General features: G+C 39.4%; 7 protein-coding genes and 2 long non-coding RNA genes across 26 annotated transcripts; 3 read left to right on the forward strand and 6 right to left on the reverse strand.

Annotated features, from left to right (window-relative positions):
• Positions 1-1291: 1291 nt before the first annotated feature.
• On the reverse strand, positions 1292-4914 carry ccna2 (cyclin A2). Its single transcript, XM_039813542.1, has 8 exons — positions 4328-4914; positions 3430-3700; positions 3200-3306; positions 2821-3044; positions 2505-2709; positions 2293-2406; positions 2017-2150; positions 1292-1849 (listed from the first exon to the last, which is right to left on the reverse strand). The coding sequence occupies exons 1-8, from the start codon at positions 4544-4546 to the stop codon at positions 1798-1800; spliced, it is 1326 nt and encodes a 441-aa protein (XP_039669476.1). The 5' UTR covers positions 4547-4914; the 3' UTR covers positions 1292-1797.
• A 1954-nt stretch (positions 4915-6868) lies between these two features.
• On the reverse strand, positions 6869-12959 carry bbs7 (Bardet-Biedl syndrome 7). Its single transcript, XM_039813543.1, has 19 exons — positions 12466-12959; positions 12226-12291; positions 12053-12115; positions 11778-11953; positions 11495-11681; positions 11315-11387; positions 11099-11206; positions 10882-11012; positions 10542-10626; positions 10192-10294; positions 9871-10063; positions 9661-9735; positions 9488-9556; positions 9090-9229; positions 8480-8644; positions 8176-8285; positions 7979-8082; positions 7632-7755; positions 6869-7409 (listed from the first exon to the last, which is right to left on the reverse strand). The coding sequence occupies exons 1-19, from the start codon at positions 12499-12501 to the stop codon at positions 7276-7278; spliced, it is 2142 nt and encodes a 713-aa protein (XP_039669477.1). The 5' UTR covers positions 12502-12959; the 3' UTR covers positions 6869-7275.
• A 1152-nt stretch (positions 12960-14111) lies between these two features.
• tmem33 (transmembrane protein 33) lies at positions 14112-24296 on the reverse strand. The gene is made up of 8 exons (XM_039813544.1): positions 24178-24296; positions 22678-22745; positions 21133-21227; positions 20837-21024; positions 17855-17922; positions 17432-17565; positions 16384-16467; positions 14112-15184 (listed from the first exon to the last, which is right to left on the reverse strand). Exons 2-8 carry the CDS (start codon positions 22723-22725, stop codon positions 15055-15057), a joined length of 747 nt encoding a protein of 248 aa, XP_039669478.1. The 5' UTR covers positions 22726-22745; positions 24178-24296; the 3' UTR covers positions 14112-15054.
• Positions 24297-43476: 19180 nt separating this feature from the next.
• Positions 43477-44963, forward strand: LOC120567440. The gene is made up of 3 exons (XR_005640568.1): positions 43477-43562; positions 44305-44387; positions 44787-44963. It is a non-coding gene; the product is annotated as an uncharacterized LOC120567440 (long non-coding RNA).
• Positions 44964-67100: 22137 nt separating this feature from the next.
• On the reverse strand, positions 67101-72100 carry LOC120566353. The gene is made up of 3 exons (XR_005640385.1): positions 71969-72100; positions 67449-67541; positions 67101-67263 (listed from the first exon to the last, which is right to left on the reverse strand). It is a non-coding gene; the product is annotated as an uncharacterized LOC120566353 (long non-coding RNA).
• phox2bb (paired like homeobox 2Bb) lies at positions 71573-74505 on the forward strand. Of its 2 annotated transcripts, none has more exons than XM_039812731.1 (3): positions 71573-72185; positions 72830-73080; positions 73445-74505. In XM_039812731.1, the coding sequence occupies exons 1-3, from the start codon at positions 71945-71947 to the stop codon at positions 73871-73873; spliced, it is 921 nt and encodes a 306-aa protein (XP_039668665.1). In that variant the 5' UTR covers positions 71573-71944; the 3' UTR covers positions 73874-74505. The 2 variants fall into 2 exon arrangements, with proteins under 2 accessions (XP_039668665.1, XP_039668666.1); XM_039812732.1 differs by having other exon boundaries at positions 71576-72185; positions 72830-73017.
• Positions 74506-76836: 2331 nt separating this feature from the next.
• Positions 76837-115228, reverse strand: LOC120566409 (LIM and calponin homology domains-containing protein 1-like). Of its 14 annotated transcripts, none has more exons than XM_039812833.1 (25): positions 115075-115227; positions 111601-111711; positions 109622-109820; positions 101538-101796; positions 99387-99659; positions 96739-97128; positions 95389-95424; positions 93099-93225; positions 92564-92721; positions 90887-91364; positions 89082-89390; positions 88580-88685; positions 88268-88371; positions 88084-88189; positions 87376-87450; positions 86479-86507; positions 85608-85721; positions 83415-83507; positions 83066-83230; positions 82783-82877; positions 82142-82303; positions 81253-81345; positions 80379-80487; positions 79454-79556; positions 76837-78467 (listed from the first exon to the last, which is right to left on the reverse strand). In XM_039812833.1, exons 2-25 carry the CDS (start codon positions 111607-111609, stop codon positions 78442-78444), a joined length of 3618 nt encoding a protein of 1205 aa, XP_039668767.1. In that variant the 5' UTR covers positions 111610-111711; positions 115075-115227; the 3' UTR covers positions 76837-78441. The 14 variants fall into 14 exon arrangements, 13 of the variants coding, with proteins under 13 accessions (XP_039668767.1, XP_039668764.1, XP_039668765.1 ...); XM_039812830.1 differs by having other exon boundaries at positions 85560-85721; XM_039812831.1 differs by lacking the exon at positions 115075-115227 and adding an exon at positions 114038-114258 and having other exon boundaries at positions 85560-85721.
• On the reverse strand, positions 111626-177604 carry LOC120566557 (LIM and calponin homology domains-containing protein 1-like). The gene is made up of 6 exons (XM_039813079.1): positions 177518-177604; positions 176611-176916; positions 133687-133757; positions 131027-131096; positions 122846-122951; positions 111626-111711 (listed from the first exon to the last, which is right to left on the reverse strand). The coding sequence occupies exons 2-6, from the start codon at positions 176710-176712 to the stop codon at positions 111626-111628; spliced, it is 435 nt and encodes a 144-aa protein (XP_039669013.1). The 5' UTR covers positions 176713-176916; positions 177518-177604.
• Positions 177605-177645: 41 nt separating this feature from the next.
• LOC120566411 (catechol O-methyltransferase-like) lies at positions 177646-183353 on the forward strand. Of its 4 annotated transcripts, XM_039812844.1 has the most exons (5): positions 177646-177729; positions 179505-179611; positions 180669-180963; positions 181582-181778; positions 181926-183351. In XM_039812844.1, the coding sequence occupies exons 3-5, from the start codon at positions 180708-180710 to the stop codon at positions 182268-182270; spliced, it is 798 nt and encodes a 265-aa protein (XP_039668778.1). In that variant the 5' UTR covers positions 177646-177729; positions 179505-179611; positions 180669-180707; the 3' UTR covers positions 182271-183351. The 4 variants fall into 4 exon arrangements, with proteins under 4 accessions (XP_039668778.1, XP_039668779.1, XP_039668777.1 ...); XM_039812845.1 differs by lacking the exon at positions 177646-177729 and having other exon boundaries at positions 179466-179615; XM_039812843.1 differs by lacking the exon at positions 177646-177729 and having other exon boundaries at positions 179466-179611.
• Positions 183354-262597: the final 79244 nt, after the last annotated feature.

Here is a 262597-nt window from a genome sequence, read left to right on the forward strand (position 1 = left end):
TGGGGTTTGGCAGCAACCCTCCCTCCCTACTTCTTCCAAAAAAAATCTGTTTTCCCACTACTTGGATCTTCTTAGGGGTTCCACAGATGCTGTGATGTAGCTGCAAGAGCCATTATTCGAACAGGTATCCAACTGGTTTGGCTATGTTATAGAATTCCCATCCTGTTCCCATGGTTTAATCCTCCAGGTAGTATAGACAGGCATGCCGTCAGTGGTGAAGCTAACCTGTTGAGAGTGTGTGCATGATCTGAGCCGTCCATTCTCTTGAGATGAAATGGTGGAAAGCTTTCGGCAGCTGGGCTGTGCTGCCCCTCGCCTGTTAGACTCCTCGCACAAAGCCAGCCTCCCAATTTATTGGGGGAAGGGGGGGGAGCGCAGGAGAGATGCCTTAGACGCCAGAGGCTGCCTTTACTTAGCTTTCACAGAGAAAATCAAATCACTGATGAATGAGAAGTAAAAACATGTCACCCTATCATGCCATTTACTAATTGTTGACTGAGCAGGCAACCTTTGTTTGCTATATGTCCTAATATTTCCCTATATACTCAGTTTGAATTCAGTTCAACACATTTTGGGCAAGTAGCATTAATTCATGATCACTTTAGGTAGTTGTATTTTTATGCATTGTCAATATAGGCTTGCAGTTTTGAATGTTTAGTGGAATCTAAATTGTTTAAGTTAAATAAAAAAATAAGAAACCTGGTATTTGAGGAAATGATACTGCAAAGATTTCATTAAACATTCTCCCTAAATTTTGAGTTTAAGGTCTCAGCATTTTATTTTCTCAGTCAAACACTTTAGTGTTCTACCCAGCACCAATGGATAGTCACAGCTGTTCATCATTTAATGCTTAATTCCAGTGTAACCGATAATGTCTGTGTAAAAACATTTGAAATATTAAAATGTTTACAGTAGTTTTGTAGATGAACACTAGTGTTGAAATGTTTATCAAATTCATTCCTAAAACATAATTTTCCAAACACTTCAGTGTAAAGGAAAGCACAAGCTCTGCTTCCGAGCCTCTTCACACTTTAAGTTTCATTATGCCTTTTAAGAGGGACGACTTTAGCCAAAGCTTCGCATTTAATGCCTCAAGTTAAATTTGATGCACCTTAAATCAATAAACCAAAAGGTTCTAAAATCTAATAGACCCAAACAAACATGACAATCCAACATAACCTTGTAGCTATGACAAACTACATAAAGCATATGTCCACTTTGTGCAGCTAAACAAACCTTATCCTCTACTGCCCCCATGAGTCCAACACTGACCATAAAGACAGACATGAAATCTTATGTTAAATGAATTTTATTTACAAGAGCCATATTTTACAGTGCAGATTGTGCCTTGAAAAAGCTGTCAACTCTCAAGACTTAATGAGACAGCTGACTCCATTACAGACAAAACATGCTTTAATGTGCATCCCATGAGGTCAAATTAAGGTCACACTTCTCAGGTGAACCAGCAACAATAACTGCCATCAACTCAACCTTCTAAAAAAATAAAAAAAGTACATTCACAGGAGTTTGACACATCAAAGCAGAATGTTGGCAGTGTGGATAAGACCTACATTTTGTCTGCAATTAAAAGTCAACATTAAAACTGCTTGATTAACCAACAACTGTAGCGTCTGGTATGAATGTCGATTGAGTATATAAAATACCTTAAAAACTCTAACACATCTAGCGCTACTCCAAGAAGAGCAGGCCATGTCATTTGAAATTGTGACACATCATTTAAAAAAAAAAATATTTAAGACAGACAGTACAAAACTCTACATGGACAAGAGGAGGAAGTTAGTTCAGCAGCAATTCGGTTGGAGTGTCGATGAGGGAAACTTCATGGTACCTGGAAAAGAAATCTTTTTAGAACATTTGCCCCACTGCATAGAATTCTAAAGTCAACCAGAGTCACCAACATAAGTTGGTCCCATTCTAGTCAATGGCAGCAAATGTAATACACAAGTTACAAATCAAGCAAAATCATGTTTTAGGTAAAGTAAGCGGCCTACTTACTTTGAGCCCTTGTACTTTTCCCGAACAGACTGCTGAGCATGCTGAGGAGCATTGAGGCATGTTTGGTGCAGATCCTTAACACATGGCATCAGATCTTCCAGGGAGTAGCCTGACATCTCCATCAGGGACTTGGGCTGAGGAAGAGACAACTTTGAGTCCTCTTGCTTATTTGCACACACACTACAGAAGACTGTTTTAACAAGCTTGTACAAACTTCAGGAGATGCAAGATACAAAATAAAACCCCAAATGACTCAATTACTAATTTAAAATTTACCCAAGAGCCACCAGTCACTGTGTGGTTTGCCAGGGCATAGGCTGCAGCAGCTGTATGTGATGGGAGGTACTTTAAGAAGGGATCTGAATCAACCAGACTGAGCTCCCCAAGGTACTGAAAAACAAAGTTCAGAGATTAATCCTTGCCATGTTAGTGTGTCCAAACTGCATAGACAATTTCATAATAAAACTTCAATATTGCTGCAAGCTCACCATTGCCATGCTCTCCACCTGTTTGCTAACAGACTGATTGAGGAAGTACTGGGTGAGAAACTGGATGATGGTTGGTGCTGCCAGATCAAAGGAGAGCACTTTAAGCACCATGTGCTCCATTCTTAACACTTGCTTCTTGGTGTAGGTGTCGTCTGTGATGTAAACAAACTCCGCCACCTCTGGGGGGTAGATTTCTTCAAATTTCCTGCATTTGAATATTTAAACAAACAGTCAGTCACTTCACATAGCAGGGAAGCCAGTCTTGAGCATAAACCTTGTAAGTTGAATAGACAGAATCAAAAATAATTGTACATACGAAGCCAACAGCATGGCAGCAGTTCCAACCAGCTGAAGCTTCCCCCTCAGGACAGACATTGAGGAAAGGAAGCGGTCGATGTAGTTTACAGCCAGATAAAGAGTTTCATTCTGGAGTTTGTATTCTTCTCCAACCTCAACCAGCCAGTCTACCAGGATGGCCCTCATGCTGTTGGTGATGTCCGGCTGCTTTTTCATGTAGCCTGCCTTAGGCCTGGTTTTTACCTGTAAAGAGTCACCTGTTACAAAACTGCAGGCAAAGCCCATACACTTAATACATTTCTAGGAAGACCTCATGGCAAGTACATTATAAGCAGCAAGACACAGCTGAAAGAGTTGAGGCAAAGCTGCGGTTTGTAGCATTTCACTGAATTTCTCACCTCCATCTCCCTCAGGTACGTGTGGATTTCAGCAGCATATTCCTGGACCTCATTTACATCAACTTGTTTCTCCTCCCCCTCAACCACAGACATGTCCATGGGAGAGTCTGTGAAAAGAAGTTTACATTTAGGAGCAGTAAAAATCTAAAACTAAATTCTGGTCTTCCAACTGCAGTTTCTATAAAATAGAACCTAAATTAGAAATTAAGACTTAAGTATTCAAAACCCACCAAAGCTGACATCCATTGCAGATGGCATTTCAATGGTGGCCAGGGGCTGTCGGAGCCGTGCCACAGTATTGATTGTGAGTAGAGACTCGTCCTCGTTGGGGATGGATTTGGTTTTGGCTTTGACAGCGTCGACCACCTGCTGTGGCTTCTTGGTGCAGGCTCCATCAGGCTCGTCCACATGGATCTGGAAAGTGGGTGGCTTGGTGATTGGCTTTTCATTGCAGCTTTTGCCTAAATCTTCATTTTTACAGCAAGAGGGCTGTGATGACTCCTAGAAGTAGAACATAGGTCAGTTCAGATTTGTCCCACAAGAGGAAATGCCTTTTGCAGATATTTAAGACATTGAGAGTGCAAGTACTATGCACAACATACTTAAAGTTGATAAATGTGTCAACAATAAGTATGGGAATAGTACAAAGTGGTAAGTTATGTATGCATGCAACCAGGAGGCACCGTTTCATATTAAAAGTTAGCAATTAACGTACAAGATAATTTATTGCAATCAATTCTCAGAAACTATAGGATGTCAGGATTGCTAGTCACTCTAATGCACAAAGCAGAAAATACAAAGCCAAATCTGTGGGTTGTCTATTTAAATCTGATGAATACAGCAGTTAAACGTTTAAAGTGTACAAGTGACTGAATGGTGATATTAAAATGGCGGACAATCTGGTTAACATTGTTAGCTAAATCATAGCTTCGTATAAACCCATGTTTATAAACAGAAACTTAAATGTGGCAGTAAACCCCCGACATGCATGTTATGTTAACTGGCAATATAAATGATATTAGTTGCCTCCAAAAACTACAATGGCAACCCCCCCCCCCCATCTAGGTCATCATTAACAAACACTAGCTCGAGCTAGGCGAGCTATTTAGCATAGTTACCCAAACGAACCTGTTTGGTGCCGCGCTGGTTGAGGGTTTTGCTTCGCTGGTAGTTCTGCAGGGCTCCCAGGACGGTTCTGCCGGTTGCTTGTTTCGGTGGAAGGTTTTCTTGGTTCTCATTTGAAGCAGCAGCTCGGGGTTTAAGCGAGCCCCTCAGTCTTGACTGCATATTTTCTTGGTTGTGAAACTCACTAGCCGCGCTTCCCTGTCCTCTGTTAGCTCCCGACATGTTTCCTCTCAAACCAAAAAAGTCCAACCGGTCTCCGTTCGCTTACCAAGATACTACAGCTGGTGTGAGCTCTTGTAAGAGTTTTAAATGATCACGTATGGACGATTATAATCAAGGCTCGCATTAGCTTCTGGTTTGCTTAGGAAGAACGGTGCACAATCAAAACTAAACTGTTGAGATGGCAACGACTCTTGGAAGTGCAGTGCAGTGAAATACACACACCAGACAAATCAATGCAGAGTTGGCGGTACAAATTCTACAAATGTGTTTTCTTTAAGTTGCCATACTCGTTGTGCTCCAAGATTACAACCAACCTGCAAACAAGCCAGCTAGCCTCGGTCCACTCACACAGAAACATGCAGATAGATATGGTGCTTTCTCTCAGTTCAAGTAGCCCGCGAGGATTGAAACGGACCAATCACAAGCCGCACAGGCAGTGACGCATGAGATGTACGGCAACTGAAAGAGTACAATGTTCGCTTGATTGCAAATTCAAAACTGGTTTGACAGTTTTAAACGTAAAAGTCGCATATGGACCGTTTATACTGTCTATGATATGGACTAACGTTATTTAGGAGTAACAGCTGCGGGAAAATGTCCGTAGTGGAAGAAGTACTCCGAACATTAAAAAGTGACAATACCACGGTGTAAAATACTCTGGTAGTAAAAGTAATGGATTTAAAATGATAAGCATGAAGTAAAAACAACTCATTATGCAGAATGGGCTATGTGAGCATCATTTCTAGCCCTATTATATCCCTTGATTATAATTATTGATGCATTAACGTGTAGGTATCACAAATATTGCAGAGGTGAAAGTGGAGCTAATTTGGATTACTTTATATACTGCTGGGTATCTTAATCTATAATAATCCAATCCATCATTAATTAGATGATGATTTATATTTTTTTTAATTAATAATCTGAATCTGCAAAGTAACTAAAGTTATTAAATACATGTAACAAGGAAAAAGTACAATATTGGCTTCCAAAATAAAGCAGAATAACATGGAAATACTCAAGTAAAGTACAAGTACCTCAAATTGGTAAGTACTATGTGTTACATTTCATCACTGGATAATGTTCATGTGTAATTTAATTTGCTCCTACCATAGATGATTTGACATAGAAACATTGTTGAAAATAATACTCTTACTAAATACAAAATAATTTTGATTATTCGTTAGTAATTTGACGATGATGGCCAAACACCCACATTTCCATCTTTTTTCCGCGATAGAAGATTCCAAATTCTTTATTTTAGAAAAAGTAGAAATATACCAGAACATAAAAATACTAATTAAAGTTCTGTATTAAAAATGTAACTTAAAAGGTAGATAACTATTATCAGCAGATAAAATAATGTAATTAATAATTTAATGTATGTTATTAGGTATGGAGTGAAGAGTAAAGAGTGCAGTTTTTTTCCTCCTAAATATAGTATGAAGTAGCATAAAATGGAAATACTCAAATTAAGTACTTGCTGTGAAGCAGTTACAGTGCTGTTCCTATTTTTGGTGCTTGGGAGTTCCTCAATTCAAATCAGGTCAAGAGGATGACAATATAAAGAAAACAAGCAATGATGTAATGACATCAATTTACCGCAGACGTAATCATTTAATTAATGAGATTTAAAATGATAAGCATCAAGTAAAAACAACTCATTATGCAGAATGGGCTATGTGAGCATCATTTGTAGCCCTATTATATCCCTTGATTATAATTATTGATGCATTAACGTGTAGGTATCACAAATATTGCAGAGGTGAAAGTGGAGCTAATTTGGATTACTTTACTGCTGGGTATCTTAATCTATAATAATCCAATCCATCATGAATTAGATGATGATTTATATTTTTTTTAATTAATAATCTGAATCTGCAAAGTAACTAAAGTTATTAAATACATGTAACAAGGAAGAAAGTACAATATTGGCTTCCAAAATAAAGCAGAATAACATGGAAATACTCAAGTAAAGTACAAGTACCTCAAATTGGTAAGTACTATGTGTATAAGTACAATAAGATGTGTATAAGTACATCGTATTTTTGGTGCTTGGGAGTTCCTCAATTCAAATCAGGTCAAGAGGATGACAATATAAAGAAAACAAGCAATGGCAATGATGTAATGACTTATCAATTTACTGCAGACGTAATTATTTAATGAATGAGACTTAAGCGTGTTGTATGGATACATTACTCATTTGTCACATATGGCTCATGACCACACTTTTGTGCAGAATTTCATATAATCATATGATATTTCATAGTATTTGTTCACTATACTTTCCATCCGCCCCTTGAATGATGCATCTTACAATGGTTACAAATAAACTCACATTTTTATTTCAAGAGGGGGAACTCACAGTGCTATGGTAATGGTGTTATAAAAACATAAATTGTTGTGCTTTTAACAGGCTTATTTTTAATCACTGAAATTTCAAACCTCAACCAAAATTTAGTCACCAATAACAAAGAGGAAACTGGCAATCTTGTAGTGGTTTATTAATCACTACCTTTGTTTTTTAGATGCTAACAAAATATATTATAAATATTTAAATAATGTACACTATTATTAGGACAAAAAGTATCTAAATGACAACATGACATTGTCACTGCTAGGAACTACCATACAACAAAACTTTTTTGTATTTACAATACAAAAATAGCACAAATAAAGACGCTTAAAGACAAGTAAATAATACCATCTGACCTCTGATCTACATGATATCATGCCTCATTGAAAAAGTCTAACAGAGAATTTAAGTCATAATTATCGAGTATCTCCAGCAACGAGGACACCTTGGTCTTCACATTCTGGCCTTTGAACTTGAATTTGTCGATGAAGAGGTCTGTGATCATTCCTTAGGGAAAGAAAATTAATACAAGTTACCACAAGCAAACAAGCTCTAATTCATAATGTAGTAGAACTTTACATTTGGGTAAATTCCTGTCTTAAAATTTTAGCAATGAACTGACAAATGTTTAAAAAAAAAAAAAAAAAAAAAAAAAAAGGGAGTAAGGAAAATCAGTTAATTAAAACTGTCTTTGGATAATAGTGTCAGTGAAATGCAATAATGCTGCACCATAAAGCCTCTCGAGGTGCGCTGGCTGCTTCTTGTACTCATCAAGGAGATTAGCGGACTCATCCAAGATGTTGCGATACTCTGGGATGAGGAAGTCAGCATTCCCCTCATGAACCTGAAGCTCCTACCAGTCAGATAAATCAGAGAGGAAGTGAGGTGGGGGGTAAGTAAGTGATGAACATTTCCAAATAAAGCCTGTCAACAGCCCTGAAAAAATGAGTGAGAACTCGTAGAGCGTTTAACCAAAGGTGGGCCTGTGGATATATGCAGTGAATGTATTAAAACAGAGCTGATTCAGCTTCAGAGTGGATTTTTCCTGTAGGACGACACATTTGACCAATACGTACTTTAAGTGCATCGATAAGCTGAACCTTTCTAGCCAACAGCAACTGGTATTCCAGCTTTGGATGGATCATCTTCAGGGTGTGACTCACAGACTCATCGTTGATATCTGGAAGAATAACAAACAAGAACAGTTTGTTTAACAGGTTTTAATTAACTGGAAATATTTTGTCAGCAGACACTGAACATGAATAATATCTACCATATGAATTGTTCAGGTTGATTTTCTTCTTGGTGGCTTCTTTAGAGAGAACATCACTCAGTATAGAGATGGTAGAGATGTTGTCTGACTTGAAGTGACCCTCCCCTTTGCTAAAATTACAAATAAAATAAAATAATAGTAGATTATAACACAAATCCCTACTAAATCTGAAAATGAAATAATATATAAAACATTTCTAGGGGCATCAGACAGAATAAAATGTTAGATCCCCTTGTCAGTTAGCTCATAATCTCTACAAATGTATATGCAATCCTAGAAAAGCCTTTTAACTGTGTGCATTTACCAGTAGGTGGCTTCAAGCTGTGTCCCAAGAAAAGTGTTATGGAAATAGAAAGTGATGCTCTCTCCTGCTGGTGTTTTCTCAGGCACCTCTGGCAAACAGAAGGCCACCCAGGAGTGGATCTCAGCAAAACTGAACTGTCCCACCAGACTGAGCCTGTTCATAGGCCTATATGACAGACAGAGAGACAAAGTAACCAATATTTTGTAAGGTCAAAATTATGAGTAACAACTGATAGATGACACCAATGTCACTGGATCTCTTTTTTGATAATAAATGATTAGAAACAAAACATAGTACTATACTACAATAACTGGTTAAGCATTTGGCATGGGACATTTTTTAATAAAATGTAACAATTAAATACTATTTTTAGTATAACTTATAATCACACGGAATTTGTTTTTTATTTCATGTGTGAACATATCGGATGTGGGCAGCCATTCAGAGGTCTGAAACCAGGTTATTTCAGTGGGATTGACATTTACCTGGTTTTGGGCATCAACACAAACCCCACCTTTGCCCAGAAACAGGAATAAGGACTTAAGGAAGCTTCAAAACAGGATTTGATTAACTGAATTCAAATCCCAATTTTCTGTCTAAAAGTCTTCACCTTTCTTGGTCTATGCTGTGTGTCCGTTGGTGGAGGGACAGAGGTTTGATCTGGTATTGGCGGACCTGGCATGTCTTGGGTTGCAGTCTGGGGGTAATATAAGCCTGCAGGGTCCCATACTGTCCCTCGATGGACCTCACCTAGAACATTTATTATGGATGAAACACATTATTTTTCTGCAGTGAATCATCAAATAGTTTGAGCAAATGGAATATGTGACTACAGAAATGTTTGTACTTCGGGTAAAGGGACTGATGAAATGAGCACAGGAAGCAGCTGAGTACTGTCTGTGACTCATGATTACACAAAGGAAGACCCACTGTGGTATTTTAGCTTTTCATGACAGAAGTAGGAGTAACAAAACGCCACAACATGAAGAGTTTTGATGCAAGTGTTACCTTGAGCTCGAGTCTGGTAGTGTTAGCCTGACATCTGTACGTGGCCAGGAGAAAGTTCCCATTAGGTTGCTAGAAACAGAATTAAAGAGTCAGACCTCTGGGGGCAGCAGGAGGTTCATGACCTTTTTTGTAAAGTGTGTTTGTCCTGTGTAGAAAGAGTTTACACAGCTCACCTCTGAATCACATTCGCTGAAACTGACAACAGCTGAGTTCTTATCCACATCCAGCAGGTCTATGGGGACGTCACTCTGCATAGGAGATTCATTTTTAAGTTACATTTAGCATGTTTATGTCTCCAACATGGGATCAAGAGCATAATTTATTATTAGAAGAGTCTGTAGGCACCAGAGGTTGCAATCACAGGGATATAACAACGAGCAGACCTGGAGCAGCAGATTGTCGATGGCTGTCTGCACCTCAAGAGTGAGGTTGTAGCTGGCATCGTCCTGGCAGAGGGTGAACTTGTCATTGATGCTAAAGACGGGCACAGCAGAGACGGCTGTGCTCGACTGAGAGGTCTGCTGGTACTGCTCACGGCCCTGCTTGACTTTGACCTGCAGCTGCTCCAGCTCTGCCCTGGAAGGGAACACTATGATTTGTCTTGAAATCATACTTAAACTTTTACACAGTAAGTCAAACACATAAAAAAAAAAGGCACAAGAGCATACTGTATAATGAGAAAATGAAGCACTTTTTTCTGGTACCTGAGTGCTTCTACTTTGGACTGGATCTCCTTACTCATTCTGACCTCATCTCCGGGGCCGGCTTCAGCCTTTTGGGGCTCAGTGGTCAAACCAGTTACCCATCCTGAAAGAGGTAATGACAGTAAAGCGGAATATGCTGTGCATGTCTCAAGATCTCCCTTCAAATATTTGTTTTAGGAAACCCATGCTACATGTCAGACAGTCCCAGAAATGACTGTACATCTCTAATCAAATATGAAGTATTGCAGATTGACGGATACTTTGATAGGCAGAACAACAGACACATTTTCTTCTCTGAAGTAAAATTTGGGAACACTAGGTGCTGGTTTTTAGTTATTTTTTTATCTAACCTGTGTAAGTGGCAGTCAAGACCTCATCATAAGACTCCTTCCCCACACAGCCACCCTGGATGGAAGTCACGCTCTCTGACAAAACCTGAAGTCAGGAAAGACAGAAAACTTTGGCCATCAATAATCAGTATTAATCATGTTTTACAAAAAATGACAATGGACTTGGGCATCTAAGAAAAGGCCAGAAGGGTATCAATGTACAGGGAAAAATATAACAAATACTATTTAATCTTATACAAAAATTAAGCTGTTGTTTCCTTATAATTTTATAGGGGCACTGACTGACACTGACTGGGTGGAAATTGGAGTGAGTAAATTGATAATAGAGGCATAAACTCACATGCTCAAAGCGTAATGTGGGCTCATTGGCGCTGTCAAACCCGTAGACCTCAACTGTCCCATCATCCCTTCCCACCAGGATGTCGTTTACGCCGTCTCCCATAATGTCATAAGTGTCGATGCAAAGAATTCCTGATGGGAGACAGAAATATTCTATCAGTGATTTGTATTTGATTTGCAACATGCAAAAACCTGGTGTGGTCATGTAAACAACATACCTCCTTTCTTTTTGTCGTTATCAATCTCCCATTTGGTCGCAGCTGAGCATTCACCGATCTGGACCAATCCTATATTGCCATCTGTAGTTCCACAGAGGATTTCCTCTCCTGTAGAGAAACCATTGACATTATGTTAGATCTGTTGTGTGCGTATAAAGCAGTCATATACTGTATGGTTATTGTTCTGGTACACAGTACACAGAGAGGTCAACTTACCTCCATCTTTATTGTACAGTTCCAAGACAGATGGAGGGCCAGGGACCTCAATGTCATAGGCAAGCTCGGATCCCTACAGAATAATAAAAAAACACACAGAATAATAAATCACATCTAATTGTATGAGGTAGAACAACTACCCGTATCAAAATAAGAACAGCAAATATATTCTTGGTCTACCTGCAAGACTCTGAGAACCCGATCTTGGCAGGCCAGGACCGGGACGAGGTGAGTCCCATTTTCTGAGGACAAGCATATGATATCATTGATTTTGTCTCCAGAGAGGTAGTAGTTTTGGTCCTTGCAGTCACAGTAGTGGTTGTAGATGTAACTCGCACACACAAAAAGATCAGCGCCTGAGACATGCCTAGAGAAGAGATAACCAACATTACTTACTACAGTAAAAATCACACAGTCCTGCATGAGTAAATAAGGTAGGGTAAAGGAGAGAAGTGGTTCCTACATGGCGTTAATGCTCTCAGTGAGGTTGGCTTCAAAGGTGAGAAACTGTTTGCCTTTCTTGGTGAATCCTCGAACCTGAGAACCAGAACAAACAAAAATCTTCTCCTGTGGAGTTCCTGCAGCTCCTCCAAGGTCCATTCTGGCTATTTTCTGCCCTGGAAGTGTTTTAAACACGGGCTGAAACAGAGAATCAGATTCCTTTCCATTAGAAACTGACAAACTAAGCTTCAACTGGCTTTATGATAAGGAAAGAAAAATCATAACCAGGACACTTACCACTGCCTCTCCTTTCTTCATCCCAAAACACGTTAGTATACCATCATGATCAGCAACAGCAACCTGAAAAATAGAGACAACCAAGAACTGTGATGCTGCAGTACGAAACAATTGAATTATAAGACAAAGTCTGATAAGTCCAGGTTAGGCTCAGGCATTTTTAGGACTGATACCTTTTGGGTTGCCTTTTTTCCCAATGCTGGAAGCAGCCTCATAGTTTTCTGGGATGTCACACCAACCTGTGAGGACATAACAGAGGTAATTGTGTAACAAAAATTGACTAAGTTAAAAAAAGGTACTTGAGGGAAACACCCTGAATGCTAATGTTCAAAAATCCAATGTCAGAATAAAATACTTATAAAAGAACATCATAAAACAAACAAACCACCGGATGTACTTGGCGTGAACGTTACCTGAATATAATCAACTCTATTAAGGTTGAGCTCCATCTTCTTTCTCCACTGAGTGTTTTTTCTTAAGGGGAAAAAGTATAGTGCAAATGCTCCAGGTAGGTTATAGAACTGCAGGGATCATTAGTTGCAGTCATAGACTGTGTATGTCAATCACAACGTTAGAACACGATCGTAATGGTCAAGAGAGACTGGGATTATCTAAAGCAAGGAGATTAGCTCGACGTGCTAACGCTAGCTAGAAAGCTAATTGACTAACACGATTTATTCGCACGCCAACTGTCTACTTTGGTGAATAGATATCATCTTTAACCAAATTTACCGAGATACATTAAGACACCGGAAGCAAGTAACCGTCTCTATGTGTTGTAAACGCGAACTTAAATCTTTTTTTTAACGCGTATATTAGCTAGCTAGTTAGTTAGGCTGAAATGTTCCCTGAGACACTTCAGTAGGACCACATAAACGCAGTGTTCGTTGTCGAGGCAACGCTGCACCAGTAACAAGCTGCGACACTATTGGATGAGATGGAATGGCAGAAGTTAAAGCTGTTTCCTGATTGGTTGTTTCGTAAAGACGCTATCTTAGCTCTGAGGTTGTGTTGTGTTTATTTTCCATGATACTTTATGACTTAATATCACGCTATATATCGGTATATACTCTGTATTAGGTTCACCTGTACAATGTAATGCAACTAATACAAAATATCTGCCATACATTAAAGGTGGAGTAGGTAAGACTTATAAAACTAACTTTCTGTCGTATTTGCTGAAACGGACCCTATGTTCCAGTAGAACTACATGAAGCAGGTAATTAAAAAACAAATCCGGCTCCGGCACCACCTACAGCCTGTAATGCAATTTGCTAAAATCCACAGCTCCCTGTTCAGATGCACCAATCAGGGCCAGGGGCGGTGTCTAACTGCGTGTCAATCACTGCTCATGCACACGCATTCATTCTCCCTTTTGGGGGGAGGGGCTTAGGAGTACGTTTTGGGCTTTAGCAGAAAGGGGGGAGGGACTGAGAAGTTACCAACAGCACCTTTAATAAAAGTTTATGACCGACAGTTTCTGGTGACATATTACACAGTGCTACACAGCATTTCTCAGGTAATAGAAATGTGTTGTTGTACTGGACTACATTATATTCAGAGGTGTTTCTAATTATTTGTCCTCCCTATTTTTGCATACTTGAGAGGGGGCAGAATATTAGAAACACCTCTGAATATAATACAGTCAAGTACAACACATCACTAAATATGCCCTCAGTGCTGAAACATTAAACACCTCTATGATAGTGTCACAACACAAAACATTATGGGCATCATAAACACACACTTTATGGCAGAACAGTTGTATTAGATTGCACTTGGAATTTGTATAGTGTCCCTCTATACTTAATACTACACTAGCAGCCTTAAAGTAAAACATGAAAGCTTTACTTACTAAACATATACGCTAACGAAGACAAGGTGAAGTTGAAAGCTTGTAAATATAGCTTTAGTTATAGTAAACTGACCTTTAGTTAAGGTTGTCTGGGTAAGACCACTACCTTTAATTTGATGGCAAATGTGATTCATTAGTTTAAGATGCATTATGAGGCCAAGATCAACTGCAGTTAATTAAAACAAATTGTAAGCACAAACCACATTACTCTTCTTTAATATTTTATTGGTTTAATTAAGAGATCATTTTATTCTTGTCATAAAAATGTGGTTTGTAGGCAAATAAAACACATTTAACATGGCAGAAAAATAAATCAGAGCAAGAAAACTAAATAAATGAAGCACATTCAAAACAGCTTTCAAACTGAGAAACAAGTAAGAACGCATTGAAAACATGACAGGCATTGTGCAACTCATTTCACATATGAATCCCACAGCAAAATGTCTGTTACCTTCAAATATTCTCAAAAATACAGCAGATATCTTGTTTCTCAATTCAACACCCATTTTGACATCATACCTTCATACCTTCATAGATCTAATTTGTTAAAAGAGTGAGTTGATGGCATTGATAGAATACATTTAAAGTTAGGCATTTAGACAAATCAAATAATAGGATGCTTTAAACAAAAGAAATAAAAGACGTTGGACCACATAGAAGCTGCAAACAAACCCCATCCTCCACCCATCCAAGCACATGATCATTAAAAAAAACAAACATTTTTAACAATGTAGAACCACATTTTAATTTAAGTTACTAATCTCAGAATGTTAATGTTTCATCACAGAATAAGTGATTTCATGAATAAATAAGGACATAAAAAGGAACAAATAACAGCCGGTACATACAGATCACAGTTGTCTACCGTGCTGCATTCAGCGAACGTAACAAAGTTAGGGGTGTCCACCGCTTGAATGAGGTCACATTAAGAACATGGGAAGGAAATATCACCATGAGACTTCAGTGCATTACTGGCTGCTCTTCAACTGCACTCATTTACAGAGAAGTTGGAGCACAGGCTGTAAAGTTGACATTCAAAAAACAGTTCCTTCTGTTGATGGCAATGTCTGTCCTCATCAAAGTTTAAGTCGCATCTTAAGTGGTGGAACAAAAAAACAAAACAAAAAACAGAACTTTTATGGAGTAATCAGACCCCTGTGGGAGCGAGGCGGCTGATGAAGGCGATACTGCTGAGGCACATCTTCCTGAAGAAGGTGGGGCAGGCAGGCTTCATGATGAAGTGCTCCAGAAGAATTCGCAGCTCTGTGAACAAGGTGCTGGGGTGGAAACAGATTTGTTTAATTCTCAACTCTGACAGCCCAGTAAAGTCATTCTAAGGTTTTACATTTCTGAATAGCAGACCACTGTGTTACATCAGATCACATTCTACTGATTGTTTAGTAGGGCTGCAGCTATCGATTCTTTTTGTAATCGATTAATCTAGCAATTTATCGATCGATTAATCGGATAATTTTTTTTGCGTTTTTAAACAACCTAAACTAGGGAAAAAAGCAACATTTTCGGAAAAAAGCAACATTTGTATTGCCTACATTGCTTACAATATAATCTCTCAAAAAACTAAACATATTAAGTGCCATATTACATTGTTTTTAAAGATTTTTTTTTCAAATGATATCAATCTCAAACTAAAGCATACAAACATTACATTAAGTTGTGCAACTTAACTTTCAGAACTATCACTGACGTCATGCTATTATCGTGGCAAGCTAGTTTTATTTTGCAGTAGACATACTGTACAGAGTTTTAATTACGTTTGAACTGATTCCAAACTTTGGACACTTTCTGTTGTTTTCTCCAGCCTGTCTCTTAGCCCCTCGCTATTTACACTATGGCATGTGTTGCCAGCAGCAGACTGAGCCGCGTCTGTGCGACAGTAATAATGCTCCGTGCGGAAACACCGTCCGTCAGCGATATAACGTTGGTAACATTGATTTAACAAAGCTTCGAGGCAAGTCATTTTGCATCGAGGATTTTTTGTAATCGAATTATTCGAGGAATCGTTTCAGCACTACAGTTTAGTAAATTTGTTAATTTCCAATCAAATTATTGTGCAAATTTTGCAACAGTTAACATTTTCTCCATTTGTCTTCCTTGTGCTCCAGATTGCTCTGACCAGCCGCAGCAACATAATGTTTTGATATGTTGGATGAATCTATATTAGCAGGTTTCTGCACACATACACAACAACACAAAGTAGAGCCTGACTAATACTGGATATTTGACAGAATATATAGTGCACTCTCATGGACAAACACTCTATTGCAACTCTTTTTCTGTATTACCTCAAACATATCTCTGCCAATTCTGTACTGAATTTTCTTGCAACTTCTGGGCCAAAATACGCTGACACCGCTATACTGTATCCAAGATGAGGTAATGTTGGCTCCCATGGATCCAAGGTATAAGGTCCCATGAATGGCTAAAAACTATTATATTGTATTATTTAACATCTTACCGGCAGTATGGGTTTCTTCTGGATGTGTAGCGGAGGGTGAGGAATCGGTAGTAAATAAAAGGCAGCAGCAAGCTCCCCTGTCCGCTGTCAAAAAGACAAAGTAAAAAAACTGACCTTACACAATTGTAGATTGTTCAATGTTTTAATAATACACAAAATATTAATAATAAACATTTGTTCAGCACTTTTATAAACATTGCAACCTGATCTCAGAAATATGCCAATGAAAAGGACCTCTGAACACCAAGAAATTGTTTCGCAACTTAAGTTGCGTATATAAAAGTTAAAATATGGCAATTTTGACTTTTGGTTTCACGCAGTAGACGAATAGCAGTCTCCTGGGTGAAATTCCTGCGTTTGTTTGACTTTGAGACTGGAATGTGTCGAACTAAGGAATTTCAGGATCCACCACAACAAATTGACTTCCCATGTGCATTGTTTCAGTGGAGCTGGCAGGCAATTTTAACACCACCACGTAATGGTGAAAAGGTTGTTTTAATTTCACGTAATTCTGCGAGATCAGGCTGAAACATTGTTAATATTAATCTAAATCTCTGCAGTAACAAGCAAATCGAACACCTGTATAATCTAATGCAGTCCAATACAAAGAATATCTGGCCTCTTTACTCTCTATCTTGCCTTGAAGCTTTGCATATGAAAATGTTCTGTCAGACCACTATTGAAGCTGACACACACTGGTAGTTGAGATACAATTTATGTGGTCAGTTTGGTGACTGGGATTTCCAATATTGCGTTTTCATGTACTTCTAGATAAAAATCCAGAAGACAAATTTAGTGTGACCTTAAAAGTGAATGACAACACGGAAAACCAGTCAGTTTTGCTGCTCATAATCTGTTCCAAGTATTTTTGGCAACATAAGATTGATAAACTGGTTGGATAACTGACAAACACAATCACTACTTCCATAGTGTCATTGATCCAAGCGCACATATTGGTAGATAATGCAATGATATTCCAATGCAATAAGGATCTGTAATGTCTCTTCACAAAATTAATAAAACAAACACTTTCTACATGTGCACTTACCTAAAGAGCATAAAAACAGTGGCTGGCATCAAGAAGATCTCATTGCAGGCGATAAACTTCAGGATGTTCTGCTGATTGGATGTAAGTTTGTCCAGGAGGTTTCTGATGAACATCATGCTGTTGGGGCCCACAGACTGCAAAGAAAGATTAAAACATCAGAAGTCGACAACAAAAAGCTGCAGTAAGTCTTAAGTAAGTAAGTAAGGCACAGAGGTTACATGAAATACTGATACAGAGAAGTAAATGTGATCAATCCAATCAGCTTTATTAGATCTTCGGGTTGCATTTGGGTCTCTGGGCAATGTTTGGTTAATTGAGTAGGTAACTAAAACACCATTTAGGGTTAAACAATGTTCAGCAAAAGGCTTTCTGTCAACTGTCAGCATTAAAAGTCACAGCAGAGGACTGCTGCCTTATACTCACATCAAGGACTTTCTTTGTGTAGGTAGTTGCATGAAGCACGGAGAAGAGGAAGACTGGAAAGATGCTCACTGGACACAAGTGTTAAGGATCAACCAACCAATCAATTTTTTTTGTTACATGAAATCGTACAGGGTACAATTCCAGTGACATAAAAAGACAGAATAAACCCTCCACAACGATTTACTGCAGTTATTGGAGTCGTTCCCCCCCCGCAAAAAGGATGTTTTAACGATTAAAATCATGGGATTATCATAGGACTAATCAGAACAACTGAATGCGCAGAGTGAACCCATGTTATGAAACAGTTGTACGATTTTAGAATTTCAACTAGAGATGCACCGATTACAACTTTCTAGGCCGATTCCGATTTTCTTTGAGTTAGGCCAGCCAATACTGATTTTAGCCGATTCCGATTTCATTTTTACTAACCACTTTACAAAACACAAATATTTATTTTCTATCTTTTCTTTAATAGAACATCTTACATAGAACATGTTTTGAACAGATAATGGATCACTATAAAATAGAACTATATAAATTACTCCTGGTGTGGGAAATTCACACTAAAGTGCAACGCTAGAACCATTTCCTTCTTTTCACATCCAATATCCAACTTAATATAATAAATATAGCCTTGCAGTATAAAGATATTTCTCAAAACACACACGCAGGCCTGTCTGAACGTCAACAGTAACGTTACCTGAAAACATAAACGTCACCACTCATTTTACACACAGTTTAACAACAAACTAAACGCTGGGGGAAGATTACTACGTTTTTAATGTAGGTTTTGAGCGGTATGCATCCCCACTAACGTGGAAAGCGCTTTAAATAGTAACTTTAATACAGCATGTCGGAGGAATAGAGCGTCTCTTATTTTTTAACACAGCGTCTCTTGCAGCCGGACGTCAGAGGCAGAGGGACAGTCAACAGTAACAGTAAATTCATCAAAGTCAGTGTGCCCAATGCTATTTTCCAATAAACTTAAGCGGTCAAATTTCACTGGACCCGCTGAGTGAGCGGCGGTGTGCTGATCTTACGCGATGTTAAAGGGGTGATAGAATGCAAAACCGATTTTACCCTGTCATAGTTGAATGAGGACAGTTCGGTGGGTAAATAGGACATACATAGAAGCTCAAAATCCCATTGACACCCCTTTACTATGAAAATCTCATATTTTGAAACTGCCGCTGAAAACGGGCGAATCCCAACAAAGCTGGAAGTTGACGTCAACCTCCCAAAAACCGGAACCTTTGTCAGCCCATGGGTGTATTAAGACAACGGTCACGCCGCAACATTTACACAACTGACCTGAGATCAGGTAGTTTTCTGAATCTAGCTAGGTCACGCAGATCTCTGCTATTCCATTACAAAATTCACTTCTGAAACTTTTATGCGAGAAATCAACCATATAAAGCTCAAATATGGGCCGCTTTACGAAAAAGGATGGCTAATTGCAAATTTTCTCCGACTGTGTGTCGGAGTTTAGTGCCGGTGTTGGTGCTGCCTGGGTTAGCATCGCCGCCCTGACCGCGTGTCAGCCCGCAGTCTTTACGGCGCGCCGCAGGTTCCAGTAAATCTTATAATGGGTATGTGTGTTGAGTTATTTAAACAAACAATCGGGAAATAAACGCCTCTTGTCCGCGAAGTCTCATTGATAGAGCCGGTGAGATGGAGTCCATCAATGAGAGCTAGCTAGCCTCCTCCTAACTCTGACATTCACAAAAATACATTCAATTGAAATCCGAAATCGGACAAGTGTTAGCTAAGCTTTGTAAGACCTTGAGGAACCTGTAATATTCATGCCGTGACGAAATTCAAACTGTAAATATACTTTAGTTATGCGAAAGTGAGCAAGCTGCGGTATTTCCCCATTGTAATGAATGGGACATATAGCAAGCAGCTGCTCGTCCTACAAAGACGCCTTGCGTTCATAAAAATGCCTTAAAATCAAATCAGACACAACGGTTAGCTTTATAAGACATTGGGGAATGATGTTGTATAAGTGGCGTGACGAAATTCAAACTGTAAATATAATTTAGTTATGACGACAGTGTAGCTAGCTAGCTGCGGTATTTCCCCATTGTAATGAATGGGACATATAGCAAGCAGCTGCTGGTCCTACAAAGACGCCTCGCGTTCATAAAAATGCCTTAAAATCAAATCGGACACAACGGTTAGCTTTATAAGACATTGGGGAATGATGTTATATAAGTGGCGTGACGAAATTCAAATAAAATTCCGGAAATATATTAGAGTTATGCCGGCAGCTGGCCGCGGAGCCCCGTAGTGCAGTATCCACAAAGGGTGACTTTGCCCTGGGTATGGAGCCCAGCAGGCTGCCGCTTTCTCGTCAGACTGTGTGGAGCTCCTAAAGTCCGACACGTCTTACCAAATTTGCAATTAGCCATCAAATTTTGTAAAATGGCCCATATTTCAGCTTTATATAGTTGATTTCTCGCTTAAAAAAAGTCTCAGAAGTGAATTTGGTAATGAAACATTGCAGTGTCTGTAATATGAGATTCTGTCGCTTCTCTAATGTATGTGTATTGGGGATTCGCTCAACCAATCAGCGCGCGTCTCTAATGTCTGCTTATGGCAAGTCGCTCAACCAATCAGCGCGCAGCTCATCTAAATATTCATGACCATACCATATTTGGAAGAAAAGCTCTTGTTACAAATAGGGCCAAAACACAGGGATGCATAAGGGCCAGTAAAATATCAACCAGGCCATTTTCAGCCCAACCAATGTTACATACCCCATTAGGAGACCATAAGGAACAGTGTGAAATACCCTATATAATCATTCTATCACCCCTTTAATCATGCGGTGCCCGATTGCATTTGACCGGCATAAAATCGGCATATGTCAGACTTGGCCAATTCCAGTCACTGGCCGGTCAATCGGTGCATCTCTAATTTCAACCAGATATACAGCACTATCCATTTGTCTTTTCCCCATATTTGAAGATGAAAAGATACTTGTGATGGGGTAGGAGTTGACCAGGATGAGTGAGTAGAGCAGGTAATGGCAGCTATCCTCCTGAAGAGCCTGGGCCAAGAAAGCTCTGCTCAGCTGAAAGCGTGGAAGCCTTTGATGCAAGCGAAGGGCACTGGTGAGGGCGTTCGCCAACAAGGCTCGCTGATAGAAGTTAGCTGCTGCATAGGGTCTGAAATACACAAGCAGTCACAAACATTCTACATCTATTTAGGCTGGGAGAAACGAGAATAGGGTGAAAGCAGTGTGTTGATGATGTGCACTGTCACAGAGTACTCACCCCAAAATTGGTAGAATAAACATTACTGAGCAATAGACGGTAAAGAGTCGTGAAAGCCACATTGCAGTTTCCAGCTTGTTACTCATTAAAAATTGCTGTGGGAGAAAGAAAAAAAATTAAAAGAACAGATGTTTTAGGAAATGTGATGCTAAGTGTTAAACCTGCTCCATCTCATATGATATAACATCATGGGCAAAGGATGTCCAATGTTAACTGTGCTAGAGTTTGGGGCAAACCGTGCGTTCATTGACATCGGAAAAACATTTTCCGAGTGAAAACGTCACCATTCGAGTAACTTCCTGTGGGAATCAGAGGTGGGAAACTCGGGCTGGATTTTGATAACAGAGTTTCCCAGTTGGTGACGTGTTGTTGACAACTGACGTTTGATGGAGGCGACTTTGGTTCACTGAATATATTTCAATGACAATTTATTGTGGACAAACGCCTCTGCCAAGAAACATACACAGACATAACATGTTTAAAATTATTCATAAATAGGCCTATGTATAAAAAAAAAAAAAACATTATCCGTGTCTTTTCCCGTTCGTTGTCTGGATGTGCTGTCTGGATGCTCGCATAACAAAACAGCAGAAAATCTTTTGTTATTGTGGCCTCCATGTTTTCACACACCTGATGCTCTAGGCTACGGCCAACCGTTGGTGGCAGTCATGCAAAAAGTTGTTACGCCAAACGCCAATATAACAGAAGAAGAAGAACGCGCATCCCGACCATGTGAACGCTGCCAGTCGGAAAAACAACGTAACCAGGGGGGCGGTGCCTGTTATTCCGAGCGGGCATGAACGCAGCAAAAGTGCTGTGACACCATCATGACAGGATGGGACTTCTGTTTTCGCTTGTATACTGACAATTGATTTGCTGAAAGTCTCAGACTTCTCCATCACGCTCTTTCATTGTTCAGCATAAACCAGCCAGACTAAAAAAACATTATTCAATCTAGCAGTTAATTTTACCATCCTCTCATCAAAGGTGAGGAGACAAGATGCGGCTTTGCAGTTTACTATCGTAGAAGACTAAGAAAACCGGAAAATATTCACATTAGAGAACATGGCACCCTTGAATTTTTGCCTTAAAACAATTAAGTGATTATCGAAACTGCTGCAGATTATTTTTCTGTTGATTCACTAATTGTTACATATCTCAGGGACATTAGTAACTATGCTACAATAATTAAAGTGCTAAATGAAAAAAAAAAAAAAAACTTCCAGATAAGATGCTCTGTGTATTTTTAAATGATATAACAAGAAACACCTGCACAATATTAAACACCACTCTGAAATAAATATCACCTTTGAGAAACCTATGATGTTTAATTTATGATGAAACAGTTTAACTCAATACTGAGCTTTCCACAAAGTTTGGAGGACTCTGTAGAGCCACAGAAGACATTATACAAATGTTTGTGGAGGCTGAGTAGTGCTCCTTGTGACAAGTATTTTTGTATGTAATATTAGTCTGATCAGAGTGGACCTTACAAGGGAAGAAACAGTTGGAAGGTAAAGTGCATGGATCAATCAGACAACTTACCACAGGCCCTAGCTGGGGAGGAGGACTTTGTTGGTTTGTGTCAGCCATCTTTGGAAGTGTTGGTTGCTCTGTTGGAAAAAATAAAAATAAAAATACATTATGAAGCAATACTGACAAGTCATACTAACAGGAGTCACAATTAACTACTAACAAACTTTTCCTTGGGCTGCAACTAATGAGTTTAATGTCAATCACCAAAAAGATTGATCTATTAGCCAAATAATTTCTATTCTAACCTTTCACTGGTCTCAAAGCAGCAGGTCATAGCTTCTCCTGGGAATTTGTTTGCTGTGTTTTTTTTTTGTTTTTTTTACTATTAACTTAACATCAGCTTGTGACTGACCTCAGAGGTGAATCATTGTTATGTTTATAGCTGTGGTGGAACGTAACAAAGTACACAAACGACAATGACAGTAGGAAAGTACTCAAATAGTTTCTACAATCACCAGATCTCAATCCATTGGAGCACCTCTGGGATGTGGTGAAACGGGAGATTCGCAACATGCTGTACAGCACACAAATCTGCAGCAACTGCGTGATGCTTTAATTTCAGTTTCAATGGACCAAAATCTCGTAGGGAATGTTTGCATCACCTAGTTAGGCAGTTCTGAAGATAAAAGGGGGTCCAACGCGGTGCTAGCAAGCTGTAGCTACCTAATAAAGAGGCTGGCGAGTGTATAACAGTAGAATAGTCACAGTGAACATTTTCTGCATTGAGTACTCTTACTTTCAATACTTTAGTACATTTCCCTGATTATACTTACACACTTTTACCAAAGTAACGGGTTCAAAGCAGGATTTTTACTTATAAGCGAGTATTTGTACAGTGTTGCATTAGTACTTTTACTTAAGTAACATGTTTAATGCAGGACTTTTACTTGTACTAGAGTGTTTTTACTGTTTGGTATTGAATACTTCTCTAGCTACGATACTTCCTCCACCGCTGGATTATAGCTTTACTATTTTAGTTTATTCAACTGAGCAAACCATAAAGACACTGTGGCTTTTAACAGTGAAAGTGTTAATCTCAATGAGGCTAACCTTCATTGGAACTGACGAACTATAAAGTCCATTATTTGCTGAAACCGAAGAGAATGATAAAACGCTAACGTTACGCGTAAGCTAGCTAGGAGTAACGTTAGCCCACTTTGCCCACGCCAGTTTGGGTAACGTTAAGTAACGACTACGTTATTAAATGGAGGACCGATGCAAATGGAAAAGGCTACGCGTTACTATTGATTAAAGTGGACCAGTACAGACAAACGTCTGTAAATAATTAAAGATTTCTGTCGGTGGTTTATTGATGCTAACATTAGTAGCAGGTGGCTCTAGAATGTTCTCCCTGTTACCATCGTTACTAGCATTTGAGCTAAACCCTCCGCTAACGTTAGCTACCTCGTGTGCATTTATGTTACGCTTGTTAACTGTTTAAAGGAGCTCGTACAGAATGAATACTTATTTTTGATAACATATATAGCAGTCATAAAGCACACAGCTTACCAGTATTACAGCGTCAACGTCGCGTTTACTTAAAAGCGTCAGGCTAGTCACCACACCGAAGGAAATTATCAGCTGGCCTTCAAAAGGAAAATGTCTCTCGCGAGATTTGAGAAGGAGCGTCTGGGTCACAGATAACACTCCCCTCTAGTGGTAAAGATACCAAACTGCAACAAGACTTGCTCTTTTTTTTTTTTTTTTTTTAATGGAAGCATAAGGTTTTTCTTTTTAATTCTGACAGCATGGGACAGTTATTTACCAATAAAATGCGCAATGCATTCAAAATGAAGAAAAAAACAGTTTAGGCTACTATATGGTATCTTATACAATATTTATCTTTTCATAACTGAATCGTTACAACTGACTCACAGGACATAATGGACATTTAATGCAATGTCATAGGCATAATCATGAACATTCTTTATTAACCATTCACTTACACTTACACGTATACACATGATTTACGTCTGATATTGTACATACACAGGGTATCTATTTATTTATTTATATTTTTGGCATTGCATATTTATGTATATTTTGGATTTGCACCTTAATATTATTTTAGATTTTAATATTTACACTCTTTATATTTGCACTCTTTCCTACTTTGTATTGCAACGGCTGCATAGCAATTTCCCTCGGGACAAATCAAGTTATATCTTATTTTATCTGAATTTATTGCCAGAAGATAATTTCTGTGCAATACCAAACAAAAAAAAGTATTTAAAACCAAAATCACTCAGTTGTGCTATAAAGTGTTTTTGACAGATAGTTTTGTTTAGTCTCAGATTCAAAAGAACATATTTATTTGCTGATTTTCTTTATTCACGTTGGTTGTCTCCATATACTGTACGTGCTGATTAATTAACAACTCATATACAAAACGTAACACTGCAACAGAAGTTCAGACAACATAAGTGACAGGAGATACAATAATTCCTACATTCTGCTGCTTATATGAATGTTTAAAGATGGAGGTTGGCATGTTTTGATTTTTTTTTGGAAAAATTAAAAAGTTTTAACAAACAAGGCACTTCTAGGGATCACATAACAAGACGGTTTTAAGTCTTTCATCAACGTATCTTAGACGGTGCTATTGCACTAAAGGAAGATATTAAGAACTATAGTATAGCGCAGGGATCTTCAACAGGGGGTCCGGGACCCCTAGGAGGTCCTCAGAGTCAATGCAAGGGGGCCTCCAAATTATTGTTAATTTGATTTTTTTCTTTTAAATGAATCCAACCTATTATTAGCAAATATTAATCCCCACATGATAGGCTTACTGGCCTATGTCAGGTAGTCACTAAGGTAGCCATCCACAGATACAGTTAATCCTGAGGATTTACTGTGCCACATGTATGTTTTAAAATGAAAACATTCATAAGGCTTAATTTCTTTTTACATTTTAAACGCTTACTATTCCATGCAAAACAGGTATGTATAAAAGCTTTAGGCTGCTCACATGTTATTGTAGGCTCAGTTTAATATGCAACTTCATTTTATACAATATATGTAGTAGGGGGTCCCTGATCCATCTCTCTTTCAGTTAGGGGGTCCTTGGCTTAAAAAACGTTGAAGACCCCTGGTATAGCGTATGTTGAGTTACTCATTTGCATCACATCTAAAGACATAAGGAAAAAGCTTCAAAGTGCGCCTGCACTTCAAAGTGCGCCTGCGCAGTGGTCAGCACCCACATCTTTAGAGAACAAACAGACTTTTATCTTATGAATAAGTAGATTGGTCGAATATTTGTTTTATCCAAAGTATCTTCTACTTCATTGGTCATTTTAAATGTTATGTTGCAGGTTACCACAAGAGGGCGCACTCGACCAGACTATCATGTTCCTGCAGCTTGGCCTATAGCCTGTGTTGGATGATTATTTTAGCTTTAAGTGCACCTTATTTGGTCGCAACATGTTTTAAAATCTTACATCTGGCTGCTGCTGTAGCGCATATATCCGCAGATTATTGGCACGGGTGTCGCAGGATGATGTGTTTGCTGCAGATGCCATTTGAAAATATAGGCAGTGTAAGCACTGTAGAATCTAATTATTTCTTTGCAAAACCTAATTAGGCATTAAAAAAGGTTAACGCCAGCGCCTGAAACGTTTTTGTTTAATAATCCCATTACTGACGGCTCATCATGTATAAAATCGTGCAGGAGGACACTAAGTTTCCACTTGTTAAAGGGAATCTCTGAGAAATAGTCGCATATTTTTGACACTATCTACGATTGGAAATTAGGGCTTGTAATTAAACTGCGGAGACTCAACACAGCACACAGAGTAAGTAAGGCTGCAGCGTCGCATGCATTTTCTATGTTTAATTGATGATTCTGCCTGCTGCAAAATCAGTGTCTCTATTTTCAGTTGTTTTTTTCTTCTTTATAATTTGGTCTAATTTGTCGGGCATGACAGAACTCGCCAAACAGGTAGCGTACAGTGAGAATAGAGCTTGATGATTTTTTAAGCGTCAGCTCCTCTCGGACCATTACCAGTCACTAGAGAGCTCAAGGTGAGAATTTAAATGAGACAACATTTTCTGCCCGAGTTTTAATTTGGCCAGGCTTCTGAAGAAGAACTGTAAGATCCTGAGACACGTTTTCAGAGACAGAAATATGTCCCGGAATTATCAATAGGGATGGCAGGGATAGCAGATAGAATATTAAAGGGATGTGATGCAAATAATCACCCATGTCGTTGATGTGAGTAGCCTACTGGAGCCACACAACGAATCAACGAAGGAATGTGATAAAAACATGTGTCCTGATATGCCATAGTTAAAAAAAGACATAAAATAAAATAAAATCCTGTTTTTAGTCTACTGAAAATGAAAATAGTTATTTTGTTTCGTATAGCCTAATTAGGACGAGGAGGCCTATGTGTCATTTAATAATATACAGTGTTGAGCATTTTATTGAAAGGATAAACCACTTGACATAAATAGTTTTCAGGTTTTTCTTCAATTTTCGAGCAGTTTCGAGGTTTTTCTCCTCTTTTCAACGACATCTTATATGATAAATAACAATTTATAAAAAAATGAATAAATGAAGACCATACTCGAAAACAAAATTAAAAGCACAACTATTGGTTCTTTTAGAATAATACTTTGAAATAAAAAAAGAAACAATGAAAGTCAGATGATGAAATTGCATAAATAAGGTGGGCTTCTGCGCAGTTTTAATCGAACATTTCGGTAAACTCTATAATAATGAGCTGCTATTATAACTATTCTTATTATATTTTAATTGAGACTGTGATGACTACTATCACTTACAGCAAGGATACTACTAAGATAATAATAAGCCAATAATAACAATAACAATATATTTTACAATATATTGATGTAAAGTGAGCCTCGTTTTCTCTGGATAAACAAAAAGATGTTCAACCTGCGCTCACTTTATACCTATACATTTTATTTAACCGTTTCCTTTAAATCTCTCAGGAGAAAGAAAGAATAGAGAGTGAGTGACAGACCAAAGTGAAAGCCTTCTAAAAGAAATAAACCCTGGTGTATACTCAAAGGAATGCGCTTGTAATCGCTCTATCTCAGTCTCTGGATCTATTCGGACCAAAACAAACAGGCTGTGGTATAAGGGATGGAAATCGGGACAAGCGAGGAAGACGACGGGAAGAAAGAGCTGGTTTGATAGGGAGGAAAAGAAGGACACGGTGCATTTCCCTCAAACTGGTTAAAGAAACAATAAAGCGAGTTATCAACAGACTTCTTTGCCTTTTATCTCTTTGTTGCCTGATCAAAGAAGGCGTTCACGATTATTTCATGATGGGAATGAATTCCCTGCGAAGGTCTTTACGCACTAACTCACACGTTGTATTTGTATTACTTTGTTTAGATTAGGATAAAAAAGAAATTATAGGTCTAGATAAAAACCAGTGCTGCTCTTCTCTGCTAGTGTAGGCCTACAAAAATAAACCAAATTTAGGCCAGTTAAAATGCTGTGAATTGATGCTCAGTTGATGCTCAGCAGAAGCACATTTTTGCTTTGATGCTTTTGCTTTTTACTGACAGCAAAACAGACTTTGAACAGTTCAAAGTGCAAACAACAATTGCAAGAGAACCTCTTACATTTGCTCTCCTCATAACAGTTATATTTACAGAATGGAGGTCACAGCTCTCGCTTTCTTTCAGCTGCTCATTGGTTAATTTGGTGGTTTACTTCAGTGGCTTGTTGAAATCAACGGTTTGAAATATTCTCTCTTACTTCGGCTTTTTATTTTAGCAGATTACAAAGTGTGTTTAAAAAATGAAATAAAAAAACACATGTTGACATCTGCCTAATATTTGCAGGTAAGAGAAAAGTAGGATTCCACTTCTATAAGATGTGAAGCTTATAAGGTTCAAGCTAAACAAACAGGCTCCTTTGGTTTTATCAGGTCATGCAACATTTTCCAAAATGTATTGAGGGACTCACTTGGAGCTGTATGATGCTGTCATATATGACCAAATGACAAAATCCAACATGTTGAATTTGGTTATTTGTCCATCTGTTGACATTAAGAACACTTTTTTGGGGAGATCGTCTATGTTTTCTTGCAGCATTCTGTGACTGCTGTTATATGCAGTGACCAGATTCAGACTCTTGGCCTCTTAGCTTTGATCATAAGCTTTTTTTTCTGCATGCATGTCATCCATTTTATAGAAAAGGTGCTGGTATATAAAGCATCTGATGATGCTACTTTCTTTTCATCGAGGTCTTCACTGTGTGCTACTGTATATATTTCTACTCAGAGCTCCTTTTATATAACCCCCTAACCCTTTCAGCATCTCTAAGATCTTCTATTTACTCCACACTTGTCTCTGCATGTGTGCAAAGACCAAACCTGTGGTGGAACCTTGTTTCTGATTGATGCAATTGTCACAGAAATGAATTCAGGACCAAGAAAATTAGCTTTCTGCGTGTTTTGGAATGTTAAGAGTTAAATCTTAATACAATTAACATTCCTTAACAGAAGTGTGCACAAACCATGTGTTTATACTGTTATTTTGAAAGCATTGACAGGAAAGAGCAGCCTTTTGGTTTATTTGTAAATGAAAATCAAGTGTATTAATTCAATGTTTTCAAAATAAAATTACTAAAATATTATGTACATAACAAATGTGATCACTGCAATATTCAATGAGGGGATAGGTCTGCATAAAAACTTGTTTTTGTCTTTGGTGATAAAAACAGCATGTTCTTTAAAGTCTGGAGGGAATCTGGTGCCCACAATGTGCCTTGAGCCCAAAACTATTGACATAGAAAGCAAAGGGGATCCACCAGAAAGCTGACTTTTCCCTTTTTGGGAGTAAAGCTATGTTTGTTTCTGGGTTGAATGGGGGTCTATAATGGAACTGATGGCATCAGGATTGTCACCACAAATGGTCTGGGCGTTTTGCAAGGCTGCTTGACAGAGCCTATTATGTCATTGGTCACGTCCCTCCACTCCTTGCTCGCTTGGGCTTGAATGGGAGTGAATTAATCAAACAGTTTGAGAGAGATCAGCCAACTTAATGCACTTTGTGTCATGGTCTACAGTGATCCGAGGTCCCCGGCCTCCCCTCTACAGTACCTGCATCTGAACATGTCCACATATGAGCTGCAAACCAGACTGAAAAACATTTAATGTGCCACTCAAAACTGAACTGATTGTGACCTGTTATACAATGGATCTTAAAAAAAATATCTCTTATTGATGACTTTAACATTCCTACAGAGATTTGTGGTGTTTCAATAGTGAGTTTACATATTAAGTGGCAATTCCCATCCTTGGTATGATACATAGTTTATAATTAGGGCAGGCTACATTTCTGATGTTATGGGACTGTTGTGATGATCTGCAGAGGACTGGGAAGCACATCTGGAAACAACATAGCACTAGTTTGTATTATCTATCTGAAGATGTCACACCAACCTTTACTATTAAAAAGGTGGCATAATCATGCAATAGATGATTTAATTCATCCCAAATAATTGATGAATTTATAACCAATAAGAGCCCATTACATGCAATTAAATATTTGTAATCTATTGGTTTTTGTGTCTGAGGATTTATAATTCTTTTAATGAGTACTGCTAAGGGAAATAGTGTGACACCTCTAATTGGATGTCATTCGTAATTTGGATCATTTGTGTAGAAATTAACCATTGAGGACTCCTGGAATACAAGGCTGTTAAAAAGTGATCTATGTGTTTAATAGATTAAATAGTGATAGGCTATATATAGGCTATATTTTAAAAATCAAAGCACTGCCACCATGAAATTGTTTTTCAGGAGGAAAATATAGTCCAACTGGTCCAAAGTCGAGCACTGTAACGTTATTGCTTCATCAAACACAATCAAAATGTGAATTAATCAAAGCACTCTGCATCGGAGCAGTATGCATGAGCATTGTTTGGCTGTAATGGATGGCTTTAAAATGTTACGTTATTATTTCCCGTCATTTCTGGAAACAAATTGAACATTTATTGCATATATATTAAAAATTACACAGTCGTCGAGAGAGGCTGATGTCTCTTTTATTGAGGCGCACCGAGAGGTGAAGTCTCCCCGGATCAATTTCCCTGTCTTGTTACTCCCGCAAGAGAATGTTTGGAAAATGCCTGCACCGCTAAATTGATTCAGAAACGAATTCATAACTTGGGGGGTTTAAGCAATTTCGTGGCGCTCAGTTTTTTTTATACACTATCTTTTCTTTTGTTTCGTGTTTTGATTACTTTAAGGAGCCAAACAAAGTTTTGTATCATTCTGCTTCACGTTGAAACCGCTTTATTCTCAGTTCTGCCGTTAGTCCAAAAAAATGCATTTAATACACTGGGTTTTGGGTGGCTTCACAAACATAGCCATTAGGCAGTCACAATGCTTTTATTGTGCACTTGATCTCAAAATAGAGGCTGGTCTGACTGCAGGACCCAGACGAACCTATGGAAAAAGCCTTGTCTTTGTCTGCCTGTACAGAGATGAATGGTCCGTGTCAACCAGATGATTAGTTTGCACTATTAAATTGTCAAAAAGGAAGGATTTTCTCCTAATAGTGCCTTTTCGTGAAGAATTATGGAATTCAGAGTTGTTTGCGACTGCCGGGGAACTTGCAGGGCTTCGCAGGGGCGAGGGCGAAGGTCAAACAGAGTTCTCAGCGCTGCGTCCAGTGTGGCAGCATTCAGAAGGGATGTGGAGACAAATGTACGTCTATTTCCTACAAGATGAGATGATGAAGCTCTATTGTATCGGATGAAGGATATCCATATGAAGTGACACTGTTATTCAACAAGCTGAGGTGGGATTATCCGTCAGCGCATCCATGAGGATTCACAAAAAGCGTAAAATTGGGGGGTAAATGCGCAACAACGCCAAAAGTGCCCTATTTACTTAATAAGAGCAGGGCATCAAAAGATCAACAGATAGCCTGTTTCAATGAAACGAATCAATCTTAAATGGGACTTAAAATCGTTTTTATTTCAAAAACTGTGCATGCTGCATTGGTGCACAATTGCAAACGCAGGTAGCGCCTGATCTCTCCCTGCACATGAGCTGTCTTTCTGCATGTCATGACTGCCATGCTCCACCCGGGAAACCAGCTTCTTTTCTGCTCAACCTCTATTCTAGTGCCAACGTTTTGTGTTAAATGTTAACAACTTGGCCCGATCCATTTAATCGCCAACAAAAAACCTGTGTTGACTCTAACACTCGCCTTCTTTGTGCCCATTATGCGCCTGCCCTCACTTGAAGATTTATGTATTTTTGATATTAAATTCCTTCTGTCATCAAGACCGCTCTCTTGTTTACTTTTCTTGACCTGCCGACCTCGTTCCCCAAACTTTCCCATATTTAACGCTGGACCCCCACGCTCGCCCCCAACTTCTTCTGCTCCACCACAGCTGAATGCTGTGTGGCTCCTTTTGTTGGCATGTGCTGTTTGCACTGTTCTTGAACTTCAGTGTGCTGGCCTGTCCCCATCCTGTACTTTGAACCCTGTGGAACAATATTCCCCTGAAAATAACGCCTTATTGTTTTCAAACTCAGTGGCTTAGTGGCTGAATTGGTCCCAATAATGTGCCAGTACCCTTATTCAGCAGTTGCATGACCATCGCATGTGCCTCGGATATAGGGGTGACCCCGAAAAGTCGACTTTTTCGATCTATGAGCCTGATTGCCAATCTCACAGTAGAATTGTCGTGCAAATAAATCATGATATAGTCGATTTTGGTAGAAATATCAGCCTATTAATACTCTATAGAATATATAGAACTAAGGGTACATGTGCCAAAATCAGAAGTGTCGGTACTCATTTCAAGCACTGAAATTCATTATATCTCCAGTTTTGATATGATTCTGTTTGCCAATGGCTGTCAGGACATCATATTTAGGCCAATGTGATACATTATTAGCTGGTCCCCTAAGCTGTGGCCTTCAGATCTTCACTTGACTTGTGCGTTTCAGTCATAATCTGCAAACTGCATTCATCCAGTGTTGACGCAGTTGACGGATGCCCATATACCTTTGCCATATATGACGTCCATGTCGCCTTTACAAGCCTCCCTCTGCTGCCCAGCTTGCTAATTAGTTAAACAAACGCTCATACTAATGATCCCACTGGCCTGGTGAGCTTTGGGGTTTTTGTTCGCCGACTTTGCCCCAGCTTTTCCTGCTGGAAACTTGGCCCCGCTGACCCGAGCTATCACCGTGCTGTGGAGACGACTGGGCCGCCCTGTCCGGAGTCCAGGCCCCCAGGGGCCAAAGGGCAGCGTCCAAGGCCCGGGAATGCCACCGCCAGCTGCTAGCGGTGACACCATTTACAAAGGGGGCTTGGTGAGCAATCCTTCTATGGGTTGTCAGTGTTGTGACAGTGGTGGCTTGACATTTATTTACTCTCTCATAGGACCAAAAACTGCCGGTTTGGTTTAAGCTACTAACTTCAGATTGCTTCTAATGTTTGAGCTGTTGTTACGTAAATCTAAAATGGGGACCTCTTTCCGATAGGAAACCGTTCTTAAGGGTTTATAAGTCAAGGTTCATAAACTGCAATTGCTTTATTATCGGTCAGGTAGACCTAATCGTTTATTAATGCTTTGTAGATCAGTTATAAGCATCAATAAGCACAAATTGTGGGTTGACAGGTTTAAAAAAAATTGTATTTGACTGTTTGACCAATTGGTTCCAGAAAAGGGCTGCAGATGATCTGGGCCAAAATTAAATTATTAACGTTTTATTAATACCGACTTACTTTATACTTAAAGTACAAAAACAACCCTGGCAACCCCAAATGTGATAATGCATGGCTTATAAATCCAATTATCAATATCTTCTTAACACGTACACCTGCACACCTGATGATGAAAACTCTTTATTTATGATGCATTACCATAATAAGACTTGATTGACACCTTTTTAATGATTGCTTATTAGCAAGTGAGAAATCAATGAACATTTATACCAAATAGGAAGTACCAGAAACACTAGCCCAAAGGGATATTTCACAACCTGGCAACCCAAAATGTGGTCTTATTAATGTCTTAATACAGCTCTAAGTGTTAATAAATTATATTATAAGCCCTTGATAAAGAGTTCATTATTTTGGTATCCAAAATTGTACAATGATGAAGTTATCTTCATGTATTTTGTATAAATGCTGATAATCCATTAGTTTATGCTCCAGTATATCTGCAGCCCTTTTTTTTTTTTTTTTTTTTTGAAATAAACTGTCTAATGGTCAGAAGAAGGTTTGAGAACTTGCCAACCCAAAAATGTGTTGTTTATGGGTTAACTGATCATATAAAGCATTATCAAATGCTTTATTAATCGTGAATAAAGCCATTAAGTTACAACGCATAAGCCCTTAGGGGTGACTTAAGTGGTCCTCATATTCCCGTGTTTATTCACAATAAGCTGATTAATAAAAAGTAGGCTACACTATTTTTCTTAATACTTTGTGGAAACTGTGCTAAATAAAAATATGGGTGCTAATTTGTTGTTGATGTTTATGCGGTCACAGGTTTAAGGGTCTGTTTTAGAAACTATCCTTCCTGTCCAGTTTTTGTCCTGTTCTTCCTAAATTCAAACGTTTTTCTTTCCCCACAGCGCCGCGCGGTTAACACTGGCCCATTACACGTTGTCGTTTGTGGCTCTTGGTGTTATTTGGACAATGTTTGGCCATTTACCCGGCCTGTGTCTGCGTGCTCCAAGGAGGTCTCGACAGAAATTGATACTAATTGCGGGGACTGTACACTGCTGGCTGGTGGAGCGCCTGCAGGCAGTTGGAGGACCTGCTTGTCACCGCCTAATTGACAAGGGCTTGTCTGTCCTAGGAGCAGCTGGTCCTAAGCACTGGCGCACAATCGCAATCTTGACACGGCCTCCACTCGCCTGAAGGAGTTTTGAGGGGAAACGCCGTTAAAGGGAGATTTATTGAATCTCCCTTTGGGTGACGCTGTATTAAGTACGCAATATAGGCTTATTTCCGCGGGTGCTAAAGGGAGCCACACTCCTGGTATTAATAACAGAAGGTGCCAATTAGGCCAGACAGGTGACATTTCTTGTGACATTATGAATCACTGCAAACAAGACAAGCGCGGTAAATAAAAGCTAACAGCAGCCCTGGTCTGAAATCGGTTTTAAGGAATAGTTATTTTACTTTGCGCAGCTACATGACACACAATGAGGCTATATGCGCAAATTGGATGAATGCAGGGGGATGTGTTGCACCAGCCATTCAGCTGGCTCACAGGCGAGAACACAAATAACATCAACCCTCACAGTAAAATAATCAATTCACTATTCTGGCCTGTTTCTATTAGCCCATGTCTTTACAGCTCAATGCATCAAGGGGAAAAAGCCAAGCAAGTATTGTTTTCGTCTGCAAGTGGAAAAGGTTTTCCTCCACTTTCCCACTGCCTGTAAAGAAATGCTGCTTTTCTGGCCCTTTTGAACTGAAAATCGTGATTTTTTTCCCCCTGGTGTTCTCCGGACGCGCTCCTTTCTTTCTCAGGAACAATGACAACACTGGAGCACCCCGCCGGTGCGCCACAGTTGGGGATCCCCCGGATTGTTTTGGACATCTTTGGATTTCATCAATCAAAATGACTGCAGTTTTCCATAAAAATGCTGAATTTGGTGCTGGAACCGAGCGGGCAAGGTAGAAAATACGAAGCTGTCCTTCCCGATGATAAATGGCCATCCTTTGATTGAGCAAATAGAGAAATACGTGCCACAGTACTGAGAAACAGGATTGTTAAACTCGTGGTCTTGCGTCAGATCATGCCAGAAATGAATTGAGCAGAAACATTAGGCTGTAAAAGCAACTGCATTTTCCCAAACCTCGGCAATCTGTGAGCCATATAAGCAGGATAAACATTAAGAGGACAGGACATGTCTATACAAAAACAACAACAACAAAAAATAATTTGCTTGGCCACTATTAGCAGAATAATTATTCTTTTGGTCTGCATTTTGGAAATATACATGAAAACTATAACAGCAATAAGGTTACTCTGACTTACTGACATATATGAGACATACTGCCGTTAAATATCATCCCAGTAATATTGGTGTTTCTACCAGGTTACTGGGTGTAACAAAACAGATAAGGACCCATAAAGATATAGGAGTCTTTGGCCTGGAACACAGGAAGCTGATCCAGTATCCCTGCACTGCACATTTTCCCACCAACAAACCCCTGTTAACATGGACATACCACTGACTAAAACCCAATTATCTGGCATCTCGCAGCAGCTCTCGTTGGAACAGACCTGGGATGAAATTAGAAAACTGCAAAGTAAAACTTTTAATTTCCTGAAAAAGCAATTATAAATTAACGGCCCTGCAGACGCCTCTCAAGGTGTCCTCTCTAAATGGCCCTAATGCTGCGTCTAATTATCCAATATTGACATTTTGTCCCGCCTCAGGTCAGCAGGTCAACAGTTGGAGATTAATGGCACTGGAAGAAGGTTATAGGACAAGGAACCAAGGAAAGAACACTGTAATATTACTATAATACCACTACTAGTTTACTTCATGATATTTTGTATTTGTTAGTGACCTTAATGTACTTTGTAAAGATTTCTTAGATTTTAAAGTTACTTATAGGACTTATATATTGTGTCTGTGATAGCCAAAGCTTCTGTTTTTGACCTTATTGTAGTTAATGTTGTTTTAAATATCCAATGCATATCCAAAATAAGGATTTATAGTATGTATTTGGTACTAAGTAGTGACCTTTTCTTATAGGTTTAGGTCTTTATGTTTCTTCTTTATTAGCACAACTGTATTCCTGTTTCTCTGGAGCTATTCCTTATGGTATTATCCATCCATATTGTTTATTCTTTATGGTTTTATAACGGGTATTGTAGGATAGTGGCTCTGGTAAGGACACCATCCCCTCACTCCTCCTCTCTTAAACATATAGCAGAGTTGACTGGCTTGTCGAGCTTGAAGAATTGTTTAATTTCAGAGCCCCGGCGTTTCCTGAGGTGAGGTCTGCATTGGCTGCTAATAGAGATCTAATTGATGGGCCGAGTCCCGTTTCCGTGCTCTCTCTCCCTTTATTGCGCCCCGGCGTCTGCTGTAAAATAGCTCTGTAATCAGATTCTGCCTATTCCTCCTGGAGCAGGATGAGAGCTCAGGGCTGCAGAGACAGAGATGGGCAAAAAAAAGAAAGAAAAGAAAAATCAAGTTAAGACTTGAGTAGAAATTCGACATACTGTTGAGGTTTGATGAAAAAGAGAAAAGTGAGCGTTAATATAGACATTCTTCTGACCTTTCTTTAAATAAACCTACATTATTCTTATAGAAACTTCTCGTATGGCTGTGGCACTCTTTGGTGAGTTTTACAGTGACCATCAGGTTTAATCTGTCAGAATATTGCTTCATTCTTAGGGAATTTATAGTTTTGTTGCAATATTTATATACTTACCCCTCATCTAAAATTCAAACTTATAGGATTACTATAGATCTTCCATAAAAGGCTCTGTTATTGCTGCCAAATGCCTTCTATAATGATTATTTTAACATGGTTATATGTGCTTTCATGACTCAGACAATCACTTCATGATCTAATCATAGTCCACACAGGCCAGCCTTGGTTCATACCAGTATTTTGCAGCCAGAAGGTACAGAAGATGTCAATCAAATCAGACTTGAGACTGGCAGCAACAGAAATGGAGTGATTCTCTATTTTTCTCTCTCCTCTGCTTCGCTCTCCATCTCCTATAGAGCTTCCTGGAAGGCTGTGATTGGCCGGCTGTCTGGGCAGTGATAGCAGCCCTGGAGCAGAGGATGATTGATGATGGCGAGGGCAAGGCCGAGCGCTGGCAGCATAAAGCCCCATAGACGCCTCAATAAAGAGCCTGGCTAGTGGAGAGCCTGGGCCCCGCTCAATAGGGCCCCTCCGCCTCCGAGGACCCACGGCTAGAGGAGTGCATGGAAAGAGAGAAGGAGAGAGAGGGAGAGGAAGAGAGGGAGAAGGAGAGGTGCTCTGTTGTTAGATAATCCGTTTAACTATCGAGCCAGCAGCCGTCTGAGGCTGGATAAGTGCAGCGACGGATGTGTGTGGGGTGAAAATAGCAGGGGTTGGCTGATGGAGTGCTGGAGGGGGGGGATGCAGGGACGAAGGATGTGGAAAGAGAGAGAGAGACAGACAGAGAAAGAGAGGGAGAGATGGATCATCCAGTCTCAGGATGCATAATGGGGGAAAAAAGGGAAGCGGATGAACACAACTGGAAATGAGATCTGCAGGCTGCTTTTCACACTCGCTAGAAATTATCACGAGCCTAAAAAGTTGACCACAAGAAAATGATTGAACTGAAGGATATGTCCGAAGCCTCTCTGCTGCTACTCTGGTGGCCATCATTCAGCCTACAGATGCATAACTGTGGTGACCTTTGCTTAAGCAGATCAATGAGACCCTGCTAGGTTGGATTCCATCGGTGCAGCGTCCACTGCTGTGGCCCCCAGACCACATGTAGCCCTGTTGTAACCCCCAGCGCACAGCAGCTCTGAAAAGCACAATTAGGCAGTAATCTGCTCTTACCAAGCCAGCTTTCAGTGACTCCAGCATGGCTACACGATGTCCTGCAGACCCTCCTGGCTGGAGTTGGCAGGATGAAGATCTGAGAGAGCGGCGGGGCCGGAGACTGATGGCTTGATGATCATCTTTAATCTGTAGGGTTAGAGATCAAGAATGAGAAGTTATAATGTGTCTAGTACAGTTTAATACTCTGCATATGTTGCACTTACATTTGAATCAAAGTTCGGACAATATAAAAAAAAAAAGCTGAATCAACATTCCCAAATGCACTAAAAGTCTGAATTGTTGTTGTTTATTAAAACTAAAATGAGCTTTAAAACATTGATCTAAAATACTCTGCACATGTTCTTTCTTTGCATTTCCTTGTGTAATTCAGTCATATTAAATAAAGATATATCTACCAAAGTTGCCACAAAACAACAGCTTTTTGTTCTTTTAATTTCTGCTCTTCCATGCATTGATAAGGCAGGGGTCTTCAACGTTTTTTTAAGCCAAGGACCCCTTAGCTGAAAAAGAGATGGATCAGGGATCCCCTACTACATATATTGTATAAAAAGAAGTTGCATTTTAAACTGGACCTACAATTACGTGTAGGGCAGCCTAAAGCCTTTATAAACAACCCATTCTCACTCCGAACTCATAAAATACTGACGCATGGGCAGTGGTTGTCAGAGTCAGATACTATGTAAAAATCCCCCTTCTAAACCCAACCATCCCTTTCTTGTCCCGCGTGTCATGGAAACGTACCTTTTATAAGCCCACCCACGATCTTTTCCTTAAAGTTGCTCTAAGCGATGTCAAGCGTTTTTTAGGCTACAACATTTTTTGTCACATACAACAAACATCTCCTCACTATCTGCTAGCTGCCTGTCCCCTGAACACACTGTTAAAAAAACTCGGTCTCTGTAGACAGCCCAGGCTCCACAAACGGCAACAAAAACAAACTGCGCCAACCTGCACCACCAAACATAACAAACAACAAGCCAATAACCGACAAGAAGAATTTGGGGGTGGGCGTTGGGGGGTTAGTGCGCGGAAGGGAGGGGAAGGGGACGGGATGAGGAGGAGGGAGGGGCGAGCTAGCCTCCGTTTTGTTTGACAATACTTTGAACGTCAACAAGAAGTGACGTCACCCAACATCGCTTAACCTTAACCTAACTGGGTCAAAAGTGACACCAATAGTCCCGACCAAGCGTGTTTAGATAAAGCACGTTTAGATGTAACGCTAAAGGAGACTTTTAGTATCAATAACAACGCCAAAGGCACCTGACCAAATATCCGTATTTTACGCAATGTGAGTGAGAATGTGTTCTTATACATACGTTATTTGCATGGAATACTAAGCTATTAAAATAGCCTAATAATTGTCTACTCTAAAGACCACCTAAGGGTCCCGGACCCCCTGTTGAAGATCCCTGGATTAAAGGGGTGGTTCAGAATTTTTGACATTGAACCTCATTTCCAAGTTAGCCAGTGTGTTATTTATCAGTGGAGACCGTTTTCAACACTTTTCATCCAGTCCTTCCAGTTGCAGAGTTCGCTGGTGCTAGGCTAGCGCAAGTCAACAGTAACTGCTAGCCTGCCATTAAAAACAGTCTTACCCACTCCACAGTACACCCGAGGCAAATAAATAAATTATAACGCCAGACTATCGATGTAAATGTCTGTTGATAGAAAAAATTAAAACTACCCTTGCATCGCATTGCAATACCGGTAGTTATACTTTGTTCCCTGTAGTTGGTAGCATAGGCTACAGCAGCGGCGGAGTGATATTACCTAGGCTACTGAAAAAGCCGGTTTACACGACAATCACGCAAGTTTATTTACCTGCCGCTGTCACTCTCCACAATGCCAAAATTCTGAACCACCCCTTTAAGGAGATATAATTAAAAAGCCTCAAGTCAAGAGAACTCTTTATGTCCTTAGTCTTTTTAATTCCAAGTCAGAGCAAATTACAAGTCATTGGAACACAAGTCGTTCAGATCTGTATCCTGACGTTATGAAAGGTAGTTTTAGTGGATATGAACTTGGAACACATTTTACTATATATTGTTTTCTTAGAAGAGCTGTTTGAGGTGACACTATAAACAAATCTTTCTAGGATGGCTGATAGCAAAGACAGAGCTCAGCACATATGACTCACTATTACACAACCTCAATCATAAATTCAATCAGAATGATTTTGCAAAAAACACATTCAGATAACTGCCAGCATGACCACTGAAGAAAAATAAACGCGCAGGCTCAAATTTTATTTCTGGGACTTCACCAGCTCAAACGGACCAGGTTTTTTTGCTTTATAGGCTCAAGTATTCAGGCACTCAAGACTCACAGCAGACAATTTAAAAATCAGGATCAAGTCAGTATTTAGTGACTTAAGCCTGTCCTAAGTCAAGCCTAAATTCTACAGATCTGAATTTAACTGCAGAAACAATTGATACGGCAATCTTAGCGTCTTATGTTGGAGAATGATTGTTGAACACATTGAATGTTGTTCGATGAAAACTCAGAATAGAAATGACAAGAATAAATACAATGTGTGGCCGGGCTGGATAACTGGGTGGAGCAGGCGCACATATACTGAGAGGTTTATGCCTCGACGCAGAGGTCCAGGGTTTGAGTCTGACCTGTGATGAGTTCCTGCATGTCTTCCCCCTCTCTCTCCCCTTTCTCACCTAGCTGTCCTGTCAAAATTAAAGGTGGAAAAGCCCAAAAAAAATCTTAAAAAAAAGAAGAAGAAATACAATGTCTTTGCGTTTCTTTCTTTTCTTTTCTTTTATTAGGATCCCCATTAGCTGATGCAACAAATGCATCCGCTACTCTTCCTGGGGTCCACACATAACACATAACATGAATAAACAAACAATCCTACACCGAAACAGCAAATTCTCATAAAATACAAATATACATATATACACACTCACATATGGACATATACGTGCACACACACATATACCTCTACATACACATACAATATACTCTATCTACCAATATAAGTTAACATAAAAAATCCTTTTATTTGTTTTTTAAAACTCATAATATTTTGAATTTTAGCAATATGACCTGGAAGAGAGTTCCATTCAACCATAGCTATATACAACACTGTACGTTGTTTTGAATTTGTTCTAGATTTTGGAATAATATATTTACCAATTTCGGCATGCCTCGTGAGATATGTATGTACATTAGAGCTCAGAGTAAGTTGCCTATACAGACAATCTGGAATTTTCCATAAATTAATCTTATTTATAAAGCCAAGGTGATGTTTTTAACCTCTCATCAACCGGTAACCAGTATAGTTTGCTGTGCATTTTGTTAACATTAGCCCTCGTCGTACAACAAAGGGCTAAACGTGCAGCTCTATTCTGAACCCTCTGTAGTTTCCCTAAATTCTTCTTTGTAGTTCCTGACCAAACCAAAGAGCAGTAATCTAAGTTTAGGATGCTTACCATAGTAGTGTCCCATAGGAATCTCCTTGCTCAAATGATGACCATCAGGGAGTTTTAAAGAACTACTGACCTGCAACGAGAGGTGACAGAAAAGCTGAAACAGATTTCAGTAAAGAAACACAACCTTTTGGTTATTGGAAATATTGGCCAGTTTTCTCATCATAAATAATAAACAAAAAATATATATTTACAGAATTTAAAATGATGGCAGTAACACAGATCAACCTACCTGTTCAGGGGCATTCTGAAGCTTCACAGTGTTCACGCTCATCTCTGCTAATATGTTTAACAAGTCTTTATAATCACATATTTATTAATGAATCTAAAACTGCCTAACTAACAGCACATTACACCTTATTGCTTTACAGCCAATTAAAGCCACACAAAATCTGTGTGAGCAGTTCAAAAACAATAGGTTAATGAAAGCGTAACAGTCAAACGTGTCTTTATTGATTTGTGATTAGTGCAGGGGGGCTTATTCATGGGGTATCCATAACTTGATTCTGCCTCGGATTTTAATTGCCTAATTGGAGTGATTATTTAGCAATGGGAAACCATTCCACCTGTTCCTCCTCTGTACTTCTGGAAGTGCCAACGGTGTTTGACAGTCATGTTGACACGTTACAGTTATCCTCCCCACTGTCGGAAGAAGTATACTCAGAACCCTTAAGTAAAAGTACCAATGCAGCAATGTAAAAATACTCAATTACAAGTAAAAGTCCTGCATTCAAAAGTACAGAAGTATTATTAACAAAATGTACTTAAAGTATCAAAAGTAAAAATACTTATTCTGCAGTAAAATGTCCCCTGTGAATTATATTATTATAGAATATATTGTTAATACTGATGCTGTACGGTGGTTCCCATCATAGGGGTCGGGGCCCTTCAAAAGGTCCCAAGATAAAACTGTGGGGTTGTGAGAACCCTCTGGAGTCTATTTATCAGTGAGTGCTTGTTTCACTTCCAATCCAATCCAACTTTATTTATAAAGCACATTTAAAAAACAACAGAGTTGAGCCAAAGTGCTGCAGAGTCAAGAAGCAAAAAAGGGTCACAATAACAATTTTATAGAAATGAATGAAAACACAGGGACTGACATACGCAGAGAGAAACAATAAAACCACAGATAAGGAAACTCTCATGCTGGGTTAAAAGTCTTCAGTCTTGTCTATGGGACCGCTAAGAGAGACTGGTCAACAGACCTCAATGACATGGAGGGGACATATACCTACACAATGTCTAAAATGTTAAAATGAATTCTGAAGTGCACAGGAAGCCAATGGAGATAGGCCAGGATGGGGCATTTTAGACGAGCTTTAACGTTAGGCCATAACTTTACATGTAGATAGTTTTAATTCTAACATGATTCTGGGTCTGTGTGTATAAATAGCAATATATAACAATATTTTGTACAACCTAGTGCTGTTCTATAATAATATTTTGAGCAATTTTCTTTTAGTGCGTAAATTACTAAACTAACACATTTAAATAAATGGTTAATGCTTCAGATTATGATCCGTAACGTACAGCATAATACTTATAATTTACAGTGTAATATTTTGTACTAATGGTGTACTGGAGTACGTACTAATACATACAAGGGAACAAGATCTGAAGTTAAGGAATAAGGGGGTAACAAACTGAGAATTTAAACATAATTTATAGTGTAAGAATTTGATAACTAACGGACACCTATCCTATTCGAAAGGACCACAGAGAAGATGTCTTTTTATTCCACACATTTTTCTTCCTTGTCAAACTCGGTGCCTACATTACCCACAATGCAACCTGACCGGAGACATTGGAATTAAGATTCAGGTGTGTTATGCTAGCAGCTAATGCAGCCTTGAGTCTCTAGCGGAGATGAGGAGCTACAGAGGTCTGGTAAAATCACGTCCGATTTTTTAATTTTCAAAGGTATAGTTTTGTTCACGTATGTAGTACTCCCCAATACCTGTAAACAGACTTTGATGAGCAGAATCTAAGAGTTCCACTTTTAAATTCTACTTACATACTACTAAGTACAGTATTTAGTGACTTTTCACCACCACCCATCTGTCCCTGTATATATAAGGTTAAAATCAAGTCAGAACGTGTTCATAATATATTTATATCAAGACGTATGCATCCAAAAAGATATATGATTCATAATATCCTCTTTCTGACTGACATGGAAAACACGTGTTTATTTGCAGCTTGAACAAATCCAATCCTGAGTGGCCCTTCAGGCTGAACACATTACCCAGCACTGAATTATTTCATATTGCGGCTGTTGTTGTGTGCATTGTTGGTGGCCAGAGGTTAGCAAAAGGCCAAGACAAATCCAAGCCACCGGCGTTGGCCGCATGGGGAAATGTTGGCAAGCGAGCCAGAGAATAATCATGGGCTAATCTGATTTCCAGGTCTGATAATGGAGGCCAGGCTAAATAAGAAATATTCCAGGCAAATTTGTGCAAATGAAAAAGGATTCCTCCTGACATAATGGTATGGTGCAAGGCAACCTCTAATGAGCAATAATCTGTCTAAGAGCTTCTCTCTCTCTCTCTCTCTCTCTCTTTCTCTCTTTCTCTCTCTCTCTCTCTCTGTGTGCTTTGGTTTCTCTCTCCATCTTCTATCTCATCCACCTCCTCCCACCTTCGCCCACTCCGGCTCTCATCAGCTCCTTCTCTTTTCCTGAGGAGCTGCATGTCACAGCTAGGTGACACAGATATGGAGGAGGAGAGGAGTATCTGCACAATAGAGGTGCAGTATTATTTGAGACCAGTCTGCGGATCGATACATTTAATGAAGATGTATCACCAGGATATATAATGTACGATGTAAACTTCTCCATATTACCAAGTCTTTTTTGACCATTGTTTATCTATTATTTATGACCATATAAAAGTGTAATTTTCTATAAAAAAAAGAAGAAAAAAAAGTGAAAAACCTGCAAGAGCAGTGAGAATATTTAACCTCTTTCCAATACAAATAGCTATTTGTAAACTTACTTAAACAATTTCCAGAATGAAGTGTATATTTTTCTTAGTTTTAGTGCAGCATTGTTGTTTGTTTTAAATATACTAAGATATTGACACTCTTTCCTGAAATGAAATATTGAAAAGTGTTTAATTGTATCGTATAAGTTTTCCATTTTCTCAGGCCACAGGCAGACAGATCGACAGTTGGTGGCGGTAAGGAGCAAAAAAAGAGTAGAAATATTCCAACAAAGACAACAAAGAAGACTGCAAACTTGTCAACGTGAATGTAATCAATACAAGATTTAAAATATTTGACTTTCAAATGTTTAATGAGTGAGGAAATACATTCAATGTTCAATGTGTTTATTAGACTCCAGGATGCACACCATGCCTTTTGGTAATAAAAATGAAAAGTCTAACAGAAGAAGAAAACTCTACCTTAAAATCACTCATGGCTGCTCTGAAGGTATTTCCAAAACTCTCAAAGATCATCATGTAATAAATAATTCTGTTGCACAATATAAAAAGATATTTAACCAGTTTCCCAAGTTTTGAAATACAAATCAAAACAAAGATGGTAGCCAGGAATACCATATTGTACAATGTGAAACAAAAAACCCATCATCAGTTATATAACCTATATATTGATGTTTCTTTACAATATTCTATATATTTAATACAAAACATGTTAATATTTGGCTTGTGTTTTACAAAAAAAGCATGGACATTAACTGGTTAACATTATTTTTTAGGGTGCAACAGATTCCAATCTTTTCATCTTCATGGTTTAAGGAGTCTTTGAGAATACCTCTAGAACTGCAGTACGCTTCAGTAAACAACCTTCTGGGTTTGCCAAAGATGGTCAAGAATTTATATTTCAGAAAATTAGATTCATAACTCTGTGACTTAAGTGTGAAAGGCACAAACTGGGTCTAGGATACACCTAGCTAAAAACTAATGAAGTCTACTACAACAGTCCTGCAATAAATCCCTAATGAAGGTTATACTGTTCAGTTTTTGATTGATTCAACTCTATTTTGGAGGATGTAATTTGTGATGATGTTGAACTGTATTGCTTTACTGACTCTAATATTTAGTCTACCCTCTTTGATATAAATAGATTGGATGAAACTAGTAGTTTAAAACAGAAACCTTCATTATTGTTGCTGGACTGTTATATTTGACTGCATTAGCTTTAGCTAAATGGCAACTGAATGTGGGACTCAATAATAGACAATATTCCTTAGAAAAATAATAGTTTTTAGCATTTTAAAGCAGAGGGCTAAAAGTTAGGCTTGAACATGACAGTGATGCCTTGTCTAAAGCCCAGGAATTGTTTTTTTTTTCAGGTAATAACACAAGGTCCCCTCTATGCTCTCTTGCACCAAATTGGATATCCCAAACAAAAACCAAGCCACAAAACATGACCAGAAATGAAATGGTTCTTCTTCTTCTTCTTCTTCTCAGTCTTTTTATTCTTTGATGGAATTGGATTGATGTATCTACGTTTGTGTTTTTAATCTGATTTTGTTTTCTTCTTTTACACTAGGCTATGTTGATTGTTCAAGATAAATAAAAAAAAATCAATTCTCTAAATAATCTGTTTTTAATCTGTTTTTTTTATAGATGTTAAATGCTGAAAAACACCAAAATGGCTATAACATAGAAGTCTTTTTCATTACAGCACTGATGCAGCACCCTGTTATATGTGTTATAATGTCAGCAGCAGCAAGACAATTTTAACTCCATAGAAAAATAACACCCCTCCTCCCTTTCTCTCCCTTTCTCTCCCTCTCCCCTTGGCCAGCAGCAGCAGCAGCAACAGCAGCAGCTTGGCTCTGTGTTCCTGACAACTTCCATAAATTATTGGAGATTTTCATATTTCAAATTTCATCTGCATTCATGCGGAGCGGCCAGAGCCCCAGTGGAGGCTAGCGTCGGGGTGTCGGGTGTGGAGGCAGCAGAGCCCTCGGTAGCAGCGCTGCCACCGGCTGCCTGGCTCGGTGGCCCCAGAGACCCTTGGCTAATTGAATTGCATCCCCTGATTAGATTATCCTTGCGGCAGCTTGCTGCCAATCTGAAGTATGGGTGCCTTCTATCCTACTTAACCCTTCTGCCCCCCACCCGCTGCTGCTGCAGGCAAACACACACACACACACACACAGACAGACACACACACACACACACACACACACACACACACACACACACACACACACACAGGCAGAGTGCCCAATGTATTCATGGGCCATCAAAGTTGGCCAGTTTTGTTATTTTTCTTTTGCATTGTCTTGCCTTGTAAAAGTGGCCATCTTTCACCGCCTGGCCCTCACCACTGCTCGTTCTTTACCAAACAGCCGACCCTGGCAAACTGCGAGTGTCATTACTCCAAGTTTATTTTTTTTTGTTTGTTTTGCTTTTTTCTCCACAGATTGTGTAGCCAACTCTTACTGAGGAACTGGCTCAACAGAGCCACAGCAACACACAGGTCCACTCATGATCAGTGCTTATACTGTAGTTGACATTTTAACTGACACAACACTTTATTCAACATCCAACTCCATTTCTAAAGAGCAATTTTGTATTTACAGTATCTATGACAAGTTAATTATCCTCTCACTTTATTAGCATTTCAACAACACACTTATAGCTACTACTTATGTATATGATGCCTACATGTTTCTTATTTCTTGTCCTATTATATATATGGTATAAAAACATATTTTGTTGTTTTTATTATTACTTCTCTTATCTATATTATGCATTATGCTTTAATTTCAATGTGTAGGTTTACGTTATGTTAATGTACGTTAACTTTCTGCATTATAACCAAAATTGTCTTGCTTAAGCAGATTATTTTGCTAAAAATACAACACATTAAATGTTTGCCTGCACATCTCATGACTGCAATAAATGTATAACCCGGTCTGTGATGTAATGTTATTGTAGTGTTGTTACACTATACGATACGATTGTACAATAAAACCTTTTGTAAACAAGCAGCGGTGGACAGTGATTAAGTACATTTACTCAAGTACTGTACTACTACTACTACTGTTATGTTAAATGTTTGTTTACATCAGTACTGTTCATCAAAATTGGCCAATATTTTTCACAAATGATTAATAATAAGACCATTTCAAAATGCTTATGGTCAAAAATCTACAGATTAAGCTTTTAAATGGCAACTTTAATTTTCTTTTTTTTTGGAGAAAAAAATAATATGTCTTTAATTGTGTTTCTGTGTCACAGTAAATATTTTTTGGTCACAATTCATACATATGGCTGCAACCAACAATCATTAATTAATTATTGATTAATGTTAAGGTTATTGAATTAATTCATTCATTCATTGTTGGTCTCTAAGATATCAGAAAATGGTGACAAAAGCCACAAGTTGACATTGAAATAGCTTGCTTTGTCTGACCAATTAGTGCAAAAGCCAAATATATTCCATTCATAATCATAGAAAACTAAGAAAACCTGCAAATATTCACATTTGAGAAGCTACGAACCAAATATGTTTGTGAATTTTTCCTTAAAAATGGACAATTAATAGACGATCAAAATTAAAATGTATTCAGCTTTTAAATCCAAGATGTGATGCCACAGTGTAGTTTGAACATCCTAACTGGCCTCATGTGATGACCCTGTGATGACTGCAAACACCCCCCTCTGGCACTAGCAAGCCATGCCATCTCATGCATTGCCACATTTCAGTTTTGGACCGATGCATAACCCAGATGAATATAAGTGTTCACCGACGAAAAGTCATGTTCTGATGTAATTATCATCTATTGCTTCCTGTAATCATATCAGATCTCTTTTGAACAACAATCTCATGGTGAACGTCTGGAACGGAGCCCTCCTCCCTGTTTATTGTTCTCCACTCCGGTAAAACACAATTGAATTGAGGACTCAGCTATTAGATTTTTTGCTCTGTAGAATAAACTGAAATCCTATTTTTGCTGGAAATTATCAATACATCTTGGAAAGCAAAAGTAAGAAGACTCAGAGCAAAAGTAGACCCTGGGTAGAGAGAGATGGAGGATGAAATAGATGAAAGATGAGGAAGAGTTGATGGGAAGACTTTCACCAACTGGAAAAGGGATTTATTGACATACTGGGGTCAGATGTATATGCTACAGTTTGTAAATCACATCAAAACGGCAAAATACTGCTCCTACAAAAAAGATACTTTATTGTGAGCCTGTTAAAGTAAACCGGGTATATTGAAATGTGGAACTGAAGCACTGTACGGTAAATAAAAATACCATTTCAGGGTTGCCAGGAATAAAAAAATAAAGGAAATAATATTTTTTTTTGGGAGCACAGAAAATACATTTTCTGAGTGAGCACATTTCTGAAAGTTACAGAACTTTAGAAGCTCATTTATCAAATAAATTATCACACCAACTTTTGAACAAGGACAAAAACTAATATTGCAATCACCAGCAGTTCGGTTTTCACTGAACAAACACACAACACAAAAACAGTAAGACTGCACTAACATAGATTCAGTTCTGAACACAGTTTTCTCTGTTTTCTTTTGCTGTGTAAATGATTCTGACAACATCAAAAATAACTTAAATCATACTTACAGACTTTAAAGCGATGCAGCCGGTCTGCAGTGTTTGGCATCTGGACCTGCAAAATATTGATGACATAGAGTTTGAGGCAAACCAATAGCTTTAATTCAATAAGTAAACTCATAGAGTAAATATGGACAAATCCATCCTGAAATGTGATTGTTTTAAAGCAGTGGTGCAGGCAGGTATTTTACAAATGGACAATAATAGTAAAAATATACATAAATGTTTATACAACTGCCTTAGTCTCGTGACTTGTGCTTTGTTTTTAATAACCTGCAACCTAATCAAACTTTATTGTTTAAAGTGGACATATTATGCTTTTCTGTATTTTTTGTCATATCTACAATGTTATAATGTTGGATTTTCATGTTAAATGTGGCCAAATAATGAGGTAAACATATTTTGGAGAAATCCCTGTGAGCTAAAACGTTTAAAACTATTCTGAACACTCCGGTTTCAACAGTTTTTTCTACTCTCGGCTAAGTATTATGCAACTCTAAACTGGCCTTCTATGATTGGTTATCTGCTCCAGGTAGGCAGGACTGGAGTGTTTTTTTTAAAGCCATTGCAGTGTTAACATTTTTGCACGTAACTACATGCTAAAAGCAGTAAAATATGGCATTTTGGCTGCCGGTGTTATTAAATTCTCCACAATTCTGAGTCACATTACTCCTGAAACATTTTCTGTTTATGTAGTATTTGGTTTAAAAGCCTTTATCTGGGATTTTGACTGTAGAATGTGCTGCTATATTCTATTAGCATCCACTTCTAACTATAGTAGCTACATAGCTAATGGCAGTAAACAATGTCATCTTGGCTGCCAATGTTGTTAATTCTCCCCAATTTCGGGTTGCATTACTGCTGAAACATGTCTGATTGGGTAGGGTTTGGTTCAGAAGCCTTTATCTGCAATTTTTGATGGTAGAAAGTGCTGCTTCGTGCCACTACAATCTAATGTTAGCATACTGTTAAATATTAAGTAGCTGCATGCTAACGCAACATAGCTGTAATCTTGGCGGCCAATGCTGGTCATTTCTCCTTAAATTCTGGTCATTTTATGCTGGGACATGTCCGGTTGTGTAGTATTTGGTTTAGAAGCCTTTATTGGTGATTTTCCACAGGACAAAGTAATGCTATATACTCTGTTGCAGTAGCTCCAGATTCAACTAGCCAGTGAAACAAAACTGGAGCGCACCAGAGATTCCAGGAAACACGCTGGCCAATCAGCGCAGACTGGGCTTTTTTGGGAGGAGGGATTCAAAATACAGGCACTCCTACAGAGCGTCTCATACAGAGGGTGAATACAGGTGAAGCAGCCATAGGCAGTATGAGAAAAATAAAGTTTTTCTTTTTTTACATTAAAGCATGTTCTAGTACAAACACAAAATGCAAGTTTTATCCTGAAAATGCTATATAATAGTATCTTTAAAATTGGGTGAAAATAGTGCTACGTTTGACTGTTTGACTGTTAGGTCGTCTGTTTCCCTCTGTGACACCTATACTAAAAAGTGTATGTGGCTAATTAAAGGAAACAAAAAGCAAATTGTCACATTAATTGACAATTTGCTTGATGAGATGAAATTAAATTGTAATTCATAATAAGAAGATTATGGGTAATTTTGGTCCTTGATAAGAAAGTGATACCATCTTAATATTCTTAATTATTCATATTTTTGAGACTGAATAATGAAGCTTAGATAATGTGCCCATGTTTTTTGATTGGACCACTTTTTTGGCCTTGTGTTTGGGACTAGCATTGAAGACAATGAGGTTGAGTCTTCATTATGGTTTCAGCGATAAAAATAAAGAGCGAAGATAGCTGAAGATGAGGGACATCCGGAGCATGAGAGACACACCGGATATCAAGCTTTATCTCAGCAATATACATCCATTGAGCTAGAGAAATACAGACACATTACACCTGGTGGATTTTCAAAGGTATCCTAAGGGTAATTTCTTAATATATATATATATATATATATATATATATATATATATATATATATTGAATCAGAATAAAAATGAGGTAAAATCCCTTCTAGAATATAATTTACTACCAGCTAAAACCGCTCCAATAAACAGTGATTGTCCAATTATAGCTTAGTAACCGTAATTGGCACAGCAAGCTTGTCAAGTGATATTCGGGAAGAGTTTGGAAGGTCATGTCTTCTTTTGTTCCAAAACCAAAAACAAGAGATTATCTAATATTAGCTGCAATTGTTAGCATGTCCAGCTAACTATCTTGGAATAGGATGTTTCCCGCCAAAATTTACCTTGGGAGTTTTCCCCCGAAACGTAAACGGCTTAGATAAAAAAAATTAAAATTAAAATCAAAGAATCATACACAGTTGTTAATCTTTTGTCCTGATGATTGAACTTGAAGAATTAACGCTGATCCAAGACATAAAAGTGCTCCAACTGTGAGTCACGTAACATTATCTGTGGGAAAAATAAATTGGACATTAACCTCCAGAACCAGGGGCGCCAAAACGCCTCCCTTCACAACGCTCAAAATAAATATTTGGTTTCAATCAAACATTCATAGGGTTACACTAGGGAATTTGGCCCACAGTATTTCTAAAATTGTAGCTATTTGTGTTCTTTTCAAATTAAGGCTGAATGATTGAAATGTGTTCACCTGTTTCGGCCCGGTTGGAGGCTGAGGATGCTCAGGCATGTGCAGAAGGCCAGCAGCCTCTCTGCTTCCCTCAGCCGCCATCCATCCATCCAGCCAGCTCTCCTAAGTCACTTTTCATAATTATTGAATTACATTCCTGGCAACCCATTAAGCAGGACATTCTCTTTTTTTTTTTTTTCTTTTTAAAAACTCCCTTTCCCCCCCCCCCCCCCCCAATTTCCCCCATAAATTTTTCCCCTGCCCCCCCCCCCCCCTCTTATTTTTGCTCCATAATGGGGGACAGCGCGGGGTCAGGGGGTGCTACAGGACTGTGTGCTCAGGAGCAGTGATGCCTCAGCATTCGGGTGGGGAGCAGGGCAAAGGGACGGGTGGTGTGAGGGGGCAGTGGGGGTCACTCTGTGCAGCCATGCTGTAATAGGTCACTGACTGGACCTTTGGCTGGAAACAAGAGGGGTGTGTGTTAGTGCATATCATGTGTGTACGTAACCTGTTCAGGTGTTCCATAAATAAAAATCTGCCCTCTCTGTCAGATATTATAAATCTGTCACATTCATTTAATTTTAGTGTTGTAATTGACTTTTGTGGCACCTTTCCTCAGGTTACTTCATCTAATTCTACTTCAGTTGGTCATTTCCTACATTTTCCAGAATGCCTTTTTTTTAAGATTATTTGTTGGGGCATTTTAGGCCTTTGTTTGACAGGACAGCTGAAGACAGGAAAGGGAAGAGAGAGGGGGAATGACATGCTGCATTCTGTGGTGGGTTAAAGCAGATGTTTTATGTTTGGTATATAAATAGGCCTATATATACATTTTTCTGTACTTTATTCTGCAGTGAAAATGGGTCACCACTGGAATCCATTGCAACTGTCCTTCAAACTAAACACATGCCAAATCAGTACCAAGGTCAGTCTCCACCACATGCTGCCCTGGGACTTGAGGAACATCTACCCTTCAAGATGAACTCCCAATGTCTGAGTTAAAAACATCTTCAAACTATTATCACAGTGGATAACATCGTTCTAATGTATTTGTTGGGTTTTATGGCAAAAGTTTGTTAGCAAAAAGCAGTGTGCACGCTGTTGACATTATATATTTTTTTCTACTGATGTCCGTACATTTTATACTGAAAATTCAGACACTTAAATACATCAGATAAAATGGGGGAATGTAAATATAGTGCACTATAGCAAAAATAGTGGGATATTGAACACAACCTAAGTTAAGATAAGCTAGACAGCTTTATCATGAGGGAAACTATGTGAGTGCAAATATACAATATCAATATAGGTGTACATATAAAAGTATAAATAAACAGATTTTCACAAAATCCAAAATATACAAATATATAGAGATAGTGGAAGTGGAATGTGGGAAGTGAAGTTACTAATCGCTGATAAAAAAGGAACTAACCACAGGTTAAGGGTTTAGTATGCTCAAACAAAGTGGTTCATACAAAGTGTCCCGAATGGCCGTGCTCAAAGGCGGCCATCTTACAAATGCTGTTAACTCCTACACTCCTTGACCCGCCCTTACCCAAAGGCATTCATAGTATTTCACTCTGTTGTTCACATGGAAAACAGAAGTAGATATGTGAAGAATGAAAAGATAAAGGTTGAGAGAGAAATTAAAATCCTGCATACTATCAAACCTCTGCACACCTGCATTGCAAATCACAGTGTCAAGTGTTTGTCAGATCCCAGTGTTGAAAATAGAAGCCAATACAGAAGAGGCAAAAACAGCAGTTCATTGAGTGGCCACTTAAGGCTTGCTCCAAAAGGGATGGCCCTATGTTAAAAAACATTAAACACAGGGCTTTCAAGCAGGGTGGAGAGTTTGTGTCCCGCGAAGAAGTTAATGGAAAAACTTAAAACTTTCACCCAAGAAACGAGTGTTCGTGTCCCGGGAGTACTACATCTTTTTAAAAGATAGCGGCATGACAGTCACCTTTTGTCAGCTAAACTTAACTGCAACGGCTACTTAAACGACCAGGACCTCACTGTACTCTGCAGCTGGCTCGCAGTCACCTTTTCTCTGCTAAATTTAACTTTAAAGACCGCTAAACTTAACTGCCATGTCTTGTCTTTACGTGACCGGCTGGCGCTCGCCGTAATTTTGTAGGATATCATACGAATTGTTGTGCATACATTTTCGTATGATACCATTCAACGCGTTCATGAGAATGCGTTGCCCATTTAAACTAATGTCTGGATACAGAAATTATCCAGAAGAAATAAAGGTGGTTAAAGGTGCAAAAAAAAGCATACACAGGGAAACAAAACATGTCCTCTGCATTTATCCCATCCTATACTCCTATACATAGGGGTAGTAGGCAGCCGCAGGTGCCGGGGGAAACTCCACACAGAAAGGCCCTCGGCAGTGCTGCCCACTTAGCCACCGTGCCCCAAATAAAGAATTATGACGCAGTAAAATTATATAGTGGGAAAGCTACTCTACTTTGTGTTGTCTCATACAGAAATAGCAAGGCATTTCCTCGCATGTGTTATTTTCCTACATCTGGACATCTCATTGCGTGTTATCATCTTCAATCTTATATTCTGTACAGTTCAAAATGTAAAATAAGACGCCAACATGTGGATTTAAACATTCAAATTTTAAGAAATAGGTTTGTAATCCTAACTGGTTCCACCCATTCTGAAAATATTTCTACTTTAATGACATTTTATACCAACAAAGGTTGCAGATTTTATTTATTGTTCGATGTAATAGCTGCACAATTAGCCATGTTGAAAAGCTAAATGTTTCGACACTCATCACATGAACATCACTGGTATTTTGACGTGCAGTGCCCTTTTTACTGTGTTGTCCAGGAGATTCCACTAAAGTCAATGTTAAGTGAATAGTAAGGTTAGGTTTGTCTTTACCCTGCTGGCTTATTGACTCACCTGTCAATACCACTGCAGGGAAAATCCATAAAGCCTGCAAATGTTATCTCAACATCCATCTTATGGGTGTTTGTGTGTTCACTCATGCCTGCGAGGCTTTAAAGGTTACACAATGTTTTACTCAAATGTACATTGTGTACATGAATATGCAGTACAATTCTATTGCATGTGTATGCAATATGTCTTTTTGATATAAATGTGTTTTTCCCTGTCTTAGGGAGGGCAAGTGCCCTCATAAGAAAGAAAGATGAAAAGTATTAAAAGGAGATTTAGGTGAAACTTGATATCTTATGTTTAGGACTTGAGTTCAGGGTTAACGCTGTTATAATCAATGCCAAGGTGATATTTTGGCCTTATAAAGCAGTTATGAGTAATGTTTGAGCACACCAACCCTATTGCCAGACAAGAATGTGATATTGGACATTCAATCGCATTTTCCTTTCAGTCCTAGGTTTTTAAAATTCTTTTTTTCAACAATATCTGTGCATGGTAACTAATGGTTGAGGTTAGGGAAATATTGGGATTAAGGAAAATAAACAATGTTTAAGATATGGTTAGGGTTAGGTAACTGAAACACTTGGTTAAGAGAAAGATTGTATTTATGGTTAATAAAAAGGTAGTCTCGCATTGTCAGACCTATCTCCTATGATCTGGCTACACAATCTGGTATGAGGGAAAAACTGCTCTGGTTTATTTGTATTTCTTTAAACCAATCACAACTGTACTGGGCGGCGCTAAGACCCGATAGCGGAGATAGCAAGAGGGGAGGGACATCCGGCGCACGAGAGACACACACACTGTGATGGAAAGCATGCACCTGCACAGCATTATTTCTCAGATTTGCTAAAGAACACAATACATCCTCCACTGGCACTGAGCATTGGCCTTGTGTGGAATTGTCCAATGTGGACGTAATTCATACTGGGGCTGTAGCAAATAATTTACACGTCCAGCAGTAGCTCTGTGTTGCTCTCCACCTAAACTCCTGAGAGTTTAGTTCCTTTAGCTGCTAAATGCAACATTCACCAGAAAGCTGCTAACTTTATAGTGGTATTGGTACTGGGCAGGTGGCTTACAGTGGATTTATCAGGGTGCTTCTGCTGAAAACAAACTGACTGCTGCTGCTGGAAACAAAGTTGATGAGATGCACTAAGACTGAACAGTACAGTAAATGTGCCACAAAACCTAAAATATTAGCTAAAGAAGGCTAAAAAGCACTTTGGCCGGGTTAGCTAGGTTGGTGGAGCGGGCGCACATACGTTGAGGTTTACGCCTCGACGCAGCGGCCGTGGGTTCGACTCAGACCTGCGGCCCTTTGCTGCATGTCATTCCCCTTCTCTCTCCCCTTTCATGTCTTCATCTGTCCTGTGGAATTAAAGGCCTAAAATGCCCCCCAAAAAATAATCTTAAATAAAATAAATAAATAAGAAGGCTGAAAAGCACCATAGAACAGGTTTGTGAAATTTGTCTGTGGATCATTACAAACAACTCCTTTCACTCAACCCGATTTAACATTCATGTAAAAGTGCAGCTTTAAATTGGGACTTAGTTTTGGTTAAGATTAGTGTTTATGAATGAATGATAAAATGGATGTTCTCACAAGGATAGTATAACAAGTGTGTGTGTGTGTGTGTGTGTGTGTGTGTGTGTGTGTGTGTGTGTGTGTGTGTGTGTGTGTGTGTGTGTGTGTGGTTACAAGTAAACAGTAACAGTGCAGATGGAGGGCTCATGCCTAACCTCGCAGCATGCTGCTCATTACCTAATGTGCAGATCCCAACACATATTATTCATCTCTGACAGCTCGCTGCTTTGCATAAAACACACACACACCTAAACTAACAGGTTGTCATGAATTGCTACATCCTGTACAGCTGCCTAAATCCCATGTACTGTATGTATGGACATATGTGCTGAATGCAAAAGTGACCTTGCATACCATACTTCAGCATATACTTCCCACACACACACACACACACACACACACACACAAACACACACACATGCACACGCACACTGAGAGCACAGGAGTAATGAACAACCTTAATAACACCTCCAACTTTTCCTCTTCCTCTCTCTGTTGGCTGTTTAAATTCACATCCCCCTTTAACGTCGCTCTAATGTGATTACCGTTGGGCTAATGGCTCTCCTTCTGCTCCTCCCAGACGCTCTGCCCAGACCTTGGAAAACACACACACACACACACACACACACACAGTGTGTGCCACTGCAGAGGAGGAACATCTGCAAAGTAAGGCCGAGGGAAAAGAGCTGAGAGAAAGAGAAAGAGGGAGAAGTTGGTGTATGGTGTTTATATGCATATGGCTGCGTGTTTTTGGGGGGATGAGGAGGGGGGAGGGTAGTGGATCAGCAGCCAACTCCACTCCAAAACCCTCCCCTCACTCTCCCTTTCTCTTCCCTGCAATACCTCCTCCCCCCTCCCCTTGAGTAAATCTATAGGGAGGGATGGCAGAGACAGGTGCATTTCTTCACAAATTGAGTTAGCCAAGACATGCCACATCCAATTGGACTAAATTGATGTGAGAGTTTGTGATGTCTGCCGTGGGTATTACAGCAAAGGTCAGTGTGCCGAGACAATGACATCAATCTGGTCCACGTGGCCGAGCGGCTCGGGGCCCCGCCAGCCTCCTGATTCAGATGCAAACCTGCAAACACAGCCAGGGGAAGGAGAGGGCGGACAAATGCTGGTTGCAAACTGGTGGGCATTTTGTGATTGCTTTTGAATAGCAGCTAAACAGACCTCGACACACCCTGGTTGTTGCCTTTGGGTCTTACATGCTGCTGATGGCTAATACATACTATTGATACCCTACAGATAAAAAATGATGAGAACAAATTAAGTTTATTATTTTAATCGTAAAGCTCTAAATTAAACCAGAATCAAGTATTAAGAGGTATTGAACAGTTTTAAATCTGTGTTTTAATGCAGAGAATAACTCAAATATTGAGTGATATTCAGTTTAGGCTGTTTACATGACTTCATACTTTATGAAACCACTTGACAGAATATTAATATATGTGATGTTATTCCAGAAGATATATACACAGACATCTTATAAAATAAGAAGGTCTAAAAGAATCATGAATCCAATCTTAACAGGAATAAAATACTGTATGTACTGGTATAGGTGAGAATTCTGTCATGGAATTGAACCAATTTCTTGTTTATGCTGACATAAGTAAAAAGTGTTCCATGCTAAAATAACAAAACGGCCATGTGAACTGTGCTTTTTATAATCAAATACGAGATAGCATTGAATCTATGGATCATGGCACTGTTGGTCTACTATTGGATTGATTGTCATGAACACATTTATAGTATTGGCCTTGGTGATGCCCTGACTTTTCATCCACCAACAGGTCCATATTTTCACTTCTGAGACAACTTTAATGTCACATTTAAAAGGATATTTCCACATTTTGGGATATATACAGTTATTCACTTTCTTGCCTTAGAGTTAGATGAGAAGATGAATACAACTCTCATGTTTGTGTAGGAAGCATTTAGTTTAGCTTAGCTAGAAGTAGTAGTGAAACAGCTAGCCTGGCTTTCTCCAACAGTTAAATGACCTACCTGCATTGCTAAAGCTCACCCATTAACACATGGTACAATATCTAAAACCTATGAACATGAACTGTGTGTGTTTTGAGGAGTTACGTTCCCTGCTTCCTGTCTTTAAGTTAATCGTCTCCGTACAGCTCCCTAAAAAATCAAAGTATTCCTTTAATCACATAACACCTCTTCATCTAATGATTAAATACCACCATTCTCAGTTAGTAGCATAGCATGCTAACAAGCTAAGAAGCTAAATGTCATGGTTTAAGAAAATTCTACTTCTTAAGCTAAATAAACAGTTCATTAATAATAATTAAAAAACTTAAAACCCAGTTTGTTCAGGTTATAAAATAGTTGATGTTTCATACACATGGTTTGTTAACTAAATAAAGCAGATACAAACAAATAGTGTAAAGATCCTTTAGTATACTTTTTGGTCTATCTGCTAATGGCTGACGAACTGAGAAAAATTCTCTCCTTATTTGTTTATTCGCTAACGAAGATTTTTACTCACATTTGGCGGGTGTTCATTTTATTGTGGTGGCTTTGTAGCCATTCAGCCACAAGTTTATTTACCTTTCTGTAGTTATTTTATTAAGTGGTATGTTTACGTATCTGTACATATCTTAAGGTATTAGAAACAACAGGCGTAGCTAAGACCCCCTTCTGCTAATTGTAGCCACTACAGCTAATTTGATTAAACTACAATTACTACTAATGGCATTCTACTTCTGTTATATTATGTCACATTTTCTTGACTCTGGGATGTTATTTATATAGAGGCCCACAATGAACACACACATTGCCTATCAATTTCACATCCAACACGTGAGTGGTGGTGGTTTAGGTCCACTTTGCCTCTACTCTCAGGGAATCCAGTAGAAACTTCATCATGCTGTCACCTCTGCCAGGGCCTGCAAGCCCAGATTTCAGGGGTATGGCTTTCATCCAACTTCTATTCAGAGAGCCATTTTCTTTGATCACATTAGCTTTATTGCTCCTCTCACGGTTCCCTCCGTCTTCTCACTGTTACTCTATATCAGCCCAGGGCTATTGGTTTTCATTCTGTAGCTTCAATCTGGACCTGGACCAGGCTCAGCTGGACCAGCTTACACTGACGTTAATTCATATAAAAGCTATATGAACAGTTCAACTCCTGACTTCAGCTCATTCCATCATTAGATTTGACAGTGTATTAAAAGGTAAATATACTGTAAAACAGTAATTTGTGGATGAATGTAGCTTTTCTTAAAGTGCTCATATTATGCTCATTTTCAGGTTCATAATTGTGTTTAGAGGTTGTACCAGAATAGGTTTACGTGGTTTAATTTTCAAAAAACACCATATTTTTGTTGTACTGCACATTGCTGCAGCTCCTCTTTTCACCCTGTGTGTTGAGCTCTCTGTTTTAGCTACAGAGTGAGGCATCTCACTTCTATCCCATCTTTGTTGGGAGTTGCACATGCTCAGTACCTAGGTAAGGACTACTAGCCAGTCAGAAGCAGAGTATGAGGGCATGCTAAGCCAGCAGCTAGAAGAGCATTATAACGTGTGTTACACGGTCGTCACAGAACTAAAGGCTGGACTACAATAGAGCTGTTTGGAGCAGTTTGTGAACAGTGTTTTCTGCTGGAGATGGTAAGTCCCTTTGGGGTGGACTTTTGGCTTTTTCACTTTGTAAACCTATAACATGCATAAAAAAAGATATAACACAATAAAGGAAAGGGAAAAAGCCAAAAAGCATAATAAGAGCACTTTAAATATTAAAAACCAATCAATATTGTTCCTGAAGTGCCACTTTGTATGTATGTTTGTTTGACTTTATATTAAATTCGATGAATGAGCTTAAAATGACTGAAATGAATTCCACAGAAAAGTGTCCGAGCCGATTAAACCCAAGTCATCATCGACTCTCTTTGACAAGTTTTCTTGGAATGCACAAGGAAGGTTCAATTCATCCACAGTCAGTGGAATCCCAGACCAGAGATTTGTCTGAGAAGCAGTTCACTGTCATTTGCCAGAGAGTGCTGACCTGATGCATAAACATCGTTCCTAATATGCCAATTCATCATCAGGCAGCCGGGGGATTCTGGTTGTGTTCTGATCAAATTTGCACCCAGCGATGATGAGGGGCATGTTGGTTTTGCTACAGAAAAGTGCAGATCCAGCTATTTGTCACGTCAAGCTTCAACACGGGGAGGCAGAGGAGAAAAGATACACCGCATAGAAATAGAAGGAATAGAACAGCAGTCCACTTTTGAAAAACTAAGATGGATGCCCCAGATTTTAAGCCATGCAAGCAATTTAGTTGATATCTCAACTATGAGACGGATTGCAACTAAATGTTACACAGACGTTCATGGTCCCCAGACAATGAATCTAGTGACTCCCCTGACTTTTCCTCTAGCGTCACCATGAGGATGGCATATGTGGTTTTGAGGGAAATGTCTCACCAATTATTGGATGGCTTGTCATAAAATTTGGTAAACGCATTCATGTTTGTCACAAAATGAATCGTAATAACATGGCTTTTCAACAATCCCCATCATCACGTCAAATTCTAAATGGTTCGAGAACCTAATTATGAACTAATACGTGACCAACAATATTCCCATCAGCCTTAGTTGTGTTTACTGCTAATTAGCAAATGTTAGCATGATATTATTATACTAAACTAAGACGGTAAACATTGTAAACATTACTTGCTGAACATCAGCACATTAACATTGTCATCGCGGGGCGGCCTCTAGCTCACCCAGTAAGAGTGTTCGCCCCATGTTGGCTGAGTCCTGCAGCGGCCCAGGTTTGAATCCGACCTGTGGCCCTTTGCTGCGTGTTATCCCCCATCTCTCTCCCCCCTTTCATGTCTATCCGCTGCCCCTATAACAAAGGGAAAAGCCCCAAAAAAGAATCCTTTAAAAAAACAAACATTGTCATTGCGATAACGTTGCGATGTTAGCATTTAGTTCAATGCACCGCTGTGTCCAATTACAGCCTCACAGAGATTAGATTTAGGCAGATTCCTAAAGCACCAGAATACTCCATCAGAACTGCTTGTCCGATGGTGGAAGTGCTTCAGAACCCCCCCCCCTCCCCCCACACAGTTTTTCTTACTGTCAAAAAGTCCCATGAAAACACCAAAAACAACAATAGTGTCTGGTCTCAATACTTTCCAATTTCCCTATCACTGGCTTTCAGCCCCAAGCCCACTGTTTACTACTGACGACTTGAATCTTTAAAAACTGGTCACAGTGTGAACGGTACTCAAACAGGAGTAAACAGTGCGTTTGTTGGGGACTATTTTCAGTAGCAGATTTGGTGCACTACAGTGTTTAGGAAGATGTATGCAGGATTGACTCAAATGAAGGATCATGTCACACAGTGTAACAGTGTGGCTCATTGATGTATTTTAAATATTTTTTGGACAACAATGGAGTTCCATGTCACAGAGGAATAAGATAAATCAGGCTTTGGAAACAGAAAATACTTGTTGGGGTGAATTCATGGTTGGTTTTGGTGTTTGCATGTGATTTGTTGACAATAAGAAAAACAGAATATCACAGACTTGTTGTCATTACTTCATGTCCTCTAACAAGCAACTTATCTGTTCTCTAAGCTGTGTGTGTTGCAGCCCACTAACACATATTTTCTGACAGCATTATAAAACACTCTAGGACTCCCATTTTGTGTACCAGCCAATTCACCATCCACATGTATCGATTTCAGCCGGAATACCGAATCTATCTCGTCCAGCTCTGTGGTGCAGCATCATCTTTCAGAGCGGCCTTCTGGGAACAGGAAGTGAATCAGAGCCTGTAGTGGACAGACTGACTCTGATGGCTCCCATCTGGCTGTTCTTTAAGGATTTCATCCAATCAAATTAGGCTTGATTGATCAACAGGCGCTGCCATTGGATGGTGGTCATGGCAATATAAATCACCCGGTGCCATCAAAATGGATGGCTTTCCTGAGGAAGAGCAAAAAAGACAAAGCGTACATGAAATTCAAGGAAGTTGACTTCTTCGTGGCCAATACACATAGTTTAGTTTCTGTTAGTGAGCAGAGAGATGATGATGTTTGGATCATTGTGTTGCATCCAAAGATGGATGTGGTTCACCTTAAACTCGGATAAACAAACAGGGAATAAAGACCTTACCCGCCAGCTGTTCTCATGAAATGATTTACTGGCATTATTGGCTGTTGTCAAGTACTTTACAGCATTTACGGTGTCATGGTATTAATGTTATATCAGCTCTAAATTTTATATCAAATTGAAATTAATATTTGGATTTAGTTTTATCGGTGATATCAAAGTCTTAACAGTGATACAAGCCTATGAAACAACATTGACTTAAGTCTGACCTGATTTGCACAACAGAGCATCAAAAGACAAACAAGCAAACAAAGCAAAAAATGAAAAAAAGTCGGAGGGTTAACTCGTCCTAGAAAGATGGAAAGAACATCTCAGCTAATACTTTCACGAACTGAAATGATTTTCATACTTCAAGCAAGTTAGGTTCATGCCTGAATATCCACTGTCAATGAAAATAACGTTGCATATATTTGAAAGTATTTATGTACGTTGCACTCTGTAGTTACAAAAGATAAAAAGTCTGTGTCCAAATAAAACGGAACAACGGCACAACGAAACTGCAAGCAAGTAAGTCGGTCTCAAAAAGTGTTATCTGTCCTGTAGGAGATGAGCCTGGAAAGAACATTTTAAATAGAGACATTTAAGCACTCTTAAAATGTTGATGCAATAAATAAGGGACAAACAAACTACATTTGTGCTTAGTTGAACAAATGAAAGCTCTAAATGTTGCTTACGCTCCTCATTCTGACAATGAATGATTACGGGGTTCAGGGTTTATATTGAAGGGTCCTGTCACCTAAACTTGCACAATATGAGAAAATTACAGCATCCATGACTGAGTTTATATGTGTGTGCATATAGTTAAAGTGTCCTGCACCAACACATGTGTCTTTAGTTGTAGCTAGTTCTGTTATAGTTGGGTGGGGCCAATTTGGGATATACCAACTAACCCTCAGAATGATAACGTTTTATGTTGTCCCAACATAACTGATCAACAGCTGTGTGGGTGGGTCTGTAGGAGCTTTAAAGAGTATGTATAAGTTGTCCCACCCCTACAGGTGCAACACAGCAGAGAGAGAGGGAGAGAGGGAGAGAGGGAGAGAGAGAGAGAGACAATCAAGCACATCTGTACGTCCACATAGAGCTAATCAGCCAACACATCTGTATGGGTAGACCATAAGTGTGCGGCAGATTAAAGAGAACATTAAGGGATTTTTCAAGCTGCTTTTAATAAGAGATGTTTGTCCTCGACTGACACTGATACAAGTTTTGTTATATTGTCAATTTATTCATGAAAACATAGCACCCCAATCAAGTATTGATTAATGATTGTGTTTGACTCCTCTGGTCTATTTGAAACAATATTGGGCAGAGTATCCTGTTGTGTGCATGTTATGAATATTAGAGGCCCTTGTTGGGACTCTTTTGACTATATGGAAATAATAATTCATATGAGTTGCCTGATGGTTTATGCAGATGGAGGCTGGGGGCAAAAACACAGAGTCCAATGTACAAGAGAGGCCATGTGTTTAGTCATAACACATCAAAAGAATATGAGATGAGAGGGGGGGGGGTGCACAAGGCGAGACAAATTTGCAGCTTTAGAAATTGATAGCAGGTGTTTACATGTGGTATCTTTTGCATATTATAATGTCGAAGCAGGGGTGTGCAATAAACATTACAATGCGTTGTATTATAATCAATTCACAATGACCATGACTTTTTATGATGGATTGGGAGACACGGCCTACTGTAATTGCTGCCCACTCCTCCCTCCCTTCTTCCTTCCTTTCACCCTGACGCCTCCGCTGCTACAGGCCAGTCTCTCTCTTCCCCTTTTTTTGACATTAAAAACCGCTCCATCATTCTCGATGCGCCGCCTTGTCGCCTGCCGCTCAGATGACCATTAATCGCTTAATTCCAGTAAACCTACGTGCGCACAAAGGACCGCTGTCTGCCGCTTAATGCATGTGTGATTAAGCTTTTAGGCCGACCACACGGCATTATTAGCCAGCAGGTCCTTGTATAGAGGGCCAAATGCCTTCAGGGGGCCCGAGGGTGGTGTGGGGTTGAGGAGCGGTGTGTGTGAGTGTGTGTGTGTGTTTGTGTGTGTGTGTGTGTGTGTGTGGGGAGGGGGTGGAGTTAACGACACTGACCCTCACTTCCCCAACAGCTATTCAATTCAACAATAATAACGGGTCACGCAGCTGATTTATGAGGCTGAGGCTAATAATTGTCAATTGCTAATGTGGGGGTGGGGAGGGGAGAGCAATGCCAGTAGACTATGCTAAATAAAATATGCCTTGACCCCACTGGGGGTGAAATGCAGGGGGCCAAAAAGGAAAAAAAATGACAGATGATGTTTCTGATTGCCCCCCTGCCCCCCCCGCCTCCCCGGGAAAAGCACGTTGCAGTTTAACTGCGTCTAAAAACTCAACGTTGTTTGAGTTAAAACGTTTAGAGCAGCAACATCGGGGCCACACTCAGGCCTGCGTGCCCCATCCGTCCGCCTGCATGTCTGCAATAAATTAATAACAACCAACCAATGTGTCGTGGAGAGGCGGATTCAATTACTAAGTTTATTTACAGGGAAAATCTCATGAAGGCCATTGACCAACGTTAAACAGCGCGGGATGAAACGATGACAAGAGCTCCGATAAGAATTTAATTCCATCTCATTTCAGACGATTTTATGAATCAAATTCTTGAACACTGGCAAGAGATTTAATGATCACATCTTTGCGAAATCTTATTTCAGAACCGGTCGATGGCATTTCTCTGCGTTAATGTCGACTTAGAGGTTGGAGTAATTTAGTAATTGATTCCTTGCCTGGCTCTCGCTCGTGCCAAGGCCGCGTTTGAGGGTAATATGTTTCCTAATCTTATCCCCCGGAATAAGATTTTTATGTTAATCCACTGGCTGGCCTCCTGGTCACTTGGGAAGCCCAGATACAGGGCCCAAAGGGGCCAGAGAGGCCAGAAGAAACGAGCCGTGCTCAGCAGGAGCTGGCTGCAGAATCTGGAAAGCAACGAGACGAGTTAATGGGAGATAACAGGAAAATATCGCACACACATGAGAATAACACATTTACATTTTTCCTCGTGTAGAATCTGTAAATTAATAATTTTGTTCAACATAGGCTAAATAGCAGGTTGATAAGGGTCATACATCTGCTTTGCCTCTCCTTTATTTGCATACCAGGCGATGCTTGACCCCAAATATCGTTATTTTAGAATGCATCATAAACTATATAGATGCACAAATTCTACTTTCTGTATAAACATCTAGATAAAATGAGAGCAGGTAGGTCTTTCCTCCTCCACATCTCTGCCTATCCCCATCACGGAGGCGCACACTGCCCTCAGATGTGTGCCAAAGACAGAATAAAGAAGCATCAGGTAAAAAATAAAAAAATAAAAACTTCTAATAACAATAACAACACGAGCCTGCACGCAGCAGACAGAGACATGAAGTCTTTTGTGCTGCACATTTTTTTTCTGCAGACACCGAGAGAAGACACCAGCTTCTAATTGAATTTGCCTCTTCTCCAGATGTCACTTTCCATCTGTGCGCTCGGAAACGCGATGCGCTTTTTACGCACCGGTCTGGAACAGCTTTAACTCAGATGTTTGACTTTTTTCTCCTCTCTATTGTGCCACCATGTTTTTTATGTGCAGTATCAGATCTTACAACCAAGGCAGCTTAGAGATACAATAAAATACAAAAAACAGATTACGATTTATTACAGAATATTATATTCCTTTTTTTTTCGATATTAATTTAATTAATCTTTTGGAGTTGGAACAGTAAAGCCAGTTTAACTGTCCCTGGTAGTTTTATCTCAGATCTTATTCACGCACTTTGCAGGTGAAAGCTTGCCTTTATCCATCCTGGCAAATTGAGACATCAGACTAAATTGCCACGAGAGCATCCCCAAAATGATTTTCTTTTTTTTGTATCTGCTCTCGAGCCCCTCCCCTGCAACACGCGGCCTTATTAATACCCGTTTTGATAAGCGTAGGATTTCCTCGGGCGAAGGAGTGAGACATTGTAGGTGAAATGTGACAGCGGGACCCTCCCATCGCGGTCGCTCTCTTTATCCTCCTCTGTTTCTTTGCCTTTTCGGGGGAGTGGATCCATCCAATCCATCCAGAGACAATGGCATTTTGTTTCTTCTTTTTGTCCCTCCTGTCGACCCGCATTCCTATATTGCTGAGCAACGATAGTGCGCACTAAATGGAGAGGAGTTGCTCCCATATCTCCGCTATTGTCCGGCACTTGCCAGGGGAATTTAGGGTCTTGCACACATCGCATTTTCCTGATTTATTTAAGTGAAGGCTTATGGTTGAAGCCCTTTATTTGCCACATAATTACGAATTAACTACCGCTTTACTTGAACTAAATGATCATTATCAGAGCCGTGCAGAGACCTCTGAAGGGGCAAGTGATCAAATTTTAAAAAACGGGGCATATGGTAACCAATTTTAAAACACCACAGCGTTTGGGCTGTGTATAGCCACAGTATAGGCAATGATACAGATGTTACTGTTTAATATATTATGATGTATCACAAAACCGTAAGCAAGGAGATCAAGGAGAAGCATGTCATAGTATAAAGAACACAACACAATGTGCATAAAAAGAGTTAAAGTTTTATTTTTTTAAACAATCGTAACAGGGAGATCTACAATCTGTGGGATTCCTAAGTTATGGAGGAGAGGGAGTCAAAGCTTGCTGACACTGCTAAGAAGTGGCTCACTGGGACTGACCTGATGTAACGCTCAGCTTACTGGTTACAGCAAAGGCAGAGGGAGATGCTTCCAGGAGACATGGCTGCTGCACACAAAGAGCTGCAACTAAACAAAACAAGGCACCAGATTCAGAAAACAAGTGTGGGAAAAATAAACTGAAGAGGGGACATTAGTAGGGGGAGGGATAGGGATGAATAGTGATGGCTGTGGTGAAAGTTAGAGAAAAGATCTTTACAGATGAGTGTAAAAAAAAATGAAGCACGCTGGACTTTGTGGTTTGCCATACTCACCGAGCTGCTGAGGTGAAGATACTGTCCTTAGTGGCCCGGCTGAAGCCCGACCGTAGGAGCAAACTGCGGCCTGGAATCACATGCTACTTGGAACTATAGTCATGAAAAAGAACACCAGGAGGAAATTAGATTAATAAAGTGTTACATGTAAGCATGGCTGGATGCAAAATTTGATGACACAGCTAGGAAGGGATCTCAATGTGACTAACCTGATGTAGTGCAGGGCTGACTGGCAGGAGAGCAGTCACAATTCAATATATTAATATATATCCCAATATATTAAACACTGAAATGTATTGACTTTTTTTTTAATGATAATATGCTTTAACATAAAACATCCTACCTCACTATAAACATAACCGACTACAGGTACATTTGAAACTTGACACTGGCATACATAAGCATAAAGTTGATGCAAGATAAACATGAATGTAACACTGATAATAATTCACCTGCTAAGAAGGCTCCTATAGCCTAATTCTCCAAACACTGACTGGTTATTATAAAAGAAATACTTTTAACACAGGATGCTGTCGCCTGTCCCCATTACACACACACACACACACACACACACACACACACACACACACACACACGCGCGCGCGCACACACACACACGCGCACACACACTTCTGTTAACCTACAGAGAACTGCTGCTGTCATCTCTTGTGTATCAGAGAATGAAACGGTGACGCTTTGTGTGCGCCCTAATAAAACGAGTAATTGTGGCCGCGGCAGCTCGTGCAGTTACCGCGAAATGTCACGACTTCAAAGTTAACTGCCGCTGCCACACATTTCTTTGCCTTTTGTCTGTTGTCATCCTGGAGGAGACTCGTTAACTAGGCTAACATTCTCATTCACTTCAAAAGCCCCACTTACCAGCACTTCGACTTCCAACTTTCTCTCGCTCTCGGCCGCCGACGGACTCACACTTGTGTCCAAGTGGCGCGCCTGGCAGGAAGCGGACATGCGTCAGATAACCCTGATCATCATGTGATATGAAGGTTTGGATCTATGGTTTTATCTAGCTAATTATTATTGTTAAATATTGTTCTTAAACGGATCAGTTGTGGGCCATCGTCAAAGAAAGAATATGAGGCCTTGAGGGCAAAGGGGACAGGTGCTTAAGCACCCTCATGACTGTATACAGTCTATGGATTTACATGTGCATGCTGTAAATCCATAGACTGTATACAGTCATAGACTGTACACAGTCTGTACACAGTCTGTGTAAATCACTGTTTGCACGCACTGCTGCTGTTTAGAAACAAAGCTGAACACAAGCTGCAGCCACCAGGCCCCTCTGCAGGACGTAGGAACCGTCTGCACGTTTTGCATTTCGCAAAAGCTAGAAAAAAAAAAAAATCAATTCGGACTGCAGAGTCCCAACCTTTCGGATTAAACATTCTCACATCAAAATATCAAACTGTGGCTTCTCATCTCACCCGAAGCAGCTGAAAGAATTAAAAGATGTTGAAACTATAAAGGGAGGCGTTTCAATAGCTGGTGGACTATAGTGTAAGGACTATAGACCGCAGGAATAAAGAGCGACTTCAGTGAAAGAAACCGATGGCTAAAAGCTCTAATTGTATTTGCCTCGGCGAAATATCAGAAAAGACTTCTCGTTTCTTTGAGCGTTATTAGATTAAATCCCAGAGATGGTTTCTTTTCTCGCTGCCAGACGCGTGGAGGGAGGACGGTGAACCATTTGGCTCTTTGGTTTCAATAATCAAATTAACCATTTGGTACAACTTTTGGGTCCCAGCTCGTGTGTAGAAAAAGGGGTGGGGGGGAAATAAAAAAAGAAAACATTTACATAATAGACACCGGGTTGTGTCAAGAAAGAATTAACTTTTTTTTCTTTTTGGCTCTCGTTTATCTCTGAAAAGACAACACGAAAGAAAAGGGAGAAACACACTGCAACACGTCAGCAATTGTGGAGCAAAATAATTGATGGCAAATGCGAACGGGTCTATTTTAACAGATAATACGGGAGCTGCACCTTACAGCCTGGAGCCTGCACGGGGGAAAAAATCTCATTTTCTTTTGTATTCTGAAAACAACTGAATATTTCATTAAACGGCAGTTGTTGTTTTGTTTTTTTGTTTTTTTATGAATTTGGTGCCAATATCGAGGGAAGGCTGGTCGTTCCTCACAGTTTGGAGGTACCGACACGTGTGTGTCTCAATATGTAGCCTATTTGAAAATAAAGATCTTAAACGGAGATGAAAGGCTGATTTGCACTGGAGTTACCCCACCCCATTTTAAAACTCAATTTTAGACCAGTGACCTCAGACATTGACCTGTATGTGGTTTTATTTTCTTTTCTTTTTTTATCTCCTTGTAGTCTCGATTTCAAAAAAAATCCTACACGTTTATTTAATATCTGTCCAGCCTTCTTTAATTAAGATGAAGAAATAAGATCAATCTTGTGAAGGATAAAATCAAATCAAAAGAGAAACAAAAGATCTATAATAATCCTATAATAAAATGTAATAGGTTGTGAGATAAAGGTTTATAATAACGATACCCTAAGCCACGCGTGATAAAAAAAAAAACATTGATATATAAACACACTATGGAGCATTATGGACACACTCAGGTAGGCTATATTATAGTGATTTTTCAGTGTGAGACCATCAGCACACAGATCAATCAGGCAACAAATTCAAACATCCAACTCTCATCTGCTAAATGTAATTGTTGCGCCATAATTCCTGTTGCGCCTTTTTGTGTTTCGATAATTTGGAAAAGAGAGCGAAAACAAAAACAAACGAGGAATTGAACTCGGTCCAATGAAAAAAAAAAGAAAAGAAAAGAAACACGCGTGTGTAAGCGCCATACAAAAGGGTTCACCTTATTACACAAACCAAATTAACCACTCAGCCAATATTGTGAGCCTAAGAGGTCCGATGACTGCCTCGCCAGTTCGTTACTTTCATTAGAAAGATGTTATTTGCCAAATAAACGGAATAATGAAAGTAATAAAGACAATTACAAACTCATTTGAATCATAAAAAAAAACACACCCGGAAGTTTAGCAGAGATTATACTGCAGCAGTGCAGAATTAGAAAGACGTTATGTTTATTTGGCAAAAAAAGGGGGCAGTATTAAACCAAAGCTGCAAATTCGTTTATTACTGGGCGTAAATAGTAATAAGTTGAGACAATTTGAATCTTTCATTTATTGATATCGATTTTAGAAAGCAGAAAGACCCGATTTAAAAGTCTAAATTACTAATGGAAAAACAATGAAAACGGTCAGAACTCGCGCAGTGCAAACAAAGGGGGTATTCGGTACAGTTGTTATGGATGTGATTGGTGCGCAGACACTGTGGGGAAAAAAAGAAATCACCTGAATATGTCTTTTATAATCACTTTAACCATATAACAACGTATTTTTTCCTCTAAAAAGAAAAGGTAAAAAACAGTATAATTTGTTTCAGAGCACATTTGCTTGTTTACGTGGTTTTATTGCAATCAATGTCCTGAAACAAAGCTGCATAACACGGGCCATAGGCTACATGGTGCAAAAACATTATAAAATAACAGTTAGCCTAGGCTACACTTAAAGCAGGGGACTTCGCCTCAGTTGCAGATTTCGATTTTTCCACAAAAAAAGGAGATTTTAAACCTCAAAATGCCGTTTCAAAACGAAAATATCGGTCGTTATACCTGTTAGAAATGAGCATGTTTTGCTGCTTGAGTGCAGAAGACCACAGTCCTAAACAGAGAGCAAGCAGTCGGAGCAGACGGGCAGAGAAGAAGAGGCAGAGGGGGAATACTATGTGAAATCCTGCCCAATGTATACGGTCGCTTAAAAGGCTTAAAAGCTTGGAGAAAATTGGATCAGGGAGAATCGTCACCCAACTTTCATTATTTCCAAGTGGTGTGATTGAATTAAAGGGCAAGATGGTGGTTGGAGAAGAGTGGGGTGGATGGGTAGAGGGGTGGAGGGAGGCGGCGGCGGTGGTGGTGGAGGGGTGCGTAATGGCGTGGTATTAAATTCTAATTAGAGATGCAGGGGATCAATGATAGGGAGGTTGGACAGCCCGGGCCCCCAGTGCCAGCCCAATAGACTGATGAGTTATTGTCATGTAAAAAAGCGCTAGCAATAAGACCAAACGCTTTGCTATTGTCCAAGCGGAAAGAGCCAAGTTTATTATGAGGACTATATGCTCTAGAGACCTCGGGCTAGGCGGCTCTTAGGGGGCTTTTCATAAAACAGGGCTAGGTTCCTATAAAGGAGGCCAGTTTTGGAGCAGGCGCTGAGCAGTGAACATCTATCCACCGTCCAGCCTCCTTCCAACCAGTTCAAACCAAACAAGTCATCTTTCCCCCCCAACTCAGACCGCGCGTCCTCCTCAATTGTATTTTGATTCCTTTTTTTTTTTTTTTTTTTTTACTTTCTAACCCAATTTTTTGGGGGGTAGTTTTTGTTTGACATTTTTTTTTCCCGGGAAGTGCAGCTTTCTAACTCCACCGAGCCTTCTCAAATGTATAAAATGGAGTATTCTTACCTAAATTCCTCTGCCTACGAGTCATGTATGGCCGGGATGGACACGACGAGCTTGGCATCGGCCTATGCGGACTTCAGTTCGTGCAGTCAAGCCAGTGGGTTTCAGTACAATCCCATCAGGACCACTTTCGGGGCCACCTCCGGCTGTCCGTCCCTCACGCCGGGGTCCTGCAGCCTGGGGACCCTGCGGGACCACCAGAGCAGCCCGTACGCCGCAGGTAAGCAGCGACTCCGGAGCCTCAACCCGGCGTATTATAGGACGCCTTGATTGCATTTGAAAATGGAAATGTGTTTAGTATTTACCAAACGAAATTTGCTTACACAAATGAAAGAATTTATCACGTTAGAAGCGATTGCAGGCAAGCGGTAATTCGGTTACGGGGTTATACTACCCCAGTCACACCCAAAACCGCCAACAGAATTATCTTAAGCTGCCAAAATGATAGGCATAATTTATTTACTTTGCGATGAGACATAAAGCTTCGAAAATAATTAGATAACCAAAGACTAAAGCTCATTATTGACACCAAATTGGAGTTACAGTAGCAACAAGCGAGGCGGATGGGAACATTATGACAAGTTTTCAAACTTGAGCCTCAATCTGAGGAGCAACAATTAGTTTAACATCACAATTAACCGCATCACAGGTCAGCAACGTTATCAATTCAGAACTAATTCACAGGTAATCAAAGGCATAATACAATTGAAAGCTTTAGCCCAGCATCCATAACCGGATTTTATACAAAACATCGAATTTGAATTTACTTCAATTTAACATCATCACAGTTACACACGCTAACATCGTACACTGCACGAATGGAGCCACTGCACGTCTAACGGTGACATTTTACCTCGTTTACAGTTCCCTACAAACTGTTCACGGATCACGGCGGACTGAACGAGAAGAGAAAGCAGAGGCGCATCCGGACCACGTTCACCAGCGCCCAGCTGAAGGAGCTGGAGCGGGTTTTTGCTGAAACGCACTACCCGGATATCTACACCAGAGAGGAGCTGGCACTTAAAATCGATCTGACTGAAGCCAGAGTGCAGGTACACAGCCACTTGCTCTCCAGCAGACGCCAACCTGCTTCCATTGCGCACAGTTACGCACGGGTGAATTTATGAAGCAAATAAGAAACATTCTAACACATCTAAACTATTCACTAATATATATATTTTTTAAAGATTTTAGTCAAATAAAAGCTTTACTGCTTTGACATTATCAACTGATGGCCTTCAACTGCTGGCGCCATATAACACACACTCTCATGCATTAATGTGCAAAATAAAGATGGTGTTTGTCTTTAGGGACACTTTAAAGATCAACATGCATTTATAAACACATTGATGTAGAGTTAATTCCCCTCAGCTGTGCGTCATACTTTTAGATTAGTAATGATTTATTTATTTTTTGATCCCAAAACAACCCTTCATGGTGGCTTAACTTTCGTTCTTGCACCCTTGCTCAATTTTCCAGGTGTGGTTCCAAAACCGACGTGCCAAGTTCCGCAAGCAGGAGCGAGCAGCTGCAGCGGCCGCCGCGGCTGCCAAGTCCAATTCTGGAAAGAAGTCCGACCTTAGAGATGAAGACAGTAAAGAGACCAAATCCACCGACCCCGACAGCACAGGAGGACCGGGCCCAAACCCCGTCCCCACCTCCAACTGCGGCGGACCGAGCCCCACCGGAGGCCAGGTCAACACCACCGGGAACGGACAGGTGGACCAAGTGAAGACCTCCGTGTCCACCGGCATGGGGGTGACAGCAGCGAGCCAAGGCTGGGCCACCGCTCCTGGGACCATCACTTCTATCCCGGACTCATTGGGCGGGCCGTTCGCCAGCGTACTGTCGTCTTTGCAAAGACAGAACGGAGCCAAAGCTACATTAGTAAAGACCAGCATGTTCTAATGAAGCTTCACATCGGGGGAAGAACAGCAGCAGAGGAAGAGAGATACGGTTCCTCATCCTCCGGAGACTGAAAAGCAATTGCCCATGACAGACTTAAGGACAAAAAAGAGCAGTTCAAAAGAAGATGACAACTCGGTTATTTTATTTTTATGCCTTGCGCCGTTTGTTGTGGTCAGTTGACACTTTTGCTGTGAAAATATCCATCTTGACAAGTCAAATTGATTGATCATTTTTCTTTAAAAAAAGTGTTAGATTGGGTGAAATGTTTTCACTTGTTTCCGGTCATGTCTAAAGACTGAAATCCTGAAAAAAGGCAGACGGCATATTACTGTACTAATAGCAACAGAATTACACTTCCGTTGAGATTCGTCATGCGTAAATTCAGAACAAGGACAACATATCTCAGCCCAAAAGCAAAATGCCCCTCCTTTTTAAAGATACAAACGACACATTTAAGACTGAACACTGGATGAAGTGACTTGTTAAGATGAACATTTGTTGTTTTATTTGGGCCAATTTATGAGCCAACACAGACGTCTGCGCACTGGAAACGCGTCGTGCCATCAGTGAGCAAAGGAGCCCCGTTGAGTCCCATTATATGTCAGAGTTCAACAGCTGCTTTGTTTGGTAGAGAGACGTTTAATATCCATGACTGAGGATGCTCTCTCACAAATCCACAGTCCGACACAACAAACACCCAACGAGACGCTGTCACGATTTGCTTCTCTGTTTCTCTATAAAACACAACCTGCTGTTTGGAAGTAGCCTCTTTTCAGCTGTGTTTTTGTTTCCAGGGCGGCCGAGAGTTTAGTTTCTTTAAATTATCGATATAAACACAATTATTTCCTCGAGAAAAAAAAAAAGGCACAAACTACTGCAATGTTCACCTCCGACAGGAAATCTGTGTGTTTTGTGTGTCTTTCTACGGCAGTGTTTTTGTGGCTCAAACTGTATAGTGTTAATACGTATAATTGTCTCCTATAGTTGAACCATAGGCCATACTCCCTCGTAGATCGACCATACAAGTCTTTTTGATGTTTTACAAAATTCCCTCGGAAGAATTTATTTTGGGTAAAAAAAAAAAAAAAGGGAATGGATGCAAACATTGTATTTATTTCTATATAATTTGCATGTTGTCTCTTTGTCTGATTTTACAATGATTTCTCTTCCATTTTGTGAGCATTATGTAACATGTTTTGTCCAGGATCTGAAAGTTATTTATATGTAGGTAATGAATGCTTATATTTAAGAAGGAAATATTTCTACATGTGCACATAGTTTTCCAGGTGTACCATTGAAATGGTTGTTGATGATATAAAAAAAAAAAAATAATAATAATAGTCCAAGTTGCTTTGTCATGTTTTCTTTGGACAAATAAGAAAAATCAGTCAAGTTATTCGTTATTGTACTAGAGCTTTACTCATTCTTCAACAATCCTAAAATACGTTTCTTAATGATTACCCTGTTATAAATGCAAAGTTTTCGGTCATGGTCGTTTTAAAAAGGACGGAGATTTCAGAACCATGAACAGCTCCGCACCGCTTCACAATTTATTGAATATTCAAGGTTTAGTTTTCCTTAAACAAAGGTTAAAATATTTGCCTTTGAATTAACATAATTACACCCAGTTTCAATGCAAATGTAAAGAAACAAGTGTGGGCCTTCTGTAATCCGACAGAGTTAAAAAAAACAACAACAACGCTCCAATGATGTCAAGACGGGGTACAAGATTTAAAACGCAGGAAAGATGGAATCAATTTCATCTTTCATAAGCAGATATTTTAAAATCATTTTAAAGAAAATTACATTTTTAAGATCGTCATCTCACTGGTTGACTTTCTTAGGTGAACATTTTGAACCAATATCTGTGACGCTGGAGGATACATATCACAAATGTGACACTATCTGCATCTCTGGGGTCACAATTTGTGGTAACAGCAATTATATTTTATGACCCAATCTCAAAATATATGGGGTCACAGTTTTGGATCAACAGCTACCAGAATTTACCCTATGAGAATATTATGGATGCATCTTTTTGGCAACATGAACCAAACACCCAAATTTACTTAACCTTAACCCCAAATCTAACAATAATCTGAATTTAATCTAAATTAAACCCTAATTGATATCTAACATAACGGGCAGAATTAAAGAAAATTTTTGAATGGGGTTTATTCTTAATTGGGTCTGTTTTTAGCCTTGTTATTTGTTTATAGTATTGTTTTATCTGTCATCAGCAACCTTTTATTCTGAGGCTTTTGCCAAGTCTCCTTCTGAGACTTCCCTGGTTAAATAAAGGTTAAAGGATAAAATAAATCAATCAATAAATAAACAAACCATGAGGGCAACCTGCAGTAAACACTATTTGAAGTGGAAGCATGCTTTGACACACTGGTTTCCAAAAAAAAAAGACCAGACTTTCAGTTTCCTCTTTAACACAACTACTTCTTGTTAAAGCCAGTGACTCGATCTGCAGTGTCAAATGTTTAAAGTATTTATTCACGTTTAAGTTTCTTCCGTTAGTTTAAATCTTTTAGTTCGTAAATTTTCTGAGATTATTTAGAAAAAAAATTAAAAGACAGAAGCACAGCTTTAATTTATAACATTTTATTTATAAACATACAGTATGCTATAAATGCCATTGCATTTAAACACCAAATTAATCTATATTCGGATAGTGTTCAGGTGAATATTACAATAAATACAGAACAGACGTAAAGGTTTCATTCCCCAACTATCCTGTTAGGAAAACTGTCTGAATATAGAGCTCCGTCTCAAAGATCCTGCTATAAGAGACTCAGCCGAGATTTATTCAATAACTAAATGAGGATAAAAAATAAAATACACAACCAGAACAGAAGCTTAAAAATACTGTAGATCAGAGAGATGAAACCGGAGGAGAAGCTTGGCTATAGGACGCACTTCAGGAGGAGGAGGCTGCTAGTTTGCTTTCATACAGCAAATCATTTGGTTTTAGGCTTAAACGTGCATTTTTTTTTTTACATCCACAATACATAACCGAGCTCCTCTCATACAAGTTTTAAAAACAGAAGCAAGTGACCTAAAATGTCCAGCTGGCGGCACAGATCTTTAGTTTTCATCCAACCAAATATTGCACAGGTGCAACTGCTGCTGGTATGAGTGTTCATATTACCTTTGCTGTTTAACTAGATGCAGCATTAACTGGTGATTTTTGCGTTTTGTAATTGTATTAATGAATCCTACCACTGAGCAATTATCAAAATTACCTCAATTAATAGCATACAGAAGTCTATATCTCTCTAGAATAAAACATTCAAAATTAAATCCATGGTTTGCCCTGCAGTATATATTTTTCCAAATAGACAACAAATGTATTCCTTTGCACTGGTTTTTATCACTGCAAATCACTGAGGAATAACAGGGGGGGGATATGAAATTAAGGGTGTTGTTTATGTAAAATAAGCAGTACTGAAGTAAAGCGTGATGTAAGGGAGGGCTGCAGCCTGTCTGTCTGCAATTTAAGGGTTCAAATTTGGCCGAATCCCTCCCTACACCCATACAAATGAAAAAGAGAAAGAAAACACCATACAGCTGGTGTGTTTTTTTCCTGCATCACCTTGCTTTCCTAAGGCACATTAAAGTCCTGACTGTCCAAGTGGACAGACTGGCTGAGGAGCAACCTGCTGTGACCCAAAGCACAAAAACAGCTCACGAGTCGTGTTATCGCCCTAAAGATGAAACTACATCCGTAATATGTGTTTATATTAGAGGCTAATTTTATGCAGGAGCACAGAACAAGATACATTGTTCTGTAGGGAAAATGGTGACTTACTGTAGATATTGTGTCTGTGGATCTAAATCTTGGGTTTGTAGTGACCTTTACTGCACTTTCTACATTAAGTTTTTGTATACATTTTGTTTCAATCTAGCACTCAATTAAAGGTGAATTCAATTATTAATATTTTTCAGATCTACTCTGTTTAGAGAAATAACAAAATCCAACTTGAGCTGCCTGACCACATATTTAGTTCTCTCCAGCTTTTGGATTTTTATCCAAATTAAGAAAACCTTTGTCAAATGATCTAAAAGTAATCTATTAACTATCTGATATACTGCATTTCCATCATATGGAATTGAATGGCAAATATTCTATTGTTTTCCAACAGGAAAATAAATCCTGATTTTACTTAACCACCTTAAAGACTTGAACACCATATTCTTTTTGTGTGTGTTCACTCTTTTCTTTTCAACATGGCTGCCACCCCAGAACAGTCTCTCTCTCTCGCTCTCTCTTGCTGCATGATGAAACAGAGTCTGTGGTGGTACGTGGACCAATCAAATCCAGATTTCACTCACATATCAGATGACATAAACATGAAGAATATATATAGAATATATATATTTTTTTAAACATTTGACTGTCCCCAGATCCCTTGTTTGGCCCCCCTGACGAATCTTCATTGGTTATTGAGCTGCAGAGGATGTAAAGATCCCGACACGCTGTGAAGGACATGATTTGCAGATTATCGGGTTAAAACATGGATGGGGTTTCTTCCAAGAACCTTGTGCTTTTCTGTTGAGCGTCACAACGTGGTTGGCTGTCCGGCCGCTTGAAAGGAAAAAGAAAGAGAAGGAAATAGGGGTGTGCTATAGCAAATCGTTCACCATAATACCGGGATATTTTTTAATATCAAGATGAAGATAATGGCAATATTCCGACTTGTTGACGTTATTGCCTGTTAATTTGGCAACTGTTTAGATGTGCACTTTGTTGTATTGTTTATATTTAATACAGAATCTCAATCCCACCCTGAGTTACTGTGTTTAAAAACTTAAGAACTGAGATATATATATATATTTTTTTTTTTCAGAAAGCATGAAAGTTACTGCCATCCTCTCCTCTCCCAGCAGCTACATCACAAGTTTCTCCTCCTCCTGATGCAGCTTCAGATCCATCCCTCCATTCAGCCAACTTCACTGTGTCTGACACTTCTTTATTAAAGCTGCACTGGCTTGGATTTTTAGATTAAAATTACACTCGTCTTATCAGCCACACAGCGGGGCTGCAATAAAGAATAAACCTTTGAAATACACCTTAAATCTTTTATTATAAAATAGTGTCAAGTTTACTTTGAAAACAATAAATCAAACAAAGCTTTGTGTGTTTTTCTAGCTGGTTTATGAGCAGCGTATTTACTGCTGGTGCTAGGACACCATCACCTTATTGGAAACCACCATTGAAACATGGTCGACATTACCATACAATAAGACACAACACTGTACCCTTTTTATAATATTAGAGAATGATTAAACTCCCTCTTTATGAGTATTATGTAACATGGAAGTAATCCATTTTATTTCTGGTGGTTGTGTGTTTCGATATTCAGGATGGTGGTTGAGTTGAAACCAGCTGACAGAACCTGACATTCATAATTACTTTATGTTTGGACGAATGGATGGAAACATCAGCAGAGAGAAAAGGGGTCAGACGAGAGAGAGAGAGAGAGAGAGAGAGAGAGAGAGAGAGAGAGAGAGAGAGAGAGAGAGAGAGAGAAAAAAAATATACAGGGGAGAGTGGGGGGGGGGGGGACTTACAGCGGGAGCGGATGTAGCACTGGTGGCAGTTGAGGAGACCGTTTCTGATCCGGACGTCCGTCCCCGTGGTCGTGTCGCCTAACTGTCCTTTACACACTCCGCACTGAAGAGAGACAGCAGGGGGTCATTTTAATTCATATAAATCATTCATGAATTACTTGTTATTACAGGTGCATCTTAAAGCGTAAGACTATAGTTATTTCTTCTTTTTTTTTCTTTTAAATCAACAAAACAAGACCAAAACATCACAATCTGTGAGTCTCTCGATGCTTTCTGATTTCCCTAACTGGTATGTGACACTCAGCCTGCAGACCACTGGCTCCTACTGAAGATATCATTGTTTAAAAATAATGTCAAAAACATTAAATTTCATTTTTTAAGAATAAGAGTAATTTCTCAAACAACTGGGCACATTTTGGGACTGGGCAGAATTTTAGCAATCTTTATGCAAACAGGACTAAATAGTACATTTCTTTGGGGACTATTCTCAGCTGAGGAGGAATACACAATTGGTGCTCTACTGAGTATTCTCAGCAGCAGGGTGGTGTACTGTATGTGGCACGGACTCAAAATGGTGTCCATGCTCATGGTAATGAAGGAACAGTGAAACGGCTCGTTTCTAATAGATTTTGTACAACAACTGAGCTCCATGGCACAGAGGAATACCAGGCTTTGAATACACACGCAATAGTTAATACACAACAACACAATTGCTAAGGTGCAATTGCATTCATACGGTATGTTTCTAATAGATTTTGTACAACAACTGAGCTCCATGGCACAGAGGACACAAACAACACAATTGCTAAGGTGCAATTGCATTCATACTTCTGATGGGTAATTAAATGAATAAAAAAAAAAACTAAATGAAACAGAACGATACTGATTCTTGACATGAAAAGCATTTCTTTTTTCCGTCACCGACCTTAAAGCAGTGAATGTGGAAGTAAAGACTGAGGGTCTCTATGATCATGGCGGCCCCCTTCCCTAACGGCTGCCCACAGCTGGAGCACAGTTTCTTCCCACTGACAGACCTACAGAAGAGAGAAAGAGACAGAAAACCTATGACACTAGGAGGGACTGTACATGATGTAAAAGTACGGATTACTTAGTACCAGTTAAGCTCTTTTGACAGTGAATATGAAAGAGAAACACAGTTAATAAGCTGTTCAATTTTCAGTGTATTGTTGTACTGGAAAACTGATACAGAATACCTGAATTTATGGTCAGATAGCATCCTATGCATTTGCACTATCCAGCAGTGGATTCAGTGAACAACAATAGATGTATGACATTTATTTTATAGAAATACATGGGGGGTGAAGTATATATAAAGGATATTCCATCTCTTGCCTAAAATGTTTCAGACGGCTCCTTTGGCTGCTCTCTGCTATTTTGTCTGTTGGTCTTTGCTGTTTTTCTTTGCGTTTCTACTGATCAAGGTCCTTGTGTGCAGTAATGTTCATCAGGGTCTGTCTTCTATGTGCTATTTTTCAAACATTAGTAATTGTATTTTAATGACCTGGGACTGCAGATGAGCAGTTGAATTTCGAGACAACTCTGGCACATTTGCAGTAATGTTTAGGAATGTACATTTCACTGTAAAACAAAGAAATACATGAAATAATATGAATTAAAACGGTTTCCACGAATTGTATTGAAATTCCCACTGCATTCATCCTTGCCGCAGTGGTACATGTCATGAGACGGGTGGAGAAATGTAGGCAGCAAAGCAGAAAATGACAGTGCAGAAATGAAGCACACCCCTCCCTCCATGTGGGCTGTTTGTAATGCAGTACCTGTTGGGTGTTGGAGGCAGCGTGTCTGGAGATGGTGGACATGCTGCAGGGCTTTTTGATGAGCTGTGGCACATATTATCTATGGGACCACTCCTGGAAATGGACGGCAACATGCAACATGATGATGAGTCATGGCTACAGTGACTCTATTGGCTGCCACAGTCAGACACAAACCAATCCAAGCCAGAACAAGCTGAACCACCGAAATCAGCTCAATAATGTTTGGCAGGCTTGCTTAAAAAAATGCAGCATTATGTGTGACTGATTCTAATGAATGTTTTTTTTTCTTTTCTTGTCACAGACTGTTCCTTTATGTGGAGGAAGACTATGGGGATAAAATGCAGCTAAAAGATGCCACCTGCTGGTGAAACTGAAGTTAAACTGTCAAACCGTTACCAGTCATTATTGTGGTCTTTTGATAAAATATGTATTTACAGCTGTGATGACATTGCACAATGCAATCTATTTGTCTATTTAAAATAAGCAGTGTTATGATACCTGAGGGCCAGCCTTGACACATAGAGGCATCTTATTAAACAAAAGAAATAACATGAGGAAATAAAACAGTGTTTAAAATGGAAGATTTCTCACAGCATCACAACATCTTTTTTTTTTTTTTTAAATCATATTGCAAATTGAAAATATTCTCTGGTGTGATAATAGTTATATACTGGTGCAATGACCTGTGCTTGGTTGTGTCTTATACCTCACACCGTAAGTTAAGAACATTCTGTATAATTGAAACAGTGTGCTCTAAACTTGTATTAACATAGGATAATCATTTATGTACAATTGAAAGGGACTGAACTCTGGATTTAAAAAAAAGAAAAAGACAATGAAATCCAGTCAGAACTTGGACTGAAGGCTTCTCTCACACACATTCACACACCTCCTGTCTCCTGCAGGCCGGCTGGGCTTGTTGCTGTCTGCCGAAGGCTCTTCTTGTTTCTTCACTGGAGTCGAGGTTTTGGTCGGCATCGCAGGGAGTTTTTGGCCATTCTGCAGACTGTGACCGAGTGTCTCTGCCTGACTGCTGCTCTGACTCACCGAGCTGAGGATCAGAAACACACTATCTTAAGATTGATTCTGTTTTTGCTTTTTATAGTCCATTTTACTGCTGACTGATCCCACTGAGATCTACAGTACTTTTATGATGATACCCTGACAAACAGGGCTGAGAGAAAAGTTGCAGATACACAACACTCAAAATGATGAATACGGGACTGACAAGTATATAGGAAACACATGAAGCTCCAGTTTTATAAAATAAATGTGGAAAGGCAGCAAAGTCACATGTATGTACACGGATGTAAATTTGACATGTTATTGTGTATCTGCAGGTGGCCATTATAGGTAAGTTGTTACGGGGTAGTGGTCTAATTTTTTATTCTTCATTGGCAGTTTCCATCCAATTAATTGAAATACCCTTGTTACACTAAGGCCAAGTAAGGCCTCATTTTAAGCCACCATTGCTCAGAATGTCAACAAAAATGTGGAAAATGCAACATTCAACACATTTAGTTCGCTAACCTTCTGCCTGTTTTCATGCTGTCATCAGCGGTGCTGATGTCACTGGTCCTGTCGTTTTCTCTTCGTTTCCATTCGACACTCTCTGTGCTGCCCTTCTGTGCCGTCCAATCACAAACAGGAAACAATTAGCTGAACAACCAACCAAAAAACAAGAACTCTGTGCCCACTCAAGTCACTCTACCCAATTGTCACCCAGAGTCACCTCCTGAATTTATACAAAATGAATGCATGCTTTGAAAAAACTAACTATCTATCTACATTAATCAGTCAATCAGCCATTCACCGAGTGCCTCTCCAGCAGTTCCTGCTTGCGTTCCCAGTCACCAAGCGAACGGACGATGGTGTCCTGGGGCTCCAAGGTACAGGAGACCTCGCCTCGGCTGGGGGAGGGCAGGGCTGAGGAGCGGGGAGTTAGAGGCGCCACAGTTTCCTCCAGTATCCTACGCTCCTGTTGAGATGGGAGAGCTGGGTGAGTTTTCAAGAACAACTTTAAGATTATCAGTCAGGAAATACACTTTTCCTTTTGGTTTAAAAATACACAATTCACACATTTCAGATATTTTGAGTGTGAGTTACAACAAAATACACATCACAGGTGCAACATGTGCTCTCAAGCATAAACATGCACACACCTCCTCGTGGTACTTCTTCTCCTCCTCCGCCACCTCCCTCTGTGCTTTCTCCCACTCCTCCTTCAGCTTCTCCTGCTCGCGCTGGTATTTCTCCTGTTACCATGGCAACAAAGACATGACATACAGCACAGAGCCTCAACAAAGACTACACTGTCTGCAGGTGGATATTTTGGCAGAAAAACAAAAGATGATGCGCAGAAATATTCATCATCAAAAGGTCTTTAAAAGGCTTCAGTCTGACTCCGTGGATACAATTCTCTCATAGTGCATTATGCTTAATTTAATCAAAGAAGTGACTGAGACCTGTAAATCCTGTTGTAATAACTGACTATAAAATTTCCCTGTGGGATTCCCTTAGTATGTACTTTAAATATAAGCCTGAACATAGAGACATACATTAATGCAAAGGTAGCTTGCTACTCCTGTGATATGGCTAAACACTTGCTCAGATCTCATATTTGCGTGTTAGGAATAAAAAGCAAACAAAAGTGATCATAAGCAGGCACTGCGGACGAAAGGCAAACGTTGGGCATGCAGAGGTTCATACACAATTTTCAATTCAAAAGCTGCCTTAAATTTTTCACAATTTAATTGAAGTTTTTCCTTCATGTACGCTACTACAATAGCAACTGTGCAACATGACCACCAACAGGTCAGATTATTCTAGACAAGCACAAACCTCATGAGACTAGTTTTTCACTCTTTTCAGACTTGTGTAGGAACCCAAAAAGAAGATTTAGAGAGGAGGCAACTAAAGCAAGACAGATGCCAGATTAAGATCAAGGCACAGGGACAACACACAACCAACCGGGGAGGTAACAAGCACATTGATGCAGCAGACATTCATCCATTTCAGCACATCTCAAACAAACAACTAGAAAGAAGAGAAATCCGTATTCATCACTGCTGTTTAATTTATTTATCCAGATTACACTGTAGATGAGTACAGTATTTCATGGATACCAATGAATCCTTTAAATGTTTAAGACTATGTGGACCTGAGATGGACCTCTGATTGGTTGAGGAGAGAGAGGGTGATGTGGGCAGCAGCAACAGCAGCAACCTTGGACAAAGTCCTTGTCTGTGTTTGTGCATGAGATGGAGACAGTGAGCAGATAAAACCAAACTGAAGGTTCTTCCACTGCACAAAAATCGCCCTCTGGTGGTCAAAATGTGCATCGGCGTGGTTGCAGTGTGCCTTTGGAGGAGGATATGCTCAATATAAAACAAACATGGAGGCAAGCTTTGCAAGTAGCCATGAAATGTGGTTAATCCCTCTGATTCTGAGCTGAGCAGACTATCACAGAGCAGCTTACTGTACCACTGCATGATTTACAGTATGGTAAACAGTAAAGTATCTGGTTTTTTTTACATTTGGGTTAAAACTGGACTAAATTAGTTGAAAAAGTGAAAGGTTTCAGCATCTAGTTAATAATATAGTCACTGAAAAGCTGCTTTAGCAACAGTTAAATTGAACTGAATGTCTACAAAAACCTGCATTTACAACTCAGATAAACAAACTTAGCCCAGTTTTAAGCATAGACATTTTTTGGTGACATGATGCCTGGCTTATGCATTGACTCATGCGTAGCTTATTTGTCAACAAGTCATCCCAAAATCTGCCTTCCATGCTAAATACAACTGATGCAATTAGCTTTGAAGCGTCGTTGACCCAAATTCAATCATGCGGGCTGCGCTAGTGACTTGCTGTGCCCATTGAGATGCATTGTACATTTGAGGCCAATAAAGTGACTGGCCATTTAATTATAGTCGATCCCAGAAATCCCAGAGAGTCTGTGTTGTAATGTGTATTTTCTTATGTATAATCTAAGCTATGTGATTATCCACTACTGCACAAAACAAACTCCCAATGGGTTTGACACATATATGTCAGAGCTTTCTGTACAACAAATAAAAAAATCTCTCCCAGTTTGTGGGAAGAATTTGCCTGAAAAGTATCTAGCTTTGTACGTATGTTCATTTAAAGTAATCTTTTATTTCCCTCTGGGCTGAGGTTTATTTATTTCCCTAGGACTTGTTTGTACATATGACATACTTATAGCTAAAAGTCTGTTCTGCACCCAATCCTCACAGTGCTGGTGCCTTCTCTACCAACTAAGCTCCAAAAGGAAGTGTGCCCCTAACCTTGCAGACTCGTGCGCCATGCTTTATCCTTTGAGGTATACTGTGTACCTGCAGCATGCGCTCCTGCTCTTGCTGCCACCTTTCCTGACGCTTTCGCTCCTCATCCGGGTCCCAAGACCAGCGGTCACCCCGCCTGGCCTGGGGCAACACCGGAACTGACACCTGATAGACCCCAACACACACACACTCACAAATCAACATGCACAAATGCACACGGCACACAAATATTCATGCACACACACTCTCACCCAAATGGATTGATATGGCGCTGACACCCCACCCCACACACACACCCACACACAGATCAACACCAATATGCACACACATTCACCACAGGAAAAGAAGAAGGGAAGGGAGGAGACAGAAATAGTTGATCTACCACAACAGCACTATTCCAATGCTAGCCAAAGGATTCCTACTAAGGAGAGAGAGACAGAGAAAGAGAGAGATGAGCTCAAATGAAAACGAAAGCAGTCTCGGCCATTTTCTACAGCATCCTCATCTGGCATGCTACATGAACAGCTGTGTATCCTATGATATGTGGTAAAGCCTTGCAGTATGACAGTGAGTTTAAAAACCTGCACTAAAAATCAATGTCTGATTCAAGAAAACTAGGAAAGCTTAAGCCGCATGCAGTCTTTTTCATATTTTTCTTGGTTTAGGTTATGTTTCCATTTAGATGAAAGACTTTTTATAAGTTATATTGTGATTTTTCCTTAATCTTACCTGTATACTAAACTTAACACGTAATGTTGTAATGTTTTTAGCATTTGACTTCTGATTTATCTCTGTGTATAATATGCATTATGTTAAATTGCAATACTGTAACCCAGGAGATGAGCCAGATGAGAAGCAGTAAATGGGTTTTTCAGAGTCTGACCACAAAATATTATGGAGTCAGATGATGGTTTTCACTCACGTTTCCACGGCAATCCTTCTCCGTCTCTTCTGTAGAGGAAGTGTGAGAGAGAACATTAGTTAAGATATAATTTAAACAAACATTTTGGATACATGTCATCTAACTAAATGCATTTTGAATGGGACAAATATTTTGGAAAATGACAACACATTGTCACAAGTTGGTTTGAAAACTTAAGTAGTAAAGGTGCTGAAGAAAGAAAATAAAGAGAGAGATCGGTGACCGAAAACCAGTCCACCAAGAGCAGCATACTACATCTGTAGTTAACCAAAAATAAGTTGTCTTTTCTTGCCCTTCACATTTTATTTTGTCATTATATGTTGGTGTGTTTAGCTATGAATTTTAACTTTTTCAAAATCACTGTGGGTAAGTGTGTTCCAGATGTTGAGGTAGACCTAATAGTTGTAGCTTTTGGTGGAAAATATAGTAATGTAAAGCACAATGAGGCAAACATAAGACTGGTCATTCATAAAGTTAAGTAAGTCGCCCATTAGTAGGTCATCTATGATGATTTTAACAAATTGTCATAGGTGACCTACTTCACTGGATATTTTGGAAAGACTGTCCAATCCACATAATGATACCAATACAACTTAAAATAAAGTACACGCTTTAACAATGGCAACACACTGATGAGTTACACGTGTACATTTGCACACCATTGTAAAAATAAGAAACTTTAGAACACAGTTACAACAGAGAGAGAGAGAGAGAGAGAGAGAGAGAGAGAGAGAGACAGAGAGAGAGAGAACATCACTGATAATCCACAACAGTCTGGAAATGAGAGATGGGGGTGAAGGGCTGTTGTCTAGCCCTTGAAGAAACGACAGGGAAACCCTGTGCGTTCAGCACCTGGGGACGGAAAGATGAGCTCCACCGATGAATGAAAGGGTTTACCTGGCGGAACGAAGAACTCCCAGCGTAACTTAGGATTGCTGGTTGCCAGCGGAGACCTGACACTGTTTGCAAACTCTATAGTGAAATAAAAAATGTGGGTGGAAGGAAAGGAGGGAAGGAAAGGAGGGAAAGGAATGATAAGGGATGGACAGATGTCAAAACCAGGAGTTGGTATGGACATCAGAGAATTGGAGAAGTCAAAATGGGGAAGGCTTTTACTGTTCTGTTCCTGTGATACTGTAAATGCATTGTATTTGGAAATACAAAATATAGTCTTTAAACAGGTTGCAATTCAGATTTAGTTAAAAAGTCAAGTTTTTTTTTCTACCCCACTACAATTTCAAGAAAATCTTAACTTGAGGGCCAAAAAGTCTGAATAAAAGGCAGGAAACAACTAAATGCATTGCTTTTATTACACTACCTGGAAAGGTACCTCTTTTATACTGTATATATTTGTGTTGGATCCCAGGTCTAATTAACTTGTGTTAACTAGGAGTTTATGCAGGTTTATAATAGTCACATATTATTGAACACCATTTAACTCTGATTTAAACATCATTGGGTACAACAAAACAGAAAGAGTGTCAGAATGCAAGGCAAAAGGGGAAAAGGCCAGCAAGAAGGATATGCTAATTAAACCCAGAAACCAAGGAGATGTATGGAAAAGAAGCTGCTGGCTTGGTATTTGGATGTAAAGAGTTCACTAACCTGCTGTCGTTTCCCTTGGTGGGTGATATTCAAATGATCCTGGTGCTGCTAAGCTTGGTACATTCTCTCTTCTCTGTGGCAACTCCTGGGAACTGGGAACACTTGCCTGCAGGGAAATTCAAAGATTATCTGTTGCATGGCCGGGTGGTTTGAAAGTGTATATTAGCTTGGTTAGCAGCCTCACCTGTAAAGTTACTGGCTGACTTTGCTGTGTGCTGATCCCTGACTGGACAAGGTTGGAGATGCTTTGACCAGATGGTTCGGTTATATGTTGTTCTTGTTTGGCTTCTGACAACACACACAGACAACACAGTTTTAATACTACTGTTAAAATCATGTCAAAAACAGAAAAGTAATAAGACACTTTTGCATTTTTTTTCCTCAAAGTTGTTTTTTCGTGTTTCTCCGAGGTTCTAGGTGAAACTACATCTGGCCTGTAATGAAACAAGTCTATGAGCAACCACAAGGGGTCAGTATAGCAACATGTTGTTCAGACCTGCAGGAGGCATTTGTTGAGCTGCAGCACTTGACTTCTTCTCCTCTGGAGCAGCTACTGACTGGCTTTCAGTCTTCCCAAAGCTTTCTTCTGGCTTCTGCAGCTCCTATAATTGTCACAGATGGTTTGCAAGTTGAATAATAAACTAAACAAGCCTGGGATTAAGAGGTTTATGCACAGTATAAGGTATAAATCCAATAATTAAATAAACTTGCCAAAAAGCCTTGCAAGATTGTAAAATGCATATAGAGACAGAAAGCAGAGTACAGCGCTAGGGTTGGCTATACAGCATGTATAAATGTCACACAGGTATCTTCACAGGTTTTTTTAAGAAATGTCTGGTGTTTCAACTAATTGAAGGACACGTAAAGTAATGACTGCAGTATAATTGCTGACAGGAGAGCATAGTCATTCTGGCACACTAATCACCCACTTTTAATCAAATTGGATTTTATCCTCAGGTTTTTTTTTGTAATCAACTTTAAAAGATACTTATCCTGACCGATGGCAGCGAGGTGGGCCGGCTGGGTGGTGTCGAATGCTGAATGACTTTCTCTGCTTGGATGTCCTTAGAAGCCGGTTCTGTGCCACTTTGTGCCTCCTTGGCCTTTGTTGACACGGGGCTTTCTTCTCTGGTTGAGGTGTGTGGACTGCATGTTGGTGAGGCTGCTGACGACGGAGCATCTACAGTGCTGTTGCTGGTTTTGGAAGGGGATGCCTCAAAATGAGGAGGAGATTCCCTTCCTTGACCGTCAGGCGTGGAAGGAACGTCGTCACTTCCTATGCCGTTGACTCGGAGAAAACCATCCGCCTAAATCATAAAGAACAGGTTTAATATTGGCTCTATATGCACACTGCAGAAGTCAATGACATGCTTTAAAAACATTAAAGGTAATCGAAGAAATGTCCCGACAGTACATTCATTCACACTACATTTTATATGGGCTTTATTTTTAATACAGCAACCCTGTACCCAGTTTTGTATTGGCTCACTTTTGATATGTTTGTCCTGATTATTTACAATATAACCAGACTTGAGAGTGCGATGATATGAATATTCTCTTTAAATGGATATTGTCACTATTCTGTTTAACTCCAAGGGATTTGGGATTATTATTTATTATTAAAAAATTTGTGCATATGAGTAAACTTGGATCTGTATACGATTTGTAATATCATCATTTGTTAAACTCTGTTCTTTTCCAGTCTTAACTTGAAATATGAGTTGGGTGGATGAAAAATTGGTTCATTGATACAGTAAAGTAGAAACATTGCCTGAATTTCTGTTACAATCAAGCTGTTATACATATTTTGAATAGTTAACCAAATGAATTGATGACAAATAAAGAAATTAAATATAAACCCTATGCCTAAAAACTCAGTGCCCTCATTTGTGGTCATTACCAGCGTCTCATCTCCGTTCGTTATACGCTATTCATCTAGCTCACAACACCGTGCTGGCCTCTATGACAAAGAGGCACTAAGTATGTGTGAGGAGCTCCTAGTGAGTGGTAACTTAAGACACAGTAGTGGAGTTGGGTGAATGCAGACTCTCAGTCTGCCCCCCCTCCGTCTCCACCTTCTCATCCCTCTCCTAGCAGCCTGTGTGGGCCCGCTTTGTCCGATGGGAGCCCACTCCACATTGAGAGGGCCCTACTTGTCAACTTCTTAAGTCAATAGGGAACAGAGGGCTCCATTCAAAGCCAGGCTCCGCTCAGACCTCTGACAAGACATTCCAGAAAAGCGCTGTGCTTCATTTGGTCTGGTAATAATCTGCCCCTCCCTCCCCTCCACACCAAAACACAAGATCTCATTTGGAATATTCCCATGTGGAATTTTTTCCAGATGAAAAGGAAATGAATGAGCTAAATTGAAGCATGACATGCTTCTTCTTGGAGAGGAAGTCTTGTGTTTTTGTAGAAACCAGCCGGCTCATCACCATGGCGGTTCTGTGGCATTCTGATGTAACTGCCAAGAGAGCTGGAGGGGAATTTACCCACCAGCCTGTAAGGAGGGCAGGCAAAAGTGGGTAGTAACCACATGTACAGTGGTAAGACTTGAACCATGCCCACTGCAGGACTGTTGTGGTTAAACCTCAATCATTTCATCATGAGTAAGGAACCTAAATAGAGTTAACACTGTGAGGCGTAGTGGATATTTTATTGTGAAAACCAGACACTTGAAAATGAAACAATCCACATGGCATTTTGGAGGATGCTGGTATCACATATTTACAGCAGGTATAATGGATTCATTTTTTATTGTTGGGAAGTTGAGATAATGACTGTGCTTCTGAGTCGGTCATACCTTGCTGGGCCATGGGTCAGCCGTTGTGGGTCCGGACTGGAAGTAAGGCTTGGGCGTCAGCAAAGGCACCGTTTTGGGCGACAGGTTTCTGGTGGATGGCGGCTCAGACGAGCGAGATCGAATCTGAGGCCGCTGGTGTGAGGAGTCTTTGGGAAACTCCTCGATTTGCGCTTCCAGTGTAGACGTGAACTTCGGAGCCGGGGCAGACAGCTGGCGTAGATACTTCATGGGTCCGTTGGGGTCCACGTCGAAGGGGTCTGGGGTCGTTGGGGAGGCGGACAGGGAGAGAGGGAAGGGTGAGCCGGAAAAGGAGGGATCAGCAGATATGCTGCGGTCCAGGATCTTTGGCAACTGTAGGCGTTCCAGGACTGCATCACTGATGGAGAAACGCTGGGCATAACGCTGGAGGATAAATGATGCCTCCTCTGGGGTTCTGGCTTTCCTGTACGCATCCCGCAGCTCATCCTCACGACGCTCCCTGTTGAAGAGGAAAAGAGGTAAAGAGAGGGGATAAAAGCAAAACCGCTGTGTGAAATATGAAGCAACTGATATGACCCGGTTTGATTTACATTAAATAAAGGTAATGTGCTGTTAGATCGCAAATGGATAAAGACTTTTGTTTTGAGAAAAGGAGACTTTTATTTTGAAAAAGGAAGTTGAGACTTTCCAGTCCTCATGCCAGAAATCAGGAAGTGCAGAGTCATCTTCAAGCACATGTAGTGAGAGGCTGTGAAGCACACGTTGTGAGCTGTTGTTGAAAATAGATGGTGAAATGGGGAAGGACTTTACTTGCTGGTCATTCCCAGGGATGCTACTGGTGAGCTAATGGTTTGATGTTGATATTTTTCAGCAGTTTAATGTTAAATGCAAATGTTGGTAAAAGTGCTAAAGGTAATGTAGTTAATTTCTAACTGCCTTGCACTCATGTTAGCTCATGTAATAGTGTGATAGTGGTAGCATGGGAGTAATACCATGGTAATGACTGTGTTTTTTTGAAGTAATGTTGCTTATTGAACTTTATATTCGTTTGTATATTTGATGGTAGGCAGTTTTAAGTAATTGCTGTATTTTGTGTTTTGTTTTCTCTTTTCTTGTAAAGGTTTTCAACCTGACCGAACAAATAACTTCTGATTATTTGGCTAACTGCAAACTGTAACGAAATCTAACTAACAACAAATCCTAACTGAACATGGAAAACTAACTAAATAAAGAAAAAAGATTAAAGAAGAAGCCGTTTGAGTTCATTCCATTTAACCCTGTTGATGGCCAAGGCCTTTTTCAAGTTTGGGCAGAAGTAAAGTCCCCTGAGAACTTGAAAGGTAAACTTTGCTACTCTTTAGCAGTTGATATGACAGGATTCAACCTATAAACACAAATCATATTTGAAGTAGATTTGATCGGCAATAAACACTATAGTATTACCCATCATATCTACTTCACTATCAATTGAGCTGACCTGCTCTTCCTCTTTAATTTTTTCTCAGTACCAGACCTATTTAAATGAACTCCAGGAGGAGTCGCTGTCCCCTTTGTGCCCACTAGCAGGAATTAGAATGAAGATTAAATTCTCTTCCATGAAAAATACCTTGTTTTCCTTAATACTAGTATTGTTTTGTACATACACTTTGTTTTAGCTGAATACAAATTAAACAACTTGTTTGTTTGTATTTGACCTACTTGTCCTGCACGATCTCTCTGTAAGTCTTGATGCTTCTCCTCCTCATGGAGGTACAGGAGTCTCCTGAGAGCAGCTGCTCCATCATCTTCCTCTCCTCCTCCTTCTTGATTAGGTCCTGGGAAATACTCCTCCTCCGATTTTTCCATCGGGCCAGGTCCTGACACACATCAGAAGTGTTTCAGTTCCAAGTGAAACAAGGCAAGAGGGCTTGGCTCAGCAGCGTTATGACACCTGAAGCTCTGCTGTGGCCTTAGAAAACTGATTTAAGTTTTTAACTGGGGCACAGCAAACAATTGCTGCTGCAGGCATTCAAATCACTGCATATAACGGATAAAACCCCTAACACAATGAAGACAAGAAATACAAACTGTGCAGATGATAAACTTCAAATTCAAAATAATATCAATCCAACAAAAAAAGGTATTACAAAAAAAAATCATCTCAACCCAAAAATAAATATATATAATATAAATGCACACAAAATAAGAGAAATAAGAAACGCTCCATAAAGTCAGATGAATCTGAGACACTCACATCCTGCCAGTGATCGTCCTCTTCCTTCATCCTGTTATACTGGTTGTGCATCAGTTCATGACGCACCTGACTGTGGGGCTGCAAGATGGCCTCCTCCTCACCACGCATATCGATCATACTTACACTCCTAAGGAGAGGAGGGAGAGAGAGACAGACAGAGAATATGGATAATGAAAAATATGTTGACATATCATTTCTAGAATAGGACATGGTTTATTTTTGTAGTTAGTCTGGTAGTGATAACATACATCTCCCTCAGTGCATTGTACTGTACAGTATGTTGCCATCTTTATCAGTTTCATACGGTGATGTCGAACACCGTAAAAACATTTACCTTTTCTAAGACTCAGCAATGGCTAAACATTTGATATTCCACCGAATATATATAGCGATACATAGTATCAAAGAAAACATCCACAAAAAGGTTTTGTTCCAGTCCACCATTATTAGGAAAAGACAATTACGTGTAACCAATGGCTCAGTATAGATACCAAAAAAAAGACCACATGTATGTACTGTCCATCTTCAAAGGTAACGTTATGCTCACCCTGTAGGCATAACGAAGATTTTTAAAAACCAATACAACATTCATAATTCTATAAGAAGTTTTTTTTTTTTTTTTTAAACATTTCTTTGAACAGGAAATACATTAGATTAGGGATGTTAAGATGCCATTTAATGAGACCTTTGAAAACATCAGCTTTAGGTGCAGGTACCTGTGGTTGTAATTAACATTCTGATGTGAGCGTATTTGATGCAACAACCAGTATGGACTTCATACAATCAAAGACTTATTACAGAGAGTTTAGACCGGTCTTTACATTAGTTCAGTTAGTAATGTAAAGGCATCCATTTTTAGATTACAGACAAGACACGAAAGTGCAGCCTTATTGTTAGGAGCATGCGGCTCATCACAGACTTAGAATGGGTAAAATCATTACATCCTTGCTTAAATAATTTCCCTGCTCATTAAAGTCATGATTGTAATAATTATTTTTGTTTTAAGACTCAGAAAAGTGATGCATTGCCAACATACAAAATGTATTGGGTGAACAAAAGACACTTGAAGCAGAAGAGTGATTTAAATCTAATAGATGACTGACATGTTATTGTATTTTAAACGTTTTGGTGAGTGGGATGGGTGCAATGCTGAATAACTGCTACTTTAAATCAAAACTTTAAAACTAAAAAAGCATTTAAGTCATCTCCTTGTTATGAATCATCTCTCCTGTTTCATAAAAAGCTGCACTTTTTACATTAGTAAAGGAGATTCTCATGATTATGTAAGGGATGGGATGTCGGGAGGGTGATTAAAATTGTTGTTACATGAAACATGCGGCTGGCAGAAGCACTAAGATTATGTTGGCGCAGCGCAGTTTAGTACATCCTTTCCACAGCTACTACTGCAGGTACTCTGAATAAAGAGGAGAGGAATGGACTGTTCCCAGCCAAAAAAGCATGTTGATTAGATTTAATGAAAACATGATTTCATGATATTTCAGATCAAGTGTAAGGTCTAGGGACATTGTTTGACACTGTTGAAGAAGACTGTCAAAAATGTTCACCTTGACAGGTCATTTAACTTATTATTTTATCATTTTAATTTAGGTAATACAAGTAGGAAAAATCTGCTTTGTGTTTTCCATGCAAAAAAAAAAACTTTTGTAAATATTATTTCCTAAATCACATGTAACAAATGTGATACATCAGTCCTGGCTGACCGTACTTACTCACATTTACTCAATCTCAATGAAAATAGAAATCTGTAAAAATGACCTTCTTTGTCTAGTCATTTAACTCTTCAGTGTGATTTTATAAATTAATTGATCTCATACAACTCAGAACATTATTTGTGCCGGAGCTGTTAAATTAAAGCACTAATTATAATTATTATAATATGACATTCAGTAGAGACATTGAGGGCCATTTCAGAGGATTTTCTACCCTGGCAAGAGTACTGAGTACTTCTGTGACAAACACTACATTATTGTAATGTTTCTACCATTACAAGATGGTCAAACATACAGATATAAAAAAACTGGCTTAATATATTTGGTCAAGGGACTTTCAATCAAACAAAAATAGCAAACTTAAGTTGTTGTGTCAATCGCTTCATGAAGTTCTTTAAATTACCTCAACCTTTGGCAGATTTTCCCACTTGCATAAAGAAAAATCCAATTTGAACACTCAATGAATGATTAAATGACTTATTGAGTGGGCTTTGTTTTTGTAGTGCAGAGCAGTGCTGGGTCAGACAGCTGAGCCTCTGAGTGGTTAATGGACAACTTACTGTGGATCATCTGACACACTATGTGTGCGGCTGAATCTACAGAAGGCAGAGAGCATGGAGAGAGAGCACAATCACAAATGAATACAAGTACACGTCATTCACTTGAGTGAATATCAAAACACAGCGATGGCATATTTGATAGCTAGTGCGCAACATACAGTGTTGTGATCACACCTGAAAATGAGTTAATTATGACAGATTTAATACAGAATGGTTCATTAACAGTGTTTGAAACAAGTGTGCCTGCTGGTTTTGTATCTATGCACAGATGTCTGTCAGTTTCTGGGTTTAATGATGACCCTAAAACCAAGCACAAGGGGGCAGTCTTATCCACAACACAGCCAGAGCAGAAAAGAAGACAAGTTTACTGCATCCCTGAAAACCAAAACACTGCTAGCATACAACAGATGCATATGGCAATGATCTTAGAATGCAGCTGGTACTTAACTATTAAAAAAAAAAAAAAGCACATGCATCTTTTATTAGACAGCACAAGAGCGACATCAAGGATGTGGCTCTCTTTCTGTCTGTGACCACCACTTGTAGGTTTGGCCTCAACCACAAAGGTCTTCACACAGGCTTTTTTTTATGAAGCTGCCTCTGTGATGTTGGAGGGGTGTGAGAGAAAGTGTGGCCTGTGGTTTCTCCCCACAAGAGAACAAGGAAACTTAATTATAAGAAGCCTCGCTAAATCAGGACCAGATAGTTTTCTAAGATGGCTATTTGCCATATGGGTTTGTTGTAGTAAAATGTCTACTTGCCATGTTCTTTGTGGGAAGATGTATCATATGATACAGTGGGGATTGCATTAAAGCCAGTACTTTACATACATGGAATGGCCCATGTTTGACTGATTGATAATGGTTGGACCAATTTATACATTTGAGAATTGCCAAACAATACTGGTTTAAATGGGATCAAATTCAATTCAGTGTCCATTGTGGTTATTTGGGTCTTCTGAAGAGATCAAAGTTTGCTAATTAAGGCCATGCGTAGTTAATCAAAGACCACATTCTCAAACGTTTCTTTTTCTCCAAATTTCTTAACAGAAATAAAGCAGGAAATGAGAAAAAAAATACAGATTTTTCAGAGTTTCCATGCATTATCTGTACAATAATAACCGTTTTTAAAAAACATGCAATTTTTAGGTAGTTAAGCCATCCAGATTGGACCACTGCGGGCTGAGGTTGAGGTCTCATGCTGAGATTGAGTATTCAAAGGGACAACTGGAACAGTACATCCCTTGATTTTAAAGTTGAAATATGCAGTTTTAGTTCACGTAGGTGTAGCAGGTTACGTTAACGCGGTGAAAATTCATAAGATGTAGTGTAGTTGCTGGACGGGGCTCACGTTGTTGGAAGACTGCTGGCCAACCAAGAGTTCCCTCCTTGTGGGTTGTCGCTTTCACTCAGCGCCCTTCCCTTCCGTCGGCCTGTATCAGTTGTCGCTGTTGCAGCAGTTGCCATGGTAGTGGGCACAGGAAGGAAGTGGGGGGGACTCGGAGTGGTGATGTGTTTGGGAGAGATCAGCATTTGGCGAGCCAGCTTCTCATCTCGTTCTGCGACTAACGGGACACCAGTGGCTCCCTTCGCCACAGCCGCCTCTTCCTGCTCCGTCACAGGTGGATGCTTCCCGGAGGTGATGACGGGGCTTGTTGCAACCGCGGGGGTTGCTGCAGCGTTTGCTGCTAGAGTCGTGGAATGGTGGAAGAGTTCCTCTGAGCACGAGCGAGCTGGAGTACTGCAGAAAGCAAAGCAAACTAAAACGTACTGCGGCCTGGTTATGATCCTATATCATCAGACAGCATTCCTCTGGGAGGAGTCTAAATGGAATTATTTGAAGACATAAATCTAAGAAAATAGCATAGCAAGGTCACAAATCCCTTCCGAGCGGACTGGATGTTACAACAAACTGGAGTCACAAAGCCAAAGCAATTTTTGCTGAACACTCTGTTGTCTGTCATCCTATGATGAACAGCTTCTTTCTGAGAGGCTTATTATTAGACAATAAATTCCCAGGATGCATGGCAGAGAGAGAAAGGCTGTGAAAAGGCCAGGCTTCACTCCCAGCCTGCTCAGGGTCAAGGAATGAAGAAAACCTAATTTCCTTACATCCTGAGGGTGGGTCGCGTGTTCATTTTCCCTGTGAGTGCATTTGTGTGTGAACACCATACAGTCGTTGTTGTGTGTACCTGCTGGTGGTATGTATAGGTTTGTATTTTTAAGTTGTGTGCTGTTTTGTTCCTAGAATTTGATGGGAAAGGTCAAGTGATCTTAAAAAATATGTGTCAACACAACTTTGATAGGGGACTACAAACACTGATATGTTGATGTTATACAACTGTTTTTAAAAGAGTGAACTCCTGGCAACACTAAGACACAAAAATTCCAGCCTCAGTTTTCTTCTTGAAAAAGGCAAGCTGTTACCAACTGCAGAAGCGGATATCAAAGCCTTTTAAAAACATCCTAGAAATCCCCCTTTTCCTTGGAACACAGCTATACACAAGTCTGATTTCCTTTGAGCATTCTTTTCACTCCCTTGAAACGCTGACAATCCAATCAATACCATAACATCGGTGCCAGAAAAAGCTGGAAACTGGGGGTGTGACTGTAATAACTCTCCAACAGGACTGTGAATGAAACGTCTGCTGGACCAGGAAATAACACAGGATAGGGCTAGATTGTGAAATAACAACAGAGACCTAAACAGAAATGTTTCAAGAGAGAAACTGTAATTGTAATAAGGCATCATAATGGACATTTGCACTGTGAACAGCATTGAAAGCTCATACTGTAATCCTCACCTTGTGTCGAATGTGTGACCCCTGGCTGGCATGCTGGGTAAAGACCCTATATTACAACAGTGTGTTCTATATTGCTGAATCACTGTTATGTTGCTCTGGATAAGAACGACACTGGAAACTATGATATGGTAATGGCAGTGCCAAAAAGAAAAAGAGCTGGATGGAAACACCAGCTGTGAAAATTAACTATTAGTAACTATTTTCCACCATAGTAACATCCCTGATGAAAACTGTTTACGGCGAAGTATGTGGATTAACTGGGACACGTGCTGCTGCGAAGATTTATGTAATTTTTCAGTGTTTTGAGTGGCACAAATAAAAATACCATTCACCTACACTGTGTGGTGATGCAGGCAGGAGTTAAAGTGGACAAATTTGAACATGAAGCTGAAATGATCTGTATGGATAGATGACCTTACCTAGTGGCGAGTTATTTTCTGATCTGAGTGAACTGACCCTTTAACAAAACAAAGTTTCTGCTGCTGACTCAAGTCATGGTCAAGTCATTAAAAGAATTCTTCACAGATTTCTTCATCATATTTTCTTCTTCTTCTTATTATTATTTTGAGGACCACAATGGAAATAAGTCCTGGACTTTATTGTGCTTTTATCCTCGACTGTATTTGATGTCTTTTCATGTGTAAGGCATTCTTGATACATTATTATTATTAAATAAATCAAATCAAAATTCTTATTCCATGCATTCTTCTTCCAGCCACCGACAATAGGGTTGGTGATTCTGCTGTGTCATGCTAGTATTGGCTAATGTAGCCTCAAACCTCAACCCTAAAGCAGAGAAGAGGAGCGAGCTACAGAGGTCTGGTAACCTCAATTCTTTGTAACTGCACACCCCCAGATATTTTTGCATTTTCAAACTTGTGGATGACATCCCTTAGGCAATTAATCAGCCTTCACACAACTCCCTGTGGAGACACAAAAGGCTTTATGCAACTTTTTTTCACAAATGCAGTTGTACTCCCCGAGACCTATGAACAGACTTTGATGTGTAAAATTGGTGGAGTTACACTGTAAGGACCCCTTTAAAAATAATCAAAAACAATATCATGATTTATCATTACAAAAATATCAACTAATTATTTAAGACTTGGTTGATTTAGACAAACTATGTGTCGATAAAAACAGAATTGGACTGCTTATTTGGACTTTTAAGAAAAACATAAATCAAGGTGAAGACCTTTGCTCAGAGGTGATGATCAGGTGAGTTACGTTCACCATGGGGGGCTCTGCACAGGGTTGGGGGACTCTACATGGCAGAGGCTCACTGCTCCTCCTCAAGCCTGCTGCGTGGATCTCAATGCAAAGTGTAGAGGCAGTCTGCTTCCCTTCCTCATCGTCCTTTTTAGTCTGGTTCTTCTTCTGAATCTGTATCTGGGGTTCGAGGGGCGGGGTAGGGGACAAGCTGGGGGACTCTCCAGGTGGGTCGTCTAAGCTAGGGAGCTCATTTGAACTATTACATCACCCATTCACACAAAAAAAGGATGATGTAATGATATGAGGATGACCACAAAATGATTGGGGGGGTGGGGGATTAGGTTCACATAAGAGGTAGAGGGAGGCAAGAGGGTAAACACCATGATGGATAGAAATGATAAGAGATGGAGAGAAAAAAAAACAGTAATGCAAAATGACTGAATACATGCGTGTGATGTAATAGTGATGAATTTAACAACATTGGGAATGACTGATTGACAACACACTATGGGTGATACACACGGGAAGAGACACACACCAGCCTACAGAATATGCACCCTCTGGCAGCACTTTTTGAAAATGTAAACACACTGAGGTAAGAATAATACAATTGCAGATATTTCGTTTTTGATTAAATATCTTCAACCTCCTGCTACAGCTAAATAATGCTACGTCCAAACCGCAAAACATTATCCTTCAAAAACTACTTCCATTCAAATCCTGACATGACACACATACACCACTAACACCGCACATACTGTACTGATACTAAAACGGATCAAAGCACATCATGGAATCCACTAACCCAGCAGAAATTCGAAACTTCTGCAGTGAGAGCCGCTGACATTGAAATGCTTAACCGAATAAAAATTGTGACCCCAGCGCTCTCAACACGCCGAACCAATAAATGCCAATAAGACCGCCAGACTATACTCCGTCTTCTCTATTCAGCGCATTTCACACTTTGCTTTAATCAGAGTCAGTCAGAGTCAATGAAAACAAACATCTGGCTCCATCAGTCACTCCCATAAGGACAGTACTGGACAGAGAGCAAGAATCAACAGCTGAAACATGAATCTGCAATTTGACACAAGTGACACCTTCTCTTGCAAAATTATTAAACAACACAGAATTAACCGAAAAAAAAAAGAGGTTGGTGGGTATTATGCATAATTAATAATAAACATATGATTTATTTTGAACATCTACATTTTGTAGATCTGTTTTCTCAATTCTGTGACAATGTCATGCTTTTTCTAAAAATAACTTCATGGTCTACTTCCATCCATATTTAATTCTTGTCTAGAATTTATCCTGCTCAAGTAAACTCACAGAACATGCAAAACGGTGACTAGATCATCATATTATTGCAGTACAATTTCTGGTTAAACATTTTCAGCTACAAGCAGAAATTTAAATGAAAAAAAACTTTCATTTTAAAAAGGTTTTATCTGCAGCAAATCCATTTCAAACTAAAACAAGGTTGTACAACCTGTCCCCAAATCACCAGTTTATCATGAATCACCAGCAGCATCCTGAAACTCGAATGGCTCAGCCAGTACTATATTGGTCCAGCCTATCTTTAAATCTATCATCTCATACATTAACTTAAACTAAGCTGCACCATCAGTCTAAATGTAAAATGTTGTGTGTGCCATGGTTTGCACCAAAGTCAAGGAATACGCTCCTCTGTTCTGTTAACACACATCATATTCACCTTCAAACCTTGAATATTCAAAGTTTACATGTATAAAATGTTGTCTTATAGCAGAAATGTTTTATCATGTAAAGTGCTTCAATGCTGCATCTTTCATTTTCGCTGTATTGAGTTCAGTTACACAGAACACCATTTCATTCGATTAGTGAAGCTTTACTCTGGTTAATAACAATACTGTGTGTGTGTGTCTGTGTGTGTATATATATATATATATATATATATATATATATATATAAAAATATATTTTTTCTTCTGATTTAAACCCTATTTCTCAGATTAAAACATGTAGAAATGCAATTACTTTATCCATTTCACTTGTATTTAAATATCTAAACTATTTTAATAAATGACATGCTAGCATTTCCTCTGTATATTGTGTGTTTCTTTCCTTCTAATTACTACAACAGTTAGACTCACCTGAGTGGTCTGTCTCCCCCTACAGGGGAAGTTGCAGTACTCCAACTCTTGCGTGCTCCCTCTTCTTTATCGTTCTTCTTCTTGCGGAGTGGATTGGGCAAATATCCACTCTGGTTGCTCTTGTTGGGCAGGTACTGGTTGAAAGGCATGGCTGTTCGTGGTTCGCTGATGGACGTCCGTCTTGCCAACATATCATCCTTGCGGATGTCCGGTATCTTTCTGTGGGGGGGACCGTCGGACTCTGAGTCACTGCCGCGGCCTGTTGAGAGGAGGAGATGGGGGGGAATGAAGTGTATTAATGGTGACACAGAGAGATCACTCGGCAGCTAATTTGTTGGCAAGTTCAGGTTTGCAGACACATTTTAGAACAAATACCATTTAATACGTTCTGTTTAAAAACAATTGCGATTAGGATTACTGTTCAGGAGATGTGTCAAAACACATACAGCTTGTTTTCATGTTTTAGAGGTGTAGTGAAGGATGAACTAATTTCAATTAGAGGGAGATTCAATTTGAACGTGTTTTGCTAGGATTACAGGAAAACAACATAATTCAAAGACGTGGCGTTGAAATGTTGTGTTGTAAGCAATTCATAAGAGATTCAAATTGTAACAAAACACAGAAATGTATAAACCAGCAAAATACTTTGAAATTCTCTACTCCATTTTTCACATTTAAATATTTTTAACCTATACTGTGAATACACAGCCATCTAGTAGCTTTGCTGTACTTCTGATGAAGCATATATATGCAACAGTGTCTCTGATATGTCCTATTAACCTTCTGAATAATAATGGGTTAGAAAGAGAAGAAAAAAGAGAGGGGGTTGGAAGGAGAGAGAGAGAGAGAGAGAGAGAGAGAATAAATAAAAAAATGTTTTGCAGAGAAACAGTTGATTGAGGATTCTCATTGCGTTTTTCTAATCTCTGAATAAAAATATCACTTCAATTTCCCATCAAGCCATTACAATTAGTATACATTTAGCTTTACAAAACACTAAAGTGCTGTTCCAGTGTTATTACATATTGCAGTGCATTCCAGTGGCTGAACATAAATCAACCCCTATGAAAAAAAGCAAGTAACATAAATCATAACAAAATGTGTATTGTGCAGCTCCTGCTGACTAAATTCTAGCCTACAGTTCGGAAGAATTCACTTAGGATGCCTGTCTGTCTTTATCCCATTTGAAACACATTGTTAGCTCTTTAATGTCAGTGGCAACACCTGGAGCTGCAGAAGTGCATCGCTCAAGGACTTTCCCTGCTTGGCGTCTTAAATTCCTCTACAAGTGTGATCCTCAAGAGTCCATACCGAAAAGAGAAATGAGGATAAATTCCATTGATGTATCATCAGGATACCAGTCAATCCATCTTCATTAAAGCGTAACTCTCACCAAAATGCAACCTAGGGTCTTTTTGTGAATATACCCGAGTCAAACTTTCGTTTAAAAGCATAATTAGGACAGAAACGCCACTTTTAAGATTGCCCGTATTCTCGTTTTCGGTCAAATGGCCTTTTGAATGGGAGTGCTAGGGGCGCTACTACGATAGCATCAAAATCGCTATTTTTAAAACACTAAGAAGGCTCGACACAACATGAAACTTTGCTTGGAGTATGACCAGAGGCTCTACACATGAACTCCAGCATTGAGAACGTTGTTTGTGTACACAGAGTTTACTAAAAAGAAAGGTTTTAACAACTCACTGTAGCTGTTGATTTTTCTGGTCGCCGTCCATCTTGCCAGTCAGAAAGTTTCGATCTCCGAATGCAACGTTAACAGGAAGGAGAGTAAAGATGGAATGCTCCTAAAGCTTATTTCCATATAAATGCACGAATAATTTGTTGTTTTGTCGTTAGTGAAAAATAATATTGACCTTGTAGTTGTAAAAGGAGCCTCATATAAGAATGACATTTCCTCCTCTGGAGTCCGTTCATTCGCATTCAGAGATCGACACTTTTTGACTGACAAGATGTACGGCGACCAGAAAAACCAACTGCTAAAGTGAGTTGTTAAAACCTTTTTTGGTCAGTCCTTCCAGTTTTTTTGTGATTGTTGCGGGCAAAAATCCTTGATTATGCGGCACGTTTTCTTAAAAAATGCGATGGAATATGCGGGATATTTATGCAATTTTATGCGATGAAATTGCGGGAACTTGCAAAAATTGCGGTTTGATCAAAAAGAGAAAAAAAAAGTGATTCCCCCAACACTCTGCTTTTCGATGATGTTCACGTTGCATAATTACGTCACTTCATAACGTTCCCATGGCAACAGGGGAAAATGGCTGCTCTTGTGTGAAGTAAACGCAACATTTTTCAACTTTCTGCTAAGATATGTGACTTTTTTGCAACAAAAATGCGGGGATTATGAAATCATGCAAGCCCTGCATATTTTACGTGGAAATCGGCAATTTTGCGCGGAAATCGGCAATTTATGCGGCGAAAGTGCGAAAAAATGCGGCCCCTGCATAAATATGCGTACTTAGGCTGATTATGCATTGAATTATGCGATCGCATAATCGCGTTTTTCTGGAGGGACTGTTTAGTAAACTGTGTACACAAACAATGTTCTCAATGCTGGAGTTCATGTGTAGAGCCCCTGGTGATACTTCGAGCAAAGTGTCGAGCCTTCTTAGTGTTGTAAAAATAGCGATTTTGATGCTATCATAGTAGCGCCCCTAGCTCTCCCATTCAAAAGGCCATTTGACCAAAAATGAGAATACGGTCAATCTTAAAAGTGGCGTTTCTGTCCCAATTATGCTTTTAAATGAAATTTAGACTAGGTATATTCACAAAAAGACCCCAGGTTGCATTTTGGCGAGAGTTACGCTTTAAGCCATATTTGCTAATGCTAACCCAAATTCAACATTTGGAAAATGCAAGTAATACAAGATACCTGTAGGCTTGCTTTACCCAAGGTCTCTCAAAAATTCCTCTCCAAGATGTTCAGCACATGTGCTACTGGGATTTCCCTCCCTATGCATACTCAACCTATGACCTCTAAATTTATGACTCAATGTATATATTTTCCAATTATAAACCCACAATTTTAACCAGATCTAAATCTTCCCTTAGTTCTAAACCGATACATGTGGATGCAGCTGCAACTCTGGGAAGAAAAAAAAAAAAAAACTTGTGAAAACCTCTCTTTCAATCAATAGACTTCTTCATTTTTATGTGGTCTAAAAGATTGACAGATCAAGGTCCAAAAGAGGCCTTGAGGTATCTGCACTTCCAACAACGAGTGGTTCAATAATGACTCTTGAGCCCATCAATTGGAAACATGAGTGACTCCACCATCCAAGTTTATCCATCCTTAAGGAACAACATATGTCTTTACGTAGTGATCTGATCTCTCATATGGTAACACTGAAGCTTGAGGGAACGTTTATCATGGGTCAGTGCCATACTGTACCAGAGCTTCACAGAAACATATTTACATCAATAATCATCAACATGCAGTATTACTACAGGACATGTAAAAGCCATGGATTCCAGTTCAGCATGCGGTACAATAACTGGAAAGTGGGAACATAATTACAAATGAAGAGTGATAGTGATACCCACAACATTTCTAATAGTATTACAGTGAAATAAATGATGACACTTTCTGGGATAGTATTCACACTTTTTCCAAATTTTCCACTATATGACACAGATCTTTCTAGGCAGTATGAACAGCAAAGGTCTGCAAGGAGTTTTAGTGATTTTAACCACATGGAAAGTGTCCAGATTGAGTCAACTGTAGGGTTAGGTTCCATTTAGGATCGGTTTCCAGTTCATCCAGATTTGTTTAGATCTGATGATATCAAATCTCTTATTGAAACTTTTTATCTCTCCTCACTCTTATTATCAGTAAAGAACAATGAAAACATGTAGGATGCACATATCTCACTTTTAGACTTAGCCTAACCCCTTAAAATGACGAACAATGCCAGCGGCAGATTATTGCAGCTGTAGCTAACCAACCAACCTGAAGTCTATAACAGCTCAAATGAAGCTTTTAGCTGCTAATTGGTGAACAGGACTTCAACAAGAAAAACAGAGTACTTACTTCTCTTTAAACAAATTATCTAGCTGAGCACATCATGTCAATTTCAGCAGAATCTCCCAGTTAAACTTTCATGAATACCATGTACATTTAAAGTGTATCGCCTTAATAGTGCTCAATCAGGACTTCCAGTATCTGGAGCAAGTAGCTTGTGAAAAATTAAGTGTAAAAGTAAGTTGGGCATCATCTCATGCCATCTTCTGGTTGTAGCTATAGGTTGCGAACATTAATTCCACTACGCCTAAAAACTGTAGTGTTTCTGCCTTCTGAGCAGCAGGAAAAATGTTGATCTTTTGAGTTTCACTTACGGATAACTTAATTACTTGCAAATGGTGAAAGCTCAAACTACTTAGAGACAATATGTGATTCGAAAGCATTCAAATTCTATACACAGAGTCAATGCCAGATTTGATAAATGCTATCCAATCAACCCAACCTTTGTCAGAAACCTCATCATAATTTGTAGTAAAGGCATAGAAGGCAACAAGACAATGCGACAAAAAAGCCAACAGACAACTTGTTCAAATTACATTAAATTTTAAGAAACACAACTTAAATATGATGTACTATTACTTAATTATTTTGTGTGTGCATTTTCAACTCTGCTTTCAACTCACATTGAAGTTTGACGTTAATCATGTCTAAGAACCGATATGAATGATCTAAACATGTCACAAATGAGCAGCTGGGCATGAAGCCATGTGAGGTAAAAAAAATATTATACAGACTGAACAACTGGTATTTTAGAAAAACTGTATGCTGGACTTCAAGACAATTTCTGATAAAAAACAGAAACCCTAAAAACCATCTCAATGACATCACTCAGTCTATTATTTGAAACAGCATCTGGCTAGCAATGGGTGTTGTCCTGCAAACATAGAATTATTTATATTATTTATTTTCTGTCAACTAATTCTATTAGGTTTACATTCTTGTCTTTTCATAATCATAGTTAATATTTAATAATACGCTATTGCACTGATCAATCCATACACGGTTGTCTTTTGCACTACCACCATTGCACACAGTCTACATTAGCATCTTTAACTCTAAATTTCTGTGAGTGATTTTTATAACTCTTTAATTTTCTGTGAGTGATTTTTATGTATGTGAGATATATGTGTGTATGTGTTTGTTGTGTTATGGTTGTCTAAGCTACTGGATGCCTAAAATTCCCCTCGGGATGAATAAAGTAAGTATCTATCTATCTATCTATCTATCTATCTATCTATCTATCTATCTATCTATCTATCTATCTATCTATCTATCTATCTATCTAGAAAGAGAGAAGGATATGCTTTACTATAGGAGTAAGGAGCCATAGTAGCACACATTTTCTCATTTATCAACACTGTATCTATCTCGGAAACTTGGCCCAAACAAAAGAGCATCTGCATTATTGCATCTCTTTCAGAGATTCAATTAAACTCTTCTCCCTGTCCCCTAATTACTGCCGCCATTGTCAAGTCAGTTTGGGAGCTGAATAGTGAAAGGTCAATGGATGCTCTTGCTCTTGTTCTGGCTGTACTCAACGGTTCCTGTCATTGGGTAATAACTGCATCGTTATCCTGTTCTCACATCTCTAGTTTGTGCATCCTGGGTCTGATCTGAACACTGATAGTATGACCCTTAATACTAGCAAGGGGTTCCAAATATAGTGATCTTGGTGTTGACTTACTAACCCCTATATCCCCCCTTTGCATGGCTGAACTACAAAAAGCTTCGGACAGCAATAAATTAAAAAAGCCTAAAGGAAATTCCAACTTCAGATTATGTTGTGAGCTGTGGGTTACACATGTTGGTGGACAGATTGATTGTGTTAAAGCTAGAGGCAGCTTTCCATTCTGGTCTATTGAGAAGAAAACTTTGTCTCTCACTGCTGCAATAGAATTCTCCTGAACGCCATTCAAAATGTGACTGTTTAATGGTCCTTGTTTTGGATGTTTGGGTGGGTTGGAGCAAACATCACCTAGCAAGGTCTTTAGTTAGTTTGACTCTTGGTGACAGCAGCTTAGGTTTTGGAGACGGCAGTTTCCTTTGTACTTCCCTCAAAACAAAAACACAGTCAGACAGGATGCTTGGCCTCACCCTGTTTTCCCACATACAGTTCAGAGATGAAAGGTACATTGCGTTTTGTGACGACTTCTGTAACCTTTTATAGGCTGTCATTAAAAACAAAAATTGAATTAAAATTCAAATAAAGTGTAGCAATGAACAGCTTTCAATAAAAGCATATGGTCGGCTTGGCATCTTTAAGTACTTAAATTCAGCCAAACCTCAGCACGAAGCATAAATTGGTAGGTGTTAGCAGTTCATGCTTGTCATGGAAAAACTTATGTTAAATTGTTAGGCTACCAATTTGGACACATTCAATTACATATGCTTATATATGGTTATCTAAACAAAAAACATTATTATACAATAAAACAAAGCAATATATCACGATTATGTACATGCAGTACAAACTTTATAAAACCTTTTAGAAATGTTGACTTTTCAATGCATTGACATTTTTTAGTCTGTTGAATTAAAGAAAGCAAAGAGGGTAGTTTTAATATCAGTATAACTAATTACAACGACCTACATTTACCTTTCAATTTGAAACATTCTGATTTTCTTAACAGAGCTACCAATGGCAGATGGTCAGTGTCTCAGGGTTCAAACTATAGCCTAAAGCCTCTAGATTTTATTCCTCTCAAAAAGACACATATCTGGTGTGTCAACAGCAACTTACTACACTGGACTGCATTTTCTTTTCAGATCAAATCAGACCTTTGTGTGGAGCCTCCTTGCCACTTTTATTTCATCAGCTAAATCAGAATTTTTAAGACTTTCCATGAGGACAAATAAACGGCTTCTGTTTCATGTCACCTGACACAACTGTCATGTTGGAGCAGCCTGTGTTAACATTACATAACTGAAATGTGTTTGAAACAAAAACAGATGTGATAGCACTTCTTAATGTAGCTAGCTGACATCAGATATGGGTGATCCGAGAATTTTGAGACCTGCAGAGGATATACATGAGCAGTTTTTTATACATAAAGACTGCATGTAGCCTTTTTTTTTTTTGGATTAATAAAATTATAAAAGACTGGGTTCCTTATATTAAAAAAAGTAAAACCGAACTGCAGACAACTTTACAACAAACATATACAGGCTTTAATACAGCAGCACCAGAAGCACAAACGACTTCATTTATCTTATATTTACACAGTGTCCATATGCCAAATTTGGAAAGAACAAAACCAGCAGACTGGGTTCCTTATATTAAAAAAAGTAAAACCGAACTGCAGACAACTTTACAACAAACATATACAGGCTTTAATACAGCAGCACCAGAAGCACAAACGACTTCATTTATCTTATATTTACACAGTGTCCATATGCCAAATTTGGAAAGAACAAAACCAGCAGACTGGGTTCCTTATATTAAAAAAAGTAAAACCGAACTGCAGACAACTTTACAACAAACATATACAGGCTTTAATACAGCAGCACCAGAAGCACAAACGACTTCATTTACCTTATATTTACACAGTGTCCATATGCCAAATTTGAACAGAACAAAAACAGCAGCTCCTGTACTTAATGTCTTCCCTTTCAAAAGACATATAGCTCTAACAAAAATGAAACAATAGCGTGGCTTTAAAATAGGCATCACAGTGATATTATTTACTTCATTATAATAGCCTTTGACGAGCACTGGGCGTCGTTCTGTGAAAACACAGGGAGGGAGAACAACATGTTTTATTACAGTAGCACTACAAGGACAATGCGGCTCATTTATCTATATACTATATCTGAACACCACGATTGACCCAAACAAAGCAGCCAGTACTGAATTACTTCCCTTCCACAAGACACACTGTATGTGGCTTAAATGACACAATGGCTATTGAAAAGATTTAACCTGCAACCTTTAAATTGAAGGGTGGTCATTCAAACCACAAGATCCCACTTTCATAATCAGTTCAAACTAGTGCTCTATGTGAATATGACTGTAAAGAGCATAAAGAGTAGACTATTTTCCTACCATCACTGCTGCCGCGGGCGACCAGGACGTCCGGCGATGGGGTCTGTCGTGAGCGTGAGCCGAAGGAGTCCAGACTGTCGAACGAGTCCTCGCGGCCGTGGCGTGGTGGGGAGAGAGAGTCGCTGCGCTCAGAGTCCCAGCAGTCGATGTAGCCACTGTCCCGGATGCTGCGTTTAGGGCTCTCTGCCTCCTCTGCCTCCTGAAAATGCAGGAACACACGCCCAGGTTATATCACATGCACAAATTAGTGTAACATTTGTGATTACAAAGGAAGGATACATAACATTGCATGCTAAGTACATCCAGTAAACCTGTGTTGTGTGAAGAGAATTTAAATTTTCACCTGGTCAAAAAACATCTCAAGAATTAGTTTGGATCCTGTCCTGTACAAACATCTCACTGTAATACCTAGCTCAACTTTGTATAGCCCTTTTGCTTTCTCTCCTTCTTCCTCACACTGTATTTTCTCATCTTTTCTTTTACTCAAATCCCTCTCTGTCACTCTCTCTTTACCTCAGTGACCCCTCCCTTTGTCTGTCTACAGTTGAAACATGTCTATGCAGCTAATGGAAGGTGGGGAAAGACCTTTCCCGTCCACCAAACGACTTCCTGTTCCTGACCCCTGGACCGGTCTGTTATGCAACTTTCAAACCTCTGACAGAGTCTTTATTATGTATTCAACTCGGCTGTACTGCCACAGAATTTGTGTATCTCTTTGTCTTACATAGATTCAACTTTCTTTGATGAAGCAATGACATTGTACAGTTGGTCACATAGGTGGATGGGCGTAAACATTTGCCTTAAAAGTTTAGTGACCAGTTTCAGTTTTTATTTCACCATTGCCAGAATTAATAATTTTTTTTTAACACTTTTAATTTAACATACTTTTTCTTTATTTTTTTTTTTTACAGATTACAATTGTTTTTCACTCTGTTGTTAGTAACACACATGCCTGAAACACACACATGCTCAGGAGACTATACATGCATAATAATAATAATAATAATGATACTATTAATACGATAATAATAACCCACCTCTATCTCAAAGGATCTCAAAACCTGGGCAAAAAAAAAGCCTAAAATGTTCATGCTAAGATACCACTAGTGGTAAATGAGGTGGTTTTTTCTTTCCTAATTTGGGTGAACTGACCCTTTAACTGATGCACTTATCCTGAGCTACTTACAATAACTGAGCAGAGAAAAGTGAAACTGGGACACACAATCACCTGCTTCTTGCATTTCTAACATAATTCTTTGAAAAAGGTCCAGTTTCAAATTCCACAAGTATTAGAAGTGAACTGGAGTGCCAATTTAATTCTTGAATGTGTGCACCTGATGTGTTTTCCTTGATTTTCAAATCTCATTTTATTATTAGTCCCTTTCTTGGTTTCATAGAAACGTGGCTTTGTTTTGGTCAGCAGCAATGTGTGAACATCTGGGAAAGTTATTCTGTTGAGTTGGCAGATATTTCTCAGTTTTATAGAACAGTGAAGGGACGTCACCTTGTTGAATAAATCGCATTGGGGTGACATCATGGCTATGAGCGGTTGTCATAGTGTGTCTGTATGTGTTTTTTTAAGGGCTTGCTAATGCTAACTTTTCTTTGTACCTTTGGGTCAGTAAAGGGGTGGAACCAGATCGAGATGATTGACACAGGAGCCAAATTTAACAGAGGTCATCTTTGGGTGGGGGTGAAATATGCTGCCTGAGAGGATTTCTGAGAAGTCTGTGTACATTTAACAAACACACACTCTTTCAGTGCATCCCAAAATAAGTGGTCCAGTATAACTTGTGTTTTTTTTTCAGGACAATTGGTTACTGAAGTGATCAAATCAGTGATTTTCTGCTTGAGTGTGAAAAGGACAGCCTCTCTCTACCCCTTATACCACTAGCTATACTACTGCCTAAATTGTCCCTGTGCTTTTGATTTACATTATGTTATTAGGCCTTGACAATACTAAAAAGGACTGAGCAAACCTTTCGCATCTGTGACAGCAGGCCCTCAAACTCTTTCAGGTCCAGCGTGGGACCGTTGTAGGAGGTACAGCCGTTGGCAGCACGACCCAACCAGTAGATGGTGATTAGAACCTAAAAAGGAAAGAAAAATACAGTCAGATATCATGATGAGATGACAATGTTCGTAAAAAAAAAAAATACAATACAATAGTCCATCTCAGTGCCAAGTGAAAACAAGAAAAGACAAAAACAAGAAATAAAGCAAGGTTTTATTTGCTAGTCACTATATTCACTCTTATTACACCTTCTTGCCCAGATTCATTAAAACTAATAATTGATAAAAATATAAACACATGCTATATTACATAAGCCACCCCCAATAAAGGCTTCAGATGTCATCTTATTCATGAAACACTAACAGAGAGAGAACCTTTTAGGCTTGTTGCTACAACAACAGCAATGCAGGTCATCCAGTGATCCTGACTACATTCTTAAATTCAAGTTCCTCACTGCAGTCAAATGTCTTCATAATGATACCCTGGATCCAGACATAATGTCCATTAGACTGCCAAGACTAAACATGTCATTCAAGGTACATTGAGCCAATTTGTTTGAAGTCTGAGTTGGCTATTCCAAATCAATAACTGCCACAGAATAAGTAAACTTGCATAACATTAGGGTATTGTAATTTGATGTTTTTCAGAGGAAAGTTGTGGAATTCAATTAAGTGGGCGTACATCAGCTTATGGTTGTATTGAAGGAAAGTAAAAAGTGAACCAAGCAAACACTTGAAACCATTCTCCACTCTGTTTCTTTCACTTATCTCCCTACAAAGCAATACAAGCTGGTTTTATGGTCATTACAAAGCCTCCTCCAAAGAAGGTACATGTTAGCTAATGTGTCAAACACGACAAGACTGAGCCATTGTTCTGACACTGAAACCAGTCACATGCACATCTCCTGCTTAAACAAAGCATCCCTTCATTGGTCACAGTGATTTGTCCGTTAGCTAGTTTAGCCTTGAGTGCATAAATTACCAGGTCAATCTTACCTCCTTCCAACGCAGTAACCTTGTAAAATCAGTAGCTGAATGAGGCCGTACCTCTGACTTATGCATGTAACCTAAAGTCCTGAAGTAATGCTAAAGTATTACTAAGGAAGTGATGCTTGCTGCATTCAGTGTAAGTCCCTTTGGAGTCAGCTAAATGCCTAAAATGCAGAATCTACATATTGGCTGTAGCCACAGGGAGATCACACAGAGCTGCACCTTGAGCACTGTTGGCCAAGTGTTCCCAGCTATATTTACTGTGTCCATGTCAACCGGCACTCCATGTCAACAGGCACTCTACAGGGATTGCTTTGATAAGAAAGCTCAGCATGGCTTAATGTGGTTATTTCAGTCATACTGTCAGTGTAAACACCCTCTGCCGCCGTTCAAACACACTTAGAGGAAGAGTGAAGGAACCGACCTGCTGTTTAGAAGAAGAACAAAGTCTTTTCTGTGTAATATTGTGCTGATTCCTGAGGGGAAATTCTTCTTTTTAGCCCAAAGGATTTCAAGTTTTGCTCAAGGACACTTTAAAGGTGGGGACACGCTTTTCAAATGTAGATCAAAACTACTGGTGATAGATTTGCAGTTTTCACCTTTTGTGGTTATTTATTATCTGCACACTTTAGCACCCTGAGCAGCAGAGCTTATTGCTTCTGTGTCACCAGTATAATGATAACATCCGTGCCAGCTCCCTCTGGAAGTGGGTCAGCACCAAATGTTGCAGTTGCTTACTAGTATGCTTTAAACAGATCCATATTGATCCCAACTGCACACACTTAATGGGAAGACATGCCACAACTGTGCACTGCATGATTTAGACATGCAACTCTAAACCTACAACAAACTGTACAAAAACCAAAACTTGGAAACAAGCCCCAGGCTACAATAGTTCAAAGAAAACATGTCAGGGATATTTTGACTGACAGAAATATAAACAACGGGCCTGACAGTGAAGTAACGTCACACTTGCTTTGCCTCTTCAGTTTCAGCAGCTGTCTGATCCGGCAAATGTGGAAAGACCTGTCAGAGGTTCCATCGAAAAACCACAATCACCTCTTTGTTTCATGTGCATGCACACTTACGTATGTGATGCATGCACAAGGGCGTGAATAACCCCAAAAATGCACCTACAATGTAAACACATACACAGGAGAGTGCATGCATGCACGTCACAATCTGCAGACCTGTAGTGGTACACTGTGATACAGATTCTCTAAACTAGACATCACAACACACACACATGCACAATCCGATCTTGTTCACCCCTGCACTGCTTAACGATCATCTTGTGAATGCAGCAATATTCCACACACCCATGCAATACCCTCTTTTTACTTAAACATTCAATCTGCTAAACAACACCTTAATCCTCAAATCAGCACATTTTTCTCGGTGCAGTTCCTTCACCTCTCAAGATGTGATGTGCTGCAGTGATAACTGCTATGAAATCCTAGTCCTCAGTCTTGAGTCTGCAGGGCAGATCCATAGTGTAGTAGCATATCGTGGTAGCAGGTCCTGGCTAAAGCCTTTAGCTGCTGGGAGTTTGTGGGCTGTTTGCTACTGCTGCAAATGTGGCTGAGAGTCCTTGTGTGTAGTCAGCTAAATGAGCTAGCAGGCCAGCTCTGCAGCGCAACCCATTAACTTGTACAGTGCACAGCAGCATCACAGAGATGGAAGGAGGGAGGAGGGGAAAAAAAAAAAAGAGAGAGAGAGAGGCCCTGCACTGACTGCAGAGTGGGCAGGTCAGCATTATGTGTTTTACTTCTTTAAGCAGCATTAATAGAAAAAGAGAAGAGGGTGCTGAGGTATGTTTGAACAAAAATAAACAACACTAGGACTGTAAAAATGGATAATTAGAAGGGAGACAGAACAACAGAGAACTAAAGTGGCCGAAAGGAAGAACAAAACTAGATAGAATATGCAGAAAAAGAAGATAATGCAAGAAGAGCTGGAGTAAGTGAAGAAAGAACAAATGGAGAGAATAGATAGAGATGAAAGATAGAATAGGATGATCACTAGGATCAATAGGATGATGGAGTTGGAAAACATACAACAGACAATCAACTGAATATGTAGAGCTAAACAATAGAATAGATGAAAGGCAGGTAGAGTGCATGAAATTGAAAGATTTGGTGGAGAAGACCACATAAACATAGAATAAATAACAGTAAAACAGCCAGAAAAGGAAATGGTAGAATAGCTTAAAACTGTAAAACCAGAAAACTAGAAATGTTTAGAGTAGGTAGTCCTCTGGTGGAATAATACAGTACAGAGAGCTGACTGTAGAGTGAACAGAACTGGTAGAGCTGGAACAGACATGATAATAGCAGAGAGTGACAACCACAGCACAAACAGAAACACTGGACCATAATAACAGTTTACATCAAAACAGACATTTAGCACACAAACAAATTATCCCACTATAATCCAGAAGTATCACTTACATTCTTGAGCTTTCGGCTGCAGTCACTTCCCCTGGGAGAATGAGAAAGAGAGATAGTGAGACATTGACTTCCAGAGTTTAATTAAATATCCTTTTTTGTGTGGCATTTTCTGGCCTTTTATTTGATAGGACAGGTTAGACATTAAATGGAGAGAGAGGGGGAATGACATGCAGCAAAGGGCCCACAGGTCGGAACCGAACCAGCGGCCATCACGGCGAGGACTAAGCCTCTGTATATGGGCCTGCGCTCTACCAGGTGAGCTACCCAGGCACCCTTAATCAAATATCTTACATAAAAATAACAGCAGAGAGCTCAAACCAACCAAACTCTCACAGATCCCTGCAAAACAACAGCAAAAACAAAACGTATTGAATATACAGTGTAGTAAAGAGGAATCTGCAGTGAGCGTAGCCCACACAGGGGGAACTAACAGACTGTACATTTGCATCTCTGGATCCAGTTTGTTGTTTGGTAATGTATTTATTTAATATTTCCAGCTGTTATGCTCACTCACTGGTTGCAGTTTGATTTTAGCTATCTAAAATAGAAACTACATAATGGAGATCGGCAAAAGAGATAGTTCACGACCAAATTACGAACTGGCTCCGTAAGGCGGTGTAATCCTCATCATGTCCTGTCTGTTGCTCTGCCCTCGTCTCAACCAAGGGAGTACATCCAGTAAGTGAGATTGCATCTGAAACAGACAATCTCCTGTTGTGGGTTACATGTGCGAATGGGAAACTCAGGACTATGTCCAGACTTCATTCCTCAGTCATAATAATAATACTAAATAATAATAATTAAATTTTATTTAAAGGCGCCTTTCTCGGCACTCAAGGACACCATAGTTCACGTTCATGTAGTTCATACGTGAAAACGGCTTAGATCTACTATTTTGCACCAGCAGTCATTATTCACAAAGACAAAGTCAAAAGAGACAGATGTCACAGTGGTATCCACATGGTTTGACTGCCAAGTGATCTCTGGAAGGTGTAGTGCAGATACACCACAGCAGTGGCCACGTAGCGCCACAGAAATAATAATAAATTGAATTTATATAGCGCTTTTCACGAACTCAAAGTCGCTTTAGAGTCGCAGAAGTTGCCAAACTGAAAAGATGTGGATATATGCTATATATCAAGCTATAAATGGGAAGTGGAATGAAGAAGTTGTAAAACTGATCCCAATACACACTTGTATTGTGGATACTTCTGAGCTAAGAAAGGGAGACATAGCAGCAGCAGAGAAATACACTAATACACGCAAAGAGGTATGACAACATTTAAGAGCTAAATTTCACATAAAAAAAATCACATAACAAACACTTTATAAAACGAAGTAAAGTGATCACTCCTTAACTATGAATATAATATATACATCATACACAAAGCAACTAAAAAAAATTAAGTATGTAGGTTAATACATACTGTGTTTAAAAAAATGCTTATAATCTAGCAACATTCCCAAAACCACCAGAAGAACCTGCCAAAGTCTCCCTGCCAGAATCAAAGCCCCCTAATGCAGAAGCCTGGTCATCGTCAGGCTTCAGCCCGGATTGTGACCAAAAAAGCTCTACATCTGTACTCCAGCTCATTGAGTTAGATGCTGCTAGCTCGACACCAGCCTTACAGAAGATCAATACATGCTCAGAATTGATACTGGATTGAAAAGGGGCCAATGGAGAGAAGCCACGATGAGAGGGATGTGGTTTCTCTTTCTGGTGCTACTTGTGAGGCAGCTGTTTGCAGCGTTTTTCAGGATTGGGTCAGCAGGAAAATATGATGGTTTTAATAGGTTTCCCTCATTATCTAACAAATCTTTTTTTATGGATATTAATTTACATACTTATATAGACAACCAATTACCAATGGGAAACACATTGCCATGTATAGGTAAAGGTTGGCTTGACATGGAATACTGGTTTCCATATACAGTATGGGAAATAAATCACCTTTAAATTACTTCTACCCACCTAAAGGAAACCCATTTAATTTGTAGTTTATTTTTTGCAGCATTTCAAAACTGCGTAAAAATTGCTAGACATCTGAATGGAAACACAGCTTCTCTCTTCTCCCCTAATTGACTCTGCCTGGCAAACTGTCACTTATCTTGGAAATCTGTTTCACGCAGAGTAAGGATCAGGAGATATTTCAGGCCTGAGCTCATAGTGTATCAGGACCTGTCTGTCTGTACGCCTTCCCTGTCCACAGCTGTTTCCAAGATGAGTAAACACCTGTCAAGAGACTCAGGGGGGACAACCCCTGAAAAACTGCTTCCTTTCATGGGTACAAGCTGCAAGAAAATAGCATCCTGTAGGACAATGGGAAACATAACAACTGGAAATAGCACAGGGAAGTTTCCTTTTCAGTTTTTGCTGACTGTATAGATTGTCAATGTATTATTATATATTATTAAAGAAATGTGAATGAGGCACAAACAGGAGTAGATTGACTATTACTGAAAACAGTAGCATCCCTGTTTAAACGGGAGCTAAATGCGTGCAACAGAGTGATGGCTGCACACATGCTCACTAACAAAGGCGTCATAAACAGCGTATACACACACACACACACACACACACACACACACACACACACACACACACACACACACACACACACACACACACACACACACACACACACACACACAAAATACCAACCAGCATCATATGCATGGTCAGTAATTTTGGAACTTAGAATATGTGGCTCTCAGATTGTTGTGGTTTACCTTCTGATAATTTATACAGATAACCTTTTGTTAACTGCTAATTTCAAATAATACTTAACTTGAACTCTTAACATATATTTAGATTTGGTTGCAAATGCCATTTAGTTGTTGATGCAGGAGATCACACACACACACACACACACACACACACACACACACACACACACACACACACACACACACACACACACACACACACACACACACACACACACACACACACACACACACACACACACACAGTTGGAGTCATGGTTGAGTGAGTGAGTGAGTGTTGTATTTGGACAGAGACCAGTTGTGACAGAACAGATATGCTATTGTTGTTTCACTGACACAGGCTCAACAAACTTGCATTGCCTCTCAGTTCGTTGTGTATGTTGCAGTGAACTGGATTGTCTGATGCACAGAATAACAGACACGGTGACTGACGGAGAGTGACACACACAGAAGCAGGCAACCAGTGATCCAGACAAGCCATCCATTAACACACAATGAATGTGTTTCTTTATCAACAACACTTGGCCCATCCACTTAATAAAATAAAAGCCTTCATTCATTATCAAAATGTCTTGCCTTTGCGGGGGTGGGCCTCTGCCAACCAGTGCGTAAGTTGCAGTTATACATCTATGTCAGGCCAAAACAAAAAAAAAAACAAATGACACAAAGAATTAAGGCAGTTTTGAAGGCAAAAGGGATCCCCCACACCATTACACCACCACCACCACCACCACCAGCCTGCCTAGTGGTAACAAAGCATGACGGATCCATGTTCTCATTCTGTTTATGCCACATTCTGACTCTACCATCTGAATGTCGCAACAGAAATTGAGACTCATCAGACCAGGCAACATTTTTCCAGTCTTCAACTGTCCAATTTTGGTGTGCTCGTGCAAATTATAGCCTCATTTTCCTATTTTTAGTGGAGATGAGTGGTACCCGGTGGGGTCTTTGGCTGGTGTAGCCCATCCGCCTCAAGGGTGTTCGTGTTGTGGCTTCACAAATGCTTTGCTGCATACCTCGGTTGTAACAAGTGGTTATTTGAGTCAAAGTTTATCTTCTATCAGCTGGAATCCGTCAGCCCATTCTCCTCTGACGTCTAGCATCAACAAGGCATTTTAGCATTCCAGCATACTGGATGTTTATCCCTTTTCAGACCATTCTTTGTAAACCCTAGAAATGGTTGTGCGTGAAAATCCCAGTAACTGAGCAGATTAGGAAATACTAAGACCAGCCCGTCTGGCACCAACAACCATACCACGCTCAAAGTTGCTTAGATCACCTTTCTTTCCCATTCTGACATTCAGTTTGGAGTTCAGGAGATTGTCTAGACCTGGACCACACCCCTAAATGCATTGAAGCAGTTGCCATGTGATTGGTTGATTAGATAATTTCATTATCGTGAAATTGAACAGGTGTTCCTAATAATCCTTTAGGTGAGTGTATATGTACACTACTGGTCAAAAGTTTTAGAACACCCCAATTTTTCCAGGTTTTTATTGAAATTCATGCAGTTCAATGTCTTATTGTACTCTGAAATGAAAGAATGGAAGAAATGAACAATTTAAGTCAAAAAAGAAATCATCGAATCAATTTATAAACCAAAATGTATTCTAAATTTTTGACTCATCAAAGTAGCCCCCTTTGGCAGATATAACAGCCGAACACACTCGTGGCATTCTTTTAAGCTTACCATCTTGTTCTTTTTTCCTAAGGTAGTTCTGGCATAGCTTGAAATTATGTTTTGGGTCATTATCTTGCTGTAGGATGAACCCCTGACCAACTAGGCGCATACCAGAGGGTACTGCATGGCGCTGCAAAATGCTGTGGTAGCCGTTTTGGTTCAGGGTGCCTTTCACCGACCCTGGTGAAAGGCACCATCACGTTTCCTCCTCCATGTTTGACAGTTGATGTCACACACTGAGGAACCATCCTTTCGCCTACTCAACGGCGTACAAAAATCCTGCGTGATGAACCGAAGATTTCAAATTTTGATTCATCAGTCCTTCTTCCAGTCTTCAGTAGTCCATTGACGATGTTTCTTGGCCCAGGCAAGCCTTTTTTTATTATTCTGACGTCTTAGTAGTGGCTTTCTTGCTGCAACTCGACCTATCAAACCTGCAGCTCGAAGTCTTCTCTTTACAATTGAAACTAAGACTTGCTCATTACGACCACTGTTAAGCTGTGCTTGAAGCTGTTGTCCTGTGAGCCGCCTATCACGCAAGCTGTTGACTCTCAGAAACTTGTCTTCTGATTCTGTTGTGGTTTTGGGTCTGCCAGACCTCTTCCTGTCAGACTTTCCCCCAGTTTCTAAGTGCCTTTTGATGGTGAAGAATACTGTACTCACTGACACCTTGACTTTCTTCGCAATTTCTCTGTAGGAAAGACCAACATTCTTAAGTGTTATGATGGTCTGTCTCTCTTCCATTGTTAATTGCCTTTTTCACGCTATTTTTACAGCAACACACTACTTTCTGCAGTACAATACTGTTCAAATAATGCTCACGAGGGTACGGTACCACAGTGTGTTCCAACAATACTTTTTCTGTTTATACAAACAGAGGGGGTTGTAAGTAATCCAGACAAGTTGGAACACCTGTGGGAATTGGTAGCACCAACTTTCAAAGCTTGATCAACCTCCATTGCTGCAGAACAGCTTTACATTGTTTACCCATTTCTTGTTCCCTGAAAAAAGCCTTTTTGTAAAATACTGAAATGTACATTATTTTTCAGTTTTGGGTAACCTTACTTTTTTTTTTAACCTCAGGCAGTTCACCACTTACCTTTGCACCATTTCAAGCTATTCATTGGACTTGAACTGCTAAAATTTTAATAAAAAATAAAAAAATCAGAAAAATTCTAAAACTTTTGACCAGTAGTGTATATATGAAATGAAGGAGAAAACTATATTTGATCCATTTTCTGTCTTCCTGGTCAGAAAGACAGTGTTTTCTCTTCCAGACTTCTGGGATTTGTGTACAATAATAATTACTTTAACCATCAGTGCTTTCAGATAAATTCCACAACACTGTTGACTGTCAGTTCATCCTTGAGTCCAAATGAATGTTTATGCCAAATTTGAAGAAATTCCCTACAGGGGGTGCCTGAGATATCGTCCATGGGACAGACGGATAACCCAAATACAAAATACCTCCGGCCCCGGCTGGCGCGGAGGCATAAAAACTCCCGAAGAGCTACTAAATGAACCTTGAGATGAGATTGTTTCGACTGCTGTTGCCAAGGTCAAGACTCAACTTTGAATCCTTAAAGCTCCACAACAGCTACTACTGTAGTTGGGCCTTGAGATGAGTTTGTCAAATTCATTATCTACTTAGTAAACGGGTTATCATATTGCCACAAGTCATGCCTTCATTGCGGTTTGCTCATATACATTATTTTTAATTCAACTGTTATATTACTCGTAATTATATTATATATTATCGACCACACTACTTTAAAATAAGAATGCATTTAAAAAAAAAACATCTGTTTCTACAATCTACTAGTTACAGAAACTCTAAAGGCTTTACATCATTTAGCTTTGTAAGAACAGCACTTTTGTGCACTATAGCATAAAAACCTCAAACCTTTATTTAACCACGTAAAAGTCCACTTTAGACCATCCACAATCCAATCCAAAGGCATGCTTTTAAACGTACACTTGTTGACCAAGTGTATGTGAGTGATGTACAGCTGTGTGTAACTTATTATTGCAATTTATTACATGTACTATGTGACCTGCTAAGGGATTACAGATTTAAAAAAAAAAAATTGCTTTAAGCTAACTCTGGTACATTCAGATCAATCGGTAATTATTACTCCTGTCAAATGATTAAAATATTTAATCACGCTTAATCGCATTAATGTCATAGTTAACTCGCAATTAATCGCACATTTTATCTATTCTAATTGTCCCTTGATTTCTTTTTGTCCCATTATTTTTTCTTATTTTAATGCTCTCATCAACATGGAAAAGTGGATCGGCTTGCTTTGTGCTTTTGTCGCCTGGCTTTGAGGGGGGGTAGAATTGGCATCAGCTGTGTGCTTGGCCATCAAGTGGTATTTCAGACTGGACGTGCTGCGATGATAGCTCAGTTCACAACAACAAAACACACAGATCACTTTGGTCTTGTCAATGGAACCATTTGGCAACTTTTTAAAAGTAAACTTTCCATTCAGAATCTTATTGGCATCCATTTTGGCGTCTCACACTCGCTATCCACTCATCGCCATCCACTCAAAACGTTAGCCTACTACTACTCTTTGGCCGGCTCACAAGCCCCAAAAAAGTGTGTGCGGCATGCCTGTAGTTTTGTTTCCGGTCTAGCTAGATCCGGTGTGGTGTTGTAGTTTTTCTAACGTTACTAGTTGTTGCAACAGCATGTGAAAAAAAAAGTAGGGCTGGGCAATATATCGATATTATATCGATATCTTGATATGAGACTAGATATCGTCTTAGATTTTGGATATCATAATATCGTAATATGGCATAAGTGTTGTCTTTTCCTGGTTTTAAAGGCTGCATTACCGTAAAGTGAACTTACCAGACTGTTCTAGCTGTTCTATTATTTGCCTTTTCCCCACTTAGACATTATGTCCACATTACTGATGATTATTTATCTAAAAATTATGTGTGAAGATATTTTGTTAAAGCACCAATTGTCAACCCTAGAATATCGCCGCAATATCGATATCGAGGTATTTGGTCAAGAATATCGTGATATCTGATTTTCTCCATATCGCCCAGCCCTACTACAAAGTTTGCTATGCCAAAAAGAACGTTAATCTCGTGATAAAAAAAATTGACACCGTTAAAATGGGTTTGCGTTAACTGACAGCACTAGTAATTATACATGGTCCCTTTGAAAAAATAATTTAATAAAAGTCTGGCAGGAACATAAAGTTTCCCTATCAAAGAGTTTGGTTTCTTTAAATGCTGTTTAGTGTGCTTAGGAACACAACTGAGGAAACACACACACACACACACACACACACACACACACACACACACACACACACACACACACACACACACACACACTACCCATTTGTGGCGGTGCCGACGGGTCCTGCAGGTCTCCAGGGTCAAACAGCTGGGAGCCTTTCAGTCCCAACTCTTCACAGCCACGCAGAAACACACTGAGGTTGTCCTGCACAGAACACACACACACACACACACACACACACACACACACACACACACACACACACACACACACACACACACACACACACACACACACAGTTTCATCAGGATAAATGCGTAGTTGGCAGGGACAGAAGGCAACACGTGGTCAAGTCCATTAACCGCACAAGGTCTTAACTCAAACACACCCGTGACAAACACACTGTCTTTCTCCGATTCACTTAAATTCATACAGTTTTTGTAGAAAATACACTTCTTCAAATATGAAAATGCCCAAAAAATACTACTACTACACTGCAGTACAGAAAATAAACTAAAGTCTGGCTTATTAAGCATGGTATACACACACATGTAAACACACTTCAGTACTCAGTACTAGTACATCTATTCTCAATGACTTCCCTAATATTAACCCAATCCTTAACATGAACCCAATTCTAACCTTAATCTTTAAACCCTCTAACAACCATTTACAGACCAGACCTATGGACAAAGTCCAAAGATGTCCTCATAATTAAGGTGTAAAATTCAAATGGGTCCTCAAAAAGATAGAGAGAACACACACTCACAGATAATTAGAGGTATGGTCAAGATGTTCTTCATTTAAGTGCTCATGTTATGCTTTTTCCCTTTCCTTTATTGTGTTATATATATCTTTTTGTGTACGTTATAGGTTTACAAAGTGAAAAAGCCCAAAGTCCACCCCAAAGGAACTTACCATCTCCAACAGAAAACACTGTTCACAAACTGCTCCAAACAGCTCTATTGTAGTCCAGCCTTTAGTTCTGTGACGACCGTGCGTCACTTTGTAACACGTTATAATGCTCGCCTAGCTGCTAGTGTGGCACGCCCTCATACTCTGCTTCTGACTGGCTAGTAGTCCTTACCTAGCTACTGTGCATGTGCGACTCCCAAAAGAGATGGAACAGAAGTAAGATGTCTCACTCTGTAGCTAAAACAGAGAGCTCAACACACAGGGTGAAAAGATAAGCTGCAGCAATGTGCAGTATAACAACAATATGGTGTTTTTTTGAAAATTAAACCACATAAACCTATTCTGGTACAACCTCTAAACACAATTATGAACCTGAAAATGAGCATAATATGAGCACTTTTACACAAACACAAACACACACACACACACACACACACACACACACACACACACACACACACACACACACACACACACACACACACACACACACACACACACACACACACCTCTTTCAATGTCTCTCTGTCAGACTCGACACACAAAAGTTGGCTTAAGATGTAGAAGTACTGTATAAGTACAAGAAATGACAAAAGTCCCATTTGCTGGTTTAAACAGGATTGATTCATCTATTTTCCCTGCAAACAAACATGCAAAGCCACACACCACACACCACACACACGAAAATCAGGATACCTGCTCGACAGAAACGTGACACCACCAGGTTTTGTGGACGGCTTTAGTGAGCCTCCTCTCTCAGATTACTCCAACTTTAACTCTTCACCTTTTGCTTCCATCAAGTGACTTCCTTTTTATCTTCCCCTCCTTCACCTGCTTTTCCTCGATCATTCCTCTTTCTCTTCTTTACTACTTTTCACTCTCTCCTCATCCTCTCAGTCGCCCTCCCTCTCTCCCCATCTGCTCTCAGATAAACTCTTTGTTGGATGCAACCTGAGCTGAGCTCTCCTCTCCTGTTCCCAGGTTCTCGCTCGCTTTGTTTCTTTGCCTCTCTATCCTTCAGGGGGCCATAGCCAAAGTCTCTCTCTCTCTCTCTCTCTCTCTCTCTCTCTCTCTCTGTGTCACCATTTCCTCTCCACACTGATTGTTCTCTCTAACTCTCTCACAGAACAAAACACAAATACAATGTGCTTACATCCACATACAACATGCACACATTTAGACAAAATGCTGTTTTAATATAATATACTTAATTAATATACATCATTTTGTGTTCAGAAACAGAACTAAGAGACATATTTATATTTACACATTAGCTGGTGCAAGTGGACATGCATGGCTACAAACACAAACAAACCTGCTTGGTAACACTTGTTCTCACGATCCTTTTCCATTTGTAGCAAAACACCCCCTTCAAACCCACCCTGCAGCTTCCTGTGTTTTTGGGACAGCGCCATCTCTGCTCTCCTCGTGAGGCAACTCCATCCACCCACCCACACACAACCCGGACTTTGAGAGAGGACACAGCAATCTCTTCGTTTGACAGTTTTACTCCAGGGAGAACACACCCAATGTGGGTCTCTCACCAAGGTCATATTTGACTTCAAAATAAAGATCTTTCAGTCCAGTTGCATATCAACAGCCATGTGGGCTCTATTTAAGATTATTTTACAGATTACAGACACTTGTGGAACAATAAGATACTCCCTTAGGGTGGGGGACAGTATGTAACAGGGAGTAAACAGATCCAAATAGTAGCCAAATATCCACACTGGATGAGTTTCTGTAGTAAAGTTTACGTGGAGGATTTTCTTTTGTTAGAGATACAGTAAGTACTTAATCACTTTGCTCATGAACCACTTGATATCAATATATTTCCAGATCACACTTGTACGTTTGAAAAACTGACTGGAAACTCAGTGTGTATAAAAGAGCTGAAAGGGTAAAGTGAAAGACTTAATTCTCTGCAAATATCAATGTTCAGGTTTAAGACCGTAAATAGCAAATCAATAAATATTATTGACTTAGTGAGTAATAAATAAATTATTAAATAGCAAAGCCCTTTCAAACAAGGGCTGCAGTCAGAGCTGGACAGTAAGAGTGAACACAATTTTTTTTTACATATTTAGTAATACTGTAGACATTGCCTCTTCTGAAGCATAGACATTCTTCCCTAACACCATGCATACATGTGTTTAAAAATTCTGTTGATAATATTTGGCAAAAGACAAAGTCATGCAGCCCTCAGTCCTACCTACAACATGTTGTGCATAAATAGATATCTTTTCTAAGAGACAGGCTGCCAGGAGCTGTTTCATTAAGGAACCACCAAAGAAAAACATTTCATCGTGAAAAGGTGGCGTTGACAACAAAAATATCAGCTATCAAAGTGCTATTTCAACTCCAATTTCAGCAGCTAATAACAATTTTGTCTCACAGTTTCTCTATATTATAGCTGGAATTTCCCACAGAGTGGAATTGAAATAACAAAAGCTGAAATAAACAAAGCCAACATACAATTTAACAGGCTCATTTAGTAGAAACCCACGTAATGGCAAACAGGATAATTTAGTGTGTGTTTGGAGTGTGTGCGCACGTGTGTGTTGGTCTTAAGAAGGGAGCATAACTCTGTGGTGATTTACAGGTCACCGACACAGGAAACTGGGCGTCTACCGCAAAGAAATGACTGACAGCTGAATGTGTTTGTAGAAGGATTGGGAAGTCGACACAAAGCCCTTGTCCACATAATGCCAAAAAAAGTCATCGTAAATTTGGGCAAAAGTTATACCAAGTGTGGAAATACCCACATTGTGGTAAAATTAACAAGTAATAAAATTAAGTAATAAAATAGAGCAAAAGGTGCACAGAAGAAGAAAAATCACCAAGGACCATCTAAATGTAATTTGCAACCAAATCTAAATATATGTTAAGAGTTCAAGTTAAGTATTATTTGGAATTGGCAATTAAACAAAAGATTAGCTATATAAATTGGCAGAAGGTAAACCACAACTGTCTGAGAGCCACATATTCTAAGTTCCAAAATCACTGGCAATGCATATGATGCTGGTTGGTATTTTGTGTGTGTGTGTGTGTGTGTGTGTGTGTTGTACCTATATTTGCATGAGTGTGTGTGAGGAAAAAAAAGTGCCTGGGTTCCTTTGAACCATCCATGTAATCAATATCTGACTACCACGATTAGACCACCAGCGTTTCTCAGGGAAGAGGATCAGTGCTGACACCCTGATTTTAGACCTTGACATAATCCAGAGGAAAGTAGCCCAGGATGAGAAAACAAGCCCCTTGGGTGTTAATAAGATATGTCCCTGATTTTTCTCTCTCTCCCTGCCAAGGACAGGCATGCAAACAGGTCAGGGGTAAAAAAGGTGAGACGGATACGGTGGACCCCCGCCCCTCTAGGGTGGTCCTGGGGTATGGTCCACTGGAAGAAAAGTTTGTACAGTTTAAAGTTAAATCTGGTGCACTTTGAGAGCAAAATTAAGAGGCTAGATCTATGTAGAATCTGTGCTCAATAATGTATTCTGTTCTAACTCTCCCTACATCAAAAGGACAAGCTTTGCACGATAAATTTGGACATTTAATTTAATAAATACTTATTACATATAGATCTGTACATTTAATATTCATTTTGTGAAACAAGGACCTTAAGCACTCACTTTAAAGTGGTTGCGTATTCAGAAGTCAACTGTGATGCATGTGTTCAGATTTTAAAGATTCCCCAACACATACTGATGTTATATATACATAGACAAATACTATTTGGGTTAATCTGCTTTTCTAAGTATTCTCACTAGAGTTCAACCAGTAGATCAGTTAATATTAACTAACTGCAGTTATATCAGTATCTGTGAATATGTTGTTTAATAAGTAACAAGATAAAAGATATGTTTGACTTAAAGAGTGTTGCTCTTAACAGAGGGACCTGACTTGTTAATTTCTCAACTGCAAAATGTCCTGCTTTGCAGATGACGTAGTAACTATTCCTAAAAATACATAAATAATTAGGAGATCCTTATCAAAAACATTTGATTCAGTAAGGTGTTTATTTTTTAAATCCAGTATTGGGACAGGCTATAGTACAGACTTATGTTGTATAATTTTATATTTTTAGGTAAAATCCTCTTTATATCTAAAATATAAGCCTTTCTGGTACTACTACTCTTTAGTATGACTGACAGGGCTTTGAAAAGCTCTCACTGTACCAAGGGTAGTTGAATTATCTCAACATACTAATGACAAATACAATCCCTCAAATTATTATGAAAACTGAAAATCCCCAAAACTGGAATTACAAGGGTTTTACATAACAGTCTGAAGGTGATTTTTTAATTTTTTTTTCAGTTGCCCTAAACTTGATGCAATAACACATCTTTAAACGTGAATTACTACCATTCAACTTGCAGGGCCATTCCTACTGCGTGTCTGTTTACACACCGTAAAACATGAGCATACCAGTCGACCCAGAGACGGCTGGGAACAGAGCATGCAACAACCAACCTGTTCAGACGAACACTGAGCCATACAGGCCGAGCTGCCAAAGCACTGAGGTAGCTGCTCTAATTACAAAACAGCCAAACCTCCTCAGAGACTCATTTATCCATTAGCCCCCAAACAGGAAGAGGAAGGGGGAGTAGCCTGTGTTTTATTACGATGGTCCAGATAACACCAGACCACTTGTTTATGCGTTTCTCACCTCTTTAATCACAGTCAAGAGGAGAAAAAAATCCCTTTAAAGCCACAGGAAGAAGCTGAAAGAGAGAATTATGAAACTTCCAAAGTATAGAGGGTCATATTCTTCATACTGGAAGAAAACCAGTAGGTGTGATTCTTCATTTAACTTTTGTATGCTGTCCACAAACTTCTACTGTAAACATGTTGTCTTCAGTGAATGATTCATCCCTCTTTGGGGCAGTTAGTAACGGTCATGTAATGTTTTTCGTCCTGCAACTGCATTGCCTCTCCTTGGGCCAATAAGGGCAGTTGTTTTCACTAACTGTTATTTGAGATACCAAACAAACTTGTGACACAAACTAGCAAACAGTTTAACAATCACATTAAATTAATGTGATTCAAAAAAATCAAAAAATGTATTAGCGCCTCATTCACACTCAAAAAATATGGGTAAGCTTTCCAAATGGTACCATTTGTTATGGCGATTGTAGAATAGATTGCATTTTATTACGTACAAGTGTTAGCGTTACTGTATCCAAATGCTTGATGTCATTATCGAGTGAAATTTAGAAGTGAAACTGCTAATGCTAATCAAATTTTCTTATTTGTTTTCAGCAGCTTTGAGCCCTTAAAAAGCCTTTAAAACACTAAAAGACATGGCTGTTAACCAGTGCAGATAATCTGATTAGAGTCCATTTGGGAAAGAAAAATGACATAAAGAAAATTAAATAATGCAGGATGGTACAACCAGATGAAGAAAAGAACGCAAAAAGCTAATAACGCAATACATACATTACCAAGATGCCAGGATGGGGTGAGCATAGAAGCTCTTGGGTTGAAAAACCTCTAACAAGACAATTTATTGTTATTCTAGCAGTGATTGTATGGTGAAAAAAACAGGCCTGTAAAGAATATGGCTGTTTAACTATACGCAACTTGTAAAAAGCCAGAGAAGGCTCATTGGCAGCCATTAGTGACGCCATGAGATAAGAAAAGCCATTTCAGCCCAATTCAGACTTCCTGGTCTGTTCTGTCATGCTGTGATCCAAATAATACCCAGTTCCCCTTACACTTCTATACCACCATCATGTTTTAACCTCCTTTGTCTGTCCTTTGTCTGTTAACAGGGAAATACAACAACCTGTCAATGATGTTTCATTTCTTTAATCATACAGATGTGGTGATATAAATGATAATGCCACATTTCCAAAATGGGAGGCAGGATGAGCAACAGATATTTGCTTTGAAAACAAATAGAGGAGAGAAATCTCAGTAAGTGGCCAAGTAACCATTTAGTGATCAGTGCTGGTACACTAAATATATTAATACTAAATACAAAGTTTTATTCTTGATCTATACTTCTTGTTCTATATCCTGGTGCGTACTGTTCACTTAAGATTATCAACAAAATACCCACAATGTTTTTACATGAACTGTCTTCAAGACAGCAGATAGGAACGCAACTAAGAGCTAAGTTATGAAGGACGGAGAGATGGAAGTACATTTAGCGTGAGATCCAATGCGATCAACTTTCAGTGTGCCTCTGTTTACGTGCCGGTCCTGGTCTTGAAAGGTCACTTCATCCAGATCAAGGTCTTAGGTGGTCATGAAAGGGCTCCACTGTATTGCACTGTACTCTACTCTGGAATGTATTAGTGTTCAGGTCTACTGAACGTCACAGGGTCTCATTTAAAGCAGGAGGCAAACTTAAGATTCTTAAATAAAAGCACTGACAACAACGTGCATTATTCAATGTAGGTTTTAGGATCGGGAGGAAATGTCTTAGTGCTCAGATGAAAAGACACTTTTTGATGGTTTTAGTAAATCAAACTAATTCCATTTAGTCAAAGAAAAACAATGGAAAGGAGAATGCCAATGATATTGGAACATATGCTCCTGCAGATGACTTATGTTGTGATCAAGTGTTTATTTATTTATTTATTTTCAGAATAGGAGTCTACAAATGATCTGTGTCACTGCAAAACAACCTAACTGTACAATAAGTGAGCCGTTAAGGGCTCAGTGTCACACACGGCTGCTGATGGACACCTTGGCTGCGAGGACTGAAACTGAGATCCCTCAGCTGCTGGTATCTGTAATCAAACCCTGATAAAACACCTGGTACTGGAAATGCATGTCACATAGTTATTGTCAGTGTATGTCTGTATTACCAATTTGTTTTCCTCACATCCTTGGAAATCAGTTAATACAGTGCAGGTTGGATGGATATTTAGCACTAGGACTAAATGATCTGGCAAACAGACATCATTTCCCACTCCAAAACATATATAACCTGAACATCATATATAACTTGAACAGACATACACCAACAATAAAGTTATGTGGTGATGTACTTCATATGAGGCACCTGGCATATGACAAGGTTGGTAACCTCTGGAAAGCTGCACAGGAATTAAAGTTGCAAGGCTGCCATACAGTACAGGCAGCCACTATGCAATGTCATGTATGAAGTTGTGTACTTTATTCAAGGATTACTGAAAGTTTTTAACATTAGACAGCACTGAATTAGACTGCCTAAAGAATCCCTGGAGAGGGAAACAGACACTGAAAGGGGAGGAAGAGACACAGACATAATAAATGCTATAAGGGTGGAAAAGTAAGAAATAGCATGAGAAAAAAAATATCAAAGAGGATCAAAGGACTGGCTTTAGTTTTGGTGGAAAAGCGGTCAGGTTGAGTGACGGCAGAGGACTCACCAGGCCAGCTATGGGTGTCGGAAGTCTGTTGATTTTCTTCACCAGGCCGGGTTTAATAGAGCTCAACAACCTAACAAAAGAAATGCATGGAAGAAGACATCACAAGCTGAATTTTAATAAAAAAATACATTAAAAAAGGGCATGAGTCAAGAGTCAAGCCCTCAGAATTGTATGACCAGTTGTGATGAATATTTCAAATGATGCACCGCAAATTAACTTTAAAATCCAGCTCATGTAGAGTGAAATTACTGCAGGCAAAAGAGATGAAGAGTGGGTGAAACTGTGTGTGTGTGTGTGTGTGTGTGTGTGTGTCTCTCTTCAGAGAAATAAGGGGGAACAAAATGGGAGAAGGAAACATTTTTGAGGGTCCCAGAGTGGCGTCTGGAAGGTTTATAATGACAGATCCTAAATCAGAGTGGAGAATTGGTGCTTCTCCTTCCACCCACTGGGAGCTGGTAAATATTTCCAGTACACTTCATATCACAGTGAACTACACATGTGAAAAGGTATGTCCTTCTGCTGTCATCTCTCATTACAAGAAGGAAAACCTTTTTTTTTTTTTTTTTTTTTAAAGGAAATGTACAGTATATTCCTGCAACCTTGGACAACTTGTCAGTTACGAACCAGCCACAGTTTCACAGTTCCCCCCCAATCCCTCTCTCTCTCGGTCTCCAGTTTCATCTTTTGTGTGTGTTTTCATCAGAGGAAGCACTGTAATGATTATCTCCTGTAAAAAAAACAAACCTGCCCTTGTATACTCTTACAGTATAAGATATCAGCGGCCCTGTGATGTTGATGGCATTCCAGCAGGTATTTTGCGATGAACTGCTGTAATTGACCTTTTTAGTGAACTCTTTTTCCCCTCAGCCTGCCTCAACTACTTCAGCTGCAGTTAGAGACATCCTGCTGTACTGTATGTTTCCCAGAATAACTTCCAACAACCCCTAGAGAAGGGTCGGTGCTACATACAATGTGTAGGTGGGGAGAGTGGGCAATGGCAACACTGAAGAAAATATTTCCACTCTTGAAAAACTGCCTGAAATGAGAATAATGCTGCAGTCGGCTTTTTTTTATTGTTTACACCCCCACTCCTCAAAATAAAAATTAACCTAGTGGATTTCCCTGTTTCATCATCTCTTTTAAAATGGATTTTTCCCCGTATTATATCGGTAAAGATTTATTTGTTTACCAAAATGTTTGGGGAAAAAAACCTGTCATTGCACCTGTGATGGAAATAAATCAAAGATAAAAATCAGATTTTTTTAAACTGTTATCTGTGGCCCATTTGTAACTACCACTGTTCAAATTAGTTATTGCATTCACATGAAGTTGGAATGACTACAAGAGTGAGAGTGCTTTCCTGGATTTTAAAACCGAAACAATCAAAACAAACAGAGTCCAAGCGACATAAATACATCATCTTACAGTTTGTACAGGGACAAACACATTTCCTGACACCTTGTGTATCAGGAGAAAGAGGAAGAGGCTGGAGGGAGTTTCGCTTGTGCAAGTGAGATTCAAAACAAGCCTCAAGTTCAGTCTACTCTCTCCCCTGCTGATTGAATGTCATTTACGCACATTACTTGACTTAACACTTGCGTAATTTACGACAAGGGGATGTAAGGTTGATGATTAAGACACAGTCGAAAACTGAAATATATTTAATTATTTAACAATCATATAAAGCAGAAAAAGTAGCAAATCTTCACATTAGAGAAGCTGGAACCAGATCAGGGTGGGACTGACGTTAATTTCCATGCTTGTTCATATTAAAGTAAATTCATTCCCCTGAGATAAATATTGCTATTTCCTTATTTTGTGAATGACACATTTAGAAAGTGAGGACTACCTCTAGATGTTCAGTGATATTCCAGAAATTCCAAAACCAGTGGGGACACTGTTAAATTGGATGTGATGTCTGTATTCACAATAAAGATGGTGTAAACATCGGGCTTGCGTAACTGAACTTAGCAGAAAGGAATGTGAAGTGTCTGTGTGTTTTCAGTCTCATTTTAGCCCCTAGACTCATTATGAGTGGGCCGACAAGAGGTCACAGTGTTGCACTGGAGTACAATTGAACAGGACTCCAGTCTCTCTGATCACTGGACCACAGTGTTATAACAAATCAGGGCAACTACGAAAGAAAAACCTGATGTCCTTCATATTAATTCTGAATCATATGTAGTTATTCTAGGATGACATAACAGTGTTTGGTTTTTCCCTTTAACGTTTTATAAACTGTCAGGGCATTATAATTACAAAACAAACAGATGTGGAGGAAGTCAGCGCACCAAACTATAAATTTAAAAACTATAAAGAAGAATGCAAGAACAAAATCTGTCAGCACTCACTTGACCTATTTGTGAGCACATTATGATTCTGATCCTTGCACTCCTACTCTCAAGTTTTTTTTTTACTGTTGCACCCATTTTAAATCACCATGATACACAATAACATCTCAGTAGCTCAAAATAAAATAAAAACAGAGTCAAATTAAAAGAACCTATATTTCACAGTTACTCAGACAACAGTAATAATGCATTATTTTCTTCAGGAAGAGAATAGGAGAAACACATGTAAAAGCTTAGTCAGAGACAGCTAGTGGACAATTTAATTATTAAGGACAGTCAGATCAAAATTCAAATGTAGTCATAACTTACTCGCATAGCAAAATCCCATTCTCCAAACCCCCTCTGAAGTCCTTGTCACCAAAGCATCTCCCTGTCGCAGCCTACAGAGAGAGAGAAAAGGAGTGAGTTAGCAAAATATAACAACAACACGGCTTAAGAACATAAAAAAAAATCAAGTCTATCTCTGAATCTGAAGTCTAGACACACCAACCAAGAAACAAGTCCAACAACCTTTATCAACACTCCTTTCACATCTTTCTTTCACGATAAATCCTGAAAATGGTATGGAGAGGTGCACAAAGAGCTGCCGGCTGTATATCAAGTCCCTCTCTAGTTAACAGCTCTAAACACTAACAAGCTTGACATAAGCCACAATCATCCTGACCAAATGGCTCTGGCAGGCTAATATGTTGTGACAGGGGATTTATTGGGTAATAGTTACTCAGACCCTCTGAGGAGGAGAAGCTGCCTGTTTTCATGTATTTGCATGACTACAGTAAATCATCAGGCTTGTGTGATTTTGTTGTACACATATTTGAACACATATAAATGGTTATTATTTGTTGCAAGACATGTAAGTGCATACAAACCCTGTTCATGCTCCAAATATGTGTACGGTTCAGTCGCAAGAAAGAGTTGGCCTTTCACCTTTATTTATGTAAGCGAGCAGTACATTTCATTAATGCATTTGAAGTCCCACATGAAAACACACAAACATATAAAGTGCAAATATAAACGGTTACAGTACAATAATTGTCCACTCCAGAATACCTGCCATTTCAGGACTTTTAGTAGCAGGCCTACTTAAAATCCATTTATTCTCACAGACAGTGGCAGGGATTTGGCCATAAAAAAGGGGGGGGATCCCTTTGGACCACTAATTTGGAAGCCAAAACAATTACAAGATTAAATTTCCTGAGAGTTTATTTTACATTTATTTACACAGCTGTGGAAAAAAGTGTGGAGATGTAGTGTGTCTGGGACGGTGTGTGTGTGTTTTCGGTCAGCTTCTTGGCTCGTCTGGGAGCCTGGACGTGTTACAAAAGAAATGGACTGCTGTGTGTCAGTGAGTAGGCTGACAGTAGGCCTCATTTCTGCTGCTGGGGGGTTGGGTGCATGAGACTTGGACAGAAAGAGAGGCAGATTAACAGACAAACAGAAAAGAAAGTGGCACAGATTTCCCCCATATTCTGACATTTAGCTATTCACTGCCCCATTACCTACTGCGCTAGCACTTGTGAACAGGTGTGAGGCCTTTAAGTCAGCAGCACAGTACAAACATAAGGTCCACAAAACCCATATTCTATGATTAGAGTAATGAAACTGAACAGCAGAACTAGCTAAGTGGCGAACTTCAATGGCAAAGAGAAGACTGCTAAAAGTAAAGCCTACCAGCAGCTCAAAAGCTCACCAATTGACATGTTATATTTAGTTTGTTAATCCATAGAAGAAAAAAAATGGAATTTAGGGAGAAGATGTGATTTTACAGGGGGCCTTGAACAGAATCAGGCGAGCCGTTTCCCACATTTCCAGTCTTCATGCTAAGCTTCACATGTACCGTACAGAAGGGGTATTAATCTTCTCAAATAGCAAATTAGCGTATTTCCCAAAATATCAAACTATTCTTTTAAACATCTACGTAAAAAGGGGAAATTAAGAATTTTTTTTTTTTTTTTTTTTTTTTATGAATTTCTAAGAGAAAAATTTTCGCTCACTGAGGTTTAACATAATCAACGAGATTAACTCTTTCTCCAGATCTGCCACTGATAAATGTTTGTGAAACAAAAAGTTCAACTTGTACAACTAGAATGACAGCAGTCTGTAGATACCTCTACTAGTCAGTATCTTTGGTCTTTTCTACATACCAAAATTACATTTCAAGATATTATGTCACACTTAAACATTCTGTAGTCTTCTATGTGACTGAATAACATTCCCAGGTCTTCACTGTAAATGTAAAGCAATCCCAGAGTTAGTACATTAAACAATAGCTTTCTTTGGTTTTGTTCATAAGAGAGTAAGATTCCATGGTCTGATCTCAATAAAGATTCAGTGGCCTACATACTTTTATATCTGCAGCTGAGATGACCTTGATTAAGGAGCCTCTCAATGATTATTTTTCACATGAATGTTGGTATTCTGCTTGGTAAAGATGACCTTTTACTGCTTTTACAAGTAGCGTTACTTTAAGTAGGTAGTAGTAGGTTTTGGTTTCTAGCTAAAAAAAGGAAACCTGCTGTTTGCTGCAGGGGTTGACTCGGTCTCTCTAATAACTAGGTCAGCTCTTCACTAACCTTGTCATTGAGTATGTGTGCATGGGAAGATTACAGTGTCACACCACCTTCACACGGAGAGATTACAGTGTCACCACATTTACAAAGATTGGTCTACAGTTTGAGGACAGAGCGCGCCAAGTGCAGGAAAAGAGGCAAGGACTAACAAAAAATGACTAGCTATAAGTGAAAAATCTCAGAAAAAAAATCTACCGGTATGTAGATAAATTAGGCTAAATGTGGTATTGTAAGAGTTCCTAATTGGAAAGACAGAAACTGCTCATACTCTTACTTTCATATAGGAAAGAAAAGATGAGACGCATAACATCTTCCCGGCCATTATAAGGTTTAGGTGCAGCACCCGGGCCGTTTTGGGCAGCACCTAATCCAAATGAATGTAACTTAAAGACGTTTCTCAGATCTAATGATTGTAGTCAGACTGTTTAAAGCTTGAAGTTATCTTTAAGCTTTTTGAGTGTTATTTATTTATAATCTGCTCTAACTTTTAAATGTTTTCGACACAGATATGGTGATAATAATGGTCCAAAATGATGTGAAAAAGAGAAGCAAAATTACCACAAAAGGAATACAAAGCGAGTACAAAGAGACGCCAAATGACCATAGAAACTCAAAACAACCCCAAAGACAACAAAAATGACCAATAAGAGACAACACGACTACAAAGACAGACAAACCCACAAAGAGACAAAATCCCACAAAGAGACAGAAACGTATGGGGGAAATCGCTTACTTTTTTTAAATTGAAAAACGTAACATTTTCTTGAGGAAGGATGCCTTAACCCCCACGCCAAATACGCCACCTAAGTCTTCCACAAAGCTAGGGAAAACACCCTATATGTATTTGAATATTTGTATTTTTCCTATTCAATAAATCCCAAAAATAATGTAATGGGCCTCTGGAGCACAAACCTACAGGTTGAAACCAATATCTTAAAGGTTAGGTAAATTAATATTTTGTCATTTGGGGTGCACATTAACACAAATTACATATGTAACTTTTCTCGCTATGACAAAAAGAAATGGCAGGGATTGCGTTTTTTCTCATTTTCTTGCTGCTCAGTTTGGCAGTGGCTGCAGAGCTGCTACGGACCTTGATTCATGTACATCTGTTGCTCCCATACAGTTAAGTATAGAGCTGGAACGCACACGAAACTCGTGACGGACTAGAGGGAACACTTAGTTTGAGACAACGCACACATTTGGGCAATATATAATACAGAATCAACACATTTTTCTTTCTTGTGTGGAAGGGTAACACATGGCCTGGCCATATTAGACTGTACTAAAATGCAATCTGATCAGACAGTCCAGCAACATTACCATGCTGAGTAATAAAACACCTCCTGAGTTACAGGAGGAAGCTCCAGCTACAGAAACATTGATATAACATTTGCGGTGGCATATTCCTTTCACATGCAAGGGAGTTTAGCTTATTTTAGGTTAATGGGTTGTTTTATAGAATAAACCATAAAATGAAGTGGCCATTAAACACTGAATCAGTAAAGAAACTAACACAATACCTACAGAAGACCACCCGGACTACGCATTTCTATTTTCTTATTACAAAAACTAATATTCTGATAATAACATTAGTATAGGAACAGATGAACGTGATGCTGTTAGTTATATATATATATATATATATATATATATATATTATATATATATATATATATATATATATCATGGGTGGACAGTGTGTTGTTAGCAGTACTAAAGAGTAAGGACCACACCAGCACCTATCTAGCCTGCAAACTGACATGATCAGTGCCATTTTCCCTGCCAAATGTTTATTTGGTGGCTTGGTCAACAAGCTAAGATGCATGACAGCACACATGTTTATTTTTGTAAGTTAAATTAGAAGGAAACTTTAGCAGGAAAGCTATTGGGGGTTTTTGTGGGTTAAGTCTGTGCCTCTTGTGTGTAGCAGGCTGCTGTCTGGCTGCCAATGACAGAACGCTAATGTTTCTGCAAGGTTCCACTGGCTGCACTGAAATAAGGTCTAACCCACCTACAGGACATAGACAGACACCAGAACTGTACACTGTCAAACGAATGCAAAACTAGGGGTAGCCATCACGAAACAAAAAAAAATATTAATTTATGATTTTTTTCTCCAAGGAGAACACAGGGCAAGTGATTAACAGATGAACGTTCAGTTAGGCTTCAAATTAAATCAGACAAAGGTTGAATCCTAAAAATGCTAGAAACGTCTGGATCTGAACTGTTTTTAAACCACCACAGGGTCATATGAAGGGACTCAGTTAAAAAGAGGAATGTGTCGCCTTTGTTGTTTTCAGTGGAACGTCGCCAGCATTGTTTCACAAACAATCAAACGATGCCGATTGGCTTTGTTCCCTGCTTTTCACTTTCTTCCCTTTCACGTCCAGACTGAAGGTATTCTCATGGATTCATGTTCAAAGCGGTTTGTCCACAGTATGTTGGTTTAGAAATGCATGAATAAACTTCATCAAACTTTGTTTTTTGCCAAATCCTGTTTCCCTGAGGGAACAGTAGTTCTTGAATCTATTTTTTTTTTTTTTTAAACCCAATGGAGTTTTGGAATGAAAACTCCCAGGAAACATCGCTTTCATGTTCTGAGAGATAAAACATCAATGTGAAGAGAGTCAGTCAAATCATGTCTGGCAGTGGATTACAACTCAAAGAGAATTCACTGAAATAATATCGCCAAGAAAAATACAATTGTAGGATACAGATAAAAACATTGTACTGCATATTCACAACAGCTAAATCAAGAGCTTTCCGACAAACTAGTCCACCACTGTGTATTACTACTTTTACATTTCCTTGTCTGAACTAGCTTACTACAATCCCTCTACCCTAGGGGCATGTAATGAAACTGATATATTGCATTGCAGCAGTAATCTCAGAGGCCCTGCATTGGACAGCTACCTTTCCCAAATTAACAACCAATAATTCAAGGTCTGAGACAGGTTGGTTTCCGTGACTTGGGGAAGTAAAACACTAGTTACTTTGAGGCCCTGATGCCATGTGCGATCAGCCTGTTAAAGAGTCGACAGCTGTTAGCTCAAGGGCTGGTGAACATAAACAGTGAAATGTGCTCCCAACCCACACGCCTGCTTTGTTGTCGAAAGCATTCTACTTTACCGGATGTTATCTTAAGTGTGTTGCATAATCCTGACTGATTCCAACACTAGTTCAAGAACACGTAAACACATATCCTGGCCTTTAGCCAACAATCTTGTTAATTTAACTTGGCAAGAGAGCTTAAGCTTTAAATTGCTTCTGGTTACCGACAGTAGAAAAACAACAGGTTGCAACGTGGTCATTCACTAATTACAAACATTATGACCTGAGAAGGGGGAATAAAAGAAAAAAAAAACTGCTGATGCATGATTTGTGTAGTCTAGTGTCTTCTTCAAGCAAGAGAACAATAAAAAACAAACAAACACTCAATTCATTCAGTATTGCAGAACCGAAAACTCTTTTACGACAAGACAAAACACTGCTCTGACCAAGAAACACTGAGACAACCGCCCAGGTTTTTATCTTCACCAAAACGATTAAAAATCTCATCCTTGGCTTCAAGAGAAATAGTACTTGATGAAAAAAACTAAAAAACAACCCAAAGACAAACAACATTCTTAAAATTGGTAACACCTGACTCTTCATATGAAAGGGAGGTGGGGGGTGTTGCCTCAACTCATGGAGCTTCAACAAGTTCAGCCAAAGGTCATGGGGTGTTATCTGCCTACGGTCAATCATCTGGACCTTTTTATAAGCTGCCACCACTGCAGGGATCCCCTATTGTGACTATGGACCGTTTGCTCTGTGCTCAGTGTGTCGTTGGCCTGTTGGTGGAGGGACTGAGGGGGAGGGGAGTGGGTCTGAGATAGTACTTAAACTAATCTGTTTCTTATCTTTCATAGTAGTACATAATTACAGTAAAGGATGAATACCATACACGTCTGAGCACAGATAAAGTTCATTTGAACTTTCCTACATAAAATTAAATAATTAGTATTAGTATTGAGGCAGCAGGTTGGGATGAAGAGTAGGGACACCTCTAACCTTTCTGTCACGTCCATTGCCATATAAAAAAAAATAAAAAAATAAAAAAATGTATTAGTTGATCTACAGAAAATTAATTAAATAATTGTTTAAGTTGCTTTTTAGAGCAAAGATTCCAGTGATGAGCTTTTATAATTATCATTAGTTCTACAACAGATATATTTTCCATCTCGTTAAAAACAATCCACAAGAGGGGTGTTTACCTACTGGGGATCAAGCAGTATCAGGATGAATAATATGCTACAGCATCGGCAGGTCATTTTTCAGGGGCTACAGCCCTTAATGTTTTGACTGTAGCCCCGTATGCCATTTTAAATGTAGGCAACACAAAGTTTAGGTGTGCAATAATATTGCTACATTTTGTTTGAAGTTCCTGTGACGTGACGTTTACAGTCTGGGGTTCAGGCTCAAACACGCAGAGCTCTGAAGCAGACCCATGCGTCGCTTTGTGTCCGCTCTCTCTGTAAAAATCAAGGGTGTAAGCGACCGACTCCTATGGCGCCATTTTGATGCTAACAAGCACTCACCTGCCGTTAGCATTCCATTGACTGCCATTCATTTTGACGTCACTTTGACAGCGAATAACGTTACATCTGAAGCGTTTAAAGACATTATTTGTCCATTGTTTATTTCTAAAGAAACACGACAATGTATAAAAGGCTCCATTACCTTGTATCTCACGTTCTGGCGCCGTAGAAGGCGTTTTTATAAAAATAGGCTAACGATTGTGTCATAACCACGCGACTTACTGTCGCATAGTAGAGTAGAGGAATTACCGTATAGTACAGGAGAAGCTCGCAGGCAGTTTCAACTTACATTAGCTGTTTAGGTTTAATTACTAATGTTAACTAGCATTTTAGTTAGCAATAATTAGTCCGTGCCCATGTTATCTCCTTACATATACCTACACTCTCCGTCTCTGCAAGGTTGGGAACGATTTAGATTTCTCTTGGCACAGCTACCAGAAGACTTACAACTTTCAGAAAATACAGAAGAGCTTCCGTGGTCTGTGCAGCTTCAGGTAATCATAATGGACGGGCTCTGCTGTGGACATGCTGCGGCAGACGTGTTGCGCTTGTGCTCCATGTGTATCTGCCATAGTTTTGGTTTTCCACCTCCGATGTCAAAACTTTGTCTCATTCAGAGACCCCAACGGGGCTCTGGGTCTGTCAGATAGTCTGAATGACATCTACCATAAGCAGAGCAATAATGTAATGCACAGCAGACTATAGAGCAGGTGGATTTTTCCTGAAGAAATTGTGACTTATTCTTGTAACATTATAAAATGATTTTTCTCAAATATCACAACTCCAAAGCCAGATAACACAGATGGGATGAGCTACATTTTGAATGTGCAGAATGTTTTGAACATGAGCAGAAATCTTGCTGAAACACATCTGAAATATTAGGCTACAGTCCAGGGGTTCATAAATTAATTAAAATTAATTCATATCATTCACATAAATAAGTGCCACTTGCACATTTAAAGAGGTTACTTTATCAACAAAAGACGCAAAAGACGAAGGAAGAGTAAATCATGCCTGTGTGTGTTGACTCAACAGAGATCACATTCAACTTAATCTACAGGAGAATAAATATTTGAAGAGAAATACAGAATGTCTGATAACCTAACTGCATTATATTCCTTATGTTTTTATACTTTGAATTGTCAACCATGTTTTCCTTTACATAAATAAAGCTATTTCCAGCATAAATTGATGCAGAAAAAGGTAGAAATGGGTGCAGAAAAAGTGTTTAATGCTCAGAATTTTATAGAGGAGGACCCCCAGACCCCCCACATTATATGTGGCCCCACAAATCTGGAAACAAAACCTTCGTCTTTGAGTTGCCAGTATGTTTGTGCCATCTAACTAACATCTGAAATGAACACACACTGGCTTTTAACAAGCTGGGCAAGCCAAACGCTGTTTTTGTGATCTGCTCTGCGTGTATTACATTCAGTCCTCAAGTCCTAGAAACGCCCCTGTGCTACAGTATGTCCCACAGCATGTTACATGAAAGATGAGCTAAAATTATAAAAAAAAAAAAAAACGCACATATCATTAGGTATATGTGCTAATTTATGTTGTACAAAAATGAGATAAAACATGCTGTTAAAAACTCTCTTTTTCAAAGAGTAGACAGAGGTGCTTAAGGCATCTGGGGTCAATGTGGGCCTGGAAAACTGAATAGCTTGTGTATCTTTTTCCTTGTTGCCAACTTTCAGCATGCATCATGAGGTTTTCCTGAGTTGGCAGAGGTTTAAAAAGATTTGGGCTAATATTGGATCATGCCTCTAAAGCCTGCATTGCAGATCACCACTAAATCTCCCCAATAAGTTGCAGATCCATCCATTCACCATATCAGACTGATCTGGAGGCACCGACGCCAGCAGATACAGTTGAGTATACAGTGTAGTAAGACAAGCACATTCACACAGTCTAGAGGCAAATGTAAGTAAACACTGACTAGCGATATTTTATTAACTGACACAAACACAAAGTTTCATTGTCCCTCATTGGGCCACACATACGAAAAGCATTCACTCACCCACGGGCCTACAAACACATCAGCACAGACATTTGATGTCAGCACGTGTTTACAGGAGGCTGACTACAAACACCCCACTTTTCCTTTTTGGCGGGAGTTGAGTCAGTCTGCTCTGAGAAAGCAGCTGAAGCTTTAAATCAACTGGAGCCGCAGCAGAGTCGCTGCCCAGGCCAAGGACAATGAACAAGAGAGTATTATGAAACAGGGATCATCACAGGTAATGCCAGTTAATAGAGCATAATTGGTGTGGTATTATACAGTGGAATCAGCACTGGACCACAACCCACAACAGTCCAATCCCAGAGTCGGACCTTTCGAGCTTCTGAGGAGAATATTTACAGACTGATTTGATGACAGCAAACTATTTAGGCTTAATCTGTTGTGATTGATGACCATGTTTCATAGAATAAAAATGCCTAGCATCTTTAGACCACCCCCAAAGAACAAGAATAATGACCTCTGACAGAATAAAAAAATAAATAAATCAAGCATTAATTCAAAAAGCATTCAGCTACAAAACTATCACAATCTTCCAACAGAAAGACACCATGAGAAAAATTACGCGTGGGATAGAATGTTATGGAAAACTTTGTGCTGGATTGCCACAAGTTTAACATTTACATGCGCCAACCACACGCTGCAGGCAGCAGCAATGAATTATGTTGATTAGTAGTCATGGAGAGCACAATAAAAGGAAAGGAAGACATAAATAAGTGTGCTGTTCAAGACTGGAGAACAATCACTCCGAGCCAGATCAGTTAAACAGAAATTCATGGGACTATAAAATCTAACATTGTATGTAAAAACAACATTTCAAGTGAACACTACCAGAAAACCAAATTATTTGTCAGCTTTTACACTGTAAACCAGTTTTACAACAGGTTACAGTATACTGTAGTCTCCGTTTTAACACATTTTTACAGACTGTGAGGAGGGATACAACTCGGCTTCTTACCATATGAAACTCGCACTACTTCTCATGTATTTGAAACACAAACAAACACACACTTTCTACTGTTGCTTTCTCATTTTAGTCAGAGAAGCAGAAATGTTCTCAGGCACATGGAGGATCCTGTGAGAGTCATCTGGCGTGGGAAACCTTACACAACCCCTGATTACTCATGTATTGCTCCTACTCAGCAAGACACACTGGTTTCATCTTATCAGAATCTACATTATGTTTATATGGTAGACTGTAGCTGTCAGCTCAAACTCACTGGGAGTGGTCTATACTGTATTTAACTGTTATAAAAAGGCAGGTAGTTCAGTTTTTTACTATATGGCACTTCAATGACACCAAGATGGTGATTAAACCCATGACCCTCAGGTCACAGGACAGTTTCACTAACAACAAAACCATCCTACAGGCTACATAAGAGACATCAGAAAATAGACTAACTTCTAAATGCCACAAGCATCATTTGACATATGGCCACGTTTATGTAAAAACAGACATTTTGATTTCAATTAAAGCTAATTGTCGATCAAGTTTGCTGTCAGTTAACATTCAAGGTCTCCACTGTTTAGTTTAACCAAAGCAATAAGACAAACAAAACATTTGAAATAATAAAAAAAATCATGGTTAGTTAGATTCTAAATCAGAAGCTGTAAAATAACAGCACCCCAGGGACTACTGATCTGTCAGCTGCACCAGCTTGCAGGAACACATTTCCCCAGAGGAGAGCTGTTTTCAATGTCACACCTTGGTCTCTAGAGTCGGGCCCACTGTCTGTTAACTGATGAGCTCGGAATGAATGTCCCTCTGCTGTTTGTGTTCACACCGTAAATCTGGAGACCACCTGGAAGTTTGGTCCATATGTAGCTGAATTTTCTAAGTGTCATCATTCATCATCATCAGACCTTTGTTAAATGGGTGAAAACATGTCACTATTTTAGCACAAACAGAGAGCAAATATAAAAAATAGAAAGTTTATATATGTTCAAACTAAAACTAAAAATATGGTCAGAGGATAGACAAAATAATGATTGTAGACAAAATAGTGACTTAAAAAAAAAAAGGAACATTTTTGAAGTTGCACAAACAGCACTGCAAACAGTATGGGTCTATGGTTACACTTTAGACAATGTGCTGTCATGATAAGCTTTTCCCCATGGCACGTGTTGCTTTGAAACCTACATACTGTAAGAAAGTGCTGATGGTCAGACCTCATTTAAAAAGGTGAAAGATGCAGCTTATTATCATGCAGCCTAATATGACAAAACTTTCTAGTAGTTTATATTACTTTTTCAAACATTTGAACATTAGCTGATCATGTATGGAATCTATGGATAGGATTGCAATAAATCCCCTTCCTAAGAAATGCATCTAATTTCTATGTAGATGGAGCTATTTTGGGGACAAAAGGTCTTATTATTAAGCCAAAACACCACATGAGGCCTGGTGAAAGATGAAAGCTGCCTTAATGTCATATCCTGTTTTTTCAAGTATACTGTACAGGAGTGCTGATTAGCCTGTATCTATAGTACTTTAAGTCCCCATTGTTGATACAATCCATGTACGGTTCTTAAGAAATTGATAATGTCATAACACTGAAAGTTTTCCACACACTTGGCTCACTATTTGCGTCACACTTCAACAGAGCAATGAATCAAACACTTCTCAAGAGAGAAGAGAGCCATGTGACAGATCAATATTAACATTGCTTCAATGAGACACAGGTTTCAAGGTCAAAACACAACTCTGCCTTCTCTGATTCTTTGTGTCTCTCTTTTAGGAAGGGAGTGCACCCTAACAAACAATCTCCACAAGCTAGTGTCACATGTCATCCAAGTATGTTATGAATCACCTCTAAAAAGTCCACATGAAGGTGCATTCTTACCCTGTCCAGCATCAATCAAACTTTAAATACATAGTGTTAGTGGATGTCAAAGAACATTAAACACATGATGTCAATTGGAAAACCATGTGAGAAGCGCAGTAGAAAAAAAATCCTGCTCTTCAGCGCTAGAAACCTTTTTTGCCTGCTGTCACAATTTGGCATCCAACTTTTGCTTTATATAACCAGCCAACTAAATTCTTAAAAAGGTCCAATGAGTGAATTTTAACACATTTATTACCACCTTTAAAGAAAAATTTAGATGACTATTACAAATATTGGCTGCCTCTACAGACATTTGCCAGTGCCAAACAGACAAAATGCTGTTCTTCTGGTGTAAAAGGAATACAAATGTTCAGTGTCTTCTGCTACACATAATACGATGGCGTTTTTCTTTTATGGGAGGGAACTGTATGGAAATGTTTCAATGGCCATATATTATGTAATTTGACGTACGTCAAATGTTCATTTTCAGGACCAAGCGAGGACATGTTTGTTCTTTGTTAGGTTTCAGTGGTTCTCAATGGATTTCAGAACAGCCTTCGACCCTTACTAGATTTCTAGGTTTTGTTCTTGTTCTCTGCTTCCTTTCACATGAGAAGTCGAATGGTTCACATAAACTCATTGTTTGAGGAAGCACAGAACTGAACAAGGAGGTTGACCTTCAAATGTAGCCATTTCATGTCAACCTGTATATTTTTGTCTACACACTCTCCTGTACAGTATACAACGCCAAAGCGAGAGCCAGGATTTAAAGTAGGACATATCTCTGCCGCCGGAGAAGTGACAGCTTTATAGATGTATGAAAATGTATCACGTAAAACTGAGGACAACAGGAAACAATGAGTGAAGCAAAGAGGTAAAGAATCAAGTAAAGACTCCTAGACAACAGGGAAGTGATCAATACATTGCGATGTTGACAAGGTACAGAGCAGGCGTGCATCTCCAAAGATGTCTAGAGAGATGAAGAATGCTGTATTTCACAATTGTGTCTCAAGTACAGGTGGTTGAAAACTAACCACCAGCAGGTAAGTGAAAACTGTAACTAAAACTGAAACTTTTCATTTCAGGTATTTAGAGATCAAATAACCTTGAAAAAGGGAAGCCTTACTCTCATAACATACTACAAATGCTAGGTGTACACTTCTTTGCTTGGTTGACTAAATAACAATTTATTAACCAGCATTTTCATTAACCAGTGTTTAAGTGTATGGCTCTTGTCACATACAGGAAACATTCCTGTCTCCCAAGAAAAACACTGCCACCCTTTTGCAGTGATTAACAGCTCTGACCTGGCTCCTGTGGTCCAGCTTGTGTGTTCACAGACGGATGTATTGTATTGCCAATAACACCATTATACTGCAGAAGTGGTTCTTAATCATTGGGGGGGTGCAATTGCATGGTATTTCTTTTATAAAGTCAGACAAACAATACAGGAGGAATATAAACTAAAAATAGTTTATATGCATAACATGTTGCTGGAATTAATCCAATAGATTAAAGTGATGGTTCGGAGTAATTTCACCCTAGGGTCCTTTGCACCATGACCTCGAGCCAAACAACCCCCCAGAAGCTTTTTTCACCTGGATCGAACATTGGGAGAGTTAGCGTTATCAGCTGAATAGCTTAGTGCAGGTGCTAATGGATCCAACTGTGTATTTCATAAGTTACCCTCCTAATAATGGCCAAAATGATACCAAACCCCTACACTAGTACAAATAGGTTACGTACTCATAAAACGATGGATTGGAAAGTTTGTAAGTACACCAGGAGTTTATGTAAATACCACTTGCCTGATGGCTTCTGCTCTCTGCTGTTACTGCTACCGGCAGTAAGATGAATGCTTAGGGACGTCTACAAATTACAACACTGAAAAGACATACAACAAAAATATTTATTAATTTAACTTATTTTTTAAAAGTAAGTGCTGTAGTACAACTAGCAGGAGACAAGCTATAATTGAGGTAAGTTTGGAGACACTACCTTATTTAATCATTAAATTAATAAATATGTTTGTTGTATCTGCTACTACACTATGAGCCACCCAGACCTCTCAGGTCGTCTGGGACAGGTCTACTTGTTGTCCCCAGAGTCAGAACTAAACAGGGGGAAGCAGCGTTCAGTTTTTATGCTCCACATATCTGGAACAAACTCCCAGAAAACTGCAGGTACGCTTCAACTCTCAGTTCTTTTAAATCAAGGCTGAAGACCTATCTTTTTGATCTTGCCTTTCTTTAAATAACCTATTTTATCTGCTTTTAAAAGTTTAACTGTTTTAATGTTTTACCTAACATTACCTAATATTGCCTAACAGGGCCTAATAGTACCTAGAACAGTGCCAAACAGTGCATAGCAGTGCCTACCTAACATTGGTTATACTGCACTGTACATTTTATTCTTGTCTTTTATGTTTCTCTCAGTTTTTTTTAAATTATTATACTGCACTGTAAATTTTATTCTTGACTTTCAATGTTTTTAAATTGTTTTTAATTGTTTTCTGAATGCTCTTTCATGTTTTATGTAAAGCACTTTGAATTGCCCTGTTGCTGAAATGTGCTATATAAATAAAGCTGCCTTGCCTTGCCTTACAAACTTTCCCAATCGTTTTATGAGTACATAACCTATTTGTACTACTGTAGTAGTTTGGTATAATTTGGGGCATTATTAGTGGGGTAACTTACAAAATACACAGTTGTATTCAGCTGATAACGCTAACTCTTCCAATGATCGACCCAGGTGAAAAAAGGTTGGGCTGCCAGAAGCACCAAATAGCGCAGAAAATCCCTGAAAGTTCGAAATAAAATGTAGTTTCTAACTAAACAAACACCAGCCTAAGACTGTGACCATTTAACTTATACAGTGCACTTTACATTCAAACCATACACCTGGCATTAAGGCAGAGGAGGCTTCCAAACTTGTTTTCCTAGGAGCTTAAACAGTCAGTTCTCTTCTTTATGTCTCCCCCCCTCCCCGACTCTTGATAAGCCCCTCTGATTAAACAAGCCACATTTCCTGCGACTAAAATGACCTAGCCCTAAGCTAAATGTTAGTATTCCAGCCAGTCCGTCCCATTTCCACCCTGATTAGATGATGGAAAAATGTTTGGGTTGTGGATTAACCCTACTCCTGGCCCCCATTGGCGCTACTCACTTCCACCCCCATTCCCTCCCACGTTTTTCTTCCCCCATTCTCTTTCAGGCTTGGCGGGGCCTTGAGCCCACGTGAGAGGAAAGGAAGGAGTATTTGGCTTGAGGATGGCTTGGCAGTTGTGTGGGATAAAAAAGAAGGAATGGGACCTGTGCTAAAAGGGATGAAGGAAACACTGACTAAGGTCAAATAAGGTGCAGGGTGAGAGGCAGGTTGAAGTTTATTACTCTGTCCTTTTTGGCTGCAAGGTGATGCTGACAGTTGTGACTTGCCTGCCAAGTCCTTCACCATTTTATAAATCTGCATGTGAGTGTGAGTTAAAGTGCTCATATTATGCTTATTTTCAGGTTCATAATTGTATTTAGAGGTTGTACCAGAATAGGTTTATGTGGTTTAATTTTCAGAAAACACCATATATATTTTTGTTGTACTGCACATTGCTGCAGCTCCTCTTTTCACCCTGTGTGTTGAGCTCTATGTTTTAGCTACCGAGTGAAGCATCTCACTTCTGTTCCATCTTTGTTGGGAGCTGCACATGCGCCGTAAGTACTGCTAGCTAGTCAGTTGCAGAGTATGAGTGGAGTGCCATGCTAGCAGCTAGTTGTGTTACAAAGTGACGCACGTTTGTCACGGAACTAAAGGCTGGACTACAATAGAGCTGTTTGGAGCAGTTTGTGAACAGTGTTTTCTGTTGGAGATGGTAAGTCCCTTTGGGGTGGACTTTGGGCTTTTTCACTTTGTAAACCTATAACGTGCACAAAAAAGATATATAACACAACAAAGGAAAGGGGAAAGCCAACAAGCATAATATGAGCACTTTAAGTCAGAGTGGGGTTGGAACAGTTGCAGTCATTACATTTTATTTGTAAGCCAACAGATAAATATATCTAGATATACCAAATATTACCTTCGTGTCCCAACCATCCTTACGCTAAGCTGTTTCTGAGCATTTCTTGCTCCTGTCACAGTGTTACTTACAGTGGGCTCATTTTTCACTCTATCTGCAAGTCTTGCATCTCAAATTAACACAGCCATGGCCAGAAGCAGTTATAGTTCCTAAATGCCTTTTGAGCAGTATAACATTTATAATGGCATGAAAAATAAAAAAGTAAAATCGTAAGTTAAATTTCTTTGATTATTTAAAAAGAAATAAAAAAATAAAAGACCAGTTGAATCAGGTTTTACAATATTTCCCTAAGAGTACACATATAATATAGGATATAATATAGGAAAAAATTAATTTTGGCTGCTCATCATTCACTCAAAGAATAATTTACATTTTTACAAACCTCACACCAGTGGTGGAATGTAACTAAGTACATTTACCCAAGTACACATTTATGGTACTTTCATGTTACTTTCTACTTCTACTCCACTATATTTCAGAGATAACTGTACTTTTTACTCAACTACACTAATCTGACAGGTTTAGTTACTAGTTTTGCATTGAGGACTTGTATTTTTAATACTTTAAGTACATTTTCCTAATGATACTTAAATACTTTTAACATTTTCAATGCAGGGCTTTTACTTGCAACAGAGTATTTCTGCAGTGTGGTATTAGTACTGTTACTTAAGTAAAGTATCTGTATTCTTCTTCCACCACCGCTTAACACTAGGCTGTGTGTATTCTTTGTGCTGTGGTTTGCGGTCTCAGTTGCGAATTGGATGAATTTTTATTTCATGGCTATGCATCACACAGTAAACAATTGTTCAATAATAAAACAATTTTACAGCTTCTTGATTAGGCAAATGGTTGATTTTTGGCAAATATTTGAAGTACAATGCAAGATTTTTATCCAGTTAGTGTTTTTTTGGCTTAACTTTGGAGCTTTTTAACAAACACATTTACTGACAGTGGGAATTTTGAGAATCTGACAAACAAAACGTTTTTTTGGTGTAGGGAGGGTTAACAGCCTAATGTTTAATTTCTGGCAATATACAGTACATTATAGAGGTATTCATATTCATAACGGAAGACTGAATTATGGATGTAAAATGAGCGAGTTGTGTGTTTTTTCATGTGTATTAAAAGTCCTGTAAGTGTAGACTTAGGTGGTGGTGTGACCATTATGCGTGCTGTACATCTGCATCATGGATTGAGCCTTATACGTTTTGATAACTCTGCTCTCTATGCAGTGCAGATCTGCCACCAGGCAAAAAGCTGCTAAGGAAAACGGTCCAATCAGCAACAACAGTGTTTTCCCCACTTGTTTTAACAATATTTAAAATATGCAGCGTATTCTGAATTTCCTTTCCCTGCTCTCATCCGTCTCTCTGTCACACACACACACACACACACACACACACACACACACACACACACACACACACACACACACACACACACACACACACACACACACACACACACACACAAAGCCCCTCCCCTCCCTTCACACTGCGGCTGTCTCCATGAAAACGAGAGAAGACGGCTGGCGAAATTCACAAGTTCAGGAAAGGTTGGTATCTCGTGAACACCTTTACACAATTGCACATTAAAAAGTGCTATATATATATTTTATATTCTGAATACAATGTTGTCAGCGTGTTAATGTTGGAGTCCCCACCCGACTCTTAGCAAACAAGCGATTGCGCCTGCTTTAGAAAGTTAACTAGTCGCAAGTTTGCGGTAAAATGCAGTTGGATGGTCAAAACACTATATGTAGCAGCTGTGAATCAAATAAACTTATTATAAATAATGTCATTTTTTTACTCTTACACTGAATGTTTGCTGCTTCAATCCAGATGAGTACTGAAAAGTAATTTCCGCGACTGAAAAAGGTACGTGTTGAGGATGAGGACCAGCCTGAACCGGAGGTATCAGTCTCAAACAGAGCTGAACAGTCCAACCAGTGTAATTAGTTATGTTATTAATTTGTTTACAATATTTTCAGGCTTTAACCAGTGAAAGACATGGTCAGGGAGAGAAAGAGATAGATTTGTTAGGCATTGAAGAAAGGAAAGGAGGACAGCATCCAACAGCGTGTCCTCCTCAGTTTTTGATACTTGATTGTTACGAAAATAAGTATTCCTCACCCCCCCCGCTCGCCACAAATTGCTTTCTATCTATCTGTGGGAAACACTGAACAATGTCCCTTTAGAAGACCAGGGAGACCAGTTGGGTGGGACAGGGACACACAGGGCTTTCATTGTGCCACCCCACACTTGATTGCGTGTGTTAGAGATGTGTGTGAGGGGAATGAGCCTTCGAACCCTGCTTCTCAGTGCACTCCAAAGTCTACTGAACTTCCCTCAGTGGCACAAATGCCACCTCTTTAATTTTATCTATTGCCTTGGGTGTGCAATTACAAATCCCCACTCTACTAACCCAGCTCATCACATACACAATTTAATTTTAGTGAAATCAGACACAAAAAGTGAAAGTGAGAATGAATGCACAAAAGAGTACTGCAGAAAGTGGATTTTTCTCTTCCATGAAATGTGATGGCCACATTGAAAACACTGGGTGAACAAGCAAGGTGTCAGTCGACCAATCACCTATAAGGGATAAGTAGCTCATGATGGACAACTAATGCCATGCATGGATCATGTGACCTTACGGTTATAACATGGCTGTTCCCCTAACTAAGGCCCCTGGGTATGTCTACGTAGATCAAAAACATCCAAACTGCGGTGGTTTCCAATTTAACACAATATCCAACCATGCAGCCCACAGAAATACCTCACCATACCATATATCCCATACCTACTAGGATTGTAGTGACAACCCCCCACAGCTATGCAAAATCAGAAACAAAGAGCCTTCGTGTTGACACCAGCTCCCTAAGTTAAGCTTCCTAAGCAGCGGGGCTTTTGCAGGGGCCTCCACTAGTCTCCAATATCCTGCCCGCTACAGTTTCCATGAGGCCGAGGGCAACATCCAGCCAGCAGCCGCACTGGGAGCCATAGTCAGACAGACAGACAGGCAGACAGACATGCAGACGCCCCAGGCCACGACCTGCTGGGATGGGCATCTCAACGCCAGTGTTGGATCAGTCAGGTTTTAAAAAGTGGGTTTTATTTAGCACAAGAGCTCATTTAGGGTTTACCTAATAAACATGTCTACAATATCCAATACAGAAAAAAAACTTGAGCATTTCTAAACAAAATATTAAATGTGATGAAGTGGCATGGCTTTTTGAAGTCTTATTGTCTTATACCAGTAATATCAGGGGTTTTCATGTTATTAGTGGATTTTCATACAGCCTCAGCATTGCAATACATTAAGATTAGGGGTGAAATAAAAAAATGATGGTATGTATCTTGATTTTTTTTGCGACAATTTTTTTTATTGATTCTTTCCCCTGGAATCGATATTTATTTTTACCAATGATTCACCTAAATATTTTGTGTTTATACGGTACCGCTGACTACATCATATCCATTTCCAGCAAATCTTACTGAAAGCAGAAAATGCAGAAAATATGTTACTACAAATGAAATAAATGTCAGACTGACTGACTTGGGATGTGCATTCTTATTAGAAAACAATTCGTTTTTATTATATATATTGTCTCTAGAAGTGTATTATTCACTTTTGTTTTTGTTAAAGAAGAAAAATAAAATCGCAATACTCAATACTATCGTATGGCAATACTTCTAAAATCGCTATAAATGAAAATCCCAATGCAAATCTAATCGGCACCCATGTATGGTGAAAGAATCAAATCGGGACAAAAGCATATAATCCCAGCCCTAATTAATATGAGAAAAAAAGCTAAAATCATAAATGACATGTACACTTAGGGTCAACACTGAACAATTTCTCAATTATAGAAGCAAACCTTGGAGTTGAACCGAACTGCATTTAACACCCACTCAGCTGATTGTCGTTTGCCTTCCTGCTTTACTACAGAGTATAGAAATATACAGTAGGTCAAAGTACAACTTGTTTTACTGGGAGTTAAATGGGACTAGTATCATCACGAGTATTAGCATGCAACCTCTGTCTTTACCCAATTACTGCAGGTACCGGATTAGCCTCGCTGACAACTGCTGCAATTGTTTTAAATCACTGGATGTCCCCAGCTAATATTAATCCCATGGAAACAGGAGTTTAGCTTCAAGCTAATTGAAATTAGTGAAGTGTAACCCAAGTGTTATTTTCTTGGCGACTGAGCAATATCAGATTTGGCACAGTGTGCTTGTGAAGTGCACCATGCTCAGAACAGTATCCAGGCAACAGACCTTGAATTTTAGTAAATACAAGAAGGATGATAAGAAGTAGATTCATCTTCTTGCTGTGGTTATAAGAGAGGGAGGCCTGTATACTAGCCAAAACCCCTTCTAAACTTTAATGTGATAAAATTCTTTTCTACGTTGGGTACACGTTCAGACATGCCCTCCTCTCTTCTCATTACAAACTCTGTTCTCAGCAAGGCCGAGCTAATCAGGAGCTTCACGGACAAACTGTGTCAACACTCGAGCACAATGCAGAAGAATCAGCGTGTTTACAATGGCTTCTGATCTGACCGCTTGGACACTCTTTGGCCAGTGGTGTACTCATGTCGAAACATCCACTTGAGACGCAGCTCAACTCCGATTCCATTCCAACTTGGTTTTCATTACAACTTCAACACAACAGCCTACTGGCATTCCCAAAGTACAAACACACTGGGAACTTATCTATGGTTCAATGTTCAGAAATATTTAAGATCAATACAAAATAAAAATCTTGACAATCCACAGACAAATGCGTTTTAAATTCATTTAAACTACCTAAACAACTAATTTGCCAAACTTATAAAGACATTTCCAAGACATTTTAGACATGATGGTTGGCATTAATTAGTAGATTTAAGAAACTTTACTTATAACTGCGCAGTAGGGCTGGGCCAAAAATCATATCTCGGTAGTTTTAGGCTGGAGATACACAATATATATATATATATATATAATATCTGTATTTTCTACAAAATGGGCTAAATGTTTAGTTGTAAGTCAAAGCCACGTGGAATTTCACAAGCACTTTTATTAAAACAGACTTGGGGGCAGAGTTACTTGGTGGGTGTGTGTGTGTGTGTGTGTGTGTGTGTGTGTGTGTGTGTGTGTGTGTGTGTGTGTGTGTGTGTGTGTGTGTGTGTGTGTGTGTGTGTGTGAGAGAGAGATGCACTGGCACGGCTATACGGAAGAAATGGGTCATGTAATGCAACATCAAACTACATCAAAATAAACTGAATTGTCTCATCCAATATCTCGTTGGAAAATATATCAATATCATTTCAAAAGTCAATATACGGCCCAGCCCTATTCATTAGTACCAAAGACGTTACTTCTGGCATGCCCGTGTCCGAAACAGCAATAGAGCTGTACAGAGCTAGGCTACTGATACGCATGTGAATTTCACGGGCATACAGGAGCTAAATCTATCGATAGAAAAAAAAATAGATAGATATCTTAGTTATAACAAGATTGAGCTAGCTAAGCAGTTTGGGGTTTGTATGTGCGTGGTTTATTCGATTTGGGAAATACTACAATCTCTAAAAACCAACGTTGGCTTGAGTTGACTTGCTGACTGAACAGGGACCAGAAATTGCTTGAGGTTAGCGGACAAACTTTCTATTTCTGGATGGAATAAAACTGTAGCCAGGGGTTTCTTATACGACTGTTACCATGGCCAAATGCACAGCATATACCAGGCATATTGTACTAGTGTGTTTCGTGAATCTTCTTGTGTGTATCACGTATCAGTCATAAGCTTGATTTATACTTCTGTGTAAAATCTACGCCGTCGCTACATACGTAGGTACGTGGAGACACAAACCTATGCCGGACCCTACGCCGTAGCCTGACGTGCACCTCTCGAAAAATTTAACTACACGTCGCGGAGACGTACGTTGCTCGGCTGTGGCTTGGTAGCGTTGCATTTCCCCCCCCGACTTATTTCCTGGTTCTCCTTCTCCATAAACAACATGAAATCAAGGAGAGGGTTAACTTTTCCTGCTACAGATGTCTCACCTTGGTCAGAAAGCACAGGGGAGACACTTTGTTTCTCTCACTATGACTCTAGAGCAGGGGTGTCAAACTCAATGTCACTAAGGGCCACACTGGAAATGACGATCACAATAAGGGCCAGACATGTTGAGTTTATTGACATGCTTTTATTTAACAAAAAAAGTAAATTAACTTTGTGTCATTGCATGTCTCATATAGCTTTCTCCCATACAGTTTGGTCGACATAAAACCCTAAAAAAAAGTCAACAAAAAAAGTTTCTTAGCCAGCGTAGAATTTAGCAAGTTATGAAAATTACATTTTTAAAAGCAGCTGCCACCCAGCCGACTCACCACAACCTGTTTAACAGCCTGAATATGAAAAAACTCTCCGCTTCTGCGGGGAATTCTGAGTCTCAAAGTCTGCAAATCTGTCAAATTCTGCACGGCAGTGTCGCATAATTACAGTATGAAAACCAGTCTCCTAATTTTTTTGGTGTGGTGCACAACTAGTCGGGCCACCATTAGCTGTGAACCTAAATTGATATGCGGGCCGGATAAAAATTTGCAAGGAGCCAGATTTGGGCCCCGGGCCTTGAGTTTGACACGTGCTCTAGAGTCACTAACGTTACTCGCTCCGAAGCAAATTGACGTCACTCTCTCACTTTCTCCCTCGCTCTATCACACACTCCCCACACACACATGCCGGCTCGACGCACACACCAACGCACGAGTATAAGCTACAGGCCACTTACGTAGGCTACGGCGAAAGCTCTGCGTGGAGCCTCCGCAGAACCATAAATCAAGCTTTATGGTTTGCTATCATAGACTGTATAAAACTATGGCTTTGCGATGGTGAAACCGGACAGAAAAACGGCGGCGACAAAGTACTGTGACGTCAGGTGGTCCCTATGAATTGTGCAGGTGAACGTGTCAGACAAAGCTTTAATGACTTTAAAAGCTCGGAAATGCCCCTTCTTCCCCACATTATGGACTCAAATTCTTAAATATGTAAGTGGAAGGTAAAGGAATCCCTGTTCCTTGACATTTTCCCAAGGCTAAGCCCCTCTGTCACCTCTGGGAACATGGGCGTCTGTCAGTCCAAGTTAGCACTGATCTCCCATTGGGAAAAATGCTCAGAAATCCTGCCATTGTACCTCTCCCCAGGGGTTCAGGGATTTTAAGAAAGAATTCCAGGACAAAACAGTATCTTCTGAAGAGAACAAAATAACAGACTATACTGTCGAAACTCCTTAGAAGTTGCAGTAGGGGTGAGATAAAGTTGAAACCAGTCACTTTGTCAAAATTAGGGCTGAACGATTAATCGTTTTAAAATCGAAAGAATGCGATTAATCGAATGTGCAATATTTCGTTGAATTTGGTGGCGTTTGGTGCAACATTTGGTTTATCATTTTTAATTCCTCTTTTTATTATTACGTTTTTTTCATTGAATAAATGCTGGAATAATATTGCATATTACAGATTGTGTAAGTAGATGTGCTATTTTAAGTTGATTTTTCATTTATTTGTATTACTTTATTTAACATGATCGTAGAAGGTGCAATATGTAGATGCTGCTATTGAACTGAGGGATTTCAGAAAAGTTTACAGGAAAGTACAGATTTCTTTTATTGGAATTGTTTTTTATTATTATAAGTTTAGCTTTTGTGATAAATGTTCTGTGTGTGACTGTTCAATGTTCCATGCTTATTAAAAGAAAAACACTTATCTATGTTCTCATCCTTGCATAGGAATATAGAGCAGTTTTGATGTTGTCTCATAATGCTCCATGACGTGTTTTATCTGTTACACAGTGAATACTGAACTTCAGCTAAACTTTTTCAAATAATATAAATAGCAAATCGAATCGCCAAAATTCGATTTTTTTCCCCCAAATCAAAATTGTTGCCAATTCATTTTCTGTCGATCACCTAATCTATTAATCGTTTTAGCTCTACACTGCACAACTATACAGTAAATACAGCTTTGACAAAAAGAAAATAACATTGTGGTAAATATTAAGCGTGCATCCTTACTCTGAGCTATTTGAGCCATTTAGTTGACAAGAATGTGCGTATGTTGTTTGTTTAGGTGCATGTACCAGATCCCCTACTAATTAAATCAATCAAGTTTATCAAAAATGTCACATTTTCAGAATGACAAATATTTTCACTGAGAGAAAGAGTTAAGCTGCGTGAAGTCACACCCAAGTGACTGCAAGGTTGCTGATTGACTGAATGAATCCCTGGACCAGATAGAAAAAAATGGCCAAACCCTGAGCAACAAACTGAGCTCCTACCTTTTACATGGTAGTCTACAGTGCTGCACAGAAACTGGGGGTTATGTCCTGTAATAATCCATGTGACAAATGTGAAATCAAGACCAAAGAACATAGCACTGGGGGATTGTAAACTAAAGCCTAAAAATGTTCAAATGTGTTACAATGAAAAACTTCTTATAAGCAGATTTTTAGAGGAATGTTAAGATCAAGCTCCGATTTCTACTGTATTGTAGGATTATGTAAACCATAGCCTACACTCTTTTACATAGTAGCACTTAAGTCATATTACTCATAATGCCTACACACACGGCCTGTACACTACCAAATGCTGTAACAATCTGATATGATGACTGATCAGGTCGGGCCGGAAGGATTAACATTTGCGTTGGAATTCAGCTTTAAAAAGAGAATTTATGTGAGTTAGCTTGCAAAGTCTGAATAGTTTCACAACAGCCATTACGCCTAAAATGTGGGAAGGTTGACTGAAGCTTAGGCTTTGCTCACATTGCATAAGTTGCTTAGTAGCTGTTTGAATAACTGATTATATCACTGAGAACATTACCAGTCTATTACTGAGTGAGTGCACAATAGAGCATGTGAGCGGAGCGTGAGGATTTTGGATGGAGTGCAGAGCTGATCTTTGAAATGTTGGAGCGCGTCTTATTTCTTGCTCCAATTTCGCTCCGGAACTGCTCACACCATGAGTTTGAAGCATGCTAGTGCCCTGTGTTACTGCAGCACAGTACATGCAGATGAACGACAACCGCTATTCCTCCATGCCTCATTCGGCATGAAGGAAGGGTGGGCGCCTTTCATCTGATAAATACAATGCAACTTTTTTTGGAGCGAGCAGTGAACAATTTGACTGGAGTGGGGTGAAATCTTTAGCATCTTTAGCAATTTTAGCACGGAGTGATATTGAGCGGAGCAGCTTGGAGCAGGGGAGCAGAGGTAACAAACAGCTCCATGAGCTTGAGCAAGGAGCGGAACTTACAGTTATCAGTTTATCTTGGTGTTGTTTTTGTGATCCCTTAACCTGTCTTGTCTATTTCAACTCAAGATTAGTGAATTCCTAGAAAGCCTTTCAACAACCCCCAGAGGAGTCATGAACTTCTTGCTTTCACCTCTGGGCTACATGTGAATATGGGAAAAGTGATAGCAACACATAAGTAGACTAACACACAGGTATTTTCTAGTAAAATGAAAAAAAGCTGTCACCCTTTCTCCAAACAGCAGTATGGCTTGCGGCTGCCCTGGAGAATGGCAAAATGTATCAATTTATGTACCACAGAGGAGAGAGTAAATCAGAGAATCAGAATCAGAAAAGCTTTATTAAGCTTAAGTACGTTTTTTACACATACAAGGAATTTGTTTTGGTGTTGTAGGTGCATGTCACACATTCTCTAAAATAAGTTAAACAAATAGGTTAAACAGAACAAACAATATAAGTGTATGTGTGTGTGTGTGTGTGTGTATGTGTATATATATATATATATATATATATATATATATATATATATAGCCCAGTTATGCTGATTGTGGCAGCATACATTGTGGAGGGTTGGTTTTTTCCACCTGAGAACCAAAAGTAAACTGGATCTATATGGCAGACTGCTTTGGCTTAGTAACCAAAAGTATGCTTAATTTCCCTAATGGGACCCCTAAAGTTTGATATTATGATTGACTACTATGTACACTACATTACCAATAGCTGTTTTTTTAGTAGTGATACATTTGATTTTCCTTTATATTTTCAGAAGGCCAACATTACAGGCAACCAATAATAATTTCAATAGGTAAAGGTCGCAGTGGCGACGTAATACGTGCAGATAAGCCTGTATCCCTTTACTGATAGTGTCAAAGTTGGACTCAGGCCACCCAGGGGAGCTGTCATACTCACCCCAAAAAGAGGGAGGTGCAGCTGGCTGTATTAGTCAGGATTAGAGTTTATCCACTGCTACCAGCAATCTGATGGGGATAACAGCAATCAAGAGACCAGTACTGTAAGCTAAGCCATTCTATTGTAGGTATTTAGTTGACACTCTTAACTGGTGAGACTTGCAGTAAGTAAACTGTTAGTTTTGATCAAGGACACTGCACCAGACATACTGCACCAGATAAAAAAAATAAAAATAAATTAAAAAAAACAAGAACAAAAGGGGCCCTTTTAGACAGCATATGAGGACTGAATTTGGGCAGTCGGCTCCTTATCGCTGATCTACAAAGTGTTCTTGCAGAGTTTGTGTCTATTGCTGGATGCTTGTATCTCTTTCACTACAGTAAGAGTTTGTATTTTCAGCATGGTTGGGCCCAGTGGAAATCTAAACCCTTCACCCGGCAGTGGCAGTGCCAGGTTGTAGTTACTGAGCAACAAACAATTGACAACTGAAAGTTAGTGGAACTGGTTGCCAGACTTGTAACCAGCCATCACCATTTGTTACCAAAGTTGACAGAATGGTTGCTATATTTTCAAAGTTTGTAAGCGGTGTGTGGATGGTGTAATTATACAGATACTTTTGAGGAAAACGGTGATGTCAAGAAGGATTTTAACCATTCACAGATTTTAACAAATGTATTTTGGTTCTCTCTCTTTCTCTCACTGTCAGACACACATAAAGCTACACATTAAAATTGATTTTATTCAGTGGCTTCGCTTCACTAATGACTCCAAAAGTAACAAAACATTAGCATGCTAAATCCAGATACCGCCATTTGTGGGTAAAATTATAACAAACAGACAAATTGCGGTGTCCTTAAGCCTGATTGTATCTGCGGTCATAAAATGTGGGTTCTTCTGTTCTGTCTCACTTCTGCTACTACTGTATTGTGCGTACACACAACATAACAGGTTATCGCTTCATTTTAATGCTACACTTCTAATGAAGTAAATTATAGTAACAGCTGCGTAGAAGGAATTATACACAAAGAATGAGAGATATGGAGAATTTAAAACAAAGAGAAAGTGGATGCCACCAGGTGCAAAGAGATTAAACAAAAATGGTTCATCATAGGCCAAATTGGATTGTCTGGGCAAAACAGCGAAACACCACAAATGAACAAACTCAACTTTTCAACAATGGGCCATGCAAAGCAAAACAAGAAGCAATGAAGGAGAAAAGTTAACTTCACTACATGGCGGTGTGACAATTTGATTTCACAAAACCATAATCTCTCTTTGTAATACCATCTTGAAATGGTTTTCATTATTTTTTTTAATCTTGTTATCTAGTTAAAGGTTTTAGCACTACACTACCTAGAGAATGATGTCAATTAAACAGTGCAGTCAATATGATGGTGTCCATTTCCTCACATTTAAGGATGTCAATGAGGTTTGAGTTTTTGGACAGCAGGTGGAGCTATTTATGGTTTCAGTCATGGTGGTTTGTATTACTCATTTGATTATCCAATTCCTCTTCTGTTCTGCTAACTTGTTATTGCTGCCTCTAGTATCATAAAACATCAAGCTTCTTTGTGCCTTAAGACATATCCCATTAAATACCTATAAAACAAATACTGTACCTCACACAAGGTATACAAAACAGCAATGCAATGCTTTCATGACCTGGATATAAATTGGATCACTGCTGTGTTGCATTAGTAACAATTATTTTAAACATTTTCTCATGCTCAAGCAAATCGGATTTCAGTTCAATGGTAATTAGAGCAGGTACAGTAGTTTATATAAAGTTAACAAGTAATTTCATCTTGCTTTGCTTAAGAATAGAAAAAGTTATGAAAGGCAGAAAAGGAGGGACAGTCCATTTTTTGTCTTAACTACCCTTCATTTTACACGTTAATGCAGTGACTGTAGGTGCAACAAACAGGTTTACTACTTAATATCTGCTTAAACTATATTTATGGGGACGGGGTTCCGACTCTGTCATTTATACTTCGCGCTCATTAGTGAAATGAAGTGCAGATGGATACTTGGAAATCATCAAAACATGTAACTGGTGACAAGACCACCCAAGGTTTTACTCTGAGGACTCATTATTGTGCAAAAAACATCCAATAAATTATATATCTCTTTAACAAATAGTCTTCCAAAAAGATGAACTGAGTGGTGAAAATCACAAAACCTAAATTTAGGTCCTGAGAGCTAAACATTATTATTCATCTGATTCAATAGAGGAATTTCAACACTATAACTGTCAAATCAGAAGAGCAAGCATGAAAGAACGTCAGAACAAGTAAGGAATGGACGCTAATGCAAATAACAGCTAATGGTTTTAGCTGAATATTAATAGTAAAGAATCAGGAATGGCAGCACAGGGGCAGAAACAGGCATGTTATCTATCAAAAAGCCAAATGCCCTAAAAACGGTGTACTCCTTTATATTACTTGCTAATGAAAGGCCTTTAATACAAAAGTAATAACATTTCTGAAAATTAATTTGTGTACATGAACTAAAAAAAATATTTTTAAAAACAAATTTATAGCATTAAAGAATTAAATCATGTTGATTATACAGAAATTATCCTCTGATGTAAGAGAAATACCCTAGAGACAGCAATGCTGCATCATGCAGCCCTGTCCAGACAAATGCCAGTCAGCTGAGGGTCGATTGTGTCTCTTTCCAGAGTGTGGTGACAGCATGTATTGTTGTCGGGGGGGGCGACCAGCTGGGGATCTCCGTGAGTATGTCTGTATGCTTGTGTGAGTATGTGTGTGTGGGCTCAGGAATGCCGAGTGTTCATAGAATCATGTGTATGAGACTGTGTGTGTGTGTGTGTGTGTGTGTGTGTGTGTGTGTGTGTGTGTGTGTGTGTGTGTGTGTGTGTGTGTGTGTGTGAAACAATGAAAGGCATCCCACTCAGTTCTAAAAGCCTCCATTCATGGCGGACCTGAGTCATCTGGTTCTCTGCAGTGCAAAAAGAAAAAAAAAAAAATAATAATAATAATAACAATTTCACATTTTGCTTGAAACAACAGAAAATAGCGTTCTATTAAACAAGACAAGAGAGGAGGTCACCTTAAGGCCCGGACACGTAGAGCCAATAATCGTCCAGAGCCGATAATCGGCCGTTGAACAGTCTGGCGAGGTCAGTGACTTGAGTCTGTTCCGTGTGTTCCGTGCCCTAGTCCGAGGGACCGTCGTCCTTCATTTTGGCCGATTTGACATGTATAATCGGCAGGGCGGTCACTGCCGGCAGTCGGACTCAAATGACCCATCTGATTGGTAGAGTGCTAACCCGGAAACGTGGAGCGGAATGAGCGTGACTAGAGTCTCTCAAAATTTGACAAAAATCTTTTAAACTGACCTTTGTTGATCTGAAATGAAGACAGATTCAGCAACTGCACGGCCTATTTCTTGCTTAAAATGTTTTCAGAAACACGTTTTGGTGAACTATTTTAATACAATATGAGATCGTATTCTAAACAAGCCGCCATGACAGGCTGGCTTTGAATTTCCGGAGAAAACAAACCCATGTGACGCGTTCATCCAATCAGTTGCCGGTTTTCATTTTTTGGGGCAACAATACAGATTACTGCCGCCGCCCGGCACGGAACACACTGAACAGACTCAAGTCACTGACCTCGCCAGACTGTCCAATGGCCGATTATCGGGTTAGTGTGTCAGCGCCTTTAGGCTATAACCAAAGCACAGTGGTGAACCGAACGACCAACATCGCCATCCTTCTAGTTCTAGCCGTGGTGTTAGCAAAATGGCTAAAACATTGACTTGTGATTTTGAAAAGATCATGTGCAATAGAAAAGAGCAAGCCAAGAGCCAGGAAGAAAAAGGCAGAATAGTCTTTTTTAATGACATGGTGTCACATTTAGGGCTGCACAACATATAGTTTTTTTGAATAGTCATTGCAAAATCAACTAGTGCAATATACACATCGCGAAAGGTTGCGACAGATCACGATAGACAAAAAACAGATTTTTAGTTGAAAGTAGAAAACCACACATTAAAATGTAATGTCGTTCATTTTTAGTGGTGCCTTTTATATTCAATTCAATGTTCAATTTGTTCAATAAAAGAATGTTAGAAATGATGTCCTTTCATTTGTTTTAAATTCAACAAGCAATGTGTTGTATGTTAGCAGAATACTGAAAGCAGCAGAACTGAGTACACTTTAATATCTGTTTATTTAAAGTAATATCGTTATTGCAATATTCTACAATTTTATTGCATATCGCATATTTTCCTCATATCGTGCAGCCCTAGTCACACTACTGCTATATGACTGTCAGTCAGCCTGCCATCCAGTGCAGGTTGCACTTGCTCCCTCGATAGTCAGAAAGAGTCCAGGTCCCCAGTGTCCCAACTCAGAAAACTAGGAAACCAGCTCAGCCTACATGACCCAATTAGAAACATCCCTCGGACGGTGGAGAAACATCGTTCTCTGTCCTATCCATCAAACAGTCCCATATGCCAGCTAAGAACAGCTCCTAATGTTGCAAGACACAGGAAGAAGTGTAACACCTCACATGGTACTTTTTATGACTCATTATGCTCTTTTTCAACAAAATAAAGTGTCACACCTACACTAGAATTCTACAACTGTTGGGCATAGGCTCCAGCAGAAAAACACACTTATTTACTGAAAGATATTTGCTGGACAGCCTGGGAAAGAGTCATTTTTCTGTATTTAAGTATTTCCCAACTGGTCTAAGAACTTGAACCTGTAACCTTTCAGTCAAATGCCCACAAAACAAGCAATAAATTGGAGTTGAATGGGAGGCATGCAAAGTGACCCACAATGCCTGTAAATAAGGGCAATCAATAGAGTGCTGGCAGATTACATGTCAGAGGAGCTACGGCCTGTAATTATGGGCAAGGATTAAAGAACAGGCTTGTGACTGAAAGTTTGAATGAGTGATGAGAAAATCTGTTTGGAGGAAGTGAAGAATTTTGTGGACGTTAAACAATAACGTGGTGGTGATGGTGACTGTACAGACCAGATTTCAGGTATGGTTGCGCTCTTCCTGTATCTACTCAAGAAAAACACGGTGTTGAATACTTTGGATTGATTTGATTCATTTAAAGAAGACAAAACTGAAAACAGTTCTACAGAGTTTTCTGTGTCCGTTTCAAGGTACAAAGTGGTTTGTGGCTGCTGCTTAATGAAAATGAGAGCAGATCCTTCAAGTTAAACTTAAAGGGTAACTACCATTTTTTTTAACCGTTAACCCTATTTTCCTATGTTTTGTGTGTAAGTGACTGATAGCAACAACAGTCTTTGAAATTGCCAACAACGGCAGCCACAGACCGGGCTGCAATGTTACCCTATGGGACAAATGTTCAGCGTCAGTTAGCCTCCTCTAAAAGTGCTGTTTTTACTGCTCAGATTATTATTCTAACATAGTCTGACAACATTATAGAAAGGATCCCTACAGAGATAGACCTTTCTTTTTAACCAGATACAGCTCTGAGAGCGCTAGCGCTAAAGCCACCAGACTCCATTTAAAAATAAAAAAAAATAAAAATACTTTTAGTGTGTATAGAGCCAGCACATTTTCACATGTAAATCGGTAAACTATGTGTTTATTTCAACCAAAACTAGATTTGTGATGGTTGGAAAAGTGGAAAGACGACTCAAAACGGCTTTTCATAGTTTTATTTAGTTTCTGTCGACTTTGAATGAAGTGTATTTTACGAGGCTAATATGACTGTTTATTTACATGGAGTCTGGTGGCTTTAGAGAACGCAATTTCGCGGATGTTTTTAGGTTTAAAAAAAGGATCTTACTCTTTAACAGAAAGTCGACCTTTGAAATCCTTTCCATAATGTTGTGAGACACTTAGAATAATAATCTCAGCCTGTCAATAGCAAAACAAGCATTTTTGTGAAGGTAAATACAAGCTGCACAACTGCCCTATTAACTTACATTGTAGTTTGTTTTGCCGCAGCCGACTGCAGCGATCTTGCTTAATACTGGACCAGTGTCAAAGATTGTTGTTCCCATCAGTCACTTAAATACAAAAACATAGGGAAATAGGGTAGAAAAAAAAACGGTAGCTACCCTTTAAAGAGCTTTCATTTTATGGTTAGTTCAAAGGAATTATTAACCGAAAACAACTGTAGGGCTTTTCGGACATGCTGTGGCTTTCATGATAAAGTAGCACAGCAAAATGCAAGAAGACTACATCATAAATTCTGCTTCAAGAGTCCCTTGGTTTGGCTTTGTTTTCTTTCAGGAAAAGTATTAATGGCAAGGTCTTAATTGAAGCAAGTTAGTGCAGAGACCAACAGAAGGAAAGTTTCTCCGGCTCATTAGCTTTAATTTCCCTCTTGAATGTCTCATCAATTATCTAGGACTAGATTTGAGTTTTTTTTAACATTCAGATTGAGCCCGACCTCAAGCTTGCCAACACCCAATCCACTGTTGGACGCAGCCACAGTAAAATGTGTTTGCACTACCAAAAATATTTCAGTCAAAAAGGCAGATCTAAGTACACACTAGGAAAAGGATAGAAAGTTGCTGATAGTGATGTACGTAAAACATATCCATAATGCAATCCTAAACCTATTCTACTGTTACAATGTAAGTTGTTTTGGATGAAGGCATTCTCTACATGCATGACATTGACTGCTAACCTCCCAGTCCTCACAGATTCATGCTGTCAACATCCGTCAGTTATGTTTCTCTTCAGAGTGAGTATTAGGTGCATTGGCTAGTCTGGCAAGTCACAACAATTGTTAACAGCTTCCCTGCAGAGATTGGCAGTGCAGCCCTGGCACACAGCTGGCTGTACCTCCTTCACTCTGGTGCTTATTGTGTGTGTGTGTGTGTGTGTGTGTGTGTGTGTGTGTGTGTGTGTGTGTGTGTGTGTGTGTGTGTGTGTGTGTGTGTGTGTGTGTGTCGCACTGCAGTTTGAATGCCAGGCTGCCTTGCTTTCTCCTCCTTGAAGCTCTTTTTTTCCATCCAGTGCATGAACACACAGACCTGACAGTTGAACAAGATAAATGTTCACCTTGTCACAGATAGACTTGCAACATCAGGCACTAACAGACCCGCACAGACATGTACACAAAGCGAGAAAGTCAAAGGGACATCCAGACTGAGCAGCTGATATTCTCAGTGCTCTACTCTTGGTGGCTGTTTTTAGAATCCCATTTTTCTATTCATCCAACACTTTTCTATACTGCCAACTCCAGTTTAGGGTGCAGGAGAGCTATAGGCTATCCCAGCATGCATCCTGGACAGGTCGCTGGTCTATCACAGGGGTAACATGTAATTATTTAATATTTGACTGGCACTGTTTCGTAGTCTCATATGTAAGCCATGCCAGTTTGTTGGTAGGACTTAAAACTATTTTCAAGCCTACAGTACAATCTCATTTAAATAAAAGAAGCTTGAAAAAGTTTGACAATGAAACAATGAAAGGATAGAGTGAGTAAGAATATGAATTTTGTAAGAATACTGTTTTTTGTGATTGTTGTCATCAAGCTAACTGGATAAAGGTGCTTTCGTTTCACCTAGTTGCCTACTTTATTTGAATATATTTGGTTGTGAAATAAAGTACCTGCAGATTTTACTAGATAAGATAGGTTCCTCCCTGCTTCAGAGGAGCACATTTTTAATGCCTTTCTACTTTGGCAGGCATAGCCTTCAAAAAGCCACTTTGCAATTATTGTAAGTGAACAGCAGCCAACAAATCCACTCATTTATTTGAAAGCTCCTTGAGATGAAAAGCATTACACAAGTCAGCTACGAGCAGCAGGACACACATGAACACTAGAATGGCTGATGATCAGTGATGTTGCCTTCAAGATCAGCTACAGAAAATGTGATAAGGAAACTGTGGTTTTTATTTATTATTAATATATTATTTATTTTTTGTCAAAATGTCGGTGCCAATATGACACTGGATTTCCAGAAAACATGGAATACCTTAAGAGGATTTCTGTTGCCTGAGTAACTGCATGAACACAGATGTACAGACATACAAACCTAGTGAAGAGGGAGGGGGGCTAATCTCCCCATCTAGTTTGTTAAGCCACCACATGATCACTTCTGACCCCAAACATGCGTGTGTGTTCATAAAGACCCATCTGGACCCAGACTGGCAGGCATTTGCTGCATTGCACCATCTTACTACGTGGGTTTTTGTTTGTTTGTATGCCATGCCACTCTTCACAAACTATCCAATCAATAAAGCTGACCATATCTATGACTCCAATAGCATTCATAGGATTTAAAAGGTATATAATTAGTTTCAATCTAGAATTTTAAAAGATAGTTGTATCAGGTGGTTGAAATATTAGAAAAAGCCTATACTGTATGTTTAATGACCAGGCCTACTTCTCTGAAACATATATTCCTTGGTTCTTTCACTAATTCCACTATGCCAACACACCAGCACTTTTCCCTGCTTCACCAGGAGAGGACAGATAGCTTCTGCTGAGATTAAGAAGATCATAACCCCAGCATTAGTGATTAGCATCTTACTTTCAGGGATTTCTCATTTGTACGAGTAGCTGTGTGGCGCGTTTTTATAATTTTATTGAAGCTCTGTCTTTGCCAGTACACAAATCAGTGTACTGGCAAAGACAGAGCTTCAATAAAATTATAAAAACGGCAGCATCCAATTTTGTACTGCACTTGTATCAGCTACAGCAGCTGAGCAGAACATAGATGGTTATGCTGCGACTTGTTCAATCAATAATGCTTTTGATGCTTTCAATCTAAGCAACATAAATAAATGACAAACCACAATACCTGTGGCCAATAAAGCTTATTTAACAAGCATTTGGAGCCTATTGCACTTAGTGCCATAAAGGTTGCGTTTGAGTGTATTTAAGATTATGATCAGCAGCATCTTGCCCTGTTGAAAATGTAAATTAAAAGTAGCCTCACTCTCCCAAGGGAGAAAGATATACATAAAACATAATATAAATTCATGTCACCTGAATAAACTGTCAGTCAATAGCTTAACAGTGCAAACCCCCAAACACATTTTTTTTTATTTACCCTGCTTACAAAATGACCATGGATCAGACTCATTATCCATTTAGTCCGAATTGCTTTAATATGACATTACTTAACTATGACAGTAAACACACTGAGAACAGATGTCATAAATGTAGCTATGAATGCAGAGAAACCAAGTGAAAGACTTGGGCAGCTCAAATAATAATTATATACAGTATATTAATCATGTCCATGTTTCAACTTAATTCTGACTCTGGAATAATACACTTAACTGTGTACTCTAAGCTCATCATTCAAGCTGCACAGTGAGAAGAGGGGGGTTGTGGTTGACCATGGATTTCCAGTTCATCTGAGCATTAAGGTGAGTGATGAAGGGGACATCCTGAATCTAGCCTAAACCCTTCTCTGACAGATACTTCCTTCTAAAATTACATTCTTCCGTGGCTTGTAGTCATAGCAGTGCATCTCATGTACTTTGATAATAACGGACAAGAAAGCTCAGCACTTAACACATCAGTCCATACTGTAGGAAAGAATGGCAATGCCCCCAAACTGGGAATGATATCATGGATGAATTCAGAGGCGCCTACAAATCTTTCTAAGCCCATGGAGCTGGCTTTCCAAAAACAGCCTGGGGCCAGAAACACAGAGGTGTGCTGTATTGCATTTTTTTCATGTTCTGTTGCCGTCACGTCATCCAACAAGGAAAAGTGCCCTTACGAGGGAAAATTCAAAACATTTCCATTTTATATTCCTGGTACGAAGCTTATCCTCTTACTGAGAGCAACGTGTGGACATTTTGACAGACAAATGGCTGTTGATGGCTGTGGATTAGTTTCTGTAGGATTGACCTTTTGGCCTGTTTTGCTGAGCATCAGGCTATCATAGCGCTCAACGATGAGACAAAGATGGTTTCCCCATGTGTATACATCAATAGTGTACGGTATGTGCAGGAAAAAGAATTGCGAAGAATCTAATCCCAATTTCAAAAGGAAGCTAGACAATTCACATTATGATGAATGCCAATTAGAATCGTATGTGTCAGCTTTAAAAAGCTGCCTCCACTTCATTATGGGAGTTTTTTAAGCATCATGATTTCAAGGATGTCAATTAGTTAAATTCAAAGCATTCTGATTACCTAAACATCAAACAATTTTATATTGCAAAGGGAACCGTTTAAAAAAAACATACGGTATATTGCAAAAAGTAGACACACTATGTTGAAATTACATGAACACATATTAGTGTGGACTGCAACATTACTAAACATCCATTTATAAGGGTCCCTTTCTCTGACGTCTCTCCACACGGGCTCACTTTCGCTTTCATTTTGGTAAAGGAAAAATACATAATGGATGCTAGTTATTTCTTTCACTCTGAAATAACAGCACCTTCTGAATGTTTTGTTCCACAAAGCACACAAAAAGAATTTCAGTCAACCCAATCACGAAACCTTGATCTAGTGTTACATTGTTGAGACAACGTACAACCACTATTCCCATATCCTGTTTTGCAAAGAAACATTAAATGTAGCTTTCATCTAGGAATCTAGGCATATGGAAGTGTGGAGACACTGTTCTGACGGTTCGGGAGGATCATCATCAGTGTTTCGGTTCTTGGCAACCATTACCCTCTTTTCCCCATTTGCGTGGTTCATCCTTTCTTTGCTCCTTAACTCAAAGTTTCCAAACACCAGGGCCAGTCATAAAGTTGGCACTTTACACGGAGCCCACATGCTTCCTTACCTATTTACATAACACTCACAGGGAAGGCAAAATGTTGCCACACAGGTAATTTCATGGAACCAGGTGGATTTTCTGTTGTTTCTATTTCATATCAGAGTCTGGCAGTGGCCATGGTGTCTGGAATAATAGTCAAGCTACAGGCTACCGGTAAGCTAACATTAACCTGTGTCTTTAGCTGCATGCTACCAGCCGGTAAGCTATGCTATCCAGTGCCTGCGGGGATTTTACCTTCTCGAATGCTGTGGTTAACATGGGCTGAGTCGTTATGTTGGTCTGTGCTCTCTTGGCCATCTCTCTGTTTTTTTTATTAGCTCTCAGATAATCGTTGTACACTTAAAATGTCACACAGTAACATTCTCTTGTGAAGCTGGGTAGGCCACTGTTGCATAAGTCAGACCAATTAACACAACATTAAGGCAGCGCAAAATAGATAAACTTCAGCTACTGCCATCGGCGCATGTCACCTTATTAGCCGATGGGCCGACAGTAAATAGGGCGGAGATCTGGCGATTCCGATGTCCAGCCGATGCATCCCTATCGATCAGTATTTCGCAAAGCCCAAGAGGACGTCCTCAAATGTCTTGTTTTGTCAACAACTCAAATATATTCAGTTTACTGTCACCAGGAGTGAATAAACTAGAAAATATTAACATTTAAGAAGCTGGAATCAGAGACAGATTAATCGATTATAAAAGTAGGTCACAATTAATTTAAAAGTTGACAACTAATCCATTAATATTTGCAGATCTATTTTGAATATAATTGTTTTGTGTGTTGGATTCTATATACACACATTACATTACTGCACACATATCAATAACACTCCTAACTGTTAAATACTATAGGTTAGGGATAGGGAATTTAAATCTCCAGTCACGGTGATAGACACACTGGACAGACATCTAATAACATGAATCAGTCTGGTGATTTGGCTGTTGAGTACAATGATATCACTGGAATTATATCAACCATTGACATGTAGATGATATCACTTTTCAGGCATGTCACAATGGAACTTTGTATTATTCACAGCCCCCTAAACATGCCATGACTTGGACAGAAGGAGATGGGGGTTCAAGGATAGAGAGACAAAGATACACACACACACACACACAGAACTAACAGAGAAGAGACACTAAACTAGTTGAGACAAGCTCTGGAAAATAAAAGACATCTTGACAGGATTATTTACATTACAAATGTTTGACGCATAACTCAGCTATATCAAGCAGCAACAAGAGAACGAGTGACATCGCCAGGCAACTAAACAGCCAAGTAAACAGCCATTTTCAAATCATCAAATAAAAGGAAATCACAATAATAACCATGAGATATTGCAAAAAGTGTGCAAAGACCACGGAGCACATTTGTTTTTGTTGTGATCATATTGAGACCCCTTTCTGCAGGGACCACAGGACAAAACTTTAAACTTGAATAGACTAAGAAAAGACTTAGTAAAAACACTAAGCAGGGCTCCAGACTGCGCCCAAAATTTGAGAGTGTGCGACTGAATTTTACATCCAGTCGCACATGTGCGACCATTTAAATTTTTTTTTTTACACGTTAAATGTTGAAATTTCGGTACCTGAGAGCGCATAGGCGTAAGCTTATCTCTCCTCTCTGAAAATTGACAGAGAGCGGTGCTCCGACACAAACACACACACTCGCACACACGCAGAGCTGCAGACGACGCAAACTACGTCGGCTCTGCAGTTTTGTTGAAGTCACAGTGAGTCACGGAAATGCCGTGCCGAAAGCGGTCGCAGTGCTGTTGACGTTACATTACACTTCCTCGGAGACGAGCAGCCAGGCACAACAGTGGTTTCTATGCCCTGGTGACTGACTGACAGGCTGAGGTTCTAAGGCAAGACAACTTTATTTCTACAGCACCTTTCAGCAACAAGGCAATTCAAAGTGCTTTGCATGAAACATTAAAGAGCAATTAAAAACGGTCATGATGAAAATAATATACAAATAATATACAAATACAATAACAAAACAAAATATATACTGTCATGACAGCGATGGGGCTGTCAGTTTACCTTATATGTTGCATCTTCAAAAGTGACACTGAATTTGAAACAGCACATTGTAATTTCTGCATCTATTATCAAAGTATTTATTAGTAATACAGTGGAAATTAGTTGAAATGTGAATATTTGGTTAGCATGTTGATTTACGGTGTGTGCCCCTAAATTTTCTGGTTGTGCCCCTAAAATTTTCAGTTGGGGGCCACTGTGCTCCTAGTGAAAAAAGTTAGTCTGGAGCCCTGCTAAGCATCACACATTAAATACCTGACTTTTGTAGATATTATGCAGGCACAGAAAAGAACACACCAACATATCACTATCAAGCTTAAAATAAAAGAGAAGAGTCCAAGATGGCCTGCCCTTTTTTTTGCAGACACCAGAGCCGACTCTGCCTCCCTCTTTAAGCAGGTTTAAAATCATGTAGTGCCTTCTAAGCTGTACAAGAAAGCCTCTCTGGCAAAACGGTTTAACTGCCAGTCTCCATAGACTTAATTCATTCGTCGGTTTTTATGGAGTATGATTGACTTCAAGGAAAATCAGCACCCAAAAAGAAATACTTAGTGAGTTAATCTCTCATACTTGGCTTTGTTGAAGTCTGACAAGATATCTTACTACACTATTACATGCCAAACTGGGATTGCTTTTCTTTGCAAGTTTTTTGTTACATTTGGTTTGAGCTTTTTCCATTTGTTTCAATGCAAAGTATTCTTGTTAATTTATCCATTGGATGTTTTTCCTACATAATTGTCTCTGTTGAGTGATGAAATTATGCAACTCACAGTTATGCTTTGATATGAATTTACCAACAGCCAATAGTCCTCAACCACCATTCAGAAGAAAGCCATTTCATTAAACCACTAAGATGTATGCTGGGGAAAAAAACAGTCATATCATTTCATTGGGTTTCCATTCATGCAAACACCCTGTGGCGATATGACACAAATCAATCAACCTCATCAAAGGGCCATTCAAGCTCTGAAGTTCAGAGGAGCCTAAACACCGTCATTAGCGCCCGTGTTACTGATGAGATGGTGAGAGGAAGTGCGGCCAAGGAAGTAATGAGTGCAGGTGTGAATGCTTCATCAAGGTGTTGGGTATTACAGATAGGGCCATTGGTTGCCATTTGTCTGAGCTCAGCTCCCATGGTGACACATTTGACAGAATTACTTTGTAATTCAAAGTGGATGTTAGTGAGCGTTACAGTGCGTTCCATTTGTACTCCGATTTCCGAGTTGGGAGGTCGGACAACCTCACAGTACCCCAAGCTCAAAATCCAACATGGCTCCTCAGTGCATCAACACTAGTGAAAGCTGTGATAACAAACAGCTTATTAGCACTTCTGTCTTATTTTTGTCTCACAAAATCAGTCGCACACACAGTCCTGTCCAACTTCTATTTGTGGACATGTTACGCTGATTGTCTGCACAAAAAAAAGCTTAATGGGTTGTTATCAACTGGAATTGCTAACAGAGGCTAACCCAGCTAGAGAAAATCTCACTGTGAATTCTGACTTGTTAAAACGTCATTCCCAGCTCTGGCGCAACCAATTACTTTAGGTATATAATAAATGTATGATACAGGTTTCATAATTCAGGATATGTCAATTTTACTGTAACAGTGGTGCTACGATAACCTACAGGGTAAAATCCTATGCTGCACTATAAATAAGTTTCTACTCCGGATGCAACTATGAAAGCATAAATCTGGTTTTCAACAGGAGTCTTAGGGGTTTCTGTGTGGTTAGCTAGTGTGCAGCAGAATTCAAAGTATTCTCACCTGCCAAAACAAACTTAAGTTGTAAATTTAAGAGTTACTGCTCCAACTTATTGAAAAAAAATATATCATGCCAAATACACTTGGTGTGAACAGGCCCTAAAATAGCACAAGGAAGTGATCAAACATGCCTCTGCAAAATATGTCTGTTATCTTGATTAGTTTTCTTGTATATGTAAACTGGACGGCCATTGTTTAAAATGGCAAAAGATCAAATGATTGAGATATGCCTTCTCAATCAAGAATTCAATATTGGCATTATGGGTCTAGGACAGAATATAAACAGTTACAATTATTATTAACAGCTAACGCTAAAATGAAACAAAACAAGAGGGCAAAGAAAGACAGTAAAAGTTTTGCTTACAACCAAGGATGTGTAGTTGGTGAAGCACACAAGTCCACTTTGAGGATGCTGGCTAGAGTTTCGTTACACGTTTTGCCACTGACAATTCTTGGCAAACAGGAGACCCGTTGTTAACCTGTACCCTAAAGTCCTGACACCATACACTAGGACAAAGAAATTGAATATAAGTCGTCAAACATTGGCCGTCGGGATGCTAACTGAGATTTTGCGTTGTTCAATTCATTGAAGATACAGTGACCTGTCTCTGGTTCCCTGAGGTGACTGAAGGACTATGACCAGGTGTGTATGGGTAATGAAATCAGTCCCCACGGGGCAAGGGTGATAGAAGAACAACAGCACAGGAGTAGAATCCGTTCACTCCTGCCTTTTCAGCTCTCAGCCCTGATCTGCCTCAGAGATTCTAGGTCAGTAGTGGCTTTTTAAAGATGTGATATGAGCCTCAAAGGAGTTTTGTGCTAAATAGGTCTGTTATGCCGCTTGACATTCTTAGAGAGGATCTGTCATTTTCAATAGTACGTTAAGATGTAATACACTTTGATGAGTACACAGTATGGTAATAAACTACACATGCCCCTTTCCCTCAAACGTGATAAATTGACAGAAAGTTGAAACTGACTTTTTTTTTTTTTTAAAGAATAGCTTGCCTCTTGCACATGTAGGCAGTAGTAGCATTATAAAATGGTAACATAACTGCACATGAGCTGCAAGCATCAACAACAAGGTAAGGAACGGCTGTAATTCGTTATCCACGTTGAATTAACCACCGGTAGTCAAGGCTGATTGTTTGTTTGTGTGATAGGGGGTGACAAATCAGGGAAGGACACGTCAGGACAGATAAGACCCAATCAGGAAGCAAACGTGGGTGTCTGCATCATTGTTTCCAAAGGTCTCCGTTTCTGCCCGTCTAGACTAAAACGCAACACTGAAGTTTTCAAACTAAAACAGGGTCAGCAGCGTTTCCAGAAGACTCCATTCTAGGGGCTCGGAAAAGCTGGAGTAGTGTGGACGCTAAGCATAGCATACATTATGCATTTTGAAACAAAAATGTAGAAGTGTTGATGTAGCCTCAATGTGTCAATGATTAGTGAAATGTAAATGAGGGAAGAGTATGGGGGCCCCCACAGCTCTCTCCTGTACACAGGCCCCACAATCCTTAGCGACGCCACTGCTACACTGAATCAATCTCTTCTGCCACAGTGGCCTTCAAATTAGATTTTAGATTGTTAAGCCTTTATGTCAACCTGCAAAGCTGTGACTGAATTCCACCAACATGCCACAGATAATCAGCCAGACATCAGAGTTTTGAAGGCTGACAAGAGGACAGCTCACTGCAGGATGACAAAGTCAAATGCAATGGGGGCAGGCAAGTGTCGTGATTGAAATTCTCCCAGAACAAAACCTTGTTTGTGTGATTATTGTCCACCAGGCTCGCAATGAAGCAAAAATCCATTCCACATGATGCATTCATTGTTTTCAGTTAAACAGGCACCAGGCCCCACAGCAGCCAAAGCTACTGTACAATGGTCCTCACCAAAAACAACTGAAAGCCTGCTGCAACATTTAGGAGTGTCTAGTACAACTGTGTGCAATATCCTATTTAGGATATTACGGTATTATTATAGTTAGGTTATATCATTAGAAACTAAGAATGTAACTTTCTATTTTGAGAGTAATAAAGTAGTTATTAACCCAGTATCGGGTTTCAGACCCAAGTTATTAGAAGAATGTAATATTGCAAAAAGACTAAAATAAATTCAACATATTCCCCAAAAAAAAAAATGCATTAATGAGTTAACAGGCACACTGTACCCAATGCATAAACTTCATAGGAACATTGTTGGGGAAATTTCGTCAGTATCTGAGTCACCTTTCAACAGGTGACGAAGCAATAAAATCAAACTGTCGTTTAAATGAGAAAACGCTGCAGATACATGCTGCAAACCAATAACTAAGGCCACATAATGAAAACAAAACACCTGCACAAAAGGGAAGCAAAGTGTTGATGATGTAGTAAGTAGTATTAAGGTAATATTTGGACTGTGTTTGTGCTCCGTGACTCACCTCTATCCATGTCTGCGCCTCCTGAAACGCTGAGTCTGCGGCCGAGTCGGTCACAGGGTGATGCTGATGAGACTGTCCTATGTCTGCAACCGGACTTGCCATTGGCGAAGAAGATCTGCTCTCCAAGTATTGTAAAGCCTGTAAAAAGGTGTAAAAGCAGCTCAACGCGCGTTATTCCACCGAGATTACACGTGAATTGTGTCGGTCAGCCCGTTCTCCTCCGTCGGTTGTAGGTGTAGCAGCAGCAGCAGCACCGGCGAGGCGAACGAACCAGTTGCTGCTCTCCAGTATCGCTCCTGTTGCGGTCTGTGGGAAGACAACCTGCGTCAAGTCAGCCAGAGTGACGTACAGGGCTTCCGGTGAAACCGCTCAAAATAAAAACTTCAGTCGCATAATTGGGCGCATTCAAATATAACACAATTATTACAATAACTGTGACAACAGACACGTTGCGTAGTTTGGATCCTTTCAGCATTTTCCAACGCAACGTTAAGCCGTCATCTCACTGAAAACTGACTGTTGAGCTACCTGATGTTGTCTTAACGTTAATTGGCCATGTTGCAGTTTAGCTAGCTAATGACAGAGGAACTCGGGACTCTGTGACATTCATAATGATAATTTACATAAATTACACCTTGAAAACTTAAAGAGTATCAAGGACTCGCAAATTGGAGGGCAGTCAGACTCAGTGGACATTGGAAAAGTCCAGGCTTTATCGTCATTCGTTAGCTAACGTTAACTTTAATGGCTGACGTTAATTGACGTTACAGTCACATTAGCTAGGAAGATACATAGCTAGGTAACGTTAAACAAAACTTAACCTAAAGATGTAAGCCATAGTGATGATCATGCATAATTTATCGGTAGTGCGCTAAATTAGTCCGCATCCGCCGAAAACTTAACCTACCGCCGACTTGAACCCATTTCCAGATTCCACAAGACTCATTTATGAAACTGAAATGAAAACGATTCCAAAGGCTGCACAATTTAAAGGGTGTTTCAAGTTGCAGACTGTTGGCTGCAACAAACCAAAACGCCACCACCAACCGGAAGTGAATATGCGTGTATATTTCATATGTCAATGGTATATTTTGGCGGTAGAAATCATCTACAAGACAGGTAACCTGAAATTGCGTTTTTTGTTGTTGCTTGTTTCGTATGAGAAACATAGACTGTTAATAATATACAGTCTATGATGAGAAAGGATAATATGAACTAATTATTAAATAAGAAGTAACGCCAAAGCTACATTTATTACTAGTAGATAGAAGAATACTATTACTACTCTGATAACACTCACTAGAAAATAAGATAAGAAGATAAGTGAACGTCAGAGTAACGTTTTTTGGAAGTGCTTAATGTTCTAGCTAGCTAGCTAACGTTAGTAGCTAGTGTTAATTTACAAGAAGGATATATACCATCACCACTCGCTTATGACTTTTGGCTAAAGAAAACAGCAAATAACTTTTAAATGTGTAAAGTTAAATACAAATATTTGTTAATGTACGGCCTACTATTTCTTTGTTTGAACTGTATTCGTCTTTTGCCAGTTAGCTAGGTGTTAGCGATGTCAGAGTTTTCACTGACCCACTTTAGCCCACGAGAACTATTTGTTTGTCATTGTTTACAACTTGTATTGGTGTTGACGTACACGTGTGTCAGTGTTGTTACTGCGTGTTGGCTTACATTCCACCAGCCATTTGTTTAGGATTTTATTTTGGTCACAAAGCTGCTTTGCTTCCGGTAGTAATCTAGCTATTCCTGGCTAACTTGACGCAGTCGGACTGACAGGACTTGCACACCGCAGTATGATCCGCTCCAATGGCCAAAAATACACAGAGCAGCGCCGCTCCACCACCAGCCAATGAGGGCAGCAACACACTGGGGATCTCACCCTCACTTTCACTATATGGGGCAACTGAGAGAGCGGAGAGTTCACTTATTTAGAGCAAAGGCACCAAAAACAAAGGGCCAACTCTGATCTCCAGTCATTGATCATATGAGATAATTAACTAAATAATACAAATTAATCTATTTTCATATCACAAATTAGGCTTTTTGTCATCTGTGGTCTAAAAGAATAATTAAGCTCAAAGCTCAAGTAAAACGTTTGGTATACTTAGTTCCCCTTGGTTTCCCTCCACCAGGCCAATGCAAAAATAATGTCACTCATACAATAATGTATGAGTGACATGAAAATATGTAGATGCTAATGTGGAAAAACATTTTCTATTTTATTTACATTTTATTTCTTTTAAACACAGCCTTAAACCTCATGTTGGATTAGAACATTCCTAGCTTAATGGTCAATTCAATTCCCTCAGTCAGTTAATTCTTAGTTATTGTTGTCAGGGCCATTGTTTAGGCTATTTTAGGAGACATAAGGGATCCTTTGATATCTCACTAGTCTCCCGCATGGTCAGTTGTGTTCTCTGGATTGCACAACCAAGCCAGATGTAGACCTACCTACTTTAATCAAACGTTTTTCCCCTTAAGTCCTTTTTAAAGACACACAATTTCAACATTTGTAAGCACTATACAAATCAACATGGAAAGCTATCAGTTTCCTTGGTTTGATGACACCAATCAAGACTTTCCCAGGTCCTGCAGACACCTTTGTCCACAGGCTTGGAGATATTCTTACATCTTTGCTGACCTCTTGTGGAAAAATTCAGCAGTACTGAACAGTGGGAGGAGGAGCTTCAGGCAGGCATAGTTTTGTGTGTGTGTGTGTGTGTGTGTGTGTGTGTGTGTGTGTGTGTGTGTGTGTGTGTGTGTGTGTGTGTGTGTGTGTGTGTGTGTGTGTGTGTGTGTTCATTTGTAGTGAAGGTGTACTCACTCGCCACTCCTCTCTTCTGTTCCTCACGCTTCTATTTCCTGGATACAAAAAACAGTTCAGTGTTTCCATTATGCGGCTCCCCTTCTTGACTTCCAGGAGTGACAGTCCCATCTGTGTTTGACAGGACGTCCTCCTAACCTGGACAGGCAACAGGGCAGTTTGGCAAGTAATATACTTCTGCAAATACGTTATTATTTCTGTCTCAAGAAATCTGTTCAATGTGCTCCTTAAAGTGTTCATTTTCTTTGCATAAAATGTTATAATAAGCTACTAGAATATACACATCCACATTCTTCTTTTAAACTAAAAGCCATACTACACATGTAATATTGTTAGAAACATTGTAATTCAGTTGTATATGCAGTCAGTTTTATTTATTCCATGATGCAGTAGTCTATAAATCATGGACAGTGCCTCTAATAAAGATGAATATGAATTTAAACCTGGAGGGGTTTTGCAAAAAACTAACTTGATATTAATCATGTGTCCCTAAATCTTTGCAGTAAGAATCTATGTTTCTGATATTTTAATTGTTGAACAAGTTTGTTGATCTGTTAATCCAAAATTTTGTGGTGGTTGGACTCTCAAAGGATTGTTAAGCGTCTGTGTGTTTTTTGTTCCAGGAGCAGAATTTTTCAGTGAAAGCTCTTGCTGTAGTATTTGATTGGACGTAAAATATGAAAGTTATGGTTATAGTTGGACATTCCTACATTTAAAAGGTGCAATGATTTAGGAATTGAAACTTTTTTACAATTTAATGCCAACAGAAGTAACATAATGTATCTGCAGGGGGTGCCAGAAGTCAGTGTTTTTAATATAATAATAAGAGAATACTGTAAACAGTAATTTCAGTGTTTCCTGCAGTCATAATGTCCCCAAATCAACTTTTGCATGCCAACACACAGAACATTTCTTTTTTTACTTTAACTTATCTTTTAACCAAAATATAATCAGAAAATATCTCATAATGTATGACAAACACCTGGTCATGGCTATGTACATAATCTGCTGAAAATAAAGTTTTTTTTATTTATTTTTTTTGAACTCTTGATTTCTTTCTAGCACAAATAAGCAAGATTTGATAACTGGAACAGATAAGCCAACATCAGAATTAGAATAGGACTAAAATCTAAGTGCTACCAAATGGGTCACTTTTCTCTCTCAGTCACACTTCTGAGATCCACAAACTGATTTTAGATTATCTTCCTGTCATCCACAGGTTTCAACAGTTCTTCTCGTCTCCTCCAACGCTTTTAAAATGTGGCTCGTGGTCCTTTCTGTCCCGCTGCTTCCTGCCTTCATCATGGTATCCAGTCGGTATCGTGTCAAAGTTGCCGCGCTGGGACACCGAGCTCTGGCCTGGGCGCTGAGGCTGGTGCGAGGGAGAGTGTGTGTAAGGAGCACCCACGCCTTCGTGTTTTCCAAATGCACCCACGGCAAAGTTGACAGCGTCCTGGAGACCTTTGACCTTTACACCGACACACACCCCTCCCTCTGCATCAGCCCACAGATTGGTCAGTACGCATTAGAATCACTTTATTTACCAAGTGCATTAGTTACAGTTACCAGACAGCCTTTATGATATAAGCGCAGAGGGTTTCTGTTCAAATCTCCCAGATCATTACTTTAAAACTGTTGAGCGACTACAGATGAAAATTAGCTTTTTTGCTAACTCTGGCACATTTACATTTTGAGTGTAAACAAAAAATGTCAATTGATTTGCATTGTCCCTTTTAAATAAATAAATAAATAAATGAAAGTCTTTGTAACTCTTGAAATGAACTGTACATATCACACTGGGAATTTAGTATTTCACCCGACTGTGTCACATAATATTGTTTCTATCATCTTACATCCATCTGCATATTTATCGTCCATAAGTTTCTTAACTTATGTTAATAATACACCACTTTGTTTTACTATTACTGTATTCTGCCCACAGGTAATTCAAGCAACAACAAAAAAAAAAAAAAACATCGACTTTGGATGCTTCTTTAAACTGTGCTGTATGTACAAATAAAACAATCAGTGTTCAGGTCAATAATTAGTAACAGTTATGAGAAGGACATGTCAAGTCATCATCAAGATGCTGAAGGAATCAGCACCACCTCTGATCCTGTCATCTCTCCTAGGGGAAGCATTGGATGAAGCGGTGAGGCGTGTCCGTCCCTCCCGGGTGTTGGAGCTGGGGATGCACTGCGGCTACAGTTCTGTCCGCCTGCTGCGTCTGCTGCCCTCTGCTGGCAGACTGATCACAGTGGAGCTGGACCCGCTCACAGCAGAGCTAGGGGAGGAAATCATACTGGTGGCTGGCTTCAAACACTCCCAGGTATGCCCAGGGAAGATGAGCGTTTTTACTTTACTGTACTCAAATAAAAGACAAAAGTAGCTAACTTACCACTTTTAACAAGAAAGTAAAAAAAATAGAACTGAGGGATTCTGATCTCTCTTTTTGTGCTCTTCTGATTCTTTGCAGTTCCAGGTGTTGACATCTAGCTCGGCCGAGGCCATCTTAACTTTGCGTTCAGTTCTTGAGCTTAATCAAGAAGCTAGTGAAGGGCTCAATCTGGTACTGATGGACCATGACCCCCAGCAGTACCTTCCAGACCTGCTGGCTCTGGAGAGAGAGGAGCTCCTCTGCCCCTCTGGCTGCTCCGTCCTTCTGATCTACAGGAACCAAAGAGCCGGAGATCTCAGAGAAATCCTGAGTTACGTCAGAGCGAGGCCCGACTGCTACTGCATCAAGTCAACGCTTCAGTTTATGACAGAGATTATCTACCAAAAGGAAAGCATAAGGGTAGATAGGGTTAGCAGAATGTAAAGATGTGGGTATGTGCTTTCAGTTTGTGTGTACTATCTCAACCAGTAGTGTTAAATACTTAATCATCTCTAGTATTAGACAGTAACAATTTTTATTATTTTCTACAATTTGTCAAACTGTACTTCTTTTTTCCTTGGATGACTCGAGTGAAGAAACAAAATACAATTGTTTTAAGTTAGATGTATTTCAATATTGTAAATATATGTAAAACAGTTTTCATGCTGTAAAGTACTTAATAATCTTAAATATCTAATGGTATTACTGGAAATAATTGAAAGATGATATTAATATTCCTGCAGCCTTATTGTATGGCACCCAAATGACAAACATAACGATTACAATAACACACAGGTAGAGGAGATACAAAATACTACTTAACTTCTGTTGGTAATATTAACAAAATCACAAAGCTGCTTGCACAATCACTTCTCCCCACAACAAAGGGAACAAAGAAATGAGTAGATGTCGAGCACAGGTCAACCACTTGATGGCGCTCTCTGCTTTTTAAAAGAATAGGAGCTTAGGCATTGAACTGGTTTAGACAAAGCAAGCCTTTAAAGGGAGATGCCACCTATTTAAAGAATGGCATGTTATTCCTGCACGACACCTCAATAAATACTTGTAAACCTTTTTTTTTTGTTGTTGCTGCAAACAGGCCATTTAACCTTTGAATTTGTGATGTAAATACACCTTATGTTTCCTGATTTATTCATGACGAAAGATGATGATCCACAGAAACAGTCTTGTTTTGACGCCCACTCCCTCTCGTGCATGTTGTGATATTTACTTCCAATGTCAATGTTTACAATTAAAAATAAAGCATTATTGGGGAAATTGCTCCCAGTCTTTTTCCCCCTCCTCATTTTACAAACATCAGCATTTCTGCACAACTTGGCCATAATGTCAAGATTAAATGTTTCAGCATGCATTGCATTTTAAATGAGAAGAATCACTGTTGTCCTGTGGGTAGAGCTAAGACAGAGTTTTCCGAATTTGCTTCTAATGGCACTGCTGAGCCGTTTATAGCAGCTCGAAAGCCATTACTATGGTTTAGAGACAATTTAGTGCAGCATTTAAATAAATAATATTGGTGCATAAGCAGAATTTAATTAAATGCAATATTTCCAGGAGCCTAGGGGTGGGTCTAAAATCGAGGTCATTATTGTTACAGCGCGAGGAATGTTAAATTATACAAACTTAAAGAGCTTACTGCATTTCAATAGAGACAGGTAGAAAAAGAAAGTCAGGAGAAGCTAATATAAATACATTACATTGTCAGGGATGAGAGCTTTGTAAATCCATCTAGTTTCAGTGTTCATCACTGTGAATGTCTCCACAGAACACAACGGGTAATGGAGCTGAAAAATGTTGACGAGCTGCATGAATACTTCATAATCTCATACATGGATCATTATTTGCACAGCAGGGGAAGTGGCGATTGCATTTGCTGAACATAGAAAGTAACACAGGAAAGTAGACTACAGGCAAATGGGTTATGTATGCTCCCCAACTGATAATTATTGAGTTATTGAGAACTGCAGAAGCCTAAACAACCAACTGATTAGTATACAAAGTTAGTATCATAATCAGTATCAAAATACAACAACTTTAATTCCAAATGAAGACGTGTACCATTTGAAAAAAAAAAAAGGTAACGCCCACTCTGAGGAAGTGATTGCCTGCATGAAAGTCAAAGTACTGAAAAAATTATTATCGCTAATTAGCAATCTGGAACTTTTCACTAAGAAAATAACCACATTCAGGGTGGGTGTAATCATCTGTGAGGAGTTTTTTTCATCCACTTAAAGGAGTTTTGCAATGTTTTGGAATGAAAGACCTCAAGTCAAAGATTTGTATTTTGAGTCAGTAAATATTTACTGCAAGTTTCTGAATCAGCGTGTACCAGTTTTTGAACTATAAATTTATATTTCTATTGCATAAAGACTCGACTTCTCTCTGAACCCTGAATTACATTTTGCACAAGTGGAAAGAAAAGCTGGATTATGTGTTGGTTGCATGTATTTTGTATTTCTGTTAACCTGTCATGCTTTTTTATGTTAATGTTTACATATTTGGCTGCATTTGCTTTCAACAAACTGTAATGCACTTAGAGGTACTATCCGGCATTTTAGAGACAATTTCAATAATTTTAGCAGCACCCAGCATGTCCCCAAAGGGCCAGTGTGTATGTAATTACACAAAGAAGTCCAAATGTAATGGCTGCTCATTAGCTTCAACCACCATCCCAGCCCAGAGATTCTCCCATCTTCCTGCAACACAAGTATTAGAGCCAGGACGTGGTCAATTTCTCAGCTGTCAGAGGTGATTTACATTTCCTTGCCCTCCTTTCAGAGTACCAGTGTGCACAATGATGTACAATCAAATGTAAACACCATGCTCTAGGACCACCGCAACCTCTGCCCCTTCCTCCACTTTCCCTAAAAAATTCCTACTTTAATGGGTTCAATTTCTGAGTTCCTCCTTCATCAAGCTTTGAACTGCTCTCTGTACTACGGAGGCTGAAGAGCTGATGTAAACACAGCTTTCAATTATAAATCAAACTCTAAAAGAGCCATGCTCCACTGCCCTTGGGCCATCTGCACAAAGGCCCAGCCTTCTTACCCGAACACCCCACATTGCACTGCTGGGAACTTATGGCCAGCTATTCACCAGGAGACATTTACAACTGAGACAGAAACCTCTTCAGTGGCTATGATCCTCAAAGTTATGCAGAGAATCTTATGGACATCTTTTGTATGTGCTAGCTGTTACACCGTCTATGATTCTATTGAGGTTTGACCTATATCTTAACTTGCACTGTTTATCTTTTTGTCTTAGTTATTTGTTTAACATTGTTGGAGGTATCTGAGGCCTAAGAACAACTACTTCTGTTGTTGTTGTTGTGCACATGCCCAATAAAGAACCTTGAACCTTGAACCTTGCTGGCTTTTTGTCATAGTATTTTACTGCTAAATCAATACCCTGTTGCTGTAATTTCCACACCCTTCTGGTTTGATGACAGAGGGAACAAGATAAGATGAAGATAAGAGGACAGACAAGATAAGAAGCAAGTGACAATAAATAAGTAAGCAAACAGTGACTAAGCAGTAAACAGTAAAAAAAGCAAAATATAATAAGTAGACAGACTGAATGACATAATACATGGTTTGTTATTTTATCCCACAAACTCCAATAAATAATGTCGGCTGAATGATATTGTTTGTCAGTTACTTTCAAAATGTAAAAAAAATTAATAATTTCTTGATCTGCCACCGCTATTCTTATTAATCACGTAAATGAATTGGTTATGCTTGTGGATTGGGGTTAAGAAAAGATCATGGTTGGGGTTTTAAAAATACTTCACTTAAGTTGAGTCTTCCCCATGAAAAATGAACAAACTGGGAAAACTATAAACTACTACTTAGTTAAACCTGCATTAACAGATGTTTTGGCAATTTGTGGGCAGAAGAAACCAGCTGTAATTACAACACTGACGTATTATTATAGGCAAACAGTTGCCTATTTCCAGGAGATAAGGAGCAACATTATCATTCATTTGAAGTCAAATAAAGCAAACTGAAGCAAAGCAAATGCTCAATATTCACTCTACTTTTAGCTCTATTTGGTCTCCACCAATGCTAAATATCTGTCTCTTTAGCTAGTCCCTAACTGTGTCTGTGTGCTGCTTGGTGCTGAGCAGGTAGTACACGCCGGTCACGGTTGACGGTTGTCAAAGCTTCTTTCACTGAAAACAGCTACCTGCTGTGCCTGGAAATGATGCCGATGAGAGCAGTGAGAGCGAGGCAAAACAAAACAAAAAGTTGCGGGCCGGAAAAAAAACTAAACAATTAGTTCAAAGACACTGAAACGCTCCATATGGCTGAGTGATGCTGTCAGGTTATTTTAAACATCGGTAATTTAAGCTTCTGAGAAACCAACTTTGAGCTGCTCTCAATTTGTGAGGACAGTCTCCAAGTGTATCCCGCCTTCATAAAGGTCACCCAGAATTCACAGGACAAATAACGTGACGCCCTTTTACCCAGAGGTGAAAAAGTGTGAAATGGACATGACATTTAAAAACAAATCTTCAACCACAAACATTTTACTTTGTGATCAGTGGAAACAAAGGCTATCTGTGAGGAGTTCCACTGTGTCACAACATGTTAGTCTTAACTGAAGTGCATTTTCTCAGTCTACAATTTGTATTTATTTTTTTGCAACTGAATTGGCCCACGCCTGCATCACAACAATCTCCTATCTGTTGTGAAAATGTGTTGGTTGTGTAAACTATTTTCTTTTTACATTAGCGTGTCTAATAGCAGCATAAGCAACATGTTTACAGCAAAGTCATTTTAAATTCACGCCATGTTTCTTCTCAGGCAGTGAAGGAACAAAGCCTTCCCCTCTGCGTCTGGTTCGTCAACTAGAGTGGGCAGAGTCAACGGAGAAAGGAGACACTTGATGGCCTCCTCCAGAAACCAAGGGACTTCTATATTTGGCACATTGTGATAGCCTGGGAAAAACACACACACACACACACACACACACACACACACACACACAGAGCACAGTTCATAATGTTCACTTCAGGGTTGGGTAACGATGCTGTCTCACATTTACCTGATGTCACTTTGTTTCTGTGACATGTCATCTTTTCAGGAGTCAGGACACAGCCTTATTTTTAGACTGTCTGCTGTTTACCTTTGAGATGTTACAGTGGTTTATAATAGAGGTAGCTGTATATGTGCATATGTATATTGGCTGCCATGACTTTTTAAATTAAACTATACTTATAATTTCACTTGATTTAGGCTAACTGTGCTATTTAATTGCTTCCTTATGTCCTGTCCCTATCACCTGTTTTTATTCACACTTTTTCCATGTTTCAATTATGAATGGTCTCTGGTTACATGATAATATGCTACTGGCAAGAGATTCTTTGCAGTATAATTAAAGATTAAATTGATTGATTAAATAGCTTAAAGATGTTTTCTAAACAGCATTGCTGTGAGATACATCCTGTCAGAGATATAGGAGTTATTTTACATTTACTTAAACACACAGTTGCTAAAGGAAGGTTCAATGAAGCCATGATCACATTCAGGAGGTCTGTTGCTTTACTTCCTATATTTCTCATGAGTGTCAGCTATTGAAGAATGAAAACACTCAACTTTTCTCGTTTAATCTGTGGTGGGATCTGACAATGTGAAGTGATTCTACCACCCGCCTCTGACCCAGACTTCAACCTACAACGCACACACACACACACACACACACACACACACACACACACACACACACACACACACACACACACACACACACACACACACACACACACACACACACACACACACACACACACTCCCTGTGGAGAGCGGGAAGATTGAGAGAAAATAGACCTCCCACTCTGCGGTGTCTTAAGAGGGTTGAAGCCTCTCAGAATGTACTTTCTCCGCTACAGGTTGAAGTGACCTCCTACGCATGAGATTTTCATTTCTGGGGAGAAGCAAGACATGCTGTCCATCTCATACTTCAGACATTAAGAGCACTTACGTGGTGCTGAGGGAAAATTGGACAAACACGACAACTGTCCTCAGACGTTTTCATTATGACATGAAATGGTGACAACATGGCTTCATTATACATCTTGTAGTGCGGTTCGGAGCCTATTTAACTTGTTATATCGTTACAGTTTGCACTTTAAAACAGTATAGTAAAAAATACTAAAACACAAAAATGTATAGACCAATATAAATTTTAATTATTTAGCATCATAAAGATATCATTTTATTTCAGAAACTATTTCTATTCTATTTCATACTTCTTCCAAATCCAAATGTAGGCTACAATGCCATAGATTGGAAAAAGTGGTTTTTGAAAGGTGATTTTGAAAATCACCTTATTTTGAATGAAAGTACTGCCAAACAACACTTTTTCGGCTCACAAGTTCCATTTTCACTTTCTCACAGCCTACTGCACTGAACGGTCCACCTGCGTAAACAACTTCCCATAATCAACGGCGGCGTCATTACGCCGACCAGCGTGCATCCCTAGTTCAGACAGAACGCAAAGTGAAGGTGGAGTGTTAGCATATAAAATTAATGGAAAGACTTATATTGCACCAAGGGAAATGTTGTTTGGTTTCATGCTTTATGTTGTGATGCCTTTTCAAATTCCAAAAAGTAACCAACACTAGTTGTTTGAATTTTCCTGTAAGAACAGTTATTACGATATATTGTGACAAGAGGCAAAGGGATTCTGCCAGCCACTGGGCCCATATACAGCAGGACAGAGGAAGACAGAGACATAGGACAGAAAGAGAGGGTCGATAAGGGAATTGGAGAGGGAATACTCTCGGTGAAGAATGCAATTACTTCAATAAATGTACATCGACAGGACATCTTATTATCATTGACCTTTTATGTATTATTCAAGCATTTGCTTGGCCTACCAGATTTGAAAAATAGATTGTGTGCCTATACTGTGTGAGTGCCTGTGAATGTAGCAACCCAGTAGCCAAATGTTTATTCTCTTGTTCAGTATAGATTGGACTTGACTGTTTTATTAATGGATCAATTGTGTTTCTGCATCATCAACCTTTCAAAGCCCACTAAGGGTGTATCGATTTCAGGACAAAATACACACAAAAAGGTTGGTTGGAAGAATGTGAATTTATTGATGTATAAGTTGCCAGGGAAATAGGAAATGAATAGCCACTAAAAAGTTCTCAAAGGTGAGCAGAGGAGAGGATTATTAGATTAAAGCGCACAGTGCATATTCTCCAACACGTAGCTTTATCCTAATTTAACACAGGAAGGTGATCTGTGAAATCAAAGGTGCTACATGTAATTTAATTAATTGCATTAATTTTGAGACCTCTGTGTAGTTGGTGTTGACAGTCAGCAAATAAAATCACACGTTTTGAAGTTCTTAGTCTTCTGATTTACAACTAGAAGCGGCACCCTTGAATTGTGTGGGAGAAAAACAAAAACAAAACTGGCACATTGCAAAAAATGTTTTGCAATGTGACTCCAATCATATTCTCTCTATCGTGTGCTGTCATTTAGTATGAGCTAGTTTCTGGCAACCAAGGCTAAACATATGAATATGAATCCAGTCTTTAGCAGCTTTGTGGGATACTGTATACAAAGCACAGCGGTGCTTTAAACTAAATGCTTGTGTCAGCATGCTAAAATGCTTACAGTGACAACTTTACTTTACCAAGATTGGCAGGTATAATTTTGTTTAGCATTTTAACATGCACACATTAGCAAATAGATGCTAAACACTAAGTAAAGGCTGATGTGAATGTCATTAGTTTTGTTTGTATTTGATCAAAAACAAAAGTATTGGACAAATTTGGACAAATTTGACCTACTGATGGTGCTAAAGAAAAGGTTACAGTAAGGGATCACTAAAGTTATTACAATTCCTCCTTTGGGGACCATGAATGTTTGTACCAAATTGCATGGCAATCCATCAAATAGTTGTTAAGACATTTCACTCAAAATCACAAATGTCAACCTCATGGTGGCACTAGATAAAAACTCAAAGGATTCATCTTCTAATTATGAACAAAATGTAATGGCAATCCCTCAAATTGTTGTTGAGATATTTGAGTCTGGACAAAAGTGGTGGATCGACAGACAGACATTGCCATCCCTAGAGCTGCTAGCGGGTGTTGGTGGAAATAGTAATTTTGTATAAAATGTCTAGTCTTAGACTTATTATAACCTTAACCTGTGTTCCCAATTTAAAAAAAGAACCATGGAATCAGATTGAGTTTATACCAAATTACCAAATTAAAGGAATGTATATTCCTCCTAATGTTGTGAATTTCCCTTAAATAATTGTATCAAATTTTTATTGTTATATTTAATATATATCCCACACCTGCTCCATCCTGCCCCTACAAGAACAGGCCATAATGACCTTATTTCAAAATGGAGAGTAATTCCAACAAACTGCCATGGGTGGAGTAGAAACGGTTATGAAGCCACTGGGTTTATTTCCCATGAGTGTATTACTGCTAAAGTAGCCATAGATATATTATGCCTCGAAGCAGAATAAGCATAATGTGATCCATGACTGTTTTATGATAGTTAGTGGTGCCACAGCATTATATGAAATTTAAATTGCATTGTTCTTTTATTTCTGACCAACACACTTGAATTGATCTCTAAGAATCCCTAATGGCAGAAACTCACTTCCAGGGCCCTCGCTGTTTTTTTTCACCGTCTGTACTATTTGCTGTGGTGTTTCGTGTGATTACTGTTGAGATTCCCCTGAACGCAGCCCCTAATGGCTGCTGTGAATGTCTAATCTGATGCATCGCCATGGTCTCTTTCATCTTATTTGAGAATGGAGGGCAAGTGCTCCTCAATCCCCCTATGTAGACCCTCGTTTTATAAGCCCACATGAGAAGACGAGGCAACTTTGCTTGTTATACAAATGGACTTTTCATTAGGACACAGAATGGGTTTTGGTCACAGCAGCAGCACAGCTGATCAAATCTCAAACAATGGAACAGCTTGCAGACCTGGAGCAAGGTCCATTTAGAGGCTGTTTTCTTTGTTACTGATGTGAATCCAGGTGTGTATGTGTGAGTGCGTCTGCTTGTGTGGTTATTTTGGCTAGATCTGGAAAATGAGCAAGGGTGTGATCTAATGCATTAGGAATATTGCTGCTGTGAAATGTGATCTTTAGTTGATTATTATAGAAGGTCATAAAGATGACACTTGTAAATATGTTTGTCTTTATATTTAGTTATCTCATATGTCTCATTCATCTTAATGTAACGTGTGATTTCTAAAGATCATCGAGTAAAATGTTTCCATGTGATCACAAAATATCGTAAATATACGCTATATTGTCATCGCTTCATAATGTCAATACATTCTAGTGACCACAGAATAATTATTTTGAAATTTCCAGGAAATCAAAACTTAATAGTTTGACAATTAATTAAAAATGAGTTACATTAGAAGATTGATACCTGTGTCATCTGTTCACTCAATATAAGCTAGGCTACAACAAGCATCCTGCTTAGCTTAGCTTAACAGAAAAGCTGGAAACAAGGAAAAAGGCAGCTAGCCTGGCTCTAGTCGGAAGCTAACAAAACTAGCATGCCTCTGTAAAGCTCACTAATGAACACATTATATCTTGTTAGTTTGATCTGTACAAAAACAGAAGTGTAAAATAAAATTGTGGTTTTATGGAGAATAATGTGCTGTTTCTTCACTGGGAGTAGCGGTGACCTCTGAGAACCGGTGACAACTTTGGTACGTCACCTCTCCCACCAAGAAACAGTTCCGCGCATAATAGCCTGTTCATTTGCAAATTGTGATTCATAAACTTTGGTTTATGGTCGGCAGAATTTGTTACCTTTGGACAGAGCCAGGAAGATTATGAGCTGTTTATCCTGTTTCTAGTCTTAATGCTAAGCTAGGTTAACTGGCTTTAACTTTATATATTTATTGTACAGACATGAGAGTGGCATCAACCTTCTCATCAAACTCTCATCAGGGAAGCGAATGAGCCCCTACAAGTGGACTTCATAAAGTTAATACTTTGTTGCAAAAGAAAATCTCACTAACAGGTCCATTTAGCTTTCAATCATATCGAACTTTTAATCAGCAGATAGAGAGGTAATTGCCCATTTGTCACGGAACAGTAGATGTTTACATTTTTTTAAATTTAAATTTGTTGGATTAACAGCTGATGTCCAAAGTTCATTTCTGACCTTGAAAGCAGCAGTTGAGAAAACAATCTCACCACATAGTCAATTTATTAGCTGTTCTACGGCTTTCAATTGCACCTGCTGGCCTTGCTCAAATGTTCTGTAGTGTGATTTGTAGTTGAAAATGTGTGTTCATGCAATTTTGTCCTTTTGTTCTGTGGCGTTCACAGTGTCCAATAACAAGTAGAGCATGAAAACAACATTCAATGTTCATTTGGAAAAGGTTTTGTAACTTAGGAGCCTGCTAAATTAGCTGCTGTTGGATTATTTCGCTATTTTAGGCTTTTCAAGCCCAAGTAATTGCTAGTATCAGAATCAGTCTGGATCCAGGTGCATTGACCATAACACCATAATATTCTGCTGTATGCCCAGTGGCACGGCTGTGTTTGGTACAATAACATTAGATTTATTTTTGCTATCTCTCTGCCCTCCATTTTATGGCCAGTATCCTGTAAGCGTGCTGAGCGCAGAAAAGAAAAACCCTTCAATCCAAAATGTTCCCTTTTTTTCCACAGATAGTTCTTGTATGTAGTTCTTTGTTAGGAAAACAAATGAGTATATGATGTAAACGTGACACTGGGACATTGAGTGGTTAGAGGTTGTAAATCAGACACTGATTACATCTGTCTAGGCCAGAGTTGTCCATTTGCCTCAAGTGCAAAACTGACCTGATTTGGGTGATTCTCCTGACAGGTCTGTTTATCACTGCTGGTGTAACTGCGTTGTGGCACATTTCACGCCATTAAAGCTATCCGTGGGTCCATTATACTTCAAAGATGCAGTATCCCTGATAGCACCTATATGACCTGGGGACAAAATTTCAACTGTAAATGGAGAGCATCACATTTTGTTGGCTGCATCTTGTCAGGATAAGGGGAATGTGGGAGTTGGTGGCATGTTAGCATCTGCTTTCTTCTTATGTGGTGCTTTCTAAAAAATATTTTTTTCTCTTGCTGAGTTTTGTCTTTTTGTAAAACACGGATTTAAATAAAAGAACGCACCCGGCACTTCTGTTCTTTTCTCTCTTGCAGCATTTCATCAGGCGAGTGCTTTTTCGTCCTTTTGAAAAGTCAGACGTGTCAAGGCTAGTTTAAAACAGAATACTTTTCCTCCTAATTTCTCTATCCTCTGTGCTGCTGGGAGGTAGAAGGTCACCGTGCTGCAGTATCTCAGGTTCCCCTTTAATCAAGTAGATGTGGAAATAAAATGTTTTAATGAATCGATGCACTTAGACCATGAAAACCATTTTGGGCTGTTATTAGTAGGCTAGATGTCAAATTAGGAACTTAAAGTCACCTATTGTGAAACGTAGGCTGCATGTGAAGTAGCACTTCTTTTTTGTTGACCAGATAAAACAAGTTATAGTGCTGCATTTCTAATGTGAATGAAGCATTGCAGATTTGGAATGTGGTGTCAGGAGTTGAATGTATTGTGAATTAGACATTGCACCCAGGGTAATTTATCAGTTAATCTTTGTATCTTTTTCACTATAGTGAACTGCAGCAAATAATGTCCTGCTACAATAGAATAGCAACGATGAATTCAGCAGTAATAATATTACATTTATACATAAAGCACCTTCAGGTAATAGCACTATTATTCATGCACACTGTTTCTGAAAGCCATTGACATACTTTGAACAAAAGCTTTTTGATCATGTAATACCGCTAGCTCTTTGTTAGCTGTAATTTTAAGATGTGTGAGTTCAGGCTCAGTGGGCATGTAAAGCAGTTTAATGACAACCTATCAAAGAACCACATCTTTACTTTCCCCTTATCTTTATTCAAGGTACTTTATGTGCCCAGCCCTGAGTCTACAGTCACTCTTGTTTTCTAATTCTGACGATAAAGCTGCAGGGCAGCAAGAGGGAAAGAATATGAGATGAATATCAACACCCCGAAATATTGTACTTTGATTTAAATATAATCAACATTCTTATACCAACAATGGATCCAAATGAATTGCTTATAGTAATGAAGCCACAGAGAATAATCACCCGACTCTGCAGTTCCCCTCAGCTTTAAGGAGCTTCATAGTGTTTCAGCTCATTGTTTTACTTCTCTCTGTTGCAGCCTCTATTTGTCATTTAAGCTAGTAAAACATTTGTTTTGTTTTTTTACATACAAACTCTTTCCAGTGTAGTTATAGTGTATTTCGACATAAAGCAGGTTACAGTTGCCATGTTTCCAAGTTTAGCCTTTCTCCCATGTGTAAAAATAGCTGTGCGTATATACAAACTGACCTTTTAACATAACAAGTTGTCATTGGCACGGCAATGTTTTTCTGTAAGTTTTTAACTGAACCGTATGCATAGTCCTTTTATAGCTCCTGAAAGGCAACTGTAAGATTGTGTTAGAGAGCAGCTATATGAATCCAATCAAATGTTCATTGTATAGCAGCTCGTTTAGTATTCACAAAGCACACAATCACACTGCATCCTGTCGTCACAAGTAGAATATGGGGCTCGACCTTGTTTTTCATATTATGCGCATTGCTACGCATTGTAATATGTTATGTAGCTATTCTTGTCAAGTGCAGACACCATAATATTCTGTAGACATTCAGGAAGACAGAAGCTATGATAATGAGACCACTCTGCATGCATGCTGTGTATTTTGCGCTGTTAGTTCTTGGATTCAAGATGCAAATTGGATCCAACAAAGCCTTAAGAGTCACCTAACAAACCTCTTAATGCAAGCTTTGATTGCGTTTCACGTCATAAAAAGTGATTTGAAAGCCCCTCTGTCTGCATTAAATCTCCATAATGAAGCAAGACAAAAATGGCATGGCCATTAGCACATGGATTACAATTTTTAATCTGCTGAAGCTCATTGTGTTGAGGCTCATGTGCAGGAGAGAGATTATTCAGAGGAGAAATAGCTGTATTTCTTTTAATATTGGAATTAATCTTCTTCTTCTTCTTAATCGTATCTGTTGTTTAGTATGATAAGATGGGATGTGGCTGTGTGGTACAGTAACACACAGTATCTCACACTGAGTTCACTGCAATGCATCTGAAATGGGGGGGTGGGGGGCGGGGGCTGCTAACAATTGCTGTGATGGACTAGCAACCTGTCCAGAATGTGCTCTACCTCTCGCCCAATGCATGCTGGGATAAGGTTCAGCCAGCTGAAACAGGGGTTGCTTAAAACATGTCTTCTCTTATTCTTGTAAATTTGCACCACTTTGATTTGATAAAGAATTTACGGGGCCCCCCTGGGGTCAGCTGATAAAGAAAAACTAAACCGTGCGCACAGAATAAAAACCTGTTCCCTCGGTTTTAAAAACTGTTCGCACAGATTCATAATCCGTGCTCTCGGTTTTATAAACGTAAGCAAAATTAGAAAGATATTCACAGATTCAAACTTCTGGGATCAATTCTCTATAGCGAAATGTTATTAAATCACAAATGACGCATCTTTCCTAACGTAGTAAGGTTAACAACGAGCTACAAACTCATTTTCATCAAAACGAGCCGTCCTACAACCTGGAGAAATAACATTATTGGTCTCTATGAGCAGCCGGCAGTGAGACTACAGTCAGTCAGACCGGGCGTGTCTAGGGACCATCTACAAACTACAACACCGACACAAAAATATCTATTAATTTAATGATTAAATAAGGTAGTGTCTCCAAGCTTATTTTTTAAAAGTAAGTGCTGTAGTACAACTACTTGGAGACAAGTTATAATTGAGGTAAGTTTGGAGACACTACCTTATTTAAACATTAAATTAATAGATAGTTTTGTGTCAGTGTTGTAGTTTGTAGATGGTCCCTAAGCACTCGTCTCACTGCAGTCTCAGCGCCTGGAAGGCACTAGGATTAGGCAATGGTTAGGGTTAGGGTTAGGTGCCTTGAAGTTGACGGTCGCAGCGCTGCCTTGAAGTCAACATTGGGGGCTTAAAACATCATCGAGCTACATGGAAACCATAGCAACACGGTGCACACCGTTTTGAGATTGAACGAGCCCCAGATGTCTATGCTTATTTGCTTTATTGCCAAGAGTTCAAAAATGTTGATACAAGCTGGAGCCTGGAGTCGTATCATCACCATGAGGTTGCAAGACAATTACCAGAGACTTAAGTAAAGTGTTTGTGCAGATTAAACAACCAAGACAAAACGTGTTAATTAGTGAGCTTTAGATGTGCTAATTTTGTTAGCTTTGGCCAGGCTAGCTGTTACCCCCTGCTCTTTATGCTAAGCTAAGCTAAGCTCGCCTGCTCCAGCTTCATATTCAACAGATGGACATGAAACTGATATTGATCTTGTCATCTCTCAGTCTCAGGAAGAAAGCTAAAATTTGTACTTCCCAAAATGTCTACCTATTCATTTAAGATATCCATTAACACAGGGAGGAGAGTGATTAATCTCAAATGACAAAAAAAACATACAAAAACTACTACTACTTATTTTTTTTTAGATTTTGTTGTTTGGAAGGCTTTGTTCTTTTGTAAAAGTGCAGCAAAAACCTAAACAATTTATATACAAAAGTTTACTTTTTCAACATAGATATTTTGGACCAAAGAAAACCATGTGTAGGCGTGGTTGCCCCCTAAATTACGACACCGACAAGGAAAGAAGCTGAACCCCAGCTGTATAGGTTTTGAGAGCTTCCTTACATTTTCCAATTCAACTTTTCTGTCCCTGTGCAGCAGCTGCAAATATCCAACAGTAACAACGGCTGACCTGGTGGGTCTTGCCTCTTGACAGGGCACTGTGTTTCTCTCTGTTATTCCATAAATACGAGATAAGGGCCATGGCAGATCCCATGTGTAGCTGTGTGGTTAATTGAGACCTAGCATCAGTGACCCTGGTGTATGCTCAAGCCCTCCACGTCACCGCCTATCACTCATGCTGGGTAATTGGTAGCACTGCAGCCACAGAGAGCTAACATCTGCAAAATCGGAGGCGCTGCGACTGACAGAGTTGTGTTGAAGAGTCTCTTTTGGACAAAGGATATGTTTTCTTTATGCGGAGGTTTCATTTAGAAAGCTAGAAGGGGATGCAGGTGATACTTTTGTGTTAAATGTTTTGTGAAGAGATATTTGTTCTTTGTTTACCTATGCACAAAGCTCCACCAGATGAGGCGAAAATCACAAGGTGCTAATGAAAAGAATATCCAATGGTCCTTTATTGAGACAACATAAATCCTCACTGTGTACCAAAATGAAACTGTGGTGTTCACATATGGCCTCTTTTTCTAGTGAGTGCTCCATCAGAGAGAGTTGCATGGGCTGTGTCTAAAATGACTCATTCAATACTACCAATATTTTAGACACTATAGTGAGATGAATATTTACATGTGAATAATTAGCATTTTTGCATAATCACTGACAGGTGTGGAGTCAAACAACTGTATTTTTCGAATCTTTAAAATTCAAGGCAGGTATTGTTCACGCCATGGCCACTGCTGTTTTCACATTCTATTGTGGTTTTTATGGGCTGTATATAGTAGCATACATGTCATGCTCAGAATTTGGAGACTGAAAAAAAAATGGACTGGACTATTTTTATTTGCCTCCCTCATCCCTTTTGTGTCCTAATTTTTGCAAAGCTTTCAAAACTAGTTGTTGTAGATGGGTAGTTCACTTACACCATAGTGCATAATTTCTAGATGTTTCACCTTCAGACAGTGACATCTTACTCCCATTTCAACCATGACTTCTAATAATTATGCTAATATACAACTTGGCATTTGCAAATACATTGTTAAAGCAACACTAGACAACTTTTCCCGCTTCGGTCCCCCTACAGGTTGGAAGCGGAATTGCCCATTACATTATGCAAGTTTGCCAGATCGGGTAGCGGATCTCTGTAGTTCGAATGAACTGGACAATGTAATGTAATGAACAATTCTGCTTCCAACCTGTAGGGGGACCAAAGCGGGAAAAGTTCTCTAGTGTTGCTTTAAGGAAACGTAATATTTTGTATCAACATAACGAGGAAACATTTCTATTTAATGTCTCTGCAAAATCTTCAATGTCAACAAACCTCATTTTGTTCACCTACAATATCCATTCCTGGTAACTTAAGCATGATTGATGTTTTTATTGGTATGTTCAGGCAAAGCACTTAAGGTTATAGGGAAAGATTGTGGTCTTAGTTAAATATTGAAAAAGTAAATGATGACTTGAAGCAAGACGTTTGTTTACTTTATCTAACCAAAACTACAATGTTTTCTTAAACTCACAAAGTATTTTAGTAGCATAAACCTAACAACAAGTGCAGCACAGGTAGCGAAGACCGTTGGGGAAAAAGTCTTTCCAGTACATCTAATCCATAAAGCAATTACATTTCCTTCCAAATGTATTTGGAAACGAAAGGAAATATTATTATCTAAATGTATTTTACTGGAGACAGGCATGGCTATTTGGAATCACATCAACTATGCAAAACTAGATTTGAATAGAGGTCTAAAATGATCCTGCATAATGAGACAATAAGCAAATACTGTACGTCTGTAGGAGGGTTTTGTATTATGTCTCTGCATACACCCTCACACAAAGAATTAACAGGCATTCAAGCACTTGTGAATTAAATTTGAAAAATTAAAAACATTACCCCATCATAATCAAGCCCCTTCGCGCTCCCTTGAATCCCATATTCATCAATCAATAGTTAATATCTTCCTTTAGAGCTCTACTTTCCTTTGAGTTCAGGCACTTTTTCACATTCAATTAGCAAAAGAATATGCCCTCCACTGTGACTGGGTTCAGTTTCATCCTTTCTGAATGCTATTTCCACCCATGGAAGAGGTGACACAATGAACAGCCCCAGGTATTTTTTCACCCCTCCTGATGGGGGGGGAAGTTGAGGGTGTGAGTGTTGGGGGGGGGGGGCAGTATCCCTAGGGGAGTGCAGCACAAATCCAATGGAACAAAAATGCATCCATATTTGGCAGGGCTTTTGTCTCCCCTGACAGCTGAGTGTACTGAGGGGGGCCCATGATAATGAATTGGATTAAATGTGAAAGTAAGAAAAGCATAGCTCCTCAAAGGCCAGCATGGGGGGATTGGGTGGGGGGAGGTGGTTTGATATCGTTAGGGGTGGGAGGTATGCTAATGTTTGTACACTTTCAACACTGAAGCGGATCAAAGATGCTTTTTTTAAAAAGATGAGATTAGCGATATAAGAAAATAATTCCCCCTAAATCTATGCTTGTTAAAAGCGCTTTCTGGAAAATGATTGCTTCCTAAATGCTGTCAGTGCTCCCCTTGTTGTCTCATGTAGAAACATGAAAGAAAGCCCAAAGAAATTCCCTCCCTAATGAGAAAAGATGGGCACGGCAGCAAAGTAAATCACATATATATGAAGTGTGTAAATCGCCAGTCACACGCAGCCTCTAAGCTGATTAAAACACACACTAAACAGTATAGTGCTTGCTACAGAGCTAATTTAATCAGCCATCTTTCTCATTCTATATTCCATTACTCTACACTCTTTCAACATGACCTTAAACCTCAGCATACTCCTTTTATTGCTGCACTTTAATGTATAAATCTCACAAAGAGAGAACCACAGTGATTTTGATTTGCATTTTATTGAGTTTTAGATTGGCGCTGGGATAATGATGAGATGTGGGGGCAGCGTTAATGCTCTTAATGTTTACCACCACAGTTCACCTTCTTTTTCTTCACGCTGTAGTCTCGATCTGCTACTTGTAATTACTTTCAGATATCCATAGCTTGGTAAAGGACAAGGTACGGTGACATCGCTGTGTGCCGCTGACAAGTATATGAATAAAATGAATTTCTGTGTGAGCGTACAGTCACACAAAATAACTGCTATGATATTGGGAAACAGGAAATCTCTTTATACGCATTAACTAAGAGCTGGACAGACGCTATATGGATCAAACTCATTTTTAATCCCAAATTTGATCGCTGAGTTAAAAGTTTAGAATTGGGCCAAATTACCACCAGATCGGCTGTTTGACATTCAGTTTTTGGGGTGTCACGACACCAATAATTGCCAGAATGATCAATGATCTGGCTGTTGGGACGTTCGAATGGCACGTCAAAAATTCTGGTCGGCTGTCTTTGAGTTTGAGCTGTTACGTAATCTGATATCCCACATGGCTGCTGTCAAAAGATCCAGTATAAACCTTAGTGAGCTTGTTTAATTATAACTGGAGTAGTATTGATTAACTTTAGTCTCGACTGTGCTGCAATATAAATGAAACTGAACTTCTCTGCAAAGACACTGCTCTTATTGTTTCCATCTAAGGGCCAGCATCCTTCTTTTTTCTTACCTTGTAAAGTAAAATTGCACAGAATAACAGCGCCTCTCCCTTTTTGTCAACATTATTTTTTACAATACATACCATATTTCCGTCAACAATACAGAATTGAGATGTGTCTTCTGTAAATCTCATAAGCAACTGATGTGATGCATCATCTTTTGGATCAAACACTCTGAAATGCGGGCTGTTAAAAGATGATAGTTTCATCCGTCATACAATCATACAGCAAATGTGGTAAGCCTGAAATCATATCAGTAACATGGATTTCAATGGTGACAAGTTTAAATTGACAAAAAGCGCATCAAAACCAAACATCCTCAAAATCTTTAAAACACACATGCAGCATAATCCACTTTTCTGTTTTATATCCTCACTACAAGGCCACAACATGTTTCTAAATTGTTAATATCTTGGAGGAAAATTCCATTTCTTATGTTTATCATGATTTATAGCAAGTGAACAATATTAATGCAGCAGTCATATGAAAACACTCAACTCAGTTATAATCAAATAACAATAAAACAGAACCTCTGACCAAACCGAATTACAGCCTAATGTTTCCTGTGATGAATCATCTTGCTGTGTGGAAGTTGTATTTCATATTGTGCAAGAATGAATGGCAGCTAACAGCCTCCTCTGAAGGGAGGAAACAACTATGCCGAGTTACAACATTAACGATTGGCACAAACCTAAAAAAAACAAAAAACACTGGTATTTCTGCTTAATGCCATCAATCATTTTGTCAGTCAAGTGTGGCATTTGTGAAATGTGTGTAGAAATATTGAATTAGTTGTTTTTCTCATAGCGGAAAACCTCTCAGACGGCCTTGAGAACGTTGACACTGAGCCATTCAATAAAAGAGAGAGAGAGAGATAAAAAAAACAACTGCTGGCTCTAAAATAAAACACCACCCAACACTTGTGATATTGATGTTTGAGCATAAAATAATTGATGTCCTGACATTTTTAGATTAAACTGGAGTCGTTGTTTAGCTGCTGTTCAGCTGGTTTCAGTTGAACTTTCTGTTGCTATAGCAACCCCTGCGGTTAGAGTTCCAGCTAATGTGTTTCTAACTGTTGTTATTTTACTCTTTTTACATTTCCCCTCGGACTTGTGCATATGTTTACTAGATTAATCACTGTGTTGTACCTCGAAGAGGACTTAATGTTGATCGTTCACTGATGATACTATGTTCCAGGGGTCTTCAACGTTTTTTAAGCCATGGACCCCTTAAATGAAAGAAAGAGCAGGGACCCCCCCTACTACATATATTGGTAACACTTTACTTTAAGTTTTCTACATAAGAGTGACATGACACTGTCATGAATACATGACACTCACATGACACTGTCATGACACAGTCATGACACATGAACCCTGACCCTAACCCTAACCCTAACCCTAACCATAACGTGTCATGACAAAACCAAATGACACTTACTAAAAAAGAGTTATGTCATAAACGTTTATGACTTGTTTATAATGTTTTATGACACGTTCATGACAGTGTCATGTCAGTCTTATGTAGAAAAGTTAAAGTAAAGTGTAACCCATATATTGTAGAAAATGAAGTTGCATATTAAACTGGGCCTACAATCATGTGTGGGCAGCCTAAAGCTTTTATACCTTTTTTTTGCATAGAATATTAAGCTATTAAACTATTAATTGTTGGCATGATTTTTTTTTAAATCATCATTTAATGTTACACATACTGTACATGTGCCACAGTAAATCTTTAGGATTAACTATATTTGTGTGTGGCTATCTTAGTGACTACCTTACATATAGGCCAGTAAGCCTATCATCAGTGGGGAAATATATTTATTAATAAAATGTTGGAATTATGTTAAGAAATTTTTCATTTTTGAAAAAACTTTCAAAAATTGACAATAATTTGAAGTGTATAGTGTCCCCTATAGTGACTCTGAGGACCCCCTAGGGGCCCCGGGCCCTCTGTTGAAGGTCTCTGCTCTATGGCACAAAGGACAATTGAACTAACACACAGCTAGGCTATAGGCCTACGTTTGTTAATCCAGTTTCCTTGTTACTGTAGTCTACTATAATTCATTTTTACAAAACTTTGGGTCGAACTATAGTTTACGGTTTGTTATCTTCTTTCTGATTGGTAATCACTTTTGTTGTCTGATACTTGTTTTTTTTTCAGTATCACAATTGATTTCTGTAAAACCTTCAAAGGCCATCTAAACTAACCTTTATTTGAAGTGTGTCTAGCTCGCTGCAGAGCTGTGCCCTGGACACACGGTGAGGGCAGAAGGGCTGGCCTGTTCTCTGCAGCAAATCCTCAAAGCTAAACAATGGATTGAGGAATGCAATGTTTGACGATACCAAAAATGACTCATGAACAAGGAACATTTTCTGACTTGTCACCTCTATGGTTAAGGTTTGGCCAAGTTCACACTCAGGTTACATTACAACATTAACTACTTGGTTAAGGTTAGGAAAAGATCACTATCAGGTTATGAAGGTTGTTAGGATTTGAACAGCAGACTCTCTGCAGACACTCCACAGTGAAGTCTTCCCGAAGAGGTTTTGCAAAGGCACAACATTTACCTTTGCTTCTGAAAGAAGACCGTCATTAGGTGGACTGCAAGACGGTTCCTTGTTAGGTGGATGTAAACATAGGTCATTTTAAGTGTTTACACAAACAGGAGGACTGTCTCATGTCTCTGGGGTCTGCACTTGGTAAACTATCAGTTTAACAGCCGCAAATAGCACCAAGAAGCAAATCTTTTTTTTTTTATAGAAAAATAGGATCTTTACCATCCAAAAATCACTCACGCTCATGTTTACCAGCACAGCCACTCTGATGATTCATTCTCGAGGGCACAAGGGAGGCAGATAAAGTGACATTGATAGAAGTGCTTGTTTGCTGCTTCCTTTGGGCACAGAATTGTCCATACCAGAATTACACCACTGATAGATAACACACTGAAATCTGAACTGGAGCAGCTTTAGCTATTCCTATTGTCCACACAACTACTGTGACTTAAAGAATGCAGAGCGAAAAAACCTGTTCAATGTATCTGTTTGTGACAGAAAACACTTCTTTGTTCAAGTTCAGTAGGGCTAATACCAGAAATTGCACGCTCAAGGCCTCCCGTGACATGGTTAAACTACAGTGGAATTGCATGATATTGCCCTCAGGCTGTAGCGCTCTTGAGAGCCCCGAAGGGAGCACCTCTCTGTTAATTTTAAAGGTCACGGCAGTTTCACTCCCTCTCTCTCTTTCTCTGTCGCTGTCTCTCTCTCTCTCTCCTGCTACTGAGAAAAGAACATGAGCTCCTGGCCTATTGAGAATATTGTTTTCTATCTCTGGGCCCCTATAGCGCATTTCCAATGCTGCCCTTGGAAATGCGTTGAAAGGCAGCTCACAGCATGGCAAAACACACAACACACTCTTGTTGATGCCCTTGGTGCCTCTCAATATGCAAACCATAGATAATGGCATTCACAGCACAGTTGGTAGTGTCTTTCTCGGCCATCTTTGAATGGGTACACTGCCTCATACTGCGCTTTGTGTTATGCTGTCTTGGTAAACAACGAGAGCTGAATTGACGGCGAAAACAGGCAGGAAACGTGGATAATATCTAGACACCAGCAACCTCGGGAAAGATGAGCATAGATTGAAATTGTCTTGCCACAGATAACACTCAACACTTGCTGTATTGCAGCAGAGGAAAGGAGATATTTTCACAGTTTGTTGACAGTCAGGTGAACTGATCAGGCAGCTAATGTATCGCCAAACAGATGGTGTCACATTTGGGAAATACTGTTGCACTGTGGTGAAATCTGCTCCCTGGTTTTGTTTATTTTCATTTATCCAAATCAAATAAGCAGTAAGCAGAACAAGCAGGGAGTAAAAATGGGGCGACGGCTGGTTTAATCCATTGAGATATACTGTTGAAGTGATTTGTGCTTCACATTTGTGGTTTCAACTGTTGATTAGCCAGACTGTAGTTAGCTTGATCATGCTACTACAGCTTTGTCACTTTTTGTAATGAATTATACCCGAGTAGAGGTGGTTGAAACAACAATATATACCATTAAACAATGTCAATTTCCCGACTGTCAGAGGTTTTGATGTACTGTTTATCCCGTGGTAACTATCCCTTTCAATATTTATGGGTGTGTAAGGTAATTGTAGGCAATATGCTAAAATACAACCCGTTCTCATTCCCAACTCATCAAATACTGACAGTCGGTGGCTCTCAGCGTCAGATACCGACGCAAAAATCAGACTTTATCGTCTGTATGAGACGCAACCCGGCCCCCAACATACAGCGCTCAGCCCCTCCGCTGATTTTGTCCAGTGGCCACTGGCGGTATTGTAACAAGAAATCCCTCTGTGACACCACAAAGGATTTTAACCATAGACTATACCATTGTAAAAGAGACGTGTGTAAAACTACTGCCACCTCCAACTGCAAGCAAGGTTGGTTATGACTCTTAATATTTAGAATTTTAAATCCATGGACATGTTATGTTTGAAAAACTTCCCTCAAGCCAAGAAAAGCGATTTAAAAACATGTGACGTCACCACAATGAAAAGTCTATGGGCCGAGCACGAACTCGCAGGCGGGTCCTGCGGGACAAACACTACTGCGCATAGACAGTGGTCACATATCACTGAAGTAAACCCGGAAGCTTAGAAACTTTTTTGGTGGATGCGCCACTGCCGTACCTCGCAACTCTCATAGTAATTAACAAGGCTCCGCCATTAACGTTGCATCCAGGTCTTATAATACATGCATGGACCGGCATGGACGCACCGTAGCAGATCGACCGCGGCACTCTAAGATGACGTAGTATTAAGAGCGCCAAATGGTAGCGAGTAGTATAATGAGGACTGGTTGGTTGGGGTGGTGGATGGGTCAAACAACACATGACTTTCACCCTCCACGTATGCAAAGTCCTGGGCAGGTTTTCTGTGGTGCAATGAGAAAAGATCTGGGTTATCAAAGGAATAACAATGTGAAGGCTTGAAACCAAATTCATCTTGACAGTTTAGTCAATGTTTGTGCAATACGCAACACATTCTCACACCCAACTCGTAAAATAAGGACGTTCGGTCAGGAGCCTTTCTCGTTCTTATTTGACGTTAAAAGTCTCCTTTAGCGTCTCATGTAAACGTGCTTGGTCGCCACTATTGCCGTCCTTTTTTCGGAGAAAAACAACGGGGAAAGGACGCCTCAAAAGCCGGGAAACACACCGCGGGTGAAGCGCGACAATAACGGAATCGCGGAGGTTAGGTTTAGGAGAAAAACAACGGGGAAAGGACGCCTCAAAAGCCGGGAAACACACGCCGTAGACGGGGGAAACAAAAGAAAAACAACGGGAAAAGGACGCCTCAAAAGCCGGGAAACACGCCGTAGACGGGGAAACAAAACGCCACACACGGGGCGCGAACCCGAGTCTCCTGAGTGAAAGTACGGTGTTTTACCCATCCACCACCCCAACCACCGTCCTTACCCAGCAATTTCCCCTTACATACCACTCGCTAAATCTCATCCAACTGCGGCTCTCCCCAGTACGTTACACAAATACGCCGAAGGGTGCCTTTTTCGTCGCATCAGACGCTGAAGGACACTGACCAAACGTACTTATTTTACGAGTTCGGAATGAGAACGGGTTGCAATACGTGGTGTCCCATCGGAATAGAGCCGCTGCAGTATTTGCCATTTGTCATTGAAATGGAAAATGTAAATTCTAAAAAATGTTCGTTGCTTTTGCACAAAGTTGCTTTTGTAATGTTGAATTTTGTCCCGCGTCTCAGTCCAACATATATTTTGTAACCCCACCCACAATCTTTTCCAAAACCTAACTGTCCCGTTCTCGTGCGGCATGTCAGTTAAACGTACGTCCCTACCCAGAGTGTCAAAAAGTGACACCTAGAGTCCCGACCAAGCACGTCTAAATATGACGCCAAATGGCTAGACGCTGAAGGAGACTTTTTGCGTCAGTAACAAACGGCAAAGGCACCTGACGCACTGAGAGCGAGAATGTGTTGCAATGTTATGAGGTTTCTCGATTTTTCAGCTATGATCTTTACTGGATAAGATAAAAATATAAATTACCATGTTTTTATTTTATCCATCAACAGTTTCTTGTTTGATTTTCTAAAAAATTACTACATTACATGCATGGCGATATAAAATTACATATACTGCGAGGGAGGATTTTATCCATATCACCCACTCCTATACCTGTATTGCCTAGAGATAGATGACAAAATTGATACCTCTCTCATGTCTGTGCACGAAGCTACAGCTGGGATTAAAGCTTTGCTTAGCAGAAGGCCTGGAAGCAGAGAAACAGCTAAAGCCCAGAGTTAAAAAAATATTCATACCAACACCTCCACAGGTCACTAATAATACTAAGTTGTATCTTGTCTTTTAAAATTATTAATTAGTGAGCTTTACTGGACTTCCCGCTCTCGATCCATGCAACATTTAACACAGATGTGAGAGTGGTAACTGTCTCCTCATCTAACTCTCAACAAAAATACCAATATATAATGTATTTCCCAAAAACGTAGAACTATTCCTTTAACTAAAGTCAAACTTTTTTACAATTAGCCCTGCTTCCTTTCTGTAACTAACCCACTGTTCAACATTCCTGTCAACAGTAATGTCTTGATAGCAACATTTAAGAATGAAAATACAAAAGTCATGACATGAATGGAATATCAATAGCACAAAGCCCTCTAAAGAACCAGGTGTTATGTTTGCTAGGCAACAAGCTACAGTAGCAGTTATCCTTGAAATGAAAAGTGGTTTGCTAAACCAGCTTTATAGTCAAGGTCCTACTTTACCTAAAACTATAGCAGAGAGGGAGCACACAAACACTTTCACTGAGTGAAAGTGAAAGTGTTTGTGATGAGTTTTAAAGAAACATTCAGAAGACCATCAGGTAATAAGTGCTGCAATTTATTTCAATACTCACTGTCAGTGAGAATATGAATAATTTATATGTGTGCATGATAAATGTTATAAACGCTGACGTTGTATAAAACTGTATTGTCCAACAGCACTCTGGAAAGGTAATCCATAGTTGCAGGAGATAAATGTTGAGTTGGTACACAATACATTTGTGAATAATGAATCAAAAGACACCTTACAATGCATTTAGTGTGGTAATAAGTATTAATTAACTGTTCACATTTAATCTTTTTAATTGTTTAAAAAAGAACTGCATTCACTAACTGTCATTAATGCACCAGCTGTTTCTGAAGCCCCGTTTACACGAAGGGAAGACGCAGATATTTTCCTGCGGTTTGGCCTCTCATTTACACAAAAACCCTGTTTTTATCACAGAAAACTATTATTTCTAAAAACTTCGGCCAAAGTGGAAATTTTTGAAATCTTCGTTTGCATGTTTGCATGTAAACTGAGACAAACGGAGGTTTAGGCAGCCGAGAGAGAGAAAGAGGACATTATTGGTTGCTGTTGCTGCTATTGTCTGGATTCTGATTGGCTAATGTGGGCTTGAGCTTCTCGTTACACTGCCACCTACAGGTCTGGCGTGCTCTTGACTGCATTGACGGCATATATATACACGGGTACACATAAACGAACACTTTCCTGAAAACCGAGAGGTTGAAATGTCCGTTTATGAAAATAGCCGGCCACGTGTAAACGTAGCATAAATGTATAACACTCAAAGCATGTCCTCATATTTGTTTACAACTGCCTCCTCCTACTACTAATTTAGTGCATTACAAAGCATTTCTATAGTGTTTGGATATACGTTATAGCGCGTTATATAGCTTTTTTTAGTTTAGTTAGTGTGAAAGAAGGTGTGACCCAAAGGCAATGTCTAATATGGCACTGTATATTACAATACTGTATATTAGATATTGCCACATAGATTACGTTGCTATCACTGTGTGTTGAATGTGATATAAGAAACATAAGCAGTGTTTCATAATAGCAGTTGTTCAACCAGGCAGGTTGACTAAGCACAGGAGTCTTATTTAAGGCAGCAGCAGCAGCCGCCTGGAGGAATAGCTCCGCTGGAATCGATGGATAAACAAGCACATGCATACAGATGGCTACTTGAGCAATTTGATGGTACCTTTTGACGTAGAGTAGGTTTGTTGTTTATTTAAAGTTGCACTAGGCAGGATTTACATTCCAGAAACCCTCAACTGTTTAAATATGAAAGAACTGCTTTATTCCCCCACCACAATATGGCGCTGTGTATTCCCTGTATTTGCAGCATATTAAACTTTGGTTTTGTGTATTTACAGTACCAAAATACAAAGTGTTTGCAGAGTAGGTGTTTGCAGAGTAAGCTGTATTCTAAAGTGCTACAGCTGTTGTCTTTCTTCTCGCTACTGATATCTGGAGCTGTTTTACCTACAGCAGTTTTATTTTATTTGTAGAGCACCAATAACAACATAAATTGCAAGTTTACTGATATGCACCACAAATAGTATTCATAACAGTAAATCGGCTTAAACACAATTAAACTATAAACACAGAAACTGAGCACTACAATTAATATTATAGCAAGTGTGGAATGCTATAAACAAGCCATTTTAGATTTACTGCAACATACCTGATGGACAATAATCATGCAAAACTATAAGCATATATAACATGCACTATGGGAGACTGTCACTGTGAATATATTTAAAACTGGCTGAAACATGCCTTGCTCAATGGGCTCTTAAACAGAGAATGCTGTTAAAAATACATAGATAAATAAAGATGAAATAAAGTGTAATAAAGCGCAGTTACACTTTCAAATAAATCCAAAGCAGCAATTGAATTGCATTATAGTTATCCTCTATGTGTTCTATTGCAGTAGAATATGCTGATGAGAGTAGGCTATATCAACACATTTATGAGTCTTGCTTAGCTACAGGGTAAGCAGGTTCACAGTTAAAGATTCATAGTGACTGACATTAGCTAAATAGCTGCTGCCTAAATCTGGCTCTCCCGGGCTGATTGTTGACAGCAGTTTCATTTAAATATTTATCATATGCATATTGGACCCCTAAGGGCAGCATTTGAAATTACAACAGTCAGTCCGTTAATTGCCAAAAAGGCCACACAAGCTTTGGGATCTAGATGTTCCATTTTATTATTAATGAGCCAGAGAGTGCAGTTTGACATTTATGTTGGGCCTGCAGATGCAAATGAGTCTCAGTATAAGAGTCCAAAAGTGAAAGTGCATGCACCAGTAATCTGGTTTGTGCTCAAAGAAGACTGCTGATTTGTAGAAGCACATAATTTTTGTTCAGGTTTTTTAACTTTAACTTTAACTTTAAGTTCTTTAGAAATCTAATAACTCAGATGTCAATGTTTTACTCAATCTGAAGTGCTACAGAAAAAAACAAGGTCAGTTAATTTATTTTAGGAAAAAGTCCTGAGAAAGTAGAAGGGACCTTTTTGGATATATTTACATTGACCCCTTCCCTCTCCAGTATTCCTGGAAGGGGAGAATATACTGAATCTTCCTAAATCCTAAAGATTTATTATATCTGTACATTAAACACACATTCTTTAAACTTTATACTGTGAACTTCTGCACATTCTATCCTCTTCTTTTCAAACACCAACTGTACAGCTCTTTTCATTTTGAAAACATATATTATTTATTGTAGATAAGCATTTATTTTTTATATATACAATTCGTGATTTTTGCAGTACTTGTTTTCTCTTTCTCTCTTTTACTAGGTGTATTGTTATGCACCAAATACCAAGGCAAATTTATTGTATATGAAAACCTACTTCAAAACACATTCTTGACACAATTTATAGCCCAGCGTGTTTTTCTTTTGCATTTCAACACTGGACAGCCCACTCGTTTGAGTTTCCCCCAAATTCAGGCATCAATAGACATCCTAATCCATTCAGACTCAAAGAGAGTTTGAAAGGATCGAGCCTGCGTGCAGGTAATGTCCAAAATGATGAAATATAGCACAGTGCAAGGCTTAAAAGGTCATTTCTAATGCAGTCTCTAATGGGCTTTCCGTATGTTGTTAGCTGCTGCCACCTGAATTCCATCAGGCCAGCTAAGTGGGGGGAAGCCAGCGCCTTCCATAAACATCTGCCATTAGTGTTCAGGCTGCAGAGGGTGGGATTAAAGTCTCCCAAGGTTCATGACAAGATAAGTTGTAAAAGCTTGGCTGAGGGTCAAAGGTAACAGGAATCAGATGAGGTGTATTCCCCCAGTGAACTGTCCTGTAAAGATATATAAATCACCTGGACAGCTGCTACCGCCTATTTGTATTTGTCCGTCTCTCAGCCTTTACTGTTTTTTTTCCCAGACATCCACACAGAGAATTCCTCCACTGTAATTCCTTGGAACTTTGCGGCTTACTGAAGGGAGGAAAGGAGGACAAGGGAGCTGCTGACATAGTGACATTGATAAAGCACTCCACCAAGGCCTTAGACCACTACAATTTAGGAGAGATTGATTATCCAATTTGCACGATAGGGAACTTCACATGTTGGAGCGGCACTAACAAGATGCAACTGTCCAGTCATGCTTTCTCTGCTCGTTATGCAATTCCTTGTCGGCTAGAAAGAGTGTGCACGATAAAGAATAAAAACAGAATTTTCATGAAGTGATGAAGACATTTGCTATTTTTCATAATTAAATGTGTATTCTCTACCGATCTGCAATAACTTTATGACCACTTTCTACTGCTATTGATTCACCGAGAACTTTTGGCTTTGTGTGCACCTATTTTATGGATTTAAATTAAATGAAAAGATCGCATTCTGAGACATGTAATGAATTTCTTCAAATTGCAATCAATTGCTAGTCTGATTTAGGAGTGAAATGATATGCCCCAAGGGACGGTTCATTATTTATTTAAGGGGCCACCGGAGGAGTTTTGGGATCTTTAGTTAAAATAGACATGACCCTCCCCTCCCTCGCCAGTAATACATTTTCTATGACCCTCCAAAACGATTTGGAAAAAAGGAATGACCCTCCCCCAACAATTTATCGATACCTTCTGTACTGGTTTGCGCTTGGCAAAGATTTACAGATTCCCTTTGTTTTTTTTAAGCCATGACATACGTGACTAAACCTCTGCATTCTCATCTGACGCATCCCACTCCTCTGTTATGGTGTGGTGGCCATTTCAGTAGATTTACTCACTAACGTTGTTGTAGAAACAACAACTAAATGCACACTTCCTGCATTACTGCATTACTTCAAATACTAAGTTACTCCTCTAGTAAACTAGTATTCACATGAAATAAATAAATACCGAACGGTCCGTAACTGAACGATAAAGGCCACCAGGAGACAGATTCAAAGATGGAGTCCTTAAAGCTTTAGTGTGTAGTTTCTGTTGCCCCCATGAGGAATTCTAAGTAAGGACAACAACACTGTTGCATCCACATGACACAAGGCTCTGTAATCGCGCACGCGCCCCCCACCCCTCCTCCACACAGTTGATAGTAGCCAAGGAGGACACGGAGGATTAAAAAAAACATGATGTACTCTTCAGAAGAGGTCATTATCTTCGCTCCAGTTTCTGTGCACGAAAGTCGGCGAATGACAACAATTTCTAAACACAGCCATGCTGAGAAATACTGAGAGTGTTTTGTGAAGCTGATAATCTTAATTAGCTTTGTATCAACTCATTTGGCAATGGCTTGAATGTAACGGACATTCATTAATAGAAAAAAAGTTACGCACTACACTGCCGTGCTAAGTGAAAAGACTGTAACTCAATTTTGGTCGAAAATTAGTTATTGTCATTTTTGGAACATTAAAGATCTGCTTTATCATGTGGACAAATATCTTGAGTCAATTTTATTGTAGAAAATTGTGTGTTGTCTTTGCCGTAACTTCAAAAGCCATAGAGAAGCCAAGGCAGAATACCGTAACATCAGTTACGGTTCTTTGTCTTAGTTTCATGGTGCTTCAGAATGTTCAAATTGAGTTAAGGTACTCTGTAAATGCGATGCCCGCGCTGCACACACACACACACACACACACACACACACACACACACACACACACACACACAGCAGAGCACGACGCGGACATGCAGCACATGTACCTTACTGGGAAAGATAGCGCTACGCTCGTTACTGTAAGTAGGCTACAATAAAAGCCAGTATCAACACCCACTCACCTGTCTACAGGCATAAACATGTAGGAAGTGATATATTTCAATCTAATCTGTCTGGGCGCAGTCCACTCTCGTCCACCGCGCTGTTTACACAAACGCAGCTCTACTCTAAATAGCAAATTTTGACAAATAAGCTAAAACAAAAGCTGTTGGTTTGTAGTTTAACTGTTTCTTAGTTTGCCACAAATCTTGAAATTTGAAAGGTCAAATTTGAGTTCAACATTTCTTTTGTAGATAGATTAATACAGGTATACACTACAAAATGTGAACATAACAATATTATACATAGGACATGGTAAGTCCCTTTGGGGTGGACTTTGGGCTTTTTCACTTTGTAAACCTATAACGTGCACAAAAAGATATATAACACAATAAAGGAAAGGGGAAAAGCCAAAAAGCATAATATGAGCACTTTAAGTTGAAGTTCAAATTAATTCAAATTGGACTTTTCCAACTTTTCTGTAGTGTATATCCTTTACGCTCTGCAAACAAACAATTTCCTTTATCTCAATTAAAAACTGAATTGACGCAGGCTGTAAAATGGTAAGCAGTATTATCTTTTATTTTGCTGTAAGGGCAATCGTGCCTCAACGCCAGCTTGCCTATTGGTGTCCATGCTTGTGTCCGACTGAGAAATGAGATTAAGACTACTCCTCGTCTGCAATATTCCTGGTCGTAATGTCCCGTCACACAGGTCATTAAGCTAGCAGGATAACAAATGATTAGTTGAGGGCCACGTTTGATCTCACCTTAGCTCTATTGTTGAAGTAAATTTGTGTCAACACAATGGCCCATGTCAAGTCAGCCATTCAAAAACAGGATTTAAAGTCTATTGTGTTTCAGCACGCTTGATGTATGTGAGGGAATTTAGTTCAGATGCTCCTAATGACTCCATATGGTGAGTGAATGTTTGCACTTATTGATTTTATGCTTGCCATTCTATGCATTTCCATAAATGCTTTTAATGGTGGACTCTTTTACCACTGCTGATGCTTTGACTTGTAATATTGATTTGTCTTGAGTGTTCGATAAGTACACAAAGAGAAGTTTCACTTTTATCAATTACAGAACATATACATATACATATAAGTGCTTTTATGCCACTGCTTTTAGTTTACATTCATTCGCCAACAGAACGGTATGTAGCCTATACATTTCTTGCCAATGTAAACCTTGTGAAAAGGTGACTTGTTTCAAGGGCAAGTCCATTATTTTGTATATCACTCTGTAGCTTCCAATAGTGTTCCTTCTATATTCCATACCAAACATTCACAATTTGGTCAAAGTAAGCCCTTCTAAAAAGGTTTTCCCACGTGACCTGATGTAGGTTTCTGTATGATGATGTTACTTTAGTACATTACAGTAACACAAACATTGGTTCAGTCACAAAATATTACAACTAACTAACCGATCGAGGCAGTGATAGCATCTCCCTTGTTCTTTCAAAGGAGTCTGGTGGCTTTGAATAGAGCGATATGTTCTGCTGTGGACAGAGGGGTACCAGCAAAAATGTATTTTAGCCACCTAGAAAAATCAATATTAGTTTAAGTCTCTATATTTGAAATATTTTCACCGCTTTACCTTGCCGTCAGAAAGCCCTTTCCGACGGGGAACTAAAGTCGTTGTATTGCTCTCCTCAAATCCACCAGACTTTGTTAAAAAAAACAGTAATTTCACCTCGCAGAACACAAGATGCAGGTCTAACCTTACCACTGCCTAACGTGGCATCCACAGTAGTAATGTGACATTGCTTAACTTCTGTGCTGATATTTCCAAACTTAGCACAGCTAACGTTGACTCAGCTACTGCTGGCGTTATTCATAACCTTATTGATTAGCTTACTGTGATAGCCCACGTCACTGCTTTTTTGCTAAGCTGAATCGGCGTTTCCATTTGAAAAACCCAGAAAACAATGATGGACGGACTCGGACTTTAAGGGTATTTTTTTTCAGCTGGTCTGTTCATTCAATCTGGTTACAAGCACATGTATTCTTGCATATGGGTTAAATAAGGGGTGTGGAACTAATGTGCTGAAACTGAAAACAAACTCAGTAACATAATCTGAGAACTTTCTTAAAATTATTTTCCTGTAGAGCCCAAAGAATGTGTGGACATAAAACAGCATGTGGGACAGGACATAAAGGATGATGAGAAAATAATTTCTTACAGTCCCTAACAAATTACAGGTGTCAATATTTTGTATTCAGATTACTGTAATCCCTTTTTACATAGAATCTGCTACTTCTTAACAATTCACCTCTTTCTCTGGGAGCAATTAAAACAAGCCTGTGAAGCCCGGGTCCAATAGGAAGCATTAGCAGACTTATGACTTCAAAGGCTGAGCTCAAATACACCACAATGAGATGTGTTTTCAGCCATGGCTCCTTCACAACAGACAGACTTTCTTTTCTTCTCTATACTGCACAGTATCAGCTTGATCTTTAGTGTTATCAAAGAACATGTGGGAATGGGGAAAACACAGGAAAATCAACACTTCAATTTCAAAGAGAGTCAACAGCTGAGGGCTACACATGCTGAACAGTGCATACAAAAGGAGCTACATGCATCATTGAATCCTGAGCAGTTTGATATGCATATGATTTGCTCACACAAACCCTGGCAGTGTTTCCTCATATACAGTATGTGGGTGATATGTAATTTGGCCCAGCAACGGGTGCGAGCCCAACAAGTCATGGAATGTGAATTTTAAACCTGTAAAAAAAAAATCTCGCTTCACACCAAGACTTTCTCCTTTTATTGTTTTTCTTTAGTGTTCATAATTCTGAAGAAACAGAAACGTGTTTTGCATTGATAGCTTTGGTCTTTGCATGCCTGCATGAAATTGTGTTGATATAAAATAAAACACCTCCTAAACTATTCTCATGACTCTGCACAGACTGTCTGCCAAATGTTTCCACTTTGCATTGCCAGCCATAGTTTACATTTCCTCCACAAAGATCTGATTAGTAATTCAATTCAGTCTGAATTGTTTTCATTTTAATACCTCAGTGAGACTTTGTGGGAGCAATTAGCATATTTCTGAAACCTCCTTATGACACACACACACACACACACACACACACACACACACACACACACACACACACACACACACACACACACAACGTGGCATCTTTTCTAATAGATGAGTGAAAGAAGGATAGGAAATTACTGTGTAAATAAATTTGGCTGCGATTGGTAAAATGTTCTACCAGCCTTTTCGGCAGGAGGCCAGCTCTTATCTGGAGTATTTTTGTCTGTCACTATGCTAAAAATCACCTGTGGCTAGGAAAAAAACAAAGTCATTTTTGTGTTTAGGCCCTTGTCAACATGGATGAAAAATTTACTTTTCTTGCTCTGATCTTTTGCCATAGTTTGCAGTTTCCAGAAGAGGACAAATGTGCCATTCCTTGGTTTTGCACCACCTCTCACTAGATCGCCTCACTGCATGCTTACATGGCACTTGAGACATGCTACCACTGATTAGGCTAATTGCCTGCCCCCCCCAACCCCAACCTGTTCTGCCATTTCCAAAATTTAGCTGTGCCTGGGTCATCCATTTGTCTTTGTGTAATGAAATCCCAAGGGCTCTACAAGCTGTAGCTCCCCATCTTAGGAGCTATTGAATACAGAGACACAAATTACTTTTGCACTCTTATTACGGGCCCCGTTAATCCCGGACCTCTTCCACTCTGCAGCCCAGTTGCCACTAAAGTAATGACCCTAATTCAGTGAGACGAGCAGTGGGATTTAACTGTGAGGGGATGGAGTGGAGAAACAAAAGAACTGTTAACAAACTGAAGATGTGATTGTGTGGGCAAGCTTGTGCATTTTAGTTGTCATCGTTTCTCCTGCTTAGTTTATCTGTAATTTGATGCTTTTACTAGACCTGGGTAAGGAGGCACTTGCAAATGAATTGTAGAGGATGTTGTGGATGCTTGAAGCACCAGATGAATGGTGTGGCCTGTACAAAAGATGATTGCTGTTTGCCTTGCTTCCTTGTACAATAGTTATTGTTACTATACCTGTAAAGTCTATCCTACTGTTTACTTTATTCCCTTATAATGCCCATATTTAATGCTGTCTTTTTTTTTTTAAACGTTATCCTTGCACTGGTATAGTTTTTATATTACCATGTCTACATTCTTTTCTTATATTGTCCATATTTAATGCTAGTCTCTAGACTTTATCCTTGCACTATTGGACTTATTTAGATATAGATACTTTATTTATCCAGAAGGAAAGTAAGGATTTTATTTATTTATTTTATTTGCACTACCACCATGACACACACACTCTCATAGAGCACCTTACCATTCATACTGAATCACAGGGTCAGTCCCTGGCCTGTCACTGCAAGGGTCTCATGCGTATACATCCCTTAGTACATTCATGTGGATTTTTTATTTAGTATCTTTTCTTTTATATCATACTGTTTATGATGTATGTGTATGTTGTGTGTGATGTCTTTAAGCTTCTGGGACTTTGAATATCTCCTTGGGGATCAATAAAGTATCCATCTCTATCTATCTAAAGCCTCATAACGCACAGCACATATTTACAACTGGAAGATTTAACACTCGTAATTTAAAAAAAAAATGGGTCCTTGATAGGCAGTGGTAGAAGAAAAAGTAGGTTTCACATTTAGCCAGCAGTCATTGATATTGTTGGCTGAAATGACAACTACAGTATACCAGCAGATTTTGGGAATCTATCCATGTCCCCAGGGTCCTATGTTCCCCAGCTCAATACCATCTTAATATGACACATTAAGAAGACATTTCAAACGGTTTTATGTTCTCAGCAATGTTTTTCCCTAGGTCAAATGTTTAATGTATGTTTCCCTGGGTCAATATATTGAAATCATGCACAGCTTATACTACACTTATGATGATATACTCCTCAATTTGCCCTCAAATTTGCAGGGAAGACAGTTGTCTTGACTTTTGACATTTACAGTGATCAGATTTTTATCCCTCCATCTCCCTTCATTCTTTTGTAATTCGTTGTTAATCACTTACAATGCTAGTTTATATCACATGCCCGGGGAACATATGGATGATCCCTGTGCTAGCTAGACAGAACATGAACCAAACGTAATGTCTAATGTTAGCAAGCCAGGCTAACTAGCTTTCACATTCCGAGAAAAAGTTTAGCTGACTTCCAGTTTCTGAGTGAAATACAAACTTAACAGCACAATGGGTCCTCCCAAATTATGTTGCAAAGGAACATCTGACTTGTATGAAAAAAATTGAAACATTTGCACAATAGCTGCAGTATCATTATGGGTTATATTTCTTTACCAAAAAGTGATGAGAATTCAAATTTCAGTGTGACTTTAGAATTAATTTTCTTTGAAAGTCATTTTGAGGTATCATTATCAAAGTATCATTACAGTCAGGACAGCCTGACCCTCCCTTATTAATGATCCATAGATGTACTTGAAGAACAGTTAGCATTTCCCCTCTGTAAGTAATATTCCTGATTAGATGATAACAATAATGATTGTAATGGACTGTCTTCACTTTGCTAATTACTTTGTGCTATTAATACACAATAGCGAGCTCTCTCAATCAGCAGTGACAGCCAGGCATAAACTACTAATTGGATTTGTAAAATCCATCGCTGCTGTTTTTATTCTGCAGAAGCACAAAAGATTGGATTCACTTCACCAACTCAGACACATTACTCTCAATACAAACAGGATGATGTAATGCCGAGGATTAACATATTTATACTGTGCAGCTTAATCCACACCAACAGTACATCAGGAAAGAAATGGAAATGTGAGCATGCAGTGGGAGTGGTAATATAGTTTCTGGTTCACTGGGCTGTAGTGGCTTTCTATGTTGTATGAATGCACACCATGAACCACCAATACATCCTCTGCCTTCTTCCAGCAGGAACACGAGTGTGCAAAACATGATAAATGGTACTGTAGTGTATAAGTGGCAACATTTCACCACATGACCTGCATAAGCAGAAAACAAGCTAAGCCCAGCACTTTGAAAATTAGCTCTAGTATTAGGAGGATGCGGGTCCAGTTTATGGCATTTTGTAATTCCATTAATTGATACTGTGTGTTTTCTCTGAAGGCAGAAGAGGAGTGTTGCAGATTCATGATGAATTCAAAGGGTGTCAGTGGTCAAGAGGTGTTTATTTCATGGGCCCCTGCCCCACTGACAGTCTTTTCATATCAGGACATGATATAGAGCCCTGACCTGGGGACATTACGCTTCTGGAGTGCAAAGATAGCTCTTCCTTTTGAAATCCAGCAGACCAGCAAATGCAGGAGCCGTGAAGCGGCTAACCTCTCCGTCTTGTGTTTCAGTTCAGAAAAAAGGAGGTTGTAGCTAAAGTGTCATCAAAAGCGGTACAAAAGAGTCCGAAATTACTGTGGTACAAATAGGTCAAGCTTGCCTGACAGTGTTAGAAATCCATATCTCATCCTCAACCTCCTGCAAACTAATTTGATTTATTTGACATTACATGGAACCTACATTAGAAAAAAATGTGTTCATTGAAGGGAAAAGGGATGATTTGTTTTTAAAAGTTAAAGGCTTTGATGCAGACAGCCTACAGTATGTGTTTAACTCCCACATTTTTTGACAGTCAGTCCATCACTTTGGTCCAGACTTCGACAGCAACAACTTGGATGGATTGTCACGGAATTTGGCAAACACATTTATGGTTCGCAGAAAATGAAGCCTACTGACTTTGGTGACTCCCCTGATGTTTCCTCGAATGTCCAACAGGCTGTTCTCATGAACAAGGCTTTAAATTAACTTTTTTACTTACCAGCCAACATGGCTAGTATATTTTTAAATTAACCAGCCAATCAGATTTTCTGCTAGCCATTTTTTACTGATTTCAACAAATATTTACTAATATCAACAAATTTGAATAGCTTAAATACTTAATTTCATCGATACCGCACGCTAGACATGTAGCCAACGGTTGTACAACACATCACGACATGGTGTTCATGGGAAAAGAAGGATTATACTATGAGCAGATAAAGCCAATTACTCACAAAACCGCCCACATTTCTTGGAGGAAAACAGACCAATCCGGCAGCATTTCTGCAGCCGGCCAAGTCAAACAGACACAGTTTTTTGCTGTCATTACCGGCCAAATTGGCTAGCAACTTTACAATGTTACCCGCCAAAGTAAATTTTTTCCGGCATTTGGCAGGTTAGCGGGTGCCAATTATATGAGCCCTGCTCATGAACCATTATAGCTACGAAAAGTAATGCGCTGTAATTCTTGTTTTCCTGTATTCCATGTATTTTTTACTGTATGCCCCACATTGCTTGCCGATGGTATAAGACTGCAAAGATCTGCGTAGCGTGGAGGTCATGTGGACTCAGAGTTGTGTCCTGGAATACGTTAACTGGAAAACACAAAACTTTCACCCAGGAGACGGATGTTCGTGTCCAAACCACAAGACTTTTTTTTCGAATCGCGGTGCCCGGTACCCAGCTCACAGTCATCTTTTCCTCGGCTAAACTTAACTGTCGTGTGACCGGTTGGCAAACAAAACTAATGACATTCCCATCAGACTCGGTTGTACTTTGTTTTTTAGTTCTGTGAAGAAAATTCTAATATTGTCATTTTGAGCATTTTAGCATGCTGACATTAGCTTTTAGCCATTTACAGCCACTAGACTCTTAGTCTTGTTAAAAAACAATAATAATATAATAAAATATCCCTGGTACTGAAGATATATGAATGGTGGTAACCTAACAGTTAAAGTCTGTTTTCTTTATAAGCCTCATATAGTCACTAAACTACTGTATATGTGTACTTTCCCTGTGATCACTTCACAGATGACAGTCCATACCGCACCATGCGGTAAAATGACAAACCATGAAAACGTCTCTCTTTTTTTGTAATCCTTCCTCCCTCCATTCCCAGCACACTTGTAATCCTATACCCATTTCAGCATGGAAATGAGAAATAACAAGATTAGGAAACAATTTATATGAATAGCCCCATGTTCACTTACTGTTTAGCTTTCTCAGGAGGTAAAGGAGACTGTGGTCTCCATGGAAACTGTGACTGGCCAATGGTGAGTGTTTTCTGCCTGACCATATGACGTGCTGCCTGTTGAGAAGGGCATTGAAGTTGGCAGTTGGAGTGTTATAGCAAAAAAGTAGGAACCAGGAAAAGTGCATTACCAGAGAGATTATTTTTATACGGGCTGAAGATGTTTTCTTTTTTGTTTTTTATTATCGTCAGCTTTCAGTTATGAGTTTGTTTAGACATCAACTACACCCAGAGCTATATTTAAATATGTTGCTGCTGTCATAGTCATTAACAATAACAGTAACTTCAAGCTGAAATTACAGTTGAAATGTTTGGTTTTATGACTTTAAAAGTGCTGTGGCAGTGTTACGAAATTGGATCCGCATTAATATATCAACAAAAAAAGCGCATACATCTGTGTTTTAAACTAATACCTCGCTGGCTTTATTGTCTGTAAAGCACTTTGTAACTGCATCCTGAAAAGTGCTACACAAATAAAGTTTATTATATAATGGAACAGGCAGATACAGCTGAGCCCTAAGGAAAATGTGCTGCTCCCTGTTCTGGGCAATATGAGCAGCGGCCTTGAAAAGACCTGTCGACATTGATCAGTCACGCGGCAGGCTTTCTCTGAGATGGGACTTACAGTTATTAGAGCGAGAGGCTGTTAGATGGAGAAGCCTGTCGTCCGTTGCCTCTGACAGCTCAGGTAAGCCCTGAGGAGAACTGCCCCCCCGAGCACATCAACCCTCGCTATCACTCCAATTTCTAGTCAGCAGGGCGGTGTGATGTATTGGCTCTCAACAGTGTGCTGTTCAGAAGGAATTGCATGGCTGTTGAGTGCCATAGCTGTGTACAGTAGGACATACTGTTGATGCTGTTTTTTAAGGAGGCAATAAGTAAGGTTTTTACTGCTCCACGGCAAAAAATGACAACAATATATCTGGCTCTCGGAAAACGATCTTTATAACCTTCCTGCTCACATTTTCAGATGCTTAGGCAAAGGAGTTTTGTTAAACGACACATTATAGTCAGAAAGCCTCAAAAACAAAGTAAAATCACAGCCGCGTTATTATTACTCTATTTTTCATGGTGACACATTACCTTTTCGCGAGACGTTTATGTTGGATTTCAGCTCGTAATTAGCTTACCCCTCTCTGCTGTGAAAATATGACTTCATAATGTGCATCAATTACAGACCATAATAGCTCAAGGGTATGCAAGGAGTGTGGGGGGCTGTTAAGGAGTCTTGTCTTGGAGTGGAAATCTACTGTCAATATTGTTAGGTTTTGATAGAAGTTACAGATTACAAAATGCCCCTTAATGATTCTTACAATTTAGTAGACTTTACAGTAAGTTGCCTCTTCAAGTGAACCTGTTATCACTGTTCAGTGGTGGAGCTCTGTAGTTCAGGTTGGTGCAATGTACTTTTGTGTGTAAATCACAATTTAATTTTCATTCCTTTTACAGTCTCATGCAGATTTAGAAATGTTTTAAATTATATATGGTATACAGACAAAGAAGATCAGCAACCCTGTCTCTCAGAAATTACGTTTATTTACTACTAATTTGTTTTGGCTGTCCCGTTACGAGGTGGAAACGTTTTTTTCAGGGAACAAAGTATCATGTTCTTGTACATGGTGGAGGTCGGGGTGCATGATGGTTGTACATGTGCAGTAGTTTCACACCGGAGACTGGAGTTTGCATTTTGAAACCTGTTTGTAGCTTGATTTAGGCACTTTGGTTTAAAGGTCCGTGTGTAGGACCTTTTGTAGGACCTATTTCTCCCATCTAGCCTTGAGATCATATAGTGCAATCAACTCTTTCGCACCACACAGTTCATAGTACGACCATGTGACAGCGAAAATGCGAAAGGCGGAGCAGTGTGTCCTGTATGTCCCTCACCGGCTAACGTATTTCAAGATGGCGCATGAATATGGAGCGTCTACCCCAGTTAATGCGAATGCAAATGTAAAATTTCAAGCCAAAAGGAATACTTGGAATTGATGGTGGAGGTAAATATTCATGAAAAGGACAAGTTTGTGAACGGGCAACACAGATTTTGATAATGAACAACTAAACACGTTACACACTGGACATTTAAGGTGAGGGAAATATCAAGGTTTAGTATAATCATTCTGTACCTAAGAGTGGATTTAGGAAAACCAAATACATTGAACTTTTTACTGATGTGTTCAGTATCAACATTTTGCCCAAAACGTCACAGTAATTAACATTCCCACATTGTGTTATTTAAAAACGTAATCCAGGGGGTATTACCTTTCGTTCTAAACATATTTTATGCATTTACAGATTAGTAGTCAATGAACTAGTTTCTAGGAGAGAGTGTTTATCAGGGGGAAATTTACTACTGTCCAGCGGTTTGTTGAGCAAACCAAACACTGGCACTGTAAATGTCAATGAGCCATTGAACACATTTAAACGTGTCTTAATAAAAAAACGCAATATTTGGGTCAGACGAACTTAGTCTATATCTACAACGTTCCACTTACGGGATTGCTCCGGTGCCGCAGGAAATTGCGCCGGTTGCATGTCTTTTCGTCGATGTCCGTTTCCTTCTGCTTTCTTTGTGATGGAATTTTAAACTCTGGTGGACTATGCACTACTGCTCCTCAGATCTCTGCAGGGTAAATTGAGACAGCCAGCTAGCTAGACTATCTGTCCAATCAGAGTTTTCTCTCGCACGACTAAAACAACTTTTGAACATACACATTCCACCAAAACAAGTTCCTTCACGAAGCTATTCGCCTGTCGCTTAGACGGCTGTGATTAATTTAAAGAAATGCCAATAAACCAGAGCACGTTTTTCTCCCATCCCGGAATGCTGTGTGGACTGGCCAGACCCTCCGCCACAGCGTGTACAGGATGGGCTGGCAAAGCAAGACTAGACGAACTAAACTAAATTTTTTCTGTCCTGTTAATGATTCCAAAAAAAACTTTGTTTTTTCTTGTGACCCACAAGTAAGGAACCGTTGCTCTAACTAACACAATCTTTTTTTGTACTGACAATGAATTAGAGACCGTCTTTCTGTGTTTTTTTGCTCATCTGTCAATACTAGTCAAGATATTCAGAGGTATTCGAAATATTTCTTAATGGCTCTGTCGAAAGACGGCACCCAGCAGTCGCTCCCTGCTCGCTCTTATGCTTTGTCAGTATTTCTCTAAACCTCTATTTATAATACCCATCCAGCCCGTCTTTAGAAATCCCCCCTCTCCTATAGACCCACACAGCAGGTAATATCTCTCTGGGGCTGCCAACACTGATGTCTTTTAAACCAACAGCCCTATCAGATGACATCAGAAAGCAGCCCATGGTGTGTTCATCCATTTGCCAGGTCCCTCCACTGTGGTCCTGCTCCATCAGGAGGCCGGTACCCCCTAAGACTTGGGAACCCATTTAATCAATGGCAGAGATTACAGTAGTCACGACCAGTTGGCGCCTGCTCGACACTAACGTCTTTGGTGTCCATGCAGGGGCCTGTTAGCCCACTGCCTACCCTGCAGCCCCCCACTATGAAGGGGCAAAGACCACCAGTGGACTGTAGTCAAACACAGTGCCTTATGATTGACGGTGCTGTTGTTGCATAGTTTACCCTCACAAAGCGGTCTTACAGTGCATTGTAAAAGCAAAGTTGTGAACTTGTGTTTACCTTCACATGGGGATTTGTATTATGCTTCTGCACGTTGTACTATTTATGTTAAGTTTGTTTTTTGCAGCTTTTTACAGCGACACAACCATCAAAACAAAGTTATACACACATCAAATTTGTGATTAGATGCTGCCTTTACTTCAGTCGTTTTGAGATCTTCTCCCGCTGGCACCATGTTGTCAGGCTTTCCATACTCCCCAACATGCACAAATTAACATTCTGAAAGAGACATCTTTATGTCTCAGTGTTATTTTTCCAGTAGCAGAGATTCTTAAAATATTCACGGTCATATTGGGTAAACCTTAGCCTCCAAGGTTGCCAAGGAAGTGTTGATAGAATTTGTTTCCCGCAGCAGCTGCTCTCCGGAACTCAGAGGTCTATACAACATCTCTGCTGGGCACCATCAGATGAGTCACTGTGAGTTTGTGAGTTTTTTTCAAAGTGGCTTGTTTATATTCATTTAGAAGATAATCTATTACATTCATTTTTAATGATATCCTGGTGGGAAACATTGATTTCACATGAGGCTGACTGAGGATCTGTTGACATTGCAGACAAGTACAATGTACTAAGTTTACTTTTTTGTTTACTATATTGCTACTGTAGGTACACCGCCGGTTTACTATTGAAGTAATTGTATAGTTACAATTTGGGTTTGAAATTGTCTGAGTTTGTTTTTGTATACTTTGAGAATACTTTAAAGGAACACGCCGACGTATTGGGAATTTAGCTTATTCACCGTAACCCCCAGAGTTAGACAAGTCGATACATACCCTTCTCATCTCTGTGCGTGCTGTAAAGCTGTCTGACGGCTCCAGCGGCATCAGCCTATAACAGAACATGCAGGTGAATGGTTCCAGTAATCCTACTGCTCCGAATAAGTGACAAAATAACGCCAACATGTTCTTATTTACATGTTGTGATTTGTAGAGTCACAGCGTGTACAAAAAACAACATAACATGAGACACAGCCATCTTCTAACCGTAAACAAACCGGGAACTATATTCTCAGGTGGAAGAATATAGTACTTGGGCGGAGTGATATACTCGCAGCAAGCCTGTCTGAGAATATAGTTCCCGGTTTGTTTACGAATAGAAGATGGCTGTGTCTCATGTTACGTTGTTTTTTGTACATGCTGTGACTCTACAAATCACAACATGTAAACAGGAACATGTTGGCATTATTTTGTCACTTTTGTCACAATTCCGAGCAGTAGGCTAGTTGGAACCAGTTACCTGCAGGATCTGTGCTGGGCTAAGCTAATGCTGGAGCCGTCAGACAGCTTTACAGCACGCACGGAGATGAGAAGGGTATGTATGGACTTGTCTTACTCTGGGGGCTACGGTGAATAAGTTAAATTCCCAATAAGTCGGCGTGTTCCTTTAAAGTTACAAGGTGTAATTGCAGGTGTGTTTTTGGATCTCACTTTTATTTTCTGTAGTTCAGTGGACCAGAAACACAACTGCAAACTGTATTTGGACCTAAAAGCACATGGTTAAGTATACTATCCTCAGTAGCTTTTCCTAAACGTTAGACATGTTTTCAATAAGACTGTGGCAATACAAATAAAACTTGGGTAAAAAGTATACATACTGTCAAAATGAGAAAATTGATTGACGTGTTCTGCATTCAACAACCATAAGCAGTTGAGTCGCCTAATCACTAGAGTACCGTAAAATTCTAAATTACACAGGCCGAGTGACTTTCCACGGCCCTCCTAAAAATGACCTCGGACGACTCATCTAACGAACTCTCCAGAGGGAGTTTTCTGGTCGAGGAAACAAGCAGCGAGGTGAAAGAGTGCCTTGTCTGAGCAGTCAGGTATGAGCTGTTCAGTTTCATGAATGTGCATGTTATATCCTTAGCCAGGTGAAGGTACAATCCACAGGCTGTTACCGAGGAGTTTTCTTTGGCCCTGAGGTTGCAGAAGAGCAACAGACTCAAAGGCATCATACAGATCTTGTTTGCTGCTACCAACTCCTCACCCTGCCGCTTTAGCCCCAAATGATGATAGAGAGCAGCTACTCCGGTGATGCTTTGAATTTTTATGGGACGTTTATTTTCTTTGGCAAAGAAACAGAGAGCACAGGAGAGGGTTGTTTAGTGGCGAGGGTTCAGTTCGCTCTGCGATTCCTGGCATGACGTCTGAAAATAGTGTCAGTTATTTTTAATTTGGGTTATGCTGATTAGACTCTGTACCTTTGGAACATTTGGTGTGTACCATTAGGTGACCTGTCGTGACATTGTAGATGAAGATTGACAGCAAACATGTTACAAGATTCATGACCTACATAAACCAAAGGCTATCGTTCCACTGCCCGCACTGACTTTGCCCACACATATTGTATCTATTTTGTCTCGTTTGTCAACGATGGGAAACTGTGGGAGGATTTTCTGTCATAAAGCTGTGGTGAGATTAACCTTCTGGGGTGCAAAATATGAGCTGCTGCCTATTAACTTCCCATTCCTTCCATTTTCTAAGATTTGCTGTGTCGTAATTTGATCAAACACATTAAATTAAGAATATACAACATGCAACATAGCGCAAAACTGAAACTATGAAGAATCCAAATTAGACTAGACCCTCCTTGGTATTGTGCTGACATGGTGTATATTCCCAAACAGATTTTCCAATTAAATTAGCACAAATCAGTTAATGCATAGTAGGTTGAGAGCTTTTTGTCGTTGCCCACTTCTGTATAGTTTGCTGGCAGAATTTTCTTCTAGATCAGATTGGCTCACCAATAAAAGGATAAAATATTATCTTCATAATTGCAGAATATACTAAACTTAAAATATTGTGCCTGTTTCAGCTTCAGTTTGTCAAAGATGTCTTTCTCACCGAAAGAACGAATAAGAAAATCTGTGAAAACCCTAATCCTAATCGTGACCCTATGCGGCATGTTACGCTCATTCCCCAAGTATGTAAGATTTGATACTCTTAAATGTAAACATTTCACTATGAAAAAAGAAATTTCCAATTTCATTAAACAAATTATAGTTTGTTCCAACTTGGGTCTAATTTTTGTTAATTTGGCAATTGTTCATTTCGGTAATAACAACATAGTACTCCATTGCATAAAGTTGATTGCTGAGATCTGGGAACATCATCATTCACATACAAAAATGGAATCAGATCAAGGAACATGAGCAGCAAAAGGATAAGAGTTTACAGTCCAACATCCTGGTTCCATTTTAACGGACCATACCAAATGTTTCTATTGAAATGTGGGATCATAACTGACATTTTGGGTGCACTTAATTGTTTCTGGCCACTAAATTTAGTGGTTTAGATAATCTGGCTAAAATTAGGGGCAACCTCTAGCTCACCCAGGAGAGTGTTGAGTCCTTGGCAGCGGCCCAGGTTTGAATCTGACCCGCAGCCCTTTGCTGCATGTCGTCCTGCCTCTCTCTCCCTCTTCCTGTCTTCAAGCTATATCCTATCAATTAAAGGCCGTTAAAAGCCCCAAAAATAATCTCTGATCCTCTGACTGCTGGCTTCGTCCAACTTTGTGACATAGATGTCTGTCATTGTGTTTCCAAATTGCAACATTTAGGTGAGTACAATATTATAAGGAATAACAAGAAAAAAACAAGACCTGACTTTCAATTATCCAGAAGTAACCTTTAAGACAATTCATCCTTAATGACAAGAGTGCTGTTTTGGTTGACACCTCTTATAAATTAGCAGAAATCCCAGTTTGGTATTAAACTCCTAAATTAATAGAATTATACATGAATTTAATTATTTGACCGTCATACTGTGTGATTAATGCTGCCTTTGTGCCTCAAACTGTGATGCATAAAGCATAACTCCCACAGGAACTGGACACTGCAGACCCCTGTGTACATGAACTAAGTAAGTAAAGTTACTATCATAAATATTTCATCGAGAAAATAGCTTTCAGTCATAAATATATCATGTAAACGGGGGCGACTGGAACTGAGCCAGACCTCCTGTAACAGAGCAACACGATATGCATCACCTCATAAAAGGCACCAATTAACCGGGCCCTCGTATATCAGTTCCCAGTCACTTACAAAGTCATTGCCTTCCTTCCTGTCCTCATTATCATCACATACAGTAGGCACCCACAAGAGTGCACTTCACAGTAGTCAAGGGGAAGGGAAGGTTTTGTATTTTATCAGCGAGGGGTTTCCTCCTATGTTCTCCAGGGGCCCCAGGGGCAGAGAATGGGGCTGTAGCTCACCACATGTCTCTGTGTGACATCTCCATTGTGCTGGGAGAAAACACTCATGCGGTGCGGTGCAGACAGCATTCTGAAGTGTATGAATTTTGACAGTGAGACATATATCAAAGCATCTACTCTGCATATCACAACGTCCAACCCACCAAGTTCACTGGGTAGAAACAATGAGACGGAAAGTAACAGGCTTCTCTAAGAGTGTTTGTGATTTTCACTGACTTATGGGGTCAGACAGTATCTGTGTCAAAGGTTGCAAAGGCCTTGTGCTCTGCAGAAGTTTAATACCTCAAAGACTTCATATTATGAATGAATTAAAACTGTACTTAGAAATAAAGATGCTTTTAGATAAATAATGTTAAACTATAACAATACTTACTTAAAGACATGACTGATTTTACCTCTTATAACAATGCATTTCCTATCTTACTCCTTTTTTCTAACTAAATTATTTGGCCAATTTATAAAATATGCAATGGATACCTGGGCTTTCTGAAACTGCATGGCCAAGTGATGCAACATCAAAACATCTAATGGGAATAAATGTTTTTTTTTTCTTTTTTCGCTGATGACGAGGATCTAGAGATAGTCATCTCAGTCCTTTAGTCCTACACTTAGGTCCAGAGAATGAAATAACTCAACTATTTGATGGCTTGCAATGGAATTTTGTGCCTACATTCATGGTTCTCAGAGGATGCATCCTAATGATTTTTCATGTTGTGCCACCAGCAGGTCAAAATGTTGACTTATTCATTGGAATATTTCACCATCTAAAAGGTAGATTAGCACAAATTTAGTTACAGACTTTTACAGATTAATTCTGCAGACTTGATCTTCTGGCTTTTTGTTGAGTGCCAGCATTACATTTTTTAATTTGTCCAATACTTTACTTTATGACTAAATAAAGCTTCAAAGCTATTGCTATCCCCATCATGATCACCTGTATTTTATGTGCAGTGCTAATTATCAAATGGTAAACACCCTAAATTGTAATTGTGATCATGTTAGCATTCAAAAGCACCACTTGTCTAAGCCTCACTGAGCCGCTAGCATCGCCGTATACTCTCTGTCATGACTCCTTCTCCTAGATTAAAATGTTTGCTATTTAGTATTGCAGACAGAGCAGCATTAAAATATTACGGACTTCTCCTTTACCTAGTATGAAACTATTGGGCAAAAACATCTCACACAAATGCAACCGCTTTGCCAAAAAGCAAAAAAACTAAAATGTTGTTTAAACACATTGAAAATCTGGCCGACAGAGCGGTATTTTGTTGAAACAGTGTTGTTGTGGCAAACAGGAAAGTGAAGCAGCTCAGATTGAGAGGAACAGTGCTGCTGTGTTTTTATAGCCTATATCTCCACACAGCAAATGTGCTTTGCGCCATATCTGCCCGCTACATTATTTACACCTCATTTTTATTAGGGCAATCTTGACATGTGTGCTTGGTGATAGATGGGAGTGTTTTTTTTGTTTTTTTTTACACTAGCACTGTAGGGTAGCCAAAGTGGGCCATGGGCTTGGCTCTTACCACAAAAAAATGAAAAAAGGGTAAATATAATGGAGGTTTTACTGCCTTTGTTTAGCTTTTTTTTTTAACAGGATGGATTTAGGCTGGAAAATGTGTCAAAAACTGGAGTTTTAAGCTGATTGTTTTGGATGAATGAATGTGCTGCAACACCCAGAGGGCCTTTGAGTGTTTGATGTCACAGAGCCAAAGACCAGATGTAAATATACCTCTTATTATAGTAAATGGGTTGACCTGAGAGTCAACATGGATCCAATTATTCCTTAATTTTTAATCACATACAAACTAAATCCCAAACCTGCTATTTGTCCATGACCATTGTATCTCATTTGCAGTGGGGGTAAAGGGTTGTTTCTACAATTCTCTTTCTACAAGTCACTTTATTTGGCAAATACGTGAAATTAACAGGAATTTCAGCCCATGAAACAGGCATAGAAAAACACCTACAAATGCACAATGAAACAAACAGGATTCAAGCACCATGCCGCTCAATTCAAATGGTCATATCATTATGCAGTCAGTGCATTCTGCTCGTTTTTTGTCACCATCATGATTGACACGTCCATACAATAAAAACGAAGAGTGGAATTCTGAAAAGCTCCCCTCAATAATACATATTTATATTAGTTTCCGTTGAAATGTTATCCAAATAGATCTGACCTTGCCTCAGCTAGGCGAACAAAATGAATTATATATAACCTATACAGACTTCACTTGGCAAATAAGGGGGAATAATACATACTATGAAGCGCTGAAGATGCACTTTTCAAGCCGCTATAAGCCAGGGGGACATCCACATTGGTGAAATGTCAAAGCCTGAAATCCACAGGAGATACATTCCTGGATTTGTAAAGGGATTTTCTTTGAAGCATATGCTGGTGAATATTAATGTCCAGAGGAACTGCGGTTGTCTGGCTTTGTGCGGTTAAAAATGGTCACGACAGCATGAAGAGAGGCTGCACAGGTTGTATTATTTAAATTAATACCAGAAATAACCTTAAAATTAATCTTAAAATGACTCCTTTCCTTACCTGAGGTCAAATTATCTTCACTTCACTGAATCTATTTAGAAAGTAACCCAAATAATCGTATACAGCTACGGTAGAGGAAGTAGAGGATGGTATAGGCACTTTTTATTTGAAGAATACCATTGCACCTTTTAGGTTTTACACAACAGATTTCTATGAATTACATTATTGCAGTGCACCATAGTAACTAGTTGTACTGTCTCAGGCACTGTACATTTGATGCCCTTTGCTGATTCATATCTTCCTTTTTAAGATACTTTTTTGGGGGATTTAAGATAGACTTAGCCTACATGGAGCGCACCCCAGTTGAGCTAGAGGTCACCCTGCTGATTCATATCTTTGATAAAAAACACATATAGCACTTATAGAATAAACTATCCAGTCATAGAATTATATCCAGTAGTATATTTGTGGGTCCATTTCCTGGTGTATGTGACAGCTTACACATCAAGCACCAATTATAATAATTATCCAATAATATAAAATAAAACTACACACCCAGGGTCCATTTTCCTGCATCATGAGTACTTTTACCTTTACTTTGAGTATATTTTGCCGATTATACTTCCTTACTTTTAGTAAGATTTACGAAACATCAGACTTTAACAGAGGAGACTGCTGTCAGTGACAACAGTCAACGTTGTTTTTAGCATGACCACAATCATTCCATAACCTTAAACAGGCATTTATTATTATAGTATAACCACGACAAAGGTCCCCTAACCTTTAGGTTAAGTACTTATTTTAACCCAAAATAAGATCTTTCTATAAAACAAGTTTATTTTAGGCCAAACCTGACCAGACCTTTACCACAGTGTTTCACATCATAAAATGGATTTATTTTTCAACAATAATTTGTAATGTTCCTGAGCAATGGATCAGAAAATGCTTTTACAGTATTTGTCGTTCCAGTCAGCATTGACAGACAGCAGAGTTTAAATTGGGAGGGCTTGTTGCAAAATATTTCCCTTTCATCAGAGAAAATCATGTCTTGGAATTTTTTTTCCATTTGGTGATTGCTAACTTAAGCAAAAGTCACTGAGTACAACCAAAACAATAAGCGGAAGATAAAAGGATAAAGGATAAAGAGCTGTATGTAGAGCTGCAGATTTGGGTGATAATTATATGTGGTTGGTCACTATGAACAACCCCTTTCACATAGTCAGTTCATTATTAACATCAACACAATGGGATCTGTGGAAGTTTAAGGCTCATCACTCATAAACAGTAGTTGTTCAAACTGTATCTCTATATGTCTGTAGATTGGAACAGTTTGTTTTTAGATTATTTTTTGGGGGCTTTTCCACCTTTAACGGACAGGACAGCTAGGAGAGAAAGGGGGAAGACATGCAGGAAATTGTCACAGGTCGGACTCGAACCCTGGACCTCTGTTTCGAGGCATAAACCTCTACGTACATGTGCGCCTGCTCTACCAACTGAGCCAACCCGGCCACAAGAAAACATTTTTATACAACATTTTTTGACCAAACATTCATCAGATTGTTTTACTGAGTTTGTGTTTAGTGGATTTAATTGAATAAAATAATTTCAAACCAGACTCAATTTTAAAGTTGCTCACATTTGAATTGCAACATTAAACACATCTTTTGTTTCCACAACGCGACACGGCGTCTTCTTTTTCATGTACAGTATAAGCAGCGTGATTAAAGTGAAGGCTCGCTGATGGGTGGCTGAATTTGACCCCCACACCTCTGTGATTTCAATCAGATGTATTATGTTCTGACTCCACCACTTTTAAAGGAAGTCACAAGGTCATGCTGCAACAAGGATGTCATGACTCCATTTTATTTTCAATCTCAGCTCCTTGGATTCAGTAGTTTCCTCTGATGGTGATGGCTCAGCTACAAAGTTTCCAAATCAGAACATAGCCTCCTTAAAATGAGTTACTCACCAATGGTTTTATTTTTTTTATTGATTTAAACTCGATACATAACTGCACGTGTATGTGTATAACTAGAGGTGGGTCAAGAAGAAAATATAATCGCGGGAAATAATACTTTCTGAATGCATCCCACCCTCTTAGGTCCATGTCTGCAGGCTTGTAGGAGATGCATTAATATTAAGGTGTTTGGTGTTTTAAGCCCCCAACATCGTCTTCCAGGCAGTGCTGCCTGGAAGGCACTAGGATTAGGCAATGGTTAGGGTTAGGGTTAAGGTTAGGGTTAGGTGCCTTGAAGTCAACGGTTGCGGGGCTGCCTTGAAGTCGACGTTGGGGGCTTAAAACACCATCGAGCTAATATTAATGTAACAAATGTGTATGCATACACACACGCAGTGAAAACCCACTGATATTACAGATAAGGTTTAACTAAGACTGTTGCTCGTACAGTATTTGTGCTGCTAAAATTGTCTTTTTGCACTAATGCCGTTGACAAATCGTCACTATTCAGTGAAGACAGTTATTTATTTAATTATGTATTTATCAGAGTAGAGCAACATACAGCATTGTTATTTGTGTCCTAATTGACAACACTTTGGATTGTTACACATCCAAAAACGTTCTGTTTTATTGGTCAGAACTTTCTGAATGAATATGAAAAAAAGATTTTCATATTATTTGAAGGGAGTAAATAGTAAAAAGTCATATAATACTAAATACTAGTGCAGCCTGTCACAGATGTACCCGATAGGCATTGGTCACAGTTGTTCTTCATAGTGACTGTATGCAGCCTTTGTGGATACTTTCTGCCTTTCTGAAAGGCAGCATCAATGCAATGTCTTTGTTCTTGCAGCTCTGTGGGCCCTTTCTCCTGATTAACTCTGATATGTTTGAACAAATCTGTGGTATTTCCACTGTAGCATATTAACAGGCTTGACAAACAACGAAGTTAAGCTTTATCTTGAGGATAGTGGATTGGATGGCTAATGTCTTTTCTGACAGTAGGAGGTGATAATGTAGTAGTATTGTCCCCATAAGAAGAATTAGTGTTTTTTTGTCTGCAAAAGACATTGTTTAAAGGCAGTTTGTATCTCTTACGCCTATGAAAATCTAAAATGCTTTACAAAGATGTATTGCAGAATCAATGGATTTTGTTTGGATCTACCCAATGTGTTCCACCTACAGAATGTCGGACTTTATCAACAATGTATGAAAGAAGATGTGACCGATTTAATCTCTTAATTCAACAAAGCAAGACACCACAGCAATAAAGACTCATTATATACGTTGCCAAAAATAAAAAATCTCAGGCGATCAGTTCAATGAAAACTGAACAGATAACTCATCAAGGCTTGATATGAATAATAAATCTTTTAAATGGAAGAGGGATGATAATTAATTCGGCAGTGGTAGACAAAGGTATTTGAAAGTCAAAGCCTGGCAGATATACTGCACCACAAGGGCATTTTTCTTGTCTTGAAATTTAAAATAAGACCTTGAGAACCTCTAATCATCAGGTGAGCACTGCTGCAGAGAAAGAAATAATGATTAAGACGAGGCTTGGCAGACTTGAGGACGGTGTACTGCTGTGTGCCTGCACTAATAGCAGGAGAACGGACAGAGAAGAGAGACTGGGATAAAAATTTCAGTGATTTCTTTTTTCGACTGGGGGAATTGCCGGAGAACACCATTTGATGTAATTGCCTCCATATGTGGAGGGGCTTTTGAGATAGCTGCAGGGCCGAGTTCTTCTCCCTCCATCAGATACCAGTGTCTAAAACATCATTTCTGTAGAGCACAGAGACCCAGAGCCTCCTGCCTCTCCCTCTGAGCATGTCATGCTGCTGTGGATAATAACGCTACCATGTGGACCTGGTTCAGGAAAAACACTTCCATATGTTCTGTGCGCATGCTTTCCTTTTAAGATTTATGAATGAATAAGCTTCAATCGCTGCCAAGTCCATGCAGCCGGTGATGGGCTAATGTTTGGAATTTCACAATGAAATCCATTCGCTCTTTTGCAGTGTGTTTGATGGCGGTTTTGCCAAAGTACTTTCTTTAGCCGTGGATGTAGGATAGTGTAACTGATGCTCTTCCTCTTTTACAATTACCCTGAATATGTGGTCGCACTGTGACCTGGTTTTGATTGTTTACTGCAGTGAATGTAAAGACATGCATATGGAAACGCCTGGAGAAACTTTTACTTTAAACATGATGATTTAACAAGCTCCTCTGTCATTTCTTTATGTCTTGTTGTCTCTGCATCGATGTAATTTCGTGTTTCTTTCCTGTATTTTGTTGTTTATCAGGAATTAATTGACATCATATATGATGTAAATGAGCCAGACTAGCCAAATGGCACGTTTTGGTCCACAGTCCCTGTGTAGGTTGCTGTAAAAACTTAAAAACAAAACAGAAGACAAGACAAAAGACAGACAAACATGTAGCATGTATTGCAGTATATACACCCCAAATTAAATTGTGAAATGTGTTGTTATTGTCTTTTGAAATATTTTCTGATCCGAAGCCCTAGGTTCAGTTTGATTTAGGCACAAAAACAACAACCAAGGTTGACTGTTGGTAGGAAATGGGAAGCAAACGGCAGCCTCGTGTTTCTCAAGGCCATACATCCGCACCAACCTCCTTCTCCCTAAAAAAACCTTGTGGTTGTTTGACAACGTCAAGTTGGTTCCACCTTATACTATTAAATTAGAGTCATAATTCACAGGGCTGCTAGAAGTCTATGTCAGTTAAACATCAATACTACTTTGTCATTTAAAAAAAAAAGAACCTGATAAAAAAAAGCTGACATGAAGTCTCTCTGGCCAAGACCAACGTCTTTAAAAAAACAACATTAATTTCAGCTTCCATCAACGTTATTAACAAACAGTGAAGGACTTTGCACTCTAGTTTACACTTTGCTACTTCTTACAAAGCTATGTATACATATATATACTGTATATACAGACACATATATAGACATATACAGAGACACATATATGAATCAGGCACATGAAAGCACGTAACTAAAGGAAGACAGCACACAAGACAACTGATGTTGCAGGTCACATTCTGTTTAACAGGCAGATTTCAAACTGACTTTATAGACCTGATAGATAACGATTTCCTTTAAAGCTATGAAACCAAAAGCTTTCTGAAGTTCTACCCCTTTTATTTATTTATATTTATATATATATATATATATATATATATATATATATATATATATATATATATATATATATATATATATATATTTTCTTTTTTTAAAGATTATTTTTTGGGCATTTTCTGCCTTTATTTTTGACAGGACAGACAGACATGAAAGATGAGAGAGAGGGGGGAATGACATGCAACAAAGGGCCACAGGTTGGAGTCAAACTCGGGCCCGCTGCGTCGAGGAGCATACCTCTATATATGGGCACCTACGCTTCCAACTGAGCTATCTGGGCGCCCAATCCAAACATAGGTTTAAAAGGATTTTAAAAAGGAAGTTTATTCAAATCCTGTCTTACTCCAACCTTTGCTCTTGTGGCTGGACGTTGCTCTGCAGAGTCGTACTGAACCTCTTGAGGGCAGTGCAAACAGTGAGCTCTGCAGAGGCCTCAGCCGCTACATGCAGCCTTGCCAAAAATTGTCTCCAATTGACATTTCCCATCATGCCCACACAGCCTGCATCAGTATTCACAAGTGGAGTGGAGGAGGCCACTGGGGAGAGGAGGAAAGAGAGAGTGAGAAAGAAGACAAACACAGTACAGGAATACAGTGGGGCATTGAGCCTAGCTGGGTCATTTAACTCCCTATCTGTGCTTTCCTTATTCAGCGACCTCTGATATCTTTTGGCTGAAGTCCTTGAATACAAAACATTGAATGTAAAAGACAGAAATGGGAGTCAAGGCTCGAGGGTTAGCAAAGAGGGGGAGAGATAGACAGGAAGACACATAATAAGAAATAGATTGAGACGGAGAGACGAAGATGTGGTCGGAATGCTCAAGCACCATCTTGGCCCAGGCCGGCCCCACAGCCCAAGGTCTCAGGAAGTGATTAACCCTCCTCAGATACCACAGGATGATGTGTACATGCACGTGTGGGAGTGTGTGGGAGTTGGGTGTGGGCAGCCAATCTCTAAACCCTTCTCCTGAGGCTCTCCCTAAAAGTGGGGTCATCACCCCTTGATCTTGAAATTGAATTCCGATGCTTCTGGTACCCCCCACCCCAGTGTAAATCCTCTTCCCTCAGGGATCTTTCACCCACACACCGTGCAACAAGACCTCAACCGCAGCTTCTATCCTCTTCTTAGTTTCATCAAAAATATAATTGCGGCTGAACTGGATTCTATTTAGTTGGCTGAAATGTAGAAAGTTTGATAAATGGTTTATTTGATACTGTACTGACAATCTGAGCAAGATCCAAAGTCTTTGATTATTCCTCCAGGTAAATCATTCCTCACAGCCTGTTATCCTCACAAGACACACAACCCTAACCCAGCAGCCAATCAAATAACTTATTTGCAAGTTAATGTCTCTGGTAAAATTGTTGTGTTGTGCACAATAGCTCAACAGCAATTTCATGTAAGCTCAAAGGCAGTTTAATAATTTCCGAGATGAGACCAGCAGCAGCAGCCAAGCTCCAGTTCCAGCACCTAATTTAGATTCCGGTTGAGAATTTGAACCAGCAACAGCGAATCTTAAGATGCTTTGCAGACAAAGCAGCACATTTGCTGGCTGTCATTCACTTTCGAGGGAAAGCAAGGCAGATGTTTGTGGAGTAAATCTGCCAGACGAGGGAACCCAGTCAGTGAAGCGAGTGAAGAAATGCGTACATTAGTTTGGAGTTCACCACAGCCCCAAACACACCGGATGCCAAGCGTGAAGTACCATATGCCAGAATGAACACAACAAAGCATATGCAGCAGAAGTGTTTGCTCCAAGGTGCAGCCGTAAGAGTACTTTGACCTACCTGTATACTGAAAATCTTTAACGGACAGAGGAGTGGAGGCACGGTCAGATGGACCTTTCCCAGTTTTTCACGAATAAACAATAAGAAACTGACTTACTTGCATATGTTTTATAACAACAGCAAATCCATTCTCCTGAACCCCATGCTTACAACTAATTTGCATTTGTAAATATGTTTTGTAGGAAGTATAATTCTGCCTGAATTAATGTTTTTTGTAAATAAATATGTACATATGTAAAAAAGATGGATCTGTCTAGGCAACTGGTTGTTTGGTTAGGGAAAGATCGCGTCTCTGTTAAATTCTGAAAATGTCAATTAAATATTTAACTGAAACCACGATCTTTCACGAACCTTAAAGTTCAATTAATTTATTTTTTGGCCACTGCGGGGCAGCAGAACAAGTTCCAAACACAACCTTGACATATTACAGTATATAAAGTTGATATTCCTAAATGTTAGCAAAAAAGTTGCTTATTTACGTATCAAGCAGACACAGAGCAACATTATTTGTTTGGTGTCATGTTTCAGGCGGCCTGACTACTGTAAGTCCCATATCCACTTCATTTTAAGCTTTGTATTGGCCCTTACTAACTCTTTAGAGAAATATTTGACTCTCCGGCTGATAAATGCTCCACTTTGTTCAGAAGCTAGTTGCATACTTTGTCTGTTTGCTGTTTAGTGTTGGCCAGTGTTGGTTTTAGAGCTTTTTTGTTAATAACAGCTGATGTGGCTGGAAACAAGGTTGATGAGAGCCGTGAGACTGAACCAACAGCAAAGTTGTGGGCAGTAAAACCAAAACAACAATGAGCTAAAACACACTGAAACACATCCTTATACTTGTGTCATGAAAGTAACTTCTTTACGTCTTTTTGGGGGTTATCGTCAATAACACAACTTCACTTTCTTTAATCTTGTGATATCGGCTGTCTGAAAGCTCTTTCAACTTGAACTTTAAAGCTAAAAGGGACTAGCTATTTGTTTTGAAAGACATTTAGCCCTCCTCCTGATACTCCATATTCCCTCTTGGATTTACTCGAGTCGTAGCAGAGCACAGGCAGAAGCAGTCAGGTTTGATGCAAGTACTCACATCATTACACCACTGCGCTTAAAAAGGCGAGCCACAGGCTTAACAAGAGATTTTTACTTCACCTTTGACATTTAGCATGTCAATGAACCGCTCAGTAGCCCTCCTCTCTCTGCAGCGCCTCTCCTCATTACCCTCTTTGGCAGGAGAGCGCAGTGCTCTTCAGCTCTTTTTCTATCTCGTAATCTTTCTTCCTTTCATTCCCCCCCCTCACACACATTCCCTCTCGCTCTTTCTCTCTCCAGCAACACAACCATTTCACTCTGCAAATGACTGCATCTGAAGTCAACTGGAAAGCAGAAGTCGGACCACTATAGGGCTCCATCTGCGGTGTTAGTAGTGCTTCGCTCTTCCCCCCCACAGGCTCGGTATCCTAGGGGCTATAAGGCTCAGCCCCATTCTTTTCCAACCTGGATGAAGTATGCTCACTGTCAGCACTTTCTCCAGCAGCCTGGCACTCTGTTTATTTTTGCAAGACACAGAGCTGAATAGACTTTAATAAATACCGTGGCCTGAGAGTCAGGGAGCCATCTGAGCTTGTCACAACTTGAAACTTAGCTGGTGCACCAGTTCAGACCTGCGATTGGGTGTTCACTTAACGGATGACTGAGTGCACTACTCTCTCGCCAGGACCCTTTGGAAATTGCTCAGAACGGGACACTGCAGGGGAATGACTGCTGCATGCGTGTACTGAGCTTAATAAGTTCACAAACAGGCACATTTAAACTTCTGCAGTCCAGAGAGGATGCTAAACAAAAATCAATCAGCTTTAGCGTTTTACACCAAAGCTTTAATTTTTTGGAAGTCTTCCATGCAATCCTGAAATCCATTTGCTGAGGATGTGTTTCCAAAATTAGCTAGGTCACATCCTGCTGTGGTTTGAATGGATTAAGACACCTGTAGAGAACAAAAGAAAAGAACACAAAATACTGTTGTTCATAAAGTATAAAGTTGATCCTGGAGAACACGAACTACTGTGCACACCAGTGTTTTATTACCAGCTGATTTGATGATGTCTGTTCATTAAACTCTTCAAGAACTGTGAGCTGATGTGATCTGCCTGCAAAGCACTTTTTTGAAGCTTTAAAAGAAAATACAGTTCGTCATTTTGGATACTTATTTGCTCTCTAAAAAGATGGATAAGACTCTAATGCACGGTAAATGTAAAGCTACTGGAAGCAGCTGGTAAGCTTAGTTTAGCAAAAACTGGAAATGAGGGGAAACAGCTAGCCTGGCTCTGTCCAATGTTATAAATTCTACATACCAACCACTCTAAAGCTCACTAATTATGTCTGGTTTGTTTAATCTATACAAAAACCAAAGTGTTAAAATAACACATTGCTGCTTTACGGAGTGTTGTGTGCCAGACTATTGGCACAACTAAAGTGTCTCTTTTTACACTTCCAATACGAAAACAGCTAATTGTGCTAAGATAAGCTTGCGTTATAGCTGCATATTTCAATACACACGTGAACTCTCAGCAGAAAGGAAAATGATGAACAATTACTTTAATTTTGTAAATTCTGTAAGCAGAATACAATGGGTTGTTCCAGTAGATTATATATCTGTCAAAGCTTCAATAACGTCACTTTAGAGCTTGATGGTCACAGTCTGTTGGTTGTTTCGTAACATTATGTGAGTGTTACCAGGTTTTGTAGTTTCTACTATGGCAGAGGCAACATTGTAGAAATTAAAATTGGTTTTTCAGTCATTTCTTCTGCAAATCAATGTTGACCAGGTGCACCTCATTACGTTCAGTGGTCCTGCTTCTTTATTATTCATGGCAAACTATTGGATTGACAAGAGAAGCGTTCAAGTGATTTCCTTTCCGATGACTGATGCTTTGTAAAAGAACAAGGCAAAAGCAAATGTACTGTATACATAATACAGTAGTTTAGAAAAGTGAATAAAGTTGGACGGCTGATATTGAGGAAGAGTTTCAGGAGGTGCAGACATGAATGCAGAATGATGTAAAGCGGATATGGCTATTTAGTTTAACACTAGATGGGCCCAACATCAAGTCGGGCTCTATTGCTGCCATTGACTTTCCTTTCTCTTGTCAGTGGGTTTCATGGTTTAGCTCGGAGTTGCTGAAAATTCCACAGTGGTTTCATCCGGTGTTAATCTTTAGAGATTTGTATTAGTGTCCAGAGACACCTTTGATCTTTCTAAAGACTTTGATTGGATGTGTGAACGAGGGGGCCACTTTCCCATCATGCATCCACTGGATTAAAGGAAGGGAGGGGGGGGTTATTTATAATTTTGGAAGTTGCTTTCAGGTCAGTGCAGGCTTTCAGAAGCAATCAGACAAACACATTTCAGTGGCAGTGGCGCAGAGACAGAGGAAGGGGGCGGGCGCCTGTGTACGATTTCAAACTCGCTGAACCTATGACGACAATGCTCACTGTTTCTGTGGTTTGTCTCTGTAAACTGTGGTTGGATGAATGAAAGTCAGAGAGCACAGGGATAAGACTGGCGTCAGGAGTAGGGGGAAAGCCCTGACACTGTGAGGCATTTTAGACAGTACAACCAACAAAAACACATTTTAAATCAAAGTCTAAAAGCTGAACATGCACAGTCGAGCTCTCTTTCACTCAAAAATACATAACAGGATGAATTTTTGCTGCCTTCGGGGACGATACTTTTGACTCTAGGCCACATGTTACCATGGATTTTCACCCTCTGTGGTGTGAAAGCCATCCTTGAGAGCAATCATTAACAGCAGAGCCTCTTTGCTGACTCAAATCCACCGGGCTTCACCGACAGCTGGTCTCTGCTCCCCCTCCATCCATGCTTCACCTTTCAGGAGAAATCAGAGCTCGTAAACATCGTCTCAGTGATGCCTGAAACAAGTTTCCATGCCACATTAATGTGTGCAGCAGCGAGAGCGAGTCTCTTGTCGAACAGCTGCCACCCCTGCCTTCCTGGCAGCAGCGCCGGGTTGGATTTGCCATTAATTTGTCGCACCTGACAGCCGACTCTGCTGGGTACCCTCCGTCTACACCACTTTGCTGCTATGTGCCTGGGAGGGACATATCTTGCCCTTGTGAGAATAAGCCTGAAATATGGTTCACAGAGAATGGTAGAAAATAGGAGCCTCGGGTTGTAACATTTCATGTGTATCTAGGCCAGGCCACATGATTTGGTAGAAAGTTCGAACCGCAGGGTTGAAGTCCATGGGGTACACCGACTGTACCACCTACGAACTGAACTTGGACGTCAGACATCATCACCTTAGCCAAGTCCAAGTCAGTACTATGACCCGATCCAGTAAAGTTTGAGTCCAGAGAGGGTTGTCAAGAAAAGTCGAAAAAGAAAAAAAGCCAGTAAATCAACTCAGACTCAGACTAAAATAACCATTAATCATGTACAGTGCTATCATATTGACTTGACCTGAATATAGAAAGATACAGTATGTTTTTCTGGATATTATTAGTTATATTAGAGGACTAGACATTTACCAGACTGATCCCATAAAGTGGCGTATGTATGACACACCAATTCATATGCTGTTTTTGCGTGTTATCAAGACGCATAATCGCTTTTTAGCTTTTTAGTTTATCAACGCCGTTCGGCCGCCATTGACCTACATTACGTGTGAATTTTCGCCGTAGCGAGTAGTATGAAAGGACATAAGTCCGCAGAGGGGGGTCAGCTGGGGTGGTGGATGGGTAAAAAACAGGACTTTCACCCAGGAGAGCTGGGAACGCGTCCTGTGTGTGGCGTTTGTCAACTATTTTTTTTTTGTCAATTCTTTTTTTTTTTAAGCCTTCCCCAATGTTTCTTTCCTAAACCCAACCGTTTATTGTATTCCTAAGCGTGTGACGTTGGTCACCGTCGTGTTTTTGTCGTTTTTTTGTGTTACTAAAGCCTTTGCCAATGTTCTTTTCCTAAACCCAACCTTTTTTTTTTTACACGCGTGTGACGTTCTCGCGATAGTACAGCACATTCTCGCGATAAGACGCCACGTGGTGTGTATGTTTACAGCGTAGACATACACGTGGAAAAAATGCATACAGATAACACGCCATTTGGCTTTAGGGAAGTGGCGTGTATGTTTATGCAAAGTCATGATGCCATGTTGAAATTTACATATTCACAACAGCAGATGCTCTGGCTCCTGTTACTTGAGAGTGTTGCTTTATTAGTTCTTTGTTGCTTTAATGTTGCAAGGCTAGTTAGTTTCTTCATGTCAGTTTGTAGTGTGTCTGTTGAAGTTAGTCAGCCCTAAAAGGAGGTAAGAAGCCCTGTTTGATCTGCAGGACTTTAAGGTTTGTGTAACATGTTTTGTTGCCACGGAGGAAGAAAATTCCTGATGAGTGAGTAGAGTAGAAAGCATCTTTAGTGCAGAAACAGAGAGGGGACTAAATCATATCTTGATGTGACTGATTAACAGAATTAGGGATTAGCTGCACTTGAAAAAAACACTTAATGTAGGATTAACGTCATGCTTTAATGGAAGTATTACATGTTTTACTTTCACTAGAGAGGAGGCTTCAAAGAAAAGGACTTCATTCTTTTCTTAGACTTGGACTAACAGTATCTTTCCCAGCAGGACTCGCGTGATAAAGCGTTTCTTATATTTAAAGTCTTTTTCCAAAAACAGGTGTTGAAAAATGTGGGGCTGTTTCATAATCAGGGTGGTTGTCTTATATACTGGCCAATATGGTTGTGTAATATTTTCAGTATTGTCTATTTTATAGGTGATTTCTTTTGTTTTACTGTTACATGTATGACATGTCAGACAAAAGGGTCCAAACTGACTTTAATTAGTGTTGTGTCTGACCAACAAAAAACACAGATTCTTATTTTTACAGTGATATAAAATGGAGAAAAACTGAAAATCCTACATTTGAGAAGCTCAAATTAGTTCAGGTTTAGTACTTAACAAATCAAATAAATGATCAATCGATTATCAGAATTGTTCCAGAGTAATTTTCTGTCATTTCAGCTCTCAAATAGAAAATAAAGTGTATGCTTTCAATGTTTTACTTTTTTTGTCAGTTTTATGTCGTTTTTATGTTTACATACATACATTTTTCACAAGTTTTGACACCCCCCCCCACCCCCCTTCTTTTTCTAATTTTTTTTTCTTCAAAAAGAAATATAAAAATTGTATAGGGGCCAGTAAAAATTTACTTTGGGCAAGTAAAATAATTTTTAGGGTTCAATAGGGTTTTTATTTATTCATTGTCCGTTCGGGCAAGTAAAAAAATTATTTTACTTGCCCGAACTAAATAAAAACCCTGTTGAACCCTGGGCCACCACAACAATATAAGCTGATTTCATCTCCACTGATTTGTGTATTGTATCCATAAGATGCCTTTTACTTTGCAGTGCCATCATTTCTTTCTATGAAAGTGAGCAAGCTGTCAGTTCTTTTCAAAAACACTATATATCAGCAAGTATCAAAACAACAAAAAAACACATAACCCAACAGTCATTTCTCAACATCTTGTCTCATTAAACAGATATGGTGGAATTCTATGATACTGGATGACTATCAAACGTCCCTATACAGTACTTCACCTATACTGTGTCATCTATCTTTATGTACACAGATGTCAGTAAGGTGGAGACCGTGTGTGTCACTAATTTTTCAAATGGTGGATCTTTGTAAAGGGCAATTAAATTGAGTCTGACTCTGATGCATCGTGCAACTTCAGTCTAATCTGCTACCTTAACATAGACGATGACGTACAGTGTCACATTACCTGGAACGACATGAATCATATTTCAAAGTTCATATTTCCCGAGCGTAGCCTTTCTCAGCACGCTGACATTAAGATCGGTCTCAGGTCACTGCGAACACACGGAGACACACATAAAGGCAGGAAAGAAAAGACTAAACTTGAAGACGTTATGAAGAAAAATCATCCAGCAGCCCATTTTTGTCATTAATGGATGGGTGTGTTTCGTTTTTGATGAGGTTGATGTTCACCTTGGTAATGGAGCCTGTGGTGAGTTTGCAAACGTTGAAAGCAGAGCGTGAGCTTGCAACTAAGAGTGTTGCGTGCTTAAAATCAATGGCATTGTCCCATCAAGTGAAGCACTTACTGTAACCTCACTCTCTGATGTATCATACTGTAACATTAGCATTATGCAAGGAATCCACAAGCAAACACTAAATGCACACATCAGCAGGAAAAGCAAGAGCACACTGTGCCCTCGGCTCCCGAATAGATAATAACATTTGACAAAGAGCTGCAATAAATGAGCTGTGAAGGCCGGGCCTCTCACCTGTCAACATGTGACACTTAAAACAGTAATTTGTTCCCTTCAGGGGTTGTACTTTTCAAGGTATTGAATTCCCCCCTGGACCAAAAGATTATTCAACTATCACCTAGACAGAAAGCAATACCTGTAAAAGACAGATTAATGTCAAGACATAAACTGCACTTTTGAGTTTGAGCTGGTAAAAGCAAATGAAGACCCAAATTAGGCTTTTTGTGCTTTCTGTATGCTTACACGAGGCCTTTCTTTGTGAGGATTTGTCAAAGTGTAATAAAGATCTAGCCCAAGATATCCAGTGGATAACATTTCATAGCTGTCATCGTCATATGGCTCATAATGTCTTAATCTTTTATGCACATTTTCCCTTAAAACAACATAACGTCCATGAACAGGCCCTCCTTTGTCGTTGGTGAATGTCAACATCCCTGTTATCCCATCAGCTCCCTCTGCCTGAAACCTTAAACCACCAAACACCTGTTCTTTTGTGTGAGCTGGCATTTTACAGCAGGGTTTCTCAGACATGCAGGGGAGCCTCTCCCATCGCTCGCTCTCACTCAGCCCTCTCATTTGGTTCACCGCACTCTCTCTCTCTCTCTCTCTCTCTCTCTCTTCCATTTTACATGTCGTCACCCCTTCTCCCCCCTCTCGTACACTCCTCCTTTTCCTTTCACTTGCTATTGTCATCTCTCTCTCTCTCCACTTCTGTTTCCCCAGCTCCATTTACCAGATCTCCCCATTCCCCTTCCCCCCCCTTCTTTTAGACCATTTTCTCTTTCAGTACCCTCTACTTGTTTTCCCACCCTGTTTTCCTCCCCTCATTTCCTATACTCTCACTTTTGCTAATGACTCTCAGACTGATACTTGACTCAGTACTCCGCTTTCTGTCTTTCTGAAGCTTAATCTTCCACTTTCTTGTAATAAACTCTCCTCTCTTTTTACCTCTCTCTGCCACTCCAATCATCCCATTTAACTCCCCTCTGTCTTCCTCTTCTACCCCCTAAACTGGGAAAACCATTTCCCTTTTGACCTGATATATTGAAACAGGAAAGAGGCCTACCCAAATTTGGAAACACACTCTTGACTCAAGTATCTACATGCTTAAGATTTTTCTTAATTGAAACCAAGGTGCCCATCAAAAATAAGGAAAAACAGCCCCAGACCAAAAGTACACAAAAGTATGTGGACAAGAGTGTACATAGTGCAGAACTGTCACACCAGAGTCAGGGGTCCGCATCCAGAATCCCATCTGGCTTTGGTTGAATGTAAAAAAACATCAAGTCACTGTTGACTTTTATTGTTTAAAACAACACAATCTTACCCTAACTTTAACGATGCGCTGTGAGTGTCATAAAACAGTAGGGCTGGATACCAAGTTCAAGACCGAATTTCCTCCATAGTATCGAGGATCGAAAAATGCCTTGCAAACAGTTCCCAAATTCAATACCTAAGGAGTAAATCTCATCAGTGTCAGTGAGCTAATAAGCATGCAGCATGCTTGTACCAAGATCTAATAATGTTCGTGATTGGCTGTCCAATGTTACACGTCATAGAGGCAGGCAGGAAAAACTCTACTTTACGCAGAGATGGGACTCACGTAGTAGTAATATTATATAATGCTCTAGTCACTATGAGCAGATCAGATATTTTGGCAGAAAACAAACAAAACCTTTCCTCATCATGTTCTCAATTGTTTACAGACATTTTCTGAACACATCCCTCCCATATGTCTTATCAGCTGTGCTTGTATTAGTAGGGCAGACTTTAATCATGAGACAATGTCCTCTTTCAAAATAAAGCTGTCTCTTGCACTAAATTGAAACTCTCAGTACTCTTGTAGCTTCTACCTGTATCTCTGTAGTTCAGTTTCTCCAGTCTTGAGGGTCTTGCTGGTGCTAACCAAACATTTCTTGCTGCTCTTTCACATTAAAAGTTTTCCACTGGCGAATCAGTGGGGTTATGTTGCACGGCAGCACGATATCTCGTGATATCACGGGGTCATGCGAGAATTGCAGGATCACAAATCACAAGAAAATCCATCTTGCCAAGCTTCACGTAATGAGTTTGTATGTGAACTACCAGCTAACCGAACCAATCAGCGTCCGGAGAGGAGCTTACTGGCACCTAGGGGGCGTGGTGTGACGGCTGTGACTGTTCGTTCAAAACAACAATGGCGGACATAATAAACAGATGGTACATCCAATCCCATGCAAGGTATTTTTTGAAAGTGCCTGCCCTTGTCCTGACAGTTTCCAATGACGGCTTCTCAGATGGTTCATTTTTAACAAACCATATGGCGCATTGTTAACAGCTGTGGGCTTTTATTGTGAAGTAGCTATAGGGAATGCTATTCGTTTATCACTGAGGCAGAGACACTTTGTTAGCAGTGTTAGTCCTCAAACAGAACACAATATGGACAGTGAGCTGTTGGACGAGCTGCAGACAGGCTCCACTGCATTTTCTGCAAACCAGCACAATTCCAACATGTCAAGGAAGGTAAACGGCACCTTTAACTTCGCCATGCCGGCCTTGCTTGAGTGGTCATGGTTGCTCACGGCTCAGCCCGTCACAAGTATCTCTACCCACATTGAAAAACACTAATAGTGTACCTCTGAATCTCTTTAACCCTTTAGCTTTTTTCGCTTTCTTCGGATTCCACCATTACCTTTCATCGCTTCCTTTCTTTCTAGCAATATGCCAAACGCCTGTTTCTCTTTATGCCTCTCTTTGGCACTCACACTTTATGTCTACTCACTGCTGTCTTTCTCCTACTCTCCAACATCTCTTCTATCCCTGGTTGTATGGGAGATGAGGTAAAAGAAAGGGGGAAAAAACCCTCTAACCCTTCCCTCATCTCCTTTCTTTTTTGAAAGCTCGCCTTTGTGGAGCTGCCGGGAGCAGCTCCAGTGTCTCCAACCGCAGCCAGGGCTCTTTTCATCAGGAGAGGTTTGAAATCTAACTGACCCTATTCATGCACTGCCAGGCCTTTGCTTGTACTCATGCTACATAATACGAGGCATTGCAGCGCCTGGGGAATGTGAGTTATTCGGTGAAGGGGGAGACAACAGTAGAAGAGCACAGAGGGAGTTTGGATCAAATCAGAAGGCAATTTAAAATGAAGACTCATTTTTCCTTTAGTGTCATTACCTTGAGGTCATCATCCAGTAACTGCTATATATAGCAGTCTGACGTTTTTTAAGTTTGACTCCATTGAGAATCTGAAGTTTTAAACTGGCACTCCAGATGTTTTTTTTCTCCATGTTTTTCTCAGTAGGCATGCTGTGGTCTTTCTTGCACTGCACTTCCCAGAGATCCCCTGTCAGTCAAACAGCATGTCCAACACTAGGATGTCTTTCTCTTTGCTTCTCTGCTTTAGAGAAAAAGGAATTTTCTGTAGCTGGTACTCTTTCCTGTATGAGACTTGACAGTTACAACTGCTAATGCCAGACATTCTTCTGATTATCTTGCAATTCAAACTAATATTGGAATGCTTCTCCTGGAAAAAATAAAAATAAATATTTTGTGATTTTACTGTGAGGTTTTGAGTGAAAAACTTCTTGACTTTACTCTCCAGTTGGTAGTGGTTGGTAGTATGAGCTGGTGTTATTCTAGTGTTCTCATACAGTGTGTTGAAACTGATTTAAAACAGAGTTAAACCGCAGCCAATGAAGACAGACCCCCCATTTACTGACCCACTTCTTCATTGACATGCTGGTGAAAACTATACTAAAGACAACACTAACTAACTAACTAAACATTCAATCGTCACTCATGTCTCTAACATGTTCACTGTCAAATAAATAAACAAACGGCATTGCCTTTATGATGCTTTCAGTGGATGCAAGCAGATTGAGGTAAGAACATGGGCCACCGATAAAACGTAGCAACAGGTTTTTTTAAACTGACACGGGGTTGCGTTGAACACCCTGTTGTGTACGCAAGCGCTCTGCCTTTTTATTACCACGGGTTTACAGACACGTCTCTGCTGATTGGGTATCCCCTGTGACACAGTCAATAAATGAGAGACACACCAACCAAACGGGAGAAAACATAACTCAAAGCCCGTTGCATACCGTTTCACAACGTTCTGAGGAAACATGTCGTTTAACCAGGAAACCGTAGCAAAACGGTGCACACTGTTTTGAAATTGAACGTGCCCATGCCCTAACCCATCTGCTGTAAACAGGAAGTGGCGGAACCGGAAGTACAAAAAACGAAAGTGAAGTCATCATAAGATGACGATATGAAAAACAAAAAAATATGAAAAATATTATTAAAACTTACTTTTCAACTGGAAATAATTATTAAGACATTATGTAAAGAAAATGTCGTAAAGGCAACACAGTTATGCTGGCTGAAAGACCAGTGGCGGTATGTGCCAAGCAGTGTTAATGGCACTGAAAGGGGAGGGGCCCAGGCCTAGTCAAAAATAACCAGCTGCGTGGGTTTGCCCTTATCCACCAATCACAGCTACTGATCTTATGACTCCCATCACAAAACAACAGGATGTTATCTGCAAAACTGCAGTTCACCACTGAGATCCATCACCTTTCACACAATAAAAATGTGTTAATTATGCTGTGGTAATAACTAATTCCAATTCCACGTGCGAAAAAACGAACCTAAATGTGAAAGGTTCTTATTGATTATGCCTACTATGTTTAAGGAAGGCAGCAGGAGATGAGCTAGTTACTCAGCAGGACTGCATAAAAAAGGGTTAAGGTTAAGGTTTTGTTGAAAAAACATATTCTGGATCACTAATTCACTCAGTTTATCATTACACGCTCTGTATAATATTCTTATAATATCCATCAGTTCAATACAGTGAGTTTAACATAGTTGGATACTTACATGCATTTTTTTACCTTCACTACATTTTAATATGTTCATATTGTGTCTCTCTCTCAACAGAATGCATTTATATCTTTTGACTTTTCCACATGTTCCTTCCTTTTAATTGATCGCAGTATTAATCATTCTTTAAATAGCTACTAAAAAAGTATTCTTTTATATATTTCTCTGATTTTAACCAGAGCATAAGTATATTTTCTAGGGTCTGTTCGTCTGTGTGTCATATCCGAAAGCTCTCTAGATATCAGGGAGAGAAAACTAAATGTTTACACATCCACATCAGGATGCCACCCTGAACTATCAAAGTCAGCAAGGTCTTGATAGTTTTTTTTTTTTGCAAAGATCTTTTACTCTGTGCTGCAGTACACAATTCATCACATAACATTTACTTCTAATGCACCCATGTAGCATCATGATTGGTGCAAAGGTTTTATTTTCCTAACAGGCACTTCAGACGACATATAGCTCAACACGCACAGTGAGCAGATTTGGTAATTTTGTTTATGCAGCGTGTAATCTCTGCAGACCTTAAATGATTCAGGGATTCTGGGTGCTTAGAACACTATGCAAAAGGCTTTTGTGAGCCTGTTTAATTACTGTCGTGTCTGATCAATCATTCATAGAGAAAAGAAAAACAAACATTTAACATGAAAATGGAACCACTTATTACTCCATATGTCAGAGCAATTCCTTCATCTGAATGAAAAGGGGTTTCACTGATTACGTGGCAATAAAAGCTACTTGAACTTGAACTCCTGATCGCAGTAGCACCAAAGAGTTGAAAGTGATTATGGGTTAATGAACTATCATTCTATCTAAAAAATAAGCTTGCAATACAGTAAAAACTTTTAATTTGAGTTGACTGAGCACACACACTTCTTTTCAGCAGCGCTGCTTTATGCTTACAAGGTTACACAGATTCACACCTTGAAAAAGAAGCCTCTACTTCAAATGATGATACACTCATTTTCACACTCTCACAGGCATTTCAGCCATTAAATTGTCACCATGACACACATAACAAGAGTGAAAATAGCTACTGGGACCATAAATCTTTTTGGAAAAACTGTATTTGTAAGTAGAAGAAGATTGATGACAGGAGTGCTCCTGGTGTCCCCTAACACCCTAATAGAGGCGAGTGTGCGTTGTTGTACTTTCATAATGTGTTTGTTAAATGCTTTTTATTTTCACTTTCCACTTGAGTGCCTAGAATTAAATGTTTTATGCCACACCAAATATATGGGTGAAAGCATGTTTCTTTCTTTTGTATTTGAAAGTACGTTGTATTGTAGTGCAGTGCATTTACTTTAAGCCAGCGGCCATTAGAGGAACTGGAGTTTAAGTCTCTCCTTCAGCATTGAACCTTTTGCTGTTTAGTAACAGTAACATACTTGAATTGCTTTAACAACTGTAGTGTTGAATCACATTTGGGTAAATGAGAATATCCTAAATTAACTTTCACATGAATCTCATAAGTGTCCCTCACCTACCTGGTTGCAGTGGTCAATGTATTTTCTGAGTCAACCCTGTTGGGATTGATTTGAGGGACAGAGCTTCTCAGTATAGAGCCATGTTGTTGTCACAGACTGTGTATGGCCAAACTGCAATATAAGCTTGTCTTTTGTTGAGACTGAACAAAAGACAATAAGAAGTAGGTGGCTAGTTAACGATTAGACAAGCTACAGAAAATTCATCAGCAAGAAGTTTGATAATCACCTAATCTTTTATTATTATTGTTATTATTATTCATATTTTATTTTTCTGTGACTCTAGATTCTCCAATGTGAGGATTTTATAGAATCATAAACTACACATATTTGGGTTTTGGACAAGACATGCCACTTTAGACTACTAATTATTATTATTAATACAGCAATCGTTTTTTCGAATATATCTTTTGCTAGGCAAATGATATATTTTGGGTGGAGTCATACAATAGGTGCTGCAGAGATCAAACCTGTGAGTTTGTGTCACTGGACTAGTCTCTCACACCACGAGGCCACTCTGAGTAGATGTGCAAAATGTGCTTGTGTCAATACAGACAAGCCTAATGGTCTGTGTGTTTAGACTCTTCAATGGGATGACACTGGGGCTTTGGCGGGTTATAATGGGAACACCAGTGTGTGAAATATGTTATGCAAAGGAAGCAGGCGAGTGATGTAGCAAAGGGCCACCGTTTGGCACTAAGTCGAGAGAGTCAGCAATAAAGAGAGGACTAAAGTAAACAAGCGGCTGACATTCAGTTTTGGCCGCCACACCACAAGCAAGAGGCGCCTTCCAAAGTTGGCCGAGTGAGTGCTCAGACGCACCTCGGTCACCGAGCAGGAGGAAGACCTCTGAAGAGCTCCGTATTCTTTACTTACAAGCTTTACTTGTTGTTTAAAAATATTATAAATTACAGTAGGTCTTTTGTATATTAGTACAAGTTACAGTACTGTAGGTTTGTAAGTGCTTGGATCTGGATTTTCTATATTTTATAGAAGAACAAACATGAAGAATAATCTTGGATATCTGGTGAAGCATTTGAGCAGAATTAACATGAGGGTTTTATTAATTCATAATGAAAATTCTAGATGCATTCACATATAAGAAACAGCTTAGCTTGAGCGCACTTCCTTCAGGAGTTATACAGACCGGTCTATGTTTCTTTTTGTGTGGAAAATCATTTTGTATTCTGTTCAGAAAAAGTTTAATAAATTGTTTGTATCTCTGTGTGAACTGATAATAGGTCAAGTCTGCTGACCATGCAGACGTAAGATATATGGTCATGTTTTGAAGCTTACAGCCAGAAGAGCCATATTCTTGGGTCTGATTTTTCATTTATTTTCATGCAAACACATTACTTTGCTCAGCCCTGCCCTGTCCTTCTAACATCCGACCCTGATTAATGCAACATGTAATGAGTAACAGGCAGGGGGAAAGGAATGTGTAAAATGAATATTGCAGGATTTCAAACTTGACATTCTGTGTTTATGCACACCCAGTTGGACAGAAATACATCAAACATTACAAAAATCACATAATCTGGCACTCTTATTATCTTAATATTCTATGTTATCTATGTCATGTTGAGTGAGAGTTCTGTGGTTGAGCTTTTATGTGAATTATTATTTGGAGAGCCCATTAGTTTCCTAACATTGGTTCCCTTTCCATTCAAATGTCAGACAAATGGCAAAAGAAGTCATTGCTCCTGACAGCTGAAGTATTAACAGCAAGTGGTGTGGAAGTCGCAAATTATGAATAAAACATAACATGTCGTGTTTGACAATTCCATCACTGCTAATAAAACCGTGGGCGTGCTGGGCTTTTGCCAATCATCATTGACAGCATTAATTGAAATGGTAATTAAAAATCCAATTAATCATGCAGCCCTAATGGACAGAAAATTTAAAAACGGCAGATTGACCTTCAAAATAGATTTTTTTTCTTTGCTCATACATAAGAAAATCTATATTATATCATAAATATGTTTGCCCTTTCAAATTAAATGGAGAGGCACATTATTTGTGCCCCGAGACAAATGTGCAAACATTAATTTGGAGTTGAATGGTTTATGACCGACCAGCCAATTTAATTATGAGCAGTCATTTAAGGATTAGGCCATTACTGTGAGATAGAGTATGTGATTTCATGCAGGGGATTGCAAAAGAGCTAAAGATAAATATTGAGAGCACTTTGAAGGGATCCTAAAAATAGCCACGAAAACTAGCAAAATTTGCCATAAATTGCTTTCTCACACAAAATCTAATAGGTCATCTCTGGTTTTTCGAAAGTTTTGAAGTTCTCTTTAAAAGTCACCCCCTCCTTTTTTATAATATTTGCAAAACATAAATTACATTTTCATCATCGAAATCAAGTTTAGCATCACTGACAAACTGCACCAATCTCCCAGGGAAACTGTAAACCTCTATGCCTTTCAAAAACAAATAAAAGATAAGCTTATTATCCCCACTAGCAAGAACACAGGAATTGTGTCGATCCATTTGATCGATCACTAGACGTGTGGGAATAAGTCTAATCCTATCTTTCCCCCTGACATCAACCTCTGGGCCCTGTCATGATCCTGTTTCCAGGATGAGCCTGACTCCTGTGCCACTGACACACAAACCATTTGAGCTCAGCACACATCCCGGGAAAAACTCATCCGGACACATTCAGCTACAATAGTGTCACGCTCGGATTGGCTCTGTGAGCACTGTCATGGCCTTTTGAGCACGAAGAGGGGTTTTGGGTGGCAAGGGCTGTGAAATAACATAAAAGGGGTTGCGGGGTGAAAACACTCGGCCACTCTGTGTTGACGGTCTGTCTTGCACTCTGAAATGAACCAGTGTGCTGTTCGCGATAAGCAGCTGTGGTCAAAAATAATACAAATAAAAACAAAAAACAATGAAGGGGAGGATATTTGTCATTACTCTACAGATCTTGACACTGATATGTGAGCCTCGCTGCTTGGTGATTGCTGTATTGTCTATTTCATTCTGCAGATAGGAGATGAAGACTATATGGTTGAACCTGGAGGCTAAATCGTAGTGCATGTTTGCTGAACTCAAGAATCATCCCTTTTATGTCTAAAAAGCTGACCACCCCCTTTTCGACGAGACACTTCAGAAAAGCAAACAATCGGGTCCAGGAATAGCAGCGGTATTGTTGCGTCCCCACGTTTCTCATAAGGGCCCTCCACTCCTCCTTCCCACCTCCCAGAGTTTCAATCCAAACCTGAATGAGGTCCAAACAAAGAGGAGCTGTCAGTGGTCTGCTAGATGTGGTGGATTAGGCAGAGAAATGAAGACCTATCGCAGACTTCAGACAAATAGACTCCCTGTATCTAAGCGGCAGTGGCATGGAGCCACATTTCTTTCACGGCGGCCTTTTAATGAGCTCTAATTAAATATCCGCGGGCTCAGCAATTGTCCAGGGGTAAGTGTTGGATCGCTGGCCACCTAAAACCAGAATAAGAAGAAACGGGAACGATAAATTCTCAAGGGATAACCTGCTGTAGCCACCCTGGCTTTCATTTGTTTATCATAAACCACTGGTTTTCTGGAAAATAGAAACATTTTGCACAAGTACCTCAATCCTAGGATTGTATACCGCAATGTGAATTGTACAGAAAACCAAACTGATAGAGAAACAAAAGTATAAAGCTCACAAAAACAATGACCGGCACTTTTGAATGTCTTATGTAAAGCACTTTTAATTGCTTTGTTGTTGATAGGTGCCTTACGAAATTGCGTGGTAATACTATATCTGGCAGTTGTCGAGACATTCCACTCTGAAGCACAAGTTGACATTCTAAGTAGACTAACTGTGCATTTCCTGTTGGCTAAGTTATTTATTTTCTAAGGAATTCTGGTGAGATAGAAGCTGTTTCTCAGCTGTAATTGGCAAGCAGAAACGTCAGATAGGTTAAGCCACCGTGTTTAACGACATATTTTTAAACGTTACAGTTACGGCTAAAAAATGACAACAGAAATAGACAATTTTGCGGATTACACATATCTCCGCAATTAAAATCAACTGCCATTTGTCTGACCGGAAGTGATTTTTGTGTTAACGTAACGTCACTGTGATTCGATCTGTACTTTATACTTTGTATATTCATGGTATGTCATCTTTTTCTGATTCGTAATCACTGCCGTTGACTGTATTGTCTAATACGGCTCCACAGTTGCTTCCAACTCCTGTTTTCAACCTTTATTGGAAGTTTGTTTAGCTCGCTGCATAGCTGTGCATCTACACACACGACAAGTCAGTATGATGTATACTCTGAATAATTAATAAGTTCATTGTAAGTTAAACAAAAAATTTGAACCACAGAGGAAAAAAACACAGTTTGAAGCTGGTGATGTGCTCTCACTTCTCATACTCAATTTAGTTAAGTGTTAGCACCTGAACTAAGGCCTGAAACTGGAGACTAGCGTGTTGTTTCTCCTAAACTAATTTTGCAAATAGAACCCTGGGAAGGATCAAGTCGTCCATTAGGTACTCGCAGAATAGCAGGAAAACAAAAAAAGAGCTTTAATGTCTTTTTCTTCTCATTCTCTGTAATGCAGATACTCTTCCTCCCACCGAATATTGTGGGAGGAAGAGTATCTGCATTACAGTCATAGTGAAGGCCTTGAAAAAGCCTTGCTCTGCAGCTTCCGATTCATCATTTTATGTCACATTCCTGTGCAAGATCCGTGTGAACACCTTCCAGCGAGTGCGATTCCTTCCACCTGGCTGTGTTTTATTCATGGGTGCCTCTCTCTGCACCATTAAGCAGCAGAAGTAGCCCCGCTCCGGGAGGATGCGTAGCATGTGGTACGCTTACAAAGGAGATAATCAGGTAGGCCTACTATTTGTAGTACAAAAAAATAAAAATCTCTGGACGACTACTATTACTGCTACTACTAAACTACTAAACTACTGGGCTGCATTATACTGTATGTAGCCTCAGAAGAGTACTATCATTTATAAGACATGTGGACCCCTAATAATATGTGTTTCTGACTAAATTAAGAATAATAGACAACCAGAGTTCGGCTGTAAAATCAAAACAAAATATGACATAATGCCGATCATAAAGACTAAACATAATTTAAGTCTGTGTTTGGCTAGATCGGCTAACCTCCACAGGGACAACCTCAATAGCTAACAGCTGGCAAGAAAAGCACTCTGGTCAAGATATAAGAAAACAAAAATAGCATTGACAAGTCTTTCCAGTCAAACATGACCATTTATGGCCCTGGAAGCTATCTACCTAGCCTAATATGGCTAGAACTGCTATGTAAGGTACCTTGATGCCCACTTGTAGGTAGTATTTCTAACAGGTTATGGTTTGTCGCATACAAACATTTGACCTGAAAAGGCTATAAATGTTTATAGTGTATTACTGACTAACCATTCTGTTTGTGTTTGTATTAAAAGGAGGATGAGGCTAACTGTCTGTCTACACAGGGAAAACAAAGAAAAAGGTTGTATAATGTCTTCTGTGGCTCTGGATGGAACTTTCTAAAGTTCGAGGAAATTACTCAAGTGTCTACTGACCACAACTTTAATGAAAAGCCTGCATTATAAACTTGTGGCACGAAGTGGGACTTTTGTGAAGCGTGAATGTCTTGAGCAATATGTATTATGGCACATGTAGAATCCAGTTATTGACCCATAAAAGTCAGGATGATGGTCTCTGATGCATTGAGTTTGAGCCTTCGTTTTTGACTAGATTTTTTTTCCTATACTTACACATGCACCTGTCAAAAGGAAGGGAACCTGCCACTAATTGGCAGCTAGATATAATTTTCTGCGACGTGCCATAATATTGCCTTTTCCTTCTATTACATCTTGCCTTTTTCACAGAGCTGCAATCTAAAACTACTCATCCACACAGGTCCAGCCACTGAGGTAAATCAGCCAATGTGATTATTTCTGCTTGAGCAACTGAGAAATGTTCCTAACTCTGAACCTCACCAAATAAGCTTTTGGCTCAGATAATGTGGCTTGGGCTGCGGCCTTTTACGAATCTCTCTCCAAGTCCTTGTATAACTGGAGTTATATTTCTGTTTATGTTTTGTAATTTATAGAATGTTATGATTCCTTCACTCGATATGTGGAGGAGAGAGAGAGAGAGAGAGAGAGAGAGACGAGAGGCAAAGACATAATGTCGTGAGAGGAAAAGAGAAGAGGGGAAACAAAGGGAGAGACAGAGAGAGACACAAAGAGAAAAAGACGACTGCACAACTAGTCTGAACTGAGGATCTGTCTCATGACTTAAACATCCTGGGGGATAAAATATGCCCACACTGCAGGGATTCTTTCCCCAGTAAAACTTGCAGCTTCAGCACTGTGAGAGGCATGCATCAATGGAGTATTGTATCATTGTGTTGTGATCATATTGCGCTGCCTCATGGTCGGTATAAAGCTGCAGTGATCACACTGTGGAATTATGGAAAAAGTGCTAAAACAATACATTTGCATCTCAGAAACAGCATAGTAATAGGATATATTGAACCACTATAATATGCTATGTAATGAAAAACTTCAGCAGGTAACTCCTCTTACAGAAAGAGACTTTAGCCTTTACGGCATCTCCTAATATAAAACCTGTGACTATGGTGAGGACTTTGCTGCATGTCCTCTACTCCACTTGTTTTTCTGTCACTCTCTGCTGTCAACAAACAAGTAAAATTGCTTAAAAAAAAACTACCTCCTCCATACACATGCACATATACCGCTGTCATATATGCAGTGTATTACAGTACACAAACTAGATCATTATTTACCCCTCAGGATATACATGGATCGGATGTCCTCCGAAATACACCAGTAGTGGTCTGACTATTAGAGCTTTTGCCTTTATCATGACTCCAGATATCACAATATCCTGCACAGGAATCAAAGCTGGATTCAAATATACATTCTCAACATCTCAGATCAAAGTTACAGACGGGTGACAAATTGAACTCAACCATGAGCCTCCAGAACAGCTTCAATGCTCTTTCACTATTTTTCAGAAACATAATCCCTCACTCGGTGTTTTCATGATGGTGATGGAGAGCGCTGTCTAAAAGTAGAGTCAAATTACACTTCTGTCCTGAAAATATTTGCTACATCTCATATTCACTTCAATTGAACCCTGCATGAAGGGCAAATTCAAGTAGGGCTGCGACTAATGATAATTTACATTCTCGATTAATCGGTCAATTCTTTTCTTGATCAATCGATTGATTGTTTGGTCTAAAAAGAATGAGAAAAATGGTAAAAAATGGTCGATCAGTGTTTCCAAAAGCCCAAATTGACGTCCTCTAATGTCTTGTTTTGTCCACAACTCAAAGATATTAAGTTTACTATTATAAAGGATTAAAGAAATTAGAAAATATTCACATTTTAGAAGCTGGAATCAGATCTTTTTTTCTTCATGAAAGATTACTCAAAATGACTAATTCATGAATTTACCTCAAATAGTCTTGCCCTGAAAAACCATGAATTGACACATTTACCCTTTTGTATGTTGTGAGGTGGAAGGCTGTAGTGTATCTATAATGAGACTGGGCAAGTATAAGTCAAAGGGTCCATTGCTGCTGTTGCTAACACTCGACAAAAACTGGAATGCAGGGAAGGTCAGATTCCATTAGAGAAGTGTTATACAACCCGGGGTGGGTGGGAGGGCACAGAGGAGGGCTTTCATTCGCTTGCCTTGCTGACTTCAGAAGCACCAAAAATTCCTCTGGGGTATTTCTCTGTAGCCAGGTGATTTCCAGGCCTGACCATCCTCAGATTGAGCCACAAAGGGGAAAGGAAGGCAAGGTAGGAAAGGGAAGGAGGGAAAAAGAGAGGGATGTAGGCAGAGATGGAAAGAAAAATAAAATGAGAGAAAGGAGATGGAGAGGAATTGAGGAAAAGAAAGGAATACAGAAAGGTCTGGTTAGTGTTTATCGGTATCCAGGTGATTTCCAAGTATTGCTGAATTGGGAAGCCCAAGCAGTTTTACCAGCCTCAGGATGAACCACAAAGAGAAGGAGAGGACATTAAAGAAAAGGAAGGAAGGAAGGAAGGAAGGAAGGAAGGAAGGAAGGAAGGAAGGAAGGAAGGAAGGAAGGAAGGAAGGAAGGAAGGAAGGAAGGAAGGAGAAGAAGATTGGAAAAGAGTAAGTGTTTAGGTTTAGCCATCTTCTAACTGAGCTTGGAAGTGCAGGAAGGGAGAGGATGGAAGAAGAGAGGGATAGAGGTGAGGAAGGAAAAGAAAGAAAATGAAAGGAAAGGAAAAGAAAAGGAAGGAATAATGTATGTGAAGAAAGGAAATCTGCTCCCAGGTGATCCTTGTTTTGAACAATGAGGAAAAGTAAAGGAAAGAAAATAGTTCTTTATCTGGATCATGCATGGCCTTTCTCAGGAGGAAGCGAAGGAAAAGGAAAGTAAAGAAAAAAAGATAGAGTTTTGTGTATCTGTATCCAAGTGACAGGTGAAACACAAAGTGTTTATCTTTACTGAGGAGATCCACAGTAGAAGAAAAGGAACAGGTGAGACCATCGTCAGACTGCGCTAAGAAGGAAAGGAAAGGAAAGGTCAGTTGCATGTTTTGTCATCCATGATTAAGCTAAGAAGGAAAGGAAAGGAAAGGGACACTTTTGTGTAATATAGGATAAGCCCAATAAACCAGAATGCCTTTTAACTCAATCATGCCCCATAAACCCAACCCCCACCACACAAATACGCACACACACACACACAAACACACAATCTCACACATTTCTGCTGTCCTTGTGACAGAGGATACAATGCTATCTCTGATGCCTAATCCACAGCAGCATGGGGATACTGGAAGGCTCATGACACAAATTGAACATTTCAACATGGTGTGCAGGAGTGCAAGGACCAGACTTACCCTATCAGAAATCTAAATGACGTGTCTGTTGTGCCAATTCCTGTGTACATTCAGGAAATGGAACATGGGATTGTAGGAGACATCTATTTTATGTTCTAAACCCTTCAATAAAACTCTCACTTCTTTTATCCCCACCACCACCACCTCCGTGATAACAAAGGTGGTTCTCTGTTTGTGGATCCGACTGTGCCTTCAGTTTGATGCATTGAGACATTAGCATATAGATAACCCCTCTGAATATAGGACGTAAGGGAATTGGAAACAGGAACCGAATAAATACTGTGAATAATCAGAAGTTACATTTTTGAATTAACATAACTTTGTCTTTTATTCTTCAAAATAAGAAAAGGCCGGAAACAACAACTGCAACATCTGGTTTGTTTTGCTCACATGGCGCTCTCCTTTTAGACTGGAGATACAAAAACAGGGAAACAAAATAAAAAATAGGGTATTTTATATGATGGTTGTGGCTAAATTGACTAATACAGTGAACTAATTTTCACTTTAATCAAATCACAGATAATGCCATTTTTCATTTATGTGACAGATAGAATATCCAGTCAAAGAAAATAAGTACTCTACACACACACACACACACACACACACACACACACACACACACACACACACACACACACACATTGGAGAGATGCCAGAGTGATGGGACTGCCAAATAGTTGGCGCTCCAAGCAATTGGGGGTTGATGCCTTGCTCAAGGGCACCTCAGCAGTGCCCAGGAGGTGAACTGGCACCTCTCCAGCTACCAGACCACACCCCGTAAGGTCAGATCTGGACATGAACTGGCCCCCCTCTGGTTCCAAACCAAGTCCCTACAGACTGACCACCCAGAAAAATCGACTTTTATAAAAGTAGAATATAGGTAATTATGAATGAATCAGTTATAAAACCTTTAATTCTAAAAAACATCCCTGTCTCCTAAAATTTTGTTCTTACTGTATACAATGTTTTTGTTAGAAATGCTGCGTGGGCTTTGTTTTTTAATCAACATAGCGACCAAACCTTTACACATATCTGCACAGTACCATTGCATTTCATTTGTTTTTCCCATAAGTTTCCATTTTGGGAAAAATGCCTATTCACTTTCATGTGAAAATTTAGAAGAGAATGATACCACTGAGAGTGGTTTCAATCTTCTCAATTAACTCTCAGCAAGAAAACAAATGAGTGTAACTTCCTGTAAGGGTAGGCAAAGACAAAGTGGTTTTGGTTAATACAAAAAAAAAAAGATCTGTGTATCCCGTCACCTGCTTCAAGTCTGTGTTGACTTTTTTCCTCACCTTAACCGAGTGCTTTAGTAGCCTAACAACTTGAGGGACAAAAGCCCCACTTTCGACCAAGAGATAACTTCTGCCACTGAGTGCAATCGCAACAGCAATTGCAATTAGTACTACAGTATAGCAACGGATTATGAAATAGAGTTGGAATAGAGTAGGAATACAGGTGTCAGATTTCCAAATCACACCCGTATCATTATAGGCTATAGTTTAACAATTAAATGATTCCAAATGTGGGTCTTAATTAGAAAGCTCATTTTGTACCCGATTGGTTCCTTGTAGTCCTGTTCCCCAGAGTATCTTTTAGCTTTGCCCAATTCAAATTGGTCATTTAAATGAATTGACTCTGGGAAAAGTGAGATAAAAAGGTCTTCATACTAAATGACAATTTTGTTATTCATAAAGTCTTTAAAACTGGATAATATTCAAACCAATTGGCACCGTGATCTCATGGTCCTCTGAGTTCTGCCCTGATTCATCACTCATGATTCTTCCCCTGTGCTCGTATATTATTTTCACATCCTGGCCTTTTATTTGATTTGAGGTGCCAATCAGAGTGTGATGAAAATGTCTGGAACCTCACTGAGATCGATCTGAGCTGTGTCTTCATGCTGAGAGAGACACTGCCAAAGAATTCTCTTAAAGGGGCATTCCACTAATGTTATTCGGCGAAAATAGACTTGAAGCAACGTCCAACAAGTTCCCAAAGGTTTTGTTTTACTTGAGTGTACAATAACAACAAGCCCCCGGGAGTTATGTTTAATTAAAACAGATTTTTTGAATTTCTTTTCATTTGATCTCATTGTGCATTTTCCTTTCTACAACTAAATTCACTTTTAAGCTGCAGAGAGAAAGGGACGTGTTGGTGCTGAAGGGAGACCCTGAGGCAATCAGTATTCCGGTCACCTGCTGCACAACATAAAAAGCATGCTAGCAAGCTGTGGACAAAGACGCCCCAACACACAGCCAACCAATACATGTGGAGTCATACACACACACACACACACACACACACACACACACACATAAACACAATCAACCACACATATGCTTTCAAAAAGCTTCATTGAAATAA

Source organism: Perca fluviatilis, chromosome 10 (genome assembly GCF_010015445.1).
Source record: "Perca fluviatilis chromosome 10, GENO_Pfluv_1.0, whole genome shotgun sequence".
NCBI lineage: Eukaryota > Metazoa > Chordata > Actinopteri > Perciformes > Percidae > Perca > Perca fluviatilis.

Excerpts from the sequence above, each read along its gene's own strand:
- ccna2 (XM_039813542.1), bottom strand. The coding sequence starts at position 4,546 with ATGTCGGGAGCTAACAGAGGACAGGGAAGCGCGGCTAGTGAGTTTCAC. Across the intron at positions 2,710-2,820 it reads GCTGCCATGCTGTTGGCTTC|GAAATTTGAAGAAATCTACC; the intron begins GTATGTACAATT and ends ATTCAAATGCAG. Across the intron at positions 2,151-2,292 it reads CAGTGACTGGTGGCTCTTGG|CCCAAGTCCCTGATGGAGAT; the intron begins GTAAATTTTAAA and ends TCTCTTCCTCAG.
- bbs7 (XM_039813543.1), bottom strand. The coding sequence starts at position 12,501 with ATGGAGCTCAACCTTAATAGAGTTGATTATATTCAG. Across the intron at positions 12,292-12,465 it reads ATAGAGTTGATTATATTCAG|GTTGGTGTGACATCCCAGAA; the intron begins GTAACGTTCACG and ends ATGTCCTCACAG. Across the intron at positions 11,682-11,777 it reads ACTGAGAGCATTAACGCCAT|GCATGTCTCAGGCGCTGATC; the intron begins GTAGGAACCACT and ends TCTCTTCTCTAG.
- tmem33 (XM_039813544.1), bottom strand. The coding sequence starts at position 22,725 with ATGGCTGACACAAACCAACAAAGTCCTCCTCCCCAGCTAGGGCCTGTG. Across the intron at positions 17,566-17,854 it reads ACACAAAGAAAGTCCTTGAT|TCTGTGGGCCCCAACAGCAT; the intron begins GTGAGTATAAGG and ends CTTTCTTTGCAG. Across the intron at positions 15,185-16,383 it reads AGAAGAAACCCATACTGCCG|CACCTTGTTCACAGAGCTGC; the intron begins GTAAGATGTTAA and ends TTTCCACCCCAG.
- phox2bb (XM_039812731.1), top strand. The coding sequence starts at position 71,945 with ATGTATAAAATGGAGTATTCTTACCTAAATTCCTCTGCCTACGAGTCA. Across the intron at positions 72,186-72,829 it reads GAGCAGCCCGTACGCCGCAG|TTCCCTACAAACTGTTCACG; the intron begins GTAAGCAGCGAC and ends CCTCGTTTACAG. Across the intron at positions 73,081-73,444 it reads TTGCGCACAGTTACGCACGG|GTGTGGTTCCAAAACCGACG; the intron begins GTGAATTTATGA and ends TCAATTTTCCAG.
- LOC120566409 (XM_039812830.1), bottom strand. Across the intron at positions 88,686-89,081 it reads GGCCCACCTCGCTGCCATCG|GAGCTGCAGAAGCCAGAAGA; the intron begins GTCAGGATAAGT and ends TGACAATTATAG. Across the intron at positions 78,468-79,453 it reads GTGCTACATCCGCTCCCGCT|CGGCCGGACAGCCAACCACG; the intron begins GTAAGTCCCCCC and ends TTTCCTTTCAAG.
- LOC120566557 (XM_039813079.1), bottom strand. The coding sequence starts at position 176,712 with ATGGCAAGTCCGGTTGCAGACATAGGACAGTCTCATCAGCATCACCCT. Across the intron at positions 131,097-133,686 it reads AATGGGATTTTGCTATGCGA|GTTGTTGAGCTCTATTAAAC; the intron begins GTAAGTTATGAC and ends TTCTTTTGTTAG. Across the intron at positions 111,712-122,845 it reads GTCGGCACCGCCACAAATGG|GTTCTAATCACCATCTACTG; the intron begins GTAGTGTGTGTG and ends TTTCCTTTTTAG.
- LOC120566411 (XM_039812844.1), top strand. The coding sequence starts at position 180,708 with ATGTGGCTCGTGGTCCTTTCTGTCCCGCTGCTTCCTGCCTTCATCATG. Across the intron at positions 180,964-181,581 it reads CTGCATCAGCCCACAGATTG|GGGAAGCATTGGATGAAGCG; the intron begins GTCAGTACGCAT and ends CATCTCTCCTAG. Across the intron at positions 181,779-181,925 it reads CTGGCTTCAAACACTCCCAG|TTCCAGGTGTTGACATCTAG; the intron begins GTATGCCCAGGG and ends GATTCTTTGCAG.